The following is a 271,691-nucleotide window of genomic DNA, read 5'->3' as shown; positions in this document are numbered from 1 at the left end:
TCTATTAGCTGTTGAATTTTCGCCAATATGGAATAAAATTAAGGAACCCTTTGCCTGCGTATATAACTGAACTAATTAAAAAAAAATATAACAAACAGATAGGAAGAGTGCTAAAAAGAAGCACAATTTTCTGTCAATTCTGCTGTGGGTTTTCGGGGAATTCTAGGAAAAGTCAAGTGTCAAGCATAAATATTAATAATTTGAATACACACACTACGTACGTTGGATGCACATGGTTAATGACGCTAAAGTCTGTGCAGATGATAAATTCGGTTTACTGCTTCATCGAAATTTCCTCATCTTGGGCCAAGACGTGGTCATTGTCCGCGCAGAAACAGACACAATGGCCTCACATGAGCGGCAATGCGTCCGGTTCTCGAATAACAGCTCCACATCAATAATTCATAGAGCTTCTCCGTTCGTTACCTTCTCGGTGCACTCGCCGACTGGGCCGATGCTCTCGTTCTATATGACCGCAACGCTGAAGCATGCACTGGAGATACCTGCAGCTATCAAAACTAAATGTATGCCATTTTGGTCTCCAGATGGTCTTCTAGGTTTTATGTTTTACGCGTGCTCACATGTCGAGCAGCTCTGCACCATTGTCTTGATGTTACCAGAGCCAGGATGATGTCACTGCGGCAATACCAAAATTTCGATTCCATAGCGCAATAATTTGGAGGCGTAAATAAATTATGCACAGTAATTAGACTGGTCTTGAGCGAGCTATTGTTTAGCTGCTTCAACTCCTAGGAATTAAAAAAAAAGCTGGATTTGAAAAACTGTAAGCTTCACTGGGATTTGAAAAACTGTAAGCTTCACTGCTCGACACGAGATTGAAGGTCAATCTCTTTTTAACGGAAAAAACTAATTTTTTATCGCTTCAAATTGAAAACTTTTTGGAGCATTAAAATATTCCCAAAATTTGCTGCCGGGTTTGAATCCATGATGGTTCCTCCTTCGTTTGTTTTTTTTCTGTTTGCTTCTTCTTTTTCCTCGCTTTCGAATCCATTCATCAGTTATTAACTTGGATATAGTGCCGAGCATTCCGGATCCATCCATTATATTATTTATCTGTCAATATAGTCCCAGCAATCTGGATCTTTTCCTCAGTTTTCACGTCTATAAAGGCTCAGAAATTGGGGTTATTTCACCAGTTATTTACGTCGATATAGGCCCAGAAATCTTGCTCTTTTATCAGTTTTTACGTCAACATAGGCCCAGCTATCTGCATCCTTTCATCAGTCATTTACGTCGATATTAGCTCAGCTATATGGATCCTCCCATCAGTTATTCACGTCGATATAGGCCCAGCAAGCTGGATTTTTTCATCCTTTTTACGTCAATATAGGCTCAGCAATTTGGATCCTTTCATTAGCTATATACGTTGATATATGCCTAGCAATCTGGATCCTTTCACCAGGCCCAGCAATTCGTGTCGATAATTAAGGAAAGAAGACTTGTCTGTGCAGTGAATTAGGGTCAATTAGTAGCCTGAATGGCATCAAAGACGAAGCCTCATACTTAGTTATTATAGGCTCGTTGAAACTGTAAAACCATTGATGCGCAATTTTTATTTCAAGCATATTTTTTTGTATTCAAGCGCGTTGGGCTCAATTCTGAAAGAGAATTCATCACTGACTGCTGCACATTATTTTCAACTAACTTTTTGAGCCTGGCATTTTTTGTTTGGCGAAAAAATAAAAAGATAATAAAAAAAACAACAGATACATGAAATCATTTGTAATAGCACCGCTACTATCGTATATTATGATCAGTTCTTTTTGTGTTCTCGTGCCATCAGACAGATTTGGCGTTCGCTATCTTCAGCTTCAAGCTGACTATAGACGTGCGTCACTGTTTTGTGACCTATACTGAATCTGGCTGCTATTCATGACGTTGTTAGCTTGCTCGGTGAAGCGACTGCTCATCGTCTGCAGTCAGCTGCTGTGGCCCTTGCTCCATCCATCCGTGAGGGAGTAAATTTACTCGTAGTGCCATCCCCCACGCATCGCATGTGCCGGCCGAAATAGGCGTCCTGCTACCGCCTAACGAGCAGTGCGCGACAACGGTGTGTTCGTCATCATTGGCAATACGGCGTTGCTACGGCGGCAAACATTTGCACTGAACTCTACGTCTGGGAATGCTGAAGTTAAGCATCGGCCTGCGTCGACCCGTAGGCCTTTAAACATGCTTAGCGTTCGTGTTGAACGCGACTGCGTGCAGCCGTGTCGCCGGTCATCGTTCAGCTGTCTCAACATCCCTTCGCTGAGTAACAAGGTTGGCGAGTTTCTTCACATCTGCCGTTCACGCTTACTAGATGTCACCTTCCTGACTGAGATGTGGCACGACGCTGTTTCTGTTTGCATAGCGCATCTTCGCCGTGGTTACAAATTACGACGGAGTAGCTACCGTTGCCAGCAGGAACGTGCACCTTACCATTCTTGTCATCGGCGCCCTATCAACACCTTTGAGCTGCTATATGTTATATAATATATGTGCTAGAGCCGCCTGCGCCTCGTCTACGGGCGTTGCTGGCACCATCTATCGTCCCGGATCGATGGCAATGTCGCATGATTTTTTCGATGAATTGAGCGATGTCTTCACCAGAGTTACGACTTTCCCTGATCTTGCCCTTACTACTGGCGATATAAACGTTCAACTGAATCGCTTCGACGACCCAGCAGCGCGTTAGATGAACGCCCTGCTGTCCACCTACGGCATGGTTTGTAACGTGACCTTGCCGACTCACCACAAGGGTGGACGGCTGGACGTTGTTAGCACGCATGTCAGCATACATGCTGACATTTAAATTCAGCCAGTCGACATCATCGAGATCACAATATCCGACCATGACTTCTCCAATGGACGGTGCCATGTGTGCGCCCGGTGCCAGCGTACAAAACCGTTACCTGTGGTCCGTGGCTCGTTCTCGACGGCTGTCTTACGCGAAAAACTGCAGTCGGCACGACTATGCCTATGTCAGTCAACGATCTAGCGCAACTCTAAAATACCGAGCTTATCTGTGCACTCGACCTCATTCCTGCACGCACAGTTCGGGTACCTCAACGAGACTCCGACTCATGGTTCGAAGATGATTGGCGGGTCTCGAAGCGTGGGGTTCGACTACTCCAGCGGGCTGTCCATCGGGCGAACAGACGCGGCAATCCTGCTGTTGCAACTCCACCTGGCGAGATGCGCGGCGCAATTATGTCGACCTTCTTCAATGTAAAAGTGAGTCATTTTGGCACCGGAGAGTCGACGCCCAGCGCAGCGACGACCCTCGAGCGCTGTGGCGTTCGCTGGATAAACTTATGGGAAGAGGTCATACAAATGCTTCGGGTGACGTAAGCCTGGAGTAATTCCATGCGGTTTTTGAAAACAAAAGTTTTGCTGTACGAACGTTGTCAGCCGATGCTCCGTCGGCAAGATTGGTGCCGTGCCCGTTCGATTGCGTACTCCAAGAATTCACTTGCGTCACATCTGACGATGTCATCGGCGCGGTGCGCACGCTGCCTAAACAAGCAGTGTGCCAGCGATCCGCTGCCGACGTCATTACTTAAGGGGAATGTTTTAACCCTAGCACCTTCTCTGGTCGAAATTTCCAACCGTTGCCTCACTGTCGGTGTTGTTCCAGAGAACTTCAAATCAGCTCACATTACGTCTCTATTAAAAAACAGATATTGACTCTTATGATTCCAAATCATATCGACCCATCTTCAACCTGTAGATTTTATCGAAGCTCCCCAACGCGTTTTAGCTCAACAACTGAATAACCATCTCCAGCAGACCAGCCTCATGCCTCGCCTCTAGTCTGCACACAGTTATCTCCACTAGACGGAACCCGCGGTGCTGAAGGTGCTTTCAGATATTCTGCGAGCAGTAGACTGCGGCGATATTGCGGCACTGGCTTTACTCGACCTGTCGGCCGCATTTGACTCGGTCGACCACACCACTTTGTTGCGTCGACTGACGTATCATTCGTCCTACGCGGCACAGTGCTGCGTGGTTCGCGTCGTATCTCAGCAATAGATTCCAATGCTTTCGACGCAGGAATTCTACTTCTAAGCCTACGTTGGTCACTATTGCGGCGTACCACAGGGATCAGTCCTCTGCCCGATTCTTTTTATGTTATACACTGTCGACGTATTGCACATAATTGATTCACATTGTTTGAATGCGCATATGTTCGCGGACGACACCCAAATTTATGGCTACTGTGCACCGGCTGACGCTGCAGCGTTGCAAGACCGGATGTCTGTCTGCATGGACGTCGTCTCAGACTGGATGCGGTCCAACCAGTTCCAGCTCCATGCATTAACAACCGACTTTATTTGGTTTTTGACTGCTCAGCGAGCTTCGCCAGCATCAGCTTCCGGTCAACCCTGTTCGCGTGGCAACGCGTTCGTCATACCTGCGTCAGCCTCGGCATTCTGCTGGGCTTGGAACTTTCTATGAACAATCACATTGCCAAAGCCACCACCGCTTGTTTTGGCACTCTGCGACGAATACGTAACGTCTGCGGGTGTCTCTCGAGGTCGGACCTCGAGGCCCTCGTGGTGGCGCTGGTTTTGACCAGGCTGGACTTAGGTAATGTCACACTTTATGGACTACCGACCACTGCACTTAATAAACTGTAATCAGTATTGAATTGAACGCTGCTGCGAACGCTTGTATTGAACGCTGCTGCACGACTCGTGTGCAATAAGCGAAAATTCGACCACGTGCCGCTGAAATTGAGCGATCTTCGCTGACTGCGCATGCTGCAGCGCACGCAGTTCAAAGTCGCTGTTATGACGTTCCTATGCCTTCATGGTCTAGCGCCTTCTTATCTCACGGAAACCCTCAGGGGGGCTTCTGACGCGTGTCTGTGCTCGTCAGAAGTCCTATAGGATTTCGCGCTCCTAGGGGGGATTGTTCCTGAACTCTCCATCGCTGAGTTTGCGGTGTCTGTTTGCAGGTCTCAGTTGTGGGGTTAAGCTATTGTGTAGGTAGGATTCCTTACATTTCTCTTCTCTGTCTCTCTCGTGCGGGCGGCTGACTTCCCGTGTAAGCGACCTTCATTTCTGTCGCTTTTCACCTGTCCCGCCTTGTCACTTCGTCTCTTTGAGATGCTAACGCCGCTTCTTTCGAGCCAGCTTCAGCGGGCTGGACATCTGAGACCTCCCGCCCCATGTGGGTGATGATTAATTTGAGACTCTGAATAATTGAGACCTTCCGTTTCGCTGGCGATATCAACTTTTTACCTCCGGTGTGAAATAGCTTGATAGCTGAAGCGCTAGTAAACCATTCTACTACTTACTTACTTATCCCAATGAATGACGGCAGCCCCTGTCAGATCTGCTTTTTAGAAGACGACTGCGTTCGTCATCAACAGCTGACTTCGTGACCTCGTCGTTCCATCTACACGTCTATCTGGCGTCGGCGACCGAGCGTTCCCGGTCGCCGCCGCCAGAACCTGGAAAAGTCTGCCGGCTTCCGCAACACCGGCTTTCTTGATGCGGTGTTACGTCGACGTGTAAAGACAGAACTATTACGTAGAGCCTATGAATCAAGTGCTTACTCCTTTTTATCCGTCTTCATTATTTTTCGTGCCTATTTATTTTTTGCGTACTAGTAAACTTATGTGTAACGTGCCCTCCAAGTTCGAATAAGTGGTATATTGAACGAATCCATTAAGAATAATTCACTATATTATGCACTCGTTGGGATAGTTTATTTAGTCTAAGAAAGAACAGTTCTGACATTTAAGCCGTTCAATTCGAAGTTTTGTTGTTATGGTAAAATTCCACAATTAAAAATGCAAGGCTAAGAGAGAGCGTGACCTAAATAATACACCGTGTTTCGATAATACCGCTCTTCAGGACGTTTATACTCGTATACATGTTTATAATAGAGGTTAACTGCAGTGGTGTGTTTCAGGCCTTGACACGCTTGAGGTCTGTACGTGCGGTACAAGTGTTCATTTTTGAAGACCTAATCGGCTTTCAAATAGCCTGAAGGAAAGTCGAGAGCCTTCAACTGGAAGGAATGATGCGTAGTTTATATTCAGCTTAATATAAATATAAATCATGGTTAAGATGAGTTTTCATATGATTTGTGTACTTTCCTGAATTAATTATTTCACGTTAATATCTTTTATTATTTTTCTTAATGGTGGACGTTTTATCTCAATTTCAATAGTGCTCCTTCCAAAATCATAATTAACTAGGTGTGTGGTTAAATAAATTCCAATACAGGTTCAGTGTCACGATTGTATCACGGTCCACTTTTTTCGGAACCATACTTTATTCGGTCTGTATTAGGTCGCATAAATTTCATTGCAGGTTTGGTGACCCGATTCAGTGATACCCGGTTTCATTTTCTGATTTTTTGCCCTGTGAGTTTTTCCTTTGTGGCGCTGGCGTCAGGCGGCACTGCGTGATGTCGTCACCGGTCCGGCAAATTGGCGAGGCGCGCCATCTCTCGCTCACCAATCAAATTAATGGCCGCGTTCCGGCCCTATCGAGACGTCTCGCCCACCAATCTCGTCCGGACTTTTCGAGTAATCGTGCGGAAAGCTACCGGGTTTTTATTCAAAAAATTTGAACGATTTATGCTCCTAGGGGCAGTAACTTTTCCTAATTGAATTGCTGTCCTGTCACCGCCGCCTACGCATTTTCCTTTTACTCAGCAAGTTGAGTATCTCAGCCGTGCCCGACAAGTTTTTGTTGTTTTCATTCAGAATGAAGGTCAATATTCAAGTTTCGATTTTATATCCATACATATGTATATGTGTCAAAGTTTGGTTATGTGTGGGTTTGTTTGAAGACTGGCACCACAAACGTATAATATATATATGTTTGCATATATATTTTGGCGCGTATATCCACAATTATACTTATCGTATCTTGATATCTAATGTGTGTGATTGAAGTGACCTATAAAATAGATAAGTTTTATTGTTATTAACTGAATTGGGCATTTCGGGAATGTCGGAATTTGGGATAACAGAATTCCAAAATTGCAGTAATCATCAAACATCGGCAACGTCAGGCTAACCCGCTAGTAATCGATAACTATTTATATAATTTAACCCTCTATTTACTGTTAATTTCCGGTATCTGTTACCGTTAAAAATTTTAAGCCTTCAAATTTTATCTCTAACTAATAATAAAAGTAGGCGCAATAGTGATACTGGCTTTTTTAGCGCCTGAATGCCAGATAAATTGTGAAAAATACAACGCATTCATGTCCCAAACAACGCACTTAGTTTCAGTAGGAAAATCTGTATATATTATAAGACATAAATTAACAGGCACACAATGACTTATTCATAATACAACGTTCATGCGGAATGCTGGGGGATTATTGTATGATGTTACACACGATGTTATTTATCTTTCGTAACTTGCGCTCTCATTTCACTGTAAGCTTCCAGATGTGTTTTGGAAGTATTTTTCCTTCAAGCACCTGTAAAGAAATAATTGGGCAAAAGGCCTAGTAATGACAGCCATGTTTGGTCTCCATCAGTAAAATTTAATCTGCCTTGAATAATAGACTTATATTACTACTATTGATCTTGCTGAATGTTTTATAGCTACTCGCGAGACAATATATTATATTTCTGTACTGTTTCTTTCAATTTATTAATACGATTTTTATTGAATCGTCAATTGCTGGTTTCTGTCAACATTGACTCCTGACCTATTTATTGCAACACTTCTCTTTAACTTCACTTCTTGTTTGTCTGTTTGTCTGTCTGCTACAAATCTTGTAATCAAAATGTAACACACTTCTACTTAACCTATCGATCTGAAATTTTGCACACTTGCGTAAAGTTGGAGGCAATGCATGAATTAACTGACAGAATAACTAATTTTGAAAAAAAATTTATATATTATAAAAATTGAAAAATTAATTTTTTTAATATTCGAAAATAAAATTAGTAATTCATTGTACATCTCTAACATTGGAAACACTGGATTCTTCAGAAGTGTTGTCTTTAAAAAGTAATCTTTAAACGTATGTTTTTCATTGACTTCCTCACACCAAACTGGTCCTAATTAACTGCGTAACGCGGACGTTAGTATAGAGTTCTTTGGGAATCTCAGAATATGCATTTCTGCTCTTTAACATCGCTATTGAATTAAAGAATCCTTAGTGAATTGATTTAATTATCTGCTTGGACTTCGTTCTGTTGAAACTTCAGACATCGATTCACAAAATGTACCCGATATTTTTGGACTTTTAGATGTAGGTTACGATCTGAGTACTATAGATACACTTTTATTTTTTGCCGAAAATATGTCTTTATTGGGAACTTGAATTCACTCGTAGAAAAAACCATCCCGTATTCGATTTTTCAATCGATACGCAGCACTCGTTGCAACACACATATGACGCAGTATTTCGTTCTAATGCAACATTGCCTGTCAACATCAACTGAATCAGCGTTGTTGCTGCGGTTTAGTAATATTTTAACTTCAGCGCTACGATTCACCGTCACCAGAGATGTTACTAGAATTTTTGTGCAATGCAACTACTGATTCCATATAATATTGGAAGTTAGTTTCGTAAATTTTTACTCGTTTTAGCTATGTTGCACACCATTATAAGGCTATTATTTCCAGTCATGTAATTTTCTGTTTGCGTTAGTACCGAGAATGAAGCAGTACCTCGCTTCCATACACACCTAAAATTGCCTAAAAATATATATTTTTATCATCTTCAGTTTCATTGATACCGATATAATTATTGTGAAAGAACAGACTCTACATTAAATTTATGTTTTACATTTATTATCTGTAACTTGACGTATTGATATCCCATACATCAGGATACTGGCATTCCTCTTCATCTCAATTTAAACTAGTAAGAAGAGAGTGTATTTTCTAAAAATATGTTGCATACAAATTCCATTTATTTCTTTTCCTGGAAATAATTTAAACGTATTATGAACCATGGGTTTATGCAGTTTTGTTATAAGTCATAAATGTTGCATGTATTATTCAGTGCATTTCTTGCCTTAATGTGAATCACGAGTCGTGGTGTCTTGAAATGGGAGGCTTTGCGTTTGTCTACCCGACAAATGAAATAGTAAACGTGAAAATCATTCGCCTTGTGCCGTGTATGTCGTCACTTGTATAATAAATAGGATAGATATAAATGTATATTGAGCTACGCATTTATAGAATTTTGTTATTTCTTTACGCTGCTGGACTCATTTCCAGAAAGATTGACGATTTCTTTATTTCCTCGGCCAGAAATTGCATCATTGTTCCCGCAAATTAGAGCAGGTGTTTCTCTCACCGGTGAGGTTCGGGTTAAGTTTTCAATGCACACCTAAACCAGCGATGCTCACTTAATTTACGAATAATTATATTTCCAGTGGGATATCTTTATAACTTCGGGGAGTCCCACTCGACAGCTGGTGATACCAGTCTATTACTAACTGCTTGCTAAGCTGTTCCTCCTTTAGTTCTCATTTTTAGAGCAGAGCTGCATGGAAAAACTCAACTTTTGCGTGGACTTTTGTGTGATTGTGGTTTGACGGCTTTCCAATGTTTTTATCAATTGGTAGGAAGGGATACACTCATACTTCAAGTATTCGTTTATGTCGTGCCCGGAACGAGAAAAGTACACACGCTTGTCGATTTTATAAATATGAATAAAATATTTCAATGAATATAAATTATTCGCTGCATTCCTTCTTCATTTTCTCGCTCTTCTTGTTCTCAACTGCATTCAACATTTATTAAAATTTGCTTGATACATTTCGTTTATCCCGACGTCCTTTCCGAGTTGGTTTATGAAGAAACATTTTCAGTCCGTAGTCGATCTGAATGGTTCAAAAGATTATTAAACTGGTAATTAAATATTTTATTGGAATATCATTATATCTACGATTCTTTTAGTACGACCAACAGATATGTTCGCATCGCTTCTCGACCACCTATAGTTTTATGCGAGGAATCTCTTTTGATCACCACGCTCGATATTTACCGGCTGCAGGTGTTGGTCTTGATGTATAAGTATTGATCTTACACCAGCAGCCTGATCTCCTCCACGCTATCCTGCAGGTATAGCTCGGCCCTCGTGCTGAGAAGTACATCATTATACGGCATGTTTTAGGCGTCGTAATTAGAAGCTCAGACACATCATATCTCCCATCAATCTCGCTGTGCATAGAAAGATTCTGTGTTGTTCGCTTGACTCGTAAGGTTAGTTCGTTATAATTTTTTGCTGTAATAATTTGTAATTCATATTGAAAATTCTATGAAATTATATGTTCTATTTATAATCGAACGGCTCTCACGTGAATAATAACTTTTTTGGGATACTCCTTTGTTTTATTTCCTCTTTAAACATGCACATCGTTACATTGCTTTGAAAAATTGAAGTTGTGCGAGCGAATGTCGCTTCTCATTGAGTTACTACGTGAATGTCGATCACTGAAACTCGAGTATGATGTAACATCTGCCTGTCTGTGCCACATGCAAATTTATTGCTTCAGCTTCTGCGTATTTATCAGTGATGCAATTCGATGACTCAGGCATAAAAATTGTGAGGATCATAACTCAATAACATATTATTCTTTTAAAAATTTTGGCAGGCTTCTGAAATACAACTGTCTTCTTCTTCAATTTCAAAGTGAAGTTCTTAGTTTTTCTTTTTGTTTTACATCGTAATTTTTGGTCTGTCTGGAAAAAATTATTCATACATACCGGTATGTAATCAACGTGAAATGTCAAGATTGCATCACTTTCCCGAATGACGGAATAGTATAAAAAAAGGAGTAATAGACATGAGTTTTGGAAATATTTCAGAGAGATAAACTTTGACCGTCTCATCATCGTAAACTGGATGATGGCTCAACTCCGCTGCTGATAAGGGGGTGGACGAGTCTTAAATGCGCGTGACACGTAAAATGGACCTGGTTCTATCATAGAATTTTTTTCAAGGAAAAATTGAAAAATGATTACTTTTTCCTGATTTGTACCAATTATTTTTCTTATACCCCTACCGATTACTAGTAACTTTTGTAACTTTTACTTGTACTTATACTTAATTGCACCTTTAAAAAGTACTCTACTTGTAGTTATAAGCAGTTTATGTACTTTTGCTTGTACCAATTATTTTACTTAATTCTTGCTAAATGAATAAAAATATTCGAATAATTTAATTTTTAACGTTTCCTTTGTCGACTGCTTGTGTGTGTATGTAAATTTTATTTTCCTCTTAAATTATTTTCAGCTTTTAATATTTTTATTTATCCAATTTGCAGATGTAGCAGTCGTCGCTATTATAATACAGTGCAAACGCTCGTACGCGCGAGAAACCGAGCAGATAATCAATTAAGTTATTTTTACTTGTGTTATTACAACATTCTATTAATTTGGTATAAATTAAACAGGTTTACGTTGACCACGAATGATCGCGATAACAATTATGCCAATATGAAAAATTATCACTTACTTGCCTCTCAATAAGTGACTGAAGTAACTTAGTGGGAGTAAAGTGATTACCAAAATATATAGAGCGTACATATATATTAAGTTATAAAATATACTGTAGTACTGAACAGCTCATCACGTCGTCTCCGATCGCTAATGGCGCAGCTGCCAATACGACTACTGTGGAATATTCTCAATTTCGTTGATTTTTTACGTTATCTTATAGCATCATTTTCGAAACGGATGAGCGCACGTTCAAGGGACATTTGCACTCTTTGTGCCCTTCACACTCATCCCTTGCTCTCATTTGTGCCTTTGTACAGATTTTTTTAATGTCCTTCTCACAAAATAGCGGCAAGACATTGTGCTTGGTTGCGAGCAGCCCGCCATTTGGCAGCAGCACGAGCATCAGCGATACTCTTGTACCTTGAGTATATAAATTTTCTTGTGTCGACGTTGTGCTTCTCTTGGTTTTAGGGACAACGCTTCCGTTAGGTTTACATCAATGAGGTGCACTAAATACTTGTATAACTATAATTAATTAGAAAGATATAAGTTAAGTTGAATTTTTTCTTTGTTTGTTTGTGAATTAGAAATTTTTTGGATAGATGACTTTTTATTATTTGACTGTTTTGTATATGTCTTGTGAATAATAATTTATTTTTCAATTCGTACAAATGACACTTAGCGATTATTTGAATGTCTGCATTATCTCTCCAGACGTTCGCACAGACCTAAATATAAAGGTACATCAATATAGTTTGGTGCTCGCGTGGCAAGACGTTTATTGATTTGATTATCGCGGCTCTGCAGGATTAGTTTCTTCTCGCGACATCGACCCTGCCGCGGGTGTCGCACTACGCTTGTTGCATGACGCGGTGGGCATGAGGCCTGAGCACTGCAAGCATGATAACATAGAGCTACTTGATTAATTCAACGCACACAAAAGGAGTACACTGTAAAATTTCATCTTTTTTCGTCAAGCGTCATGTTATAGCCCAATATTTGCGCAATAAGAAGAGATATGTGTCTGATTATTATTAGTTGTAGATTAGAAAAATGTTTATTTTTTATATCGGTCTGATTTAATTGTCGTATAGGTATAAGGAATTATCCTACTTGTACATTTACAGACAATTTTTTTAATTCGTCCACTAGTTAAGTGAATTTTCTCAACACATGTCACGTCGTGGAAGCATATGATGGATCATAAGATGACTTCATTTGTATTTTCTAAAGATTTTCATTCTGCCTGCCGATGGCCATAGCATTTAAGTCCTTTTCGATAACGGCTATCAAGCGTCATCGATAATGACTCTTAGCGCACTTCAAATTTGATTAAGACTCTTGGGGCACTTCAAATCTGGTGATCACAGCCGCAGTAAATAGCTTCCTCGCTTCCGTGAGCCCATACAATGACTGTAATCATCTCTCCGTTAACTTGGATGCTCATCTTCAGTTTAATGTTTCGAAAATGCAGCTTGGTATGCAGATTTTCATGCAATAATATCAAAGACTTTAAACTAGAAAGATTTCATTTGTTGTCAAACAAAAATTACTTCTACGCTGCCGCAAAGAAACAGATTGTTCAGCTCAAACTAACACCAAGATTTTTAGTTATTTATAGAGGAGCGTTAGACCTAAATAGTAGGATATAATATTTATACGACGTAAATTCAAACTAGTTCCTCCACTCGACCTTGATCAGATTTCTGTCGCTGCTGGCGACCATATAAGGCCTTGTGGGCGGGTCTCGTTGAGAGCGCATTCAAATAAATGCTTACTCGGTCCTGAATCTTCTTTACGGGTCATTGATTTTATGTAAATTATTTCCTTGGTAATTTGTTACGAGCTCAGCGGACACAAATAAGGAGTACAGGACTTGACCTGGACGTAGATGTGCGTGGGAAGGAGAGCGTCGAAAAATAACGATGCCACACTTCCTGGACTAATTCGCTCGTGGCGTTCGGTATAGGGTAGAACTAGGGCATCATTTCGGTATAGGGTACAACTAGAGCATCATTTCGGTATAGGGTACAGCTAGGGAATCATTTCGGTGTACTGTACAACTAGGGCATCATTTCGGTATAGGGTACAACTCTGTCTCTTATACACATCTAGATGTGTATAAGAGACAGGGGTACAACTAGGGCATCATTTCGGTATAGGGTACAACTAGGGCATCATTTCGGTGTACTGTACAACTAGGGCATCATTTCGGTATAGGGTACAACTGTGGCATCATTTCGGTATAGGGTACAACTAAGGCATCATTTCGGTGTACTGTACAACTATAGGGCATCATTTCGGTATAAGGTACAACTGTGGCATCTTTTCGGTATAGGGTACAACTAGGGCATCATTTCGGCATAGGGCACAACTAGGGCATCATTTCGGTATAGGGAACAACTAGGGCATCATTTACGTGTAGGGTACAACTAGGGAAAATCATTTGTAGAATTGTGCAGAAATAATGGATATTCGTCAAATTAGTTGAGTTTTTTTCTCAAAATAGTTATATTCAGAGGCGAGATCAGTAACGTGCTAGGAGCGAGATCATGTGCAAGTGTGACGCAGCCATTGATAGAGGAATGCGTAGCAATGTAAAAACGTTTGAGAAACAGACATATTTGGTGCATAGATCGCCATTTAAATGAATCTTAATAACTTTCACAGGTTGCCCTGAATTTCATAAGTTTTCTTTAAATTAACACGATTAGGTCCAATTTTCAAAACTTTGGAACATCAAAACATTTTTCTACCTAGGCTTAGAAAATAATTCAGTCATATATGCATGCTCATTAATGATATTAAAAATTATTTACTTGTAATTGATCTTTTAGTTGCTCTTTCATTTTCTGCACTGATAAATGGCATGTGTAGTAGTGCCATTTGGCCATATTTCTGCAATATCGCGTTGCGTGCTATACGCTCACTTCCGCAATTACTGCATATTCTTTTGCTCACTGCCACGCGAATGCGCAGGAATGCACTGCGGGATACCGTCAAAATTCTACACTGAGTTGGCCCCGACCATTTCCATGCCATATAAAAGAGTATTATACTTCCCAATTTAATAAAGATTGACGGAAACTTGTTATTGACTAATTGGCTCATCTTTCCCGATTCATATTAGGCTGAAATTGGTGACGTGCAGAGTTTCTCGCTAATATACTAATGTGTCGTCACAAGTGACACAAGAATTTGTTCGTAGTGCGGCAGACTATACAACATATATGCTTCTCCATTAAGAATTAGGAAGCAACAAATTCTTACTTTAGAGTATAGTTGCTTAGTTAGTGACATGAACAAAATTAAATCCTGGAACCTCCGATAAAACTTATGTGTTTGTGTGTAAGTGCCTCCGGCGACGATTAATTTTTAATATAGTTACAACCCTGTACAACAATTGGTTTTTCCGTGAAAAACTTTCCCCGCACAAAATACAAAACTAGTCTGCGGTGCCTATGACGTGCATATTGCATAAAAGAACGCCTCCGGAGGTGGCAACGTTGCATTGCAGTCGGCGGCCGCGGGACATTCCCCTTGTCGGTCGGTGGCCACTGGCACGACGATGCTTAGACAACCTCGACTTGGTCCGGAGGTGGTTTGGCCCGGAAGGTGGACTGGAAAATTTGCCTCGTGTATTCTCTTGTTTTTGGGGGTTGTTGCCCGAGCCGTGCTTACAACAAGGATGTAAATGGTAGGTTCTTGAGTGGGAATGTGGTATTTCCGTGCGAGTAAAGCCAAGGCTGTGATAAAGTTACTTCCTGGTCAGATGATCACTGTTTCTTTGATCAATTAGACCTCTGATGGCGATGTAATTTTGTATTCGATAATGTATCAAACGCGAACGAAAATGAAATATCAGATGAAGAACTGGCGTTGTGTTTTTGGTTGTGCTTTCTTTCCGCGTGGCTAGCTTTTGTCTATCGTAAACAGTTTACTGAGACAAGCACTCTATGACGGGCTTTGTATAAATGTTAGACTTTCTCGCGCCAACGGCTTTATGTTTAGAGTAAACTGCATCAACATCCAATGGCTAGTATGCACAATATTTGTGGACTTTCGCGTACTTTTCCCATGTTTTGTGTCTGAAATTAGGTGAGTTGAACACTTTTGTCGAAACAGAGTTATATCGTTTCAATTTCCATGGTCGTCTTCTTACGACAAAGTATAAATTATACTCCTTCGATATAATGGAGTATTTGCAGCGCAGTTGCATCAGTTTAAAATTGACTCATTTGTAATTTTTCAAATTTTACTTAGTTAATTTTTATGTTACTGTTTTTGGTTTTATATTTTATCTTTTCATATTCATAAACGCCTGTTTGTCGTATTGAAATGTAGAAAAATAAAAATTTTTCAGTATTTTTGAGATATCCATTTTTATTTGTTCCAAATACCTCCTTATTTTGCTAGTGAGGGACATTTGAAAGGTTGTGAGGAAATAATGCGAAGAAATTATTTTAATCTTCTTTAATTCAGTCGCTTGCTCTGAAGTTGATTTGATATTGGGAACTTTTATCGCAAAATGCGAGAAGAGTAAAAGAATTCCGTGCGCCATCTCACGTTCAGAATCGCTCGAGTCTCGCGCGGGAACGAAAGCGAGTTCGGCAAGACGACGCGCCTCTGCATTAAGCCTAAAGTGCCCTAATTATTGGCTGCAGTCCAGAGGGACGAGCGCAGCCTGCCGGGCAATTCCAGGTTCTCTTATGATGACAGATGAGGCTTCTATGTGGGTATTTTCTTCATGTCGACAAGCTCGGGGAATAATTTAAAACGACTACCGAAATGAAAAAAATCTTCAGTGAAATTCGGGCAAAACTAGAGTTGTTTACGTATAGTTCTTAAACTGTGATCCTAGGAATGAACGAGTTATTTTATTCATGCATGGCGGAATTCCAATTGACAGATAAATGTTTCTATTCCAACTTTCAGCATTGAAAGTTGGTACCGTAATTTTGACATATATATCGTAATATTGCCATTCATTTTAAAGTAAATGAAGCTTATAATATTATCTTATCTTTGGAAACATCTACTAATAGTAAATTCTGCTCTTCACTTGCAATAAATATTTCATTTGTTGAGAACTTTTTTTCCTTGGATGTTATCCGGTGCCAACATTTGCGTCATTAATCGCTGGTGAAAATAACGTGATTGAATAAGAAGGCAAACCTGTGCTCGCATCGCTATCTAGTGATCGTTTGAGGACGACGTATCGATAGCCACTTGATGAGCTCACAGAGACTTCGTTCATGACCAGGCAACGTCGTGACGCTTGATCCGTCCATGTTCTTCAGATTCTTCATATTTTTATTTATCGAACATGGGAAATTTTGGAGACACTGACGACGAGCATTGATGTAGCTGCAGCTCATTAACTTTTGAGGTTAATTTTGGATTTTGAGATTCCGGTATGGCAACATTTGCTAGAATAGTAGTTTGCGAACGCGTGCCTCGTGGACGGCCAGTTTTCGTGAGTCTGTGACCAGTGTCGGTGGTCCATTCGCTTTACCTGTCTTAGTTACCATGTTGGAATTACCTGTTCTGTGTTCCTAGCGAATTATATTCTAGCCCAACGTTCATTTTATTGTTTTTTTTTGTTTATCTAATATTTATTTGACATAACCTTGCCGGTGTTTCTATTACGTATTTATTTTTTTAATGTTTTGTACAGATTTATTCCTTGATTGCAATTTGTTTGCTCCTTCATGATTAAACCAGCGAAGTGAACCTAGTAAACGATTATTGAACCACCTCTTTCGCTTAAAGCTCAGCATGTTAGGAGGTGGAAATCAATGCTGAACTGTTCTAAGCGTAGCGTCCTGTACAGAATTAAGCCTCCATACAATATTGAGTTTTGAACATATCTTATTTATATAGAATTTGAATACCTAAGTTTTATTTAACCACGATAATATTTATTAATACTTGTTTAATTTTCTTTGTAATATTAATAAATAAATTAATTAGAACAGTTTAAAATATTTAAACTAATGTTAATATACAGTTTAATATTAATTTATATTAACGTTATAATGACGAATAAGTTCAACACGAGCTTATGTCAGGTTTTTTATCTAGCTTGCGAGATATTTTTTATCGAAGTAGTCTCGTCTATAAAAAAATTTAGGAAATTCATTGAAATTGAAAAAATTCTCGTCCCTAAGATGTTAAAGATAAAAGCTCACATTTTGTATAGCATAAATTTTTGTGATATTGGGAGCAAAAGCTTTTTGTGATAATCTTTTGGAACTTTATGATTGGTCTAAAAAATGCGGATATAAAAGAAGTTACGATTCCAAGCTACTTTTATATGCTGTGATAGTTACTTTGTTGTTTCAAACAATACCTGTAAATGTTATAAATTATTAATTCCGTGCACATGTGTTGTCGCCCTTGTCGGTACCGCGAACTCTAAATTTCTCGTCCCGCTGCATCCTCGACTGCGCTATCTTTTCTTGTAGAAGCATTTTCAGGTGCCCAACTGTGGACAAACCTTGCAGTCTCACTAAATTTTGCATTCAGACCCTTTGAATTCATCAATAAAACTTGGAAAGTTTGCAGGTTTCGAACTGTGGTGAAATTTTAACTTTCGACCAACGTAAACTTACCAAGCACTATAGTTAAGTTGCATCCCTAAAAATTGGAGGAACGATAACTTCTGTTTATTTTTTTTGCGTGACTTGCAAAATTCGGAGTACGTGCAGTAAAATTAAAATTTCTCAAATAAATTATTATACGTGAGAATCTTTATGACATTAAAATTTTCACCTCGTGTATGGAAGATCAGATCAATGGCAATGCAAATTTTCACCTCTTGCAAGGAAGATCGTTCTTCCATAAATGGAGAGACGATCGAAAAAATTTACTTACGTTGACCAATACGAGTTTCAATCACTGTTACTTCGTAAAATTGTGTTGGAAAAATCCAGTAGAACCTCGAGTTTTGAATCTGATCAGTGCTACAAAGTTGAATGGGATGTACAATTATGTAAGTTTTGCGGCAATTATAGTTTGCTAAATTATCGATTGCCGAGATCGATTATTAATTGCGAAGAGAAAAATGATAGGTTTTATATCATTAATAATATGAAACATCGAAATAAACGTCAAAGAGTTTCAAAATGCAAATATGGGTCTCGTTTTGGATGCAAAGGCTACTTGATAAAGCTTTTTATGGTTTAACCGATGTTTCCGATAATCCACAACAATTCTTGAAGTTTACCATATTTCCTAGGTATTAAAACATCTGCGCAGTATCTATATCTTCAATTGAATTTTCTTTTAGCATGTACACGCTGTTTATCGTTTAATGGAAACTTTACAAAGTGTTGGAAAGCTCGCATTTTTTGATCGATGTCGATGTACCGGGTTTGATTGTTCTCGGGAATATTTTCGTGTGTGTTTGATTCTCTAAGGTTCGATCTTGCATTGTAGGTTCGTTGACCGGAAACATTGCCATTCCGCTAGCGAGTTTCTCTTTTATTGCCGATAATAAATACACGCTAGACAGACGCTTTCATGGAATAAAAAAACAACAAGGAAATAACTGTAATTTGTTCGAGTTGAGTGAGTAATTAACACATTCGCTACTTCAAAAGACTGGCGAAATCCATGCCATTTCCAGCGGTCCGTGAAATTCTCTGGAATTTATTGGCTTCAAGTTTGGCTTTCGGTGTTGCCCATGGACTGCCAGCCTAATTAACGAGCTAAAGGCTTCGGTGATTGCTGACTGAAATTCGAGGCCCGATTTCCAGTTGATCTTCACGTTGGTCAGGTGTGTGTGCTAGGAAAAAATTTGAAGCAATCTTCGGAGTGGAATTCGGTGGAGTTTTACTTCCATATATGGCGACACTTTTTGCTCCTGTTCTATTAAATTTTATATTTTCATCGGTACGGAAACAGCCGTTAAAATCCACGAGGTTTTTGTCCAGTAATTATCTAGAATAATATTCTTGGTCCATCATACAACACAAATTTTTGTAAAATGTTCGATAAATCTAAATAGTGCACATACTACCTGTAAATGAATAAGTTGCACCATGCTAAAGGTAGCTTCGTAGAAATGGATTTTTTATGATAATTTTTAACTTTCGATTTACATGTATATTTTGTTAAAATAATATATAGAGAAATAAGAAGTAATATCTTAATTTTTAGGAATTATCATGAATTCCAGTTCAAATTTTTTTTTTCGGGAATACGGATTGCATCTTTAGCTGCGCATTTATATCTTGGAAAGTACTCTAAATCAAATGCTGCGTAGGTTACATGATATGCACTATAGTCTTCCGCAATGAACTATACGGTCTCATATATGGTTCAATGCATTTCAAATGCAATTTCAGAGCAGTAGATAGAATTCAAAATGACACAAACATGAGATGCAAATGTGATTGAAACGCTTTTCCCCAAACATGGAGTGTTGCTTAACTTTTCCCCTTGCTTTCGACATCAAAATTTGTTGCCGCAGCGCTTCAATTTCCTGGCACAAATTTCTCAACATCGTCTGCATTGAAGTTGTGTTCCTCATATGCGTCAGAAAATAAAAACCAGTTTTTTACATTGTTGTGATGCTAGCTTCGTGTCCTTGAAGTTTGGGTAGGGCAGGAAAACGTTTTATTGCAGTTTTGTTTTAAAGTTGTCTTATTTATTGGATTGTATTGGCGGTGATTTGTATTGTTGCCGCCTAATTTTTTTTACCGGCCTGGACGAATGCCCTAGAGTGCTTGCCCTTAACATTGCTCTTTAACCTTCTGCAGCGAGGTTTGTGTACAGCTTCGTAAAAGCTATGTCGAGACAATCACAAAACCATCACACCGACCATAATAATTAGTTCACAGTCTTGTATTATTTTAATAATGATTTCAAGGTTGCTTTAGGATTTTGGCTTTCGTTTGCTGCTAGATTTCCGTAAATTGAGTCTCGCCTTACCGTGGTGATTTACGTGCTATAACATTTATTTTTACCAGAATTCGAAGCTCTATCCTTAGGAAATGGATGAAATATCGACGCTTGGAAATGTATGCAACTTCTATTTCATTAATAAAAGTCATAATGCGGGTTAATTTCATATATTTGCCTGTCAGTGCCTGGCCTTCACAAGCGTATTGACTGCATCGCGATAATCTATAATGTCATTAAAATCGTTTACAATATCTATTTCTTCATGATCATATGTTTACCTTTACAATGCCCTTCTTTGAGTACATAGCTGTAATTATTAAAATATTCTTATTACCAGTTGAAATATATTCTACTTGTTTCACTCATCATCATCATGAGTGTACTTTTGCAAGTTTAAAATGTTGTTGAATAACATAAGGCTTATGGGATTTTCTCGTCCGGAATTCAAGACCGGAATTCTGTGGAATACATTGAATTCAGGACCGGAATTCTGTGCGGACAGACGGTGAAATTTTGACGTACGTACAACAAAGTTGAATAGAATGCGTCGTGTCTGTGAACATTGCAGGATTTGCGTGGATGTGGGTTGAGCCATCATGTCACCGAGAATTTTAGGTGACAGCTTCTTTATTGCTGCCACCCTAACGATGTAAATATATATTTTGGCTGCCCTTGTGAAGGCACTTACGTCTTCTATGATTGTGCATTGAAATAAAAACATTTATGCGTGTTTCAGCAAAAGTTGTGACACACTGCTTCAATAGATTTCGATCGTGTTCATAAAATAACATGCGTTTTAAAATTGCTTTTTAAAGATAAGTTCTAAAGAATTCAGTGTCTCCGATGTTGCGCATGTACAATGAATTTCTAACTTTATTATCAAATAATAAAAAAAAATAATTTTTAAATTTTATTCTAAAATTAAAAAAATTAAAATTCTAAAAATTATTTATTCTGTCAATTGATATGCATGCATTGTCTCCGAATTTGCGCAAGTGTGCAAAATTTCAGATAGATTTGACAGAGAGAAGTGTGTTGAATATCGATTATAAGATTTGTAGCAGGCAAAATAATTATTTTTTTTTTCAATTTTTCAATTTCAAAAATAAATTTTTTGAAATTTTCAAAATTATTTATTCTGTCTATTGACTCATGCATTGTCTCCAACTTTACGAAAGTGTGCAAAATTTCAGACCGGTTGGACAGGTATAAGAAGTGTGTTAAATATCGATTGTAAGATTTGTAGCGGACAGACAAACAAACAACAGGAAGTGAAGTTAAAGAGAAGTGTTGTAATAAGCTCGTAATCTAGCGAAGGATTTACAATAATGAAGCATTCGGAAACCAAGTAAGATTGAGTGTATTATGGAAACAATGTCAAGAATCTGGGAGAAAGTAAAATCTGGAATCTGTCATGAAAGTAAAATTAATACCAAAGAAAGGCCCGAGACAGTGAACGTCGTCATCTGTTAGTTGTTAAGTTGCCGACGTTCCTTGCTTTCTCGGCCGCAGGGCGTCTGTATTAGTCGTATTATTTGCGAGCCGTTGCATGCACTCACAACAATTAATGTGTCATATTGTCCAATGCTTTATGTGCGTTCTTCTGCCAGGTAAAACTGGGTCAGGGTAGTACACACGGTAGCAAAAAGCGCATCACTATTTGGACAAAGCGTCTGAATTTTTCTGAGCGTGTTGCTCTTCTAGGCCGTCAGTTGTCGCGCGTCATTCATATTATTTAAGAGCAGTCGCGTGTCTCGAGTTCGTTGAACTCAAGACTGACGCATTGACACGGCAATCAGGAGTCATCACTGGCCGCCAGATGCACCAGCGAGTAGCAGGAATAGGAACAATAATTATGAAACATTTGTTAAAAAATAGCAGCAGAGTTTAATACATGGAAGTTTGCATTACATGCTTTGAAATGGGGATGTTAATTCAACGTTTTATTGTCAAGCCCACTAGTTACATGAAAGTTTGTTTAGCAGCTTGAATTTCAACGAGTATCCTAATTTTATCTTAATTATCATTAGACGTTCATTTATCTACGGCGCAGTAAAGGTGTGGATGGGATTTACGGCGTCAGAAATAGCGATTTACGAGAGAATCTCAACCTGGTTTACGGGCTGAGGTGACCTCGAAAGACACTCCGCCCGGAATCTCAGGCAACGTGTTATTCCTTCTTTCTTGACTTGTACTCGCCATATTTCTCTTTCTTTCTTTCTCTCTCTCACATATAATGCCATGAACAAAATTTTACAAGATCGCAATTTGACGAGACCAAAGACTGACAAGAACGCAGGCTGACAAGACCACTAACGGACAAGACCACAGACTGACAAGAACGCAGACTGACAAGACCACAAACAGATAAGACCACAGACAAACTAGACCACAGACAGACCAATAAGTTGAAGGCTCCACGTGAGTCATGACACGTGACGATACGCAGATTTCACTGGCATGAGCGTCGCGATTTTGCGTTTCTTCTACACGTACTGTACGTGGCATGCGAGAAAAAGGGTTGCGTGAGAAATGGCAAAAATATTATGCAATTTCACAGGGAATGCTGTTCCATTACTCGGCTTAGCCAATGAAATAAATGTTATAAGTGGCATACATTATTATTGTTGGTCAAAAAATTATTGTTGTTAAGTTAAGTGGCCAAAATATTCTTCATTTGAGAAAGCAGTTTTTTACTCGGTGCTGACGTATAATAAATTAAACTTCATAAGTGGCCCTAATGAAGCAACAGGAATCGAGCATTAAACGTTTTGCAATTTGTATCATAAGAAATAAATTTACAGTAACTCAGCTAGCATGTTGTAATGCTTCACCACTTATAATAATTTTTATTTAAGCCTGTAAATGGAGTGTCGTGACTCGTGTCAAGATGTGCTTTTCGCAGCACCCACTTCGCTGGATGAACTTGATGCACCGTGAAAATAGGCCTTCGCCGTGACCTCTCATCCGTGCAGTTATTTTGACCATAATTTGATAAATTTTGTTGCTGTGTAGGAGGCCTGTAAACGTGGCAGTGCCAGGCAAGGTTGTGACTCTTATAATGTTACTAAGTAAGAATTTCCCGATTTTTGAAATTTTTACGATGAAAAGTAAAGATTTACTTTCTTTTAGATCCCTAGTAAATAATTTTCATTCTAATTCTCTCCTTGAGTTAGTTTAATTTTAAAGTTAATGAGTAATAATACGGCGATCCCGAGCGTCTCTTTACACGCTCGCTAATTACTTGTAAGCCGAGCCACGCTGTTTGCTCTTCGCGTCATCCATTCTTTATCTAGGCCATCAAAATATGTCGGACGAGACGTTAATTACTTCATACTAAAAAATCAAAAGTGTCTTCAATTTAAAAATTAGCTTATAGATAAGTTTTTGACTTCTCAAGACGTTTTATCGTGCTTTGAATCAAAAAATAAATTCTGTGTCGCAATTAAACATCTTGTAGTTAAGGTTGACAAGAACGCAAGTGCGTCCCTTCGTTGTTCTGTACGACGCTATAACCGATAATTAGTGGGCTGCGTCAAATGTGGTTTGAACAATCCTTTTTGCCTTTGGGTTTCCTACGGCAGTTGTTATCATGACATTAAGCCTTGAAATAGTAGCTGCTGTGGCTCCATGCATATTGGCATTACCTACTGTGACAGTATAAACATTATGGATGTTACTTTTGTGGCTTTAATCATTATGGCAGTAGCTACTTAGCATAAGGCAGAGCGGTAGTAGCTGCTGTGGAAGCAGTCGACGTGGCGACATCATTGTGGGGGCGATCGCTGTGTTACCAAGCGTCGTAGTAGCAAGCACAACAAGAAATGAGGAGACAACATACGAGCGAGACTGACTAGCGAAGTTATCATCTGTGTAGAGCGTAGTGCAGAGATAAATGCTGAGATATGTACAGAGACATGTGCAGAAACAAGTGCAGAGACAAGTGTAGGGCAACGTGCAAAGAACGGCAAAGAGATAAGTACTGAGAGACAAGGGAATCGACACGAATGTGGGAATTGACACGAAGTCTGTGGCAGCAAATGAGACGTTGGCATGCTAAGATGTGAGTGATGAGAAAATTAGTGAAGACTCAAGAAGCACAAAGCGAAGCACAGTGACAGAATAAATAATTAACAACAAGAGGTGATCAATATGCTGGTGATAAATTTAGTAACCAAATGAGGATGAAAACATGCGGGAATAACATGCGGGTGTCAACATGAAGGTATCAACATGCGGGTGACACAATATACGTAAGAGTATGAGGAACAACAGCAGGCTACATAATGAGCAACAAGATGGGTGAAAACAGGAGGGTGATAACAGGAGGGTGATAACAGGAGGGTGATAACAGGAGGGTGATAACATGAGGGTGATAACAGGAGGGTGAAACAGGAAGGTGGCAACAGGAGGGTGATTATCTCTCCTATAGGACAGCGGACTTGGCTCGTGTTATTTTCAGCGCGCGTTCCGAAGCTTCATTGATGACCACAGGAGTTGGCAGCGCGGACATCGATCCTGCAGCACCGCGTGGCTTGCCTTGAAGCTCCTTGGCTGTAAGGCTTCACTGGACCCTGCATGGCTTCTTCTTTATCCATTATTTTTCTCTGTTCTTTTTGTGTTCTTTTCTTCTGATGCAAGACTTGAGATGCAGGCAGCCGTGCACGCTTCACTAAAGCGATGGGGCAGACGGGCTTCTCGGTTCAAGTTGTCCACTTGTACACAAACTCTGGTTAAAGTCTAGTAATCGTTTGAAGTTAAAATGGAATGCACTCCCTCTGAGCCGCCTGACATTTTTCAGTTATTCAATTACTTTTTATCTGATCCAGAAGTTACGTCAAAGTTCAAGTGTCAAATTGATAAATATTAAATAAGAAAGGTTATTATACTAAACCTTTAAAAACTCTCATTTCTGAAGTCTCCCATTAGGCCACAATTATCAAGATCGTAACAAATTGTGATCTCCGGTAATTGATATCTCCAGTAACTGAAGTGCCGTATAATTATTGAAGTTCAGAAGTTTAGGTTTAAATTTATCGAGATTTTCAGAGAGAGTCCTCTAAGAAAGAGTCTTTTTAGTGAATGAGGTACATATTTAGTAACTGAGAGCATCAATTAATACGATATTATATTCAGTGAATGAAATATGCAATATTTGAAATTTTTATTAAGAGAAATTTACAGGAAATAAGTTTTCGGTGATATATATTTCGTACACATTTACATATATTATTTTTACTATTCAATTGATACTTGGAATCTCAAGTTAGTGAGATCTCAAGTAATCAAAATCTACAACAATTGAGGTCCATAGTTACTATAATCTTTAAAAAAAGTATCTTCTCAGTAATTGAGATCTCCATAAATTTCAATGTATAGCTTTCGAGAATTCCATTACTCTTCAACAAACCATGCTTTAAAATTTAATAATTAAATAAGAGGGTTTGTATAGTAAGCAAAAGTATAGCTACAATGACGGGCTCAGGCGCATGCGCGCACGTGACTAGCGACCTATAAATGAAAAGTTCAATTAAGGCACAGGTGACGATCATTCACTAAATTATAAATTATTTGAAGATTTTGCCACAAATTTATCTTGAATAATGCTCGTCAGCGAAATTAGTTTTAATTAGCGCAGCTAATTAATCATTCATTCCGGTAATTTATGCAGTTATCAGTAGCATTGATTGATCGTGCTGCAGTTGACACACATTTGTTCCAGTCAAGACCTGAGTATACCAAGCCTCTCCCTCTTCGGTATGCTTCATTTGCAGCTTTGAGCTAATAAAGTTTAAAAATCTATCAACGGAACTAAATTTCATGCATGGCACAACAACTATAGAATGCACTCTCTTTACCAATATAGTTCTTTCAATTCAATAGTTCAACAGTTCTCTTCTTTCTACCTGCCTCTCTATTTCACCCACGCATTTATTTCCGATTTGTTTTACGTAGAAATACTTTTCCCGCATTTTCGTTCGTTAAAAATTGTCTATTTTGTGCCTTTATGTAATTATTTCTTTGCATATTATGAATGCTTCTATTTCTCCTAATTTTGCTTGGTATTTTTTTATTACCACCCATCCGTCCTCCAGGAAACTAAGAATGGCACGTGTCATTTGAACTGAAAAAATTTTCCAGTAAAATGCGGCAGGGTTCGTTGGGTGCGATTTTATTGAAATTGCCTCGCATCTGACAAATTCTGATCCGTCAACACCCTCTCTCAATATGTAACCAATTTGAATAAAGCAGGAACATCTTACGCTAGAGAAAATAAGAATCTGTCAATATATTTGCAGATAGAAATATTTTTCCTTATGAGGAAAATTTCCGCCTAATCACATATTTAAATGCTTACGAAGATGACAAAGATGACAATGTAATTTTTCACTGTTTTACCAACAGTGAATTTAATTCCCGATTATAATTTTTTTTTGTCTTCTTTCCCTCAAAAATTAAGTCATACATGGAATAGTTACCTGTACCCGGAGCCCGAACTCAAAAAAGTGAATGAATTATTAACAATTTCAAAGCTTGAAAACATGTGCCGCTTCGATATCATTCTGTAGGTAGTTAATAAATATAAAAAAGTGGGCTATTTCAATTCATTTTTTGTCAGTGCCTTACCTTCACCAGCACATTCACTAGAATGTTGTATACGACTTCACTTTTGTCCGGCTCTCTCCACTGGATATATGGAGCGGCGTTTTTATCCAGAAAACTGTGCCGTAAATCAGGGATCTCGGATGCAAAAGTGACACGTGGCGCAGTTGCGACAAAGATTCCATGCGTCATCCATCAACTGCTTGCAATAATGCCTGTGGCTCTTGACGTGTACTCGACGATCACGGCTCACCACAACCAATCTGCCGTCTTGGCAAATGACGTTGAAACAACGAGTTGATTTCGTACAAAAAACTTTCAATCAACGTTATTTCGACGTCTCATGCCTGGTAGGGAGGCTGTTGTTAATTACTATTGTTTGATGTTGATGTTACTTGATGAAATGTGAGAAGGAATAGCTAGAATTTTCACTGGCAAGTTTCAATACATGAGATACACAATTTTATTCTAAACTATTTTTCATTGAAAGCGATATTAATAGAAAAAATTCGATCGCCTCATAGTCGTTAGCTTACAAACAGGCGCTTACGTGTAAATAACACGAGAACAATGTGTATACGTCATTAATATAAATTCCTTTTTGGATTTCGCACATTTTTCTCTTTGCAACTTTAGTTCTCGCCATAAATTCTGATCACGGATATGATTAATTCCTCTAACTAATGTGGCTGTTGCGAGAAGACGCTCGATTGCAGAACTGTTTGCCCGCTAAAATGACTTCGCAGCGCCTTATCTCTCGCCAGTTGGACTTCATGGATGGGATTTCAATGTAAACTTATAGATATATTTGGGACATCGTTTGAGAGACCCGTAGCAGCCTGGTTTTTTCTGTTGGAACATCTCGTAACTACTAAGCAATATTTCCATATTTTTATCGATAATCAATGATACGATTCAGAAGTGTGATTGATTACATTATCTGCTCCATATGTACCGTTTTTCGCATGTGAATAATGTTCCTTGTTATATGTAAAATATGTAAGCACTTAAATAAAATTAATGGGAAAATCATCAGCTAAAGTTATTATATCTTCAAGAAAGGTACTTTTATTACACATTTTCATGCTGTCACACAAGCATAGCGACGGTTGACTGACGCTGGAAGCAAATTTTTCCAATGTAGCCGTGTAATATCGATTAAAATCCTTAGATGAACTGGGCCTGGGAACAACCGGCCTTTGAGTGGCCGTCTATAAAACTCCTTTTGACCAGGAAGGTTTGAGGCTGTCTCAGATCCAGCAATCTGCTGCTGATGACACCTAGTTGCTGGTCGCTTCCTCATCGACCTAACTCATCGGTGGTTTGTGACGTTGCAGGGGTTGTTCGTGGTGGGGTTGTTCGTGGTATTTTATTTTAATCTTATCATAAATACTTTCGATCACTTATGACGCTATACAATATCAGAAGCTATCTATATCTTAAATTCGCATTTTATCTGGTAAAAATATATCTCAGCGTCTTACGTACCATCGATGTCCTCTGATATTGCCAGCAGTTTTGAACTTCCTGAGAAAACCTAAAAGTTATTTTATTAAATTGTAGTTTTGTTTAGAGATTGTTTTTATCATTTGGGTGTTAGCTCGATGAGTTTTAAGAATCTGAAACAGTAAATGCAAGCCATCGGGTGTCAGTGAGACAATGGACTATAAGAAAGAAAGCTAAATTGAACGACCTCTGTGCGTACTCAAATTATTTCAAAAGGAAATTGTTATAATTATTTTCTTGATATTTATTTTATTCGTCCAACTAAGATGATATCCAGCGCCATGCGGCTGGACTATTGTTCTATGAATTTGCATGGATTTTTATCCGGTGAGGTACATCTTGAACACTGAAAGGTTATGGTTTTATGAATTTATTTCTCGCTCGTTCAGAGGTGTGCGATTTCCGAAATTTTCGCTACAACGATTGTAGAAATTTTGCTCGCTGCGTTGAAAGCAAAAAATCCTTTCGTAGAATTCCGTATCATTGCATATTCCCTGCCAAAATTGCAGGGAAAACATTTGGTTCCTTGATTTTTTCTTTCAGCGACGCCATCGATCGAAGGAGATCAATTGAAGCCTCGCATCGACTCCCTGGGATCTGCCGCTGATCCGCTCTTGGGATTCCGCCTTTCAGATCAGTCCTCACAAAAGGAAACCCAGTAAATTGGTCCTAAAACTTTGGTTTTATATATGAATTTATATTAAGTTGGTGCTGCGTTCTATTTGATGAATTTTCGCCATTATAGGATTTAAAAAATTTACTACACTGCTCCTATAGAATTTCGCACTTTGATATGTTTTGCGATAGCTGAACGAGAGGTAATTAGATTCTAACAATTTTCCTTCAATTTTTTAATTTTTTTTCCGCGAAAAATATATTTAAGTTTTAAGACCATATAGCTTCCCAACTTCGTCTTTATTCCCATCCTTTACTTCCATCCGCCTATTGCCAGGGTACCAACTTCATTAGACTGCGTATCCTAGCAAGTCATTATTAATTTGCCTCTCTCTTTGAAGATGTAACTTAACCGGCTTCTCCTGAAAGTGATCACACCGTGTCGGTGCTTTGTCTCGCGTTGCAAACGTTCACCAATCTGTTATGAAGTACTGTCGAATTGTGCGTCACAATTGAAGTTTAGTTAATTCAGGCAAGTTTTAATAAATATTTTATGGTATAAAGAGTAGAAATTCAGTGTTGAGAAGTCCAATATCTATGCAATATAGTCCATTCCAGAACAAAATTACAGAATTTACATGCGGAGTTGTCATGGTAACGCAGCCATCACGTCTAGCGACGCGTCAATGGGGAAAAAATGGCTATGACAACACGACTTTTCCACGCGTCAAAGGAGAAACAAAAGGCAACGCCATAACGCCGCATGCATCCCGGAACATCCGCATGCGCGGAATATTTGCTCGCGGAAATAAACGGACATTGTGTGAATGACTTGAATTAGAATTCCATGAGGCTGATAATGTCAGGGTCTAAATTTAGTGTTAGTTCTATTATTTCTATTTAACGTTGAACGCGTATGGAATCAAGTTCGACGAAGCACGATATTACATCAAGAATGTATCGCCTTAATCCTGATGTTTTGAACTGATAAATGCTAATTAATTACATCAATCTAATAAGCTGAGAGAGCAATTCCTCGCAGTTTTATTTTCGTGTATTAGAAACAAGTCTCATGCAGCATTCATCTTGTTCTCCTACTCTTTTATTCATTGGTTTGGTTAGTTTGAACTAAGTTTTCCATTACTTTAACATTTCAAAGATTACGGGGGTATTTTCAATTGTATTTTTTTTTGTTTCCCTGATATGGACGTCCTAGTTTATCTAACTCTAATTTCTCATTAATGACTCTGGGTCGGAGATATGAAACTTCACCATCGGAAAAGTTCCCGAAATGAACGCATTGAGGAATCTTTATTGGACCAGTAGAGATAACTATCGTAAAGTTGATATAGTGACAGCAAACGATGTACGGCGAGGAACTGCCGAAGATTTCAATGAAATTGAACTCTGGCTCGCGTCATGCAATTTATAATGAAATGAATGGAGAACCTTATCTCTTTGGCTATACTGCATCACTTGACGACGTTCATTACTAATTGGATCTTTGAGATCTCGCTGGGTCAACGATTGATACGAGTGACCTAAAGACCTAATGACGAGAAGTGCCGAGGAATAAGTCAGAATTGTTATATAATTACCAAGGACTACTATACATTCCACTCCATTTAAATATTTTTTTTATCAGTGTATGAAGGCAGGAAAATGGTACCTACTTTGCTTAGTACAAAATTTTGAACTTCAAAACTGGCAAAAAGTCTATGGTTCTGACCAAGGACTACTACACACATTGTAATACTATTGTATGAAACAATTATGGGCATATCATTTGTTGATGCCACTAAAACAACAGCATTTTCATAGTGTAGGCGATCGCCTCTGCTAGCAGAGGCTGGACATAGGCTATGCATGTCCTGTGTGTAGTAGTCCTTGATAATTACATAAATTTCATTCTGGACATTTAGTAGCGCTCAAAAGCTTGGACTAGACAAATAACTTGATGAATTGTTTGATGAACAAATTTTAGCTTACAAAATCAAATACGAGTCATTATTAACTGGAGCTACACTTCAAAAATGAAATTGGATTTTTTACTTAGTTTGATATAACTATTTATGATTACTTGAAAATTTATGTAGCGGTATTATATATGCACTAACGTTTATAATAGAATATAAGAATATAAAAAATATAGAATATAAGCTTAATCTGAAAACATTATTGAGACCCCTATGCGATGGTAGCTATTATGTGCAATCTGGTTAGTACAATGTACTTTGCATTGCGTTAAGATGTACTCACTTTACTCTTTATACTTCCAAACATGAGCCTTAAAACTCGACTTAAATTTTCTACATTAACACGCTCTAGAAGTGTTATAAACCCTCGAAGTAGATTGCATTTAAGAACACTTGTGCGACGTTAGAAAGTTGGATGAGGAAGTTGTTTTCATATTACAATTATTGATATGCATTAAACAAACATCTGCAATAGCTCTAAGTTTATTCAATTTCATTCATTGTGAGGCTACCATCAAATTCACTGGGCTGGTCATTCACTGGCGCCGAGCACGCGCTGTTGAGTCCGTATACACAAATGACGTTCAGCTGTCAATAGACGAAGGGAGTTATATTTATACAGTTCTTTTATATATACATCGATGATTATGTTCACCCATCGACATCTTAGGTATATAGTTGACATCGATCTTTGAGTGACCTTCAGCTAATGCGTCTGCAGATTTGATTATGCAAGACAAGCTCATTATTATTGAAGGACATTTAAAGAAACGTGGAAAATTTGGTTTCTCCACACTTTAATATAGTATACTTTCAATATTTATCTACATTCAACTTGTTCATATTTTACTGCTATTGTATTAATTATTATCAATGTATTTACTAGAATAATTATTTGTATTTATATCACAAAAATTATCCTGCATTAAACATGTCCAATGACGCTATTTCTATTAAATTTTATTGATTGTGAGGCAGTTTCATTATACATTATATATAAAGTTCTCCTTCGATTTATGACAGCTCGAACCTACATTTCGTTCTGTATGCGGTAGAGAGGCAACAAAATTATGCGAGTCCCTGATATAAAAAAGTTCATCGTACCAAGTTCTTAACGATCGTTCCTTTTATTTAGTTCTTACTTCTCATATTTTGCTTAGATATCATTTTAGTGTTTCATATATTCATTAATTAGTTCCAATGGATTAATTAATAATTATACTAAATAATAATTTAATTTCAATAAAATTACAAATTCGAGTCACAATAGCAAATTGTACGTATGTTTTATTTCAAACGCAATGTTTAGGTATCTTTTATAAAATTAACTCAGTTCAAATTCAGTCGAGTCTTCCATGGGACTCGACTGAATGGGACTGAACTCGAAATATTTTCAACTGCACATCAAACGCAGCATTCAATACTCCATTTCAGTCGTTTTTCTAATTCAAATTCTTTGCTATAGGGCATGGAAGCTCAAATCAAAAATCGAAAGTCAAAAATCCTGACTTTCGGAATGCCAAATTTTGTGAATCAAATTACCGTCTTTCGCTGCGGAAAATTTTCGGTACACTGTTACCTGCGGAATAATTTAGATCGAGTCACACTCGCTGCACAACGATCAACTCAAGCCAAAAATGAGTGAGCGTGACGCCACACGTCCTCGTTGCTTTCTCATGCTAAGTGTGTCTCTCACGCCCACGTCCTCTTAATGAACTTAATCTGGTCACCATTTTTGCAGATCTTCTGGCAATTGCTGATCCTGTCACATTATTCTTCGGTAGCAAGATCGGCTTGCCTGATGCTCGCCTCTAATGCGGGCTACGCTCTAGAATTCGAGCTGGCAGTTGATAAGGTCGAGTTAATGCGAGTTTTCTACACCTGGTGAAATCAATTTGACGAGATTTCTAATGCAAGACATTAATTATCGTGTATTATACAAAGTTCTGAGTATAAGCTATGAGTTTCTGTGATATGCGCATTTGATGCAGGAATCGCTGAAAAATGAATTAAATGTTGCACATTATCATTGAAAAGCTACTAACATTTATAGTATAAATGTTTCTAATTGAATCTCACTTAAAAGATTGTGCGAATCATGAAATACAACATCGATTGTCACACATATAAATGATGTTGAAATAAATGATATTACTCCAATTGTTGACAGCGACTTGACGAATTATTTTTATGATGAATTATTGACAGTGACTTGATCAACACCATAAATTATCATATTAACATCTGGTGACTTCACAGAGTCTTAAATTCTTTACTTAATATAGCTCCTGCAACGCTGCCAAATATTTGTGTACACTTTTAATCGTTTCTGGTCTGATCTCGTGTCCCGGCTGCATCATAAACAAAAGCGCGTGTCTTCTAGGAGCAGTAAAATGATCGTACGTTTTAAGCTGATGACGCCTACATGCGACGATCTCATACTTCGTTATCAGAAAGTACGATCGATCGTTCTCGCATCATTCCCAGAATATACGACAAATAAAATGTTAAAACTTGAAGACTCCTGAATTATTGAAATTAGAGCAAAGAGAAATTTGAAATATATTTAATTATTGAGCCAATCCTGTCAGTGATTGATTGACCTCTACATTCATATTTGTTCGTGTACGCTTAATCATTTCAGGACATGCTTGCAGGAAAACTTTCATACTCTATGTTATTGACAGGTTAAATTGTAAAATAAAATTATATATGAATCGGTTTTGAACAAATCATAATTATATAGATGATATATGTTTAAATACACTCCTATTGTTCGAATACAATAATACACTCCTATTATTGTGTTGAACAATAAAAGTAAATACAACAATACAAGTAAATACCTAATAATACAATACACTTTTATTGTTCAAATCTCTTCAGTCGCAGAGTGATTACATAATTATCATCCAAGATAACTGCAAAATGTTCATTCCCTGCTATGTGGACATTTTCTGTAGGCAGGAAAATTTCCCGGACCATTGTTGATTAGCCAAACAGTACGGCAGTCACTTGAATTTGTTTGTCAACTACACGTGACTTTCTGCGGTGACTTTTTCAAGGTTCACGAGCAGAGCCTTGAAACTGCAATAGAATTTAAGCATTTGAATATTTATTTCCGCATAAATACCTGATCACGGGCACCCTAATTCTATGAGTTCTGCAGGTATATATATATATTGGTGATATTCAAATACTACCATTTCCATTTGATATTTTTTCCAAATTTTATATAGTGTTTTGCTATGAGTCTTTTCTCATTCCTGTGTTTGGTACTTCACTTGTTTCATATCCTTTATTTAATACGTTTAGTCACTCACACGTGGCCGCTGCTCAATTGTTTACGTTTTAAACTCACTGTCTTCATTCGTTGCTTGTTTCTTTGTGTTACTGTTGTCTCGTATTCTTTTAATTAAATATTCACATAAGGCCTATTGCACTCTCTCTTCATAGTTTGATTGAAACCTATAAAATATTCTCCCCAAAATTGAACATATAATGGTGTTTCACGCCATTTTATACGATTAGTTGCTAAAACTGTCATCATAGTCAGGTGATGAGGTGAGTCCGATCGTCCGCCACCTCTTGTGCTGCCGATCTTCCGCAACCTCTAGTGGTGCCGATCTTCCGCAACCTCTTGTGCTGCCGATCTTCCGCAACCTCTTGTGCTGCCAATCTTCCGCAACCTCTTGTGCTGTCGATCTTCCGCAACCTCTGCTGCCGATCTTCCGCAACCTCATGTGCTGTTGATCTTCCGCAACCTCATGTGCTGTCGATCTTCCGCAACCTCTTGTGCTGCCGATCTTCCGCAACCTCATGTGCTGTTGATCTTCCGCAACCTCATGTGCTGCCGATCTTCCGCAACCTCTTGTACTGCCGATCTTCCGCAACCTCATGTGCTGCCGATCTTCCGCAACCTCTTGTGCTGCCGATCTTCCGCAACCTCTTGTGCTGTATTGTGCTGCCGATCGGTCCTCAACCTCTAGTGCTGCCGATCATCTTCAACATATTGTGCTGCCGATCGGTCCTCAACCTCTAGTGCTGCCGATCGTTCGCAAACTCATTTCCGACCGATCGTTCGCAACCTCATGTGTCACGCGTATACGTTCCCAGTTAGTAATTCTCGTCGTGTCCGAGGCCGTTCAGTGCAGACGCCTTCGCAGCGGGTGGTCAAATTGAACATTTTTTGTTCGTTGTTATCTGCCTTCGAGTTATTTTTTCATATAACCGATTCTCAAGGTCTATGCTTAAGTTTGTGCTTGGAGCCTCATTATGTAAAAGATTTCCAATATTCATGCGATTTTCTTGATGATCTACAGCATTCGTGCGATGTACTAGTAACTTTTATTTATAAATTAATCGAAGTAGAGTTAATAATCGTGAGATCTCACGCCTATGTCTACAGTTCTTTTAGTTAAAATATAACGTCATCCTGAGGAATTTCTTCTCATGCAGGAAACTTCAAAATCATCTGAAAACTGTAAAAATTGTATCTTAGATTTTCCAGCTTATCAAAATCGATAGGATATAGCGAGACAGCTCAATAAATTTATCTTATAAATTTAGCCGCCGAAATGAAACGTTTAGATTGTAAACAACCATCAATAATGAAGTAAGTGTATGTTGCCGGCATATACAGTCGATGTCCCAGAGACACGCAGCCGCTGTGTTTACTAACTCTTGTTGCTACCGCCGTAGTTCAAGAGTGGCTACTATTTAGATGCTACTATTGTTATACGGACATTCCTTTGTATAAAAAAGTCGGGGTAAAAATTGAGCCATTGAGGTTTAAACACGTACATTCCTTTGGGTGAAGATAAAGTCGTTGAGGTTAAAATACGCACTTGCCTCTGGTTTATGGTAAAACCGTAGAGGTGAAAATCCGTACATCCCTCGGGGTAAAAATTAAGCTGTTGAGTTGAGGTAAAACCGGTGAGGGGCAACTACGTACATATCCCCTGGGTTAAAGACGAAGCTGTTGAGGTAAGTTGAAACCGTTGAGGTTAAGTCTGCTTGTGTAGTGCGCATTTCTTGGCGCCTGCTGAGCCGCAGGTGCTGCCATTAATTGGCTCTTCGCGGCTGTACTAATGAGGACATAATCAGGTAGAGAAGACGCATATCAAGGGATATTTTGTTTATTTTCTTGTTTTAAAAGCTATAATGAGGCAGTCCTTGCACGATTCGCTTAGCTACGTAACATTTTTGGTGATTAGTATGTTTTTGTAAAATTTATGAGATACATTATTTTTTCATATATTTCGAAACACGAGAAGTATATCTTGGTTCTTCATTTAATCTCTCTGATGTTTGAGTATCATTATCCTTGTTTGTCTTTAATATACAGCATTTGTTTTGAATCACCAAAACTAGTTTTTCTTTTGGTTGTAATGCGGATGAGGCGTAATTGCGTAGTTTGTTGACGTACGAGCAATTACCAACCCTATTGACGCTTGCCAGGACCACGAGCTAAACATCCTCAGGTTTGTCAATGGCTCGCTGAGCCGAAATGCAGAATTTTTATTCAATTTTACATCTTTCATCTTCTTGCATCTTAAATTTGCACGCATGCGGAGAATCGTTGACCAGTTTCATGTCAAGCGACATGATTTAATTGGCGCGTTAATATCGTATCCAGTTTTCAATATTTATTGTAAATAATTAACTAATGTTATTTTTTAAAACAGGGAAAATATGATAGGAAGAATTGTCACAGAAATCAGCCTATTAAATATTTAATCAATTTACATACTTTCAATTTCTATACCACCTCTGATGTCGTTTCCCAATAATTATCTACGCTCTGGTTTTGCCGGTAGTTATCTGGAATTTTAAAAGAGAATTCATACTCGAGTTTCCATTTAGAAATAAAATGTGAGCGATCGATCGGTAGTGGAGATCAAGGTGGACGCGTTACTTGAACAAATTAATAAACTGATCTATTCGTTGAAATTGTCTTCAACGTTTACCTTGTTACTCCTACTGAGTGATGTGTACATCACTTGTTGGAATAAAATTATTTCTGAATTTTCATTCCAATTTTCAGGTATTGAACATTCTAGAATAATCTTCTCACGCGGGTTTCCATCAACTGTAACAGCATCTCCATTATCTCCTTTCGAAAATACGTGTTGCCAATATCATCGAAAACTTGTGGTCTCATCGCGCTGCTCTCTCTATTTGAAGTGGACCTGGGGGAAATGTCCCCACTGAAATGTTCAATACTTCACGTTAGTTAAAAGGAAACATCAATCAGGCAATAAACAACATTTCATTCGAGACATTGAGGAATACAGGAATGTATTATAACAATTAACTCGTCATTTTATTACCGAAAAGTGAAGACGTTGAAAAATTTTATGGACAACGAAGGAAGTGATAGAAAAAGTTTATGATCAACTGTGGAGTTTATGATGAACGAATAAATATTCCCTAACATTCGAAGAAATACTGAATATTTCAAAATCTCAGTCCAATTAGTTACATTTTTTCGGAGTTTTTACTCACATTGCTATGATTGTTAAACTTTCATTAATTACAATGAGACGTTAAATTTCATGCAGGAAATTCGCAATAAATTTTTGGGTTGATTTTCCTTAAATTTTACGACCTTACTTTTAAATTATATTGGCTTCTATCGATAAAATTTGCTTCCATTTTCTCGAACTTTTTAAAATTGATGATAGTAATTACAAAGAATATGGCTCTTTGTTCGGGGGAATGTTCAGAATGAAAACTCGTTGTGGATTGTAACGGTTTCTGAAAACAAAGAATGTAATTTGAACACAAAGTTGAGTTTATTCGAAATTATATAACATATAGATAAAATAATCGAAGTTAACAAGCAATAAAATGATCATAACATAAGTAAATGATAACGTACCAAATTGCTGAACAATCTAGGGCCAGTTTGGTTAAAACTGAATTTTGCCTGAGCTCATCAACTCTGGTCCTACCTAAAAGGTCCCAACCTTATGTACACGGGAGAGGTGTATGTTCAGTAAAATTCTTTACAGTAATTGTTACTTTATTGGTAGTAATTGATGATAGTAATTGTTAGTACTTAGGTAGTAACTGATGATTGCAATTATTAGTACATATCATCTCTTCACTACGTATGAGTACATATCATCTCTTCACTACGTATGAGTACATATCATCTCTTCACTACGTCTGAGTACATATCATCTCATCACTGAAGCGCGGGTGGGCTGTTGAGTTCTCTCTTCTATCCGTATTGGAATGAAACGACAATCTGGAGCCATCGTAGTGCTATATTTCCTGCACTTGCTATATCACTAATGAGGAGATAAATATGGCCGTATATATCCTCCGCTTATTAGTTTTCTCGTGATATACAAAATACGGTCAAGTGCTTTCTGCAATAATTACAACACTCATGAGGTACAAAATACGGCCATGCAGGTGATGCCTGTACGTATTATGTGACTCACGATTAGATAAATACGGCCACATGCTACATGATTCACCTTCGTATCGGTGGATCTTAGCAAGTGCAACTGAACTTCCACTGAAACTCACTTTTCAAATAATTTACAAGTGAATAAAATTATTGTGTTCGGTTTAACGAATAATGAAGCCGTGTATTCCGTGTAGTGTATGAGTTGGATAATGGATATTATAGAATCATAATTGATCAATTATTCTGCATATTTGCTACCATTGATGCAACAATTAGTAATTCACTTTTTTATCGTTGTTCATTTTATCGTGTGTTATATTCCATCGTTTTATTGTGAAGGCCGGAATAGTGTATTGCACCGTCGTTTCAAGATGCAAAAAAATTTGAGTAGCAACAAATTGACAAAATATAAAGAAAGTTGGTTACATTTTATATCTGAGTGAAATTGGAGCCAGTTTAATTGTTTATGCTACGTTCTAGATCCCTTTTGTATTATTAACTTTTCTTTGTGTAATTTGTTGAAAGTTTTCTACAAAGGAATGGCTCGGAACAATTTTATCTATCAAAAGTACTCCTCTCGCTTAACGTTAGGCATTTTCCTCATTCGTTTTTATATTAAAGTCGATGAATTATTCACAATATAATCGATTCATTATTCCAACGTCATTGAGATGTATTCGCAGAAATTAATTTTTGCTCTGTATTCTCCGTCGACGTCTTAATTTTTTAAATCTTTAGTATTTACAAACCTCTATTTTGCACAAGATTGTACCTAGAAAGCCGAAATTCTGTAAATTTTGACTTAAATTATCGACCTTTGTTTGTTCTTTACAAGACAGCACGACCATGTGAGCATAGCGCTCATTCTTCAGGGCTCGGATTACTGGAGCAATTGCTGACTCGGCATTTTTGTGTTTGTTTTCTAAGCTTTAAGCTCAGATGACTCGCAAATTTTTCTTTCCTGTTTTCACGAGTGTCATCATCGCACGTTTCCATGACTCAAGTGCAATTTTTTAGCCCAGTTTAAAAAAATTCTTTCCTGTTTTCTTCACAAATGAAACAGTTAATGGTGAAGGTGTTGAGGGTGGTACGTAATTCGAGCTTGTTGTTCTATGTGCAAATACCGTGAATATATTTCATGTTTATTTGTTGACAATTGCTAGAGTTGGGACAAAAAAATTGCCGTACGCAAAGAACTAAATTGAAAATTGGATACTAGTTCTTTTACAATGTTTTGATCGCTTGTGAAACGTAACTTTTCCGGTTACTATAACGACTTCGATATTTTCTTCATTAGCAACGTTTTCATCATTGTTTCCTCCAACGCATTCTTGCTATTTGCATCACTCTCAAAATATTTTAATCATTCACGATGTTTTCGGTATTTTTCCGTTTCAGAAACCCATGCAAATTGTTAAAAATATTTACGTATTCAAAATCCTCGCTATTTTTGAAACTCACATCATACTCGCTTTTTTAATTATTTACACTACGAGTATTGTCCTTACTTTCACAGCTCACACCGTAATAGGTATTTCCACCACCATCATTACCCTCGCTGTTTTGGTACCATAAACTGACCTCGCTCTCTATTCACCACTCCTTATCCTCACTGTTTTCATCACTCGCTATCCTCACTGTTTTCATCACTCGCTACTCTCACTGTTTTCATCACTCGCTATCCTCACTTTTTTCATCACTCGCTATCCTCACTGTTTTCATCACTCTTGTGGCGTCGGAGGCACCAGGCGCCACGATAGCCTGTCGCGCTCTGTCTATAGATCCTGTCAATTGCAGCTAACGGGAAACACCCTCGCTGATCCTGATCACTGCGATACATGATCTTGTTTATCACGGGTCTCTCTGACATATAATCTTGCTCATCATTTATCACTCTGTCACGTGAGATCCTTATCACTGAACAGTCCGACTCATGATTTTGCTTATCTTTGATCAATCTGACGCCTGATCTTGCCTATCGCTGATCACTCCCTGACGATCTTGCTTATCATCGATCAATTCGACGCTAAATCATTTTTTCTGAAAAGAGCAAACCTCGGCTTCATGAAATAGAAACGAAGAACCTGAATTATTGTTATTGCAAATTTTATATCACCTTTTCGTAATGAAAAAACTATTTGCCTGTTAAGGGTTTAGAAATTATTTCTGTTGAGTCTTATTCACTCTCCAGTCTCATCCTATGCTTCGATTCCGGCCTGAAAATCGTGATTTATTAAATCAAAAAGTCTTTACAAGGCGGGAGTGAGGGTTTTTCCTCCATCATAGTGAGTAGATGCCGCGGACTTCATTCATGCCGAGTACGCATCTACGAACTCAAGGTGATTACTTGTCAATGTGATTACTTCTCAGGGTGATTACTTTTCAGGGTGACTACTTTTCAGGGTGATTACTTTTCAGTAAAATCTCGGCAGCATAGCTCATGGGTCGTGAAGCTTGAAGTGACGAATATTTGGGCAATGGGAGAGAATAAATATTTTGTTTTTAAGATTTCCATTCGGACGACTTCTACTATAGCACTCTAATTCAATGTTCACTTTACGTTCTCATCAAAGAGAAGGCCAAATCTTGAACACTTTCCATACTGTAAAGTTTTATTAGAAGGATACACTGTGTGTTGGGTTTGTTTTTCTCTTTCGGTTCCAAAGATAATTTCTTTAACGTTACTTGTGCTCTTGAGATGAATTAAATAAAGCGTAAAACTGACCAATATTATAGCCATTGTCAATTTCATTTCCCATTAAATTAACCTCATTTTTCTTTTCATTTAATCTCATTTTACCTTTCAAATAATTTTATTACAAGGTTGCATAATTTCGCAATGCATTATTTTATAATGCGATCATATTTAGAGTTGTGCTGATATAGATTTAGATGACGCATTGTTGATTCGTTTATTAAAATTAATCGAAGTAGTTTTTTACGCGGATGTTCATCCCATACCAACATTTCCCGGAATTCAGGGGAATTATTTTGGTGTTCCCGGGAAGGGGAAATATTTAGGGGTTTCAAGCTCTAATTAAATCCGGTTCTCATGCGAAAAAATTGCCGCTTCAACACGTTTGGGCTTCACCACTTCCGTAAAATCTGCTGACTTGACACTTCCTATAAAACATGTTGCTGCGGGCTGTAACCCGGCTCGTTCCATCAATATATGTTATCCTCGCTCGTTTTTTCTTGGTTTTGAGAGCCAATTTCTGAGTAAAAAAGTATCCAATCAAAAGAATATCTTTCGGTTATAGTGTTTTGTGAAAAAAATGACTAATCCGTAGCCAACTTCTTCGTCTTCCGCATGTATGTGTGACTTTCATTTTCTTATATAAAATGAATTCCATGTGAACATTGACTCCTGAACTTGTGTCAGAGTAATATGTAATTACTTCTTATCTCACTTGTTTAAGTTATACTCATTCTATTTCCTTGATCTTACCAACATGCCAAGTCGCTCTTAAACAATTCAGTAAAGGAAGTTTATAATTTTATGGCCTACTAAATTTTTCTTCGTAACTTGATTATATTTGTGACCCAAGTCTCGAAGCCTTCTAAATATACCATGATATTTACTAAATATTTCATTAATCATGTTAAATTTTTCTTCATGCTGCTAAAAATTAACCTGCTGCAATTATTCCCCTATATTACTTTATCGCATTTAAAAAACCTATTAAGATTAAGTCAATATATGTTACACAGATCCCCGTCTATTGCTTGCAGCCTGACATAGCCCGGCGATCAAGTGATCAGTCTCCTGAACCTTGCAGAATTAACGCAATTAGCTTCGCCGGTTTAGGGGCTGTTTATGGATTAGTTATTAAAAATGCCCCTGCTTGTAGATTGGTCATTCATAGAAATGTTTTATGGATTAGTTTTAAGGAGGCTGAAATGTTGAGACAGTTTATGGTTGGTTAGCCAAAATGCTTAATAAATGCGATTGTAAGTCACGATAATAAAATTTCAAACTTACAAATACACGAACGATGTCGGATGAAGAAAGTCTGTCGCAAAAATAATTTTGGTACTCTATTTGAAAACGAGGTATTTGTATAGGCTTCGAAACAAATATGTCTTTTCTTGTCAATGAACTTTTTGATAATTTGATCTACCGAAGTGAAAGTAGGAGTGAGGAGTTTAAAGGAAGAAACTCGGATCAAGCAGTGCAGGATTTCACTGAACGTTAATTATTAATAATAATATGGTTATAATTATATCATTAATAGTATTAATATATTATTTTATTATTATCACTATTATAACTATTATTATTATGAAATCATATGCATTAAGTCATTACTTTAAGCCAACCTTTACTAAGTCAGCCAAACCTCTTGTGTGTAGCTTTATTTTCAAGAAAAAATTTGCCGGCTGGTCAGCACTAATTTTGATCTCTTACAAACCGTAAAGTTTCACTTCTACCCTCCTTACGAAGTGCAAATCTACCTTCTCTCGCGTTTATATTTAGCTTTAAGGTCTGCAAACGCGTACAGCGGGACAGCAAGACATATTCCCGAAGGCCGTTTGTTGACCCAGTCAGCGAAGGCCAAGCGAGGGACGATGGGCGGCCTTCCTCTTAAGAGTCTCGTCCTTGCGGGCTGATGAACGCTTCACCTCACTTGACGCCTGTGTGACGCTTTAGGTTCCTTTCGGGTGTTAAAGAGCGTTTCGATTTTTGAGTGATGTTCTCTTTCTTTTCCAATGTTTTGCGCTGTGGGATATTCAAAAATATATACCTCAGTACTTACTGCAGTGAGTGAAAGAGAGCGCATTTTCTCGTCGACGAAAACTTGAGGTCACGGTCGGATGGACAGACAGACGGACATGGCGAGCACAATAGTGCATTTTTTCCCTAAATGAGAAAATGCGCTAAAAATACAAGATCGTTCCATTTTTCTAATACATTCTGTATCAAATATTATTTATTTTCCTTACGCCTGAATCTTGATTGAAATATGCACTCAAATCGAGTAACAATACGGATGCAGTAATGTAATATAGATTGGGCACTTTAGACCGCAGAGTTCTTGAGCTATAGGTTTCGAAAAACCAACCCGATATTATTTCTTATCGCAGGTATTATGCGGATTTGAACTTGAAATATTTTTTGTTACGTTGACATTGACAAGATATTATTCTATCCAGCAGCACGAAAAATGAACACAGCTTTTCAAGTCTGCATAGTACTTGAAACTTCTGAGTAGCATCCGCGGACTAAAGCAAAAAATTGAATTGAAAATACTGCTACATTTTTACTAACTATTGAGCACGGCTGTGTCGTGCTGCACTATATTTTTGCAGTTTATTTCATTCAAATTAGCAAGTTTAAGATTTTTTTGCGGCAGTTAAGGAAGATTGATTTCTTTGATATTAATGTTAATGATGAATTTAAAAGAACTGCTATAACAGTTTGAAAAAAAATCTCCGAGTTTATGCCGTCATCTGCAGAACAAGACGAACCGTCGCAAATTCTTGAAACTTTCATGTAAAATACCATTGATTTGGTGCTTGTTTACGGACGAGGTTACATCGAAAATGCATCCATGAATGAAAATCTGTATACTAAAATTGGTTAATGAGATTTCCTCAATTTGATTGTAATGAAATTCATTCAAATTGTAGCACAAGAGTTCTCCCTTTTATGTAAATCGAAATATTAATCCATTAATTTTAGCAAAACAAACAACGATTTAAGGGCTCTAAACCATAAGAATTCAGCAGTGGCAGGGTCGTCATGAATAAATACAAATATGAATTAAATGAATATTAACCCATTCATGTAAACAATACAAAAAACCTTTGAGGAACTGAAGGCCTCACGGGAATTGAGCCGAGGCAGGATCGTAATGTGAAGGGTTATTGGAAGGCCTACAGCCATCCTTCTCTGGCTGGCCAAATTGAGCGGAAGGAGCATCATCCAGGCCAGGTGGGCTGGCGCCTATGACTTTACCGAATAAAATTTTATTTTTTTTTTAATTTTGTAAAATTCACCAGCGTGAGCAAATAAATTTGTGTATGCAAAGCAACACAGTTTACTGATCAGGACTAGTAGTAAATGCTTTCCACCGAGATTACAAATATATGTTTGAAAATCATCTCATAAACTTAATTTACTGAAGCATTTTAAAATTATTTTTGAAAGATCAAGCCATAATCCTTACATCAAAAACTTTTGTTCGCAGAGTTTTACCAAATATCTGATTATTTACCAAATATCTTATTTTGATACATAAAAAAGCGGTAAATCTTATATAAACTTAAATTTAAAAGAGCATGTTCGACTGACACATGAGCTATGCTTGCAAGTGTTGCAAAAAGATGTATTCTCAAGTAGCATTCTGCGCTCTCAACGGCAACGTCACAAGCGGCGTTTCAAGACACTGCAACAAGCGAATGCGGTTCATCTTAACATCTTGTGATCGTGTCACACTTGCATGAATTAAAACTGGGACATTCAACGTATAATTAGATTATTATACAAATGAGCCAAGAGATTAGACTTGATGGATGGGGCGTGAATATAGCCGCATTCACAGCTCGTAGTTGAGTTCTATTTCAAGATCTTAATTGTGTTCATGTATTCAAATGAGTCTTGATGACTCACGTTACTAACCCAGATGTATTTAGATATTGGTTAAAAGGCGCAATTACGAGTGTTGACATGATAAAAAGAAGTAAAAGAGACAATCTTCAAATTGTAAACCTATAAGTTTGAAATTGCAAGCAGATATGGTAATTTTCAAATACAATTTTTATCATTTTCTTTACTTTTAAAAACACAATAAATAAAAAATGTCAAGTAGTAAAATGAATGCTTGAAAATGAATAAATTAAATGTTCGAGTCGCCTAAGCAAGTCATCTAGAGCAACTAATTCCTCTGGGGGGTAAATTTTGTCGTTTGTTTTCGTGACTTTTGAAGGGATAAATAAAAGCATTATTTATTCCTTAGTTATGTAAACGGTGAGTGTAATTTTCTGGCTGATATAAGCTCATGAGGTTTATCACAAAATTTTATTGAAAAGTTATTTCTTGCATACATCTACTTCACCATTTTCGATGAATAATTTGAACGCAATCATCACAAGCTGATTCATAGGTTTGTGTTATATATAAATAAATTAGCGAAGCAGCGTGATATTGCCACGACGAATAATGTATTGCACGACACGCATACGATATTATTACAATTTTATTCCGTGAATTTGGAGTTAACGAATACATATATCATATTTATCATATGAAAACTTCATCTTCACAATTTTCTCTTGTTTCCGGGTATATTTTTTTTTGTAAATAATGTGGATCTGAATTACGAATCAAAGAAAATTTTGCCGGCAACCAACCGGTCTATGCTATTTTGGTGCTACTCTCACTTTAATGACTTACGCACGTACTAAAGAAGATGTGCTGCCACAACCGTAGGAATATTTTTCTAATAATTTATCTTCAAAATATTCTTGTATTAGTTAATAAATTGGTTAGTAACTTAATTCGTATGCGAGTGGTTCACAGCGATCGTATAACATAGAGTCTGGTATACGTGATTATTGTGTGATATTGAAAAATACATTGTTTTTTCCGACAAATTTTGTTTCATAATAGAATGAGCTGCATTCAACGAACAAAAATGAACACAGTTTTGCTTGGATTTTTAAATATATTTGGACACCAAAATGCTGCATATGTTACCCATGTACAAAAATTATTTCCATTTCCCTTATACAAAATCACTTTCAGTGTTGTCAGTATCACAGGAAGTTCTTCATTGAGGTTCTTGTTGAATTTCCACGGGATTTTCTCTTGATTTAATGAAGAAGTAATATGTGTAGACCGCATATTTCCTTGCCCTTTTAAAATGTATTGTTTTCTTATTGTTAATCGCGCATGTGCTGGTCTAGTTAATATATGAGAAGCAGTTTCATACGACTTATTCAACACTCTTCGTGTTCATCGTTTTTTGCTATAACAGCACTTTGCATGAATTTAATATTTTTTTAGATTAAAATTTCACATTTTTTCTTTTCTTATGTTGTTGTTTGTCCCTGCTGTTACTCTAACGCGCTTATTCTTTCTTTCCAGGCGCGTCCAGTCGGTCGAGTGTCGCTGGAGCTGCGAGGCGCGTGATCTTCGCCGCGTTCTGTTCGCCGTCGTTACAGAAATTTTCCTAAAACTATGGAGAGGATAAAATCCGATGGAATTTTTCTGACCCTTGAGGACACTTATATTTTCCAATAAATATTAAATGGACGCTGTAGATATTAGCGATTTATTATAGAGTTTGAAAATACAAAGAAAGTGTTTACAGACACGATCATTGATCATGACCGTCCAACCATATAATTTAAAATTGTCGTGGGTGTGAAATACGCACGAAGTTTCGGATGATCGCTTATAGAACAATCTTGTTAACTGTTCTACACGCCGCTCAACGATCACTGATAGGAGCTCACGAACTGTTCCTCTGTCCATTCAGTGCCAGATTGCCATGAAAAAAAACGAACAATCAAGCCGTCCTCGTGAATTTTTGCCGCGAATAGAATAGATTAAATTTTTGCTTCCCTGTTAAGATTTTCTCTATAACAGTGTTAACAGGAGGTTAGCTCTGGCGTAGATTAGACTACCTAAAGTCCTGCATGACAGAGTTATCTAGGACGAGTTCTGGCTGTAGAGCGGACGATAAAAGTCTGGCCGATGGACGGAGGATGAAAGTCTCAAATGACAGACTTATCAAGAACAAGCTCGGGCCGTAGGGCGGACGATGAAACACTTATAGGACAGAGTTATCAAAGGCGAGCTCTGGCGTAGAGCAGTCCATAAAGAGTGCAACAAGACGAAGGTACCACGTACGAGGCGAACTCTGGCCGTAGAGTGGACGATAAAAGTCCGACATGACAAAAGTTGTTAAGGAACGAGCTCTGTCCGTTGATCAGACCACTTAAAGACTTACATGGCAGAGTTATCAAGGGGTGAACTCTGGCTGGTCGTGTATATAGAGCAGACCAGTAAAAGTCCCACATTACAGTTATCAAGAGATGAGCTCTGGTCGTAGAAAAGACCAATAAAAGTCCTGTCAATGCCTACGTGGGCCAGAGATGCCACGCGCATCCCAAGCCACCTCCGCCACTGGAATCTAATCTCGGCGACGTGCCACGCATGAGCTGCCGTGAGCTTATATGCGATCTCAGAAATTGTGGCTACACTTCCAGCTACGACCAATATTATGGTGCTGGATGATCTCGGCCATTCTATAACGGATCCGGAACGTGGGGCTGAGGTCCTGGTTATTAATGAATAGATTTTAAAAAAGGAGCTGGAATCAATAAACTTTGTTAATGTATCTAGAACGTGGGGCTGAGGTCCTGTTATTAATGAATAGATTTATAAAAAGGAGCTGGAATCAATAAAATTTGTTAATGTATCTAGAACGTGGGGCTGAGGTCCTGTTATTAATGAATAGATTGAAAAACTGAAGCTGAAATCGCGAATATTTATAAACGGATCTAGATAGTGGAGCTGAGATTCTTGTTAATAATTGATAGATTTAAAACGAAGTAGGACTCCGGGTCATTTGTTAAACGATAGAGATTCTAGATTGTGGAGCTAAGAGCCTGGGGCCATACTTTCAAAACTCGCTAAGTGAACGTAAGTACTTACGCTCTATTTTCTGGTCTATGATTGGTGGATTTTGTTTAAAAGGCCGTCAATGATTGGCTGATGAACTTACGATCCATTAACTTTTTTTGAAAGTATGGGCCCTGATTATTACCCATTTTTTTAAACAGCTGAGATTTGATGAAAAGTAGATCTATGTCCGTCATTGTATAACATTGAACATAGATCATGGAACAGCGATAAAGGCTCTTGATAATTAGATCGACATTTCACTGTTGCAAAAAGCTGTTTTGCATGCTTTTCGAAATGTATTTACTATTAATTGAAATGCTTATTTTTAATTAGGCAATTAAGACTAGTATGGTCAGTGATTGAATTGGAATGTTAAATTAAACTTATTAGAATAAGAAATGTCCTTTCCCCCTTCCAGATTTCTGATGGCTACTTCATTGATAGCTTTTCCTCAACCTTGAGCGATGTTTTTACACCATTTAGTTCGTGAGTATTTGTTATCATGGAAACCGAAGAAACCACCAAGCGGCAGGTCTGTGAGACCGACAGCGGTGTTATGAGCTCAGAGGAGCCTGACGACAGCATTGCCAATAAACACTTTCCATTAAAAATGACATCGTGCAGCGATAAAATGTCCTTTGATTACGACGAGATCCAAATTGTGGACTTGGACTTGAAAAACAAGAACGAAGAATCGCCTTGCAAACGGTTTTTGAAAAAACGAAGTCACGTTCAAGACTCTCATAAGATCAGAAATTCGCTTTTTTCGCCGGATGAACTCGAGCCTGAAGATCGCAGTCAGTCCATCAGCAGTTCATCGTGGCCTGAGGTCCATGGTAAAAGTGTCTCTAAATTACACGAGCTGTCCTCATCGTCGGGTTCGGGTAAACGGGCCGATCCGCGAGAGCCCGTCCATCGAGAAAGAGTTGATAATCAAGAAATGGTTTCCACGTGTCCCAATTACGGCGACTCTGAATCACCTCGTCGCACTCCAGAACATAAAATCTTTTCGATGTTTTCTACTCCTGGTCGTAAACAGAAAATATCCCGTTCCTCCAAAAATTTGAATGAAATATCCGGATCTTGCGAAGTCGATCCTCCAGACAGTCAAACTTTGCCACCTTGGAATGGACGCGTCGAGGTAAACTCGAGAAGCGGTATCCAAAAAGTGGCGTCATCCAATTCCCTGAAAAAAGAAGACTCGCAGCTATCCTTCCGCCTCGGGAATCTCATGACTCTCAAGGAAGCAGCCCTGGAAAGAGGTTCTCTGAGTTCCAACGACAGTTCTCAGTTTGCCTCTCTGCACTCGGCTGTGGAGAAGCAGCCCCATGGTTCAGATCGAATACTGCAGACTCGAAACTCCCGACAGAGACTCTTTCAGAGACCACCTAGCAGAATACACATGCCAGAGATGGCCGGGGAAGAAAGGTGAGTCCCTTCAATTTCTTCGAACATTTGGCAGGCATGCGATCATAAGCCTGTAATAAAACTAATTGAAATTCAAATATCTGACATAAATCCAATGGATTGCCAAAAACCTTGGACTTGGATACCTTTAATATAATCAAAAGTGAGATGGTGTTTTGGAAGCTCTGAATTATATTTGTTTTTTGTCCTCTTGCTTTTCTGAATCATTCATTTCGAATTTTTAACTGCATTGAAACGCTATATCGAGACCTACTTGTGTCTAAGGTATTTTTTTGTCTTACAATTAATTATTTGTATGTATCTTTTCATGCATACAAATTAAAATCCACTTGATTATAAAATCAAGTGGATTTACTTAAATTTTTTTTTATATTGTAGAACTTGAATCCAATTAAATTATTTTTCATTTACATTGGAAGGGTTTTCTTTATTTGGTTGGTTAATGTACCATTTATGTAAATTGTTCCGAAAAAGCTAACGAATTACATACAAGAATAGCGGCCCCGTTTTCTTGATGACAAAATGTGCACGGATCAATGTATGTCTGAGAGTCATAATCAGCTCAATTCATTGATTTATTTTCATTATAACATGGTTCTCCCTCACTGAAAGAGTTCCATTTCTTGAAAATTAAATAACCGACTGTAAAGCTTAAATCACCTGAATATAATGTATTAAAGTTATATACTTATATGAACAAATTCAAACGAGTGAACACTCAGATGAAAAACATTTTAACCTTCATGTTAAAACGACAATGAAATAACATGCAATCATGCAGGTTTCGGCTCGACTGTGGTCGACGCGAGAGCGTCTTGTCCAATATCTTCGCTCCCCGCGAACGGCGGCGCGAGAGTTCCCTCTCTGATCTCTGCAACGAGCTGGTGAGTGAGCTCCCTCTCTGACCTCTGCAACGAGCTGGTGAGTGAGCTCCCTCTCTGACCTCTGCAACGAGCTGGTGAGTGAGCTCCCTCTCTGATCCCTCTGAAACGAGCTGGTGAGTGAGCTCCCTCTCTGACCTCTGCAACGAGCTGGTGAGTGAGCTCCCTCTCTGATCCCTCTGCAACGAGCTGGTGAGTGAGCTCCCTCTCTGACCTCTGCAAGGAACTGGTGAGTGAGCTCCCTCTCTGACCTCTGCAATTTACGATTTAAAGTGAACGCTGTGACAACTTTATACCAATTTACTCGTTAGCCTGACCGCAAATATTTCCAGACCGCAAACTTATCAGAAGTATCGTATATTTGTCCTCCACATTTCTCCCGCACCAAAACTGAGTAATCTAGCTGTTATACCTAATTAATTATAAAGTTTTTGATTGCATTCACGTAACTTGGGTATTGGCGTGCTCCATGAGCAGTTGATGGAGGCCTATTATTTAGAAGTGATCGTGCAGGTTTCAAATTAATTTATCTAGCATTATTGAACCTCCTGGAGTAGCTGTCATCCTGCATGAAGCAGGACAGCATAATAGAATTTTTGACGACTTAACTTCAGCCGAGCTGTACATCATTTTATCAGCATGTTTATAATGAAAAATTGAAATATAATTGGTTTGTCTTAATAATTGAAACGCAATGGTTCGTCTAGAATACCGGTAATTGAAAAGATAAACCAGAAAATCGAAATAATTGAAATAACGAAATCTTTCCACTAATTTATCTCGTATATCTGTAGCGTATCTACGCAGCATCTCGTACTGGAGTGCACATTTTTTAATTTTTAAGGGTATTTGTTTTTGTAAAATCGTTCTATAATAAGAATAAATATTATATTATAATAATATAATAACTATATATAATATAATATATTATATATATATATATATATATTAATGATTATATATAACTATATAATAACTATATATAATATAATATATTATATATATATATATATATATTAATGATTATATATAACTATATAATAACTATATATAATATATAACTGTGTTCTTGTATAATAAGGAAGTAAACTTTTGAAAAATGTCAGTAACATTTTTCTGGACAGGAGTCGAAGAGCTTGGGGGCACATTCCTCGTGTGGGGGCAGCGGGCCTAAGCCCCCCACCGCCTCCCCTGATCCTAGTGGCTCCCCGTCCGTTAAAAGTACGTAAATAAAGTTGTTTATCTAATTATACTTGATTAAATTATTGTATAATTTTATTAGGTATTTTTAATTTATGTAATATTTTATTATTGATATTGTTATTATTATAAGTTATTATTATTTATATATTATTATAATTCTCAAGTTGTGCATTGCGCTGAAAAAATAAAAAAATAGGCAAACGAAAAAAATAGGCAAACGCAATTAAGTTATTTACAATTTACACGGATCGTTTTCAGTAAGGATCAATTAATCAGCTAACCTATATTGTACACTGTAAACTTGGCACCAGCTCATCACAACTGCTACTGACAACTATCGTAGAGTATCGTACACCTATGACTCACATTTTACGTCTCTATGACGTCACTCCATGGTTGAAGCTCCTGAGGTTGTCGGGTATCTAATACCAGCTTATCGTTATGGAAAATTATTAGCTGGTCTGAAAACTTGATTTAAGAAACGTTTTAATTGTAAGCCAGATAGATTAATAACAATAACAATAGTTGATGATGGTGGACGGGTTCAGCCAGCACATTGTAATGAGGATTTTGGTCGAGGTTGTACTGTTAGTCCAGGCCCATGGTGATCAGAAAATCTTACTCTGTAAGATTAAGGTTACGACGAGACCGACGAAATTAGAAAATCGCTCATCCACTTCACCGACAAGGCACCAAAATGACGCTAAAGTATCGTTGATCAGCGATGTCAAGGAGCTTGCGGCAAAAGTACCACATTAAAGATGGGTCGGGGTTAGGTGAATAAATTAAATATGTTGATTTCTCGTTGCGTTCACCCGGCTTGAATAAATGGTGAGAATGGTACTGGCTCAATAGATTTTTCGGGATTTGGAATCTTGTGAGAGCAACAAACTTCTTGCATTAATGTCGAGCACGTATTTTCTCATACTAAAATTGATACGAGATAATTTATTTGTCAACACAATGAGTTCAAATTCAAATTATCAATGTATAACGTCGTTTGATTATTTAATGCTGGATTCAAGTAGTTACTCTTTCGTTTCAATGTCTTGTACAGTCGGCTGAAAGATCTATGTAGGCCTCCCTATTCTATCCACTGTCCAAAGAGAATAAATTAGATTGCATCGATTCTTCTACCCAATTTTTGCAGTGGCGTGGCGTCTGTTTGAGCCACCGTATGCCTCTCCTTCTAAAAGCGCGATTGTTTCCAGTAGCCGCGATCACGATAGCGTTCCTATTTAAAGAATTTTACAGAAAAAGCTCTTCGATATATGTATTAAATAAGGCAAACCACATTTCTAATTTAAAATTTAACTTGGACTTATCGATCACCTTCCTAACCTTAATTCGTACGAGTAAATGAAAAAACTAGATTTTTCTGAGAAGAAACATATTTTTTTTTCAAACGATTCAGCGAAGGTCTGTATGAGGGCAACAAAATATGTAATATTTTATTTGTTTTGATCTCAATATATTTTGATTAAATTTCTTAGCCGTTAGTTTCTGAGGCCACCGTAAGCCCTGGGGCATTCATTGCATCATGGAAGCCCCGGGAAAGTTAATAAAGCTGAAATAGCGCTGATTTTGTAGCTCTCTATTTGTCGCTCGAATTAATAAATAAAATAATATATCGAATCTTGAATGTATACAACTCAATGAGACTTGTATTGAGGCCAGATATCAAAACAGTTAAATAAACTTTCAATAATAATACACTAATAAAATCCGGAATTCATGCACGGGTTCTTTGTTCGGCATCAAAATCAAACGCATGTTTTTCATCATATTCATATCACTATAGGGGTGTGCAGGTCAGTTATGATGGCCCACGCCGATAACAGACATGCAGAAGCACATGTATGAAGTAATTCAATGCTATTTATTCACTAATATTCTCATTGAATGTCGTTTTATTTTGCTTCCATAAACGTGGACCATATAAAACAGAAGCAGATCTTTGACGGTTTTAAGAATATCGTAGATTGTATCTCAGGACAAGGCTTGATCAAAAACGTTTCCAAGTATTTTTGTCTGTATGTTCTTTTAGGAAACTATTTTGTTATTTTTCCGGCTATTCTAACTCATTCAATGGCTATACGTGGCAGTTAACGTGTTGTCGAATAGCAACAGATTCAATGAGCTACTGCATGTGTACGCAGAGAAATTGAGCTGGTGCTCAATGTAAATTATTTCACTTTTTTAATAAATTTCAATAATAACGCGAAGTTTTTCTATAAATTTGATCAAAGGTATTTTTGGTTTAACATTTTATAATCGGGAGTACCACCGCGGGAATGACGGTGTTGACTGCCGCGAAAGTCTATTGGTCGAGACTCGGTATTCAGATGATTGAAAATATGGTAATGATGTAGGCAGGAGGCACCGGCCCCGAGTGTTTAATTAATCAGAACTCATTTGGCAGATTTGGAATGTGAAATAAAAATTTGGGTTTAAATTAGACGTTCTTTTTTTTCTGTATGACAGAAAAATGTGGACATATGTATGAATCTTAAATTTCGTTGACAAGACGTGCAGTGGCTCAGGCACTAGTCAACTTAAAGAAATGGTAAGAAAATGAATATTTTCATTGGGCCAAAAATAGGGTGGAAGAACATGGAATTTGGTGCTTTCTTAGACTTCCGGCTTTCCTGACTGGAAAAGTGTCGTTTCACTTAAATTTAGCAACAACTTTTGTATGGATGGTAATACAGATGTCACTCGGAGGTTATGACGTTGTTGCGCGTATTGTAACGACTTTAAGTAAGGAAGATGAGCACCCATTTCCTCATTGGTAAAGATAAAGTAAATAATACTGATATAATAGCACGAGATTTATTGTTAGTAAAATTTTCAGTCCTCAAAATTATTTAGCTATAAAAGATCCGTGTCGATGTGCTAATTTTAAGCAAACGAACGGAATTTTATTCATGTTTCTTCTTTCTTTTCATGAACGCCAACATACGGAACTAGCATTTATGTTGAATTCGTAATGTGGAAATATTACTCTCTACGACAACTGCGCAAAGTGGAAAAAATCACTTTCCAAGTTTCCGCTCTTATCCGTTTTTCGCACATGTATGTTCGGGCAGTGAGTAGCATCGCTTGTCTCTCTCAAAATAAATTCACTCAACCTAACGCCGTGCATCGATCATAATTTTTTTGGGGGGCCACTTAAGACGAGGTGGATGTCCACGGAGGACGCAAGCTCGACATTTTTCATATAATTCGATAAAAATTTGTGGTCATCTTTACAGAATATTTCGGAAACCATTATAGCTCACCCGGGACCATGGGCTGTCGCCCCTCGTTAAAATATTCGTTAAGTCATCATACGACACGCACATCTCTCTCGCCGGTCTCGTAAATTTCATGGACACCTGAGACGCTCCGGGTCTCAGGAGCTTTCAAATCCGCCCTCGCAGGAAACATTAGGCAGTTTTAGAGCGCCATGCACGACGTCACCTGTCCAGTTTTATGGCTAATTTTCCGGGAAAGCTGAGATGCGGATCTTGTTTTTCATAGTTTTTCAGTCGGGCAGTGGCAGGAAGATCAGAGCATTCATTTTTAAAAGTACTCGGGTCAAACTTTCAAACTTTGATTTTGGCTCCGACGAGGGCGGGCGATTTGTCACGTAAATAAACATCGGGTATTTCAACATTCCTGACATTATTTTTGCGTTCTGGTGTTGACGCGAGCTCCGATGGCTCTTCGCATGTGAGTGCTATGATCATTTGAAGGGGATCTAGGATAATGTCTCGCGAGGATCTAGCGCTAGCCGATCGCATTGAGAGAATCTAGTCGATCGCCTCGAGAGAAGCTAGGCGATCGATCGTCTTGATAAGAGCCATGCGATCGTCCCTAGATTTTCTATATACGATCGTTTCTAGAGGATCTATACGGTAGTCACTAGAGGACCTAAGCGATCGTCTCGATAAAATTTGTTCTTCAACATTTACGATGAGTAATTTCTTAGTTAATTTCCTGACAATGAGCTTAGTGCAACAAATCGACGATTTATGTTACAATTTCTTTGCATTTTTTCAATTTCAACACTGAGTACATTTTATGTAACTGCCTTTTTGTTTTAATCTTTGATACATTCATGTGGCTAGAATTGGATATTGCTGAGCTAATTTACCTAATTAATTATATCAAAATATGATATTGAGAATGTTGATATTTAAAGTGCGTAATTTCAACCTAATCCAGCTGAACGTGAAAATCAACAGCCAAATTACAATCCATCCAATTAACTTCCGCTGTGTTGAAATTTATTTAATTATTATTATTATTAATTAAGCTCAATCAATACAGATTAAGCCTAATTTTGTTGCTGGCTCGAAATTATCCGGTATATTTGGTATTATGTGTTTTTTAATAATGAATCTAGTAATTTATATGCCTTTGATCTTAATTTTCATTTACATAAATATTTATTTCTGCAGTGAATCGATCGAACTCTACCCGGGAGGCGGACCCGACTGGGGAGATTTTCAACCGTGGCACGGTGTGGAGAGGCATTTACGTGCCAACCCTTTCCAACCGGTGAGATATGAGTTCCGGACCACACAAGTGGTCTTTAACATCTTAATTATCATCGTAGCTATACTGATGAACTTTCTAACCGCATCCTTTCAACTTGTTGGTTATTTTGTCCTACAGGTCGTGGCAATTAAATACTTCGAAATTATTTCAGTAAATGTTTTGTATTTCCCATGCCTATGGTGTGCAGGTTCCATCGCTATCATTTTTTTGGTGCTTTCCCTTTATTTTTCATTTAATTTCGGTCTATGACCAGAAATCAGTGTCTGGCCTTATTTGTTAAATTTAAATTTACTGCAACGCCAATTCGAAACAAGAGTAATTAGCATAGCATTAGAGTTTGTTACAGAATTTCAAGGTCTGGCGAGCTTTGACTTCTTACTAGTAATTTATGCGGAAAATCTTAATATCTCAAGTTTTTATTGGTCGAGGAATAAACGATCTTGCATGTATTTGTGAATTATTTTTTTCGCTACTGAGGCCATGAGTTGGCTGATAAATAATTATATTATTAGTGCAATTTATCCGTGTGTGTACAGCCTTCATTACGAGACTGTGCTACGTGAAGCATCTGGTGCTTGCCCTCTCCTCGAGAGCCTTTCAGGTACACCGAGCAAACCGTCAATTAAAACTTTCCGACTGTGGATGCTTGTATCGTTATTGCTTGTTCAGAAATATAAAATAAATTTTATGTATGAATTTAACTTAGAAATCTATCCGGTTTTAGTAATAATATACTAATACTTGATTTGTTGGAATAAAATTGGTTTTCATTTTTTTCTAACTTGCCATCAGAGGCCTTTTATCTTCTTGTCCTGTTACTCGCTATGAAAGGGAAATTTTCAGTTTGCAGTAGATGCAAATGAAGTATTTTTTTTTGGTATGAACGTATGAATACATGAACGTCCATGTTCGTCACAGTTTAACCCTGTATTTGAAAAGAATGAAGTCAAATGCAGGTCATTTCCAAACCGTTTACGAAGCGATCAGCCGAAAAATTAGGGCAGTACCTAAAACAGCAGCTCCTGTATGAGTTTTCTTGCAATCTCAATCAGGCACGCGGGTTTAAGCCGTACACTCCTTGATTGCATTTACGGTTGTTGTCAGTTGGTGCGAAGGGCTCATGTTCCTGAAGTTAATGAAGCAATCAGACTTTTATTTCTTTACAGAGACGGCAATAACGTGTTGCTTCCACGCTTCAACGAGTTCATTGATCGATTTAGTTCTTTCCAGCATATTGCTTTGGGAGGCACGTGTGAACGATTATCTAGACGTCAAATTCTTTATATTACCAGAAGGCACATTCCTTGTCATTGAAGGGTGTTAGATTCTAATTGCTAGCCTGAGGAATAAATTTTTTTCTCGTTGAAAATACGCACGATTTTCATCCCTTTATTTTATGTTATTGGAGTGCAATTGGTGGCCAGTGATTCGTCTTTGCATGGCCTGCAGAATTCATTTGTGAATTGTAGGCAGCAAATCGTCGTCAATGCGATGGTCGCTGGAAATATGACAAACGTTGCCTTGCTTATCCATTAGTCCTCAGGGGGCCTTGTGTCTCAATATCATCTGTCTTGTTGGAGACATTTTTTCACTTTGTTGAGGGAAATTTTCGACGTGATTGAAGCATTTTCGGTTGTCAACTTCAAAAAACTTGTCTAATTGCAGAGTTCAAATGCTCAAAGATTTATTTTAGTTCACAGTTGAATAAATGGCACGGATGTGCGCGCTTCAAATTAACTATGTTCAAGTGAACTAAAAAAGACTATGTATGGTTTATACTTGATCTTCCACTGTATTCACATTAAGACGCCATAGTTTACTGTAAAAGTTGCAGTTTTACGCGTGAAGCGATGTTGTTCTTCTTTTTTTGAATTGTCGATGCCTCTTACGAAAAATCTTTTGTCAGAATTTGTTTAGCAAATGTGATTTTTATTTTTTACATGTTATTTAAATATTTGTGTTTGAAGAAGAACATATAATTGAAAATTTGTAGAATTATTTAAAGAACAAATTTCAATTCATGATTTTTGTCGAAAAGTGGCTATATCTTATTCTGTAAAAACCACTGAATGAATATAATTTTAAATTCTCTTTAATAATTTAATTGATTCCATAGTTGACATGAGTTGAAATTATTATTAGTGAATAATGGGTCCCCTTTGTTGTATGCATAAATATAGTTTTATTAAATAGAAGTTAGATCCTGAATTTATTATTTTAAATTTGTTAATGGCTTCTGGTCTCCTTTCTCGACTATAACCGAAATTGCAGATATTTTTTGATTTTGTGATTCATAGAATCGGTCAACGGATCTCGGTTTACTTACGGTATGAAGACGATTTCTTGGAAGTAATTTTCAAAATTTTTATCTTTACATAGATGTAATATGGATACTAGGATATTAAGTCAAATATACAAGAAATATATCAAATATCGATATCCATCTCACCGAGGTTAAAACAAAAACCAAATGCATTTATAAACTGCTTATTTCCATTTGTTACTAAGACAATTGTGATGCTATTGTTACTACTTGCATGGTCGTTTGATAAAACTCCGCCAACGATACGGGAACAAGTTTGTGGCTCTTCATTTGATATTCATACAAACGCCAGCTTTTTCCTCTCAGCTGGCACAAGCCTGGCATGTCATTATATTTACGCAGTAAAAAGCGCAGTAAGAAGTCAGATGTAGGGACTGTATGGTCATTGCTGCGTATCCTATATGATTCTGACGTCCATCCTTCATCTAGGGAGGCTTCCTCAAGTTCCCGGTGGCTTTCTAAGACAAATGACTGCTCTGTTCTTTTTACTATGTTCTTCTATTGATATTAATTTGGATGCTGCATCTATATGATTGCTGGTGCCTTGGAAAAAGTCTGCCGAAAGTTCTTGAAAAAAAATGATTAATAAGTTTGGGTAAAGAATCGTTTGAAAGTTCGTGAAAAAATGTGCTAAAAGTTCGTCAGTGATAATTTTTTCAGGAGCGTTGTGTGGAAGTTGTGATCTGACTACATTGATTTTCTTTGTGTAAACTGTACTATAGGAAGTTATGAAATGATTTGAATATAATCCACGTTTCATTAAAAGCGCGTAAAACTGATCGGAAATCTATTCATATTTCACCAGATAAATATTAACTTGAATAGCACAACGCGTAATACGATCTGAGAAAGTAATTGAATTTTTATTGAATTTGAAACGGGCTGGCTAAACGAGAAAAAAAGAACTTGCAATTCAATTAGCGAGTATAGTATTCTTTGAGCTAGTCGGAATCGCTGGACTACTGGACTATAATGAAACAACTGATCAGGAAAATTCATGTGAGGCATGATATCGTTTGTAACCATCAAAAACTTACATGTGCAAGTAAAAAAATCTAACATGATGACTGGGATTAATTACGCTGAAAAAAGTCAGGCGCATGAATAATGCGTTAAAGCGCAGCATGAATAATGCGATTATAATAATGCGCCGTGCCCTTAATAATTTCGCCAGCGTATCTGGGCAAAGTTCTGTTTTACTCAAAACGTTTATACTTCCATCGGCACCACTACACTACAGTGGCGTTGAAATTATAGAGTGAAGCAACATTTTACTGAGTGATCTTAACCGGAGGTCACATAATTCACTTCTCTTGTTATGCTAAGATATTGAATTAGTTATCCAAGGTACCTGCAATTCATCCTGTTGAAACACTGGGAACATAATATTGTTTTTTCAGCTTCTCAGACGCGCAGTTGGAGCGCTCATATCAACTGTACTCGGAGCGGCAGCGGCAACGAGCGCTCATCGTCGTCAACGGCCTGGACCTCGTCATGAAACTCGTGCTCGTCGTCATGTTCGTCAACGTCAATCATGATATCGCCTTCGTCGTCGTGAGTGCAAAACTTTTTGATAATTATTGAGTGGAAAGAACTTTAAAGTGAGCCGCTGGCATGCTGTTAATTTTTAACTGGAATTAGTTTCAGAGTAAGTATCCAGCATCCTGTTTTTTTTCTCGTGAGGATATTTGCTTAACGGAAAAGTTATTTATTGTAATGATGAAGTTGTGGAATTACGACAAACATGTCAGTGGATGACTTCTTTCTCAAAAATTGTACTGAAAATTGACATAGTTAAATTGAATTTATTTTTATTTGTGTATAGAATATAGGTACTAAACGTATTACGAAATGCAATTTGCTCTAATGGTCAATGCGCTCTAATGAAGCTGAGATACTCTTTAGATAGGATCAATATTTAAGTGCTAATTACTGATAATATATTTATTAATGTTTGAAATGCATTAATAATTTCTGTATATGTAATATATTTCACTATACTTGATTTAATGCATTTTATTTATCCGTGCATGGAATGACTATCCGGTTTTACACTTACAATTGATTCTATGCAATATTTTACCATTCCGCGTTCTGAACAGAACGTATTTTTTTAGACTATAAATTTTTAGCGCAAAATTAGATTTAAATAATATACGTTTAAAATTACTTTTTAAAGACAACACTTCCAAAGAATCCAGTGTCTCCAATCTTGCAGATGTACAATGAATTTCCCATCTAATTTTCGAAAATTAAAAAAATTAATTTTTCAATTTTTTTAAAATATAAATTTTTTAATATCTATTTTTTTCCAAAATTATTCATTCTGTTAATTGATTCATGCATTGCCTCTGACTTTACACAAGTGTGCAAAATTTCAGTTCAATTAGACAGGTAAAAGTGTGTCAAATATCAGTTATAAGATTTGTGGCTGAAAAAATTATTTTTAAAATTTTATAATATTGAAAAAAATTTAAATTTTAAAATCATATATTTTGACATTTGATTCATGCATTGTCTCCAACTTTACACAAGTGTGCAAAATTTCAGATCGATAGGATAAGTAGAAGTGTATTAAATTTCGATTACAAGATTTGTAGCAGACAGACAAACAAACAAACAAACACACAAGAAGTGAAGGTAAAGAGAAGTGTTGTAAAAATTCCCTCAATTTTTTCTTATCTCGTATGTGTACATTTGCTCAAGTGTGAATTTCTTCAATAATCTTTTTCTCTGTCGCAATGACGTAAGATTAGACTTGAAATTCAATCTCTGAATTTAAACTCGCATTGTTGACTTCTATTTCATGGTAACTTTGAACAATTTGTTATTAACTTCTTGTTTTTAAGTCGGTCGAATAGCCATAAAACATATTCAGTGATAATTAAAATATCTGCGCTGCATTTGAAATTCTGCAAAGAACCTCAGTTAAAGTTTCGCACTTCAAGTTGCTTTGCAACCTAAATATTCTTGACATATTCTCACTTTCAAGATGTAAGTAATACATAGTTTGTTTCATGATCAAGACAGGTACCATCTCATCATAGCTAAGATGCTGGGGCTATCGAATTGGAAGAAATTCAATTTCAATAGCAGCTTACAACACGAAGTTCAATTCCAGTTTGGCAGATTATAGGTAATGGGACATGAACTTTGCATTCGGAATATAGTGTCCTAGCTTACCATGAAGGGGTGCAGGGTTTGTTCGATGCTAAATAGACGATTGAGATTCTGGAATACGTTGAAAAATATTGAAAATATTATTTAAATTGTTTTAAATGGGTTCCTACCGCGAGGAACATATGGAATGTGTTCTTACCGCGAGGCGATAGATTTTTGTTTACGAACTCGAATTTTTTTTAAATCAGTTTTTAGTACTCGGCTGATTCATTGTTTGACTTGTTCAAAATCCAAAGTTTATTTCAAGTTCATTGAGAGTATTAATAGTTCGTTGAATTAAAGAGTATGCGTAAATTGTGAACGTTGAACAATTCTTTTCTTTTCGTAACCGTCAACAAGTTGGTAACGTTGAGATGGGAATAACGTTGTGTTTCTGGAAAATATATTTAATCAGATCCTCGTAGTGAACCAAGAACTTTGCTAAACATTCTAATGGATTTAAGCTGAGATTTTGGTAAGTACCGAAAATATGGGAAAGTTTTTGTGGTTAAGTTTGTAGGGATTACCGTTAAGAAGACTCGGAGTTGTATGCTGGTAGACCCTTAGAAGTAGCATTGCGTGTTCTTCGTAATTAAGGAAGAGCTTTGCATGCTATGCAAGATACGGAGAATTTGTCTATCTTAATCGCCAAGAAATTGCTTAAATTACTGAACAATCTTCCCCAGTTACCAGGCTCATTAAGCTGCATGTGGCCCATGTTTCCATGCAGTCTTGTTCATCATGCATGGAATTGAAATTATCGAGTAGAATTTGGTTCCATAATTTCCATAAAAAGATTTTCTTTGAAAATTCCACAGTAATTTTTCGGGTATTTACACTATTCTAAGGCGTTTTGCATTTTTACAATGCAAAACTATTTTACAAAATGCATACCGTATGCTAATTTGAAAAGATAACTGGAATAACTTTAAAAATTTTATTACAAGACTGATAACGTGTACGAGATTTATCCCGTTATTAATTCATTTTTTCAGTTGGAGTTATTCGTTCGGCCACAATTATTTCATTTCGAACATGTCTCTATTATGCACAGATTGTCTATCTGGTGTGCATGGCGCTGAACCTTCTCGTGTGCTGTGTGGCTGCCTGGAACGTCTTCGCTAATAACTACCTGCACTACGCAGCTCTGCTCACCGCCCTCCTGCTCAACGTCCAGAGTGAGTATTACCCAATGCTTTTCATTCCTCACCGCGCTCATGCTCAATGCGCTGGGCGAGTAAGTATTGAGGCGACATTCATTACTTTTCGTTGCTCAATACTCACTCAATGCGCTGAGTAAGTATTGAGGCTGCATTGAATACTCTGCAGTAGTACTGCAGAGTATTGAATATTCTGCATTACTCACCGCCTGCATTAGTAGTACAGCGTATTAAATACTCTGCATCGCTAACTGCGCTGTCACTAATCGCCTTGAGTAAGCATTGAGGCTGCATTAAATACTCTGCATTACTCATTGCACTGCCGCTCGCCTCGCATAATAAGTATTGAGTTTCCATTCATTACCCTGAATTACTCACCGCACTGCCGCTCAAAGGCAACGTGGGTACGGAATCTACTGACATCGCGTGGAATTTCTTATGGCGCATATTGGAACATCAACAGTATTGCAGTTGCAGCTGTCTAAACAATACGGTTTAGTGTGAGCAAGGTGATTACATACAATGAATGTCAATGCTCTCACAGATCTACCGCTCATCACATTACCTACACAACGTATCATTGATCAATGCGCTGAGGCCGAAAAGTACAATGAGGTATGAGATTACCGTCATTATGAAGCTCTACTACTTCAGCTACTTCTCAACTTCAGTGGAGACATTTTCAGCAATTTTTAGTAGCCCAAAGTCAACTTCTTACTGAAGTTGACTTCATTAAGCGGCATAGGTAGGTTCACTTTATATCTCAGCATTACTTATACAACGCGGTAGTATTATCATCCTGAAGCAATTCTTGCATTCATCACCATTTCCTCTTTATATAGAGTTTTCGACGTCTAGAAGAGTAATTTGATTTTCATTTCTAAATTTTATCAGTTATAATATTAGGCAGGATTTTTATACAGCATATAGTTTTATTACTCAGCATTTATTTGTTTATCTAGAGATTTCTGCATTGCATTACAACTTTTCCATCAGACAGGAACCGATTCCTACGGTGCATGCATTTTTCGAATCCAGTATATAAATGCATCACAATAGTTTTAGTGAGACTAATTACAATAATTTCACATTATTAATTCCGTAAAAAAAATATCCGCTACTTCAGACACAATCAAATATATCACGCATCCTGTACACCATATCGTGAAAAGGCCAACAACGATCCTTGTCATATGCATATATTCAAAAGCTACAATAAATTTCCTCACTTCTCTTTTAATATTTTATTTCCTAACGTCAGGGACGACTTTAATGGGAAAGACGATATGCCATCTCAGCATTTGCTTCCATGACTCCCTCGCTGTTCCTTGCATCTACTCTTATCATCGTAGAATTAAAATTTACATTACTATGTCAGAAATTCACCGTTCAGCTTAAATGAAAATATATAATGGCGTCTCATTGCTTTGTAGACCTTCAATGCCTAAAATCATTAACAATAAGACTTTAATTTGTAATGTTCTTCATAAGAAGGCTGACAATTAGATAGTTAAATTGCAGTTTTGGATTCCGCAGACTTTTACGTTCCTGTTACCACTATTCGCTCCTAGAATAATGCACCCATTCTTTTTATGTGATTTGAAAAGATCAATGTATCAGTTTATTTTTTGTTAAGAAATTCCCTTAAAATCCTTGATTTTTCACGCAATAAAGAGTTTAAAATCCTCGTCATGTCGGAATTGTAGTTACAAATAATTATGTACATTCTAGTTGGCCTTGCCGCCGAAAGATTGCAGCGCTATGACCTTGACTGTTGCCTGACCACTTATTTTACGCACGTAGCATGTCCTTAGCCAGGAACTCTGCTCACATTGTCACGAATCTTGCTCTTGTCCGCTTATTCTGCTCGCCTTCTTCTTCGCGAGTATTTTAGGCCAATACACGGCATTAACTTCAATGATAACTTCTTTTTCTGATAATTCGAAAGGCACAATATGAATTTTTGGTAAAATTTACTTCACGTTCAATTTATCAGTATTCGTAGAATTGTCAGTCCTAAATCCTTGCATCCGTCACACATCTCGTTCTAGTGTACTGTATACGGCTATAGTGATTACCTACACTATTCTCTATAATTGTCTTTCAACACCATGAAGTTTCCTAAGGTATTTTTCAGTATTTAAATTATCATTATTTTCGTCCGTTTCACAACGGGTCATAGTTTGGGCACTCGCTGCTTGCTTCGTTTGGGATTTCATTTTAATGAAGGTCCTTGATTTCGAGTTCATGCGCCACGTGAATTATTGAGTCGTCAAAATTCATCTTTAAAGTAAATGGTCGCGTCTTAATTGTTGTTGTTGACTGCAACCTTGGAAATGAATCGCTCTTTGAAGCTCGTCACTCGTATGTTTGCGCTCCCAATTCATGTTCGGATTTTATTTGCTTCAGGAACAACTCAGCTTTACTGTGAGGATGAAAGGACTGAACTTTTATTTGCTTCGTTCTTAGTTTAATAACATTTTTTTACAGGATTGTGAGCCGTTGCTGGTTGAAAATGAAACCTTGCAAAAAATAAAGAAAATAATCTGCCAGTCGGAAGCTAGACTTAGCTCGCGATAGCAAACATAGCCTTTATAGGTCTACGTTTGTTTTGTGAACTGCGTAGTCAAACTGTACGAGAAGTGAAATTTTATTATGAAATATTTGGTAACTCAATTATATTGTTAAAAATCGTATGTACCCGCATTCAAATAAGACTTCCTGTACAAGTTCCCTGAATTTATTTAGAATTCGAGCTATTGCTTTAATTTAGTACTTAAATATTAATTTCGTGTCTTTTTAATTGCTCCATTAAGCATAAAAATCGATTTTCAGCGGTTGGAAAATTTAAAACTGTAAAAGTTGCTCGTGTAGCCTTGGATTTCTGTCTCAGCGGATTAATTTTTTGAATGCCATTCTGATCCGATTATTTTTATGTAGGGTTTAGTGGTTCTGTAAATTTTAGTTAACATTAGTAATAGATTCGACGTATTTATGCCCAATAAATTTAATCAATATTCTTTTTCGACACGAGCTGCGATTTGCCACTGTCGAAAATCGCATAGCTGGCTTCGGCATTGAATTTGCAATTCAAATGAATGCAAAGATCTCTTTTGTGAAATCTAGGTTACGGAATGATTTCGAACTTTTTTCTTGTGATAATTGAAATTATTTGAAGTCTCTTAAAAACGTGCTTAGTTGTATGATTAATTTTAAATCTATACTGGGAAAGCTACGCATTTTTAAGATGATCAGAAGCTTTTATTGCAATAGAAATGACACTATAGCTATTTTTTCATAAAAATTTTCATTCTGCCAAGAAAGATTAACTCTCATATGTGCTTATTATCTCGAAACAAATAATATTAAATCAAGTTACAAGTTAACTGATCTATTTTTGGGTCTAGAAATATTCTTCCTGATTATTTATTATCCAACAGTTTCTTCTGTCAGAACTTAAACACATCTTTTGGCCGTTAAATTTTTTTTTTCATCATCAACAATGAATTGTGTTGTCCACATTAAATTTAAAATTGTTGGTCGTACACCTGGTACGACCAACAATGCACCTGGTGCTTGGCGCCTGAAAATATTAAAACTGCCAAAAAATATCGATATTTTGCGGTGCAGTGCTGACACAACAGCAGTTGTTTTTTAACATAAGCCTAGAAAGATGTTGCAAAAATGTTGCTATATTGCTTTGCCTTATCAAAAGGAATAATCTGCGCGCTTTGGTTCGTTATTTTCAATACAATTTCATTATTTGATCTTGAAGATATTTTTCAATACAACACATAATTATGTTCGCGGAAGCCTGTCATCAATTACACGTAAATCGTTAAAAATTTGTTCGCAATGTTCCCTGAATTTTTAGTGTAAGTAACCCCTCAGATGCCTTCATGCTAATTGTTTCGACTAAATTAGGCACGTTATTAATTATGTCTTGGTACCTTACATTACAGGTGTTCTAGGACAAATCTTATACCTCCAGTCCGAACTCAGGGAGTACCTTCTCTGCAACCCACACCCCTCGACCCTCGGGCCTAACAGCTCCCCGAACGTCAGGACCTACGAGGGAAACTCCACGATCCTACAGCAAATGATAGTAATGGATAGCCTCGGCATCCCAACGTCGGTACCTCCGCATGCACTGGGCGTCGGTAACGACAACATGGTTTGGTATTTGCTCTTTACCGTGTTCGTGAGCTACGGGATGCTACCGCTACCTCTACGGTGGGCGCTGTTCATCGGTGTGGGCACTTCGCTGCTGCATCTCGCTTTCTCTATCGCCAGCTTCATCCTGGTTGGTGTTTGAGGCTTTTAAACAATATTGGTCTTAAAGATTTGCGATGGAAATTTTTAAAGTTAATCAGTTTTTATTACATGGCTTTGGTAATTTTTACATGAATAGGCGTGTTTCGTTTATTTTAATTGATTTATACGTATTTACTACTACCAAACAAATATATTTACAGTTTCTCTAATTTCAGAGGTCAGCATTTTATTTTAGCTTTCAAGTTAAACATTCGTTTGTTCGTCGTTGGGAATAGAATTAGTATATTGTTGCGCTAATAATTTACAAAGGGCAAAGTTTAAATTTAACGTGACAAGGTTCCCAGAGAGATATTACCCCTGTCGAGTATTACGTTTCATCAGAACCCTCACTCTGACCAGACTCTTGACATTGTGCTGACAGGGCGGTAAAGCACACTACTGGGTGTGGCTGGCAGCTGAGGTGTTGCTGTCACTTGGACTGAACACATCAGGCGTCTACAGCAAGTATCTCAGTGATAGAAGTCAACGCAAGGCTTTCCTGGAGACCAAACGGGCGATGGAAATGCGATGCCGCACTCGCCAGGAGAACCTCCGACAGGAGAAACTTCTGTTGTCTGGTGAATCTCGTTTCTCCAACGAGACATAAAGTAGTGAGAAATAGTGAGATCAGAAAAATCACCTTAAATTAAACGCAGTATGCATGAAGAGACCGACTTCTCTTACATGATACCGGCAGAAAATAGACTATAATCTCTAATAAAGGCTATGGAGCTCAAGCTCAACTATAAAATATCTATAATTTTCGGAAGCTCATATACGCTAGCGTGGGACTAACGGTGAATTAAATTCACGGACAAATGTATTTAATCTCGTAGGACACATTTCACAATAATGTTCTTGAGATAACCATTCTACAGAAGGCCCAACGTCAATTTCAATTGAAAAACCTATATTGTAGAGCAACAAGCGTGGGCTAACTGCCACCTCGAACTGACTCGTTTTTTTCACTTGTGTTTCAGTGCTGCCTAGATTTGTGGCACTAGAGATGATCCGGGACATTGCAAGGGAAGAAGAGAGGGGGGAGTTCCAGCCTGCACAGTTCCATAAAATTTACATCCACCGCTACGAGAACGTCTCCATACTCTTCGCTGACATCAAGGGATTTACTGGTAAGGCTTTCACTTTGATCCTTCACTGTTTGAATTCTGACCCACTCATGCTGGCAGGCATGGACTAAGGATAAACCGGACTTGGATGATTTGATTTATTGGTGATCTTCCAGCTTCTTTATTCATTATTTGATTTAATCATGATGCAGATACGATTAGCATTATTAACAAAGGAATAAATGTGTCCTCTTTTGCTGTAAATAGTTACTGCGGGATAAATTCTTTCAGACCATTAATAGTGATACTTAATTTCTCTTCTTATCTTGTTTTGCTCATATAATCTGTTACTACTTGAATTGAAGAAACTAAAAAACAAACCTAATTTGTCAGTCCTTTAATTATTGATAATATTGAAAAAAACACTTCATTTGAGGCATTAGCGATATTTTGAATGATATTCTAGTTCAAAGGTTTATCCTCAAACTAATTTTTAACTAATCAAAACAAAACTCTGTTTTTGATAACTTAAATCTATTAATTGCCTTACTGCAAAATATTATTTCCTTTTTTTACAATTAAATAATAAGAGATGAAGCAAATGTTGCTAGCACAAGTGAGTTTTGGTGCGTCTGGCTTATATGGAGTATTTTATTAAGAAGACTAATCGAATAATTTATTGAGTTTCTCCTGAACAATTCAATTTCTGTTATAATGGTTGCGTTGTGGCATCGCGCCATGGAGAGGTCCAGCTAGCCTCACTTTTATGGCCATTAAAAGAGGTCGAGTGGAACTCTTTACCGGCGCTAAATTATGTTGCGGCTCGGCTCAATGGCTCTTTAAGAGTTGCGCTCTTTAAGTTTGATTTATGGTGTGCCTCAAAATAGCTTGGTTGCAGCTCTAAACTCCAGCCTCGAGGCAGGCTTTTGCAGGAAACTCACGTCTCTTTGCCACTCGAATGCCGTTAAGAATTCTTCTCTTGGCGCTCCAAAACTGCTGCTCTCTTCTATTGCCCTTGTCTGCAAATTATTGCCCCCTGCGTTGGCAATTGTGAAGCGTTTGAAGCTAGAAAAATTAATGTAACTCTGTTCTCTTCATGCGTGCAGTGTTGATTATCCTTGCGAGTTTTTGTGATTTCCTGAAACACATAGAAATTCATGCTTAAAAATTGAGGTTCTACTTGGTGTAATGCCTGTGAAGAAAAGCCATTACCGAAACTATTAATTTTCTATGCTTAAGTTATTAGTCTTGTTTGGGCGATAGGGTTTCTTCAAGAAATTCAAAATGGTGTTTATGTATAAATATAATCTATCGACAGCGCTGGCGTCTCAGTGCAGTGCGGAGGAGCTCGTACGCGTACTCAACGACCTCTTCGGACGATTTGACAGACTGGCAGCTGTAAGGAAAATCATAATCTTCATTTATTTTCAAAGCATCCATAGTTAATATGAATAACAATAAATGTATGTTATTTGACATGAAGCAGTGATTCGTTATGAACGTTAGCTAACAACAACGTTGTTATACATGTGGGAGTTAAGTTTCGCGCATTCATGATGGTATATAGTTCCGCGCATTCAACGTTTCGCATCGATGATCGCCAATGAGTAGAATATATTTGCCAATGGACGTGTAAGAGGTTTGACTATTTCAGGCATGATTGGTGAAAATATTTCAAACTACAGAATCGCATTCCGCGTTATAGAAGCGTTTGAATCTCGTTTAACGAAAGTGATGCAACCTAAATCCATTCAAAAGTTGATCGACTATGTGGCTAAATAATAACTCTTGAATGTGATCACTGGTCCATATATCTTTTTGCATTCGCATTTTCAATCAATATGATTTGAAGCTCATAAAATTTCTCTCATGCGTTTTAAATGTCAATTATGTAATGCGTCATGCGTTATAAATAATAAGTCAACGATTTACAACTTGGAACGTATCAACCCACTGACAGTTCCATCTCGAAGCTGGAGTAAAAATTTCTGTTTTTATCATAACTTTCTTTTAAAATAAATTTCCTAGTTCGATGTTTTTTTTAAAAGGCCCAGGTTTTGGAATAAGAGGATTTTGTTTAACTGGCGCTGATTCCTATGAAGTGAAAAAACAGGTATGAAAAGAGTTCATTTGAAAGAATAAAAAAACAGAGATGTTTGTTGTAAATTTTTTGCTTTTTCCACGAGTATTTTATAGCAAATAGCTAATGTAAGGTCAATTATTCAGCGACTCGGCCTTACCGAGATTAATCTCATCATTATTTCGAAAGGAGACGTCGTTTGGAAAAGAATTAAAGTAATACGAAAATTGTACACGTTTAAAATTTACAACAGGAAAATTAAACGACGCTAAAAATTATGATTAAGCGTATCGAGATAAACGAGACTGTGAATGCTGTATAAAACTGAGATTCAGACAGGAAATCCGTTGTGAATGGGATTAGAAATTGGATGCAAAACGTTAACTTTCATGCATCTACGGACAACCGTGTTCATTATTGTTCTCTGATTAGCGCTTGAAATTCAGATTTTGAAGCGAAATAATTTACAAATATGAGGTATCATGGATAAAACTCGAAAATAACAAAATGAATACGTTAACAATAATCCCGCTTAGCTGGTTATTTAAATATGGTTATGTTATAAATACAATTTATCATTTTAAATTGATTTTTAAAGTGCACATTTCAACGTTGGTGTCACAGGAGAACCACTGCCTGCGCATCAAGCTGCTGGGCGACTGCTACTACTGCGTCTCTGGCCTGCCTCAGGCGCGCAGTGACCACGCCATCTGTTGCGTTGAGATGGGCCTCCATATGATACGCGCAGTCACTGCCGTGCGCCGTAATACGCAGGTGCGTCACTGCTGTGCGCCGCAATACGCAGGTGCGTCACTGCTGTGCGCCGCAATACGCAGGTGCGTGACTGCTGTGCGCCGCAATACGCAGGTGCGTGACTGCTGTGCGCCGCAATACGCAGATGCGTCACTGCCGTGCGCCGCAATACGCAGGTGCGTCACTGCTGTGCGCCGCAATACGCAGGTGCGTCACTGCTGTGCGCCATAATACGCAGGTGCGTCACTGCTGTGCGCCGCAATACGCAGATGCGTCACTGCTGTGCGCCGCAATACGCAGGTGCGTCACTGCGTGATACACGTCGAAGAAATGTTAAATTTTTTCATAAAATAAGTTTAGTCATTATTATAAACTTTGTGTTGCTTCTGCTCGTCCGCTACCTTTCCATGAATCGAAGAAAGTATTGGGTTATTTGCCTGCGGAGAGCCTGTATCTTCGTAGAGCATCTAGTGGTTTTATGCGTGATTTTATGTGCAAATTAACACGGTTAAATGTAATGATTATTCAGGATTAATGTGTAGTCCAGTATACCTTCATGAAAAAGAGTCTTCATGTCTAAGATATATTCAAAAATAGTATGCATTCTGGTTCAAGGTCTGGAGTGCGTTTTGCAAGTTTATTGGGTATTAAATAGTGAAAGTTGCATATCACGATCGAATTATGGTGAATAAATCCTCATCAATTAATACGTACTTCAGTTGTAATAGTTTAACAATGAATATTTTGCAGAATTGGTTTCATAATAAATTCATCTCTCACTGAAATATTACGATTCACATAAAACGGATGCATATCCGCAGTTAAATTAATTTTTGGCTGCTGTAAATGTTCAGTCTCAGAAGGTTTTAAACAAATCAAGTCTATAATCCATTGCATGAACCTTGCATTTTATTATCGACAGGGACTAAAAGAAGTTAATTTCCTGAATATCTACCTATTACGTTACGGATTAGCGACGTATGCGTTATTCTGCAATGCATGGGATGTATATGTATGTGCAAGACGTGGGAATTCTAGCAGCGCTGTTTAAGGATACATATACATATGTGATGTATATGTATGTGATGTATACGTATGCGTATTAACATGATAATGTTGTGCTGGGAAGTGGAAGTTCTACGTCTGTTCGTAAGTCGACATTCACTAATTGTGTATGTGCAGGTGGACCTAAACATGCGTATCGGCATCCACTCTGGGTCTGTGCTGTGCGGGGTGCTGGGGCTGCGTAAGTGGCAGTTCGACGTCTGGTCTTACGACGTCACTCTCGCCAACCACATGGAGGCCGCAGGCGTGCCTGGGTAATTACATATTTTGCAACATGAGTTACAGTTAAAAATGTAACTATGATTAATCTAATTTGTTCTGAATGTGGAAGTATATTTCTCGTTAGACAGGTGATGTTTTACAACTTATACTCATGCGCTTGATGGGAAATTGGTGTGGCAATAAGTAGATAAGAAACGGAAATACTATTAGATTTTGCCTTTCTGTTTTTAGTATTTATAGATTGTAGGATTCAAATTATCCCGATTTATTGCAATAAATTAATTCTCTTATATAAATTGACCGTAATGTGATTATTCATTTGATTATTTTTATTGGTTTTGGTTCAGGAAATTTTCAGCTGCTGTCAATTTCTTTCTAATTTTCTGATTTTTAAAAATTGGTTTGCTTTTCGTTATCCTCTACATATCAACATTATTTATTTCTTTTCAAAACACACGAAGGGAAAGCTACTGAAAAATGCCTTCTATATCATTTAGTTTAGCTTTTGTTTAGTCAATTAAAACCTCCTTTGAATTCTAGATTTCCTGAAAACCTCGCGTTAAATTATAATCACGATCAACCTTCATTCAAATTAACTTGGAAATAGAATTATCGGATGCAACTCCTATAGTTGTTGCGTCATGCTTCATGGAAAATAATGAAAACGCCACAAATATTAGCACATCAGGGCAATGTTGGGGTTCTCAGCTGTCCTTTTGGAACATATAATGCGGCTGGCATAACTTCAAGTCTCTAGGTTCTTCAGGCGCCCGTTTTTCTCTGAAGGACTTCCATGAAGTTTGTGAGGGAACTTAGCGACTTACTGCTAACTTCACCGCCATTAAACACTACGGAAGTATTTTCATTTTTTATCCAGTTAAACGGGCAGCTTAATTTCTTGGAATTAAATAGAGAGTTCTTACAAACACTATAAAAAGTACGAGTATCTAATTTGTATTGAAAATTTCAACAAGTATATTATTTAGTTTCAGAAAAAGGGATGACATTTCGTTTATTTTATATTCATATGGTAATGAATGATTGAATGCCTGTTTTAAGCACAAAAATTACCTACTGTTATCGGTTAAATAAATCTACTTTCTCAGCATGCTTCCTGTATAAATTCATTGCAAAATGCCGTTATGAAATGGCACATATAAATTTTTAATGGTACATGCATTTTCTCCCATTAGTTTGCAGTTTTGTTTACCGCGATAAATAGTTAATGTCTCTAATGCAGTCAGAAAAGTAATGCATATGAAGCAAGGAGGTTCTACAAATTGTTATAGGATTATATTGTGTTCAGTCTTAATGCAAAATGGACTTTTTCGATTTCGCGGAGCCATTCATCAGCAGCGGGAGGAACATTCTGCGCTGAGAATATTTAATGATAGATATCAAAGATGATGAATAGAATCATTGATATCATTACATGATGTACTGATTGGTCTAAGATTCTAAAAATTTATTAACCCTATTTATAGAATGAACATCACTGATAATTATGGCAACGCCATTTGATACCCCAAGCCCGATGAAAGTCCCATTGCCAATTTTCGGCGTCTCGGACAGCTACACTTTATTGATGACAGTGATGGAATTTTATATATTTATAGATGACATTAATGAAATTTGTCACATTTTAAAGTGAATTTGAGGCGAAAAGGATTGATTTTTTGAACATTATCAGCCTATGTCATGAGGTTGTTTTTCAGCGATTAAATATTCATATGCAGTTCGAAAAAGGTTCTAGGAATTTACTGCTACTTAAAGAACTATGGCACGAGTGTACGGCATTTCCGGAATCGTTCGTCAAAAGAATTGAATGCTACTTCACGTCACTTGGATAGCTGACAGAATTCTCACTGTTTTCTTATTCATGAATTGAATTAATTTCATTGATATACAAATTAAAAATGGTTTTCATCTTAGTTCGCGTCGTAAAAAAAGATTTCTTGCTATTTTTCTGAATTTCTGGAAAATAATGAATTATATTTTTTTAATATTTTGATGCTTCTCTGACGCAACGATCCCATCATTCAACAAATAAAACAATTCAAAATATTGGAAAAATTCATTGTATATAAAACATAGCAACCCACAGGTGCATTTAGACTTCAAATCCAACTGGCGTGTAGATTCAATATACTTCAGGTTCGTACAGTTAAATTTTTCACAGAATGCACAGAGCAAACATTTCCAATTTGAAAAGGTATACACATAGGAAATTCTTCTCTCATGAGAATTTTTCGTAATTCTCCACGATTGCAGGAAAATTTAAGATCCTTCAGACCAGTGAAGAGAGCGAATCATTACGTCCTGTGAACTTTTCGTGTTGATAGACATGAACGTTTTTAATATTCTATAGTCTAGCGCAAACATTAAATTTTTTAATGTCGTACAGACCAGCACGTTCTTAATATTCTATTGAAGCGTGCGTAATGCATATTTGAAATCCTACATTCGCGTGCAACTATAATAAGATCGAGACTCGTTCATGTTTAATGTCCAATAGACGAGTGACATTTTAAATTCTACAATTGAGTGCACTTGTTGTATCTCGATTTAAATATAATTAAATTTAATTTATTACAGACGAGTGCATATATCCCGAGCTACGTACGATTGTCTGGGCAACGCATACGAAGTGGAGCCTGGCTTTGGTCACACCAGGGACGAGTATCTCAAGGTGAGTGCAGACTTTCTATTAAATGGTGAAGATTGCCTAAAGGCTAGCGCTGAACTGAGAATAAAATGTTGCAGACTTTTCAATATTATAGGCTGATTTTTTAGTACAACGTCCAATTTCATCCCAAGGTTAGTGCTAAATTTTGAATAAAACTTAATTAAGGTTAGTGCTGAGTTGATAATAATACGGTGCTGATTATCTCAAGGTAAGTGCTGACATAGCGTCTTAACGTTGGTGATTACCTCAAGGTTATTGCTGATTTATTTATCGTTTTAACGATTACCTTTATGTCTTTTCCTTTACTAAACTTTCCTGAAGAAAAATGAAATCATCGTAAATTCACAAACCGCGCAGTGAAAGTATAATAAATATAAGTTGAAAATGAACCAAACTCTCATGGTAACTGTAACGAGTAAAATATTTGGAAAATAAAACGAATAAACGAAAAAAATGATCTTGATTGTTCATTTCAATTTTAGCGGACCAGGTGATCGCTGATCGTCTCAACACGTTTGCCTCTCACCATCATCAGTGAAAATCCAGCACCGAAAGACTGATGAATTTGATTGACTTCGTTTCAAATAAAGTCAGCCAAATTCGCCACTGGTCTCCCTGCATTTAGCAAAAAAATTATTTAAATATTGATATAAAAATGTAATTTAATGCAATGACGAAGGTTTATTATTAATGAAGGTTTATTAATTTTTCTACAGTTTCTTTAACGTTTGAATAGGCATTGAAATTACGACATGTTTTTGGGCGAGCAATAATTTTTTCGAAAAACATTTGTATACGTGCGGTTATCATTAATTTGACGAAAATTATTAGTTAACTACTGTAGTATATATAGTAATATCGCATCTGTGTTATTATTTTAACCATTCAACGACTTCTAATCTATGTCCCCTTGCATTTAAGAAATAAATCATTGATCGAAATTAGCTGAATATCTAATATGAAAATCCAGTTTAATTCAATGACAAGAGTGCTCCCCTTGCTGTTGACATTGATCAGAGTTTTATATTCCCGGCAAAAATGACGAAGGTGTCGTGCACCGGCCGGCCGCAACCTACATAGTAGTGAGGCACATATAGCGCGGTGCGTTAGGGAAAAATAATGCCAATAACGCATACATGATACGAGACAGAGATACTGCTTAGAAAAAGTGGTTACTGTAATCAGCTGCTATAAAAACTTGTTGTTCAATGCTGTGGAGGCGCTGGTAAAAATCGTTCACCTATAATTGCATCGTGTTTATCACTTTTTCTGGAGTTTTTTTTTTAACGTTTGAATAGGCGTTGAAATTGCGGCATGAGTTTTTGAGTGCTGAAATTATTTATTCACCTTAGACAGAAAAAACATTCCGGTTATTATCTATGGTTATTCATGTGCGTGAACTTTGAATACTGTATGTTTACATAGGTTTACATAATATTTTTTCTAAATAACTACAGTTTAATAACGTATCAATGCAATTTTTATTGGCAGTCTAAAACCAGTTACATTACATTGAATGACCAATTTTATTTCGTTAAATCTTTGACGTAGTAAGTTTTCTTCAAGCTTGATTAACCTTAGTAAAGTTCATCTCCGGAAACTGTAAATTTTGGCATAAACTCTGCCCTCAACTTAAGTGAATATAAATTGCTTATGGCGGTAAAATATTTTAGGTCGACTCGTCGCTGCATCGCACTCATGTCAATGTGACTGCCACGATGGATGCTGCGGCCAAAAGGGTCTTTGAGTACAAAGAACTTTGAATTTATTGCGATCTCCTCATTCCCAGGGTCCATTGTCGATTTAATGACATTTATTTCGAGGATTAGGTTCATATGACATTATATAGCGATTGTGAATAACAAGCGTTAGTAAAACGAAAGATGATGTTAGGATTCCATAAAATATTTTATGTGGATCTTCTATCTTTGTCGCAGGTTTATCTTAAATTTTTTTCAGTGTTATGGGTAATTGTCTCCTGGTGGTTTATTTATGTTGATATTTATGTCACAGATCATCTCGATAATCTCATCAGTTCGTTTACATTAACTCTGAAAATAATTATATTCCAAAGACAATATTTATTTCTCACTTTATTTTCAATTATTGAGTATTTCAATTTTGGCCCTCATACCAGAAAAAAAGCATTCGCTAGACATAGACATTCAGCCTCGTCTCACATATCAAGCACACAATTTGCTGAGTCAAGGTTGCGTCAAAGCCAATTAAAATCGCAAACTTTTTTAAGTGCCACGACCGGGGACGATTAAGCGTCAGTAATAATGTGTCGTTGTAAAGTTTCCCGCTCAAGCTGCCTCACATTGCCCATTCCCGAAGTTGTTTGTTGTCTTGATTATCAAATTTATGTTGCTCAATTCATAGGAAATTAGATCTTTCTATCATCCTCTAAATGTGAGTTGAATGCGTGAAACGAGTTCTTAACACTTACAGTGGCCAACTTTTATCTCTTAGATGAAATAATGATGTTGATGATCGTAAAGCTGAAAACTTTATGCCTTAAGAATCAATTGAACTGAGAAATTGATTCAAGAAAAAAAAAAAACGTTCGTCAATCTGTTTGTGGATACAATAAAAATTCAATTCTGAGTCTGTAAATATCCATATGATGAATTGTGAAACCATCGTTTCGAATCACAATATTTTAATTTTTCAAGTCTTACTCACAGTGCAATCTAAGTTCTATTTGTTCAGATTAGATTGGTCGCAATAATTAAATATTCTTCGACTAGTTTTCTTGTTAAATAGTTTGTAGTTAAGAAAATTCTAGAGTGTTCGCGATTAAATCATGTAACACAAAATAATACAAATGTTTTAAAGCAAAATATTTTTGCTTGCGGCAGGACCGAGAGGTGGAAACATTCCTTATAGCGCGCGACGAGCCTCTGCACTGTCGTCGCCGCCATCGTCCTTCACGCGCCCGCATCTTCAGCACCGCGGACTGCACCGCACACCTCCGCACCTCGGGCCAGGTAAAGAACAGAGACTGCACCGCACACCTCCGCACCTCGGGCCAGGTAAAGAACAGAGACTGCACCGCGCACCTCCGCACCTCGGGCCAGGTAAAGAACAGAGACTGCACCGCGCACCTCCGCACCTCGGGCCTGGTAAAGAACAGAGACTGCACCGCGCACCTCCGCACCTCGGGCCAGGTAAAGAACAGAGACTGCACCGCGTACCTCCGAATTTCAAGTGAGGTGACGAGAAGGGTTGTCTCCAAAGACCCCGTCATAAGGTCATAAGGCCACATGGGCACCACAGCTCTAGACTTCTCCTTTAATTTGGAGAATTAAAAAAATAATTTTAAATATAAATTTAATTGAAGTAATATAAAATCTGATTTGAATCAAAATTTGATGACAAAACTTTTGAAATATCCTTAAAATAACACATGTATGAGGTTAATGTATCTCTTACTTTAATCTTTGTTATTGAGCCAACGAATTTCGATCACTCGTCTTAATTTTGATTTATCTCACCCACTTCTAAAAGCATAATTATTTTGCAGGTTTTTGGTTCCGAAAACATCGATAATAATTTTACGAAAAATTCAAGCCCAGAGAAGGGCACATATAACCCAAATTTCGGTTCGGATAAGGATCGAGTAGAGGAGTCTTGCTACAGAGAAACAAAGGACGTTATCAAAAATTGTGCTGTCGATGACGGATCCTCATCAGTTTCTGATGTGCCAAAATATGATAGGCAGGATCTACAGGAATGTGGTTTTAAAAGAGATTCATGTGTCATTGAGATGCAGATAGATAATATTAATTTGAATTTTGTTAATGGTAATGAAGTGCAAGATGGCTGTGAAATTCCCCAAAAAACTAGTGATAAGGTCAGTGAAGAGGCAAAAACTGACGAACGGCCTAGTCTCAACGGCTGTAATGGTCTTAAGTTCAATATATTAAACGAGAAAAACGTCGAAGTTTTCATAGATACTTCACCGAGAACTTCATCGCATATTATAGAAGAAGAAATGAGTACTTCTGAAAATCAAATAATTACGTGCAACCCTAACGGTAAAAATGGTACCATGAAGCCATCGAGCCCTGAGGTTGAAAAAACTCAAAGCCCTTCTACGGGTTTTTCGAAAGTCAACGGAGATTTTCTAAGAACGTCTCGAAAATATAAGGAGGAAGACAAAGCGCTGCCGAACAACGAGTGGTGTCCGGAATACCCCTTCGGAGACGTAAGTCGATCGACACGCCCAATCAAATTATTTACTTTTCGGATGGAAATACATCCATTTCTCTAAAATCGATTCATTTATCAATGAAAATTTGTTAATATATTTAAACTAAATATGTTTTATTTTAATTTTATTTATACTTTTTCGGATTTAAGTTGAGATATCTGCTTAGCTATAAGTATAGTGTCTCTTTATTCTCTGCACTGAAAAAGTTTCTTTCGCCTTCAATGTGTAAGAAAACAAAATCTAAATCTACAACAAGTCATGTTAAATTTTATGCATTGATTTCATTTCTGATAATTTCGTAGATGATGTTTATGCCCGTTTCTTAGATTTCAGAAGTTTTTAAGTATCGGATAGAGCTTATGTCATTAGTCTTAATTGTCATAAATATTCAACAATTAACGAAGAGCTAATACAATATGTTATTTTCTAAGAAAAAATTGAAGCATATTTCGTTGCCCACTTGTTGCAACTGCACATTTTTAATCGATTAACGAGAACTCATATTATGCAGCTGGAATCGAACTGGGAAGACGAAGCGTTCCTGGACGATTTTCTGGACGAGGGTTTATCTTCAGACTACGATGAAGACGAAGACGAGGACGATGATGAAAATCTAGGAAAGAACGAAAAACTTGACCAGACTCAACACGACTGCAACGCTGAGGTGAAAAATCAAGATGTTTACACTAACCAAACTTTTGATGTTAACTCGGTCATGATGCCGAGGTAGAATAACAGCCGTGTTGAATACCATTATAATATTAGCACGTCTACAAATTATGAATAGAAATGCCGTTATTAACCGTCTAACAAAGCAAGATATTAAAGTAACAACGTATTACATATATATTGCATGTAAATGTTTATGATATCCATGTTTCCCACTTGCGAGTAAATTTTTTCACTCATAACACATTCTTGAAATCTAAAATAATTCACTCAACTTGTATTTTCAGATAATTATCATGTGGTAATCATCGGACCTCTAAATCAATAAACAAGTAAATAAATAAATAAATAAATAGACTCTTTTTTTAATATTACCGGTTTCACTCGCAGGCAAACGAGCTGATGGCTATGAACATCGAGATCGCATCCAACAGACGCATGCGCACCGAGTACATGAAGCCGCTGAGTTTGAACTTCAAGCTAGCGGAGCTGGAGAGCGTCTACTGCCGTAGCCGCGCTGTGTACCTCAAGAGCGAGGCGACCGCCGCATGCCTCATCTGGCTCTGCGTCTTGTTTTGCCATCTCATTCTCTTCCACGGGTCAGCAGTCATGTTTTTTGCTAATCTTATTCAATTTAATTAGGGAAATTTTCATGTAGAATTGTGTTTGCACTACTGATATGCCTTCTAATTTTGTAAGTTGTGTATTTATTTATTCTATTATAGTAAAAAGAGTTAACTATAGGAAGTAAACTGAGTTAAGTTATCGAATGACTAGGAACTGTAGGAATTAAGTACCCCAATGTAGTGAAAGGATACTGTAAGATATTGTTTCCACGTGACAGGGAAGTGTCGGTGTACATCTCGCTGGTCTGCACGTCTTTGTTCGTCGGGGCAGCGTACACGGTGGCAATGGCTGACGTGTTGCCGTGTCTGCCGTTCCTCGTGCAGCGTCTCGCCCTCGCGCTCGCCGAGCACGTCTCCCTCAGGCGCCTCTACATCTTCCTGCTCGTCGCCGGCATCACGGCCGGGGCCACCGTTCCCTGGGTAAGTTTTTTTGGCCACCGATTGTGTTACTGTGTCTGTTTTTTTTGCCACCGATTGTGTTACTGTGTTTGGTTTTTTTTTGACCACAGATGGTGTTACAGTCTCTGTTTTTTTTCGGCCACCGATGGTATTACAGTCTCTGGTTTTTTCGGCCACCGATGGTGTTACTGTCTCTGTTCTTTTTGGCCACCGATGGTGTTACAGTCTCTGTTTTTTTCGGCCACCGGTGGTGTTACTGTCTCTGTTTTTTTTTGGCCACCGATGGTGTTACAGTCAGAGGTGGGCAGTAGCGCGCTACATGTAGCGGCCGCTACTAGCGGCCGCTACTAGCGGCCGCTACATTTTCAGTAGCGGTAGCGGTAGCGGCTCTACATTTAAGGCAATGTAGAGGTAGCGGTAGCGCCCGCTACATATTTAAGTAGCGATACGAGGTTTTTTGTTAGTTGTTACTTGTTAAGTTGTTACCAGTTACCACTTACAGGTTTTTTTCATCTTTCAGTTTGCTCACAGTTATTTTTACACAGTTATTTTTATGTTTCACCTTCCCTACATGGATGTCTACTTTAATCTTCCAATCTCAAAACTAATCCACATATATATACAAAAAAGACTGATTTTTATATGTATATGTGGATAATTTTTTAGATTGTTAGATTAAAGTTCACATTCATGTAGGGAAGGTAAAACATAAAAATAACTACAACTTCCAATTACTGTATCTAACCCTGGGGTTAATCCATACTAGTTCGGTTAGGTTAATTGCAATAAAGTTGCATTGATATGTTTCCAAAATGTTTTATTATCATTAAATGTTAATGAGTAAATCCCATTAGCAGAACAATAAATACTTAGAGATTTCCAATAATTTTGGCCACTGTAGCGGCTAATGTAGCGCGCTACATTTTACTGTAGCGGTAGCGGTAGCGCCCGTTACAATCTAGTGGGTGTAGCGGTAGCGGTAGCGCCCGCTACATTTAGAGCATGTAGCGGTAGCGGTAGCGCCGCTACATTTCCAAGTAGCGCTGCCCAGCTCTGGTTACAGTCTCTGGTTTTTTCGGCCACCGATGGTGTTACTGTCTCTGTTTTTTTTTGGCCACCGATGGTGTTACTGTCCCTGAGGCGGGCGTTTTTGCATTATGTTTTCAAAGTTTTTGGGCCACTGATGAAGATATTGTGTCATGGTTGAGGACAGTGTTCTAAGTTATTTGAGGAGTAATATATTGTGTTTTCCCGGAATTAGTCACGCAAATTTGTTGTGATTTTCCACTGCCTATCTTAAGCTTAGTTTATTTTAGTCCAGTATTTTGCATCCCACATATTTTATGACGAAAAATTGCATATTATGTCTTTCGCAATTAGTTAGTTACAGAATCATAACAATTTTAATTTGTTCTGGATTAATTTCCATTGAAAAATCTTCGATTAAATTTTCTAACAAAATTGATTTACTTGCAGGCTTTGCTTGTCGACAAGTGCGATCAGAGGCAGAACGATGAGAGCGCAACAACTCCGATTCTCGAAGATAGTCTCCTCTCTGAAAAAGTTTCTCTTGCTAAGTATTTCTCAGATTTTCTGTACGCAGAGAACGACACAAATTCGATGGATAACCACAGTATTTCTTCTCAAAATGAAACCGGTCCCCAAATTTATAATCAAAGCAATTCTGTTCTCGATCGAAGAAAAACGGACTCCGAGAATGACTTTACGTTTGATCATGAGCCACTTTACGATGCCGATGTAAATAGTTTTGAACAAACCGACTCAGATTATTTGAAGGAACCTGGTCCTTCTTTGATAAGGTTAAGACGAGCATTTTATCCAGATAATTACAAGCATCTTCCAAAAATCATACTAAAGCAGAAGAGGAGCTTAGAAAAGCGCCAAGATACTAAATATTTCCCCCTACAGACAATGTCCAAGTTGAGCTACATAATATCCGCTCCGTATATTATAAGCGCCACATCGCCGTATGCCCCTCCTTCAAGATTACATTCGTCGGAAGAAAGCACCGAAATGTCAGACGACATTGACGACGATGGTAAAGATAGTCTTGAGATCCAAAACGATGATCTTGAGCCTCAAAATAAAATGAACCCATTCATTTCATTGTCTGAACCATCGGCTGAGAAATTTTCTAGTCAAGAATCACCGTTGAAAACCTTGAATCTTGGTCGCTCGAATGACGAGTTTTCTGGTATGAAAACCGGCCAATTCAGGGACATTTCTAGTCTCCCTCTGCACTGCCAGAAACCCCAGTACGTCGTGTACACTTGGGTTCTCTGCATGATAATACTGGGAGGGTTCTTGAAGCTTAAGTACATCGTTAAGACAGTCATAGTTTGCGTCATGGTAGCCACCCATATCGGGCTGCTCTACACCGTCCTCGGCCCTGATGACTACGTCGAGTGAGTCTGCGTTTTTTAACAACAAAATCATTTTGTTTTATTTAGGCCTTACTTTTTTTTCGCTTTCTAATTACTGATTTGACAAAACTACTTTCAACTGTAGAGTTTTTACTATATAAATTTCGTACTTTTGTATTTTTCACATTTACAATTTTGTTTATGTGTGTGGTCCCTTATATATGTTATCGCTTGTGCTCACTTTTCAATCTGGTAACTTTCAGTCACAAATTCGTGCCTGAAATTACCTTTCAAACAAGTTTTGGAAACTAGCGTTTTCGCCTTCAATTGATCGTAGGTTCAAGGCGTCAAATTTCGCTAGAATACGAAGCACTAAAGAATGATCAGCTTTATTAAGAAATAAGTGCCAAAAAGTTGCGGTGTTGTCGCCAGTACATCCATGCGAGCGCGGCTGTTCATCTTACTGCTGCTGTTCGCGGTGCTGGTCTCGTACCACGGACGACTTGTCGAGATCGCGTCACGTCTCGACTTCGTCTGGAAAGAGACAGCGATCAGCGAGCTCGAGGAGATGGCAGAGTGTCGGCACTACAACACGCAGCTGCTGCGGAACATCTTACCTGACCACGTCGCTACTTACTTCCTGTCCAGTCACCGCAAGAGTCATGTAAGAAATGGATATAATTTGGGTGCCAATTGATTGCCAATTCCTGTTTTGTATTGCCTTTTCTTGCCATCGATTTTTTTTTTCTTTCAATGCAATAAGTGATCCATTCAAAGAAAATAAATGCTTTTCAAATTGATTGATTCCGGTTCATAATCTATTTATAAATTTACTACTTTATTTATGATTCATTAAAATCTGTTAATATATTTGCTTCAAAAGTTTAATTTGGATGTTTTCTGGTAAGAGGCTGATAATTACTGTAGGTACTGTGTATTATAATTCACACGCGGAATATATATTTAACGCTCCACCAGTTAAATTAAGTTGCTGACGTAAGACAGACTTACAACTTTTTTGTAGTGTAAAATTGACCTACAACTTCTCTATGCAATAAATTCTCCTGAAAATGTGTAATTTGTGTTGATGGTGACCCCCAGGAGTTGTTCTCACAAGCGTACGACAACGTTGCGGTGATGTTCGCCTCCATCCCCAACTTCACGCAGTTCTACTCAGAGGACGTCAACCGCGGCGTCGAGTGCATCAGGCTGCTCAACGAGATCTTCGGTACGAACAATATTAACGCCAAGTGTTAACAAAAACTAAAACTCAGTCGTCGATATATTGAATATTGTTCATGTTTGTTGCGGTGAAGAAACTAAACCATTTGTATCTATGAGATTTGTAGATGATTGAAAGACACGGAATGTTACTTACAGTTAAAAAATAGTCATTAAATAACTCAGATTGGAAATGAATCATTATGGCAGTGAACTTAATCATAAAAAGTGTGCGATTTACTTATGAACTATATTTCTCGCATTAGATTTAGCACTGTGAACAATTTTTTTGGTTTATTATGACGATAGCTCTTTTATTTTCTCGCAGTTGACTTCGACGAGTTGCTGGAAGAGGAGCGCTTCTCGCAGGTCGAGAAGATCAAGACGATCGGCTCGACGTACATGGCGGCAGCTGGCCTCAGTCCAGAGGCCTGCCAGCAGGTGAGTGGCCGACTAGGCCATATGAGGCCTTTAATCGCCTGCCAGCAGGTGGGTGGCCAACTAGGCCATATGGGGCCTTTAATCGGCTGCCAGTGTAATTTTTATGTAGCGTTAGATGAAAAAGAAAACTGAGGTCTCTCAAATAAATAAATTTTGGATTTACTGCCGAAATAGCATCGCTAATAAATCAACAATTTTTTTTCGTGAGTAGTATATTGGTTTTAACTGGAAGGTAAAATTGGTAAATTATTATTGAGTGTAGCGACAACAAAATGACAAGGAAAATTAAAAAAGTGCATTCGTAGAATCGCAAAAAAGATCTTAATGATGTTATGGGTTTACAATTTTGGACGATAATAAATGTTGTTTCATTTTTTCTTCACATGTAGTGAAGACAAAAAGAGGGCCAGTACGTGAGAAGCTGATAAATAAAACATTCAATCATCTTTATTAGTTGAGTTTTCTCTCTTTAATTTTGTGCCGCAACATGACGCATATTATCATTATAATATGCCAGTAATGTATTATATTATCTCCATTAATTTAATTATTTGCTACGCAGCAAGAGGAGGACGCTCACTTGGCGGCTCTTGTTGACTTCGCCCTCGAGATGAGAACACGTTTGCAGGAACTAAACAAACACTCGTTCAACAACTTCTCCCTCAGAGTCGGTAAGTCGATTTTCCGAGTATAATTTGACTTCATTAAAAAAGTTTTTGCAACTCAACCGCTTGCGTATGCTGTAAATTATTATTTTTTTCATAGCTCGCTATGAAAAAATTAATTTCTTTTTCATGCTTCGATTTCATGATTTCTCAAGATCGCATTCAGTTCTTAAAATAGTTTTCTTCTACTAAGCCAACATTTGCAACTTATTAAACCAACGCAAGTGGAAAACAAAAAGCAGAATGAAAAACTTTTATTTTAAATAAATATTTATGTAATTTTTAATTTATCTTTCATGATTGAATTTATGTTGAGATTTGTGAAGAATACCGATACCGCACCAGGCATCAGCCACGGACCGCTAGTGGGCGGGGTGATCGGTGCGCGTAAGCCAGTCTTCGACGTGTGGGGCAACACAGTCAACGAGGCTTCTAGGATGGACTCCACTGGTACCTTCGATACCATCCAGATACCTCGGCACACTGCGCAGGTACGGAGGACTGGTACACTGCGCAGGTACAGGGGCTGGTACACTGCAGAGGTACGGATGACTGGTACACTGCACAGGTACAGGGGACTGGTACACTGCACAGGTACGGGGGGCTGTACACTGCACAGGTACGGGGGACTGGTACACTGCACAGGTACGGGGGACTGGTACACTGCACAGGTACGGGGGACTGGTACACTGCACAGGTACGGGGGACTGGTACACTGCACAGGTACGGGGGACTGGTACACTGCACAGGTACGGGGGACTGGTATACTGCGCAGGTACTTTGGGCAGGTCCATGGCACATATTCATATCGAAAACCAGAATAAAAATCTTTGATCTGAACGCATGTGTGCAAAGCAAAGATACATTTTCATACCATTTCAAGGCATCACGAACCAAATCTTTGTCGCTAAATTTGTTTTATGTTGAAAAATGAGTGCACGATCACTAACTGATCGAGCGTAGATTTCCAGTCAATGGCGATCCATCAACGAGTGGCTAAAATAAATGTCAACTAATAAAATTTTCAGCATATATATTTCCCATTATATTAGTATTTTTGGTACGTAAGACCACTAAGATATTCGACTTCCTATACAGAGCATTCAAAGAAAAACTTGGCCCGTTGTTATAACAGAGTAGATTGAAAAAAATTCTCAAAATCCTAATTTTAATGCTGATTTAAACTTAAATTTCTGTTCGTTCCTGAACTTGGTTTCGTTCATTCGGTATTTCCTTACGCTGTGCAAATATGGCAAATTTTCGTGTAAATAAAAATCTATTGCTAAGTTAAAACCTATAGCTACCCATTTTCCACCATGCACATGTCATATTATTCAGTTATAACCTAAATTTACTAATTAAAAATTTGCAACGTCTCCAGATCCTGAAGTTTAGAGGGTTCAAAGTGCAGCACCGCGGCCGCATCGAAGTTAAGGGCAAGGGTTCGATGGACACATACTACGTGACGGGGCGCCGGCCCTGCACCAAACCTGCCTTCGCCCGCAACCCGAGCGCCCACAACAGCCTAGCCGCCGTCGTGTACGGCCTCGTGCAGGCCAGGCGGCGGCAGACAACCAGGAGAAGTCAGTCGTCTTCAGTATTGGATTTGTTTCTGAAGTGTTGGATAAAGATTGATGTTTGATTGCAGAGTAGATTAGTGTGTAGATTATTATAACAATTAGTGTGATTAGAGCAGATTAGTTCGTACTGCAGGCTGCAGGCGGCGGCAGACAACCAGGAGAAGTCAGTCGTGTTTAGTATTTGATTTATTTATAAAGCGTTGGATAAAAATTGATGTGCAGCTAAAGTGTGGATTAGAATAGATTAGTGTAAGTATATTATTATAACAATTCGTGTCATTAGAGTAGATTAGTGCGTCCTGCAGGCCAGGCGGCGGAAGACAACCAGGAGAAATCAGTCGTGTTCAGTATTTGATTTATTTCTTAAGTGCTGGATAAAGATTGATGTGTGGCTAAGGTGTAGATTAGAATAAATTAGTGTAAGTAGATTATTATAACTGGAGTAGATTTGTGTTATTAGAGTAGATTAATAAATTATTCGTCCTGCAGGCCAGGCAGCTGCAGACCTAAACCAGCATTTGGTTTAGTTTTAATGATTATAAAATATTGAAGTCTGGCTGTAGATTAGAAGTCTCGAACATGGGGTATAAATTGAAATTGATGATAGCTATGAAATCAAGGATGTTAAAAAACTTGAGTACTGATTTTAATCTTTCTTGATGTTCGAAAATGTGAATGGTAATTTCAATTATATGTCACTGTCAATAAATCCATTTTTTTCAGTTTGGTTAAATTTTGCATGGTGGTATCAGTCTATTATACATAATATTGTTTCTGAACTCTTCCGAACTAATAAACATTTGTCGCAATTGACTGCGAAAATTTCTATTCTTCATCTGTAAGCTCAACCAAATAGTAATTTTCTGTCAATTAATTGCATTTATATTAATTTATTCGTTCATTTGACATTTATCTGCCTTTTCTCTGTCAAAATACATCACCCTTTCCTTGGCTACATGTCACTCCCTTAAGTGCTCTTCATCCACCTTGAGTACTCTTCATTCTTACTTGAGTGTAAGAATTTTACGGAACATACTTCTCCCGTGTACATAAGGTTGGGACCTTTTAGGTAGAACCAGAGTTGATGAGCTCGGGCAAAATTCAGTTTTAACCACACTTGACCTAGATTGTTCAGCAATTTGGTACGTGAGCATATACTTGTGTTATGATCATTTTATTGCTTGTTAACCTCGAATATTTTCTCTATATTGTTTATAATTTCGTATAACCTCAACTTTGTGTTCAAATTGTTCATTCTTTGTTTTCAGAAACCGTTACAATCCACAACGAGTTTTCATTCTGAACAATCCCCTGAACAAAGAGCCATATTCTTTACATTGAGTACTAGTCACCCTCACTCGAGTATATACTCTTCGCCCCTTTCCCCTTAACTACTCATCACACCCCTCTTTCCCCTTAACTACACTTCACCCCCACTTTTCTTGACTCCATCACACTCCCTTGACTACTCTTAACTCTTCTTTTCTTGACTACATCACACCCCCTTGACTACACTTCACCCCCTCTCATCTTAACCAATTCACACCCCTCTTCCTTCTTGACTACACTTCACCCCCTCTCTTCTTAACCAAATCACACCCCTCTTCCTTCTTGACTACACTTCACCCCCTCTCTTCTTAACCAAATCATACCCCTCTTCCTTCTTGACTACACTTCACCTCCTCTTTTCTTGACCACCTCCCACCCCCAGGCACGACGGTCGCCCGACGCGGCGGGACTCGGCGCGGGGGCCAAGAGTCCGCGTCGGCAGAGACGAGCGTCGTGAGGGACGCGTCGCCCTGCACGCACCGGCGCACCACGAGGCGGGACAAGAACAGGCTGGCGGTGCCCTCACATTCCCTGCCTCACGACGCGTGAGGACCGGCCTGCGGTGCCCTCACAGTCTCTGCCTCACGATGCGTGAGGGACCGGCCTGCGGTGCCCTCACAGTCTCTGCCTCACGATGCGTGAAGGACCGGCCTGCGGTGCCCTCACATTCTCTGCCACACGACGCGTGAGGGACCGGCCTGCGGTGCCCTCACATTCTCTGCCACACGACGCGTGAGGGACCGGCCTGCGGTGCCCTCACATTCTCTGCCACACGACGCGTGAGGGACCGGCCTGCGGTGCCCTCACATTCTCTGCCACACGACGCGTGAGGGACCGGCCTGCGGTGCCCTCACATTCTCTGCCACACGACGCGTGAGGGACCGGCCTGCGGTGCCCTCACATTCTCTGCCACACGACGCGTGAGGGACCGGCCTGCGGTGCCCTCACATTATCTGCCTCGTGACGCGTGAGAGAAACGAACACATTATTTGGGTCGCTTTAGAACTTAGCGGGCAAAGTGCGTGAAAGATTCATTATTATTTTAAAAGTCCTCCTCCTTGCAAATATTCATTTCTTCAGAGTTCATTATGAGATGAATTCTGTGATTCCAAATGCGCCTGGAAAATCAAATTGCGTCCGTTGTTAACCTTATTTATAAGCTGTGTCACTCTGTGAAGAAATTAGCTCGCGAATTTTATATCTCGCATATTTTACTTACGATTCAAATTCGTTTTGATTGTTATGCTTTTAATACATTCTTCTAGTCTGATGACCACGGTGCCTCATTTTTTTCATTCTATGACATATTTTACGGATTTTCAGCATTAGTATTAGACTTAGCATCTCTATTTTACTTCAATTCAATCTCTATTTGACTCATGTCTCAATTAGTGCGAAATTTGTTGGGATTCTTATCACTCTTGCCAATTATAATAAGGCTTTTTAAAGCCTATTGGTCCGAGTTGCCTTCCGACGAACACGGAATCCTGACTGTATAACTTCTTCTTTGTTTAATTCAATCTTTATCTACTCATGTTCATGATTGCAAAAAATCGATTGTTTCATTTTATTCGTGATGTCTGCCTCAACGAACTTTGCATTATATTGCTAAGCTTTATTCGTCCATGTTCATGTGCAGTTCCGGGTTGTGAACAATAACGTTAATATAGTGTGAATATAATGTATATTCTGAAGGCATTGAAATGTGCCATAGCCATGCCATGATCATAGCTTTTATAATAATTTGAAAGTGCTTAATTTTACTGCATATAGAATCTTGTAATAAATAATTTATAGTTATTAAAATAAATATGTTATCTGTGATACTAATGTTTATCATGCATAAGATTACGTCTGACGTATAGAAATGTATAACGTCCAAATGTGTAGATGCGTCTAGCAATGATTAAATATGCTTAATGTAACGAGAGTATACTGTTTATAGTATTAATAAATCTTTCCGTGAGGTGTTAGAATAAATTTTGATTTTTAAATTGAAATATACGGGGGTTTTATTCTTGAATATAACTTTATTTTGGACTCTAATTGTTTCATATTAAACGAAATTGCGTAAAGTTTCTGTATGTCACGTAAAGTTTCCATATCACGACCAATATCAGTTTGAATGGTTTTGAGGAGGAGAAACAATTTTTGGACATGCTTCAAAATCAAGATTTGCAGCCACTTTCTTTCGGAAAAGTTGTATAGTGTGTAGTAAACTCGGCAGTCTATCAATATTACAATAATCTGCCAATTAACTATAAAGAATAGATGTAATAAATTGTTTCTAAAAGATGAATTGGCTAAAAAATAAATCTTTTGTTTGAATTTCCTAACATAGAATAGAATAGAATAGAAGTGCCGGCACTGAAGAAATAGGCCCATGGCCTGTTGCCGATTCGTGTGCTTTTCGTGCCTTGATTCACAAGGTATCTGGCCTTTTGAAACCGATCTTTTTAATAGCTGACGATTGATTGAGATAGCTGCTGGACTTATTGCAAGGCCCGTAAGGTGCTAGGCATTTAAGACTGAACATATGCTCCTGCATAGCTTCGTCTAGTCTGTTCTTGAAGGCGTTCATACTCGGAGCGTCAACGATGCTATCAGGGAGGCTGTTCCACATGTCGGTGAATCGAAGCGAGAAGAAATGTTGTCGCATGGATGTGTTACAACGCAGTTTTTTTAGTTTCTGGCCGTGGCCCCTGATGTCGGTTCTTGTTTCAAATTCTAGTAATCCTTCTGAGACCTTGAATAAACCGTGGGTATACATGTACACTTCAATGAGGTCAGCACGCAGACGTCGATAACAGAGGCTTGAAAGCTTCATAATCTTTAACCTTTCTTCATATTCTAGCTTTTCAATCCCGGAATTATCCTCCCGGAGTGCACGTCTTTGAGCACTCTTGACTAAATTTTTGTCCTTTTCAAGTTTCGGTAACCACACGACGTTTCCAAACTAGGTTCGGACGCACGACAGCGACAAACGACAGTTTCATCGCTTCAACATCTGTGTACTCGTAAGAGCGTCTGATCAGTCCAAGTAATTTATTGGCTATATCAACTTGAGCTTCAATATGCTTAGAAAATTTCAACTCATTGTTGACATTTACTCCTAAATCTTTTCCCATTGTTGACTTCGACTACATCACTCTGTCGTTGCAACCGTGTCTTCTCATACTGTTTGTCAGCGTTAAAACGCAGCAGCCACTTGTCAGCCCAGTCAACCAACGTGTCAAGATCACCTTGCAACTACTTTTTGCGACGTATTCTTCACTGTATTATAAACTTTTGTGTCGTCAGCATACATCGAGCACACGCTAGCAGCTAGACACAGCTCCTGGCTGATAGTTTATAAACGCAACGAATAAAACAGGCCCGAGCTAAATCGATGTACACTGCATCTACTGGCTATACTGGCTCCCGTTCGTCCAGCAGGCGGGTCCATTCATTCAGAGTAGACAAGAGCAATAGGTTAGTGGTGCAGGATCTACCGGTAATAAAGCCATGTTGACAGTCTGATAGGAGATTATTAACAGTCATATGATCGACCAATCGTTCCCTTACAGCAGATTCCATTACCTTGCAAACGTCACTAGTCAAACTGACAGGGCGATAGTTGCCCGGGCAGCTTTTGTCACCTATTTTGAGCAATGGTGTCCACTTGAGCTTCTATCCAGTCAGCCGGCAAGATCCCTTCGTTCAAAGTTTTTCAAAAAAATTACGTCAAAAGGCCGGTGACGACAGTTGCTAACTCTTTGAGTAATCTGGGGTGGAAGCCGTCCGGTCCACATGGCTTGTTTGGATTTACTGCGATCAGGCGCTTGAGAACCACTTCTATATGTATTTCAAAACTTGTTAATTTAGATCCGACTGGGCGCTCCTCAATTGCTGGAATACTGTTCTAGTCCTCATCAATGAATACGCTAATAAAAAACTGTATAAGGACGTTAGCCTTGCTCTCATCAGAGGATATCTTTCGTTGATCTACTTTCAAATCAGAAATACCGTCCGTTATCTTGTACTTCGAGTTGACGTACAAAAAGAAGGCTTTCGGGGTTCTGTTCTGCATTTTTGGCAATATTTTTTTGAAGGTTTGGGTTAATGACATCACGAAATTTTTTGAAGATTTTTTATTTTGTGGAAGCACTGATCATACAAAACTACTCAGCTTCAGAAGATCTACTCATGATTTCATTACATATATTACATTATTTACCAACGTCTCTCAACTGACGTTCACCAATACCTGTTCCTGCTTATGATTTCGAACTAACTGGTTAGGTAGAATGTTTCAAATTGAAATGCATAGTGAAATGTTTCAACTTGTAAAAAATATCTTTCAAAACGGTGAGCTTCATTGAAAATTAGAATACTGCTTTAAAAATAATCATAATCATTTATATAATTCAGATCTACATCTTGTAGACTGTGAAAAGTTGAATTAAACATCAATGATCTCTTTGGAAGAAATCCACTTCATAATGGCCATGATCTCCTCAGATGCGCTGATAATGGCTACAATATAAGTGACCATGCCGGCTCATGAGGGCTGTGATACTAAAAAAGTTTATTGTTCGAAAGTTATGGCCATAGCCTTGCTGATGTCAATACAGCAGCAGCACCACCAGATAAGCAAAAACATCATTGTCCCAATGCGTCTAAAATGATGCGGCGAATGAATTCTTAACAATGAAAAAATTTGCTGTCGAGTACGTATGCCTGCAAAATTAGCAGCATCTTGGATTATTTATGACGATATTTTTTATGGAAATACACAAATGAATGCCAGCGACAGGCTGAAATGAGGGCTCATCCTGAAATGTTTGGCTTGATTTTAAACGTAATAAGAACCATGACTTTGAAGTCACAATTTTAGGGAAAGATGCATGGACATTGATATCACAGTGAGAGGCGTGAGAATTGTACATGATTAACATCAACGTCAACAACTAGAGGATGGCTTGCTTAAGGGCTCTGTACATCGGTAAAGTGAGGTGACTTATAACTAATTCTCTAATATTAACAATCTTTCCGAAGACTATACTCATTCCAAGTAAATTGCCCTCAAGTGGAAAGTTGTTTCAAAATAATGGAGCTGTACCGCTAGATCGTATAATTTCAATCTCATTCTGTGATTAATTTGTTTCTAGTCAATCATCGGAAAGTCAATAGAGATTGTCAATCATCGAAAAATGTGGCAATTTTTACAAGTAAATACCGTATTGGTACATCTAACCAAAACATCAATATTGAGAGGAAATATCCCTTATAGAAGCGCAATTATAGTTAATTAGTCCTTTTAGCACTGTAACATGCGGTACATAGCATGGCTCCAGATGATGTAAAATTTAAAGACAACTCACTTAGATTTCTTTTAAGATTACTGGCAAAATCTTTGGAATGAAGACTGAATTCGGGAAGATTGTGGTGCATAACAAATTATTAACATTATTTACTAATTACCTGCTTTCGTAGCTGCACTACACATCGAGATTATCGTTGTTAGAACGCTTAAACGTTTGTTTGTGAGCTGTGCCTAAATAAAGACAAACACAAGCGCTTGACAAAGTCCCCTATATGTGGACCTTCAACCTTCCTCCATCATATCAGTTACTATCATGTACGTTTTTCAGAATTTATCGAAAACATTCTCACCTACAAAATGCGATCAATTCGAATGGAGTGCCGATCTGAGAAACTCGATTCTTTACGGACTCAGTTCAAGTTTACATGATATTTGGTTCCTCAATGCTACTCATTGACCGTGGGCACTGTAAGCAACTCATTGAATTGAAAAGTAATTTTGAATAGTCAAGACTTGCCCAGATACCATATAGCTGTAGTAGAATTCTATGAGAGGAAAAAATAATTTACGTAGTTCTGAAACGCAGCAGAAACTCTATGACAGAAGATGCCTTAAGCCTATCAACGTAAGTAATGACGAAGCATAAATAGCACTGTTATATATGAGACTATCACGCGCAGCTTCCAGTCAGAGTAAAGTGGCCGTGAACATTCGACTCAAGGTGAACATTAACTTCGCATATAACAGCATGAATGCATTCAGGGTTAACGTATATTTTGAGTGGTAATATTTATAGCGATTCCCGTTTGGATTAAATTAGATAAGTAACTAAGATAAAGAATTACGAATTATTATTATCCAAGAGATCAAATGGATATGCCGCAAGTTTCACTGATAATTAAAGGGCCTTATAAAAATTTCATCCGGTAACCAGACCTATTTGATGATTTTACTTGATGACTCAAATATCTGTGGCAACTTTCGGCGTAAGAAACTTAAGTTAAGCAATCGGTCAATGAAGACATCAAGAAAGCAAGGGGTGATAGCTCCGTAACGGCTTGGACTGAAGCAAATTAAAACATACATGCGTGGCTAAGACCCAAGAGATTATATATCATACCCAATATTTCTTCCCCTGACTGAGTTGCAGGACTGCAATGTAATATCTTTGCAAGGGATAAATCTTAGCTCTACAATACTATGGCAGGAATACAATAGATGAGGCAAAGTAATCAATATGGCATTAGTAAAAGTGATCGGCGGACACTAAATGTTATATCACAAGCAGTGGTTCACGGCTATCATACTGAATGACTATTGCTAGGTTATAACTATGGTCAGGTATTGACTATTGCTAATTGTGGCTATTACTCTGTTATGGCTACGGCTAAAAATTGGCGGCAAGATTGGCTTGACAAGTTTACAATGCATAGTCAAATGAACGTTTTGTCTGAATAACTATGTCACAAAAATATAATTTCTATTAGAAATTCAGAAATACGACGCGGCTCTGAAATTTTCAAATTCGAATCAACATTTTGAAACGTACGAGAAACTATTAACGATGAGAACACCAATTTCACTTATGAATGTACATTGGTAATAAATGAGAACTCGTCCAAGCTATTACAATATAAATGGATTAACAGGATCAGTAACAGTTGCAGTTGAATAGATTCACCAGTACTTGTATTTCTGGTATAACAGGAGTGATAGTAGCATAGGTAAGATTGGAACAGCATAGATTATCTTGTGAGTAACGAGTGAGTAGCACAAACTATTGAGATCACAGAGAGTTGGGTAAACACAACCCTATTGGCAGGAGGCTGTTTAATGTAAAATTATTTGCATCAAGAGTAGCTCTTTTGATCATGAAAAATTATCTCAATGCTCAATTTATAATACTAAAACAAATTTAGTAAACATTAAATAGCTATTTTGTTTATGAAAAATTATCTCAACGCTCAATTTTTAATAATAAAATAATTTTAGCAATCATTAGATAGACTTGGAAATTATAATTTGGTAAAAAATTATAATTATATAATTATATATATATTTTAAAAGTAGCCAAAAGGATTTCAATAATAATATTTCTGAAATAAAAATCCTGCCACAAATGGGGTTGATATCTAATCCGGCATAGTAAAGTCTATTGAATAATCAGCTATGGAAACTGGAAATGAACAGCAACAGGATCAGAGCAACAGGATCAGGATTAACAACGAATTAGCCACTGCTTACGCAGTGGATGAATAACAGGAGTATAGATAAGGAGTGGAGTCATACGGCATTCAAATGACAAATGACGGGCATTCATACGGTGAACTGAAAATCTAAGCTGACACACTTTCATTTTAATCCGAGGATCTTGACAAGGTCACTTCACACTTAATAAAATAGTGGAGCCATGGCTCATTGATTTTCCAGACGATCAATCACGATCCGTTAATGACATTTGTAATCAGCTTTTCCGGCGCTAAATTTATTGTTCGATATACACAACTTTTAAATTTACCCAGAAGTAACGTCATTTGCATGTCGAATAACTCCAATTATTCTGAGGCTACTGTAAAGGAAACATTGAAGGTCAGATGAAGTAACAGTAACCAGGTGAAGGCTAAAATTATTTGTAAATAGCAAGGTTTCAATACTGACGGTTTTCTTTTTAAATGGCTATTGTTGTAAAGTGGCTATTGCAAATTTATGTCTAGGCAAACACTATCGATAACAAAATGGCATCTTAGTCTAACTGCAAGAGACAAAATGATCAAATGAAATATTTTAGTTTTGGTGTAAATTCTATCGCTTAAACTCAAGTTTTAGCTTCCAGCAGGAAAGCTTCTTTTTTAACCTGCACATTTTTAAAAACAAACCGAAAACAGAGGGAGTAAGCTTCTCCATCTTTGTTGAATTTGCGCGACTTGAACGAAGCGAATTTGTAATCACATGCACGTACAATGAATGCGACGTTATAAATATTGCTGCTAAAGATGAATTCTTAAAAAAAATTCTCTCTCAGAAACTTGTCGAGTGACGAGCACGAAGCCTCAACACAACACTATACTGCAGGCAGAACAAATCTCAGATGGGAACATCTATGCAGCCATCGGTGTTGAAGCGTTCAGGTATCCTAGAGGCAATGAAGTGCGCGATTCTTATTCACTAATTATCATAAATACAACCATGAACTCAATTCAACGGACGAAATTCACAACCGTTCTCTCTGTACATAATTCGGATAGTGCACAAACTCAACCGCCACACCCATGCAGCCGGAAAAAATCTTCATATTTTCTAAACAGCGTAGAAATTAATTTACAATTTCTTTACTAATAAAACAATAATCTTGAAATTAATTACCAACAGTATTATTTCATACAAATCCCTTCACAAATTTCACTTTGAATAATGTTCCAAGTTTCAGAAAAAAAATCGTGTGGTCTCCGGAATGAAAATAAATTTTATTATTTATTGTGTTTTCAATGCAAAGAAAACGTACGGAGTTACGGCTGGAAAACAAGTATTCACTTCAATAAGTCACCACAAAAGCGACAGCGCTGCTGTTAAGTAACAAGTGTTCCCGTGACACTGAAAATAAAAATTTGAAGATTTTTCCGACGAAACGAGCTGCGGTGCATTACAATCAACGTTATCCAGGGCTTGCCTTCTGTGTATAATTTGTATATACGGACAATACGGAATGAGTGAGAAGAATATATTCGCCGAGAAAGAAATGAATGATGGCGGTTAGTACATGAAACGTAGTTGTAACGATGAAGTAAGATTAGTTATTGGGGAATGAGTTATTTGTTTACCTTTTACATCAACTTTTGGTGCATTGTCTCAGCACAAACTTTGTGGTCTTTGTTCATGTGATCAGCCAATGAAGGTATATGGTGGGGTTTTGTTGACCAAATTTTTCTCACATGGAATTGTTAAATATGGTATATGCTGTTCCCTAAGCATCAAAAGTATTAAAGATAATTTCATAAAAAATGGAAGGCAAACCCTGGAGTTGCGTTATATGCAATATTGTAGATGTAGTTATGTACGTTTCAATGCTAGCAACAGTGCTACCCTAACTTAACATAGGCACTCTACAGTTAACGATGGCCAGAGACTTACAATAGCGCGCTGGCCTAGAGCTTACCACATTGTATCGCTATCAAATCTGGCATTATTGTACGATGCCAAACACGGCCTACATCATAGTGAGGTCTTAAGATTACAAAATTAAATCTATAATGCAGGTCCGGTAGCTCTAGGCACATAAATTAGAAATTTATGAGTAACTTAAGAGTACTATTACCTTTCATTTATCGCCAGTCATGTTTTCACGCAGAGCACAACTGATTATAGTTGAAACAAAAAATTAATTATTGAGGTTGAATAATTGAGTTAAAATTTATGACTGTTCTTGAGATGGATCTTCACAATACATACAAAAAGTCTTATATTTTTAGAGGTTATTTGAAAAATAATTTCATTGAGAGAGTCACAGACATTTGGGAGGGACATAAATAGGTAGGAGCAAGGGACGTGGAATGGACGGAGAGTTTACACAACAGGACGATCAACGACGACGTGAATAGCAAAAAACTTGAATTTAACTTCATACAGAATAAACAACCATTGAAAGTATGGTAGATAAATATTGTGACCATTAAATTGATTCTAGAATTTCTACTTGTAGCTGAATCTTTGCATATTACCTGAAATTACGTTGTCTAATTCACGGAATTAAGTTAGCAAGAAGGGACAAGCACAATAGATAAAACATAAATAAAGTTGTTTAATTCATTACCTATGTTCTGAACACGCGACAAATTCGTTCCTGAATTATGAAGTGAGACAACGTTGTAATTGATCCTGGACACATATTAAGTGAGATGAAGGACTTTTACGTTGATGCGACAGTAGGACTTTTACGTAAGGACTTTTACGTAAAGGATGCAAGAAGCCACTAAAGCGCGAAATGAATCGAATTGTGGACAAATCTAAGACACTAGCGATAGGCGCAGGTACAGGGACTAAAATACCAAGCAAAGTGCGTTGCAGGTCCTAATGCAGTTGCCATTTGCTGCCTTCGTTTTCATCCGATGCCGGCGAACGTGCGCCTGTTGCCACAGAAGGACGCCTACTGTTGCCATTCTGTTTCTCGTCCATCCCTCCGCTGTCATCGTCAGTGTAGTTATCTGACGCTCGCGTCTCGTCATCGTCCATACGATTAGGCGACGTGGCTCTCGTCAAGTCAAGAACAGATGTAGGTCTTCCACCCATCATCCCGGGAGGCATGAAGTCCCCACCTGTAGCACGGACCATCTGGAGGTATGTATCGAGCAGGGATGGGGGGATCGGCGGTTTAATTCCTCCATATCCCCCCATGTCGAACTGTCGTCCTATGGGGTCAAACCCACGCGAGTCCTTCATGTCGTCGGACTTGATGAACGGTGACAAGGCTCCGTTTTCGTGGTAGGAAGAAGCTGATCTGCTGTTACCGTCCGACCCATCCACCCTCTCACGGTCAGGCCTGCGGTAATTCTGCCGTACAACTTCACCAACGCCGCCCACAATATGGATGTATTTCGAAGCGATCTCTGGGCTCCATGGAGAAGGCATGGGAAGCAAAGGCAGGTCCTTGGTACTAATGCCTCTGTGCTGACGACTCATATGTGAGTGGAGGGAGTTCCGGCTTTTGGCGACTGTGCCACACAGAACGCAGCGGAAGCCGTTGCAGTTGGAGTGCTTGTCTTCCATGTGAGTGCGCAAAGTGTGCGCGTTCTTGTAGATCTTGCCACAGAGCTGGCAGGGTCGAGGATCTGTGGCTCGTACGCGGTAGAAGTCAAAGCGGGGGCGGCCTGAAATACATGTATAAGGTGAGTGTTTGGTGAATCAAAATTAATAAGAGAAATGTAAACCCAACACAAAATGATGCGAGAAAATTGATTAAAAGAAAAAAATTAAGTTATTCCACCAAAATGAATAATTAACGATGAGTGGAAGGTGAGGGAATCGGAAAATAAATGAATAAATATCACCAACAATGACGGTAACCGAAGAAGAGCTAAAAGTTAGGACAAATCAATAGAAGTTTTGCAAAAATGAAATGACTGCCAAATCTCAATGAGCTTCAACTAACATAGAAGATACAATCAAAACAATGAAAGTGAGAGAAATTGATTAATGAGAAGAAAGTATTGCAAGGAATAATATAAAATAATAAAAAATTAATTGGTAAATAAATTATTTCGAACAAACATGATAGAGGCCATGACATCAAAACACAGATGCAAAATTAATTTGCACTTCAAAATTTCAATATAATCACTTTTCTCAAGTAGAAGCGGCGTCGCTGACGCGCTTGGAGGATTAGCAGGTTCTTGTCGTTCGAAATTACCAGCATTATACTGTATGCGGTACTAGGATACAGCTAAATGCTGGGGAATTTGTGTCACTAAACATTCTCGAGTAACTAAGAATTAAAAAAGGACTTGTGCAGATAAAACGCCGGTGGCATCGAGCTGTGTGATTAAAGCTTGCGCCGGAATTAATATATTCGCAGAAATGCTATATTTTAGCCAACTTAACTAAAAAATTCAATACATTGTGTAGGCAACGAAGGCGCACAGAGTCTGATAAAAGTTTTTAATATTCTCTGTAAATAAGCTAACAGACTCGAACTAATAGCTTAGGATGAAAAACTCTAAAATATAATATAAATGAACTGTGAAAGAATTATTTAACCTCTAGACGATCTCTAGACATTGATGAGTATGAAGCAACTTTGATGAGCTCACTCGCTGCAACTTCTGATCGTCTAACATTTACTTACCGTCCTGATGAAATACGCTGATATCGATGTTTTAAACATGACACTCTCTAAACGCATTAATAACATTACCTTATGCACACTATGCAATTTTAATGCAATTTTAGATAAGTAGCAAACTTTATCTTCAATACAGTATTATATTCACATTTTTCGTAAGACATCTATTGAAAATGTCAAGCTTATGGAATAGAAGTTTTCGCTAAATAAGTTTCATATAAACAAATTAATATGCATTAATAAAAGTTAACGAGACGGATTTATTCATCCTCTTGAGTAACGCATTAGAGGTTAATAAAACAAAAGTTCTAAGGACTGCGGTGACATTTTCTTACGCTTCCTGCATGTGCAGTTCTTATAGTCACCTGCCGGACACTTTTTATTGATGGTATTGACGGCACTAACAAGCGTTAAATATAAATTATATAATTAGATATATTAGATCAATAATATGTATTGAAAATTTGAAACCTATGCCCGAAAGTTTTTTTCTAAACTTTGTTATTTATATTGAAACGTCAATCAATAAATTTTTCAGTTTTCCAAGAAAAATTTTGTTGAGCGACAAATTTTGTGAAATAACATTAGAAATTTCATACAAAGGGGAAAAATACTAAAATTATCACATATCTGATCATATAGCAGAGTATATTTTCCTGATGCTGTTTTTGTATCGACACATATGAGATGAATTATGCAGATACATATCAGCGAGCAGTGTTGAATAAAAATAACATTGATCATGTACTCGTAATTACCACTGTATCGAAGGTCATGTCAAAAAATAAAAGGAAAGGAAATATCTTTATTATGTGAGTAAAGCCAACAAGTACAATACAGGGCTTATCACGTTAGAGTAGTCGCGCTAACAGTGAAATTAGCTTCGCGAGTAGCCAAACTACGGTGAGACGAGCTTCTTTCTCAGCCACACTCACGCTGAACAAAGTGTCTTCCTCAGCCACACTCACGCTGAACAGAGTGTCTTCCTCAGCCACACTTACGCTGAACAGAGTGTCTTCCTCAGCCACACTCACGCTGAACAAAGTGTCTTCCTCAGCCACACTTACGCTGAACAGAGTGTCTTCCTCAGCCACACTCACGCTGAACAAAGTGTCTTCCTCAGCCACACTCACACTGAACAGAGTGTCTTCCTCAGCCACACTCACGCTGAACAGAGTGTCTTCCTCAGCCACACTCACGGCGAGACGAGCATCCACGACTGCGTTCGGAACGTGACCTTTCATTGTTGAGATTTTTGTGCCTTCTACGTACAGATGGTGCGGGCGCGCTCATGTGGCGTGGACTGAACATAACCGAGGCCATGCACAATTGATGCCGCCATTTGGTGCTTCACTGTACGCATTACCGTCTTAATGTCAACCTTTGCCAGCACCACAACGCAGCCTTTCCGCTCCGGCGCTTTTCTCAGCAAGTTACTCAATGAATCACTCCGAGAAAACCAGATGAGCTTTGATCAATCGATTCGCACACGATCGATGTTTACCCAAATACTTATTTCGCAGTTAATTATTATGACTTGTTTCTTGTTTGAGGGATTATGAATGCGTGATTACTGATTAGTCTGAGTAGTTGAGTAGATGTTTAATTTGGAAATAGCTGCGACCTGAGATAATCCACGTAAGAAGTATTTTAGATATTTTTACAATTTTAATGAGACTCTTTTAGCAGAGTTGAATGATTGGATAAAGAGCGTAACTGGCTCTTTACAAAAACCATCCCGAGCAATTTTGAATAATTTTTCGGATAAATGCCAGACTTTAATTATATGAAATTTAGGGACCATAAATACTCCAAATTAATTCCTTTATTGCGTGTAAGAAAATCACAACTTTTGATAAAGTTTTTAGGTAATGAAAAAATGGGATACTTCTTTGGTTTTATATTTCTTCAAATATTCTTAAAAGTATGAATTGAGGGAAAATTCTATCAGTACGGTAAAAAATCCGGTTAAAGCTTGGAGTTTTCTCTGCAATTGAAAATTAGATAGCTTTGTTCATTGAGCGAAATCGGGCAATCTTCCATATCGCCTGTAACTTTGTAAATTTAGCTATACAACATGAAATCATGTGGAATTCATTTAATTACGGGAATTTATAATTTTTAATTAAGTGTCACGTATAGAAGATTAGATGAATTAATTATTTTTTGAATACAGGGTGTCCTTAAACCTTCAAGTCATGAACTATTTGTATAATCTTTTCATTTTCCAATCCATGTATTTTCTTAATATTGATTTCTGTGGTTGATAAATACTTTGTAATTTTTATGCGACGAGTCGAGTCGTCATAAAAATATTTTCTTCGATAATAATGTTTACTTTCGAGTTACGGGTTCTGGGGCAGCTCGATTCCAAAGTTAATTATTTTATAATGCAATAATAAATCGAAGTATTCCGTTTTTTTAAAGAAGTCCTCGTTAGGACGGAGAGCAGTTAAAACAGTCCCAGGAAATAGCGGATCTGACGAGCTCTGAAAAGAAGGAAAAGACATGAATTTCTGACCTTTCGATTACAGAAAGATATTTTACGAATATTATTTATACATATTATATTGTCATCAATATTTCAACTTATCACAATATTTTTCATGCTTAAGTTAAAAAAGCCAAGGACAAAAAGAGAAAAAATGTGAGTGGAGCAAAAATATCCTGGAAACATGCAGCAAACAAAACGACATCGAAATTGCAGAGAGAAAAACATTTAAAAATTTAGATTCGTAGAAGCAGAACAATGAATGATGAACACCATAGTTCATTTCACAGGCTGATCCCGATTCGCTCAGTGATATTCTTTATGCGAAACGAGAAGACGATATTTTTGAAAACACGATTTTAATCGTAATGATTACTGAAAACTTGTAGGAGATGGCAATTTATGTGAATAAATTCGTATTCGCTATAACTGCAATTAATGATTTTCTTTTACTGACGATAATAATTCGAAGCAACTTCAAATTTTAATTCCTGAAATAGCCCGTGATTACTTGCACAAATAAATAAAAGACTGAGGGGAATGAATTTGAATATATAAAAATCAGCCATAATTCGCTCATGATCGTCAAAATATATTGAAAAATTATTGAAAGAAAGACTAAATTTAAGACCTATTTAACTGCTTTAGCCGAATATTTTTCATCAAAGACGTATATATTAAATACTGAAATGCAATTATAATCAAGAAAAAGTGAAATAATTGAAAACAATTCAGTGGAAACAAGGAAAGTACTTACCTTCAAGGACTCGCCTGCAGCGCTTGAAATTTTCTAAAAACGAACAATTTCTGCGATGTTGATTTGCTTTCGTCGAGGTACATCTTAAGCCCATGTTCGTATGAATAATATTTTTTGGCGTAATTAAAGAATATAAAATTGATAACCGAATTCAGCATCTGAAGATCCATTTAATAATCGACTGTTGTTTGATTTGAAAATAAGAACAAATTTTATCCATTAAATCGTGCATACAAAACGAAGCACGATGACACTCCCGAATGAACTCTCGTGGTTGTCGTACACTTAAGTATACTTATGTATACCTATGTAAATCGTTATGTATTAGCATCAGCCAAATGACAAAGCCTTTCAGGTCAGAAACAAATTTACGAGTATGGCTTTGAAGTTGATAGTGCACTGTGAAGCTAAGGCATTTCCAGGAATTTATGCGCAAACAATTAACGCATTATTTACTGATGTTTTTACTTTAAATTTCGGAGTGAGAAATTCACTTCGTTGCGGAACGCTGTCATGAACAGTAAAGGCGAGCCTATAATAATCCTCCGTATACACGAAGCTCTGTAAATTCTCTGCAGCAACGAGCAAATAATTAATAAAGATATCAAAACATGAGCCAGAAATTTCTTAGAAAACACAGAGATTTATCAAAAATTTCATGCTTATTGCTGTGGATAAGCATGCAGTCGTAAGTTGGACACACACGAAAAATTGAAAGAGGTTCAAAATGACACACTTGAGATGGTGGATCAAACCATGGACCAAGATGGATAAAAATACAGCAAACTTTATCATATTTAAAAGTTACAAAAATATCTTGTTCGTTTGGATTTATTTTATTATTTGTCCAGAACTTACGATACATTTTTATTCTCGTTCAAAAGTTCTTTGAGCTTTGCTGAACAATTTGAGGGACCCAGCTCAACAGATTTCTTTTATTTTATAAATCCAGACGAAGAAGATTTAATCGGTTCAAATACGCATAACCGACGACAATTCAATGGATTGAAATCGGACAAAGAATTTAGAAAAATGTGCAGTTCAAATGCCCCAAAACTCTACGCAAAGTGAAATATGGTAATAGAATGAGATAAAGTTTATTCTATATATGAATTCAAAGACTCGATATCTGAAAAAAATTTAATTCAATGAAATCTTGAAAATTACGCGTAGTTATTATTGTATCTGTCATCTATTTGCTTCAGCACATAAGCATTAATATATCAGTTTGAAAGTTAACTTGAAACTTCAAGATTTCAGTTTAAGATTCACTCATCTGACGAGGATGAATATTATGTTGAGATACGATAGGATGACACCTCTGTTGATTTATAGAAACGTTTGCTGAGAGTAACGAGGCGAGTTGAGCTGCAAGACGCAAGAGGAACATAACAGACGACGCGCTTACCGGGGCTGGAGTCAGGATGTGGGGAGGCGCCGATGCCTGGTAAGCCCATGAGGCCTGACGGGCCTGGGAAGCCGCCCAAGCCTGGAAAGAGAAGTCTCTCGTACTGACGGACATGCTAGGGGCTGTTATATTGCTATCGTGATTCACCGTCAGCAATGGAACTCGTGTATAGTCTTAAAAGTAGTGGAAAATTATTTTTGATATCGATGTTCAAACAAATAACCTCTTTTCACTGGCAGTTTTGACAATAAAAGGAAAAATAAATGAAAGGTTGTTATGTGAAGGAACAAATATATGCCTTAGAACTTTAGTTGCGTCAAGTTTTGAAGTTATGGATGTTAAAAATTTTAAAATGGCTGTATGATATTCAAATATTGCAATGCTCACCTTTCAGAGCTGCCATATTAGCAAGCCCTGACATTTTTTCCAGTGAATTTCCGTCCATTTCTTCGTCGCCATCTTGGTCAGGTCTAGAGTGGCTGCGGTCCTCAGACTTGTCTGATGCGCACGTGTCGCTTGCGTCGTCCATCGGAACCTGTGGTAGGTGCTGGGACAACTGCTGGTTCATTTGGTGCGACATTTGTTGAGACAACTGATGTGACATTTGCTGGGACATGTGTTGAGACATTTGTTGGGACATATGGTGAGACAACTGGTGACTCATGTGATGCGACATCTGCTGGGAGAAGTGATGAGACATCTGCTGCGACATGTGTTGGCTAAAGACTTGGGCTGCAGATGCTGATGGCAATGTATGTGACGAGAAACTAGGGGGAGGTATGGGCATCGGAGGCATCGGTACTCCCGGAAGCGGAGGCAAGCCATGGGGAGGAAGCGTAGTTTTGAGGGCAGATGCCAAAGGGTGGTTCAGTAAGTTAGGCGGTGTCATTCGAGGACCAGGAGAAGGTGAGTTGTCGTAAACGGAATGGCTTAGCGAAAGTTTCGGCTTCTTGTGAACAGGGCTTGACGGTACTGAGTTGGATGCCTTTGCATCTTCACATAACTTTTTAGGAGGGGGGCTTTTTGGGGTGATTCTGATTGATCCCGTAGTGGTTTCCTGATTTTTTCTAGGCTCATTGGAAGGTGGTATCGATGTAGAGGCTTCGATGGAGGGCGACTGGACGATTGGAGACTGGGTTGACGTGACAACCACAGTCTGGTCCACAGTGGGTTCCTCCTTGGTGGGCACTGGAGAAGGACTTTTAATCTTCATTTCTTTCTCGCTATCGTCGGTTGTATTGATGACAACTGAGTCGTCCACTTCAGATTGCAGCCCGCGAACCTGAAGGTACTTTGCAGTCTTCAGAAACTCGGGTACCAAGTTCCTCGGGACCTCAACTTCACCGCAGTAGATGTACTGAAGCAGTGGGGCCAACTCACGGAACCGGATCTCGTTCAGGATCACAATAGGATGTTGACACGGATTTCCCTAAAAAAATAAATATGTATGTCATCAACATTATAATCAGATTTCACTGAAAAACTTATTTCTTGGTAATTAAATAATCACCGATGTTTCGACTGCTTCGCATGTTTTGAGTGGATTTAGAAACACCATCGTGTTTTGAGTAAAGCTAGCATGACATTTCCTACAACCTAATGAGAACATTCTTGCGAATGTACAGATGTTTATCTCTTTACTACGTGTTTTGGTATCGTACAACGAACAGTGTTATACAACGTTTCCTTCGAGAAATGAATGGTGTTATAATAAATTTATAAATTTCTTGACTTTTAGGAATTTGAAGAATGCTATAATAACTGAATTATGTCTCAATAAACTTCCATTAAGCGTCTTTAGAACATAAGAAAAAATTCATTTCTGAAATCTAAATTCAGTTTCAGCATCGTATTCAATTTATTTCCTTCAAAAATGTGTGTTATACGAAAAGTCTGTGCAGGGCGGAAGAATTGAAATTGGAAGGCAACAATACTTTCAGATGTCAGTTCTTCTTTGCGCGATCACGAGAAGTGCCGAGTCAGATTTCAATAATGAGTATGACCTTTGAGACATAAAGCTGGCTAAGTTCGTCCCCCACTCGACGCCCATTTTTCCCTCTCGCAAATGTTAAGATGCAAATCAAAGGTTGTGCGTGAGTGAGGCATAAGGTGATTTACTTCTTATCATGTCGTCGGCTGCCGAGATGCATGATTAGGGTGATTTAAAAGCCATCGCTCGGCATGATGTATTGTGACCCAACACTCAGTCGGTCACTCCAGCTCCATAAATAAGCCTATAATGCCGTACTGATCAGAATTGAAACATAGAGTTGTGTTCCTCATTGACAGTAACACGCAGTATGAAGTAGTGAAGTGAATTCACGCTACTGTTACGTTTTATTATTATTATTATTATCTATCGCGGTTGTGCTCTAGGAGAATATCATCGATAACGGCCTTCAAATTGATTTCTTAGTCCACTAGTATAATTATTCAATATAATTAATTAATGATTGAAGTCCACTAGTATAATAAGTTGGTTCCATCAGTGAATCCCTTTTTTGTTCCATTATTATGCCAGTTTTTAGAAATAAAATAAATCATAAATAGTAACAAAAATAAACATAAGAACAAAAATTAACATCGAAGCAAATGGAACTTCATAGTCACTGAGCATATGAAAATTATTTTCTTGACTGTGTATGGACGAAGTTGTAAGATGGCGTGTTGAGTGAGACGTCCTATGATGTGCGAGCTGTAAAAATTGATCCAGGGAAAAGAAAGGATCGAGGACGATGTACGATTACAGGACTTGAGGACAGTGAACGATGACGGATACGTAAGATTATTCGGGATTTTGATTGAGTGAGACTCCGGGGAGTGTTTGTTTCGAGGTATTGCGCGATTTAGATCGAATATAGCACAAAAGATCACACCTAAGTTTTATTTGAGTTTATTTATATTGTTACATAGTTTTGTAAATTTAGTTTATACATGTTGGTATTGATGAATCAGGTGTAATCAGGAGCAACTTTTTAAATCGGGCGTCACAAAATACTATGAAGTCAACGGCTTTGAATAGCATATTCTTTACTATTAAATTATCCCTAAATTTTTTTTCAGCATGGGCCAGCAACGATGACTCAGCTATTCAGTAGCATCGCATTCTTAATGACCACGAATTTCTCCAAGAAGTATTGAAGGATGTTGCGCGCCTCGGAGCGTTCCAAAACAAGCTACGGGGAGCGATACTTGATAGGCCAGGTTGGTGGAGGCCGATACCCGATGTCGGTGACGAGATCGAAGAGCAAAGCAAGGCCTTAGAAAGCGTGACACTCGATGAGTCGGTTTCCATTACAGCCCGCCAACCAGACTAGAATCTTGGAAGATGGCAGCTACAATAGAAGGCAGCCACAAATGAGCTCTCATTACAGTGTCTTCATCTTAATTGATCGGAAGTGATGAGTAAGCAATCGCGATGCTCTTGTTGAGAAGTCCAGCACAGGACGAACTGAGACGCCCAGACCAACGACGCTTGCTTGGTTTGTTGGTGTTTGATAGCAAAGGTGGGAGAATAATAGGTCTTTGCACAGTGGTAATCAGGGGACATTAATTGGGTGTTCAAGACATGACAGAGAAAATAACTTTCGGTGACAAGGCTTCCTGAAATGCTTCTGAACAACGCTTCTGCGCTGAGAATTTAACAACGAATACCAGAAATGCAATATACAATTAAAGCTCATAATTAAGATACCTAGTGAGTGGGCATAATAAAGATTATTTATTTGAATTTAAAAAAATGTTAAGAATTCCGACAAATATTTGAAAGTTTTGGAATTTAAGTGTTGAATTTAAGTGGAGGGTGAGAAATAATGGCCATTCTGGTGGAGGAAATAGATTGCCTGGAAATGAGTACATATATTTCAAGTTTCAATTTTAAAAAGTCACCATCGATGATTTTCCCCTTTTTATTATTTAATCATCTATTGTGCTACTTTTATATTGCCTAGTGTTGTGTTTGAGGGGAGGTCTTTAACAGCATTCATCATTTGAGATGAATAATGATGAAACGTGTAATTTGTTGTTTTAATATACTTTTCGTTCAAACTTTTGTCTATATCGTTCAAAATTTTAATAGTCTGTCTCATTCTGTATTAAATATATCCATGGAATATTTTAACTGATACCAGAATGATCTTGTGCCTAATGTCCTTATAGTTTAAGTTAAGCCTAATGAAGAAAAATCTAACGTTATTGGTCGGAATTTCTAGACCCTATGGTAGAAAATCGCCTTTTCAAACAATTACTTCAAATTAGGTGATCGGACTATTTTAGGCAGACAAAATTTTGCCTGCGTTATTTATCATTTTTGTTATCTCGGAAAATAAATCAAATCATACAGGGATGCAAATGAAAAATGATTCAATTGAAAATTCTTTTCTTACCAATGTAAATTTGAATATCAATGAAATTCAAAGAAATTATTGAGATACCTTAAGTAGTTGCCTGAAGAAGGGACTTGCGGCCGACAAAACCACTTGGTGGGCGGGCAATTGCCGTCCCTCGCATGCTAAAGTCACGTCCACAAACTCGCCCGAGTCTTTTATTTCTCTGCAACGAAGACATGCGCAAGTGCCAATACTGTGTTCAAAACTCATTAGTAATAACAAATTAACCAAAGGTACAATTAATCATGAGAGTATCGCTTGCGAATCTTACGAGCATGTTCTGTGAAAAACACCGCAAAAATTAATAATTTTTGGTAGCCGATAAGTCACTCATCAGAGCCGTTAAATTTATTCTATATATTATTCACGTTCAGAATATTTTTCTCAGACTCATCGAATATTATCTTGCTCTGCAGCTTTGTCTTACCTGAAGAACGAACCAAGATTTGAAGCGAACTCTTTCCAACATAGATTGTAGGTATCGTCGCCGTTTCCTTTGTTGTTCTTTTCGATGATGGTGTCTTGAGTTGAAACGAACTCGTTGTTTTCTTTGTCGGTTTTGTTACGTGAATCTCCATTGACTGGATCATTGGGGAGGCGTGAAGGGCTTGCATTGCCCGGTGATATTGTGTGGCTAGACATGTTGGGGTTACTCATGTCAGTGCTTCCAAGCATTGTAAATAGAATTAAATTTAAGATTCACTCTTTAACCTCATCAATGAATCATTTCAGTTCATTTAACGGCTTCAGGGGTAAAATCGGAAGCCAACATGGCTAGGCTCCAGTGTCATTAAAACTATAAGTAAAACAGCTGTTGTCTTCTCTATCAAGCCTACAAATTAAACAAGTAACAAATAGAAGGTGCTGATTATATTACTGCTGTATCATAGGTTATAAAATCAGATGTTAAATAGATAAATGAAATATTTCGTGAGAAACACAGTGGGCGTTTAGCAACGTTAACAAGGATGTTCGTAAGGAAGGATTGCGGGTCTCTGGCGATGCGCGGTGAAGTGCGGTGATGGTGCAGGACTGCGCCCGCCTCGTCTGGAATGAAAAAAATTCGTATTATTTTTTGCTGGATATAAAAAATCCACAAATAAATAAATAAATTCTATATTATTTTAAATTTTTTTCTTGAAAACAAGCGTTTCGGTTGCAAATAAACATGACTATACATATCTTTGGATTCATTGAGGAAAACCACTGTCGGATCCAATAAAATATTTCATTTAAAAATTGTGATATTACTTTTCATTTGACAAACTTCAAGTATTAAATGCATATCAGATATGGCAATAAGTATTAAATGACACCTTGACACGAACATGACATCGAGAAAACGAGTCATGTTTGTCCAAACTTGAAGAGGACGCCAAAGGCACGAAAATACATCATAATGTAAATGACTTAATAAAATTAAAAAAACTATAGGGTGTTACTACCAAAAAATGTCTAACGGCAATTCTACGCTATAATCTAGCTAAGAACACAAAAAATAGTGATACTCGTTACGGACACCGAACTGTTTTTTTGCCGCTTGTTTCCATATCGTCATTTTAGGGACGAGTTTGAGTGCAGACAAAATGTCGAGTGGCAGGACAATGAGGCAGAAGGTAATGCTTCGGAACAACATTATAGCGCCGGGCAGCACCCACAAAAGATGCTCAATAATGTCGAGCTGCGATACATAATTCGGTTACTGAAGAGACATTTGGTATCTGCCGACATTTGCTGATGAGTCGATGCCGAATAAAACTGATCACCACCCGTCATTTTTGGGCCCAAATTATAAGGCGATTTTAGTGGAATTATTAGATTTGAATAAGAGAGTGCATGAGATAATTTCATGGAGATGAACTCTAATGATTATTTCATCGATCAAACAGCAATGCATGCTTCTTTGACATATACGATATTTTTTTAGTTAACTTATTATTTCAATATGAGTGTGTTTAGTATAAAATTAAGGCCATTTGACTGTGATGTAGGAATTTTTACTTAAGATAATTCATTACAGAGATTTAAACGGTCCAACGTAACTATTTTCATTACTTTTATTTCGACCTTTAAAATAAGGTTCAAACTAAACAATGCAACGTAAAAAGCCGTGGTTAAGCTGAAATTAAAATGAATTTAAAAAACAGAGAACATTTTTAGGATCTAAAGTCAAACTTCTTGATATATACTTCGAGCGACGACCCGATGAGCAAACTACTTAATGGGACGACGAACCACCAAGACATAAGTGATCACTTGTGTTGATCTCAACAAAATTAGGATGCGGAGTTCACTCGATTCAAAGCGCACGCTATATTTTCATCCTGAATGATCATAGTGATGCCAATATTTCAGGTGACAATATTGCAGAACTTTCATTTAAAAACAACAAATAGCTGGGCATAAATCTGACATATACACTGATTCGTGCATTTTTGGTAGAACTAGCTCTCGTATTGTTTTTTCTCGGGTGTCCACACATTATTTCCAAAGTAAATAAAAAATCTCAATTTCCCATTGGGAAAAGCTGGAAATCTGAATAACTTTCTTGCTTAATAATTTTAAATGAGGTCATCTAATTTGAACATGGTTTGCTCATCCTGTCAAATGAATAAATCAACTTTGAATAAATCAAAAAAATTATTTCCATCAGAGTTCCTATTGTATCATAGTCCCGTAAGACAATAATGACAGCAGCGCTCTTTCAGGAAATTTAATCCAAAATGAAGCGCAATGTTGGATTTTCTCGCGCCAAGAAATATTTGTGATGCTACTTATTTTCCAGACTGGCGCTCTAGTTCTCGGAGGTAAACTCAAAAGTATTTCGCTCTCACTGCGTCATCTCTTGGTCATTCTCCAACATTGAATTCTGAGATTGCTGACGAACACTTCCAGTCTTCACGCACGCAGTCGAAAAATAAGAAGAAAAATCTAGCAAAATGTAGTGTCTCGAAGGATACTCAAAGATCCTTGTCGTACTTCAATCCTGACGTACGGGCTCGTAAAGAGAAGGCTGGCACTCGTCGTTGGAAATATGGTGGCTAGAGTCCGAGTGCCACGTTGGCTGTCGTCGCCTTGTTTATCGTCTTCATCGTCCTCAAATTCTCACTTGAAATACAAAAGAGTCAATGAAATTTTAATTTACCATCGAGGTGGTTGTCACGCATGAACTTTTTGAAGCAAAAAATCATGCGTCTTGCAAAAATATGCAAGCATGTTAAGAAAGTGGTAAGATTTCATCTCATCTTCAATCATTATTCTCAAAATTCATTTCATTTCATCTGCAATCGTTACATTTTCCCATAGCAGCTTTTCGAGTAATTCCGAAATACACTCCGCCGTACCATGATGAAACCTCCGACGCTCACCTAAAGTTAAAATTTCGCAAAATTTGCAGATCGAGGAGAACTTAGCCGTGTATTTCCCAAGCGACTTTTTATTGACCTCTCACAGAGCCATAACCTGCATCCTTTACATTTCCCTTCTTGATCTGACTCCCCTCTTCTCCCCTCACAAACCTCCCCTCATTACCCTCACAACACCCCACTCCCTCGCAGCGCTTCGTTTCTAGATAATTCATGTTTTTTCCAAATCCAAAACACCCTGTCTATTAACAGAAACTCCTTCTTCCTATTACGACACACATATTCCCTACATTTCACACGTTGTTTTTATAAATATTAGTCCCACCTACAGCAATTCTTGTTTCCAACGGCCTTTTTTTCTCGTCAGTAAACATTCTAATCCTGGTAACAATACTCTTCTTTCTTCTTCAGCACGACAAAACAATTCCAACGAATCGTTCTTCTCTTTATTATACACATTTCAAACCCCTTCACTCTTTTCTATTAACATTTATATTGTTGAAATCCTCTATTTCACATCCCTCATCCCAATCAACACCTCACAATAATCTTCTTAAAATTTTTATTCTTCTATCCATCTAATTTCCGCTCCAAATGTCCTCTCGCGTCAAAATGATTTATGTGGCATAGTTCATAAGATAACCCATACCATATTGGTTATCTTATTCATATTGCTGTATACATACAGCAATATAAAAGTGTATAGATTACTTGATTCAGTAGAACAATTGAATGTCCCCATGAACATTGAACATGCTCCTAGGACGATTGTTTGAAAGTTTATCAGCGTTTTCGAGTCATTTTGTAACCGTTTCAATTTAATTTTTCCAAAACCTTTGTAATTTCATGCTACGTAGCACTTGTGGTGAAGCTCCAGAGGAAGTAATGAAAATATCGAGTCCTTTGCCAGTTATTAAAGGTCAGGTTAATCAAAACAGTTTGATCCATACGCAAATTACGGCTTTAAATATCACATAGCCTTCGGTAAGATCCACCTTAATTAACTTGAAACACAAACGCACTGCAATGAACTGTTCTGTGGGTGGGCTCAATAGGAGCTGCACTTTTAATATTCATGGATCATATCGGAAAGCAATTATATCGTGGAGAAGATTGGGCGCAATTACTTGATCGCATGGACTGATTCTAAAGGATATTAATAATAATGAGGAGGCCTGGATCGCGATCAACTTCCCGTTCAGATTCGCGTGCTGCACGGAAGTTCCCGCAAGCTGCGACGCATAAAACACAATCGACGGAAAGACCGCACGTCTCGCAACGACCGCCGGAATCGACGACTTAAATACAAATTTGACGTTTTGAGATTTAACTTAAATAAAAGATGATGATGCGCGCCGAAAGTTTGACTTAGGTCGAACATTATACGTTAGAATTTCAATATTTTAGAAATGCAAATAACTAAAAAGCAATCACTTCAGATAGAAGATCCTCATGAGAAATGAACGTTTCGGAAATGCGCGCTAATGGCAGCAATTAAAATTATTGTCTGTGTGGCATTCTCAAAATTCAAAATTAAAATTTTATAGATTTGTGAATTGAATACTTACGAAACACGCAAAATTTTTGTGGTGTAGTGAATAGATACATTTAAAAAATGATCTAGTCTCAAATATTAATGCACTAATTTATGTTCAGCACCGAATTAATCCAGGCAATTGATTGCGAGAAATTCCTTTAGTTCCGCATGTCTATTTTCTAACGAAATACCTACCATTAAAGTGCAGTTCCTTTACAGCTGAATAACAAAATTCCTCAAATCCAGTCTATTCTCTGTGTATATAACATCCATACTGACTTTTAACTCATACATGTGAAGGCAACGCATGATAATTAGACATTTAATTTTCTCAATAACATTATTGTGTGCTTTAGATCAGAGCATGTTATGGCACAGAATCGGAAAGAAATTATTGATGCAACTAGAGACAGATTAATAGCTTTAATGGAATTAAGTTCTTAATGAAACTATTCAATAGTATACGTGGCTAATAACATGCAATTTAATAACTCGCTGTTACTTAGGATCCTGATGACGTTTAAATTAGCTTTGCTCCGTATGTAATTATCATAAGAATAATTCGGCTTCAAACAGAGTATTTTGATGATCCCTGAGTGATAACAATCGAATATCCTGATCTAATAACTAACTCTGACATTATAATAGAAATTAATTTCTCCCAATAATATCTATTTTACATTAGGTTTAGTCTACGGAAAACACAGCCAATATTTAAATATTTCAGGGTTGAATTGCCTTATAAAAAAGTCTTACATAATTCTTTTGCGCTAAACCTATGAAGTGAATGCGAACGAAATTAAGTGAGAAATTGAACCTGATAGTATTTATCTCGTATAGTTGAGTGTTATATAATTTAGAGAAAAGCATTTCCACGTTGGCACGTTGTATATCCATGCAAACGGTTATTGGGTGCGAGAAAAATCTCAACAGTGAATTCACTAGGCATAGAAAAATTAGGGTTGAATCGTATAGAGTGATTTTTTATTAAAATATTGCATATCAACAAATCTATATTTTTTAGAGCCGCCACCACAGTATGAAAAATATAAAAATGAGCGGTTAAAAATTTTTCGGTTCAAAATATTGGAATGATCTCAGTCGTTAATGAAGAATGATTATTTAAAGGATGCTCTCAATCGTTAATGAATATATTTTTCAATACTATTTTGATAAAAAACGTCGAATTTCCTTCGATGATGCGAACACAGAAGGCTCGGTACCTGAAGAGGAACGTTCAAAGAGCCGTCGAGTCTGGCCGGTATTGGGACAAGAGCTTCCCGGCGGTACGGCGTGTTTGCCAGCAGGGAGCAATGCCGAGCACCACCTGAGTCTTGCTACTGATGTGGCAAGATGAGTTACTGAACTTTTGAGTTAGACAGAGGGAAGTTTGAGAGGAAGAATATATAGTTAAAACAGCGTATAGTAGAAGTTACTTGCTCGAATACTTTTTCGGAAAATAACTCCAAAAGGAACAATTTCTTAGTAAATTAATTCGAGGGATAAGTGTTAATTGATAATTAATTTTGGAATGCTATGAATGGTTGATAATCTATCCAATAATTAAATAAAAATTGCATAAGATATTGCTAATTTGTAATTTCCAAGAAACAAGTGTTCCAGCAACTCTTCGCAAGACGCCTCTGCCTGGCTGCTGGCCTCATCTCCAGCTGCGCGTCTCCGGCTGCTGATGAGCGAAGAAGCAGCGGCGGCCGCCAGCGCACAGAGACTCAGTTGGCTTGCAGGCCGAGCAGGTCTCTGTGCCGCGACCGCAGTAAGAAGAAGACTTGTGCCAAGTATTGATTGCCACGAGTCTTGCTGGCCGACACCGTAATTGCCGCCGCACTCTCTCGCTCTTGCCGTCCGCGTGCCAGCATCCCAAGCCAGCAGCACCTGAGCCCTCAACTAATAGATGGATGGAACTTCTCCTGAGGGCTGCGTTGTCGAGGGAGGAAGTCTTGCCTGCGATCTATGGCGCTTCTTCTGAGGGCTGCACTGCTGAAGGGTGAGTCTTGTCCGTCACTTCTCCTGAAGGCTGCATTGCTACTGAGGGATGCAGTCTTGCCAGACTACCCATAACGCCCATTATTATTTAGAAAAATTCTCTATTCGCATATCAATGCTCAATCTATTTTGAGTCAGAGCTTGCGGGAATTTAATAATTTCTTAAAGTCTACAATCAAAATTTATCAATTAGTTATAGTTACGATTTAGCATCAAAAAATAATTTGCAAAATTATACGATCCTAACACATTCGTAAGAAACGTTTTACGTTTTTCGTGTACTTTTGGTCTTCGTGAGACGTTCAAATATGCCGGTAATAATAGTCGAGTTAAACGTTCTTAAATCTTGAATGGCGAGTCTGTAACGCCGGCACCGTTTTTGACAACGGCCGTTTAACTTACATATCGAAATTAGAATTTTAATATTGCGACGTTGCTAAAGTCTGAAATTGCACGTCAGGAACGTTTGTTGTGTAGTTACGGCCCACCCGCAACGTTCGTACGCTATTGATAATTGTTATGCTTATAACTCGTACATGACTGGTGCTCAACGTTCATACCACGATGATGTTTTGCGCGCTAATCATTTCACTTATTATATTTAGTATTTATACGTACTAATGCCATGGGTGTGCGTTACACTCGTGTAACGTGCGCTACTCGGTAATCATGCAGGTGCAATGTTCACGACGTACATTCTGCCTTCATTATGTATTAATGACATGCGTCTAAAATTCATTGCGTAATAATGAAGCACGTGTAACTACCTTTATGTATTGCTGGCGTGCGTGTAAAGTTCGTTTAGCGTGCATGTAAATTGTATTTTACTCATATGGTAACATACCGCTCATTAAGAATTAATGTTCTTATATAAAATTTTATTGTATTATTCTAGCATCCATTAAATAAAGCTATCAGTTACGCAGCTTTTATGTAGCATGAACGTATATACGATGTCACGCTGGAAAGCATGTCACTCATCAGACACGCAGCACAACACCGGCCGCTGCAGCGGCACTCCGTCTCGTAGCGTCACCGAATCCATTGCTCTTTGATATCTTCCAATACTCTCTTTATCTGAGCTCTATGGTCGCCACGCCCCCTACCGGCCACTCAAAATCTCGCCCCCTACACTCCCTCCCGCAACTCCATTCACACTCATCATCTAGCTCTTCCATTAACTTTCACTCTCTTCAATAGGATTACTTAGTATCCATACTTTTTACTTCTCCGGCTTTTCGCTACTTCAGCTAACTTATGAACTTTATTCAATTTCCTCCTTCCTACCACGGTAATCCTTTTATTACCTTTCCACAGTCTTATTTGCTGGCCTTGATTTGTGATTAATTTATTCCATCCCATTCATATCTGCTCGATGTCAATCATTCTCTTAAGCAACATATTTCTCTTCCTAAGTTTTTAGCTTCAATTTCACTTCATTTTTAATGCAACTCTTTTCGCTAATAACGAAAGGCACTGAACGAGTATTCAAGTTGATTCATTATGGCTGAATTTTTTCTTCGCCTTTACTTTACTTCAAAACTAAATATTTTCTAGAACGAATTACAACTTATTTAACTCATATCATTCAGTTAAAACCACAGAAAATTGTTCATATTTACTTTATTAGTATTATTTTGGGACGAGTTAGCAAATTTCGCGCTGGTGACCTTCCAGGTGAAGTGATTGAGACGCGTTTCGCTCAAGAAAAACGTTTTTTTTTGGAGAATCATTTTTACAAATAATGCATAATAATAACGTATGTAAAATTGCGTTGCAGATGTAGTCAGCTATTGTAGTTATTATTAAACTCACCAAATTGTTGAGAGGAAGCTGGGATTACGAATTATATCGTTTCGTTACGAGAAAACAAAACGATACTTACGGGAACACAAAAGTTAGCTACTTGGGACGTGCCTAAAATTGTCTACCGTGAGTCAGGGAAAATCTTCACAATACTTCAAACCAAATCGCACTGCTTGTCTTAGAAAAGTGGCGAAATCGTGAACAATTTGACATTTTGCGATTTATCGACTTGCAGTGCCTATTTTTAGCGTTTATGGAAATCGAACTTTTCAGTGTCGATGATTACTTTACTCTCATCTAAGCTTAGCGCAACTCCACATTGCTGTAGTGGCAACCACGTTACCCTCTTGTAAGCTATCCTCTACCTAAACATGATGTTGTGAGGACCACGTTACCCTCTTCCAAACTACTCTCCACACAACACTGCTGAAATTGCGACAACGTTACCCTCTACCAAGTTACCCTCCACCCCACACTGCGTTAGTTGCGACAACGTTACCCTCTACCAAGTTACCCTCCACCCCACACTGCGTTAGTTGCGACAACGTTACCCTCTACCAAGCTACTCCCCACACAAACCCCACACTGCGTTAGTTGCGACAACGTTACCCTCTACCAAGTTACCCTCCACCCCACACTGCGTTAGTTGCGACAACGTTACCCTCTACCAAGCTACTCCCCACACAAAACTGCTGTAGTTGCGACTACATTACCTCCTACCAAGTTACTCTCCACCCCTCACTGCTGTTGTTGCGACAACGTTACCCTCTACCAAGTTACCCTCCACCCCTCACTCCTATAGTTTCCACAACGTTCCCTCTCCCAAGCCCTCTCTCACCCCTCAATCGATCTCAGAACGCATGTAGTTCCTCATTTAATACGAGTTGCCGCTTCCCATGCAAAAAAATCATAACAACGTATTCAGGAGTAACATTAAACTGTTGCCAGAAACTTATATGCTCGAGTTCCTAATTATAACGGCATTAATGGGTGTTGTTCTGAGTGACTATAAGCTCATAAATTCCACTTATTTCATCGATCTGTTCAAGCTATGAAATATTTCATTCAACTAAAATATTTTTAAATGTCATTCCGTCCTTACGAATCACTAAAACATAACCCATGTATCATAAGTAGTCGTGCTAATATATGCGTAGTATTGTATTTATAGGTCAAGCGATTTCATCATCAACTAGGTAACCATGATATAAGACAAAAATTACGGACAAAATTGAAGAAAACGAGGTCCTTTTCAATACCAAACCAATTTCAATACCATATGTAATTGAGTACGTATCATCCATAGGTTTTAGTAAACCAATATAGATCAGGGTAGATTGCATTTCGCATAGGAAAATTCAATGATTAATTTGTTTTCAATGCGCAAATCAAATACAGTCAAAGATATGGAAGACTTTGATCTTTCGGACTGCATTCTCATCAAAAACAACTGCAGTTTGTTGTCAATACTTCTCGCCATTGAGAAATAATTAACTCATCAGAAGAATTCCTCTGAACAAGCTCTCTTCTTCAGGATTGAAAAGAAGTTCAGGCAGCGCGCGGGGCACTCTTAGATGGGATCGCGTAGTGCGTTTGATCTCAAGAACGGTCACCGTCGATGTTTTATTTCGACGAGAATAAATCGAGGGTCCAAGTTGAGCGCTCATAAGTCTTAGCATAGCATTGAGTCGTCATTAGGATCATCAAGACAAATCTTGTTCCCTGTAGCAGTCTAATAGCTCTGCTCATTGGAGAGCCTCTTCAAAAAAGAACACATTGTTCGTGAGTCAAAGGACATTTTATTTGCGTACTTGGCGTTGAATTAAATTAGTCATTTAGACGAATTAAAAGCTAGCAAAAGTTGAGCGTCTCGAATCATCTTCTTCTGAAGTTCCATCATTGGATGTTAAGAGTTTACTCAAGTCGAGGGTTTTAAACACAGTAAAGCTTTATTGCAGTTTAACGTTATTTCATTAGTGATTCATTTCAAGAGAACTAGAAAATTTTAACGTGTAGTAATAGAGGATAAAAATTTTAGGACAAGAGATATTACATGAAAAGCTAACAAGTGCGGTATGTCATAATTTGATGAGCGTGTCAATGGCGAAATATCATGGACTGTGTATTGAGAATTGAAAAGTTTGTACAAGTAATGAATCATGTTGGTTACTAATTACATAAAGTACATAGATGAGTACAGCGACCAAGCTGGGATTCCTAATGCAACGAACGCTTCCTGGCACAGAAAATGGATCAAAAGTTCAATGTTCTTTAGACGATGATTTTCGCTCAACATTCAAAATGTTGGATAAGCTGTTGAACTAATTTTAATGAAAAGAAGAAATCGATAAAAGTTTTAGACTACTGTACTTACTCTTTAGTGCATAAAATTTTTAAGTTATTAAATCATATGTATTATTGAGAAATGTACTCTGACGATAGTTGGCATTACAGAGCAAAGTTATCAAACAAAGTGCCCAACTTGGACAAATGTGCATTCAACCACTCGTCCTTCTTTTTACTCAACCCCACCGAATAAAATAATTCAAAACAAATATTGTGTGACACGCTGCAATTGGGAAGATTTCTACCAAGTAGGGTGCAAATGGATGAAGCAGTCATGATTATCCAAGCCGAGATACAAATGTCTGGAAATGAGCACTTCAATGATTTCTTGAAGGCATTTATTTAACCAAGAATTATTCAAGACTGGCCAGCCTTGCTTGGCCGACTCATCAGCGAACAGCTGAGGCAGAAAAGAGATCATTTCCGTTGCTGAAACGCTCAAGTAAAGCATTCCTAGCGAGACCTAACCCACCCGCTGCACATCAAAGTCTACCAACTAAGTTACAAAGACTCAAGACAAGCTAAAAATGGTCTTTGGCTAGCGCCACCGCATAGAGACGCAGATTTGGCAGTTTCAGGCCAAGTAAAGTCTGGAATAGCCTCATTGAAACCAGCTAAACCTTACAAGAACCTAAGCTATGGTAGGTCTTAAAACTTCGATTGACCGATATATAGTAATGATAATTAACCGGAATATCGTAGTCACATCATAAAATTTAAGACGAATAAGAAGGAATAAGCCTACAACTCGCTACTTTAAATTTATTCCGATATTTTAATCATATGCATCAGCGGAGCGAAAATGAAGTATACATGAGATAGACAACTTCAAAATTAAAACCGACATGTTTTTTTAATTTACATTTCGAATTTCTTAGGGCATTAATTTGAAGGATGCTTGAAAATAATAAATTTAATTTAAATTAAAAATTTTAATTGTTTTTCTAAGATTTAATTATCGTAATAAAAAATCTACAATTTAAAAATGGCGATATTATACTCTTTGTGTTTGCATGAATAATTTTAATTTAATTGGGGTCGAAACATGGAAATGTTGACCCGCTATAGGCACTTGGCAACGTCGAAACAACGCTGATCAAACATTGCATCAACAGAATCCAGTCATTATTAACGTTGCTTGAACATTATCAGTTATATTAATATCAATCATGAGCGTTAAATTCGTTCGTAATTTCTCCTAAGTAAAAATTTACCAGAATCAAAATAAATAATTTCATCAAAATTCAGCCTCGTCCTGAAAAAATAGATACGTATATGATCGAACAAAATGTCAAAGCCTTCATTGGATGAGTGACACCTGAGATCGAAATTTTTGTATGGTCTCAAGACGGGAAGATTTTCTGGTAGTTTCACTGCGTAGTTCATCTCCTTAATAATGTAAGGCTGGACCACCTGAGACAAAGCGTGCAACCCTAAGCGAATTTCTCCTCAATCTTGTGCGAGTGATCCGCGGCTCCACCTGAAATTTTCCAAGACTAATTACGCTGCTAATCTGGTCACCGGTGCTGCCTGAATTTAATGCTTCTCCTCGCACTTGATTTACAAGACTAAAATAATTAATGTTTATTTATTTATTTTTTTCGATAATAATTTAATAATTAGCAAAGTTGCCTTCCAGGACAGAAAAGTTATCGAAATTGAATACGGCTCGATCGAAGAATATTCCATTTCAAGCCCCACTTTGGTATATTAAAAGAATGGAACGCTCATATCTGTATAGGCGCTTCCAGATTTTCAGAAATTTGAACTAGTCAAGAATCTATAGCAATAAAATATGGATTGTAGGCCCTAGGGAGGTGTGGTTTTTGTACCGAAAATAACGTCAGCCGAAACCCTGGTTATGCATAAGATATGACTGAGCTCGCTTGACATGAATGTTAGAATAACCGGAGCCAGTATCAAGTGAAAAAGAGGTGAAAACGTCAATTTTTGAGTCGCTTTGTACCGAAACTGACAAAAACATTTCCATGAGGCCAAAGTTTCGATTTTTAGGGAGATTTTTTTTTTGGAAAAGTGATATGAACTATAGCCTCACAGGCAGAAGACATCAGGGCTTGAAATATGGGTGAAAGGCGAAAAAATATATCACGAACACAAATACTAAAAGATATGCAAAAATTTCATCAACTTCCTCAAATTAATTCGCTTTTCTGTCTTGCGGGAAAATGTTTATGTAGAAAGAAGCATCTGATATGCACACAGTCCTGATAAGATTTAATGCTGTGATTATAAAGCATCGTTTATTGCAGGTCAACCAAGCTTGGGGAATTTAGAAGCGCTGACGAAATATAAAATTCTTGGGCATTTGATGAAATCAAAATTCATATGAATGTGATCATCAATCAAATGTGTAATTGTGTAGCTGATAAGGCCCACTCTAAAAGACATATATTTTTAGCGAAAAGTACAATTGATAATTTTAAATATGCTCGACAAATAATAACGTTCTCTCAAACCGACGCGAACTCCTAAATTTCACATACGTATTTTGCCAGCTTCAAAACTCGCATAGCATCTTACGAATAAAACGAAACCTGCAACATTAATAACTAGACAAAGTACTGTATTAATTTTCAGAACGGAATTAAATTGTTATTAAATGAATTGTTGACACGCTTTTTGTTGTACTCATACAACTCCGCTAATAGAAATACCTGGCATTACCGATGAAGCTATTCACGCTTTCTAAAATAACTGTAATTCGACTTGCGGGTTCTCCCTAATAGATGCTCAGCAGTTATACACTTGGCAGTCTGTCATGCATGTAACTACTGATACGTGAGGCACCGGTAGAAAAGATGCCGCTGCTTCTGGACCATCAGTGAGCAGCAGTGGGTTAACAATACGAGTCAGGTAGATGAATAGCAATTTTGGTCACGGAGATGAATAGAAAATTATTATCAATAATATTATCAAAATGATTGAAACTTAGTGTAGAAATACTAAATATCAATATTAAATGATATTATCCTTACTGTAGAAACTTAGCTGTTGTAGTGAGGATAACGATTGCGCAATTGATTTAGAATTTCGAAAATTTTCATTGTAATGTATTCAATTTATAAAATTTTAGTTTTTGCCTCATTATTAATTCATGGTCGATCGCTGAGATTTTTAAATAATAATATTGGCGTCTCAAATTTGAAATTCGAGCTCGCATGATTCTGCCCAAAAATGTAGTTGGAATCGAAGTTCCGTCACTTCATAAATAACAATGAGTTCAGCCAACCACATAATTTCTCACTTCCAGTATAACCTATAAATCTGACATCCCATTTCACCGCTAGCTTCACCCTTCACCTTGGACATCACTGTTAACATCACACTTGAACATCTATCACTCACATCGCCTAGCTCCCCCGCCCTCATCAATTTCCCCCTGCCACATCACTTTTACGCTTGTCGTGCTATTATGTCTTTACTACAGGCGTCTCTGTCACATCCTCCCTCTCATACTTCGCTTACCCTCCCGCTGACACTCTAAACCTTCCATTCACTCTAACCCTCCCCTGAGTTACCCACACCACCAACCCACCCTTCAAGTACGCCGACATTTCACCTTCAGCCATCCTCCACTTCACCATCCACCCACACCTCGCCACCCATCCTCAGCTTCGCCATCCACCTCCCTCCAACACCCCCACCACAACACCCTCCCCACTTAGCCACACTCCCCACCTCACCACCCTCACCACCAGTCCCCACCTCGCCACCCACCCCTCTCACCACCACCGTCCCCACACACCACCCACCCCCACCACTCCAGAACGCCGGCTTTTCACCCTAAGCCACTCATTCGTTCTTGCTAAATGGCCGCTGGAGGAAGGCTCTCAGAGGGGCAGTCGGAGGCACCCGTTAAGCAGCTCATTAATTAAGCTCTCTATCACACTTTTGCTCGTCAATCGCAGCACCGCTCAACACGAGCCACTCCAGCGCTGCTTCAACTTACGCGCAGCCGATATAGCAAAGGCTCTTAGCTTTTTCAGATGGCGTTTACCGAGCAAATCAGATATCTAAACTGGCGCACTCGCTGCTGCTCTCAAATGAACAAATAACTTGGTTCAAAAGATCCACTCGCTCAGATGAAGCACGTACGAGTAAAATAATTTGTGCTATTACTTTAGTTCATTACACAGTGAGGATTGATTAAATAAGATGTCGCTCAAAATACGCACTCGGTAATAATTGCAGCTTATGTTCAATCTTCAGTGATTTGAATATGAATCAGGTGTAGAGAAATTCGAACCGTAATGTGATTAAAATTTGAAAGCTACTGATTTATTTATTTCATGTTAAACTGATGCAAACATCCTGTGCAAACGATTCAGAAAAAACTCAGTACTCACTGCAGTGAGTGACAGAGAGCGCATTTTCTCGTCGACGAAAACTTGAGGTCACGGACGGACGGACAGACGGACAGACGGACGGACAGACAGACAGACGGACATGGCGAGCACAATAGTGTATTTTTTCCATAAATGAGAAAATGCGTTAAAAAGGCCACAAGATGTTAAAATAGATATTCCATGCTTAACGTAAAGTATTACACTAAACTTAACAAAGCTCGGCTAGTCAAGATTTACCGCAACTTAAATTCATTTCAGGAGTGACTGGATGCCGAGTATATATATTCACGTATGCGGGGTCCACCATATTTATACGCATCAAACATTTAATTTATAGCGATGGTGTTTGTTTAAACAGGCACACACGTCAACTCGAAGATGGCGGGGTCTGTAAATCACATGAATTTAACGCCGAAAAGCAGCCTACTAATTGTATTATCCAGTCTTAAGAGCGCTGGGGAATTATGAGAGCAAGCTGTTATGAGGCTGGTCTTCTCAAAAGACCTTCACTAATTGGGCAGCGCGTTTCTCAGAAGTCATCTCTCGGTTCCTCGGAGCTACCATCACATCAGCTTGCAATGACACTTCTCTTGCTTATAGGCCTTTAAAGAATTTTCACAGAATTCATCATGATATTAATTCTGTTTTGGAGTAATCCAGCTGAGGTGAAGGTGAATGAAATGACTTAGCACGGACGAGGAGTTAGGGAAATTCGGTCATCAACTGCCGAAATCTTGGCGAAATTGAGAAGTGGTGTCTCGAAAAGCAGGCGCCACTCAAGTTATTTTGGCACTTCGAGGAGCGCCGAAAAGATGGCTGAAGGCCATCCAGTGAGGCATGAGAGCAGTCAGGAGTCTGCTGAGAGCAAACGGACGGAAAGGCTTCATTACCGACGCTTGGAATCACGCTCCAAAACTTCACTTCATCCATCAGCGTAAACAATCGGGCTTCTTTGACTTTAAATCAGCCGGAAAAATCGCCCGTATGTAAGCCTACCTGCCGGCGGACCTCAAGGTGGAGGATGGTCTGAGTAATTAAGCGAGTTTGATCCGCCGCGCAAGCAATATGATACCGATTCATGCTGTGATCGTGCGTATGAAGATTGATTTAAACAAAAGCGATCAGCTGATTTGTTTTTGATGCTTAAGTAGAACTAATTCATTTATTATTATGTTCAAGGTAAGTTCAGTCAATGACACAGGAGTGAAGAATTCTTTCTCTCGCTGAGAGAGATATTTCGGACAGCTTGACGATGTCAACAAGAAGAAACTCGGAGAAATCTGATGACTTTATTCGTTAATTAATTTGATAGAAACAACTTCAGCGTTCGAAGACCGAATTAACTGGTAACGAAAAATTTAAATTCCAAAGCATTTTATCTCGAGATGATGACGAATAATCGAATAACACCAATTGTACCCGAAAAAGTTGGGTACACGCACGAAAAACATGCCTTGATGTACTTTTGAGAAAGTCTATGAAAATATTCGAAGACGTAGAAATTACAAGCTGATTTAACTAAATACCTGTTAACGCAACGCTAGGAGCAAGGCAGGTAGAGGCTTCACCGCTCGTCAGTCTAGACCAGGAGCTTCCACTTTGCTAATCACAGTTTGTAAGACGGAGCTACTTTACCGGCTGCCTGTCTTGTATATTGACCAATTAATGCTATAGACTTCAAGTCATGAGCAACCTTCTCGTACAACATCATGACAAGACCAGTGCAGAGGCGCTACTTCCATAAATTTTCTAGGAAGGCAAAAATTTGGAGGAGGGCAAAGTTTCTTACATGCTCCTACGTCATATTTTACATGAAATTATGTTTGCTAGCTTCAATCCGTGCACGATCAACTCTTATTATTTAGGTCGATGGTGAATAAATCGTTTCAATTTTAAATATACCCTAAAATCAGCTCGTTTGTAAGCTTTTTAAACAACAGCAGCAATTAGCAGCAGTCCTACAATGCCTTTGACGACTACGCATAAGCAACAACTGACTACCATCCTGATGTACAACAATTATCAGCACTAAGTCATGCCCTGCTTAAGACTACTATCCTAAGGCAACAGCAATTATCAGAGGTAAAAGCTTAGAAGCAAAACCCTCGGTAATTGCGCAAGAGATTGCCCTCAGCTTTCCCCCTGTGTATGAGAGGGAAGGGCCGGGCGGAGGGAGTACCTCTGAACAATAGCTTATTGATGATATGCACAAATAGGATCTTCAATAACAATTTTCCCTCGACATTATGAATAATTGCCTTGATAATTTGAAGTTCAAAAAAGGGATGAAGTGCGGATGTTGTGTACTTTGAGGTTGGAAGATAGCATATAAAATAAGGCCAGTAAAAAGTCAGCATCACATCATTCAAACGAAATAAATTGCTTATTAGGCTGAAATGATATGATTTCTTGATATGCCTGCTACAATCATATAAGTAATGTAATTATACGATGCCAAAACCTTAATCTGAAAAAAAAACAAATAATAAACAAATAAAGATACCATAATGAATGCACCATGCATGATCGATCGAACACAAAAATAAACATGAAAATTAGGTCCATCTTCGTTAGAGATTAATTCAGATCATCAAAAGCTCATTTAAGTGCTAAACAAGTATTGGATATCTTGTGAATCATTAAACTACACCAATGTCAATTACTAATACAATATAATTTACCCCATAGCTAAGACTACTTAAGGTAAAAATAATGAACAGCAGTTATTAATTACTAAAAGAAGCGAAATAATGATCTATTTTATGTTAATAGGTGTATGACTGATGTTATTATGTTTATGTCTTTATCGTGTTGCAGTTTATTTTACTTGAATAAACTCAAAACTACCATAACGCAACCGATCATAAACTAGCATTAGTGTACAAGCAACAAGTATTTAAAATAAAACACTTAAATGATGTGAAAAATGACGTAAGAAGACCTTCACCCAATACTACGTTAATACGCAGTCTCTACATCCGAGTACTTATACATTCCGCATAATCACAATACATCCGAGTACTTACATTCCGCATAATCACAATACATCCGAGTACTTACATTCCGCATAATCACACTACATCCGAGTACTTACATTCCGCATAATCACACTACATCCGAATACTTACATTCCGCATAATCACACTACATCCGAATACTTACATTCCGCATAATCACAAAAAATCCGAGTACTTACATTCCGCATAATCACATTACATCCGAGTACTTACATTCCGCATAATCACACTACATCCGAGTACTTACATTCCGCAACATTTGTTATGCAGGCAAACTAAGTCTCGCATGTTGCGGGGCAGCGCACAAGATGTGGACTCGCTGCAGACTCGTGCTGCGCAGTCTTATTGCGAGTAATCAGTCTTTCTTGTAGGTAATTAGGGAGGCGTGTGAGCGATTGCTTTGCGGTAAGCATCGTTTGCCAATTGCCGTGGCGTGACGAGATCCCTCCACAAAATGCCTGCATAATTTGCTGCGAGCTGAACCGAGGTGAAGACATGCACCTCCTTAAACAACTGCATCGCCCACAAATCTACCACTAAAGCTAACAGATATTGATATTATATAACTGCATGTCTTTAAGAGCAATGCAAAGATGAAGAAATGAGGAAAAACTCCACCTAATTCAAATGCTGCTATTAAAATCTGCTCTGATAAATCTACGCTAAAAGAGAGATGCATTCTTGAATTTAATCAAAATGTTGAACTGAATTGAAATTAGAGCAAGGAATAGACGGTTCAGATTACATATATAACTTTATGATACATGGCTTCGCTTGATTAGTTACTGTTGAATTTAATAAGGGGATAGGTTATGATGCTGGTACTGTGTAGATTGATCCGACCAGGTCAAGAGCAGGGTAATGCTAGCGATGTTCACGGTACTCTGTAGCAACGTCAACATGCAATTTTCATACCATTAAATCTACAGTGGTATATGAAAAAACAGGTATGAATATATTTATTAAGAAGATGTTAGAGTTACACTGTTGTAAGCCACCGGTAACACTGGCTAGACCACCGTTATTAATCTTGTTTAGTTAATTAAAGTTCGTTTTTCGGTGCTGGTCAATTAATTACGTTTACCCACGGTTTTTCAGATGAATAATGTGGATACTTTTTGTACATTTGGATTTTTACGGAGTGGAATATAATGGGAAGACATTTTACACAAGTTGTGTAGTTCCTGAAATAATTGTCGAATTTTTTGTGGCACAGCAGAAAAATATTTTTTTCATCCCAATTGGTCGGAAATTATTTGTAACATTCGCCAGAGTTGCTTTACTGTGATGATGTGGTTTTTACGATGAATGTGCTGATGGCTTCTGTACACGAATTCGGTTGAAAACGCATAATTTATCTTTAATTATTTGAAAATACTCGTGATGTTACTTAAACGTAAAAATCTGAACTTAAACCACAAATTTTATTAAGAATGAGCGTTATGAACCGTGCAAGCTTCTAAGAGATATTCGTGTATGCAATTAATGATCGAGACACGGAGTCGGCGCGAGCGTCCGCACATTCGGTATGAAGATTGCGGATTAAAATTCAGCTCTCGGCTCCAGAATTTAAGGAGCCCTCAAAAATTCTGTCTTGCTCTCCTGCTAATTTTCTTAACCGAAGTGTATAATTAGATCGGGTGCGGAAATTTATGCATTAATCGCAGAACAAATTGAATTTGGCCACGACAAAAACAAGCATAAGTAAGCGCAAGGGAAGAATCGTCGTAGCACGAATATCACACTCAAATCTTCGTGTTAGAACTGCTGGCATTTACTTTGCATTTATTACCTTCAAAAGAAGGAAATATTGTTGATAAGGAGGACTATGTCATCATTGCTACATTAACGAACTTTTTAATTGAGTTATATGATATAAACTTGTTGTACTTGAAGTAAAATAAGAAAATGTTACACAGAATGCCAAATGTTTGGCTAGTTTGACATTAATTTCAAAACTTAAACGTATATCGTCGAACGTAGTACCATGACTTGCTAAAACTCTTAAGAAATATATCAGTAAGTTTTTGGAAAATTTAAGAGCGATTGAATCGTAATAGAAAAGGCCATATAAAATAACGCTGGAAGTAAGATTCGAAATTAACGCTGGAAATTGTGAGCTACTTATAGTTGATAGAAATTATAGATTGTTCTCACCCGCCCTCTCAGCAAGTTATGCTCAATCGATAAGGCCCGCGCGTATTACTTATCATAGTTTGTCGAGAAGTTCAGTTAATTGTGGGCATAAATGTTCGTCGGACACGTGATATAATATTTAGAATTGTTATTAGTGGTACATAAACTACAGTTGTATTTCATAAAGGTTTATGATAGTTTCACCGTTCAAGATTTTTACTCTCCCGGCGAATACCTTGCATTAGGATTCGAGAACTTGGCACAGAGCAGCCGGAGGTAGATTTCGATGAAGTTGTTGTTGCAGCTGGGATGTTGTTGCGCTTGTTGCTCTCGTTGACAGTAATGGGGCATTGTTGCGGGCGCTATTGCTGATATTGTTGCCGGCAAAGCAGGCCTGTACTCAGTAATCACATAGGAACGTTTAAGCCAGACGACGCTGTGATAAATAACGGACTTAACGGCTCCTCGCCAGGCCGCCAACTTTGCGGCGGGGGAGACGAGACATGAGCGGGACAATGAGACAAGAGTGGAACTGTGTGGCATGTATGAGACAGTGAGGCTAGGGCGAGGCATGTATGAGACAGTGAGGCTAGGGAGAGGCATGTATGAGACAGTGAGGCTAGGGCGGGGTAAGGACGAGGCAGCAGGACAAGTGCGAGGCAGTGAGGCTAGGGAGAGGTAAGTGCGAGGCAGTGAGGCTAGGGAGAGGCAAGTGCGAGGCAGTGAGGCTAGGGAGAGGTAAGTGCGAGGCAGTGAGGCTAGGGAGAGGTAAGTGCGAGGCAGTGAGGCTAGGGAGAGGTAAGTGCGTGGCAGTGAGGCTAGGGAGAGGCAAGTGCGTGGCAGTGAGGCTAGGGAGAGGTAAGTGCGAGGCAGTGAGGCTAGGGAGAGGTAAGTGCGTGGCAGTGAGGCAAGTGAGCGACAGTGAGGCAGGAACAAAGCAGTAGGGCACGTGCGAGGCACGTGCAAGGCAGTGAGGCAGGATCGAGGCATGTATGAGGCATGTGGGGGACAGTGAGGCTGAGGTGAGGCAAAAACGAGGCCGTCAGGCATGTGCGAAGCAGATAAGAATCTGCACGCAAAAGCAGATATCAAATAAATTGGACAGCTGAAACGATATATCACTGAAAACTAATTATAATATTGCTATTACACGAATATAATAGATGGAAGCCATTCTTATTATATACATTTTATTAATAATAAATCCTATTATTATTATTATTAACATCATTCCTCATCAAGACTCCATAAACTGTGGAGTTGCTAGATATATTCGAGCATCTCATTACGTACTGAGGGAAACAAGATTGCGGGACCCAGCCGTAGGAAGGTCGACCCTCAGGGCCGTGACTGCGAGGGTAAGCAGCCGCAATTGTGATTGCCGTGCGTACCATGATTGTGATTGCCGAGCATACCGTGGGCATCAATGGCAGCGGGAATCGCCCAAACGCTGAGCCCAATCTTCTGTTAAATACTGGGAAGCATAGGACGAGTCATCGAGATTTATAACATTTTCTAGAGATTATTCCAATCGTTTTAATTATGTTTTGAAAAGTAAATGAGATTTTGATAGGCAAATAACCTTATAAGGACATAATAGCCAATTCCACGTCAGTTCAATTAAATGCAAATGCCATTCTACCTAAAGTGTCATCACGGCTTTTTATTAGTCGTTCGAAATTTTGCAATTAATTTGCAGAATAATCAATGATTGTTCTTAATATTCCTGAACCATTAAGAAAGATGAAAACCACACTATTTTCAAATCCACGAACCAATCTTATCGTGAAGCAATGGCAACTCGGAATTAATGTCGCAATAATATTTTATTATTGATATAATGAAACAGAAATAATTATAACTTGAAAAACTGCGTGTGAAAATTTCTATAAATTTTTCAGCTGATCGAAATTTGCAATGTTCAATGCATGGTTGTGCACAAACAATTCGTTTAATTTCATTCGATCAGATAACCTCTAGCCTGATAAATATATTTTACAGCTGAAGCGTTGTATTTCACGTCGTTCGATGATGTTTTAACAAATGAAACACATAATTAAATTCTTACGCGGTCTTGCTGTGAATTATCCAATCAGTGGTGTTCAAGTAAACCATAATGGACAAAAATCTTTATAAGAGATCATTTCAACATTTCATCATGAATGTGATAGCTTACTCGAGTTTGGATATTAGAACGTCAAGCGTACCGCCATAACTTGCGCGTTCGATGCCAATTGCTGGTCGCCATTACGACGGCTGGGCGAGGGTTGCAGCAGCCAGGTGGTCGCAGGAGGCTCTCACCTTTCCCCTTTGCATCGTTGAGAGCAGCAAACTACAAACATTTGGGCGGCAGTAGAGGCCTAAGCGTATGGAAATGAGCGTATGATTACTCTGCTCACTTATGGAAATCGCGCGTATGATCGCACTCTGACTCGTGGTCAGCGACCTCAAGTGTCTTGACTAAAGCGCCCAAATGAACTGCGACCACACGACGCTTCGAGCATGCAAGCTCCGGCTGCTGTTGTTGCTGCTGCATGCTGATATTACTGAAGCTGTTCGTGCGGCTGATGCTGAAGTGTCTGTAGCTGAATAACATTAATATGATATTGGGACAGATACTGATGCCATATCATTTTTATCGCCGTCTGCTGTGGCTGTTACTTTTTCTACAAGCGCAATTGCAGCTCCTGTTAACTTAGGTGCTAATGTCTAATTTTGTCAGATTTTTATTTTTATTGCTGTTTTGGTAAATTTAAATGTATGATGCCAATTTGACTAGTGATGCATGTTGAAATAGATATGAATTTAATTCGTCTGGCAATTCAGAAATATTGGCATGGAACGATTCACTGGAAACAGGAATACTAAATGTGTGCGCCGAAAAAACTTTCCGGATGGAGCCTAACCTTGCATCTCCCCCCCCTCTCCCGCCGCGGGGAGGGTACGCTGGCCCCCAAATGGCCGCAGATACTGGAGGGCGACGTCAAAAGTTCCTTCATGCTTCAGTAATTCGCTCCTAAATATTCTTTTGACTTGAGAAGACGCGACTTCATTCTCAACTTGACATTGCTTCATGTACAGAGGTTCCATGTGCATGATCCGAGTCAGTAATAATGTCGTTGACAGTAGCAGTAATAATGCTCTACTTGACATCTCTTAAACAAATTCATTAAGTCATATGATATGTATTGAATTTCTTAATTCAGAGTAATTGTGTCTTTTTCCATGGTTCTATTACGCAATGAGAGGTAGAATTGTGTTGTAGGCTCCAATGTGATTATTGGTGGAGTCATCGTGTGATTCAATGAGGACGGATATATTAATGCAATACATATTAGTAAAAAATAATTTTTAGAGAAAATCGTTTCAGATGACAAACATTTGCCATTCCGCCTATCAATTTTACTAATTTTCTGACTTTTCACAATTATTAGTAGCTGCGATTGACCACGAAAGTTCTAAGATATGATAATCTGGGAATCGTGCTTGACCAGCAACCCATTAAAAACAATTGGATATTTAATGAGACACTATTAAAAAATTTAAACCTTACCGGAAATTAATAATATGGGAATTTTCTCCAGAAGCATGCAGTTAAACAAAGCTTCATGAGCCACACTAGACTTCCCCTTGACGCTTTTCTAAAAAATCCTAACTTTTTTATCACGCTTTGGTAGAATAATCACCCTCAAAGGTATTTCCAAAATCTTTGTGAAATTTGTATAAAACTTTTCATTAGATACAAAGAAAATCCATTCATTATGTCCATAATGAACAATTCATAAACGCATTCAAACAGAGTAGGCTTAAATTTTTCATTTACAACGAATGATTACTGCTACTAATATAGTCCACGATGAGACTAGTCAAAATTTGCAATGAATTGGGCCAGTTAATCTCGAACTGCACTTCATCAGCAGAGCGAAGAATACTGAGACAAATAGCACAGCGTTTGAAGAGCAGTACTTGCATATATGTAAGAATTAACTCAACATTGTATAGAGGTGACTTTTTTTAATAACTGATTTTTCGAACGACATCTTGGGACAATTTGGGAGGCTTTTAAGGGAATAACGCTTTGCTCCAAGTTGTGATGGGCGCTCGTTATAGCAGGCGTTAACGATGTTCACACATCACGAACAAACAAATGTCAAACGAAGCCATACAGTTGCCAGGTTACGGTTATGGTCGATGATCGGAGGAAGGTCTAGCTGCGATGTAACTCTATTGTCAAAACTCTGGCAACAACCAAAGCTTCAGCTACAATGGCACTTACAAATCTCAAAGTGCAGCCTGCTAGTTCGTAAAGCTCTCGCCAGCAATAGTCGGGCATTCGAAAACGTCAGGTACTTTCGTAAGATCGTAAGATTGACATTTTGAAATGAAACAGTCAGGCAGCCATTGAAGGCATTTGGAAGTGTTAAGTGGTCCAAGCTCGAAATCAGTCGTTGTCGGAGCGGCTCAGCGTTTAGTGTTCGTTGAAGTTATGTTATGGGAGGCAGCAACGCTCGGTATGAGCCATTGTAGCCGGTGTTATCGCCAGCCAAATGGCAACAGCGGTGGCGTTTGTTGGAGTCCAAGTCTTTGCGACGTCGATCGCCTCCCCTCGAGGCCAAGTGGCTGCCCGGCATGCTAGCGACGGCTCACTTGCGCGTCCATGATGTTAAACACTTTTATCTCATTATAATTCTCATATGATATACTTGAGCCATCTAAAGATATCGGCGTAAATAAAGTTTGGAGATGTCTAAGAATTACAGGCTCTTGAAAGGCATATGTTAACCTTTGGCTAATCAAAGAAATGGGTTAAGATGCTCCATGCGGTCTTTCTTGGTTAATTAAGTTATTAAGCTTGTTTAGTTCGTTGTTGAAGACGAACTTAGCTGCTACATCGAATTTTAAGATAACAGGAATCATCGAAGGAATACAATAATAAATGCACTATAGTGGGTTCTTACATGCTACCTGACGATTCAACGACGATTATATATATTCAATATATATTTTGTTTAACTTAAAATAAACTAGAAACTTTCAGACAATTTATAAAATATAATATGCATTCGATTCACAAACGGTACTCATACGCTGCCCACAATCTTCATAATTAGTTTCACAAAAGTATGTTTAGCAATGGCCGGCGTCTCCAGAATTCAATAACCAATGAGACAGTGCAAGCGTCGGTCACTCGGTCATTGCGTGTTTTGTGAAGGCGTTCAGCAGTGGTCATGTTTTTCGAGTGTGTTGTGACCGCGTCTAAAATCCCCGGATTCGGACGCCCAACCTTTGATCCTTCCCGCATATGCGGACCGTTCCCTGCATGCCGGTTTGGATATACTAAGCTTCTCTGCCAATGCTTCTCACAAGAATTTACATAATAATCATTGTTTCATAAAATTTCATCACTTTCTGTATTTCAATAAAACTTCTGAGGAAAATTAACCTCTTGAAAATGAAATTTTCTGCTGTGGTATATGAATGAGAAATTACTACGAATGTTCGTATACAGGTAATACATGCATATACTTATCTATGATTCGAAGTTTCTTGCATCCGTCGTCTGCAGAGAAATTGTAGCACATATTTAAAAGCCTATCGCAGCCGAAATTTGGTAGCTAATATTAAATTATTATTATTACTAAACACAATTTACTATTTTTGCCACAATTATTTATCTACGGTAAAATATGGCGATTTTTAGTTAAAGATTAAGCCAACTTTACCCTAAAGTCCCTGATCTGGTAATTGTTAGAGTGACAACAATTAAGTGGGCATCTAATCTATTAAGCTAGTGTCACCAGGTGCAGGATGAAGCGACGTTTCGTGCGGTAGGTTGCAATTATGCGCGATCAGAACCAAGGAGCACCAAGCCACTATAAGCTTCAGCAATTATCCCATCAAATCGCTGCAGGCTGGAGACACGTAAATAACCTTAGAGTGATTTGTTCAGACAAGACCAAATGTGCCGGTCAGAATACTGCACGAACACTTGCATATAAACAATCAAAAATGGATTTATAATGGACTAAATATGCCAGTCAAAATGAAAATAATATGTAAATATGGGTACTACTTTTGTATACGCAACCAAAAAAAAGCTCCTACCGAATTATCGAGTGGAAATTTACAGTTCGCTTTGGGGTTAATTTTAAAATAAAGCCTCATCTTAACTATATTTGTTCAAATCTATTTCGCCCGTTAACCAAGGCTTGAATTGGTAAGGATAGCTCTCTCATTAGGCTTTGTAGACTTCGCGAAGAAGACTACGTGATCTTCGATATTGTTCTTGTAAGCAATATCAAGAAATTATGCATGATATCATTTAAAATTATTTATACCTACCGCCATCTCAAAGCTCCAGTAGGATTTTCTCTTAGAGGTTCATAACAAGTGAAGCGATCATAACACTATTGTTAGTAATCACAATCATTAACATACGTCAAAGCCGACAAGTCATTGACGTACAAGAATAGATCTTGGATCTATAATCCTAGTTAATGAGAACTTGACGATGATTATCTTTGTTTACGACAGACATGAAGCTACAGGCAGTGTTCAAATTATGGAACTTTCATGCTATTGTTGAAGTCCTTCAAAGGTCGATGTTTGAATGTCGAAGACCAAAATCGCGTTAGACATGCGATCACAAATACGGCCTCCGCCGAATACAAGCCAGCTTTGACATTTCTCTATAGGGATTATCTAAACCTAGCCTCTGATGAGCGCATAAGCAAGTTAACCCTTTGCATCACTGACTAAAGAGTTAATGTCAAGATGATCTAACAACAGAAATTTGGTCTATAGCTTCGTAAAGAAAAAGTTTCCTTTTTTTTTTCGTAAGATTCTCAACTTAGAAGCCAAACTAAGGAACTAACTATTATAAATTTGGACCCCGCCACGACCCCCCATTATTCTAGAAAGTAAAGTATATATTTGTATTGATATTTCCTTGCGTACATTTTCATTGCAAAATAAATGTAAGCATTGAAATATCAATACGAATATAAACACACGAAAATGAAAAACAATAGGTTACGGAAAGTTAGAAGTAAACCCATGATATTATTATTGAGTGCATATTAATAGAGCAGCTGATTTGCGCCTCTCGCAAGGTGGATGTCAGTCTGCAGAGCGTCGAGGTTTCAATTTATTCAGTTTGTATTGGGTACAGGATGAAGTCAGTGACAGATATCTGTGCGCTACCTCAATATTCGCCCCATAAGTTAGTCTCTGTGACAGCAGCGTCATGCTGCCGAGCGCCGAAGGGACTCCGTGCTACGTCTATCATCCTTCGGATCCAACCTCGATACATTATTACCATGTGACCAAGACCGCGTAAAAACCACGACGAGTGTGACACGGGCATCATGCTGAGGCTGAAGTTTGTTAAGACGATATTTCGTCAGTATTTAGAATTTCCAAATCCTCTTGAGTTACTGCAGAGCGAATTCAATTAGATAATACACCATATTTATCACTGGGAATGTGTAAAGTTTGACGAAGACATCCAAGTCTAATGATAATGCCGGTAAATGCGTGGTATCGGCATCCTATCAACAGTTGAATGTTCATAATGCGGAGACCGTCAATTAGACGAGACGCCTGACGTTTGGCTAGAACCGTTGTTCATGATGAATTGATTTCAATGGAGAAACAACATAGAAACTTAGGGAATCTAGGTACGATGGGTGGAGTGACTCAATACAGAATTTTATAGGCGTCTCAAACAATTATTTAGCTCAAAAATTTCGAGCAGTATATGTTCAGTTAAACCAACCCTTGATTATCATTTTTCATGAATTGAACTCAGCTTAGTTACTTGTTTGGAATTCGTTATTCTAGGAAATTTAGGACGTTCAAAACCTGAAGCATTACGAATCCTTTTCGTATCTTACAGTTTCGTATTTTACAAATACGAAGCATTTTCGTAGCTTATGTGCTAACTTTGTGTTAATTTTATCACTTGCACGAATTAAATACTAACAGGCGATCCCGGCGTCGCGGAGGACGGTTAATCAGTTTTATATAAGAATAATTTCATCGAATCAACTTTCAGGTTAGAAAATTATTTTTAAACAGCAGTTATGTTAATTACGATTACAAATTAATTAAAAATGAATAAATAATACAACAATAATATAATAAATAAAATTTAACCCCATTCATTATACAAAATTAGTGAATACGGTATCCCTCATCCCATCAATAAATTTTGAATTGAAGAAATCTTTATGAAGAGAAAATTTTCAAAGCCTCTTGGCATAGGATTCTTGTTTATGTTCCGTTCTGAAGTTTGATAGAAATTTCCACAGAAAATTCACATGATTCAAACAAAAATATTCACTTTTTAGTGCAGCAACACACATTTGTTTTGCGATGCTTATCAGGATTTTCCGACTATAAATATGGTTTATTATAATCATTAATATTATTATTTTTATTAATAATACATATTATTATTATTGTTATTATTATAATTATTATAATTATTATTATTATTATTATTAATATTATTATTATTATTACTATTATTGTACTAAGCAGTATAATCATCTGAATCTTCTGACTTCTTCTATGTGAAGCAGCAGATTCATGATTCAAGTTGTGTGACGATGCGGTGAGTTTCTGTAGATGCGCGCCCATAACTTTTATAGTGCCTGTTGTACAGATTATATGAAGATTTTAAACATAACCGCAGGTTACTAACCGTCGTTAGTCAGGTTCGATAATTCCTGTGATTTTGGAACCCTGTTACTCCGAATCCCGTGAATAATAATACAATTTTTATTCACACCTCCCCCATTTCGTTCTTGCTTCAGAACAGGAGGAAAAATCCTTTCTTTTCCAATTAATTTAGATATATCAATTTATAAATCATATTGACCATTGAAATCATATATTATTGATCCAATTCTTTCCTTTCTATCTTCCAGTTCAGTCCTATTTTCCTACTAGAATTAAATTTCAGGTTGATTTAGTAGGATACCGACACAATAATTATATATATATATATATAATTATTACCGTGTATATACGCGCCCTTTAATAGAACCTATACATGTTAGCGACGCCAGGCTTCAAACTCGATCGCTCTAAAACACAAACTTAGATAAATAAATGTAAAATTACATGATATATAATAAACTACATGAATTGATTTCTCTTCTGCAAGTGTTATCAACGGAATTATGTTCAAATTCAGTACAGTTTTAAGGAATTGAAAGCTAAACTGCATCTATGCTGAGAAATAAAAACGATTAATTGCGAAAATTACCGTTTGCACGGTTACATAAGAAACGACCGTGCTTAAAGCTTTTGAGTGCAATATTATACGAATTATACAGAATAAATATGATGACATGAAAGCTTACAGACTTCTTCACAACACGGCTGACGTTCCAGCGTAACCCCCCTCCTCCTCCCTGATTTTGGTTCATTGCCAGCTCGAGTCTCTGTCGCCGATGGAATTTCAGATCCAGGATGCAAGATATGCGTTTGTAAATATTAATGAATCATAAGACTTGGAATGAGTACAGCATCGAGGCTCGCGAGATTGTACTCCAAATGCTAATGCCTGTCTGCAGAGGTTGCCTGGGGCGGACAGTCTTGGAACAGCTGGAATTTTAATCGTTAACGATGGGAATCAAAGCATACGAAGGCGGCGCGAGAATGCGAGCCTCTCTGACACCTCGAGGCCAATAAATACATTTTTTGGCCGTCGAAGGGCCCGGTGTATGGAAGTGATTCTCGGGAGCTGAAATTGCCTTCCTTAATGCGCACTTCAACGGGCTTGTTATGAGGGTCACGTACAAATAGACTTGCATCAGCGCTTATATTTATTTAAAGATTTCTGGTGTAAAGTTAAACATTTAACTGTTTTAGCACATGTTTGAAGGTAAAGCAATACAACGCTAATGTTCCATAACGTCAAAAAACACTACAAGTCGTAATGCCAAAGGTTGATGTTATTAATTTTTTTACTTGAATACTTTCTTGTATTCTAGTTCACAAACTTTAATTTGATTTGAATTTATCCAAGGATTCATTGAGTTAGGTTTGAAATCTTTAAAATATAATTTAGTGTATAAAGAATTTGCATTACTTGTGTAGAAATTCGATGCGACTTTTATTATAGGAATTATGATATTCATGTCCGAAGCCCTTGCGTCAGTATTCAATCAGTGCACGAGTTGCTAGTATAATAACAAGGAATATTTTCTTGTTTACTGATAAAAATAAAATAAAATAAGAGTTCATACATTACAATTGCAAGAAAAATTACCAGCAGACAATATAATTCTAAAAAATGTATCCACCTTTAGGAAATGAACAAGCATGAAGATAAAAATTTGTATCGCGATCTTCCAAAAGAGCTGAGTAGAAATAACTGGCGGAAAAAGTTTATTTCGGGAGGAAGTCAAAGGGACACGGAAGGGAAGGTACGGGATCTTGTCACATCTATTCATCCCAGAAGGATTTTGCTTCACTAAAATGTCGTGAAGTCCGAACCTAGCAAGATGTAGGAAGTCCTCGCCGTGCCGTTGCAGCCCAGGAGTAGGTAGGCATTTCATCAGTCGAGTCAGTCTATCAGTTAAAGTCTGGCACTCGGCTTGTGTGGCGCTGTCACCAGGATTTATTTTAGCTTAAGAAGGGCAAGAAATATTTATACGGGGCGGCCCGACATTGCTTCCTCCGAGTTTTCATTATGAAGCTTTCCTTGTACATTTGGACGTTGATGTTCATCAGGAGCCGTAAATTTAGACGTCCATTCATGATTTTGGTCGCAATAAGGTGCTTGGTGCAGGCGACCGCCGCCTCAGCTGGGAGGGCTCGCGGCTCCGAAAAAATTTGCTAAAATTGTTAACTTCTGATGGATCAATTGACATCAATTCAGAACAGTGAACGAAAATTTTTAAAACGGTTAAAAGCCTGGCAATTTTATATAAATTATATAAAATCTACGAACTCACCAAATTGAAAAACTTACAAATTTCCTGTTAATATTTCATGAAACCAGCCGTGAGCTACGTGAAACTTAAAACTTGGCTCCCAAATTAACATTGAAGCACGATTAAAATGCATCACAACATTTAAATTACAATATAAATAATGTCTGTAAGTTTATTCTTTGCGCTTCATATAACAAATGACGTAAGATCAGCACTTAAATGTGGTTTAACGCGCATAAATCTGCTGCAAAATGAAACTTATACCTGTTTTTGCAGTATTTTGAAGGCAAAGCATTACAAAGCTTGGCTTCTAAGTCACAAAAGGACAATTCAAGTCGCAATGCAAGCAGCTATAGCGGCGCCGGCGTCGCATTGCCGTTCAAGTCGGCCCAGCCGTGGAGTGACAGTTCTTGTAAATATACGGCGCCCCCGACAGTCAGGTCTATCAGGACCCAAACTTGCTGCGACCTACTGTCAACTGGGCTCCTAAATTTTCCTTCAAGTAAACGCCAAGAAGCCTTAAAAGAGAACCATTGCAGCCAGAAGAAGGGACACCGTGTGTAAATGGACCTGGGAAATGCGCTGCAGATGAAATTTGCAGTTAAACTCGTACGGTTTAATCGTTTAGGGATTGCAAGAAAATTGTAACCACGAGGTTGATGAGCATAATAAAATAATTACCCTTCATCCAAAATTTTCAAATTTTAAGTCTGATTTGTAATTTTTCAGATAAGTGAATTTTGCTAATAATAGTTTCTAACATAAATAGGTTGCAAACATTGAAAAACCAATCAAAAATTTCAAAAATTAGATTCAAATTTAATAAAATCATTTGCAATAAAAAATGCCACGCAGATATTTCTTCAAGTTAAGAAGTTATAGAAATCAGAAAATGAGAACCAAAGGTGAGAGGTTCAGTGATAGGAGCCTCTTCAATTTCTTCTTGAAGGTGCCCTCATAAATTTCCATTTTAGGGGAGTAGCTCCCCAAACCTTTCAATACTTTACCCATTCATATTAATATCTGTCCAAAGAACAACTTCCTTTCGTGCGAGTACAACAATGCATGGACTTATACAGCAGCTCATTCTGTTTCAATTTGCTATCTTATCGTCACGATAGTTTACCCAGAATCTGATGTCTCGGACTCTCAGGCACCTACATCAAAAACTCAAACAGATTCTATGTTCACAATTTCAAGAGATTTAGAGTATGGTTTTTTCCCTGGAATCAGGTAGTTATAGTTCTTAGGAAGAATAATACTGGAATTTTTATCGTCGCTTGCTCTCAAGCCGTGAGTTTTTCCCCATGAAGTTCCATTTGAATGACTGCCGATTGTTGAGAGAGGCAAAGTTTTAAGTGATTAGAGCCAAGAATGTTGAAGTGCCTTCGAGAAAGCCGGCGTGCGGAGCGAGAGGTAAAACTGCAAAATGCATTCCTTAGCAGCCAGCCTAAAATAAATGGAAGCTTCGGCGTTTCAATGTGTATAGATACATCCTTACAAGACCCTTGGGTAATATTTTATCTACGTATTTTCGTACAATAATTATTGAAACCTTCAATTCGAAATCCTGTAACGGTCAGAGTTGACAGCATATGTAATGGAAAAAACTGATGAAACTTGGATAAGCTAATCTCTTGCACACGTCATCAGAAACCCAGTTTAGCTTTTAGAATAAGTTTGAATGTGAAGGGGAAACTATTTATACTCGAAAGTTTGTAAGTTTTCAGTCCAAATTTCAAAGTCAAAAGGTGAACGCAGCTTTTGTATCTCATTTGCTTGGTAACACCAAATTTCAAAAACAAACAAAGCAAATTCAAAGTGCCTAAGCGGAGATAGAATCCGACATGCAGAGATGACATCTGGATGGGCCAAGAGAAGCTTTCGCCTAGTGTTGTGGAAATATCCTCCAATTCCGGTAAGATAATTGCCAGCCATCTTTGCCACGACAGTGATTGGGGGCGATGCGCCACCTGGCGGCGCCATCGTTGCGTCTCAGAGGCGCATCTGCCTAGCTCTTGTCTTTGCATATTCTATCTCGACGTGCAGAGTGTGTTCTCCGCCGACGTTGAAATATACATTATTGAGGAGCTACGATACAATCGTGCATAAATGCATCGAACTGTGACGGTTGGGAAATTCATCTAGCCATAGATAATTACCCGCGTAAAATTCAGAATGGTGATACTGTGTAATATTGTTAGTGAAAGGTAATGACGCTAAGATCCGAAATCTAAGTATCGATATTTACGAACGAAGTATTAAGAAATATTAGATCGATATTTACGAACTAATTTATCATTGTAAACAGAAGATTAACGATACCAAGCATTCGAGAATTCTATCAATCTTCCTTTTTTTTCTAACGACTCGGCCTCTGATGTCCTTGGTATCACACCTTGGCATGATTCAAAATCCAAATAAAATTTTATACCGGTGATGATACAACAAATCAGCATTGGTGGAAATCTTTACGACTCATCGTCTTATATTAGCGGAAGCAATATGTCCTCTCTAACGAGGTCAGAGGCCATTAGACGAACTTCAGACGTCGCACCGAAATCTTGGTTCTATCTGAGGCTGTTGTAGAGACCGGCGCGCGGCATCTACGGACAACTCATGCGGTGACAAGTGGACCAAATCCGCATCTCAGAGCCTGCTAAGAATTCCGGAAATCCTTCAAGGAGGCAGAATCGGTAATTGAACCATTAATTCCTGCGCTGGGTTCATCCATACACCAACGTCTTTCCTGTTCTTATACTAGGCCGGTTTGGCTCGATGGATGAGCCTCTTTGTCCCGTGAGATGCTACGGCGATCACATGCTCGAATCATTCCACATCCATTCTTGACGTGAAATTCATTGGCTATCTCTAGTTTCCTCTGAAATCGTTGTTCATTTAATATGTAAGAGCTGAAGGTTTACGCATTTATCTTGCGGTTATACGAGTAATGCCATTAGTGCAACAGTACATATGTTATGATGAAAACATGCAAACGTTAATTTTTCTTTCATGAACGAGTTTGAGTTCGCTCTTCTAGCGGTAAAATAACCACAGACGAGTTTAAAAGAACACGAGCTGAGTTTAATATTATACAACAACCTTCGAACTGAAATTATTTGAGAGAGAGCGCTTATGCCTAATTGAATCTGGATTTGTGATGCAATTCGATCAGAACTTACCGCCCGTATTAATTGGCTTTGGAAAGTACATGTTTTGTTGTGAAAGATACAAGATCATGTAAATTAATAGATTTAGAGGAATTAAATAGTTGAAAATTTTAAAAAAGGTTATTTAAATCTTTGATACACTATTACGTTCCTTAATTCATCAGATTCAATTCAGTCTCAGCCCGGGAGCGCAATAGGGCGGGCGGGCTAATCTTCGGACAAACTTTCAGGACATGCGAGCTTCTGCTCAGGCCATTTGTAAGTGTCTTACTAGGCCCAGGATAAGACGAGATGAACATTTGGGGCTCCGCGTCACTCATAACGGATATTCAGAAGAACCCTAATAAAGAAGTGTGGATGATCGTGGGCGTATATTCTTGATGCATATCGCGCGTTCTGCCATACAAATTTCCACGCGATACCACGACAAATTTCCTCACGATACTGCGACAAATTTCCCAAGCAAAAGCGACCCGAGTGACTCTGCTTAGCGCGTTTCTTTGTTGCACTTGATCGCCTCATAAATTCACTGGAGAAGCCTCTGATGATGGTATCAGGTTTGATGCGTCCCTTAAAGGACGTCGCCGACTACTGGAAGTCTCCCCAACGCACTATAACAATATTCCCGAGATGCTCCAGTAAAGTTTGAATCAACGTACAAGGAATGGTGCTTCTTATTTGGAGTCTTTTTGCCGGCGCTCATTCCAAGATATGGATCTACACAAAGTATCGTTGCAGATAAAGCGCCAAGAAAGCTTATGATCGTGGGTGTTGTTGAAGACCATCTTGACGTCTCCGAAGACTCCCTTATCGTCCGTGAGAGCGTCGGATGAAGCTCGGCAAAGGGACCCACAATATCGCAGATGCTAGGGCCAGCACTCATGCTATTCACATGCTGTTGCCTTTTTAGCACAATTCCTTACCACAATAAACCCATCCGGCAACTGGAGCGTGGTTGACAGCTAGTGAGGCTGCCAGGACGTATTTTGTAGCCCTCTTTCCCTCGTGATGAAGATACACCGAGCCGACCACCGCCTCCCCGCAACCTAACTTTGCCCGGAAAACAGCCCAGTGCTCGCAAAAGACCACAAATTGATAGCCATACTATGCGGCTACCGTTGCTGCTGTTGTGATCATCCACGGAGATAATTTGGCCCGGCGTGCATTATGAATTTCTCGGAAAATAATGAATGCTGCTCAGAGTACCAACAGAGCATAATGTTCATGCACAAAGTCCCATAGATCAAGTTATTACAGATTAAGGGCAAAATATGTGAACAGTGTGATTAAGCTAAAACATGGTTTCACAGTAATTATTGGAAAGGGGTACTATAGAGAAACATGATTTCTTTTATACTCATAGTCATACTGTATTAGTGTGAGAAACAGTATGTCCTCACATCAAGCATATATATTATGGGCATACCACGCACCACATTCAAGGCTTCTTTACTCGCGACTAGACCAATAGCGCACTAACCACGCACATGCCACACATGCATCATGAACATCAAGCAGCTTCAAGACTCTAACAAATACTATACACGGAAATATTCTAGTATTATACACAACACATTTGAACAAGACCACACGCCTAGTGCCGCACCACCGGAAGAGGAGCAATCCGCTCGGACGTGCTAGCGTGAGAAACGAGCGCTCGCAGGCAGGCAGGAGATGTAGGAGAAGCCGTGCATAATTTATCATCATCCTAAGACCAGCCGTCAGTAGGAACTTCAAGTCTAAAACACAGCACGTTGCCGTACTAATGCTTGCTGCAGCGCTCATGTGACGCGTGCGACCTTAGCGCCGCTGTGGTCCTGCGTCATTGCAGCGCGATTATCGTGCATCATCGAGACAACCGTTACCATTGCGCACCATCGAGATACCATCGGTAACTAGCATCACCAATTACCATTGCGCACCATCGAGATACCATCGGTAACTAGCATCACCAATTACCACTGCGCACCATCGAGATACCATCGGTATCGCGCATCACCAATTACCATTACGCACCATCGAAATACCATCGGTAACGAGCATCACCAATTACCATCGCGCACCATCGAGATACCATCGGTATTGCGCATCACCAATTACCACTGCGCACCATCGAGATACCATCGCTAACGCGCATCATCAATTACCATCGCGCACCATCGACATACCATCGCTAACGCGCATCATCAATTACCATTGCGCACCATCGACATACCATCGCTAACGCGCATCATCAATTACCATTGCGCACCCCGTTTTCATTTTGAAGAAGGGAGTACACATACTGAACGCGATATCAATTAATAATGGCAGCAAAATTTCAGAGTTGAAACTAGGATAATATACATACAATTAGTTTTTAAATGAATAGTAATTGAAACATGGAATTAAAATTCACGGTCCATGTTCCCTAAAGAATTAAAATGAAAAGTTACCGTAATACAAAGTTGTTATTGTTGATTGTTTAATCAACACTAAATCAGTATACAATTAAGGCAAAAAATATATCGATACCATAAAAAAAGTTCTCAGATTGTATCTTAGTAATATAAAACAAAATTCAAAGACGTTACACAGTCTGCAGGGTGCGCAACGCCTTCGCACTCAAGAAGCAGGAACAATGCAATACAGAACTCGTCTTAGTATAGCGGAGCTTGCTTCCATAAACTCATCTAGAGGCAGCCAATAGGCGATTATGATGCAAATCACCGCCGGCCCAGAGAGGCAATCGCATCTCGGCCACTTGTTATTAATACTGAAGTCAGGGCCGGATTGTTAGGCCTTAACACTAATGTTATTCTCCTCAATAACGGACGGTGCTACTCTGGATACTCGAATTACTTCAAGTCTTGAGGACATCATCACGAATAGAAGCTCTAACAACAGCGAATGACAGACAATTGGTTAGTGGAACCATTCCTGGTTCGTGTTTGTTGGTTCAAAACATTTCGTGTGAAAATAATTGACATCACTGTAAGAAAATTTAATTCATAGAAACATATCTATAGTCATATAACCATCATGTCCAGAGTTTATTGAAAAATTTTAAGAAGAAATAATCGGTGTTTAAGCTGATACATAATCTACTTGGTCTATATTTTTTTTTATTTCATCATGTGAAATAATGTGATGAATAATAAAATCTAGCAAACAACCTATACAGGAACCAAAAATGAAAATGTTGTCAAATAGAGACGATCAATTGGAAATCGTGAAGGTAAGTTTATAGTTGTAACTGTCATTATTATTATCGACCAGGGGGGGTGCACTCGAAACAATTGAATGTACGAAACAATTGAATGTTAATTGAATGTATTATTGCATCAGTTGAATTTTCATGTCATCAACAACGAACGTTTTCTATTGAGTAGAACTCGCTTCTTTATGCATGTGTTCAGCAAGCCGAGGTCGATATCGCCTCTGCAAAGCCCCATCGCCGATTGATTGCTCGGAAATAACACCGGCACGCACTTGTGCTGCTCCAGTCTTGCCACTTTTATTCTAAACTGCAGTGTAAATGGACAGTGCAGAGATTTATAAACAGAGCCCAGACTTGAAAAATGTTCTTTTTTTCTCTGAAGCGCCCAAGAATATTGGTAAATATTTATGAGGATTTGCTTTGATTTGTTCAGCGTTGTTCGTCTAAAATTTACGAAATTAATACAAATATTTTTGTGATAAAAAATTCCCTATTTCTCCATGCAAAAGTAGATGTAGAATAAAATAACTGAGACTTTTTTTCTGACCCTTTTTTCTTTTTGTCACCAATAACCTGACAGAAAATTTCTGAGTCAAAATGAGTTTTTTAATGGGAATTTTTATAGAATAGAATTTATGCTGGATCATCCACTTTATTTAGATGCTGCATCATCCTTTTAATACCAAGTGGGAATCATGCACCAATTCCAGCAAAGATTCTTTGACGCGTTCGTGAACCATCAGTGCTTAATTCAAATTTCATTCGCAACCCTCATTAAATTACTGCTGTATCTTGAACTAAATTTTGATTAACTAAGCCGCCCGCATCGATACAGCAGCAGAGTCGTGTCGCAATGTCCACGTACTCGCTCAAAGCGGACAGTAATTCCAACCTAGAATTCCGTCCGTAGAAACAAGTCCACTAGCAAATAATTCTTGCATCCATGGGTTATAAACGACCGAAAGTCGGAGGAACGCTCCAGCCAAGGCCTAAGTCCACTAATTACCCGATGTTCGTGATAGATTAATGGCATACGCGACATGCAAATAGGCAGTGCTGATCGGTCTTGTGACGTGCCGTTCATGTAAGAAAGTCTACGGGGAAATGATGATTGATTTCAGTTACTCGTTAAAGGATGAAGTTGTCCACGGTGCTCTGAAATAGGTTCTCTCGAGCCGGACAGTGACGCGCAAACCTGGCTGACATGCAAACGAAATCACGATGTTACCATTCCCGTTCATCGCCAGCAACTGACTGCATCATCTTGAAAAAGTTTTGATCGGATATCGTGTTGGTTGCTCAATGCAGCAGTTTTATAAAAACATCAGAAACTCTGCAGATCGAAGACTGACGATAGATTGACATGTCATCGTAGTGTCTCATGAATTCTGTGCATAAAAATACTTTTAATATAATCTTTAACAAATCATTGCACTTATTTCCGCTGGATATGTTTCGATAAGGCATCATACAGAAGCAAATTGCTCGATACATTTGTAATTGTAAATCGTTATAATAGTGACCGCCCCAGCAATCCAAGTCCAGCCGATGTAGAGGTCACCGTATGCTCGATACGTCACAATCATGTATTTTTTGCCAATTGCTGACAGTGTCTTCGGACATTTTTAACATCACTCCGATACATGTTTTTTTTATCTCAGATGCATGTATCCAAAATTTATGTAATATCCAAAATTTCTGTGATATCCAAAATTATGTAATCCAATAGTTTAACCTGAATATTTTCGATTTCTTTGAGATACTAATTTGTTCAGTGAGGTATCTGAAATAAATAAAAACTCACTCATAAATATCGACAGAATCCGATCTCATTATTAAGAAAACATTAGGCATTCCACTGAAAATTTAGGACCAATCAAACATGGCAACAAAATGCGTGTTGGCTTTAAACGATCACGTTGTTCCTAATCCGGAAAATCCCGTCACTATGTGGTGAAGAGATGATCACAAAAATGTGAAAAATGAGTCAATTAATATGGAACATTGACGTAAATCGTGGCGTTTCGTCCTAAAAATTAAAGCTGACTGTTAATAATATATTTTTTTTCTTGATTCGTCGTAACAAACATGGGACACAGAGATTATTTTACTGCATAAGTTTTACCAGTCGCCGCATTGTTTAGGTCAGTTGTAGGGAACCTAATTAGCAGATCAAGTCAGATGCGTCACGTGAATTTACAAGATGAGATTTTTGTAATATGTAATTTTTAACGAGTTTTTAATTCATTATTTCTATCACTGCAACCTTCCTTTAGTGCGGGGAGTGGTTCGCTGTTTGTGGTGTTTTGTAAACCATTGCACAAATGTGTTTTAGTTGTTGATTAAACCAGTTACAAGCCATGCATAAATGAATGTATTCGATTAATTTCACAATACTTCCAAATAATTGGCCAGTTTGAAGATTTTTAACGTGTAAAAAATTTAAAATCTGAAGTTACATTAACTCTAAAATTTTCATCCGCTGTGCCGTGTGAGACCGTTTCGAATATCTCAGTAACAGCTCTAAAGTGGTTTTAAGCTCGGAAAAAGCAGACAAAAAAATTGTACCTGATTAGTACCTGATTAAAAGTTCACGCCCATTTAATCACAACTTAACTATTCTCATTTATTTTTTGTTAATTCAACAGAACCTATGATTGCCCAATATAATTGGGTGAAGCTGCTTCAGCGTGAGTTTTCTTCGAAAGCTGCTTCAAATTAACTTCAGAGAACATATTTTTAATATGTAAAAATTAATGGAATGTTAACCTTCGCCTCCGCAGTCGTAATTGCAGCACCGACAACCGAGATGCTTTCCATGTGATGGCAATTTTTGACTAAAACCAAGACGCAAAAGTCCCCAGAAAAGGCGATGTCAGTATGAGTTCATAAACTTTAATTTTTTCATCTTTAATCTTGGGTGACTGACTTGGAGAGCAGGAAAGATTAAAGGGTATTAAATATTGGAGAGACTGTAGTGTTTGTGAAGCCATTACCACCGGAGGACGCCGAAGACTTTCGCACTCATAGAGGCGAAGTTTCTGCAGCGATGACGGCTTCATTCGGATGAGCTCGCAAAGCCTCGCGTATTGCTTGATAAGAACAATTTTTTAGATAGTCAGTAAGAACCATACATTGACAGCAGTGTCCTGAAGGATTTATACTGATACGCTATTATTTTCAACAAAAATCAAAATTAGTGATATTATATAATATTATTTCCTATATTTGGTATAAAAATATTGCTTTAATTGCAAAATTGAAATTAGGTAGCAAAAGTTCTTAGATATCTTGAAGATGCAGTGCGATGACGAGTACGATTAAATGAATGGAGTATAAATTTAAAATAATATCGTTCTGTAACATAAACTCAATGACTGATTTTGATATTGGAAAGTCAGTAAAACCACATTCCCATCAACACGTTGATGAAGATGTTGCTTAGATTTTTGGGTAATCCTGTTGAAAAAACTGATTTGAAATGAATATTCTATAGACATCGGAATAAATATTATGGTCCTTGCAATATGGATATCAATATCAATATTGATCAAAATTAATTTTTTTCTGTATAAAACTTTAGTTCATATACTTTCATTCAGATTAAAACCAATTTTTTCGTGACAATGAATAGCATCGAAGAGCGATTACTTATTCACAAACATTTTCCATACATTTTTTATCAGCATCAATTCAATGAGCATTTAGTTTGGAAGATTATGATAAGGAAACCAAATTCAATCATTTATTAAATATTTCAAATCTGAAGTTAATAGAGACATATAAATATTACACATGCAGGATCTCTTTTAATAGAATTATCTTGCGGGTAAGATTTTATTCATTCAAATATTTTAATATTGGCTAGATCAGTCGCCATTTTTGTTTAATATAAGATTTACTCTCCAATTTTCACAAAATTCATGACAGCAATAAAATATTTTCAGTTATTTAAATACAGGTTGAAGGAGAAATATTGTCATAATTTTATGCGAGATTCAATTTGAAAGAAATGATCATCAAAAAAAGTCTGATTGTTATAGGCACCAACATGGAAACTTCTTTTGCGCTCAGGGACGAAGAGCCACGATCGCGCCGGACACGCACTCGTGGCGCAGAAAAAAAGAACGACTCGCCAGCAGCTTGAACTCCATTAATTCAATTCAAATTTTGGAAAAAATTTTCAGGAGTAAAGCCGTCACTTCCTTGATTTTTTAAGGCAATTTTATGAACGTGGGAGCTTTAGAGGGCAGAGCCGGCCTCTCGCGAAGGCCGGTCACTTCGACTTGTCCATTATCTTTGCTAAAAAATCTCTATAAATAATGCAGCTTCCATTCCATTGTTCCATTTGGCTATTTTTACGTACGTCTCAGGCCGTGTATGACTTTTTGCTGCCGAAGCAGATTCTTTGCTTCTGAAGGTTCTTTTCTTTCGGAGTGGGGCTTTTTGGAGCGATCTCCGATAGACCGTTGATAGGTTTACATGGTTTGAGTAAGGGGGAAGGAGAGGCGATCTCGTTCAAAAGATTTTAAACCAGTCCGGTGTGCAACGACGCTAAAGTTTCTTCTGCTAACTTGATAATTTCCTTGTTAAATTGCATATAAAGAACTAATTCATTGTCAGCAATATAAATTTTGACCAAAAATGCCGCGCAAGTGAAACACATGCAGCAGAACGATGATTTGAAAAATGACATGTCAAACCTACAGTGGGATGCGGCGTCACCAGAATCGAGCTTAAGACGAAGAATTCACACACGCGTTTGTCGCAGAACGCGCGGCGGATCGTGAAGGATGTTTTCGCAGAGTTTTGAATGTAAATGCATAGCTCGGGCGCACAAATCACAGTGTGTAGGCATAAATCTGAAGCCCGTGACACAGAAGTAATGGCTGAAATTTGCATGCGGGCCAGAGTGTCGACTGCCGCGAAGAGCCTTGACAGTGTTTTTAGTACCGAGTTTGGGCTAGCATTATAATACGTGGCTGGGATACAAAGTTACGAAGCCCTGTCGTTACCGACGGTACAACTTGGCTTTGGCTCGGTTTTGCTGGCGTACTCGTCGGAAAATGTGCGCGCTGAGGATATGTTTGAAGAACAAAAACAGTAATCGCTGTGGTTGAGATGCAAAAAATCTTACATATTCTTTACTTTACACCCAAATTTAAAGCCAATCACAAAATTATGAGCCAACGAAACTTTCAAAAGTATAATTTTTTTGTACAAGCAGAGGAGAAATGAGTTACATTTCACACGTAATTGGAATAGTTCTAAAACAATTATTCGTTATTTTCATGCAATTTTTAAGAAAATACGATAATTGTTATCGCTCCACTGTGCATAATAAATTACTTCCCAACATCGAAATAAACGTTGAATGAAATGAAATGATTGGAGTGGAATAATGTCTTCAAACATAAATTTTGATACCTCAAATATTTTATTTTGGGGATGTCATTTAAAAATAAAATATAGTGATCGTAAAATGATTAAAGCTAGTCGTCTTGCGGTGAATTACTATTATAACTCGCTTCAACAATTGTATGGATTGCCAGGCCACGTTGCTAAAACTCTCATGTACAAAAAGGATCATGAAGTACTTGTCTCAATTGCTATCCTACTCAACACTCGCATCTGCATGGAGTTCAGCAGCGGCCTCGGCCGTGGAGGAAGGAAGGTCCAATAAGTCGCCGGTCGCGAGCGCCGCTGCCTGAGGCCGGCACGCCGTGGTCGGACTGCAACGCTGCGGCCGATGAGGCACGTGTAACACCGAACACAATATTCGTTCCTCAGCCACCGAATATTATTCCTACAAATCTATTACAAACAGCAGCTATGCTGAACTGGAAAATGTTATATCTGCATACGGAAAGGTAAATACATTAGTGCGTAACTGTTGCATGGCAATAATGAATGATGGTCTTTAAACTATAAAAACTTTTGCGCAAATGAAACATGTGAGTAATTACCTAAAACTAACATCATAAATGCATCATTTTCGATGAAAACGAATCAAGTTCATGTAAAAATCTTTTAATAGAAACATACATTCACCAAACCTTCATTAGTTATGCTAATTCAATTTAATTTATTACAATACCAAAACAAAATGGAGCAACACAGCACAAAACTCAATTTCGAATTTAAATACGTAACATTAGAAAATTTTCACCTGCAAACTCATTGGATCGAATAAATGAAAACAGAAGATGCCTCACGCGATCTTTAAATCCAGGGAGCGGCGAAGCAGTTGCGAATTTTAATGAGAAGTGAATGAGTACAAATGATTTTATCGATCGCATGAACGGAGTTGGGATGAGGTTATCCATTATAGATTACATGCCCTTAAACAAGAGCGAGTAAAGGTTGAGTTGCGCTCAACTGAACTCTGTGCTGTGAATGATTGATACATTAAAGAAAGCTTTCATGAAATAATTCATAAGATAATGATGTTTATAACTACTGGTTTAATGACGTTATGCAAGTTCCGTAAACTCCAAACGCTATTTGAAGTTGAGAGCTACACATATTCGAATTATTATATGTGATATTGCATTTCCCTTTCAAGAGAGATACGGAAATAGGTTGCTAGTAGACAAGATAATTTTTTTTCGTCATAAACGGTCATAGAGTTACGCACATGTTGCTGCAAAATAACAACAAGGCGGAAAGACTGATTTAAATAAAGGAGAAGAAGTATGCATGAATCGAACATGATAACCAATTGCTGAAGAATAGTCATAAAATCTGAGTTGATGTATGTACGATTTTTTAGATGCTCCATTCGAATGATACATTTCAGTGAGCCCTTCATTCCGACTGTCAAACCGAAGTGAAATCTACGGGAAGGATGCATATTGTTACACTACAAAGAAGCATAAATGCCTCGCCTCTACCTTGCACGTACAAGGCATATATTAACAAGCAACTAAACAGCACTTTTAAAAGTAGTAAAACTTTTGATGAGAATGCACAGGCAGAATTTTTCCTTGAAGAAAAGAGCACTTCATATTGCACGCGTACTATGTCTTTTATTCGAACAAACAGAACAGTTTTGCGCGGCGGCTCACTCCGAGTTACCGCAAGTAAATGTTTGTCGAGAACAAATCTGCAAATTGTCCCCTCCGGCATGGACAGCTCGAATATGACTACAGTTTGGTATAAAGTTTTCTCATTTAGTAAACGTTAGTTAGAATTGCAGCGTCGCACAACAAGCGCGCAACTGCGACGCTGATGCAGTGCTGCGGCCTATCGCAGGCACCAGAATTTGTTATGCACAATTTCAGACAGAACGGAAACAAATTCCGGTTGTTCCTAGAACCCTGTATATGGTTTTTGTTATTAAATATTTCTTAATACACACTTGATGTCAGAAAACATATTTTTTGCAGATTTTTCAACAACTCAGGAAATTCTGTCCTACTTGGGAAAATATTTTTGTGGAGAAGTTAAGCAGATGAATCTGTATGCTTTTTTAGCTATCATGATAAATAGATTAAGGTTATTTTTTCAGCTGCACGAATCAGGCAACTTTACGCAAGATATGAAATAATAATTTGGGATAAAAAATCTCGATGCTAATTTAGATCATGAATCACAATGCTAAAACATTGCTCTATTAAGAATAGTCGATAAAACAGTAGTGAAGAATTAGACGAATCAAGGAGAAAAAGGGAGAGAGAGTAAACGTATATAAAAATCATTATTGCGTACGCGACGAAAAATTGAAGTCACTAACGAAGTTTTGAGAATTTAGAATTCCGATTGAACAAAGTTTATTCGAAACAGTTTACGATATGAAGCCAGTGCAGACTTTGAGCTAAAATAAAAAATCTGCGGACAAAATTTTCATGTTAATCAACTTAGGAGGCCATATTTAAAAAAAATGCAACGACCAGGATCGCGTTTCAGGAAATAATTAGAATATTTGCGAGAAAAGTAGAATTTATTGACGAAATTGGTTGTGACGAAATTGATTATAACCAACGCTCGAAGAATCGTTTGAAAAAACTGATTTATATATTTCAGTCAGTGAAAAAAATTCATGTCAGCGTCGCGGAAGCGAAACCAGTCAGGCTGCTGTACATTGAAATCATTAGCCTCGATGAACAGCGGGCAAAATATAATATACATCTACATATCATAACTTAGATGAAATAATTCATGGTTTCATGCAACTTGCGACAGTTGCTCAAAATATTCCCCACCAACCGCCTTTATATTTGACTTAAAAATGAAAATTTCAGCCGGAGTATTACAAATGATTTTGAAAATTTTGATTTTTTTATATTACGAAGACATTACTTCATAGAAGAGTTCACGTGTCTATTTTCAACGGGGATTTAAAAACAAAGGTTAAATGTTAACAAACAAGAACTCAAAATAGATCTTGCTTGTTATAAAAAATTTTATACTGAATCGGGCAAGAATTTATCACACAGATTATTTGCAGGGGCGACAGGATTTCATCGTAAATTTACATTATTCTTTATTCACACAGGAGCACACAAAAATTCATAACAAGAGAATATCGAAAATTTGGAGAAAAAATACAAAAAGTTTTTTTTGTGAATGCCCATAAGCTAAAAAGCTTCACAGGGGACATAGGCGGTATTACTCTCAATAGAACTATGGCATATAATGATGATGGGATCAGTTAATAGGGTACAGAAAGTGACTGAAGTAAAAACATACTGATAAACTAGCCTCTAAAAAAACTGATACGAGAATAACTAGCATGGCGACTAAAAATGAACATGACAAAGGCAATAACAACCTTACCTAAAAGACAGATACAACTAAGACGAAAAGTTAAAACAACGTTGACTAACAGTGGCCATACATAAATTCATCCTCAGTGGCGATAAATTCAACCTTACTCGATTTTATAACTCGGATTTGATAAAGAATAAACAGGAAGATATTCATTCTTGAGCTGAATGAATATCTTCGAACGACTCGAAAACTTTCAGTTGACGGAATAACAATGATGGTTATTTGCTGTACATAAGCAGGCAAAATACTCTACGCGTGTTGCTCACTCCCGTTAAGCATTGACCAAAGTAATGTACCGAAAGCGCATGTTAAAACCATTCAAATTTACCGCTGAAAGCCACCAAGTCAATCATTACAATGGCGATAACAAAATCAACTCAGCGTATATAGAGCACAAAAACGAATTTATAAATCTCGGACATGCGCATTTAAATAGGACTGAGATTTATCATGGTGCGTAGAACGGCGTTGCAATGACAAACGTTAAAGCGCACGCTTCGGCCGTGCCACGTGGGCAACGTTTGCTCTCTGCAGCGTAACATTTACCGCCAAGGAACTCTTGAGCTACACACATCCCGAGCGCAGTGTTACGGTCGCCAGCTTCATTTGCTGACGAAGAAAGAATCCTAAGACGCGCCGATCGAGATCGAGGGAGCAGCTACTTGAAGGAAGAACTTGCAGCCTCACTCCAAGACGCTCACTGATCGCCACTAATTACTTCCAGGCGTTGAGCCTCACAAAAAAAAAATCCTAATGAATCTTAGAGTAAAGCTCGGTTTCGGAGGTTCTGCACACGCTGTGCTTGACTAAGTATGTATTCGCCACATTCGCTAGCACTTGCCACGTACCTACGATGATTTAATAGCATATGTATTAGAAGACAATTGAGGGAAGAGATGCGGAACGCGAGTCTTACCTGATGGAGGCTGGCTGCTGGAAGGCTGTGCTCAGGCTAACACGGCCAGGCCACGACTGCCCTCTGAGCTACGTCGACCCTCGCATTTGGCTGAGACCACCGACCGTCCCACCGACCCAACGAACGAGGGGCTCCCAACATGCAGCGAGGGCAGAGCTGGAGGAGGGACGCGGCGGTGACGACTCACGACGCCCTCATCGACGATCATCGCGAGCGCACGCCCGCAATGATGTGCATTTTGCATCATAAGCGCACGTATTGCAAGCAATTCGAGATCATGATGCTACGATCGTGCTACGATCAAAGATTCTACGATCAAAGATGCTACGATCGTGCTACATCAAAGATTGTGAGATCGTGCTACATCAACGATGCTACGATCGTGCTACGATCAAAGATTCTACGATCGTGCACTGAATACACAGGAGTTGAAGTAAAGATTTTTAGACGCTTGCAGCTAGGGTTTTGCATTACAAGCGAATGAATTGACATATATAATCTACAAGTAAACACCTCATTGGCACATAGTAAATGTACTACGATACTGCGCAATAAGCGCCCATATTGACGCATATGTATATGCAACAATTATACCCCAATTGGGCACCTAGTATATATGCCTCGATATTGCGCCGAAAGCGTCCGGATTGTCGTTCATACGCCGCGATCATGCACCACTGAACACATATACTAACCACTCAGGTGGTTGGTATATGTGCTGGACTTCCACTAGACTTAGTGGAAGTCCAGTAATTGCGATGAAAAAAATTGGCTGAGGATTTAAGCCTGGCTTTGGTACATCTGGTTTACGCCATTGCGCGAATCACCTGTGAAAATTACAATTATTCATAAATGTTTTAAATTACATTAAATGAAATTAAATGAATTAAATTAAATTAAATTAAATGAAAATACAATTTTTTAACAGTTTGTTGGTGAAAATTAAATTACAGCAGTGAATAGATGGTCAGAAATATTTTTAACCCTTTTTTATCACATTAATATATTTTTATCGTCAGTATAAGAAAAGTATCGGCCAATGAACTGGCACCTGAAATTGGATATTCATTGTGATTAAATCACTCGTACCAGTTGAGTGTTTAACGGGCCGGCTTCACACGTCGAAATCGAATGCATCTTATATTGGTCCAAGAAGAGAAGACATATTATGGCAGATATACATGTTGTCCAGTATCAACGTAATGCAAAGGATAAGGAAATCTGGATGTTGTAATTGTCATGCGAAATACCGGAATAAATGAATGAGTGAATGAAATTTCATGTAAAGCAGGAAAAAAGCAGCGTATCCGAATAGAAATTTACAAGAGAATTCATCTAATAATTGCAAATAATTGCTTCTAGCAACACATCGTAATTCATTGTCCTATTTATAGCACTTTTTTTGCAACGGATTTCTTGCCGTATGAAGATATAGTCGTCTTCTTGCTATTCATTGATGGCTTTTACATGAGTGCTCTGATGAAGCGTACATTTTTACAGCCGTTCTTTGACGATTCCATCATAGAAAATCCATCAATAGTCATCGTGTGCTGCAGAAAGATGCCGTGTTTATCATCAGGCTCGAGTACCGCTGTCCGTCCTCGCTAATCAGCGCAGCCCAGTCGATCGCATCGAAAACAACGACCATTCGTGCCAGTAATCACGGCGTGCGATTATTTTCATGAGTTTTTGCCATAAACAAATGATTTACCGATAATTAAGATAGTGGCCTCTTCCAAGAATCTCGGGTATATTGACATCCTGTAATGCTAATCATTAAGGTAAGGGCAAACATCTTTGTTTAGGACTCCAGGGGAAAAAAGGATTTTTGTTGTTGAAATTAATTGCTTCGAGAATTGAAACTGATATCGAATAAATTCAATCAAAGTCATATTTTCAATTTCAAAATTTGTTAACTTGCTTGGAGTTTTTATGCCGAACTGAAATTGGACAGATCCAAGTTTGTCGCACTGGTTTTCTTCTGTGAAGAAAAAAAAAACATTAAAAATTAACAATAGAAAAACACTCAATAACTTTTTTGAACCAACAAAAAATTCTATGCAGTTAATTACTGACCAATGATAATGTTTTCTTATCATAATTTCATAGTCAAATGATTCGTGAATAATTTTTGGTTTACCACATGGATATCTTTTGAATTTTGAAACTTCTCTAAATTTGAACTAACAGTTGAATGTAGAAAAACAATATTCCACATAAAAATCATAAGTTCAGATTCGTAGCTGTTGTTATAATATGCACAAGCAACGAATGGCGTGTTCATCTCCTGTAGCATGAACCATCTCATCATGAATACAAGCGGCCAGACCATGCGACCATGGCAACAGCATTCACGAGTGACATTTCCCACATGACCTTAAAACTCAGTCATTCTCCTCATCTCACTTGCACGCTGTATATTGACTCGCCGCACTACAATCCAACTCTCGTTAACCGATAACACGAAAGCGACGTGTTCGATGTCAGAGATCGATATGCTCGGCGCTGCTATCATACAGAGCATCATCGAAAAACACGATTAGGTGATGCACAAAGCAACCATTGAACATAATGCGATGAACAATACGAGGGTGAATTACATGTATGATTGTACATGGAACAGTTGGAAACGTGTCTTCTCTAGTCGCCAATTATACTGCATATATAATGAATGATAAATGAATAAAGTGAAATGTGCAACAAAGAACACAATTTGAACTGTTTTAAGAAGACGTGAACCAGGAGAAAGATTTTAATCATAAAAGCGGTAGAAACAAATTATATCGAAAATTAGAAATTAGGAGTAACAGAGGAAAATAAGAAAGAAAGATTGAAAAGCTGATGTGAATAATGTTTTTGCGAACTTTAAGAGACTAGATAATGATTATTTCGATTACAATTTATCTATGCCTCAGTCCAAAGCCATCTTGTAATATGCAGGCATATTTTGAGAAGAGTAACTTCGCCATTAGATGTGTGCTCATTAAGAAACCCTTCTACACATCCTTACAGATTAAATTATTCCTTATTACAATTTTTTATACAGTAGTAATTTATGAATTAATTAATTTTGCCCAATACTCTAAACACAAATAATGACAATACCGAGGTGAAGATAAATAACACATTCTGAAAATATCTAAGTAAAATTTGCTTCTGCGTAATTGCGTAAAGGAAGAATTCTGATCAGTAATGTACGTCACGCTCTGTGTCGGCCGCAACCCGCCAGTAATGTTATAGCAATATCCATTTAGGCTTAGAAGAAGCTCCAGGCGTTCTGCAAGGCTCGATCATAGAGCCAACTTCCATTTTTCTTCATGAGCAACTTGTGGAGATAAAAGCAACCTAATTTAGTTCATTCTGGCTCGCAGGCGTTGTCGGTTTTGTAAGCCGCGTGTAAATAAACCTGATCAGAAGGATTAGTCAATAAGCTGTTGCCTTTTTCTTGGTGAAACGATCTTATCGGTCCGGTCGGGGTGGGTGGCTGGGCCTACCGCCCACCCTACGCCTATCTCATTTGATTGGGCCTAAACTCACGTGCAAGCTCTCGAACGGAGAAACTTGCGACGGTGTTTAGGCTAGCATAGCCCCGTCTGATTGAGTATTAGTTATATTTTAGTAGAATGCACTTGATCGCACGAATACTGATAGCTGCGAATATTATACATAGAAAGGACAAACAATCAATTTGCGAAAGATCCTTAAATAAATGATCGATAACCAAAAAATGAAAATAATATATATTCGCCGTTCAGTATTCTTTTAACTGATTGAAAAATAGTATTATTGTCTGCATGATACGAGTATGATTAATTTGAACAAGATCCTAGTGATAATATCCATTATGAATAACAAAATCCTAGTAATAATTATTCCTATTATGATCATGAAAAAATTATTTAGATTCGTTCGTCAAGTCACTGTTGTATTCCCCAATCGTCCAAATATAAATGCGATGAAGTAATTTCCTTCGTAGAGTTTACAAAATTGAGAAAATGATCATCGAACCAAGTCCCGAAACCAAAGCTCAAAGTGAAATCCCTAAAACAGGTCGCGAGTCGATCTTCATTTGTTGGGCGTTAACTCCTCTTAACGGCAATGCCATCCATCCAGCGCGCGACAATCTAGTTCTCATGTCCTAGCGGCATTTTTGCGTCAGCTTCAGTCATCCTTGTAAATTGTTTTGATCTCACGCTTTGGATGTTTGTCAGTATTTTTGTCGGTGATATTTGCGGCTCAAGCGACGAGGCTTCAATCAAAGAATGTGTCTCGGGATATATTGTTCGGTTTCCCGTCGATTATTCAGAAGCTTTCACCCGCTACATTACTTGGCTTTGGTTTTCCCGAGATAGCCATGGATATTTGAACAGAAGTCGCCAGCAGAAATTCAGGAAAAGTATCCACTCTGTCATCTGAAGGAAATAGCTGCCCTTTTCAATATTTACGAATGCGATGGTCTGATGCTCAAGAGACGAGGGATCATGACGCTATTTTATCGTCCCAAAAAATTTTGAAATCATTCTTGGCCATAAATGGTTCAAAATGCAGCGTGAATTCTGCAGTGGCTGCTGCTCACATCTCTAAAGCTCATTTATTTTTCACTTACGTTGTTAAAAAACCAGCTTCTTATGATATAAGCAGTATTTGAAAACTCAAAACTTATGAATCAGCAAGAATTTGATGATGATGAAGGTAATTTCGATGCAGTTCAATTTTTGTTAACGGAAAGTAGAAAGATTGTTGCCGAAATATTCATGTAAAAAATACACAATTCCATAGTTTCAAAGCTAACTAATACATGAGTTTAGAAACACCTGCAAATGATTTGAAATTTTGGTTACCAATTGATACCCAACAAGACGTAAGCCATACCAGCTTTTCATTAGCTAGCGCATTGAAAGTAACATTTTCTAACCTTTCAATTTGTTAATGAAACACATCACACCATAAACCGACTTTAGAATTCGTTGTAACGTAGTAAAAGTAGTTCTCAGTTTGTTTGAAATTTCAAGAAAACCATAACCTGTGTGGAACGCAGGTCCTAATAAATGCTGTCGCCCCAACAAAACTAAGAATGGCGATGAAAAAATAAGGAAAGAGAAAAGAGGAAAAAAATAAACTTGATAGGCCCTGCATCAAGCAAGGATTAATTCGCAGTTATCTTTCGTTCCTTTAGTATTTCTGTCCTTTGGCGCAAAATTTGCACCCACTAACATAAAGATCAATAATTTATTGTAAATCAACTGTAAATGATGTGTCTACTTCAAAAATTGGAGTTTCAAATTGGAGTAAATAATATATTCAATTATTTTAATGGCAATTAATGACCATTATTCCATTGGGCATTTTTGTATTCGTAGACAATATAATTTTCACATGAACTTTTAATGAAAATTATGTGAAATCGCGGCAATGATAAATTGGTTAAAGTAATAAATTGACGCGTACGATTGGCGAACTTTAACTGTAATTATATCAAAATGTTTTGAATCTGTTGAATACTGCTAGGAGATAAGTAAATAAATAGCTGTACAAAAAAAAGATGTCTTTCTTGCATAGATGATCCATGCGTGGCATGTCCCGAGACCATTGCAGGCCGTCTCAACGACACCAAGAATAGGGAAAGACGTCATATTAAAATCAATCATAAATGTAGACACGTATTTACTCAGGACATTAAGTCGCATTATGAAGAGGCGTGTCCCCCATTCACATCCTGCGGCGTGCGCAGAAATTTTAAAAATTTGTATAAATCAGGAACACGCAATTTTTTTAGGAGAAGTCCGAGGAGTCGTTGGTTTTTGTACCAAGTCCAGTAATTTCGTAATGAAGCACGAATTAGAGAGCGCGTAGGTAAGATGGCAATTTCATGATAAAAGGCGGCACCTGCAGGCGTAATGAGAGACTAAAATCTTATTAAGCAAATGATAGAAATATAAATACGCAGGGCCAGATTTCCTCAATTAGTGAAGAAATTTAACGGAAATATTGCTGAATATTTGGCGATTGTTTACAATCAATTAAGGAACAATCGTTGAAAATACTAAGTGTTCGATAGACAACAGTTTTATCACGGGAAGTATATAAGTGTAACGATAATATAAATAAGATTGAAAATAAAATTATACCTTAAGGTAGAAAATCATTGATTTTCCCGTTGTCATCGCCCTAGAAATATATTTTTTTTTTCGCAGAACACGATGATCGGAAATGGTCCATAGATATTATATTACAAATCACATTTCAGAAAATAATTTTTAAAAATAACACAATACAGGCACATAAATGTATAGTTTGACCACGATCGTTTGGTGCTGAGTAATTCTCAGGACGAGCCTCCCTCGAGCAGGAAACATTCCACGCACGGAGATCCCAATTGATGGTCTGCTGCTCACAAATTTGCGTGATTTAGACGATCGTGTTCATAGCCTAAGAAGGTAGGGAATAATTTCTATGGAAAGCTCACAAGGCAATTCACTTGGTGCAGACTCCATCCGTTGCTCCAGCATGGCATGAATCAATAGCAATTGATCAGTGCCGCATGTTACTTCCTTGCCTAGGCATCCCTGGCACTGATTTACAGAGCCAAGCTTCTAACAGACGTACAACCTACGGCGCATCGTAAGTTCATTGGAGTTATGTATTCAAATAATTAATCCTTTACCGAGAATTTGAATTATTCCGCGGAATCTGAGCTGTACCCGTAGCAAAATATGTTACAAAATAGAATTTTCGTTTAATGTCACCAATCATTTGATTGCTTGCACATTATTTTCTTGAGCATTAACATGATTTAATTAAATTGTAAAAATATTTATGATAGACTTCAAATTTGTAATATTCTTCATACAACGGAAAATTCTTCATACACAAAGATTCGTTAGAGAAAATTTAATAGCGTGTCAAATATGCATAATAACCTCTCAAAAAAAGTCACCGCACGACATTGATTGACGCAAAACAAATATTTTAGGGATCGAAAGATAAGAGCAAAAAAAGAAAAGAAAAGGACTTGTGCACTAATAATCATAGTGAGATATGCATAAAGGTGTCTATATTATATTACTAGATAGCAACATCAGAGGACACGGATTGTTTATCTCATTCCAATCCGAAAAAAATGATAAGCTCACTTCAAATGTAAATCATCACACAAATTTAAATCACCTAGTCACGACCATAACAGATAAATCACCTGGATCCAGATAAACAGGTGCTCACCATACCCACCACTAGCCAGAGTCACGAACACTTTTTCACCCATGCAGCAATCCCCATATAATCACTTCCTAATCACCCCTTCCCCAGGCAGCGATGATCAGCGACGGGGGCTGCAGCAGCAGGGCGGCGCGCGGCGCCGGCTGATCTACTGTTTTTACACTTAAGGATTTATTTTCTTCTTCTTCGTGACGTCGTCGTTGTGCTTTTTTGGCAAAAGGCAAAGCTGCGAAGGAAGGGAAGGTTTTCTCCACCTCGAAGGATCGATAGTGAGCAGCATTGCCTCCTCTGAACGCAGTACCGACCTGAGTCTGGCACCGAGCCACTGGAGGGAGTGAAAGGGGGGAGTCATCTGAGTGAATGGGAGGGGGAGCATGGGGAGGAAACGGTTGTGGGTGGTGAAAGAGATTGCTAGGAATGGGAGCGTGGGAGCCACTGGAGGGAGTGAAAGGGGGGATTCCGCTGAGTGAACGGGTGGAGGAGCAAGGGGAGGAAAGGGTTGTGGGTGGTGAAAGGGGTTGCTAGGAATGGGAGCGTGGGAGCCACTGGAGGGAGTGAAAGGGGGGAGTCCGCTGAGTGAAGGGGTGGAGGAGCAAGGGGAGGAAAGGGTTGTGGGTGGTGAAAGGGGTTGCTAGGAATGGGAGCGTGGGAACCACTGGAGGGAGTGAAAGGGGGGAGTTCTCTGAGTGAACGGGTGGAGGAGCATGGGGATGAAAGGGTTGTGGGTGGTGAAAGGGATTGCTAGGAATGGGAGCGTGGAAGCCACATGAAGGGAATGAAAAGGGGTAGTCCGCTGAGTGAACGAGGGGAGCATGGGGATGAAAGGGTTGTGGGTGGTGAAAGGGATTGCTAGGAATGGGGGAGAAGTTTAGTAAAATGATAGGTGATGAGGGATTCCGAGGTGTCGGTGAAGGGTGAAAGGGAGAGCAATGGTGAATAGAAATGTTGAAGCGGTGAAGAGGAGGATTGAGGTTATGAAAATGCAAGTGAAGAGATTAAGTGAAAGAATGGGTGAGTGTGGTGATAATTTGAAAAAAGCGAATACCTTGGTTAATATAACTCTATAAATTATTCATGATTAAGGAAATTATTTCTTTTCAATTGGAATGAAGCTTTACTAATCAACACCATAGAATGATGTTCTGAACTCCAATGCAAACTAATTTTTTTGGAAGTCTCGGTCCATTAAGAGCATAACCTCTAGGCTCAACAAGTTGTACGTTTCGCTGTAAATTAACCTTAATGATTAATTATTCAATAATAGTAGTGATTTTAAATCAAATTAGCATAGTAATATACCGGTAGGAAATGAACGTAACATACTGTAATATACCGGTAGGAAATGAACGTAACATACTGTAATATACCGGTAGGAAATGATCGTAACATACTGTAATATACCGGGAGGAAATGCACAGTTTGCGCAGCCGCGCTTAGCGTGTACCAAGGTAATTCAATCTTTCATATGTTTACATGTTATCCACAAAACATTGTACATAAACCCAAGAATAAAAAAAGCGAAGGAATCAAAATACAAACACTATTCTACCCAAAATTCCGGAAGCTCTAGCTAAAATGTATTACTCTGACTGAAATCGTATGCTGGTAATCAGTTGAACAAGTAATTGGGTATTTTGCCGCCAGCTTGTATTTCACCGGTAACATTGGCCCTCGAAAACGTGTACTTGAAACTCAAACATAAAATAATGTTATTATAGTGAACTTGCATTAAATCTGTGAAGGCAATTAAGTTTGGGCTAAGACAGCAAAAGGCACCGTGAAGAAGACGGCAGCTAATCGCATCCCGCATGCGCACCCACCAGAACAAATGCGTCATCCTTTCTTGGCCTTCCGTTTCCCTTGCCTTTCCCTTCATTGCTCAAAGACAAAGATAAAATTCGCCACAAAAAATCGCAGGATCAATTCGGAAATGTTCCAAGAAAAAGTGGACTGTTTAAATTCCGGTCCGTACATTCCAAGCGGGAATGAGAGGGAATCGCGGACGCGATGTGAGGAACGAACGATAACGCCGTCGAGTGTCAAGTGGCCGCGGCGCGCTCATCTCTTCAGGGTTTCGTCAAATTTTTCAAGGAACATAGAATAAAATAGCTTACGGGGTTTTCCCTTTTATATACAGATTAGGAAATTTAAATTAAACCGAGTAAAATTAAACCGAGTAAAATTAATTTAAAAGGACACATATACCGTAGAATGAGAGAAATAAGAAAAATTTACTCATTCTTGCAGTTATTGAAAGAATCCAGGGTAATTTTGTTGCACACCAAACGCCTGTTTATTCATCAATTCGAATCTTTGAGGCAAAAACATTGGCAATTCTCATGGTGAAAATATGAAATCAAAACAAACATGAGGGAAAATTTCAATTTGTATTGAAATAGTAAATAAGCTCGTTAAATGTAATTAAATTGAACAGTGACAGAAAAAAAGTAATCAAAACAATTCTTATTTATGGCATTAATGCTCATAAAATTCCCTAAAGAAATTCAGAATTTTGCTTGCTTCGTCCAATGTTAACAAAATATTAAGGACAATCCATGGAATGAAATGGAATACATGAGATAGAATCATTCCGCACTCGAGGAGCTTTACGCGATCTGTAGCATTACACACTTCTTGCGCATAGCCCCCATGCAGTTTTCGGCGATCGAGATGTATTTAGAAACTGAACGTCAGTCCTCAAGAAACTTCTCCTTGTTTTTACACCTCGATGTCTCCGACATTTTTTCAGTTTTTTTTTTCAGGAATTGAACTTTGAGCAAAATCGAAGCCTGGTTCTAAAGATCGGACTGAATGTTTGCCAGAGTGCTATTGTGATGGAAGTTTTGATGTGGGTGAGCCAAATTGAGCATTTTGTCCAGAGTCGGCTTAGAGTAAATGCTGACTCCAGCAAATGAATGAGATATCGCGCCATCTCCGTGATGTGCTCTTCAGGTAGTCGAACAAAATCTACGCTACAGCCATCACTGTAAAAAAGAAGTGAAGATTCAAACGCAAAGAGTTGACGAAGAAGTGGAAAATTAAAAAAAGTTGTTGAAACAATCATTTCGGAAGATAAAATATGCAGTAGAAACAAATGAAATATTTCGGAAATTTATGTCAGAGCGTCAGCGAGTCTTTTCCTCTAAAGATAGACAAAAAATCTGCATGCTAACCGCCTCCTGATTGCCAAAAATATACGAGCGCAGGGACTGAGATGCAGTTTGTGTTGTTACTGAAATCAAGGAACACCCCCAGTTTATCAGCGGCAACTTCCTCTGACAATTGTACTAAATTTTATCAAGTATATATATCACAACATATTCACCCAGCATAATGGAATGTAGGCTATACTTACTCAGTATTTTCTTAGACGAGGTAAACCATAATTGAACGCAATTCAAACGTGGGTCATAGTTTGCGTTGAAGAGTATAATTAAATTCTGTTCGGTAACGGCAATGATGTCCTCAGATCTAGTATTAAATCTTGAAAATTTTGCAGTTGGTCAATATATCTCCAAGAGTTTTGATTTTAACAATTCTATTTTTTGTTCCAGCTGCAATCCAACGTCCGAGAGCGAGGAAATGAGCTTGATTCCAAATGAGATATAAACTTTAATCACAAGAACTTGGATGCCGCTGTTAGGGTTTTTCAAATTGCTGCTTTTCATTCAGTAAAAAAACTAGTACAGACAAATTTACATCCCAGTTGCAAAGAGAATGAATTTTAACTCATTCAATCATTCAATTTGGAAACCAATTTTCACGTTAATTGTGCCCAAGAGTAGTTTATACTATCTTATTCTAGATGAGTGTTACGCAAAAGCAAAACCGAACACCCTAAGCTGATTCGAAGTCGTCTTGCATGAGTGAGTTCTTGCGGCCTCTCAACGTATCTGTCCATTGATGAGGTGTACCGATAATTGATCCGTGAGACAAGTCATGAGCGCGGCGTCTGGGACCAAAGAGAAGAATTGTAGCTTCCATTTCCAGAGTCTTCCGACTCGTCGACACGGACATAGAGTCGGGCAAAAAAGTCTCAAAGGCCTCACTGTTCTTACTGGTTAAAGTTAATGGCAGCAAGAAGCGGGCACGATTTAGAAGACACAGTAATACACTATGCTGCTGCTGAAGCAATGGACTACTCACAGACTGATGTGATCTCACCAGAGAAAAACAAACTTACAAAAAAGATTCACGTAAGAGACTTTTTTTTCTTGGTGCAAAGTTTGAGATGAATTTGCTGGTTCGTTGCCTTTTGATGAATCAAGTGAGAGGAAAAAAAACCTTGGGCCTCTCTGTACAATACGAAGAGTAAGAAAAGCCACTGTTGAAAGCGGTTATGTGAGAGATTAAAAAATGACCTCAAAAACAATCGAACTACTCACAAAATTGTATGTAAATAGATTTTTGAAAAATCCGGGCCACTTGTATCCGGTTAGTTACTGGAAGTGTTTCATAGAGTTTTATGTTAAGACTCGTCACATAGATTCTTGTTCATCAATTTGTGATGAAAGAATTTGTCTGTGTTTTCTTGCAAATTTGAATTTTTGTATCCCTTTTTGTTTAATGACATTAATGCATATCTGCATATAGATTGCCTTAACTTTAAGTAAGTAAATTCTAGAAAAATTATTCCATATAAACACTGAGCAATTTTTGGGATTCAAATAACTGGCATCACATCCTGTTAACCGTGAGCATTACGTAAGCTGATGCAGATTTAATATTTATATATAAAGATATAAATATATTATGTATACTTTATTAATTATATCTGCTGATGCAGATATAAACAGAAAAGTTGCAGATATAAACAGAAACGACTCAATAGAAAAGCAAACAGAGAAAGACAGTGAAGGACAGACAGGATGAGGAAGCTAGGAGAAGTGAGGAAGCTGCGGCGCAAAGGAGCGCGATTGCGCAGGCCGAGATTAGCGAGCAAATGGATCGGAAGGAAAGAGGGTCAGGCAATGCCGGCGCTCAAGGCCCGTGATCCTGAACGCTGCTTCTGCACAACACACCGAGCAATGAGCGTCTCGATGGAGATACTCAATCGAAGTGACGCTCGATGTGAAAACATCTAAGTAATGAGGGATTAGAACCGCCTTCCAAATATCGTTCACTGAAGGAACTCTTAAATAATGTGTGATGTTTATGCTTGATGAAACTGTAATAAAGGTATTAGAATGATAGAATAAGTTAAAACCTTAGGAATTACATATGCTAGCATTATTGTAGCATTGTACTATGTTTAGTAATAAAGTCTATGCAGCTTGAACAAAGCTAAAAATAATTTTTTCTACAGCCATGATCATTAGTAGTAAATGCCGGTTTTTGCTTAAGATTATATTTGGTTAAAAACATGAAACAAATTTGATGCTGACATAGCTTGTTAATTTTTCAAATTTTCTATTAAATCGCAAGCTCAAGCTCCGTCAAGCTCTGTTATTCAGGAGATCACAATGTGGGTCAATCATATTTTTTTTCTCTATTTCCCTGTACAATGTAGCACCAAAAGATAATACAAAACCATCATCGAGCAAAGCTCGAACATTTACCAAGCAGCTTCGGCTGCACCAGTTATTCTTTCCTTAATTGGACATGAGCATAAAAATTTTCATTTTTTTGTTGAAGAACGTTAATGATTCTGCGTAGATTTGAGGGCAGCGATGGTTTTGATGCGACAACTTTGAACGTTAGCCGGCAGGCAATGGTTCATTTTGCATGAGCCGCGACCGCAGGTCTAACATTTGGACGCGTGCTCCAAAATTTGGGACTCCTCCAACATATTGTATTAACCAAAGTCAGTTGAAATACATTTTCGTTTCATTTTCTGTCCAAGGAAATGACTCTGCGAAGCGCTGAGGTAAGCAGTAATTGGTAAGAGATCATCCAAAGTTGCGAGGCTAAGACTAAACCTATAATTTTGCTTCTTCAGGTCGACTTCCAGTTTTAAAGGTATACTCCGATAAATTTTGACTCTGGGCCTTAAATTTTTATTGACCTCAGCTCAAACTAAAATCAAAATAAAAAGTGATCTTCATTAACACAAATTTTGATATTATAGTTAATTTTCAAAAGAATAAATTACTTATATTTCCGCGGACGCATTAGTCATTGTACTCGTAGTTCCAACCGAACAGGGAGTAAATTGGACCATTTTCCATCAGAAGCCCAATAAAGGGCCACTAAGATGGCCAATAATATGTTTAAGCACCAAAGTTCATAGTCCTGAATTACTCGAGCACTGAGTAGGTACACGAGCCGACATCTCTAACTTTCCTCATTACGGTCATCACGCGCGCAATTCAACGATCCCGAATAACGTGACTTTTTCTACAAGCTTTGCAGACCACGTGTGTTGAAATACCGTCATTGCCCTCGACAGATATTTCTTTGCTCAACATTAACGTCCCATTGACCCTCATACATGTACGGCATTTATTCTTTATTTGAGATACAGTAATTTTTTTACGTTCTTTTTATATTGTTTACAATTCTTTAAATCACCAAAGAATATGAGATCCACGCTCCACATGTATGCTAAGAGCTGGTCATTTATGATACATAACTTTTCAAAAATTGAATTAAATTTGCAATATTTTAGTCACCAACAGAGCCATGTTTGTCAATTTAGTGTAGTGGACCTCAAAAACCGAGTTTTGTGTCACGAATAAGATTGACTAAAATGGAAAAAAAATAACTCAGTACTCACTGCAGTGAGTGACAGAGAGCGCATTTTCTCACAGATGGACGGACGGACATGACGAGCACAATGGGGTATTTTCTCCATAAATGAGAAAATACTTTACAAATATGTGTGATAATTGAATTGCATTTGCGCGTGGCACTGAAAAAGTCCTTGATCTTTGAACTACGAGCAATGATATTAAATGAGAGGAGGCTGATCAACTGAGTTAAAGTCTGCGGATAGGTTGCACAGCAGTTCAATAACTATGAAGTTAATTGCGAGGACAATTCAGATGCGCATCTAGAACTTATTTTCATTATTAACACCAGATAGAAAAATGTTTTTTGGGAGAAAAGAAGCATAATTTTCGAATAATAATTATGAAGTTTTCAAACACATTTAAAGTTGTATATTTATACGATCGCACGATACTTTTTCACTTAAAAAATTCCGTTCGGTAATAATGAGGACAGAAATTTAAATTTAATAACCTCTAGAGGAACCATTAATACAGTACATCGATAAAGAATTTGAAACAGCTATTGTATTAATTTTCGACTAAGAAAATTCTACTGAAAACCATTTAATCTTGCATCCTTAGCTTCCACTTGAATAACTATTGAGTGAAATTCTCAAGAGATAAATGTAGCAAAGAACGAAAACAATTATTGAAGTTAGCAATCGCATGACTGAAGCAAAAGTTCGCACTTGCTGGAGGGTTGCTTGCTTGGCGTACAACGAAAGTACCTTCCACGCGGCTAATCCCAAACACAAAGATGGAGTGAAGAATGGCTTGCGCGCGAGAGCCCACCATTACTTACAGCGCTTTTTCCGACTAGGCCGCCTTTCCCTTTTTAAATCATCGCCAGTTTGCGCTCGATTTTTCATCAAGCAAACTCGCAGCTCCCTGGAAGAAAGGGGAAAAGAGGGTACGAGTAGAGATAGTGTTGAATTTGCCCCTCTCATGGAGAACGCTTCAACTGATCCCAGACATGAACAAGAGGCATATCCTGCATTGAATTATGGACAATAAGTTTATAAGTAAATTCGATAAGTCTTCATACATATTCAGTATGTCCATAAGTGAGCTCGTATCGATATGTACGACTTTGAAAATCATGAAGAATAAATATCTATAAGATTGAAGGTCAAGATCAGGCATGCTATACGTTAGAAGGATGGATAGTCTCAAATTTTTAAATAATGCCATCCAAATTGTATTTAAAAATATCGAAGATAAAAGTGACAAATTGAAATCACAGTTTGACACAACGTCGTCTCAAATACAGCAAATGATGAACGCCTGACTGAAAAACTTTCTAAGGCATAAAAATTGCTCGCAAAAAGCATTAAAGATCCATCTCTACTCAAGCGCACTACACACCAGTTCTCGGAGGTAATCGTTTCCTCAGATCTTCTCGATTACCAGAAGCCAACAAGCATTGGGGTTCGGCAAAGACTTGAGGCGTTGAGGTTTTTTCATTGTTGCACGACTCGTATGTGGCTCGAGCAAACATGGATCTGACCGTGAGGAACGATGGGCTCGTCGCATCTGACGTACCGATGGATGGATAGGCAAATTGGGGGCAACCCCCGAGCATCGACGCATTTAAGTGATTACCGACGCCTCCAAGCCTGGCTACCTAGACCGGGCCCCGAGCGCTGGTTCCTTCGTCACGTCTTGCTACGTCTTGTCAATTGTGTTCTTGGCTATGAATTTGAATGTCTTGTTAGCTGCAAGTCTAGCATATGTTGGAAGACGAATGTTTTGTTGGGAATAGCCGGTGCGATCGGTGCTACGTACTTAGAAAATCTTTTTTTTTTGTGCTAGAAAATAGGATGACTCATTACTTGGGAATTGGATGATCTCATAACTGTAAATTATTTGACATACTATAGCCAGCATCGGATGTTAATTTCATCAGCACCGATATCAGTTTTGCCAGTAACTACGAACGGACAAAGCATCTTGCTAGCGGTGATTCGAATGCTTCGCTATTCACAAGGCACCATCGTATAATATCGCTTTAACACTGATGAAGCTTTTTAGAATGAATTTTTATTTTAAATCTTCCAAAATTCGTTTTTGAACTTCAACTTAAAATTTATCAATGCGACGGTCATCGCATTGATATACAGGAAGAATTTGAATGATGAAAAGTCCTTTTCTGAAAACTCTACTGGAAGCAGGAAGTGGAATGATAAAATGAGCCGAAAATTAAGATATTTGTAGCGATGATTCGTGTAAGTCTTGATGAAATAATGATTGGAGATACTTAATTGTGTAATTAATAATTAACGTCATTGATGATAATTAGGTAATAATTTGAAAAGGTTATTCATTGATATTTGATATCACTTCAATATATACTACTATCATCAGGATTATGAATTACCATGAAAAATTTACAGGTTTTATCAATTAATTTCAAATGAATTAATCAGTAAACTGTATATTTTATCAATCGTTCAAATTTACAATGACGACTCAAACAATTCAGCATGAAAGAAATCCCTGATATTATCATCTACCGATCAATTGCTTTTAATTAACCAGATGACTTTTTTTAATCCAGGGTAAATCATAATGGCCAAAATCTAGCCAGGTAGAGAATACCAGCAGAGAAGATTTCAAGCAACGAGATATTGCACTTCTCGGCAAGATCTTCAGCCTCAATGACATATCATTTAGGAGTTGACGCTGTCCCATTTGCTGGCAGCTCAGCAGCAAAGCCCAATCAGAAGTTACAAGCAAATAATCCGCATACTGCCAGCCTAAAACATATACTTATGCTCGAAGCGAAGATCAAATGCTGTGCACCGGGCCGTAATTTTCTTCGGTCACTGCACGTATTATTCCTACGAGACGTGCTAGTAATATGTGGTTACAGCCGTTTTGTAGGTATTCGTTGGGTTGATAAACGGTGGGATATACATCAGTCTCAACAACGATGTGACTAACTGGAATCGTATCGTGCACTGCAATTGGCTACGCGCACGCGACCTGTGACACGAACTTAAAACCAGGCAACTTCTTGACAATATAAACGCGCCATTGCCTGCACGCTTGACAAAAAATGGAAAGCTTCGAGTTTTTTCGGCTTGTTGTCAGGGCCAAAATTTGTTGAGAAGACTAAATAGTTGCTAGATTTGATAAGCCAAGCAGTTAGAATATTAATTCATGGAGTAAAATTTGGAGGTAAAAGAAAAACATTCTGTCATCCAAATTTGAGGTAAACAATTTGCCATACAAATCAGTTTTTTGAAAACTGCTTAAATGTCCCAGATAATCTTTCTGCTAAAATCTTTCTAAAACTCATAAAGATAATCTTTTTAAAACTAATAAATATCTCAGATAATCTTTTAAAGTTTTTGAAAATTTCAATATTAGAATTCTTCAATGTAATCAGTTTTATCAATAATTTGCGATTCCAACCAATGCAATATAACATCGACCTTGTATAGAAGCGATACCAAATCGTAGCATATCAGGAGCGATCGCACGTGTGACATCGGCGCACAATGATCCCGACATTGATTGTTCAAGGATGAGCATCAGCGGTCACGCCACGCTAACAATAAATATCCTCATGCTACATTGGCATGGAATAAGTCGGTCGGTTTTGCATGCTAACTACTGACGGCAGGCATCTCATGCTTGACAATCATCCTATATTCGCATCACCCGATTACGGCCAGCTTGAGCCGTGCCATATTGTTGGAAATAATAGACGGTAGTTTATCATAAAAGTGGTTTTGGATAATAGATGGCATCAGCCGCAGTATATTGTTATACTGCCATTGAAAACCACGCAAGCGCCGTGATCTCTTCCATCGACGCCGCTTGACCTCATCTGCCCCAAAGTAAAGCGTAATCGCATGGTTAATGGTGAGCTATCGACACGCACAGCAACAGACGTTCCTCATTCGTTTACGTTTGTAACTTATTTATGTTGTTATTGCGGAATACTTGTTGTGGTGCATATATTTTTTTTGTTCCCTATTATAGAACTTGAAACGGTTTTAGATTCAGGGCTACTCAGAAACGGTCTACGCTTTGATCCCTGGAATCAGTTTAGTTAGGAAAATCTCATCCATATTTGAAACCAAACAAAATGTCATGTGACTCAACAGAGGTTTAACACTTATAATCGTTCATGCCAGGACACTAGCATTTTACGTTGTATTTCAGTTTTATTTAATGTCGTAAAAACCATATTCTCGTATATTTTGCCGCTTTCATTCGTTTGTAAAAAATATGATTTATTTATGCCATTACCGCTCTAGATGAATCTCTCTTCGATCGGTTAGACACGAGCCATCGAAAGTTGATAATAAACGAATTCGTTCATAATTAAACATTCTATGATTAGCATTCCGTGAAAGAACTTCAGTCGCATGTCTCGAACCAGTCGATAGTTGGCCGTTCAATCACCCTAACTACATTTAGGGGATATTCAAAAATTACCGCCGATTTGTGTGATTGTCAGCCATTAAATGCGTATAAAAACGACTGCGAATGCGCTGAATGGCAGCGTGAGTCAACGGTGGATCAGAATTAAGGAATACCACGATGTCGTTTGTTCAACCTAAAATTTTTCCCTCTCACTCACGTTGAATAATGAATGTAATTTACAGTATGTATATCGTAAAAAAGAACATTCAACTAATATAAATAAATTAAATGTCGCTGAATATACTATGAGAAACATTTCGAAATGAGTTCAAATTCAGCATGAACATATCTTCAAATGTACTATCAAAACAGCTGTAATATGGATACTGGAGATTTATAAATTGTCATTGATAAGATGGATCAATGATTTTGCTCGTTAATAGTGGGTGATATGGGCAAATCAAAAACAGTAGATATTCATAAATCGTTACCTAGACTTGCTAAATCATTGATGTACCACAAATTTTTTAACCCACTATATGTATGTCTGCAAAGGAGGAATATTGTGCGTGGATTACGAGGCATGATCACGAATTCATTAGTGATGATATTATCATATAAATAGAATAAAATTATCAGTGATTTTTACAGCGCACATGTCTATTTCAACACCCGACTAATCATTTGAATACGGAGTCTAATAAATGGATAATTCAAGAACTCAATGTTACTGCAGAAAAATTTCTAAATACATTCCTACTTTGTGTGAAAGACGGACGATGAAGGACTTGATGTTGGACGCAAGACAGCGCCGTCTTGCCTTTCAAATGGCGTCTAAAGACAGTAATTAAGGAAGGCTATTGAGATAAACGAGTTGCGCCCGCGCGACTACGATCAGGTCAGGAACGCGACGCGCTGGTAAGCAGGAACGTCGCAAGCCACCTAAATGCTTAACAAATTCCTGGCCGTTGAAATAAGATATTAGGATACAAATAATCAGTTAAAGTAAATAATTCTGTCGGATAGTCCGATTTAAGCTGTAAAGAAGTGTTTCTAAAGTTGAAGAAATGTTGCTAAAAGTTGAAAGCAAAATTGACAAATTCCGTTTCTATGACACGATGACATTCACTTCAGAGAATCACAACTATTATCTGTACCGATACTTATGAAATAAAAAAAATGCACGACGACAAAATTGGGGAAAGGAATACATTTCGCGCGTTACGATTTTAAAGCGGATTCTGTTGTCTCCCAAGGAGTGATTTTAAATAACTGCATTACAATCAGCTTATATAATTCCTGAATTGCGAGAATGGCGTTTGAGTTTCCTTGCCTAGCGCACCCTGTAAAGGACAGCGAGGTTATCAAGATCGTGATATTGAAGACGTGCACTGGACGGGCCTAAGAAGATATTCCTTGTGGTCTCTGCTTCGCTATATCGCCTCCTTGCAGATCAGGGTCTCACGCAGCTATCTCAAGCAGACGATATTCGTGCGGATCGTGGGTTAGAATTACTCGAGTCATCGCGGCGTAATGGCTCTAAGGAGGAACGATGCATGCATTTGCTCGTTCGAATTACAAACAAGCCGCTCGTTTCAAGTCACGCTGGCACAAAACAAACGCTTACGGATAAGGCTTCGAAGCACGCAGCTACACGTAAGCATGAAATAAATTCGGAACGGACGGCGTTCGAGAGCCTGGAGTAGAGTGAGACGATGCGTGTAAGCCTGTCTCCGTGGCATCTCAATGCACGCATCTTCAAGAGGATTCAATCGGACACAATCCTGGTCCCTGCTGAGACTATTTAGCGGCTCCTGCTGCGATAGTGATCATTGCAGGCTCGCTCAAGCCAAGACAAATAGACTTTGGACCGGTGCCAGATAATTGGACTGGGATCTGTTTAATCATCGCAGGACATGCGGCGCACACTTCCCTTTCAAGGACTAAATAAATTCGAGACACGCGAGTGAAGGTTTTTCCCCACTCCAGCGTCGAGATGTTCGCAATCTTATGGCTGTGTGGGAGAAAATCCAGGGATGGAATTTCTTGACTAGACGTTGATATTCACGTGAACTATTTAAATGATCTCGTCCTGAGTTCATTATAACTAAAATATTAAAATTTTAGAATATCACTAAAACTCTTTATTCCGCAAAGTTTCACGAATCTCAAAGCAGAGAAGTTCTTGTAGTCCTCGCCTGTTCCAGCAAATTTGAATATTCTGAACATTTTAACATGAACAGAATATTACAATTGATTTTTTAGCATTACTTTGGTTACTAATTGACAGACGCAAATAATTAGACGTATAGTGTACACCGAAGTCTTGAGTCTGGCGCGGGATCTTGAGTCGCTCTTAAGGTGGCTCCGTTCTCTTGATACGACTAAGAAACACCGATGCTGGGAAGTGCCGAGTCAGCAGGAGTTGCAATTGAGAAATCTATTACCTCTTGAGACTGTCTTCTTCGCTCTTTGCTCTCTTCTTAATGCGCACGAAAGGAGACGCGTGTTTTCAAATGTGCGCTCCAGAGTAATAGTCCTGATGCTGACGCGCCGATAAATCTTACGGGCAAGAGGAAAAATCTTCGCAACAATAATGCCAATTCTAGCAATGCATTTCAGCCTTATTGGAAAGCTCACCAGCGAGAACGGTCAGACGTCGCGTCTTTTTCAGCGTAGTTCTTTTTATTTTTATTTAATTGTACTACTGTAAGTTAAAAGCGATCGGTACCGCGGGACTTGGTAAATTATAGACAATCATGATTTGCGGTTAAATATTATTTTTTGAGCAAAGTAACCACATTGCTAGTTATCCTGATGCAGTGCAAGGAAATATTTACCTGCACAGTATTTTTAGGATTGGCACATTCACCAGTAACCTACAGTGCCAGCAGTGCTGCTGAAGTGGCTGCTTATCATGAACTGATAAGGTAGAATCCAAGACATTATAACAAACTGTGGTTTATGACGTCACAAACTTGAAACATGTACGACTGATCATTGCACGTTACCGTCACAGGCCCACAAATTTAGATTCCAATAGCTGCGGACGGCACGCTAGAGATAAGAACCCGTAGGAGGATTATTTTTCATTTATGATAGATAAAAATATTGCTAATTCAAAAGCATGATGACCTTTGTATATAATTATCTCATCAAAGGATTTGAATTTTGTGAACCAAGAGGCGAAAGGACAATTGAACGGAATAATTTCGCAGCTGTCAAATTCTATGTTATACAATTGTACGGATTGGAACAGCTCTAAAATTATATAAGCTGGGATGCATTTGATATATGACTTCACGTCAGATACAGCCATGCCCAGGTCGCAGTTACTGCAAAAGAACGAGGGCGGTGGCAGTAAGAGGTACATCAAGTATTAGTCCATACGGCATCTCCCGGAGGTTGGACGTCATGATATTGAATAAAGTGCTGATGCAAGCGCTTCGCCAGATGAGATTCCTTCAATTCCTGTAATCAGGTTCGATCGAAGCGCCGCCACGGACACGAAAGGCCGGAACGACTGCGATGAAGTTCCTTCCAAGAAGTGTGCAAGTGCAACGAGGTACATCTTTTTCTTACATGTCTTCACAATATAAGATAAATTTATAGAGAATTTTAGTGTGAATCAGGAAGATATGAATTATAAAAGTTATATTCTAAGGAAAAAGAAATATTATCTATAAAGTAACGGAATACGAAGAATAGACACAGGAAAACGAGCTGAAAATATACATATAGGTGAAGTAAAAAGAAAAGAACGAGAACAATCTGAAAATAGAAAAGAACATGAGCAACCACTTAGGGACGGATAATGACGCGATAAACGCAAGTAAAATTCAACTTGGGAATTCTGACATAGAAGATAAACAATAAGAAACGATCAATGTAAAAACAGAAAACGCTATCGCAAATGCTACAAATCTCAACTACAAATGATAGGTTTCTAATAGATCCAAGCAACTTAGCCTATTCGATAAAGAGTCTGATGGTTGAATTGTAACTCATTCATTGCACTGTACACGGGCACTTTACAGTGAACTTGATAATGAAATTCATCAGAAAGTTATAGATTAATGTTATAGAAATTTTCTTGCGATGGATGCGAAGATAAGGATAGCGTGCGAGTGCATCGTTGCTACGCTGGTCGTGGCAGGCTCGGCCGCATTTACGACGCCCACCGCAACTGTCGAAGTGACGCAGTAAAACCTGCGGGGGAAATTCTGCTGCGCCGGAAACAATCCGCACGACATCGACCACGGTAAATGTTCCGCTCTTCTTCCCGACACCCATTTAAAATGGTATATTTCTTGCAAAATATTTTCATTAAATATACCCCAAATTTAACTAGTTATCACTTAATTTTCATTCTATGATGTTCGTATGAGGTGTTCTATATGTTTAATTCCATTTTATATTTGTAAATAAATAGCGGCGAATTTTCAAGTACTAGTCGATGAAATTCAGGCATGATTCTATGAAGGCACAATATAATTTAATAAAAAGCTGGATGTAAAAAAAGCAGCACCATTAGCCTGACATATGTATATTATTCAAGAGATTTAATCTGGTAAAGGTGAGTCACTCTAACCAAGGCACTTTAGTGTGACTTCCTGCGAATGCTGTGGCTCCTTAAATATAACATATTTTATGCCCGTTTCAATTTTCGGATCGCAGTTACAAGTTCTTCTTAGTTTTTTCCTGATCTCATCATTGTGATTCAGTACAGCATACAACCTGATCACCATTTTAATCCACGTGATCCCGACAAAAAAAGCCTTCACACATCTAACCGATAACAGCCATAATCATTGAACACAAAATTCAGCATAAGTTTCCATCAATCCGTTAACAATAGGAACCGTTAATCATAGCAAAACACAAACAGAAATAGTCCGTGCATTGGAACGTTCGCCGAGCACATGCTTCCATTGGAAAGTCGATCCATGCTATTGGATGAGCCACAATTGCTGGATCAATTCCTGGCGATGAGCGTTCGCTACACATGAACAGATTCGGTGGCGATATAAGGTCATTGGCCAGTGGTTATGTCTGGAGCTTGTTAATGAGTGTTTCAAAGATCAATCTAGTTACACCGTGAATAAATAAAAAAACCTATATTATTATTTATAACCGGGAAAAAATATATTGAAAAACATACCAGCTCGGAGCTTCCTGCTCTGTTGCTGAAGGACGAGGCGTAGGACTATAATCATTTAGACTACATCTTCATTATTATTTAGCCGTCTGTGTGACGACGCAAACGATTTAATCACCATCACGTCAACCCAAACACAGTCAGCACCGATATTGTGAATCAAATGGTAACAAAAAAGTATCATACAATTATTGCCGCATGAAAATGTTTAAGCAGTAAAGAACCATTTAATTTACAACCTTCAATGACACGACGAGCTGAAATTGATCTCTGTACTATGAGAATTAGTCTTACTTACTTAAAATTATCATTGCTACCAAGGTGGCCAATTTTGAATGGCCAACTTTGGGACGACGCTTGTACGGCTCTAATTTCCCCATATTGTAGGACACGGTCCGTATGAGAGTCTGATGACGGTGTGGTGTATAGGCCTGCTTTAGGCCTCGGTAAGTTGCAGCGTCAGCACTCCCGAGGCTCGGGAATACCTCCGACCCTCTCTACGTATGATCAGTTCTTTGGCTGGCAACTCGTGCAGTGCACGTCAATACAAAAGAAAATACGGAGGAGTAAAACAACTCGAGGAAAAAATATACCCTTGACTAAAAATTGAACTTTTGAATGAGAAAAGGGAAAACCACTGATTATTAAGAGGGGATGGTCTGAATGATGGAGATAGAACATGTATAAATGAAGAATATATTTCACACATAGGTAAGTATGGCAAAACTGAATTTAAAGAAGGAAAATAGCAGAATCATGATAGGAAGAAAAGTTCGGAAATTTGTTGGTAAATTGCTAAGAGATATGAAAATTCACAATAAGTGAAAGGTAATATTGCTCTGATGAAAAATGAAACGATTATTACTTAAAAATGAGATGCTGAAGCAAGGTGCTGTTCAAAATCATTGCCCCGAACACTTTCTCTTGAACCTGGTGGAAATGCACTCGTAAGAAGAGATAGCCCCAAAGACAAGGTCCTCCAAACGTGTCGGATTTGTGAAGCACACACAACTGCGATTATTACAGACTTGACCTTGATCGACGTGAGTGAAAATGTCGACCTTTATTCGATGTGGCTTGATTCATTAATAATATTGAAACATTTCGAACGGGTTCCCTAGATTAAAACCATCTGACCGACGAGGTTGATTAATCAAATTTTGACTTAACAAAATTTGCTTATGAACACACAATGATTATTTAAGACATATATGAGTCTTGGAATAGATTCTTTCAACAAGAAGAATTAAGAACAACGAGAATTAGGTTGCTTCATCTGGAAGACAAGATAAGATTTCTAATTAAGTCGAACGCGAGCTAAACGCGGTCGAAGAATATCGAGGCAACCGCTGTACGACATACCTTCACGACTACATTCAGAATGAATTGTACAATTAATACAGAATCTAATGACAAATGACCTTTTTCATCTGTGAGACTGATATGCTTATATTATGAAAGGATCATTTGAAAATCGACGTTTTTCTGTCTCATGATGGAGAGTGACCAGAAAGTGACTCTATAGAAATACGAATTCTTCATAAGTTACTTATTCTATTTTCCAATTGAAAATACACTTTTATCGGGATCTTTTTTTCTTTACATGATTAAAAGGCTAGGGCGGTAAATGTGAGTTCTATTCTTATTATTATTATTATTATTATTATCATTATTATTATTATTATTATTATCATTATACCCAATAACTGCAGGTCATGGCTCCTTAATTCTAGTAAACTCACTTTGGCCGCCTGGAGTTAGGCTTCTTGCCTTTTGAAGAAATGGTCCAACTTCTTTTCCCTGTTGGTATAAAAAAATTTTTAAAAACTTTGAAATTTGGAACCCTTCCAATTTAAATACTAAGCACCAACCGAGCGAAGGATTCCGCAGGTGAAAAATGATAGCATCCATTATTTCTCTAATGGTATGTGAAAAAATTTATTTGCAAAATATTCGTTGACATATATTCATATTATTGCAATGCCAATGAAAAAACAATCAGAGATTCTGAACACGTCAACTGATACTAGGTTTTAAAAAAATGCCCAGGCTTCCATGCAAGTGGAAAAAATATACACGTTACGTTGGCAACGTTTTCTTTGTGATACTTTTTCTTAACGTAGAAAACTTTATTTTTTGGGTAAACAAATCAAATAATTAGGAACGAAGCTCCGAAACTGTGCAATCGTAATCTTAATCTAACATTGAAATTAAGATATATCTCTCGATATGTTTAGTATCATAATTACCTAATTATAATTAATAATTTAACAACACTTCTTTAAACAGGTCGGGCTTAAGAGTCTAAGCCAGCAAAACAATTCGTATTCAGCTGTTTGTTCAATAGTTATATTAATAGCAATAATAATAATAATGTTAATAATAATAATAATAATAATAATAATAATAATAATAATGATAATAATAATAATTATTATAATACGAGAGAGAGCTATTATTATTATCATTATTTCATTAATAATTTAATATTGTTTTTATATATTACATGCGTTTAGAACACAGTATTCCAAATGAACACACTGCTTGGCCGTTTTGTCAACAATGAAATATGTATTTGTTGAAAATCCTTAAATGTTGACATACATACATTTATGTTAGCTATACATAATAGACTTTCAGCAATTATTGTAATTAGGAGGGGACTATTGTCGCATAAAATTACGTCTATTGTCGCATAAAGTATTGGAAATTTTAGTTTTGACCATACATTAAATCAAAATTCTTATCCTGTAAACTGGATGAGATGGATTTCCTTCTCAACGTGAAGTATAAGAAGCAATACGAACGTTTAAAATATTCTTCACAAACTCAATCCATTGAAATTTCGCACGACTTTCAATGTACGACGAAATTTTCGTACAACAATCCATTGAAAATTTCGTAATTTTTGGCCAGTCAAAACCGAGTTTACATTTTTGGTTATTTACATGTACTCTATAAAAATAAATGCAGAAATTTTTTTGAACTTAAGACACTGGTAGACATTTTTGCGGCTACGCATTTTACTTGGCATGGTAATGTTATAGTAATCGGAAAAGATAGCTTAAATACACGTTCGGCAGATGAGGAGAGTCGACCGTCGCCTAGGAATATTGTGAAAGTATACAGATCGAGTTCAACAATCGTACCTCAGCCGTGATCGCATCCAAATGGAAAATTTTATCGTCATGCCGAGTTGACAAACATCCAATTCAAATAGACTTACGTCTAAATTTTTCGGTCGTCATTTGTATTGAATAAACAAATACCTCTTTTATCATTCAATCTCCAGACATCAAACAAAAAAGTCAGCCGGGAAATATTGACATTAAAATGTATTTGGAGATCAAATGCACTTCCAAATTGCGAGATATTCATCATATGTTTCGTTGAGCAATAATCTGTGAAATCATATACATAAGATATTTGAGAATAACTTTCGATTAATATTAAATCATATGAGCATTGTTCAAATATTATTGTTTCGCGAACTTTGACCTATACAATTAAATGTTATTCTTTCTAAGATCATAAGTTATATTATATCGTTTAGACATAGCAACAGCAAGTACAGCGAGTGTACTTTCAAATCACGGTCGTAATTAACACATTAAGTGCGGTATAACCTACCGGTTGATCGTGACGATATGAAATACTGCTAAAATACGACATAGCCGCACTTAACGTGTTAATCTAACGTTATCATGGGCGTCATTTGGATGGCTCTAAATATACATGCAGTCAAGTTGGTTGTCTGCCTGTTATATACAGAGGTGGGCAGTAGCGCGCTACATGTAGCGGCCGCTACATTTTCAGGAGCGGTAGCGGTAGCGGCTCTACATTTAAGGCAATGTAGCGGTAGCGGTAGCGCCCGCTACAAATTTAAGTAGCGATACGAGGTTTTGCCGCTACTCACTTTGTAATTAACGAGAGTAATGATCTATATATACAGATTTAATTCAAATAAATCTTTGTACATATTGCTAAAAAATGTTCATATATATATTTTTAAAATTGTCTTACGCAAAAATTATAGCACGCACAGACATGTGGTAAACTGCGTTAGACGCGCCTTTTCAGCAGCTACAAAATGAGTCAAGAAAACGGTAAAGCCAAAATTTCCAATTTTTAGGGTAGCCGTTCCCCTTAATAGTATTAAATATTATTTAAAAACCAGCATGATACATACATAATATAAATTACAGAATAAAACTGTACGAAAGATATCGGTGTAATGTTGTCAACCTTAGCCTGTTATAGTGTCAACATGTTAGTTGTTACTTGTTAAGTTGTTACCATTACCACTTACAGGTTTTTTTCATCTTTCAGTTTGCTTACAATTATTTTTACACAGTTATTTTGTAATTTCACCTTCCCTACATGGATGTCTACTTTAATCTACCAATCTCAAAAATAATCGACATATATATACAAAAAAAGACTGATTTTTATATGTATATGCGGATAATTTTTTAGATTGGTAAATTAAAGTAGACATCCATGTAGGGAAGGTAAAACATAAAAATAACTGTAACTTTTATTTACTGTATCTAATCCTGGGGTAACCCATACTAGTTCGGTTAGGTTAATTGCAATAAAGTTGCATTGATACGTTTTAAAAATGTTTTATTATCATTAAATGTTTATGTGTAAATCCCAATAGCAGAACAATAAATATTTAGAGATTTCCAATAATTTTGGCCATTGTAGCGGCTAATGTAGCGCGCTACATTTTACTGTAGCGGTAGCGGTAGCGCCCGTTACAATCTAGTGGGTGTAGCGGTAGCGGTAGCGCCCGCTACATTTAGAGCATGTAGCGGTAGCGGTAGCGCCGCTACATTTCCAAGTAGCGCTGCCCTGCTCTGGTTATATATACCTATACGTGTAGCTGCAGGACGATCACTCGTGAGAGTGTCACGCGTAACTGAAAATTAAAAGTTAGAAAGGTTAAAGCTCAACGGAAAATTTTTAATACAAACTTACTTTGAACGGTATGTGTTTAATTATAATGTTTTTATCACCAATTTTACACGAATTTAAAATCAAGGAAAATTTCATGAAAATTTACCATTTCCCATTGAAATCATTTGGAATCATCGAAATCATTGAAATTTTACGTAACCTTGGCTAGATTTTGTAGCCGCAGCTTGTATTTAGCCAAGTAGTACAGCTTGTATTAGCCACGTAGTAATTTTATTTTACTAATCGATGATCAATAATTTCAATCTCGTGGCCGAATTTTAGATAAACTGCGATAAACTGTGATTGAGTTGTTTAAAATATAGCTTTAATTAAATTATTACGTTCACCAAACGGGCCGCTTGCACGGGTCCTACATTAAAATCAGGAAATTTTAATAATTTCGGCAGTGTTAAAACAGTTACACTAACAGTCAAACAGTTATTGGATGTAGCATTATTACGTTGGTTATCGCACTGATTTCTAATTTACTTTCTGAGTTTTCATTTGGCAGGTTTGGTGGACCAGTCGAAGTGAGATCAGATGACGGATTAAGAATATTGTATCAAGTATTACGTGCCAAGAACTTGGTCATGTACAAGCTGTTGTTTGGCGCATGGAATTATCTTTTATTTAATCTGGAGAATATTTTTAGACTCTGAGTTATAAATTTTCGAGCATTTTTACAAATAAAATGTTTTAGTATATGAATTCAAAGAACCTTAACATTAATTTAAAAGCTGCTTATAATGAACCTTAAAATACCTGACGATCATGAATAATTATAATACCTAACTATGTACCTATAGAACTTTCAACATTGTAATATCATCTTGGGAAGGTTAACTCTAGCGTTTATGAATGGAATTTTAATTGAATAACTGGTCTACCGTGGGAAGCATTCAGTGGTCTTAGTGAAAGCCGAGGCTCAGTCAAAAAATCGTCAATCCTGCCTTCAATAAATTACCAGCGAATTCAAGTCTGAGATCTGGAATGAAGTCGCTCAAATGAGCGCTCTCTTTTTAGAGAGCATAGAAAAACAAGAGAAGAGAGCAAGCAAAACTGCTGCTAGAGCTTTAGCATTATGAGCAGCAGCAAGGAAGGCAGAGAAGAGAGCTGGTGTAGTGGAGGCCATATTGATTGAGAGAGTTAGGAATCGATAGCCGTGGTGCAAGAGGCGCATCGCCGGCTCCAGCTACGCCGCCACTCAGTCTCTCTTAGGTCTCTTCAACAACAAATACTGACGCAAGTGCTCTCTAAATACGCTCGTGTTCTTCATTTAAGTCACTCTGTGTTGCATAACATGACTTGACATTTAAAAAAGTCTTCTTATTGCACTGGCGAACTCATGCAAGTTCTGAAAAACATTTATTGACGTGGGCTTCTGCGATCGAGCGGACTCCCCTGGCGCTGCGCTCAGCGCAGGTGTAGCGGGCAGATCTCCTGCGCTTTGCGGCTGATGCCACCTGTTCCCCATACCATGTGTTAAATCCTTACAAATATTGATTAAAAGATATGATAATCTGCCATCTTCATCAAAAAGTGTCATTTCATTTATTTAAACATGACCCCATGTAATTTTTCCTTTCTGTGTCGCGAGTGTTTTGCATTTATCTTGCTAATTCAAATTACCGAAACATCTAATAATTGCCAGAAGTAGTTTCGGCTAAAACGTGAAATTTTACTTATGTATGTATGTTATTTTGTATTGTAGACAGTATTTTTTGCCTTAAATGTTAGACAGTCGGAAAGTGTCGAAATGAAGAATTAAAGTTACAAGAAATTTATTCTGTAGTAAAGAGTAATGCACGTCTTACCATGTCGTGTAGCACGTCAAGACATATTGTTGAAAAATTTAAATGTCGTACGTGATATTTCTGTTAGGAAGATTTTTTTAATGTGCAATCGGAATTGCAATTGAACAATATAAGTCTCTGCATATTGCACATATCAACAAAGTTCAACTTTAAGAGTGGCGAAGGTTCTTTTAATCACATTTCAGGTTCATTTACTTTACGAAGTATCTTATATTGAAAGTGATCTGTTTAAACGAATTATTTTTAATTTGTGTCACATCTGTAAATAATGCCAAAGCACGTTAGTGCTAACAGTGTTAAATGTATTTGATCTTCAAGACGAGCAATTGCCAACTGGAGAAATATCTTTAAGAAATTTGTTGCAGAATTAAATTAATGATTTTATTTATTTCTTTCTCAGGAAGTTTCATGCAAGATGGGGTTCAATCCTTCAGTGACGTAAAATGAATTTGTGAAAGTGTGAACGATTAGGTACTCATCTGTGACTTATTAATAGAGCCAGTACAGTACGCACCGGAAACGTGTACATTGATCACATCGCTTGGGGTGTTCTGCCATATTCGTGTTAAGTGATAGCCACTTGAATTTAGAATGAAAAAATTTTATCTTTTGTTGCGATAACATAAAGTGTTGGTGCTGAATTATAAGTGCAACTTCTAAGTTTGTAATTTGATCGCTCATATTTGAATTTTTAATTTGATATATCAAGTTTTTTTCGTCTCACTGTGTTAACAGCTGCCCGCTGACAAGGTACATATTTTATCTTTGTAACCCAAGAAATTATCAGCCGGGCTTCTTGAATTTATAATTTTCGTTTAGTTTCGATTCATGTTTTCCATTATTGAAAATGATTGCGAGCACTCATCCGATGAGTGACGGTTCCGCTTGCACGTGACGTGCAAGCTCCATGGTGACGTGTTGACCAAATACAAGAGCAATTCTAAAGATGCTTCATGGGGCTCAAGTTAATATTTGTGATGCAGGTATGATACAAAATCGCAGTGTTTTAGTAGCCATTCGCTTTGAAGTGGTACCCATACTGAACTAAGTGCTGTGCAGAAATAGGTAGGTTTTTGCAAGCACCGAGTCGTGGTTGAATGATCAGCATATTTCATTCAGCCGTGCTCGATGGTGTCCAGAAAACGGACATTTACGACAGTTTCTAAAGTTTTATTCAAATTGATGGTAAGTTAGGGATGACCAACTTAACGCTGGTGCGGTGAGCGTTTCTTGTTATTGGAAGTTTAATGTTTTGTTCAGAAATTTAATTTTTGATGATGCATACTACCACTGCGACGCCATGGTGAAGCGTTGTCATTTATGGTGACTCAGCCAAGTTATGGTCAGCGGCTATAAATGGATATGGTGCCACAAGAGCGGTATGGTGACAGTAGGTGGTGACGGAAGATGGTTGACGGTTGCCAGCTGCGAACAGCATGCCACGGAGCGGTCCCGAACCTTTGACCGCGCACGAAACGATTGCCCCTGGCGCTCTTCGGTACATCGACCTAGACTCACAGGTAAAATTTGTGATTTGTACTCATTCAAATTTGCGAAAAGTACTCACTCTTTGACGTGTTAAGCAATAATACACTGATCATGAATATTTCATTTTGCGAATCATTATCACTACAATCAAATTATTATTTTTTAGCTTTAAGGTTGCAGGTGAATCAGTACTGTTTCACCTGCAACCTTAAAGCTAAAAAATTCTAAGACCCAGCATCAACATATCAACAGAGGGATTAATGTTCAAGTACGAGTACATCCGTCGAGCCACACGCGCGGCTAAATTCTGCATGGTAGAAAACAGTTACTTGTGTTCGAATTATTCCTGCACTTTTGCATTTTATCTTTGAGTACTAACGCACTAGAGTCGAAAATAAGATAAGATAAAACTTTACGGTGCCTGAACTGAATCGAATGCACTTGGTAAGATAGCATACCTTAGTCCCTGGGATCGCGTTGTCCGCTATAACTTTTCGGTATTCAAAAGGCTTTTAAGTTCTTGCTGTAAAAATATGTGTAAAGTTTAAAAAATAACTAAAGGTAACTAAACCGAATGGTGACTTAAATTTCCTAAGTTCCGTGCATACTAGTCTAGAGCCAAAATGAGGTTTTAAAATCGACAATACCATTAGAGACCTGACAAAATGCTGCTCATCAATGAATTAAGCAATCCTAGTTTTCCAACATATATAAGAAGTGTTCTTAAATTATTGAATTGCATTCAGCATTGCCTTTCCTAATTAAATGTTCCCATATTGCTTGGAAGTATTCGATTCTCACGTCACGTAATATATGCATTGTTATCTGCTGCATCGAACTGTCTCTGAACTCTGAGGGAAGCACATATGAATCTCATCAATTGCTCGTATGCTCATTAATAAAGAACCTCGCATGCTAAATACACATTTTATCTTCTCTCTAAGATGTAAACTTGCCAGAAGTACGTGATTTTTTTACTAACGCATTAGAATGTCTAATATTCATGATGATAAATTACAATATTAGAGGCGAAGAAAATTTTCCACTTGGAAGGTTCACTTCTGGATTGATTTTCCGTAGATTTAACGAGTAATTTGTTGAATGGAGTAATAACCACACATTGAACCTTGACGAAGCCGAAAAACTTAATCATTTATTCAGAGAGTTTCTGACCTATAATTAGACAGAGCGGGACATTCAGAGCGCTGCTGCACTTGAAAGGACAAAGAATACGTTAAAGTCACGTACGAAATTAGTTCAAATTTTAGACTAAGTGTTTTATTCTTTTATTCGAACATCAGGAAAGTATGCATGTTTTTTCCAAGAATCTTGAAGCTATCATGGGTGGATTGCGATCCGCGTTCAAATTTTCATGTGTTAGGATATGATTCAAAAGAATTATGAAAAAATTCAGATAGGATGTAACGGATGAACGATTTCAACTTTGAAAGGTAGAACAGTAGGAGATATATATTTTTGTTACCGTTCATAACGAATTTTTAAATTCGACTTTGCATCCCTGGAGTTCCATCTTAACTCATACATCTCATTTGATTTATTGAGTTGAATGCATCAGAACTCCCTCTAATTGTACAATTAATGTATTATAATATACACGCGTACACATCTTGTGGTATGATGGCATACTACAAAACTAGTAGCTGGCACTAAGTTTTAACGTAACATCTAGAGAAACATGAAGATAATAACGACGATGTTATTTACGACACGTAAATAACATCACAGTCCTCACCCGCTTCTCGAACATGGGCAGTGGCATTTGCCGTATCAGAGGAGTTTTGCATGGATATTTTGTACCCAATTAAGTCCTTTACTTAAGGAGAACAGGTCTTGTATGGACGCGTAGTGCAGGTTAGTAACTTGCTCATTATCGTGACAGGTCGCCCCTGCAGCGGGCTGCAGACCAAGAGGAAAGAAACACAAAACCTCCGATGGAAGCTTCTCTGACTCTTCGACCACCACCAGCTTTATAAGACAGGTAAGATTACCAAGGTTCCGTCTTCCAAAAAGCATTGCAGACTACGTGTAACTTATTAATATCTCCCGCAACTTGAACGCATAAGTTTACAAAAAAATATAGTTAAATTGGATTAGATTAATGTTAGTTCTAAATTAATTGTTTGACACAATCCTCTCCGGTGTGTGGCAGAAATGTATTCTCGCATGCAGAAATAGTGTTAACAAAATTAACAAAATTTTAAATAAACTGATAGTAAGAAAATTTTTTGAATATGATACATGAATTCGCAGAGAATATGGATTAAGACACATAAATAAGATGCTGTTATCATATTATTTTATTATAACACCAGCAACAAGATGGTGTTATCGTTACTGTTGAGCGCATCACTTTTAATAAATGATATGCAAGTTGAAATGCTACTTGCAGCTTGGCAGTTAATTACTGCCATGCGATGAGCGGCATTCATTTGTACTGGCACAAAATGTATTGCATCATTTACACGCATGTGTGATGATTTTTTGAATATGTGCATATAACCGATTGATAATTATATGTAGATTTAGTCTTAGCTGCAATTATTTCAAGCATAGTAGAATTTATTACTCCCGAGCAATGGGTACACTCAAAAAGGTAATCCCAATAACTCATTTGTCTTGTATTCAACATTCATCTCAGAAGCTGTGGGCCTTGAATGCGTACGCAAGACACTCACTCGAGAGAATCAAGTTTCACGAGTTCTCATAGCCGCTTTCAGTTCCGTCAACAATCACGTGCGGTATCCTATATAGTGTCTTATGATCGGCCGTTTTTTTGTCGCGCTAAGACGTCACTAATTTGAATGTGTGTTAAGCAGCGTTAAGCCAGTCGCATTTGGTTGAAGTAAAAGTAAATTTCGAACTCGTCTCGTTGAATAAATTTGTTACGATATGTCGCAGAATGCGTATCGATCGAAAACATTTATTAAAATTAACCTTGAAATTTGTGTGTATGATTGCTAATTTGGAAAGATTGGATTATCGGGTAAAGTCTGCTTTAACTGTGGATTTGTCTCCGTTGTGCGCCGAGAAGTTCAATATTTCATTGAGTTGTTTCATTTTGAAATATATGTAAATTGATTGCTGTATGGTCTCGAGATACGATACATTCTGTGATACTCCTTCGTATCTTGCGGGACTTAAAGATACTGATTTGCGTTGGTAAATATTGCATTTTTTCAAGATACTTCATAATTTATGTATTACATTAGACAATTTGCATAACAAACAGTTGCATAACGGCGATTGTTGTCTTTTTGAAGAGCTTTTTCAAAATATTGAGCTAAATTTCTTGTAATACAGGAAAATATTTGTATTGTTGAAAAAATTTCTGAGTATTAAACTTCTGAGCACCTGAATAAAAAGCGAATTTTCTCAAAACGTCAAGTGTCCATCTTGAGCAAGTTTGTTGAAAACATATTAGAAGGAAAGTGATTTCTAAATAGGTTTGCTAGACACAGCTAACAAAATTACTCATAGAAACTTTTTAATAATGGAAAATCTAATAATTTTCTGCGTTTGTATTTCTTGCGAGTTGAATTCGTCGCATTAAATCGTGTAAGTAACACAGCACGAGAAAATGCTGTTGGAAAGCCTCATTGTTGGACTCTAAACGGCATGGTATGACAGCCGAGCTCAGGACAATAATGAAGTGACCGCAAGTGGTAGCCAAAAAACCTGTAGAACAGGTCGCTCTGCCTTCCGCGTCTAAAGGATTGCTTAGGCCTGAGCCATCATTTATCGGTAATCTGGTATTGTGCCGCGGCCGACCGTGCGTATAGGAAATACGGTGGGGAATGTTGACATATACCGCACCTTGGCGTCCCCGTATGCCTGCATCTGAGGGGCTCATGGGCGATCATGGCTTGGGGAAAGACGGATCATTGCGAGCGAGACTCTCTGCAACAGCTCGTTCATGTAACAACAGCTTTTCATGTAACATCCGCCGCCGTTTTGCAAACAACAGAAACGGCGGCGGATGGTGTGCACAGCTTTAGCGAAAGTTATTATAGAACGTGGATGTTTGATAAGAGTAGATTTTTTTAATTTTTTTTCGTATGATTGAAGAAGAATTTGACCAGTTGCGAGCAAACCAGTTTAAAACCAAGACTCTAAATTTAAAATAGCCTGTTACCAAACTGTTGTGGGCCAATTGAGATCCATTTTTTGAATGAAGTGAAGCAGTTCGAAGGTTCAATATTCAATACACTCATTTACTCATTCATACAAAAAGCTCATCCATATTCCACAATGTTTTGGGCAGTGCTCTATGTTTGTTTATTGTCATTCGTTGCAGGTATCACAGGTATTATTTTTTTATTCCCGGAAGTTCCCCTTTTCGACTTGCCATTCAGAGTGGCTTCTTGATTTAGGAAGAGAGATGGAGTGGCTGCAGGTCGCAGTGGGTGGCGCGGTGATGCGTTCTTCTCGGTCAGTTATGGAAATGTGGACGTTATTCAGGCCACTTGGTCAGAGATGGGTAATGGGCGAGCTAAGTGGGTCACGCTCAGCCGTCGCGTGAGCTCGTTCACAGAAGGAATTAAATATTAATGAAACAAAAAATGTCCAAAAATTGTTTCCGAGTTATTAATGTTAACTGCACACGAGAAAATCTATTTTTTTTATTGAAAGTGTTGAAGTTTATGATATTTTGGTGAGGGCTTGGCAGCATGTTAAATCCGTTCACCTCATTAATTGAACATGAATAAAACATGAGATGTATATAAGTAAATAATGTTAATTATTAGGAAAAAAGTATTTAATCAATGCATAATTTTCAAGTTCATATATCAGTTGCTGCAAATAGATTGTTTTGAATTGTTGTCATCGGCACCTAACCTGTTATTTAGGAACAAGTTCCTCCAGTAGCCGCAGACAGCATCAGCATTGAACGAATGGAGTGTCGGAGGGAGTCAAAATCATTACAAGTATATACCACTCAATTCAAGGGACTTAATTAGTTGCTAAAGTTTCCAGGAAGTGTTGCACATAAATTAATGACTGAATGATAATTTTATAAGGTATTTATGAGCAGTTTGTGCACTCAAATTTTTATTAAATATAAAAATCTCATATTTTATGTCGATCGCAAGCGATCTTCATTTACTTGCGCAAGCCAGACAAGGAAGTTCACTAGTGAGCTATGGCTACGCTGACGCCGACGTATGGCATGGCTTTTATCGTGCTGCTGTCGCAGCTATGGAAGGCTTCTCTCAAACCTGTTTAGTCTTCGAGATTAATTAAGCGTGAAGTTTGAGCTTCCCTTGACCGCCTTTAGAACAGGGCGTGTTGGTGCCCGCTGCCGTATGCGCATATCGCAACTTGCGAATTGATCGTCCTCGTATTTTCGAATCAATGAGGAAATTTTAATGCGCCTGAAAATCATGGGCCATAGTTATACGGTTAATCTGGAATAATACTGTCCTCTTTAATTTGAAGCAATAGTTTAACTTTACGTCGCGTCGTGGGTATAAACGGTAGGATCAGTTTATCAGAATCTGCATGCGCTCAAAGTGTAAATTTTCTTATGATTTATGATACATAGAAATCTTCCTAACATATAATAATTATAACGATAGCGTCAGCTGTATTCGTTGCTTAGGCTGTCGCATATGCGTATTAATTAAGTCAGATACAGCGCATGCTGCCTAAATGATAACGGCTATAGCGCATGCTGCCTAAATGATAATGGCTCTAGCGCATGCTGCCTAAATGATAACGGCTCTAGCGCATGCTGCCTAAATGATAACGGCTACAGCGCATGCTGCCTAAATGATAACGGCTATAGCGCATGCTGCCTAAATGATAACGGCTACAGCGCATGCTGCCTAAATGATAACGGCTCTAGCGCATGCTGCCTAAATGATAACGGCTACAGCGCATGCTGCCTAAATGATAACGGCTCTAGCGCATGCTGCCTAAATGATAACGGCTACAGCGCATGCTGCCTAAATGATAACGGCTACAGCGCATGCTGCCTAAATGATAACGGCTACAGCGCATGCTGCCTAAATGCACTACTGACTTTTGACTTTCGACGTCGCTGGCTGAAATGTTTTGAGTAGGGGATCGGAGCTGCCATCGATTATTGGCGCTGCAGTTCATTGTAGTGGAGCGGCGTTCATCTGGAGCGCGAGATAGCGACTCTGATGTATTGCTAGAGCCTTTAAGAAAATAAGACTCGGCCAAAACATGTCATCGGCAGCAGGTCATGTTGTGTCCGCTTCAAAACGAGAGCGGACCTCAAAGGAGCGTTAATGATTCGAGTGCCTCAACATGTGCCTCATGCTAAATGGCTTACAGTTGCGTTCAAGTCTTCGAATAACATGAATGTTTCAGAGCGTGTGTGGGCTTGCGTATATGTGCAATATTAAATCCATAAGCGCAATCATCGATCGTGTTCTATTCAATTTTAATGTCGCTAAATAGTTTAATAGTTGAGTTAGTGTTTTCATATTAAAGGAATGAGAGCGATTTTTTAATAACTATTTAGCCTAGATAGAACGGTTTTATTCACTTCATATCTAGGATTTACAATACTTCCGGTTACAGGATAGTCGCTTCTAAACAAATTCAGAACTTAGAGTGAAATGGATAAGTTTTTCGTGCTTACTTTGGTTATTATCGAATTTAATTTCTTCACAGCAATTAATTTTTTAAGGGCATTGTGGGCCGGTAAAAAAGTCTTTCGATGAGAAAATTAAATTTCAATTTGCAAAAACACAAAAATCGAAAGTAGGTCGAGTGATCTTCAGATTGTTGATATTTTTGCATAGAAACTTTCTGCACAAGACTTAATCAATGAAAAATTTCTTCGATATCAGGTGAGTGGTTTATTTGTTTGGTGATGATCAGGATTTTAATTGATGATTGCTTGGGTGGGATTTGATTTCTGTGTGTTTTAATTTATGGATGCGGAAATTTAACAGAAATCCAATTATTCTCTGCAATTGCTATAATGGTTAGCACTATTACTATTAAATTCTACTATGCACGCATATCTAAGTATTACGCCACAAGAAAAGCTTCGTCATCATTTTGATTTCCGACTCGATGGCATAGTCATTTAAAGGACATATGAAATACATTGAAATTACTTCTGAACAGCTGTAGCAAGAAAAAAGTAGGAAAAAGACCCTGGTATGATTTTTACAATCTCTTCGCGATGTCCTAAAGCTTGAATATTATCATTGATAATATAATACAGAACTGCACCCATCGCAAGCTGAATTGCTACGTAGAAAAGTCATGGCAGAGATCAGGCTGGGTGGTGCTTTTAACACCACAAGTTTAAATCCACTGTAAAAAATATACGTAAAAAATATAATGAATTATGATTTGTCATAAAATATAAAACTTATGTAAAGTCACCTGGAAGATTTGTAGAAGTTTAGCCAAGAAATGACACGACAATCTTGAAGAGTAGAGCGGCGCGCACTAGCTCATTGCTATATAAGAAGCACCTGTTGTAACTTACCGCTGCCTGTGCTACCACTGCCGTCACTGTCAGGCCGGGCTCTACGAAAGCGAGACGGGCGACATTTTTTTCAGGTTTGCTTATAATTTAGCAGGATTTTAATTTAATTTCAACGGGAGCGCTCAATGTCATTTCGCAGCCATTAACCTGATGGACGCTCGTTATCTACCGAAGACCAAAATGATAACCCAAATGTTAAATCAAACAATCCCTACACTCTTAGACTATGATTATATGTTTAGAAAATCTTTACGCTTTCAGATAATCTTTAAGCATTAAAAATATGTTTGCCAGTCAAGCAAGAACAACTCTACAGTTCTGATGGACGAAATTCGACTGAGAGCCTTTTTATTTGATAACGGCGCCATTAATTAACTTGTATAAGTTTCACCTAAAATTAATGCAATTTTTCGGATGCTCTAATCCCCACGAGATAATTTCCCTCATTTACCTCGGCTAAAGTTCACATTATTTTTAGGTGTGTAATTTCCTGAAAGTAATATTTTATTTTCGGTATCATTATTTGTTTGCCAGCTCAGATGCATTGTCAATTTCTGTCGTTACTTCTGAATTTATTCTCTATTACAACATCATAACCGAATTTTCCAACGAAATGCGAAATCATTTCAAAGAACCACTTGAACGGAGACGTAACTTTATAACAGATTTCGCGTTTTCTGTGCATCTGCGCACAAAACTCAACCCAAAAAGTGTTCAAAATATTTCGATCGCAATAAGTAAAATTATGACTTTCAGCTGAAAAAATCAAGAATCTTCCCAGAAACATAGGCTTAATCTTAATTATTTTTTGAGTCCCACGAGGCACGGCCTTTACCCTCGTTACCCTCGTCTGCCAACCTAACGTCCTCTGGGGCCGCGGTCTCTGTTTGCGAGACAACGGCTGGCATTAATTATCGTCAACGGGAAGCCCAAATTTTGAAGACATCTCATAAGGTTTTAATGTTTACCCAATATAAATGAATGAATATTTTTAATTCAAAATTTAATATGCGCACAAGATTGTTTTTTTTTTCATTCAGAAAACCGTACGACTTATAAATAACATTCATACTTTCGAGAAAAGCAGGCGCTTAAACTGTTTTTTTTTTCAGAATTATTCATATTCATTGAATAACAACAGTATTACAGTTAGCATTTGCCACAACCCGAAAATTCTTGCATAAGCATAACACGAACTAAAAGCGAAGCTTCATTAGTGCGTCATTTTAAATGATAATCAGCTACAGCAAAATAAGGCACTGACAATAACGTTGAACGCGACACCAACAGACAGAAGGCTCAGCTTCAGCAGCAGGCGAACAACCGTATATTTCTCAGGTATGCAGCAAAATATGTAAGCAGTAGCAAGATTAGCAACGCAACAGCGATTCCTTATCAACAAAAGAGATCAGGCAAAACAAAAAGAGCATTGACAACAACAGTAGCAGGATCTGCCTCATCAACATTACGCAGCATAAACAGCAATATTAGAGATGCTAGTCGAGTATCGGAACCAACTTTAGATGGTGCATGGAGAACACCAGCCTGCGTATTAGTAGAGTTGGTGCATGGAGAACACCTGCCTGCGTATTAGTAGAGTTGATAAATATGGAGAACACCAGCCTGCGTATTAGCAGAGTTGGTGAATATGGAGAACACCAGCCTGCGTATTAGCAGAGTTGGTGAATATGGAGAACACCAGCCTGCGTATTAGAAGAGTTGATGAATATGGAGAACAGCAGCCTGCGTATTAGTAGGGTTGATGAATATGGAGTACACCAGCCTGCGTATTAGTAGAGTTGATGAATATGGAGAACACTAGCCTGCGTATTAGCAAAAGCTCAACCAGAACAGCTGCTTGAGTGTCTGCGATAGCAGCTACAGTATCAGGCGCAACATTACAGCATCAGGCGCATGTTCTAAACCGCTGAAACTACAGAATCAGGAGCTCCAGTTTCAGCAATAGCACCTACCGTACGAGCAGCATGAGTATCGGCAGTAGCAGCTACATCAACAAGAGCAGCATGAAAATCAGCAATAGCAGCTGTATCAACAAGAGCAGCATGAAAATCAGCAATAACAGCTGTATCACCAAGAGCAGCATGAGCATCAGCAATAACAGCTTTATCACCAAGAGCAGCATGAGCATCAGCAATAACAGCTTTATCACCAAAAGCAGCATGAGCGTCAGCAATTGCTGCCCCATCGTCAAAGAGAGCATCACGTGTATCAGCAATATCAGCTCCAGCATCAAGCACAACATCCTCAGCATCATCACGTGCAGCAGGCTGGGCTGCAGCACCACTAAAGGTCACGTTAATGTTACCTGAGTAATTCATGATATGAGCTCTGCAAACGTCGCACCACGGCAGCTCTTACAGCTTCTCCTCTTGAAGGATTGATTCTTCTCCGTGGATCGAGCAAAGACGAACATTAAAGTAAAGCAAGCAATTGATGAACTTCATATGACCGCAAGTCTCGTATGCTGTGTCTAACTCTCGTCTAGACTTCTAAGAGCATGTTTGTTTCACACAGCAGTCATTAACAACCAATTTGCGTGCATTAGAAGGATGTAATTCTTAATTAAATCATTATTGGATATTATGGTAAACTTTTCGGAAATTTTTAGCGCTAAATTTAGCGTCTGAAATTATGTGTTGACTAAAATTCTGACACGAATTTGAGTGGGATTACAATTTTGTAGATCGGTAAGCGCTATTTAAATGCAGAAACCCTAAAAAGAGCATTTAGAATGAGTAAGTATAATTTGCACAAGTCTAGAAATCGAAATTCAGAAATCATTCATTTCAACGTCATGCCTGGGAGCCGCTGCATTTGTTAAGCATATGTGTACTCAGCTGAGTATGTACATGCTCTGTACGTATACGTATATGCTGTTGATGCTCTTAAGCTCCATTTCCTTACAAATGTACTGAAGAAGCATCCATGTGCATAATGAAGCGCTCTCGACTATTGTGTAGTATGCGCTACTTGCTTTTATACCGGCTAAAACAATAACGTTTAGGATCTTGGTAGCTCAATTGTTTGCCTATTGTATTCTGATTGTTACTCGACATTGGCCTACAGAGGTCACTGCATATGGACGAGCATTGATGCAAGACGAATAACTGTGGCTTTTGCATCAATGTTTGTCGGTGCTGATCTTGCGCCTTCAAAATGCGAGTATTTGCGCTGTACAATTCTCGACAATTTCCCGAATTTGCTTGGAATAATTTTTACCTTTTGGTCTTTTGCCCTAAACAGCCTGGGTGCTTTGTATGCATAGTAGTCTAAGTTAGTACAGTTATAATACTATGTAATAGATTTTAGTTATACCTAATTTTGTTATTATTTATTTAGTTATACGCTTTATGTAATAGTTATAATACCATGTAATAGATTTTCCTTACATACAAGTATTTATAGTTATATTTTGTATGTCTTGTATCGATATTTTCGAATTGTTTACAAATGTTTTACTTAGAGGATTGATTGAGAATTTTTTAATAATTGTGCATTCATAAGCGAGCAATATCATGCAATGAAGGTAAAATTTTGGATTGCGAATATTTTAGATGCACGAAATCTATCATAAAATGAAAAAGATCGTATTGAGTAGTGTTTAACTTCCAAATTTAAATATCTTTAGGCAATTTTGGAAAGTAGTCTATCGTTTATCAGTACGATATCAAGCATCGGACGTGCAATTTCTTGATACGTATCGATCATTAGTATTCGAACCTCCCTATAGGTATCGTTTGCGTAATTCCAGATTACGTTTCGTTTATCAACTCTTTTAACAGGCATATAATGTGTTATTTTTGATTATGTATCGGCTATAGGTGTCAAATATCAGGCATCTTATTTGTAATTTTAGATTACGCCCAGGTTAATAGTACAACATCAAAAATCATACGAGTAATTTTAGATTGATGCCTCAGCTGCAACACATCAAGCTGCATACCCGTATTATAAGTTGGGTAAAGTTTATAGTCGGGCATCGAGCATCGCATGTAGAGATGAAGCGAGAGTTCAGACAAGGCTGTTCTCGACGCGTTTAACGAGTTGAAATCACGCCACAGATACGGACTGAGAATCGCAGTCCAGCCGCTGGATAGAGAAATCTGCAATGGAATAATTACATACGAGCAAGGACCATGACCAAGATTTACTGTGAACTGCAGCGCTCAAATCATCGCGCTCCGCCGTACCATTATGGATACATTCGACCGAAAAATTCCTCGCTTTTTGTTTTACTTTCAAATCTAATCAAGAGAAAGGCAAGTGAAGGCCTTGGGTGATAGCGGAGTTTTAACTTGCATTTATGACTCACAGGCAAAAATTTCTCTCTAAAACCAGGATAGATTTTTTGTGAAGTAAACGTTAAAATAAAAATGAGTTCTAAGGATAAATTATGTGTGTTTTTTTTAAAGCAGTAACAAATTTTTGGGAACTAAAAAAGCTTTTTATTCTATTTTAGTTTTGATGTGCATTACGAGTATTGATTCAAATAATCCAACTTTATCTAACTCCGTGTAATTTTTTTCTTGCTTGAGAGAATAAGATCGATTCAATTATACATAGGATATCAGCATCAATTTCTATCGCGTTCAGCGTTACGGCCAACGCTCCTCGATCATTGGCTAGAGTGAGCGTGATTCATGCAGACAAGAAGGAATATCAGTGATGCGCGCATTACCATAAATTGGAATTGCATTGTCAGCAACTCGAAATAAATTGAAACTGATGCAGTGGAAAAATTGGGCTATAATATCTGTGAAAAAAAGGGTGTCGGTGATTTAGAAAAATAAATTTGTTGTACCTGCTGTTCCGCTACAAAGAAATTAGTTTCACCAGCTGTTCCGGCTACAAAGAAATTAATTGCACCTGCTGTTCAGCTACAAAGAAATTAGTTTCACCAGCTGTTCCGGCTACAAAGAAATTAATTGCACCTGCTGTTCAGCTACAAAGAAATTAGTTTCACCAGCTGTTCCGGATACTTGAGAAGAAATTTGGACATTGTAGGCAGTCCATTGGTATTATCAGAATTCACAAAAAATAACAGAGTTGACGTTCAAAAATGCTTTGAAATTAAACTAGTAGGAAAATAAAGCCGAATTAAAAAAAGGAAAACATTAACTTCTATCATGGCAAGGTAACGGTTGCAGGAATGGCAGGCGACATGCAAAAAAAAAAGTTATTGAAGAAACAACTTAAAATAATAATACATAACTTTACGAAGGTATCTGAAAATACAATTGAATCAGTAGCCGCCTCAGCAGCAAGATGTCAAGTAAACCGCGGTTGCAAGAGCTGTGAAATAAACAGAAGAAGCGTCATCATGCAGAAGCCTGAGCGCCGCTACACAATTTGCTAGGTTGAGCCCCAACAACGCAACACAAGCAACATGGGTACACAGATACCGACAAGATCACTAAAAACAATGAAAGTATCAGCAGCAACTAAGAAAAGCTATAAAAAGCGACATCAGCCGAAGCAGAAATAGCAGCTGTTGAAGTATTTTGATGAAGTGCAACATCATTAGCAGGTCTAATTGAAGGCTTCAACACGACAGGACTATCAAAACTAGCAGCACCAACAGGAGCAGCAGCAACACTAAGAACAAAACGTGTGTGCATGTCCCGCTCCAGTATTGATCATATCAGGGCTCGCAAGCCTCCAAGTTTCGCATCTCGTAACTCGTTATTTAGCGCCCTTCCTCACGACTTAACCCTTCAAATTCTGGGCCTCTTATCAAACTTTTTACTTCCGCAAGTCTTTACGAACCACCGACAGTTTGTGAAATAATTCTATAACCACTGTGTTTCCTCACAATATTTTTTATGGGGGTATTTAGGAATTTATTGACGTAATGCTATTAGGTTATTGGTAACCTTATTCTTACCGATGTATCTTGTATTTTGATGTATATTTGGTTTCCAAATTGAAGTTCACAAACTTGTATTTATAGGTATTAAATGACTTGCTGCTGAGTTCTAACGTTGAGTAGTTTCTCAAAATACCGTGCATGAAAAATGTGACAATGGGAAATCATGAATCCTTTGAATTTTGCATTTCGCCTCAACAAGATTGATGGGATATTTGGAGGACCAACTTTCACTGCGTTATTAAATCATTCCTCTAGACCATCGCATTTCACATGAGTTTTGGTCATCTAGGAATAACTCATCAGTGATGCAGCACGTCCACGTCGCAAAATTTAGCTCCTCTCTCTTGCACTCCTTCATAAATACACGGAGTGGCGGACTCGTGTTAGATTTGACTCTTGACCAGCAGAATATTTCTGATCGAGAGTCTCAAAGTTTTTACCGCGATGCTGGCATTTCGGTGATTCGAGACGATTTTATTCAACGATTATATTTGGCATTACTGAGATGATATCTCGCGAGGTATTTAATAGGATTGTTCACGCAACTCGTGCAGTTATCACCTGTGTCTAGCGCTGAGGTCCATGGCAATAGGTTCGTGTCGGTGAGCAACTCTCTCTCAAGACACCTTCTCGGCCAATTGAATAACGTTCCTAGTTCATGTTTCAGAGCTATTCCTCTTGGCAAGAGCCCATTCTTGGGCACTTTCCAGTCCGGTACCGACCTGTACTTTTTCAAAGTTATGCCCAGCAAAGTGCACACTTTGCTCTATACTTACACGAGCGTTCAGTCGTACTAAAGGACTTTCGATCAAGTCATGCACGCAAAATGACATCAATGATCTTTGCCACCAATAAAAAGCTTTCCACAACATCAAATGATGGGAATCGGATTGTAAATTTCGTCAGGGATTAGCCTTATGTAGTCGTTCTCCTTGCCAGGAAAACTATGAGACGGGATTTGTGACTAGGGACCGTCATGCAGGCAGAGGATAGATGGTCATGGAGCCAGGGAAAGATCCTGGAAGCATGTGGGTACCTATAACCTCTTGGCACCTGCATTGAGTAAGTGCAAGCGTCTCCCCTCATCCCGAGCCATCACGCGCTCGTGATAAAACGATGGTGAAATCGCAAACTATCGCACTTGTCAATGTGACGACGAGCTTATAGTTCTGACCCACATCGGGGTTGACGGGTGACCACTTAGTTCGGGAAACAAACGTCCTCTCCATCAAGCAACGTGCAAGGTCCTGAGCTGGGACCAGCTTATGGCGAGGCGAGCGTGTTTCATGCTGTCGTTCCCTTGCAAAAAATGCACTTTTCCTTTTAACACAATGAAAAGTTTTGCACAAAGGATAATATAAGGGATGAACGTTCATCAAGCAAAGCTTCCTTATTGAGAATTTTGTTGAAGGTTTCTTGTAAGAATTTCGTCTCTAAAAACAAAATACTTTATTCTATATATAGAAGAAATATCTATATATTTAAGAATGTGAATGAATTAATGGGTATTCATCCGTACTCTGGAATCTCCGATCACGGTGATTTTAGGTCTCTTTTTAAATTATTTATCATCAATTGATCACATAAAGAATTGATGTCACTTATTTGCTTAAATCACAAGTTAACTAAAAATTTATAGAAACGTTTCGGAGTCCAGCTCCATCGTCAGTTCGTAGAATCTAGAATTAACATAGAAAGTCACAAATTAGTACAATTGAAAGCACAGAACACAATAAAAAACCTAAATTAACAAGTATTAGGGCACATAAAAACTTATCTATTCACAATTTCAAGGGGATAGAGCTAACAGCTGAATTTAAACTGGGCCTAAGTTTAAAAATGTACAATGATTCCAAAATACGCAAATCTGAAGTACCGGAGGTGGAACACCCTAAAGTTACTGTCAAAAACAAGGACATTACACTGCTCGGCGTGAGTGCGCACAGCCGAATGAGGGGGGCGCGATAGCAACTGTCCGATCCTACAACTCCTGCCCTTATGCTCAGGGACCCTGGAATAAAGATTGCGTGACGTCATCCCGACGTACGCAGATGCACATCGTGCACAACGAAATTGATAAACCAGGGACGATCGCATATGAACAGGGAGCATATCTTTATATCTGAAGAAAGGATCTAATTTGAAACTGTACCAGAACAATATGAAGTTTGACGTTTGGAAATTACGTAAATAAACATAATCTCAGTGATAATCTGAACTGGTGTAATAGCAATTAGTGTACAATGATAGACTATCCCTGCTTTTTCATTTCCTGAAACAGTTAAATTTTCAAGACTTGTATATGTCAAAGATACTTCTTAGTAGCAGGAATTGACTAGACTGAAACTCAAATAGAGCTCGGTTAGTTTGCAGGAGTTATTTAGGTGAGTTAAAATTGAGACGATTCCATTAGAAATGCGATATGCAAGAAGTTAAAGTGAAAATTGATACCTACGAAGAAAATAACCCCCCTACCAAGTTCTTCAGTAAAGCCATAAGGTATTTTTTCTATATAGCGCGTGTGCAAACGAAGCGTTGAAGCGTCTCTTAAGATAAGACCGAGGCACCAATACGACTCTCAAAGACCTGCTTTTATGCCCGATACTGAGCATCTGAGTTGGAATATTGCGTTACATGCGCACAGCTCGTTAAGATTAAGCTTTGAACCTGACATCCTGGCTCCACTCCGCTGATATTACACGTTGTCGGGCCACGATGCTCAACATTAAAAAAATGTCTCTTGGATCAAATTGATATTTTTAGTGCACAGAAGAATTTTATAGAATGATTTTGATGGGTTGTAGTCAACGTTAGATTGAACTTGTTTTACTATGTATAATGAGTAGGAATTTTTTCAAAGTTACTAATTGCCCATTTTATTTCTGCCAAATTAAAGGCCAGCAAACGCTTTAGAGGATAACTTTAAAATATAAATATTTACCTTTCGAGGAATCCCTGGAACATTCTAGCTGATGACAGAGTTTTCCTAACGGAAAAAATCCAAAGGTACTTCTCTCTAATTTGGGATATAAAGACTGTAAAAATAACTAATTATGTTATTGTGCTATTTGCAAAGTGATTACGCAGCAGGACTCTTAGGGAGCACATCAGAATGCGGTTTTGCTCAAATCTAAACAAGTTCGATAGCAATGCAAATTTCCCTTGCCATCCATGAGGCGTTGAGCGTCGGATAAAGATGTCGACAAACTCCCTAGCGCAGGCCCAGCACTCAGACGAGATTAACATGGTTTCATTTTAACAACAATGGAATTGCAAAAAAATATCAAATAAAATACATTGTGACCAGCTTTTATGCTATAGTACCGCTAAATTGAGATCAGTAATTATGTTCCAAGCTCATCACATTGGGAGCAGCCGCCCTTTTCCAGTGGCGACAACCGATAAAAATAAGATTTGTAAGACAAACGAGAACAAATTACCATAAGCAATTTTTGGACGTCGAACCGAATATAATCCATCGCTGAACACAAGCTAAATTACCAGTTTTTTTTTATTCCGACTTGACGTCAGTGTTTTAATATTAAAATGACTTAATTGACTTCTAAAGCGATTTTCGAACCAACACAAGTTAATCTGCTAATGATTTCAGGTACCTTGCCAACCTAACAAAGAGATTGTTTGTCGCACACTTATTAATTATTCGTTCGTATATACGTCTTCAGTATAGAATAATTAGAAACATATCAAGAGGGACAATAGAGTCCAACAACCGAAGCATTGAAATATGACAATAATTATTGCAAAGCTGAAGTATTAAAATTATAAACACTGAAATATAACAATTCACTGAATTAAAACAATTTTAACACTGAAGTGTAACAAACGTAACAGTGAAGTGTAACAAACGTAACACTGAAGTGTAACAAACGTAACAGTGAAGTGTAACAAACATTACACTGAAGTATATCAATTTTTCCCTCGTTTGCTTACCACTCCTACACTACACATGTCAGCTTCGTGCAAAGACATACAAGAGAAACACGTTCCCTATTATCTGCCGACCAAGTGCTCGCCAATGTCGCAAAAACTCCGTCATTGACTTAGAATAATGACCGTTTGACGATGACGAGATGTGCACCCAACAGTGGCTGACGCTCGTCGTCAATTAGAAAATTTCCAGCAAGAATTGGCAAACAGCAGCGGAATCGGCATAAAAAATTGGGTGTATCGAAATGGACTCTTAAGTAGGTAGCGGTTTAAATGTCTTCTCCAATTAACAGGGGGGTGATTTTAAGGGTTACTGAAAAATCGATTGATCTAAAATCTTATTTTCTCAGATAATTTTGTTACAAGCAAAATTTATCGAACCCGCCAGTTTATTTTGTTTTAATTGTTATGTTCACAAGCATTTCAAGACGAGAATCAAATTCGTTTATGAAAAAGCAATAAAATGAGACACTTCTCTACAACACTGATGAGTATTTTCATGCAACCCCAAAGTTAACTATTTAGCTAAACCCAAGTGTACGGAATTATAACAAACCTATTTAGCACGTACGCTACTTACATGCTTGTCTCATTGGTCAGGCGCTCGCATCACATAGGAAAAACAGTTCAGCAATGCACTGCATAAATGTCAACGATACACGACATAGGCACGGATTGTCTTCGTTAACGATAAGGCGGTAAAAGACGATACGGTGCCGGGTGTTCGTACGTCAACAAACGAGAAAATCATAACCTGAGAACATCTGCTTGCATGCAAAATAAAAATACATTACAGATCTTGTATCATTATCTTGCTGGACGCGAAGTGGCGGCAAGAAACGAAAAAACTTATTTTCATTAGTTGTGTACTGATCTGCAGTTTTTCGAGTTTTAATATATTTGCAAAGCTATCGGTCGGATGCTCAATGTTAAGCAAGTTTTACTTGGTTAGGTAAAATGAGGTCCAGAGACCATACAGGAATTGTAAGTTAATTGCGTCATACGTTCAATTATATCCACACGCTAGGGATATCCGAGGGAGATTTATTCAACCCGTCTTGGATTTGAACAATGAAGATCTTGCAAATTAATTGATCCGGTCGTTGATTAGATAAACATTATAACACTCGATAAAACACAACTCGTTCCTTCATGGAGAAAATTCCACTTCCTCGTAATTTAAACACGAGTTACATGCATGCAGCACCCAACGATATAATTGAACGAGTGGAATAAGCAAAAGATAGGAGGGGCTGAAATAGATTCATGGTCCTAAGATATAAGTTAGATTTATTAAATAATTTAGGATTTACATTTGTAAATAATTTGCATGTATAACATGATTTTGTGTTTGTAAATTTCGAACGACTAAAAGCGAGCCCTACAATTCAAAAGCCCTGCACTATAATTTTGTATACAAGTATGCCTTATTTTCCGTTGTTGGAATTTTTTCTCACCGATGCTTATATCGAGGAAACTCTGAGATGTTTTAATCACACTGCAGCATTCATGAATTATTCATAAGTATAATATGGATATTTATAAGTATACTGACAATTCTTGTGTATGAAAGATAAGAAAAAAGCTCGCTAAAACAGTTTATTTTAGAATAAAGAAGCTCGGCCTGAGCCGGATTTGCGCTAGTTCATGTTAAAAATTACAGGCAAATTACAACTCGCCGAAGAACGGTTGATGATGGCCAGCGATGTTGCGGGCCACGTCTCAACGAGAAAAGAACGTCTAGTAAATTGTGACGAGTATGTGGTGTATATTTGATCATCAGAGCACGTCTATATAAAAAATGGAATCGAGCAGTGCATCAATGTCCAAACCTGACGGCTAACAAACCAGTTCGATGGCCACAACGAGCACGATCTTGAGCCATAGCATGCAAATAACTAGGAAATTGAGCCCAAAGTTTCACCATCCATTCAAGAATCGTCAGTAAGTAATAATGTGCGCTCACTAAATGTGGTACTTCAACAGTATTCCCTAGGAAAAATATTATCGAAAGAAGTTGCCTTAACCCGTTTGATGCCAAGAGATGAGTCTATTATTTATATATTCATCGTGCTAAGTTTTAAAAATCAAATTTGCATTAAAATGGCTATTAAAATTACAGCTTAAAGCCGTAAAAAGCATCACAAAAACACACATATTTTTAAATGTCGAGTGAAATTCCTGTAGCAACTATAGTTTTTAGTCTGCGAGTGTTTTGTTGGGCACCTTTAAACTAAAACTTTTTATTATAAAACATTTTGCAAGTAGTTTAGTGCCATTCGTTTTTTTTTGTCCAATATTGCAATTGCGCAAATTATGTTTATGACATAGGAAATGCTAGAATTAAAGCTAATATAAAATGTTATTGGAATTGATGTGGAATGTGGATAGTTTTTCAACCATTCATGGGCCTTGAAGATATGTTGTCGATCAAACATCATTTTCTTGTTTTAAGTAAAGACTTGAAATTACAGAGAAGAAGGCTTTGTCCGTTCCAACAGGATAGATTCTAAAATTTCCCTTTTACAAAGAATTTGGTACGCCGGAGTATAATAAGAGTCGAGCTAAAATCCTTATCCTAGGACCATTTTAGTCAAAAATTGGCAACAAAACTAACACGATAAGAAGGAGAACGTTGGCAGAGCATGCGGACACTTAGACGCGTACGAGATGCTCGGATGATCGATATATACAAAGGCACGAGCATGAGAGGCAGGTAAGGCTTCAAGTAATAAGCAAGAAACAGATATGGGGTCTGACATACGGTTATGGCAGGAGCGCTGAGTAAAGTGAACAACGTACTACCCTTCTGACACGCGTGTTGGTACACGCTTTTCCTTACTAAAAATGTTAGATAGATTTTCAGTGGCCAACTATAAGGATTCAATGGCCAGCGATAAGTATTCTGTTATTTTTTTCAGAGTAGCTGGTGAAGGAATTTCAAACTGGCACCAATCTGTGTTGTAACGAGGAACTAACTTCCCAAGAGCGAGCCTTCGTCGTCGGTAGAAGATAGTCACAGTATTTGCTCTGTAGATCTCTACGCGATAAGCATATTGTGTTACATTAATTTAAACTAAACCCTACTTCTGCTAAAAATTTTACGTTGCAGAAATGTTTGGTAAAGATGATTTGAACGAAATGTGCATACCAACTTTTACATTCAACACTCTAATAAAAAAATATTTTAATTTCAAAAAATTGTCTCAATGTAATTGAATGTTCACAGCATGATCATTCAAATTTGGACTTAATGGTTAAATAGGAGGATGTTGAATTTTTCTGGCCATAGGCTCACATGACTGTGTTATGCTGATGTATAAGGAGCAACGTAATGTATCAGGATGACTTAATCAGCTATGCCATCTTCATCCTCTGGAAAGTCAAGCCAGAGAAAAATTCTAGTAATAAGGTCCTAGATCATCCAATTTCAGTCGTTAAGTTTTAGTTAAACACCAAAGAATGGCCGTGAAACGCGATAGAACGGTTTTTTCGATAGGAATAAGTACCGGAGAGAAGCACTTGCAGTTCAGCTCCGTTAGCTGATGCCAGCTGAACGACCAACGTGGACGAAGAGCATTCGGAGGAGCGGACAACCAAAGAGAAATCGGGCAAGATTCGAATATGTTTTCTCAACGATGCAGAACACGATCAAAATTTTTCATTAATCAATGCAAACAGGTTTTTACATTCGGAAAGTTCATTTTATCCGAAAATATCACTTTTACATGACATGCTATCAACGTGCATTTATTGACGCCTTCAATTGCAATAATTAAATTATTTCGAATTCCTTATTGCCTTACCAGTCATTTAAGCAATAAAATTTTGATATTTTGTTCTAACTTTCCTGCTAGTTTTGGAGACCCAGCAAAGGTCAACGGGCAGAACCCCTGATCGCCGTGGCGCATTTATCATCAATTGAAGAGCTGCCACCTGCCTGAGTCAACGGCTCTGCCATTGCAGCTGCGAAACCAATTCTTTTAATAAACCAATGGATTCGCTCAGGTTCTAATTAAATTTTATGATCGAGTTGAGGCACCCGTTAGAACAAATATATGTCCTCGTTGCAATTGTTCAGCAAAGGTGCATATGCCAAAACATGTTTGGTAAGACAAGAGGGCTCGCTTACGCGTTCGACCAGAATCTCCGAGGCAAAAAAGAATCCTATCTCTAGTTTATTGCTGAAGTAATGAGCCACTTCGCATGACTACAAAATCAAATAATCAGCAGCGCCTGAAAATTACCGTACATTTTTCCTGGAGATTTCCTGTGATGATAACATGGGCAGTTGAACCAGATCCGTATCCGTCGTATGTGCGGAGCAGCGGTTCGGCGGGCACTGAGATATTCGTGGGCAAACTCGCCTAATGAGGCGCACATTCAATGCTTTGGTCGAGAATAAAGAGATGCGCTTTGTTTGGAGGCACATAGCTATAGCTGGTGGCTGGCGGTAATGGATAGTCTTCGCTATTTGAATAAAGTCCAAGCCTTTGAGGTGATGTGCAAAAAGTGACTAATAATTCGCCAACAAAAACGTCGCAGCATCACTTGACATTTTACTTGAACCCGCATGATCAACGTCGCGAGAAACTGATTACTGGTAGAATTGATTTACAGTCTCCGTCTTATTACTTAGAACCTTCAGAAATTTTCTGCAGGAGCAGCACATACTCTAGACTTGTATAGATGAGTCAGTGGTATTTCAATTAGATATTCATAAAAACAAAGTCTGGAATACACGATGTTACCATCCCCAGAAAACGGACTAAGGTTCTTGAGTTCGATTAGATGTTGAGGCGGAGGAACAAGCAATTGTCGAAGATGGGATGAGTTCGAGGAATGTGCTCATTTGTAGAGGGACTTATCTAGTGAATTATTGGTCGGCTTTTGTTAGTGTCGGTCAGCGACACCATCTAGGCCGAGACTTTGCGTCGTAATCGATATCTGTGCGAATTAATGGGACGACTTCAGTGACTTACATTAACTTGTTAAGCACTGCACTTACCTATAAAAAATTCCCTGTAAAATTTATTACCTACTTTGGAAAATATATGGAACGAGTTTGTGCCGATCTACTCGGTCACTTTATAACATATATAACAGAGAGCAAGTAAACCAGCTAGTTATTTCCATCGATTTTGCCTACTGATTTGTAAATGAATTTATGAGTCACAGAATCTAATATCATTCCCATAAATTTGCGGTGAGAATTAAATTGCAATCTTAGATTCACTGAAATCTTAGGCGTATTTTAAATAAAATACAAGTATTGTGAAACTTTATGCTAAAACTTATATTTCACAAACAAAATTTTTCTATCTCTTCATAACAAATATCACCAAAAAGTAGTCATTATATAAACTGCTTATCAATGAATGCAAGCATTGATAAGAATGAATTGCGCTACTGCATTTTATGTTTCGATATAAAAGCAAAGCAAAATATATGAAGCAATGCTTAAAGAAAATACCCGGCTGCTTGCGATTGATGTAGCAGCTTGTGCGCAGGTCCTTAATTGTCGCAATAACTTGCACAGAGTAAAACGAAATCTGCCTCCTTTAGATACGAGCTATGCATGATCTCGCCCATTAACACATAGCACAAATGCCCAACATTTATCATCAATTAGCCGATGGCAGAACCAGCACCACAGGCCGGCAAGTTTGGCAAGATTGTCAATAAATTCTTCATTGAAGTCGAGGCGCATGAATCGCCACTTGAACGCGAGACTGCGATGTCTTGCTCACGTTTGCTGGGCTTCAGATAAACAATGAAGCTTATTTGAATTCCTCGCTACAGAGAAGGACTTTTGCAGCTTCGCTACACCGCTCCATCATCGCGCAACGAGACGCTTAGTCAAACAACTTACGATCCGCGATAGTCGGGGCCATGAATAAGAATCCAGATTATTTTTGCAAATGAGCCAGATGAATGCTGTGTTTTTTTATTATTATTTTACTAAACACTAAAAATTCATGTTTAAAATAGTTTTCAGTTGACGTAATTATTGGTGTTTGACGGTAAATGGTCGCATTAAGTAATTAGAATGGAGGAAGGTCGACGTTGTTCCTGCGACCGCTGCGTACATCAAGACACCGTCGGAAGGCTTCACAATGCCCAATGTAATGAGATAAAATTCACTATGTTATGTAGGCACATGTCGGTGCCGCAGTTGGACCTGGACGAGACAACCTTATCAAGCCCTAACAGGCAGAAATACCAATGTCAGTAACTTCATAGCTTACAACTTACTCGCCTTCATTTGGCATACTTTCGCATAACCTTTGAATTCAAATACCCACGATAAACACGGCGGTTTCTATTAGAACTTCGAAATCTTCTCCTTGCACGTCTTCAAATATGGCATGAACTGGTGAGACGCTCATATATGTTTCGCATAATGCCTTGCTTATTAATGATCCCAATCAAAATAAGGCGACGAATCATGCTAAGAAGGCTGGCGTTGGAAACATCCTGTGAAAATATCTAAACACTTGCAACTCCGTCACGGTTTACAACACCAGCACTAAAATAACAACATCATCGCTTAGAAGAATTTAGTAACTTTTATTTGACAACTAATTATTCGTATTGTTTACTGACTGCATGCGGCTTTACGGTGCTCAATTACTTGAATACGAGACAAGGTTTCTGAGTTTAAAGCTAAAATGTAAGCCTGACCACAAAATACTGCATGGGACTTTGGAGTTCTTACCCTAAAATAACTCAGTACCTTGACACTGTGACCTAAGAAAACTTGTAAAAAATGTCGCGTTAATGCAAAAACATAAATGAATATAACAAACACAAACTCACGAATTATAAATCATATCGATCTTGATAAACGAATATATAAAATTGACGGTATTTTCAAATGAAGAGCGAAAATGACATTTTTCCTCGTTCAAAAAAGGGATATTATATCTCACATGACATTTCACGAGGAATCGATGTCTTGAAGCTGTTAGACTCGGTCAACGATGTTATTTTACCAGTATTATAACCTGCAAAATATATTTTATTACTACTTTGATCAAGGCTAAAGATAGTCCGAAGTCAAACTTTACTCTAATATAAGGAATGTTATAAGAAGTACTTTATAAAATAGGTGCTTCCATTTAAATCATTAATAAATGTTGTCAATTTATATAACGAAGAAATCGCAAATTTTGGTTCTAGTTTAGTGATTGACGTCATTTTTTCGTATAATTGAAAAAAATTCATTTATTACTATGGTTCAATGCTCAATTTCATTTATATAAAATCTGATTTTCAAGCAACGAAAAATGTTGTTGGAGTCGAAACCATGTCTTTTCAGGCATCAAATACAAATTGAGCGCTCTTTTTATTAAAAGCGAATATTTTATCGTTACTGGAAAGCTTATAACACGCATCAGGTTTCACCGACGACGCAGAGAGCGCGCTGACGGAACGTTGTACGGACAGGCGATGCCGCGACCTCACAGCACCCGATTATTACCGTAATGAAGTTTGCCCATTGCTGCCCTAGAACACTCGCATTTTTTTCTGATGGAACCATAATCTAATTACCGGTCCGTCACTGGCTCGGTGCTCCCCTAACTGCTGCTCAAACTTTCCGTGCTGCTAATAATTGGACACCTGATGACCATGCAATAAAGTTCGGGGCTTGCAGGGTAGGACGATAGGTAAACATGAGTAGACGAAGCTCAAGTATTTCAGTCTATAATGTATAATGAGCGCTTCAATCACGCAAATGGATTATTGTTACTGAATAATTAAAAAAGTGTGATAAACAGAAGACAAACTGTCAAACCAAATAAAGCTACCGCTTGTCAGCACATGAAAATGCATGTTCGCAACGCACTCATAATTTTCTTAACAAATCACGGCTCTCATGGACAACATTTAAACTCATTTAGGATATTAATTTTCTCAAGTACAAACTTCTCTGCTGAAGTTCAATGTAAAAGTATAATGAACAGCCGCACTCAACCACCTGCCACACAGCGAAGCAGGTTACCACCAACACGCACACTCCCGCCGACAATACTGCCAGGTTCGGATAAGACAAATCTTCCATACAGTGCCACTGGAGGAGTACACACATTCAGGAATGCGTAGCATCAGGTACAACTACACACAGCAGATCATGGTGCACACATGTACAGGGTACATAGAATTTTAGATAACACAGGTCTTCATGACTCGCGTGGTCAATTGCTGGCACATGTACTCTAGAGCCCCGCCAGCCTCTTATTATGTGCTCTAAATGAAGCAAAAACTTGTCTTGAGGGCACCCGAGTGGAGCGGCCAAGCACGCGATTCTCCTCTCCCGTGGGGCGCGTTTACTTCAGTCTCGCCTCTGTGGATATGCTCGGACGCTCAATCGGATCCTGCGTCTGGAGCCAACCAATTTTTTCCAATAATTATTTTCCTCAGGTCTGCTATAAAATTGTGTGATATTTGTATATTGAATAACTGTTGTCCATATTTCTCCTATGGATTGATCATTATTGATTTTTTGAATAACTGCTCTCCATTTATATGCACTCGAATTGATTTTTTTTCCTCTTAATTTGAATTATGCGTTTTTTTATAAAACAGTCTTCCTTAACTCCAATTCATTTGTTAATTTTTAATTAAATTTTAATATTATTTTTCTACCTTATTTAGACACGAAAATTTTATTACATTTGTATTTCAAAAATGGTTATCCCTCTTTCTCCGCTTCAATTGTGCGCTTTTGCTTTAGTTATTGTCCTATCTGGACCTGTCCGCACGAATTTCGTTAAAAGCTTCTCATGAATACATTAATGACGCGATAACTGTTAAATTATATATATATATATATTATAATATTATATTATAACATTTTTATAGGTGCCCAAAATAATGAGTCAGCATTTATCTTTCGCTTTGTACCAGATTTGCCTCTAATTTCCTAGTTGAATGTCAATACATTGAAATTTCGAATCATTCAGCATTTGCTCTTAAAAAATCTCCATATCTTCGCAAGTCATATTCACCCTAACGAGCGTAATTCATTTTCGTCTTAGATTATTAAGTGTCGGAATTTCGTGCAATTGGAGGACTTGGACAAGAAATTTGAGTTAATCAAATTATCGGCGTTTATTAGATTTTATTATGAAGCTCTTTTTATTATTAAGCTCTTTGAATTTTTTTCATTTGCTCTGACTTGAGCGTCGTTTTCTAATATTCGAAAAAAATCAAGCAGTTTCGTAGTCGGCACTCATGACATAAAAATATCGTGCATTTTCACTGGCATGTAATGATAAAAACAAAAATAAAAATAACACGTGAGGAATTCTAGTACAATTTTTTCATTATTGCAACCCTTGGTATATGATTATTATTATTAGCACTCGATTACAATTAGATTATTAAAAATATATACAAATACATTGAACTTGTTGTATATATCATATTATCCATGTTGCTTCTGATTTAAATTTTGAATTTACACTTTTTGACAGTCGTTAAGCATGCAAATTTCGTGCATACTTTCATGTTTAGAATCAGTGATACGGTATATCTCCTAACGAATATTCTAATGAAAGATTTCTTATTGAAAGATTCCTAATGTCTCATAAGTGTTAATTTCTTGGAAATGATTTTTCGCTAATTCAAATGAATATGCTTTATATTTGATATTTTTATGCCTTTAAACTTCATGGACTTCACTGCGGATTATAGCGGACCAAAACATGCACATAATATGTAATTTATCCGTGGATTTAACTATGAGTGATTGGGAAGATAGGAGAGCCAACCTCCCAAAGAGGATTAAGAGCTGAAGTGAGGCGTACGTGAGCACGCAACTTTTTCATCAGACCTCTTCAAATTTTGAAGCTCGCACTCCATGGCTGAGGGCTCATGGCTCTAGGTGCTTCACAAGCAAATTTAAAAGCAAGATCTTTGCTTCAAGTTTCCTTGAACTTCCATAGGCTCTTGGGAACGTAATTAAGCAACACACGTGTAGTGACAGAGAAAACTTCTAGTAAAAGTAGCATATGTAAAAGTAGTAGCATAAAAGTAGCATATTTTCCCAAGAAGATCGGGAAAAGAAAGTTTGTTTACTTGGTGACGCAAAAAATGCTCGCTTTAATATAGAATATCCTTTCCTGGTCAAAATTAAGTATAACTATTAATAATTGCGTAAAATACACATAATTCCCACTCTCATGATTTCGCCTGAACAAAACTTGCCATTAAAAGGTATTAATATGATCCGATTTGAAATAGTAGATCAAAATAAGTGAAAATTTTCTAGCTTTATTGGCGAAGAAAATTTAAAAATTTGTTTGAGACGTTCTCAAATAATTAATTTGTAGATATCTCAAATCAACCCAATCTCCTATCCAAGGATATCTCGTATGGACCCAATGATAAGCGACATAAAAACAGAATAATTCTTGTTTTGCGTTTAAAGTGAAGGCACCTATGTCCTTTCGTACCCCCAATCAGTCATTGGAAGAAAAATAATATAAGTGCACAAACTATGAATATCCATTTCCTATCACATTATATCCATCAAAGGCGTTAGGTTATCTTTAAAGTAAAGTCATAATGACTCATCTTTCGAAAAATTTGAATAAATGACGAATACATTAACACTACTCGTATTTGACATATGCAGACTTTTTTTTATTTATTATTAATGTGGTCGCATGTTGAAAACTTATATAATTAAACTGAAAGCTATTCAACATATTCATATTTATTTACAAGTCGAGTTCATTGGCTCATCCTGTAACAAATCTGAAGATTTTTTAAAAGAGGTACGTACCATTAAACGTCCACAAACAACTGTTGGCCCTGGACCACCACTCATCCAAAAATTTCACTCGTGACATCCCAGCTTAAAAAGATGTACAAGAAAAAGCTAAGGTGTTCAAGTTTAAGACTGGGTGCAAAATTTAGCTCCACAGCCTTGAATTATAACCATCCAAGTATTTGGACAAGACTACGATAAGCCTTGCGTAAACCAACTAGACATATATAATAAATTATTACTGATTTTTACTTTAATATTGATAAATTAATGCGAGTTATTATCCAACAGTTGCGCAAATAACAATAAATATTACAATGCGCTGACAGGCTTATGGCAAATCTCCTAAGCTGATCTGCAGGAAAGTTTTCTGCACCTATGCAATCTATTGTTATTTGCCTCAACTGATGATTCGTCGTTGGATTTTGGTTTTCACTCTGTCTTACTCGCAGAATTTCTGTACTTCTACCATATTTTGTCTTCGTCGCATAATTTTGTCTTTATTTGTATTTAAGCTGTCAAAGCCTTGAATATTATTAATAAACCTTTTTTTTAAAAGCATCGTTTCCTTGTGAAATTATTAGTATACTGTATACTAAAGTTTCACCCAAACAAAACTAACATGGATATCATATCCCCGTTTACCTTGCTCAGCGATATTAAAATTTTACAATACGGCTTACAAATTAGCAATGCAACATAGCTCTATAATAAGTTTTTTCCAGAATTTTATACTTGGTTTTGATGGTATTCCTCGTCAAGTCATCATGATCATGTGAGACCCGTCATATTACCTGCCATGTACAGACCGCATGACGATTGATGGTCTATCGTGCGCGTGTTATCGCGCCTTAGCATCGCATTCCTCATTATCTATCATCTTTGCTTCTTGCGCTTTGAAGAGCACACAATGCAAAGACGCAGCAAAAACTTCCTCAGTTCATCCTCCAATGAGGACACATCGTAGAGGCCACGGCCACTGGCCTCTCGAATTGTTAACGTAAAGAACGCAATGGAAGAGAGCATTAATTTTCCGCCGTTCATGCATACATTAGACCTTTTTTCATTGATGAAATTCGTTTCCTTGTTCCTTGGTGCCTTGATTGTGTATTTTCATGAGTCTTTTCGGTTGCTTAATTTTATTTTACATTAAAGTTAAAACCCAATTTGCGATGATCAAAATCCAGGGATATTTTATACCACCAATTACCGACGTTTTGACTGGTATTGTATGAATTTGATGTTACATTTTAAATGTTCTTAATATCAATATTTTTCAATGTTAATTTAGTGGTTGAAATGCAAATACTATTTTTCCTGCACGAATACAACTGACATAAAAAATAATCAGATAAGTCGGTGCATTATTAACAATAGTGTGCCGCACGACATGCGTGGCCTGCGCTTGTTTATATAGAAGAATGTATAAAATGTGCTCCCATGACAACTAATTTTTTGGGGTACATATCAATGATTTTCGTATAGTCTCCATGTCTGCTTCTTTATCGCTCTTCAAGAACTTCAAGCTAACTCTTCATAATAGTAAAGAAGTTGTCGAGTGCAAATATATTCTCAACGTTAACAACACATCTAGGGAAACGAACTTCTAGAATAATTAAGATAAACTCATTAAAAAATTTAGAATAGCCACATTGTCTCATGTATGACATCTTGTACCATTTGTAGTAGCCTAGACTATGTAACACAGCTTATAGCGGTTATGAGAGCTAGGATTAATTATGCATCAAAGTTGTATCATGTACGAATTTTTGGATCATTTATGTCAGTGTGGGCCACGCACAACAGCTTGAACACATATAAACAGCTAGAGTTCATTCAGTATGCTATCTGGTCGCTTATGACAGATAGAACCGCATATGACTGCTTTAGCCAAATGTGCCGGCTTGGAGCACGAACGAAAGTTTGGGCCACGTAAAAGGCAGCTTAGGTCAGGCATGACACCTTAGTCATACACGAAAATTTTCGTCAAGTATGACAGCTTGAGTAACCTACTACAGCTTGAGTCATGTATGACAGCTTGGCCAAGTATGACAGCTTGAGTAACCTATACAGCTTGAGTCATGTATGACAGCTTGGGCCAAGTATGACAGCTTGAGTAACCTACTACAGCTTGAGTCATGTATGACAGCTTGGACCAAGTATGACAGCTTGAGTAACCTATTACAGCTTGAGTCATGTATGACAGCTTGGGCCAAGTATGCCAGCTTGAGTAACCTACTACAGCTTGAGTCATGTATGACAGCTTGGACCAAGCATGACAGCTTGAGTAACCTACTACAGCTTGAGTCACGTATGACAGCTTGGCCAAGTATGACAGATTGAGTAACCTACTACAGCTTGAGTCATGTATGACAGCTTGGACCAAGTATGACAGCTTGAGTAACCTACTACAGCTTGAGTCACGTATGACAGCTTGGACAAAGTATGACAACTTGAGTAACCTATTACAGCTTGAGTTGCTCACGAACAACGGTTTGGGCCACGTTTAACAGCTTTGGTCATGTATGACAACTTGAGCCAAGGATGATATCTTGCGTAACGCACTTCAGACTAGGTCATGTAAGATAGCTGCAGTCCTATGTGACAGCTTTGGTCATGTAAGACAACTTGAGCCATGTATGATATCTTGAGCCATGTATGATATCTTGAGCCATGTATGATATCTTGAGCCATGTATGATATCTTGAGCCATGTATGATATCTTGAGCCATTTATGATATCTTGGGTCACGCACTTCAGTCTGGGTCACGTATGAGAGCTTCGGTCATATATGACGGTGTCTACATTACTGGTAAAATCTGCGCGCATATAGCGTTCACACGAATAAATTTATCGCTTGAATAACTCACTACAAAGGCGACCTCAATTGCAATTGCTGATGCCAAATGCAAACCTGTTCCCACAATTGAACGTAACTCTGCATTGCATCCTCGCTTCTTCAATTGCAGTCATATCATTGACTCAGTAGTAAGTATATACATTGAAATATTAATAAGTAATTTATGCCATTAAACGGTTGTCCTATCTAGTATACTAGCAACAGCTGCTCACTGGAATGACGCAGGCTAAAATAATAAATATTCATTGCTCGAACTTACTTACTCAAACCACGGATATACGAGTACTTAATATCAAGTTCGAACGACCAGCATAACACATTATGATTCTTTATTTAGCAATTAGAAAATTCAGTCAACAATTCTGCTTTACAATAACTAACTTTACCCGTAATGAGTAGGTCTTGAAAGCCTCAAACTCTCGTAGAGTTTCATAATAAATTCATTCCCTATGCAAAATCCCGGCCGAACCAAGGCCGGCAAACAGTGACCTAAAGTGCGCTTATGATATTCAATAGGGGAGCATATCCAGCTCCGTTTTAGCCGAATCTTTTTCAAAGGCCCTCAACCGCTCATAAAAAATGTTTTGAATCTAATGAGTTACAATGAACATTGAGCTTGAGAGTTGAAATGGGCAGGAATATCGGTCCATATTTTCGGACTTGGTTGGCTTTATAACTTCAAATATAAGAAAGAATATCATTTACATTCAGAGACTGGTAGAAGCACTTGAAAGCTCACGATTCAGGCCAATCTTGATGAGCTTGAGGACTCTTTGTTGAAAACTCGATATGTTTCGTCATTGAATCCAAAATCATACAAAAGATGTTTTTAATTAGGTCCAGAGTGAAAACCTCAACCATGGTGCATTGTTGACGCACCTCTTGTGGTCAGTGCCTGGATTTCCGAGCACTTATATGAATGTTGTTGCTGTTGGGATTCGTATTTTTTTTAAAGGGAGCCGTATTTTTTATGGGCATCTTTGCCTATTGTATTTCGCACAATGGAAACTCAAAAAAATCACGATCAAAGAATGGTAGATGAAAGAATGATATGTATTACGATTCGATTACTTTTCCATGAATAATAAGACAATCCTTGTTTGATTATATTGTCTTGGATGGGCAGACTGTTATTTTAGGAAGAAAAGTAAATATAATATATAGTTCACTACGGTAATCATAATTTTTGCAAATCTAATGTAATGTTGAACTTATTATTAAACTCACAAAAATTCTAAGATAAGAACGTTGTTACCCTTCCATTCAGATAAACGTTCATTGAATTTTTTATACAGATCACTTTTCTATTCTATCTACAACTAAAAAGCCTGACACATAACCTTAGGGTAACAGTAAAGAACCTAAGATTTTAACCGAGACGAAGGAAGGCGCATTTAGAATGTCAGCTAATCAAGCGTAGTCCGTGTAATCTTAACGAGAATCTAAGTGTGTGCCCGAACATTAGATGTCACCACAGCTGTATGGATGTGATTGACATCCTTGTATTAAATGACACATATTCTAATTAGGCGTTGGCTGATGTTATTGTTATTTAATCGGAAATATCATCCTCAAATTTCTAAAAATTATTTAGAAATTTTGACCTCAGAACTGTTTTTTTTTATTTTCTCAGTTAGGAATATCTAATTATTGATGCTATTAAAGATTTTTTGCGTTAAAATGTAATTTTGCTTCTTCATTAAATTAATAATTGAAACATCATGACTGATTTTTGTTGAAATCGTGACAATATAATGAAGTTTAATCGTTGGAAGCACGAAAGCGGGTGTTCTGTGCATATTATACACGCCTTATATTATGGACCAGGAGACGTGATTTATAGCACCGGTTGACATGATTTGCGATTGCTGCCCATATTTCTCATTGCAGAGACCGGCCGCTATTAATGCAAACAAAACACAATCACGAGTTTTTGAATCGTGTGAACGTCGCTCGAACATGAGAGATTATATCAGCGACAGCTTAGTTTGGTCCTCGTCCATCAGAATGCATTAGTAAAATAAATATATCAATCTAATTATTATTAAAAATAGGTCATATTTTTCGTTAAAATAAATGAATTTATAATAAATATGAACTATAAAATTATCTACAAATTTGACAAAATATAGATAAGAGTACGCAAACTTGGTTATATTGCTTGCATTATTTACAACTTCCCTACCTGAAATCCTGACATTCCTTCCCTAGTGCAATTTCCTCTTCTAGCTTCACTATAACTATTCTCTCATGTCCGCTTAATTACCAAGAATATCCTGAATATCTCACAGGTCTTCACTTGTAATAAATGAACGTGAACCTACGCACACATCCACCCCACCATGCACGCACGCCCCCCACCCCACCATGCACGCACTCATTCCCCACCCCAATATGCACGCACTCATTCCCCACCCCTGCACTCATTCCCCACCTCACCATGCACGCAGGCCTCCCTCAACTGCATGCACATACGCCTTCCACCCCACCATGCACGTAGACACCCCCACCCAACATGCACGCACGCCCCCCACCCCACCATGCACGCACTACTTCATAGGTGGGCACAACTATAATAAGCGTCTGCGTCTAGGCAATGCGCCGTATTTACAATTCCTGTAAGACTTGGTACACACAAACTGCGAGATCGTAAATCGCATCTCGGTGAAGATTTATGGGATTTGTTAGCAGCAGGGTACGTGTTATACAGTTAGCGGCGCACATTAGCTTGTCCGTTAAGAATTAGCAAGTCTAAAGCGTCGCGTCCGACTGCCTAAGCCCACTTACATGAACCTATTACCAGCTCCAGCATTGCCCATGGATGATTTATTGCGCTCAATTACACTCGGTTTAATGCTAAACTGAGATAGCAATGCATTGTTAGCGTACGTAATGAGCGTGTAGCCACTTCGTAACGATGTCGTTTTAATGAGCCATGCATCTTGGGAGCTCATGAAGCGACGTTTGCTCGGTGACAGCAAACATTACCGATGTGACTTCGGAAAAATGATATCCCTTCCCGCTGGCTGCACTCGGTCTTGTGGGGTAATTGTAATTCAATGATGATCATGGACGTTATCAATTTTGGACACTTATTGGGCGAATAAACGATCGCTTTTAACTACTTTTCTAGAAATATTCTCATGTTTCTTTTACTTTGAGTGTAAAATATGCACTTGAGTTATTTAAGGTAGAAAACCCACTGAGAAAACAATAAAAAAATATAACTCAGTACTCACTGCACTGAATGACAGAGAGCGCATTTTCTCGTCGACGAAAACTTGAGGTCACGGACGGACGGACAGACGGACGGACAGACAGGCAGACAGACATACGGACATGGCGAGCACAATAGTGCATTTTTTCCATAAATGAGAAAATGCGCTAAAAAGCGCTGTGGGATCAATTTATGAAAGTTATGATTTTTATTTTGTGCGATAACGAGACACGTAATTAAACAGCATTATTTTATGTAAGTAAAATTAGTATGATTATGATAAAAATCTCGAGACATGCACGGTTATATGCCCGTTATCGTAAGAAGCTTAGTATTCTTTTCATTGTCTGCCATTAATGCCCGATCAAAGTACAGGACTTTGTCCAGGCTCTCAAGGATCCTGAATTTCAATAGGACTTAGTCCCTTCTTTGTGCTTTACGGCCTCGAAAGATGTTCCCCACATTCATTTCCAATGAGGTAACAAAGAAGCACATTTCCCAGACAAATGTGAAGGGCCTAGATAACTGAACGCTGCCTCATTCCATGTTGGTGATCGAAAGGTGTGATAAAATATGCACTGTTCAAGTATGAATGAGTTTCTATATCGCGTTATCAGTTTGTGTTTTGGCAAGATCTGCATTAGCGCTTGGTAATTTTTTTGCTCATTGGTAGTAATAATGAAAGAGTTCAGAACGTTTTGGCTAATCTGATTATTGTTATTTCAGAATAAATGAATTCTAGATCAAGGATTCCCTGATGTTAGTATATTGATGAAAAAAATTTCAACGGCAATGAAAAATATTTTTCGACTACAGTTTGTATTGTTAACGAGACATAGGTTTTTAAAAATTTATCCATCGTTACCATTAAATAGAGAAAACAGGGAAAAAGGTTTAGTGTTAATTTAAAGTTTTCCTCATGTAAGAACACTCGATTTTGAATAACTTTAATAATTATGATGTAAAATAAATCTGAATGGTTGTAACAAAGATTATGTGGTAGCAAAAACGACTAACTCTGTCCAATTAACAATGTATTTTCCGTAAAAAAAGTAAATTGGTGTTCACGAACTCCTTATTCAAGAAAGGTGAATAAGTCTTCCATTTAAATCATATTCAGTCTTCTAATAAAACGACGACTGTAAACAGGCTAATACATTAGTGATCATTTTATATACGTAGAGTTCATTGAAGCGTTCACATGTTGAGACGAGGAGTGAAAGCCATATTGCTTTCCTTTCCCTTTGCAATCACGACCGACATAAGACCTGCAAAGCAAGGCTACCAATATTCAATTAGGCTAGCCTACCAATAGCTAAATTGTATGCAAAAGATGACTGGGAGCCAGGCTCTCGATAACCTCATGTCGCAACAATTAATTTCGTCTCCCTCTTTTTTGTTGTGATCTAAAATGATGATCTTGATAGAGGCCTCATAGAGACCTCATAGAGACCTCATAGAGACCTCATTCTGTGCAGTACACACCAAAAATAAGATGCACCGACCACATGAAGGTGATTGTAACAATGGTGGCACGGTATATTCACATGTAGACACTAAATTGTAACTCACCGCGCTGCTTTATAAAATACATAAACCATGCGATAGGTCGTCTTTATTTGCCGGATTGCCATTACATTGGAAGGATTAGCGGTGTTGCGTTACTTAATGCTTTTTATTTATTGAACGGGGCAACAATGATATCAGGCAGCGTATTGGAACATGAATGAGTATCTTAAATTATTCGACTAACTTGCTTCCACGTACGGGCATGGAGCACAAGCTGCTATCGGTATTGAGTTCAGTGGCCCGGACACTGAACATTGCTTTGGAAAAGTAGCTATTATTATTATTATTATTATTATTATTACTATTATTATTATTATTATTATTATTATTATTATTATTGTTATTATTATTATTATTATTGAAACATTGCTTTATTGCCATTGCTTTATTGTATTCAATAAAGATGTTAATAAAGCTGTAGCTCAGTAGAGTATAGTGTATTTCATTCACGTATTTGAGGTTTGCCATTTGACTCAATATGTAATTTCTAAAACTATTTCACGTGTGGTACTAACGATTGTTATGCAAGGGACACATTATTTCCATAATTATATAATGAGCAACTATGACCTTGAGAAGATATAGTAAATTTGACTGATCGAGAGTTCTTATTTGAATGCTTTTGTTGGCCAATTATTCAACGATTTGGTGAACTGATGAAATTACCATTTATTTATAGTCATGCAAAAATATTAAAAAATAATACTTTCGGCACATAGTACCAGGTGATAAAATCAATAAGTTTCTTCCGTAACTAATGTTCAGTCCACAATAAAAGATGACAAATTTGTAACAAAAAGGTTATCCAGCATGATGACTGGTGATCGTTATGTTGAGTTAAAGTAAAAAAAATGAAAAAATCTACAACAAAATTAATCACATTTCAAAAATCAAATTTGAACCTTTTTTGGTTCAATGCTTACAATAGTTACATAAAATGCCTCTTTCATCGCAATCATTTGATCTTAAAAAATTAGCTCTTATTAATATTTTACGGAAGCCCACTCATATTCCCAGCAGTATTTCTTGCAAACATTGAAGAGTCGAACTCAACTTGCATGTTTTTTACGCACGTTCGATAAGATCTGTAACGAAGCTTGCTCGATGACGATAAAGTTGGCGTAAAGCCGTAATCCGCACCGACGACCTAGCGACTGTCGCAGACGTTACAACTCGCCTCGGACGAGCTGCGTGTCCAGGTGGTGATGAATAATGGTGAAGTCAGAGAATGATGGTGGAGAAGGTGGAGAATGATGGTGGAGAAATTGGAGAATGATGGTGAAGAAGGTGGAGAATGATGGAGAAGAAGATGGAGAATGATGGTGGAGAAGATGGAGAATATTGGTGGAGAAGATGATGAATGATGGTGGAGAAGGTGGAGAATGATGGTGGAGAAATTGGAGAATGATGGTGAAGAAGGTGGAGAATGATGGAGAAGAAGATGGAGAATGATGGTGGAGAAGATGGAGAATATTGGTGGAGAAGATGATGAATAATGGTGAAGGTGGAGAATGATGGTTAAGAAGGTGGAGAATGATGGTGAAGAAGATGGAGAATGATGGTGAAGAAGGTAGAGAATGATGGAGAAGAAGATGGAGAATGATGGTGGAGAAGATGGAGAATATTGGTGGAGAAGATGATGAATGATGGTGGAGAAGGTGGAGAATGATGGTGTAAAAGGTTCTAGAATGATGGTGAAGAATTTTAAGAATAATTGCGTAGAAGTTAGTGAATTATGGTGAAGTAGTTAGAAAATGATGCCGCAGAAATTATAGAAAGATGACGAAGAAGAAGTAATAGAATGATGGTGAAGAAAGTGGAGAATGATGATGAAGACGGTAAAAATGAAGGCGAATAAATTGTACAACGATGATGGAGAAAGTAGAGAATGATGATGAGATTTGTCAATAACGATGGTTCAATAGGGGACTAATTATGAAGAAGTTATGAGAGTTATTTTATTTAATATATAACGTTATGTACTATATCACTAGTTCCACAAAACCCTTCTCTTCACACGAGACACAATTGTTCACTACAGCATTTGTTAGTAATCATTAGTAGTCATCTTATTTTCATTATGGAAAAGGACGGTCGGTAGCAAATATAATGGCTACCATGGTCTACCTGTAAGTTGTGGGAAACAATCAAATAAATAATTTTACTACTGCGCAAACCTTTCAGAAGTTCGAATTTATTTTGACTTGTAAAAAATAACTTAAAAGCAAACAAAAAGACTACAGTGCGCCAGTATTTCTGTGCCCATGACCGGCCGCCCCGAGATAGCTCCCTTGAGGCGTTACAGTTCAGTTCGTTGAGGCGCTAAATGCAGTGGAAATGATTTGCCGGTCTCGTGACACGGCAGGCTTGTTTCTTACGGACAACACAAAACAAAATTCGCCTGGCACGTGGCTGATTTTTTTTTTATTTTAGGGATTGTTTCATTCAAGAATGCCATGACCTCATAGCTCAAGATTCGAAAAATTAAGAGATGATCAAAGAATTGAAAACTACATGTCACATTTTTTACGAAGTGCATTTATAAAAAATTTTCCTCGTTGTGTGGCATATTATAAGAAATTAATCATTTTTTGAAATTAAACTTGTCTAGATTTTTCAGAATTATCAAAATATTTTCATTTAATCTTAATTCGTTCTGCTTTCATTTTTCATTAAAATACTAATCCAAGTCGGCATAATATAACGTTTCGATAGCGATAGAAATTTCGATCTACATCACGCAATTTTTTCCCTAAGACTGAGCAGCTTTAGTGGGTTATTGGCTTAAATCTTTCAAAACATTTGGCGTTTGCTGATAAATAGTCTGCTTCTGTGAGAGTTTCCCCATCGTTCTGGAGTTATAACAACGGTAATCAACTGTAGCATTCCAACAAAAATTCACTGAATCTTGTAGATAAAATTGAAATCTTAGACTTCAACATTCCATCCAGCCGATTATAAAAATAAGGCTTCATTATTGTACCAGAAAAGCAAAATATTATAAAACTTCATCATTTATCATTAATCCGTAACTACGGTAAAAAACGGACCTTTTTTTGAAAAACTCCCTACGAAGAAACTATACATAGCTGGCGTACCAATTAACAAAATATTTTCCATGTACCTCTGCACAAAATTAACTGCTGTTTTTTAAAGGTATTATTGCGATTCCGATTGCGTCTCTGGAGTGACTTTAACGACTGCGTCTGGCAGTGCGGCTCATTATCCTCTATCAGAGTCGTAGCAATAAAACGGGCCGGAATACCGCTTTAAAACTACCCTTATCCTTCTGCCGTACCATAAACATGTACAAATCTTCCCTGCATACGCACTGGAATACCGACAAAAGAAAGGCACAAAGTAATCGTAAAATTAAGTTCATAAATGAACCCTGGCCGTTTACACGACGATCCTACATAGCTGATGTCAGGCAAGCAGAGGGTAGTTCAAAATAAGTATCTTTGAAGCACCTCGTTGCTGATGTTGAATATGTGTTTTATAGCTCTTTCAAGCAGTGGTTACATTCGAACTTTGAATCTTTAATCCGATATTGCTGGTAACTTTTGACTCTTTTCCTACAACCCTATAAGTAACAGTGCAAATAATGTGTACAAAATAATTTTATTTATACGCTGAAATTCACAAATTTAGATATCTATATAGTGTCACCTGCTTCTCGTGAAATAAAACCCTATAGATTTCATCAGATATCATTACAAAATTTCTTGAATTTCTATAGAATTGTTTCTTTGCTCTAGAATAAACCAATTTTTATAGATGCTTGCAGTAGATAGGTTGCACAAAGCGCACGGAGTATTCGGATTCTGTTGGAAATTATATGTCTATGAGAATCGTGCAAGATGAATTTTCAATAAAACCTTTCAATAATGACATTTGTAAGACTCTAATTGAATTTTTAGTGAAACTAAATCATAAACTGGAACCTAGCTTTATCCTGCATCCTTATTTCTACTTCTCATTGCACACATTTCAATCGATGGAAACATCGTCATCAAATCTGAGCTCATGTGGTGAACATTAATCCAACCTCGTTCATTTTACCGGATTTTTTTTGGCCGTCTTTTTCGCATATTTTAATGGCCATCTCGAGTTTTGGAATCGCGTAAGTCGGACTTTACACTCCCGGTCTGACTTTTACAGCCTCCAGTCGCTGTGAGGAGATTCAGCTACACAGCCGGCCTGACCAGCCAGTTGGATGACGTAAAATACTGCTCGCCTTACCATCATATTCCATCAATAACAGAGTGCTGTAAACCATTATAAAATCGTCCATTCTATTTAATCGGTAACAGAGTGCAGTAAACCATTACAGGAAACTTCCATCATAATCCATCTGTAGCAGGGTGCAGTAAACCATTACAGGAAACTTCCGTCATAATCCATTAGTACCAGAGTGCAGTAAACCATTACAGGAAACTTCCATCAAATTCCATCAGTAACAGAGTGCAGTAAACCATTACATGGAACGTCCATCATATTCCATCAGTAACAGAGTGCAGTAAACCATTACAGGAAACTTCCATCAAATTCCATCAGTAACAGAGTGCAGTAAACCATTACAGGAGACTTCCGTCATGATCCATCAGTAACAGAGTGCAGTAAACCATTGTAGGAAACTTCCATCACACATGTATCAACACAATTCGCCTAGGTTAGTTTAAAATACTTTACATAGGATAAGCATCTATCACCATTCACCATAAATAAAGTCAATTAAAGGGCAATAATTATTTTCCGCGCAGACCTTAACTCATGTATTTCTTGGTAAGAACTTAACTCTTGTAAAAAAACCTCATGTATTTCTTGGTAATTCTAAGTAAACTAAAATAACTAAGGACAAGAAGACAGCTCGTGACTCCCCAAAATCATTTTTAGTGAATAAGATTGACAAAATGTTGCCCACACTGATGACGAGTTTGTGTCGCGATGTTTTCTGTTTTTTTTTTTACAAACAAAACATGAGCGTTGAAACTGTTGATTCTTGGAAAACTAACCCAAAAAATATGTCTGAAAATATCAAGCTTTAAAATTATTGCACAATAAAAATTTTCTACTTGAGGGTAGAATTCTCCGTAATGTTCAGTTTTATTTTACTCAAGTCAGTGAATTGAAGTGATATTAATGAAACTATTTTTGCTGTCAAAATTAATTATTCGGTACGTGCCTAGCATCGGGTTAATTGTCATAACTTGATGATAATTATCATATCTCATAATGTTATTGTAATAGAAGTGAAGGAATTTTAAGATTCTTCACGTTTGTGACCAATCTTCTCTTGAATTTTTCATTGAAGAGCATATATTTCAGGAAGGTTTCATTTAACGTTTATTGAAGATGAACAAGGAGCGAACGTAGGAAATATCTAAAATAGCCATCAACCAATCATAGCTCCCATTAATTTGTGCCCCCGCTGCCGAGACACGTATAAAAATCTCAAGTATTCTGAGCAATATAATTTAATTTGGTTCAACAACCGAAGTCAGCAGATATAAATATTTGAAAACATTCTATAAAAATATGTTATAATTAAATAAACACGGTATGCATGATATCGGCTAGTAGCGATACGATCATCATTTGTTGAACCTCCTTATGTTTTGTGCTGAAAATATATGTATTTTTTAATCATAAAACTGATATCTGCGCACACTGTAAAATTCCGTAAAATTGTGTCAATTTACGCCGTCAGGACGTGGCACTTGATGCCCTGCTGAAATATCCCTGATATTTCAGTTTGATCCTTGAAAAATTCAACACATCCTTCAAATTGGAGCCGCAAGAAATCGTATCTTATTTAATTTTAATCTTAGCACCTTATGTATTTTATTAAAAATATATCCCTACAAGGATAATACTCGAGACAATTAAATTCGTTAGTTCACTATACATGTATTATTTGCAATAAGTAACATGTTTCGAGAAAAATACTTTGCTGCAAGCATCACAAGCTGTCGTTGACTCGTACACGCTGAAGCCAACAAACTCCTCGCTGTATGAAGGCGTTTTTGCGAAGCTTTACGAGCCTATCTTTCGTATGTGTATGTTAATATTTCGCCGTTTTATCACCAGTGTGTGGCAGTAATAACTCTTGATTGGAGGGTAGAGCAAAATGAAGCCCGTACCTCAGTCAGGAGTCTCTTTCTCTTCTTTTTCTTCGTAGGAAGTTTTTTCCCAAGCACGGGGAGCAGCGTAATTAAGAGAGGCCCGCCGTGGGGCGGGGTTTACTTCAAACCTCGAGTGTTCCATTGGCTGCCATGAATTTAACTTATAATTTATATTTAAGGCCTATTTACTCTCAGACAGAAAAAGAGCAAACTCGAGTACACGGTATATATTGACTTCCATTGGCTGCCACTTCCATAGGCTCTGCCATCTATCTATATAAAAAAATATAGTCAGTTACTATAATATAGTCAATTGTACTCAGTTAATAAAATTGCCATAATTATATTTTAATATAATTATAGTTTACATTTTACATTTTTATTTAGAGCCCTATTATATGCTGCGAAAATGGAAATAAATCGAGAACACGACTTAAATCAATGACTTCTAATGATTCAACCCGTCTCAATATTTATCCGTTGTAAGACAGAGTTTGAGGCCTTTCAACAAGAATCTCTATGAAATTTTCTTAATTTTTTACCGAAATTGGGAAATTATTTCAAATATCCCTTCGTGGCCCTTGAAATACGAGGACTTATAATGTCAGAAGAGAAGTGAATAAGGGCTGGCATTTACCATAATTTCAAGCAAAATGGAGCTTCATAAATCAAATTGGCGGTTAAAAATATTGTGCATGTGTTCTTGCGCATCTTAATACGGAGTTTTTCTAGTCTTATTGTGATTGAAAAGGTTATTTGTGGCGAACAAGCATTTACACTCATTAAATAAATGTTCTAAAACAGCAGGTGAAACTGATAAAAAATTCTCGGAATATTTTCCATCTTAATCATGTTGGAAAGCAATCTGAATAATTCAATGTTGTTTCAACACAGATATGATATTTTGTATAATATTTGCAAGGCCGATGTCATGTCGTTTGCAGATCAAGCGCCCTTCAAGTAATAATTTTCGAACGTCCCTCATAATACATAATTTTCTCGTCGAAATATTAGCTGAAAGTACATAGGTATTGATGTCAAAATCGAGTTTCACAAAATGTTATGAGTTTTACAAAATTTTATAAATATGATAAATATATCATATTTATACATTACACTTGTACATGAAAATGACCTTTTCATATTAAAAAAACGTAATTACTACAAAGCTACTACAAATCTGGATACTTGGGCGCTAGTACTATGCATGATCGTCTGAAAATATTTTATTTTTGCTGTGTTATTACATTTGGTGATATCGAGGATTTAGTAGCAGAAATTGAGTTATTTCCTTCACTAGTTTCAAACTGATTTCCGGTATTTGTTGTGTATTTGCATTATATATTGAAAAATGTCTAAGTTGGTAAAGTTTTCTAATTACTTCTCAGTATAGATGGGCAATAAGTTTTTAATTAGCTTTACCATACTGGGACCTACAATGAAGTGGCATAATACAATTTTTTAGTACTTACCTATTCATTGCACTTTCGTTTGGCTCTTATTCACAATAGTATTGCAATAGGTATTCAATTTGCCTCACTGTGAAACCCTTATCCTATAATAATCAATTCAAAATTGTAAAAACGCCAGAAACTTTTGTACAGATGAAAATAAATCATTTCTAAGCAAACGAATTCAAATGTTAAAAAATTGTAAGAAGTGGTTTATATTTATAAATAAACATGCTAAAAAATCTGGTGCAGCCAAAGACTTCATTCCTTTATCATGCAGGCATCTGAAATGCATTTTTATTCAAAAACTTTAAAATTTCATCAGACAACGAATTGCAAGCAATGAAGGCAATTTGTTAAATATATAAAGTGTATCAAAAAATAATACGTAATTACTTCGATTTTTGAATCAAATTAATATTATTTTTTTAAAAACTGAAGCAATAGCACAAAACGCCTCACATGGTTTTAATAATCGTCAAATACATGCATAATTACCTAGTTTTACGTTATTAATGCATACATCTCATCAATTATTTGCAACCTTGCAATTCTTATCTATTTATTATGAAATAATTAATTTCGTTCTTTTGCATCTACGGTGATATGAATTAATTGTATTATTATTATTATTGGTCTGGCCGAGGGTATGCTCAAGTGAATATCCAAGTAAAAAATCCCCAATCGAAGGATGTCTCATACCCGCAAAAGGCATGAGCAAATAGGCATATCTGAATCGCAAGCTCCTCAGCATTCGTGGTTTACGAAGCTTTATCCAATAAAAGACTCGCTGATAAGAGCCTGGACTGAGGATAATGCTGTTAAAAATATTCAGCAAGTGTCACAAGACGCTGTATAAAGAGTGAACAGCCTTAAACGGGCTTAATTTAACCATCAGCTGGCGGTGGCCGCATTTCAGCTCAGATATCAATGCCAGGTTGACAAGAAGGATGGCGGCTCGAGGTCTGTATACTGTGTATACGCAGTGATCTTTAATAGAACAGTTCCTGCATTCAGCAAGATCTTATTAATAAATAAATTATGTCTACAGTAATAGGAAATCATAAACTGAAACATTTTCAATTCTTTAATGTACATTTTTTCAGAAATGAGATTACGTTACGAAAAATTCACCAGATTATTTAGCAACAAATCAGCCGGGCAGCTTCAGATGATCTTTAGCAACAACATCAATACAATACCAGATCATTAATCTCAAATAAAGTATGCTTCAAGTTTCCTGTACGTTGTTTAAAATTGTTAATGAGCTCCAAGCATAGACAAATGTGAAGATTTTCGTGATTTATATTATTTTTGAAATTTAAAAGGAAGAAAATCGACGGAAACTCTTACATGATTATTCTCGCACGAAATCGAAATGATTAAGAAAACATTGAGATCGAAGATAGGGAAGAACTGATTTTCTCTGGTGTCAGTTGAGTCGTAATAATTATACGGAAGAACTTTATTTCTTTATAAGATACGAGAATGAGGTGTTGCGTTTTTTCTGCTCATTTTTCGAAATAAATTGTAACTTCAAGCCTCCTCCAAAAAAACTCCATGGGTTATAAATATTTGTTAATGTGCTAAGAAGCGTTTTCCAACGCCTAAAAATGCTTCAAAGTTGTTGCTGTATGTAATTGAATCTCGTGGAAGCGTTAAAAATAAAATAATTATTATTCAAGAATATTCCTGCATATAATGTAGAATTTATATTTATCATCAAATTAATAAATTACTGAAGCAGAGGTTTTAATTCTTTCAACTTTTGGAAATTTTTCCTCGACTCCCTTCCAATAATTAGATGTGTAATAAATTTTGTTTGCATAAATATTCTTCATTTCAGACACGTATTTCCGTTTCTTCATTGAATAGAAATGCCTCTGCTATTTTCGACTGATACATATTTATATCGCTATCAGTAATCCATCCCATGATAGAAACAATAAAAAATAAAATAATTTATAGTATATTTTTGCAAAGACAACTACAAAATCTGATAAAATAATTTGCTGTAGTTGATGGAATGAAGCGAAATCACGTAACCGATTAGTTATGTAAACAATATTATGATTGTAACTATTTATATTATGATATTCCATCAACAATATAAAATTACCCTGATAACAAGAAATTACTAATAATTGCAAGTTGAAAATGAACAGAGAGATTATGGTAACAATGCCTTATAAATAGGTAATTGCGGGAGTATTTTGATGAAGTAATTCCTAGAAATTGTGCTTCAACAATAATAATACATGTGCAAGAAATACACTAACTTGATTATGATTAAATCATAGCTGCGTATTAGAAGATATTCACCTATAATGACGAATATCAACCAATTATAATACTTAGAGAAGGATAGCAATAAATATGACTTCTTGGAACATTAATAACTAAGAACACTGCGCAGCAATATAACTAATAACTTCTTAATAAAATAACTATGTTTAAAGGTCTTAACAATAAGGATCCATGAATTTGTGATGATCCCTCAGTTTAATTTGAGTGAACTATTAAGTGCAATCCGATTTTTCAGTGCGATATGAAATAACAAGAAAGCTAAGATCGTTCATTTGAAAAAGCTTAATAGGAATGACGCAATAATTATTATAACAAACTATATAATATAACAAATTGAAGAATAGTACGCTGTTAATTAAATAACTTTATAATTGAGAAATATTGGGAATCATGCCAGGCATCACAATTGCTTGGGTCCGATTTCATCCAAAATTTTAGATGCATTTAAGCGGTCTTTTCAACTAACCCAACCCATAAAATAGCACAATAGTCTCCCATCAATCAGGCTGTACCGCGAAGTTCAACACCGCAGTCCTGTCATGACGAGATCCGAAAATTGATGGAAAAAGCATGCTTATACATCGCCCAGCCCGTTTACCTAAACTCAGTGCTGTAAATTATTGATGTGTATATGCAAATGAGCTACGTTTTACGATCCCCAACTAGTCTTTAGTGTTCTATAAAATAGGATCTGCTCTCCGGGACACATGAGCGCGACTTGCTCGGTAGATTACGCGGCTTATTTCAGCCGAAAATTATAAAAATATTTATTAATGTTATCCATGCAGCGTTTCAATGTTATCAATGCCATCAGCTTACGAAATTCGGTTAACAATAATTGTTTGCCTGAATGCGACTACACATCTATGTTTAGCTATGAAATAGACGTAATTTAAGGCGGAAGCAGAACATTAATGTCACATGTTTTACACTGTTGATTTTATCACGGTTATCATGACATACCCTAAATTACCAGTTGGTTAACTAGTATTGGCTTTATAACAGTATGTGAAACGTTTCAGCCAATTTGAACTATAATTAAACTTAGACGATTCAAATAACCTTCCGAATACCCCCGAATTACCTTCCGAAAGGGTATATCTCTTTTAAAATAGGTATAAACTGCGTACTCTAAATGCCTTTTTAAAGATGCGTTTAAACGCAGATACTAATTAAACGACCAACCTCAAATGAAGTCGAAACAAGAGTTTTTTGACAGTTTTCAATAGTTTCAGACACAAATATATTCAGCAAATGTAAGTACAAAGCCTGTCGTCATTCGACATGGTGAACGTAACGTCACATGAAGAGCTTTGGTTTATAATGACCGGTAATTACATGAAAATTAACATGGTCTCTTCATAAAAGTTTGGTAGCATATGTGAAAAGTAATAACTATAGAAATATAACAATTTTCTCATACCGTTGCAAGTAAAATATATGAAAGAGATGAAGATCATTTTGATGAAAGCGATCAGGCTGCATTTAGGCGTACGTTTAATACATCATCCACAATTTCACGCGATATTTGTAAGGAAGCCGAAATATTTAAGAGATATGATTATGTATACAAATATACCTGCAATGGCTGCACGATGGATGGAAGCACCATAGCATTAGGCGTCGTTTTCATCTTTTCAAGTACAGAGAAGGAGCCTGGAATTAGGGGGCTCACTACAACCTTAAACGCTCATGTTCTGAAATGAAAAAATGGCTGCCAAATAATTTGGTAACAATGGGTTTGTTTATCGAAGTCGGTTGCCGCAGCGCGGTTACGAAAAAAAATATAAATGATGATCCTGGGTGGCAATGTTCTAGACAGCGTAGGCCGCAATCAGCTCCGTGAAGTGAATCGTAAATATGAAAAGCTTCCTGCAAATCTTGCAATATATTGTGTACGAGTAACGATGTTGAGCTTTTAATATATATAAACAACTTTGCAGGAAATAACCTTCAGTAGAACTAGCGAAAACTTTGGCTAAATGGCGTCGGATTATACATTGTTTGAGTGTGTGTGTCATTTGAAGGCTAATAGCTCACCATTAGCAGCAGTTATGAACGTGCATCTGCTGCGTATAAGACCGACGAACGGAACAGCAAGTGCTGACGCTGGATGATGGACGCTGTGCGGATGCGGCAAAGTCCGACTTATAAACGTAAGATGGAGGGCTTGAAAATAAGTGCCGGGTGGAGGGCGTGGTTAGGTTACGGGTATACGATGAAAATATTTCTGAAAACTAAATGCTGGCAGGAGTAGCGAAGTGGATGAACCTAATATGGGCGAACAAAAAGTGAGCTAGCGAAGGAAGAAAATTACCAAGCGTTAAAGTATAACCGTAGGTCAAGAGCTGACTTTAAAACGAAATAATTACAGAGAGTTAATGATAGGCCTAGAGCTTACTTGAGGTTAAAAACCAGACGACTGAAAAAGTTAGACGGAGTACTAGGATCACGTACCTATGCGACACGTCAGTTTCATCAGGATATTCTCTATTGAAATGTAATTTTTATAGAATTTTCGGTACATTTAAGCAACAATTTACTTCAGGAAGTCCACAATTAGCAATTACGACCTGCAATTAGTTTTGCTTGAGGCATGCCTGCAGAACCTGGCGTCTCTCGTGCGAAAATTTTCGTCGAACTCTGACGTGTCGTCAAGAAGGCGTCGTCTTCGCGCTATAGCGTCACCGGCGACGCTGTATTGGGCTTTCACGGCCAAGAAGTTTTTTCTTGAGGAACTGTGCGGTCAACCTCGGATAAAACTAAGACTAAATTGCATCTAAAACAAGTGGGTTGCATTTAATTTTTTACGGAAAATAGTATTTAAAGGGTTGCTTGGAAACCTAAGGTTCTCAAGAAATTTTCCATTGAGGAACTGTGCGGTCAACCTCGGATAAAACTAAGACTATTCTGCAACTAAAACAAGTGGGTTGCATTTGATTTTTACAGAGAAGTGATTTAAAGGGTTGCATGGAAACCTAAGGTTCTCAAGAAAGTTTTCATTGAGGAACTGTGCGGTCAACCGTAATAGCATTAAAATGCAGATGCATTTAATGCGTTAGGGTTGAATTTTATTTTTGAACAAAAAAGGATTAAATGGTGGCTGGGAGACCGCTGCCGCCTAAGAAATTTTTCATTGAGGAACCTGTACGATAAAACTTGATATGAAGTGATGGCATAAATCAATATAATAACAAATGTTGAACAATGTAACAATGTTGAATGTAATTTTCAACGGAAGGTTGATTGGTGAATATCGATTGGTTAGTCGACCTCGTGACATTGTTTGTATGATATTGCAGAGATGCGGAATGTTTCAAAGATTAGTTGAAACTCTGAGAAATTGATAAATCATTTAGATTATCATTAAAAACTTCCAAAAATAAAATGCTCAGAGCAAACGCCCGCTGAGCTAACTAACTAGAACAAACTGACATGGATACTAATAAAACATCCGTACGTATTTCCTGCAATTTAAAAAACTTAGTTGAAAAATTTATTTTATCTCTCGGCTAAAGTTACATTGAATTATTATCACCTGAGAATAAAAACTGATTGAAGCATGGGGGCGACATGTGGGTGGCCAACGAACGGCCGGAGAAGACACGGCGCTATAATTAGATATATTTACCGTAAAAATATAAAAAAGCGCCATATCAAACATCCTTGATATGGCGCAAAGTTCTATCAAGGAAGACGTGGCCGCCATTTTCTGTTGTGTTGCCACCGGCGCGCTGCGCGATGGCAGGGCAGCTGCGCCGCGCGTCGGGAGGCTGCGCGACCTCTGCGAGCACATCAACTTATTTGCTATTTTTTTAGCGAATTTTCTCATTTATGGAAATATTGCACTATTGTGCTCGCCATGTCCGTCTGTCCGTCTGTCCGTCTGTCCGTCTGTCTGTCCGTCCGTAACTTCACGTTTCGTCGACGAGAAAATGCGCTCTCTGTCACTCACTGCAGTGAGTACTGAGTTATATTTTTTGTTTAAATGCCCTTTTATTGACGCAGTATTATGAATTTTGTTAGGTTGCTGTGAAAATAAACTCATATTTGGTCCAATGCTTTCGAATCTTATTCAACATTGATTGCCTGTATATAAACTTATCCCTGTTCATATCGATTCAAAATCACGAAACTATCTTCAATGTTGATGAGGGAAAAAAAGTTCGATTGTCACGCGCTTGGCTAAAATCGCGTATTTTTTATGAGCTGACATCAGTTGGAAGTTCCCGGCGACCTCCAGCTTATATTTTTGTCACGCGTGAAAAAATTATGAACTTTCTAGTGAATGAAAAATTCAACGTATTTCAGATCGCTGCTGAGTGCCTTTTATTTCGGAAAGACCGGAAAATTTATCAGACTTTTTAATCACTGCAGATTTTTTTAATAAAATGGTCGTTGGGAAAATACCCGACAGTTTAATGAACACGTGTTAATTAAAGCACGGCGGCATTCAGTCATCCACTGTTTTCACTAAACACATTAAAATAACAAAATAACAAATATTCCAGAGCACGCATGCCACGCTAGTATGAAGACATTCATTTACTTTACTAAACACTTTTTAAGAGAATGAAAAAGTTCATAAGGTATTTTTATTAAAGAAGTTCATTATTTCTTCTGAATTGAAAACATTCATGCGCACCATTTAACGCCCAATGATAGTGAAAAAACGTTCATGTTATTCAGTGCATGCGCGGGTTATAACAGCATGAGGACATTCATGTTCTTCACTGAACATGCAATAGATGCATGAGAACGTCCATGTCTTCAAAGGACGTCTTATGTGAGCACGTGAGCGGATATGTTGCGTAAATGTAAAAGGTCTCGTAATTGAATTTTAATTCTAAGCTTATTTCATAAATCATCCATCATATGATCATACAGCAGTTTTAAAAACTAACCATATATATGTGTGCTGGGCATTATTTTAAAAGTACATAATGCAATATGGTGTTTGCAGGCATGTTATCCTTCACATAGGTGGACTCATTGTGAATTTGTTTTTGGAGTTATGATATATAATTCGCGTTGTGGATACATAATGCATTGGTGTTTGAAGACATGATATTATTCGTTATGTGGAAGCATGATGCGATGGTGCTTGACAGTAAATGATCATTTAAATTTATAGACACAGCTAGAATGCTTTTCTGCTTCGAAACTGTGACCGCCTATATATTTGGTGGTGAATGTTGACACTTAATCATAAACATTTTGATGGATATATTAAAAATGGATGCTTGTTAACAGGTAGCCGTTCTTAATTATTCGTGCGCCTATAATTCTTTGATGTTTGTATGTATTGCTTTGCTGCTTCTAGTTAGTGGTAACATAATTCATCAAATTGTAAGTATTCTCAATATTTATTAATATTGCCAAGGAATATTTAATCGATCTACTACCTCTTGACTACTACTTCTTGACGAAATAGCTTGATAATTTTTAAGCTGTCGAACTTCCTTATTATTTAGATATACTCTTTTATAAGCCAATGTAAAGTAACGCTGCAAATCGTAAAAAACGACCTTTTCTATTATTTAAAATTTCTTCTAGTTTCGAATTCAATTATTTAAAGTGACTAACTTTAAAGCTACAACTCAATCCAACATATGGCTATCTAAAAATGTTCGACCAAGTTACTGAAATAGAGACGCTGCACATATATTAATCGCGTACCTATCGAGCTGAGTAGTTTGTGCATGTACAAAAATTTAATCGTGATTTCAAATATCGCGAAAATAAATATATAAAATATAAATATATAAAATAAATATATCAAATATCACGAAAATATTTCTATTGAGAGCTGGAAACCCACTCTTTTAATGATTAGATATCGAGGTCAGATTTTCGCTGAATTCAACCTCATTAATTTTCAATGTGCAATGAATTTCGAACGCTTTACCGTCGTTTGTAAAGTTTGACTCTTAATACAATATAATTTTAATGGATTGCTGGAAGTAATGATTGGGTAATTGATAAATCCATTTGTCAATTAAAGAAATTATACCTGATTATTCTCATGTTATTGAAATAATAAAGCCTCTTAAAATAAGGTAAAATTATTTATGTTATACGGATTTAAAAGATGGTCTTAGAAACTCGAAACACAGCTAAAAATTATTTTATCGTGTTACAAGTCATTAAACCTCAAAGTCAATATAAGGCTTCAAAATTAACTGACTGAGCAACTTATGATTAACTGATAACCTTAATGATCACCAATAATTAGGCAGCTCTAAGAAATCAATGGATTCTAAGTCGACGCTCAACGGATGGTTGACTTAGAAAAAAATCTCCAATGTTGATTTTTTTTCTACAAATTTTTGATGAAGCTTTGTCTGTCAATTGTAAAATATTGACTGTATTTTATGTTGCATTGGTGCCATGTTGAACAGAAATCGATATTACTTCTCGCGAAATCACGTAAAAATTTATATTTTTTATTGATGTTGATAAATTTACGGAACAGTTTCGTATACATCAAATCACTGAGACTGCCAGCCTCATACTGAGCAGTTTCCGTTACTCTAGCGCGGTTCATTACAAACATAATTTAAACACCGTGACGATCGTCTCTCTTTTAGTTTTTGAAGACAAATGGAAAAAGAAACTGAAAAACTGTCTTTTGGTCATTATGAAGCGCAGCCACAAGCATATTGTTGGAATAATTCATGCAAATGAGCCACCGCACGGTAGAAAAAATCAGAAGCAGGTAGACTCAGCCAAATTTTCGTGACCTAAATATCTTAATTAATACCTTGAACAATTCTCAAACTGTGAATAGACTACAAAAATAATTAATTAATATTACCTATCGTTGAAAAATGCGTGCGCAACTTGAATGCTGTAAGGTAATTCGTTTAGAATATTATTAAATGCTGAAATTGTTATTCTGAATGACTATTTAATAACCAAATTTATTCATCTCTGTTTGACGATGTATGCATTGTAATCGAATCCGGCAAAATTCGTTTTAAATTTTAACTAGATTTAAAGTAGTGCTCATTAATCCATTTTATTAATGATTGAGACCGCATAGAATATAGTGACGAAAAATAATATGAATGCTTGTTTTCCAATCATTTTGATCGCCATTTCCTACAATTTAAGATAATTGTTGATAATTTTTTTAAAATTATTTAAAATCACCGAATGAGTAAAGACTATTACAATAACATGTAAGATGATCATGCGTTAACGTTCAATGATGACAGCAACTTCATGGAGATTGAAATGCCACGGGAGTAACGATCCTTATGAAGATATACCAGTCTAGTGTTTCATAAAAAATGCCAAGATTCGAAGCTCTGTTCATTTTATTGTAAACTACAGCCACGACAGGAGCTTTATGATGATGTAAAGAATTTTATATTCGAATTTTTATTTACTGATAAAGCCTACCGGTAGCAGATGCTTCCAACCTATGGTTCTTTATGAAAATAGTTTTGGAAAGATATTAGCCATCACATAATCAGAACTTCCTCAGGTCTTAAAACGACAACCTATCAAAAGATTAAATTTCTTCGAGTATAAAAATAAACAAGTAATCTGTTGATGATTCAGTGCAAGTCATCTATAATTTCTATGTACCAAGATTTTGCTTTTTCATCTATCACAATCGTTCTTATTTTGCTTCTCTGATTGAAATTGCATCTCAACATGCATTGTTCTATTAAAAATTCATATCAGTTGGGAATTTTTTCCTTTATTTCTCAGAGAACGTATTAATATATTTTAATAGAAAAGCTCGCAACATCATCTCATCTGCATGACGACCGTGCTCGAGAGTATAAGCTGTTTCAGTACAGAAATTCGATTTTAGAAATACTTTAGTCACTACCAATTACGAGTACAACTTGTTAGAAGACTTCAATGTAACTGTAACACTTGATGTTAAGTTGGTGTACTCTATTTAGGATTTTTAGTCCGCATATGTGGCCAATGAGATACTAAACGGTTTAGTAGGTAAACTTGAAAAATGTTCTAAACTAAATCTGCATTCATTTGTTTTCTTTTGTAGGATGTTGCTTAGAAATGCGATAAATCGCTACAGTAAGTGTTTAAGTTGCACTCATTCACTATTCTCCTCTCAACTAGTTGTGAATTTACGTTAAATAATATTCAGATAGTTATTTTTGTCGTATGACTAGAGTAACTCAAGTTTTATTCAGAAACAATTTGCTTGGAGAAGCAAAATTATAATAAAATAAATACTATATTTGTGTAATGTGCCCATATTAAATTTTATAATTATTACAGATAATATCATTGGATAATGAGTGGAAATACATTCCTAATCGTAATAGTAACATGGATTTTATTCTGGCATCAAATTTCTTTGTTGGAGTTGCTGAAGAGCAGATGTTCATTACTAGGAAACTTATTCGTTAACAAACTCGAATAAATTCGTAATTTTTCACCTTTGAGTTAGATCAATTTTTGGGCTATAGTCTCCATATATAGTGTCAATGTAAACCCAATACTTAATTGATGATACATTTTTCTACGGAAGATATTATATCCTCAATCAAAGTTAGTGTCTGGTTATTTCGCAAACAACTCGAGTTTGCTCAGGTTGACTCTATATAAAACCATATTTATAACTATTTTCTGAGTTAAATAAGGTCAGAGAGGTGAAATTTATAAACTTAGAATTGCTTAGCTTTGGCATCTTCGAGAAAATGGAGTCTGATAATTCCTGGAAGTGGATTTATTGGCATTGCCGGCGCGGCAGACATTGCTTAATTTTATTGTTTGCCTGGAAGATTTCTTGAGGCTGTGGGAGCAGAGCGGCCATGCCATCTATCCATCTATGTATAGCTCATGCTCTCCATACTCGAGCAACGTTCGCATTGCGTCGGATCTTTTTACGAGCACTGCCGAGGCTAGTCATTAGCGGACTCCACATGCCGCAGTTTAATAGCAATCCTCTACACAAGACCTGCCACACTCGCAACTTTACGAGGCAACCGCAACAAGCGTAAGGGGGCTTGATGGCCCGTTCACCAATGGACGGCTAGAGGCCGCCGCACCAACAAGCTCGCTCGCCATCCAGCGATCCGCCCCTACGATCCGTTCCAGCGGATGAGCGTGCCGTAGCCTGGCAGGGAAAGGAACTCTGAGGAAAGTCTGGTCGTGAACTTCGGGCATGTCCAGACTTGAACTCCTGTCGTATAAAGCTTCATGAGAGGCTCGCTGTCCATTTCTGCGTTTACTTGTCGCTCGTAAGCCTATACTTTAGCTCAAACGATCTATGCTAATTTCAGGCACTGAACTTATCTTGAGTAATTTTCAACAGTGCAGTTTTTGTAAGCCATGCCTGCAATTATTTTTAGTTAATTTGTATGCCTTCACATTTTTGTCTGCAATTTTAACACGAGCGTCACGATAGAATTAACTTTCGAAAATTATTAGCAAAGTATAATTAAGAGTCCAGTGAAAATATATTTACGTTGCGAATGAACCCCTTCACACAACCAATCCCCATTAAGTAAAATGCAATTTTATCTGCGACACGAACTCTGGGGAACGGCACAATATTCAAAGAAGATTTTCCTCGACCCCCCAAAATTAAAATTTTATGCCTCACGACTGAGAATGTTCGTATTTTCCGACATTTGACGAGTATTCTCGGCCATTGTTACCGGAACCACGCAAGCTTTCATATTTGGCGAGTATAAAAGCGTGCATAGAGAGGCGGTGCTCCTTTGCGATATGTTGCGATTAGCGCCCCAACGTCCACTCGCAGGACTTGTAGTCTTTATCATGCCGGTCTTAAAGACTCTTTTTCACTCTATAAAAGCCGCTTTTTCAACGCAGGTCTTTTTCATGCAAAACTAATAGAATGGATTGCTGAGCTCTGAGCAGGATAATGAGCTTTTGTGAAGTTTTATGGAACATATTCTCATTTTGAATTTGACTCGAGTGCAACATATTTAACTGTCTTGCCTGTCGACATGGCGAACTTCCAGCCTGTGATCAGCGAGCATTGTTACGATACGCATCTTGACGAGCACGCCGCGTAATTTCTGAGTGTAACTTCGCATGTGTTTTTATTACTGACACTTTTAATCAGACAAGCAACGTTTATCACTTCTGTTGACTGTAAAGTGAAGAATTTCATAGTTTTTTAGTTTTACATGCACTAAAAATGCTTTTGGTAGGACATTTTCAAGAATTCTGCACGGTTTTAGTTACAACTTTTATTTTAGTTCGTCGACATATTAAGAAAAATGATATAATTTATTCATAAGTTGAAAGAGGAAAGAGATGCCATTTTATTCTGAAAACCATCAGCTCCATATATGTGATTGTTAAAAAGATGCATTGATACAAAATTTGCTCATATTCAAAATTAATTTTAAGACTAAATTTTTGTTTTGAAGTCTAGTTAGCCGATGACAATTTATTCCACCCACTGCTTGAACTTTCTTAATCATTGGAATGATATTATATGAGGAATGAGTCATCCAGAGGTTGACAGACGATGAACAATTCGATGTATAATAATTAAGGTATTCCATTTAGCATTATTTCTTGAGCTTATCTTTGATGACATCACAGCGTAGGAGAGCGAATTATTCTATACTCAAACATTGTACGCAGCGTATAAGCCTCTCATTATTAATATATATATATACACACAGCTCTATTATAAGTTTCCTAGAATTGAACGTTTCCTAAAATTTTATATCGGGAAATATCAATTGGAGATCGAAGCAAAACTTGATAGATAGCTAGTAAAAGACTCGTCAATTTCGTCTTCGAAATATACTAAATGTATTTCAAAGAAACAACATCGTCGTATAAGCCTCGCTAGAAAATGTAAATGAAAACTTGATTGAGTTTTTATACAACTTATTTAACGCCAATTACAGAACATTATCAAGGCACAAAAACTAATTCTACGTACAAAGCAGTGCGGCTGTGGTGTAGACGCTCGAACCCTGCAACAAGGGGTTCAAAGCACCAGCAATGTATCATTTGAACTCATCTAAAAGTCGTAAAGTTTCTTCAATGAGCCATAAATCCAAATGACTTGAGATGAAGAGTTGCATGGTCCAAGAAGCCCCAATCACCGACCGATGATTGGGCTCGTATGATGACGTGTCAATGACGCCGTCATTAGAGGAGGAGCGAAGCTTATTCATTTTTATAGGACCGGCCATGCTTATTTAATGGGTCTGACCTTGACGGTTCAATTGTCATTTTTATTTAAAAAAAGAAATTCTGACGAGTAGAAAAGTTGGGAAGAAAAAGTTGATGAGAAGAAACTTAAAAGAAAATGGTTTCATTTCGTAAAACTAAAGAAAAACCTATCTACTAAATTCAAGTTTGGAGGTTAAAAATTGCTTCCATTCGTTGAGTTTTCGAATTCGAGTGATTGAAAATGATTCGAGTGATTTGAAAATGGTTTAGGTCATGCATGTTAATGCTTTCATTTACTTTGTAATATCGAACAACACAAATTGTAAATAGTTAAGCGCACCCTAAAGGAAATAAAAAATAAAACTCAGTACTCACTGCAGTGAGTGACAGAGAGCGCATTTTCTCGTCGACAAAAACGTGAAGTCGCAGACGGACAGACAGACGGCCAGACGGACGGACAGACGGACATGGCGAGCCCAATAGTGCATTTTTTTCATAAATGAGAAAATGCGCTAAAAAGGAGGAACAAAATGAATACAATTTCATTGCATGTATGAAACTTAGACATTTGTTTCAACCAAGATTCCAACCATATTTTTAACCAATTGAGATTGTACTCAAGCGTTGGCACACACGGATAGGTCAGCGTTCACTGGAGTATTTTCGATATATTCAAATTATCGTCCAATGACTTTTTATTGCTAGAAATCAGGACAAATTTGCTTAAAGCTTACTTACGATCACATTAAATGGTTTATAGTAATGATCGAGGGACAGCTCATCAGCTGACGATCAAGGCTGCAAATGAATACACAATTGAAATTGTGCCACAATGTGGTATTGTGCGAAGAGACCTTCATTATAGTTAAAGAAATTTCTGTCTTATAAAAAATTCAGCATATCGATTCAATATTTTCATCTGATGTTCTTTAATACTTACACAGCTTCTGAAGTAAGATGTTAAAAAATATAACTCAGTACCCACTTCAGTGAGTGACAGCATATTTTCTCGTCACGGACAGACGGACAGACGGACGGACAGACAGACGGACAGACAGATGGACATGACGAGCACAATAGCGCTTTTTCTCCATAAATGAGGAAATGCGCAAAAAAACGCATGCAAATGACGGTATAATAAGACGACCTAAAATTAAAAAGTAAATTGTATCATGTTCACTACGTCGTGCATTTCCACGCGCAAATAAAATCAAAATTGGAATTGAAAAGAAATGAAATTCCTAACCTACACCGATGGGCACACATTTAATTTATATCTCAGTAATATAATAAGTGGAGGAGCAACATAGGCAGTCTTGATACAGCTCCGTCCGTGTAGGTGTCACCGCACCGCCCATACAGTGATGTCTTTGGCCATACTATTTTACTTACGTGTTGTATGAGCTTTAGTTTTACAGATAGTATATGAATAAAATAAAATTAATTATTAAAAATTTAATAATGTGAAGATTAATTTTCGATATAATGGGAACCCCTCCGCCTAAATATTTATTATATCTTTTAAATCGGAACTTTTTCTATTCATTTATCTCGCTTTATTTTACAACAAAATGTCGCGCTTTTGTCTGAAGCGAGAGAATGGTTTCGTAAAGAAATTATTTTTATGTTTTGTTAAAATAGTTTCAAGCCAACTGACAAGTCAAGATGCCAAATTTTCGCTAGCCACTGTCCTGGGTCGTTACTTATCATTCGGTCGACCACCGTAGCTATAAGCGATCTCGCAGGCTTCTGTTTTTGGTTATTCAAGCAAAAATTAAAGGAGCGGGTGCTCAACGAAAATCTAATTAAATTTGTATTAAGAATGAATGTATAAAATCATTGAAAAATTAATAAGAATGAATGACAGAAGAAAAAAAACTGTGTGGAAAAATCCATTTATTTACTCTGAAACAGGAAAGCAATGCAACTCAGATGTGATTATCCTCGACACAACGATGGAGTGAAGTTTTCAGCGAGCTATAATAAATATTTTTCAGATCAATTGAATCATCTCCGTATAGATTAACTGTAAAGAGCGACTTAAAAAATCTACAGCAGAGTATAAAATGCCATTTTCATAAATTTTACTCAACGCAATTGAATGAATTATCTTACTTTAATAAAACTAAACCAAGACAAACAGCAGTCAATAACAATTTAATTATTAACCATGATCGGGACATCGTCTTCTTCCATAAACAATAACTTCTACATATCAATTGTTCTTCGAAAAACTAATATACTCGACAATACGGAGATCGCAGTGGATATTTATGAACTACAAAGAGCAAATTTTGCTTCGGATATTCAAAGCACGATCAGTTTGTTAAGGATCTTATATAACCCAACCTATTTCAGCCTGTATTAACTAAGACAAATGTAAGTCTTTGTCAAAAATTCGAAACTGATGGGCTACAATAATACTAGCAGAGCGATGAGCTATAGGACAAACACCTTACAACAGCTCTACATTTAAAGCTGTTGGCTCACGGGATGTCGAGAAATAGAGGTATGAACTGTAGAGCAAACGTCTGCCATAAACAATAGCCTTGTTGGTGATTATTTTCATTAGTTTGTTGTGCGGGAGGAAGACAGGAAACCATTGTAAGCATATCCTCCGTGCCGGGGTTGGCAGAGGAAGCCTGTAACTCGAAACTCTGCCGCTTGCGTCGTAAAAAAAGACGCGTCCTAAGGACACTCCGATGTTCCTCTTAGCGAACACCGCACTTCATGGCCGGCAAAATCATTTTACGTAAATAATTTAGTGCCCTTAACGGGCATTGTTGTACTGATTTCGGTGTTTCAGTGGGGAAAGCTCGTTCCATAACTCGTGAATTTCCAATACTTTCTTCAAACTTTTTAGATGAAAGAAAAATTCAGAAAAATGTTTGTAGAATTTTTTATAAACCACTTTTTTGCAATTGTAACCTAGAAGTGCCCAAATTTTTTACTAGTATGGGCATTTAAGGTAAATACATGTAAATGTTTTTCTCTATCATTTGTGTGTCATGCAACCAATCAATCGATCGCAAACAAGTTATCTTTGATTAGTTTAAAATCCAGCCTGAATAATTGTAGGTTAGGAGCAAGACGTGCAAGTAAGGTTGTTTGGTTCGACATTTGCAAAACAAATATTTTGGTCGTTGCTAACTCCGACTGGCTCATATTCATCTCTCATTAGTTTTCATTCGAATCATTTTAATAGATTGAGTTTTTATAATCCTGGTACCGATTCATAATGCATCATTTGAAGTGACCCCAGCGCACAATTTATAGTTCAATAATTCATGTTCATGTGGCAATAATCCTACTTACCTAGTAATTGAAAAGCTTGCCATTAGAGGCTGCTTTACGATGATATCCTTAATTTTGGCACGTAATCCTGATTGCCCTAATTAATTAAAAATCCCTCCCTTTTACGGCATTTTTGTATTTATAAGCTCATGGCACGTAATTATGCTACTTACTTAATTACTTAATCAACTTTTCTGCCCGTTTAAAACATTTTTACATGGATTTTCTTGGAACTCGTGGTAGGTCCTGAGCACTTCATTCATTGAAACCCAACTCTTTGAATGCAGTTGTCCATAGTTGTCCTGATGACACTTCTTCCTGTCCACGCGACATTCAATACGTTCACACTTGAGCCTTGGCTCGACAAAGTCACGTTGCCAAAGCAAATATCGCTGGTAGATCGGAAGTGGATCGCTGACGACGTTGGCTGGAGCGAGGGGTCTCGGCAGCCCAACTGTCATAACATTGGTCGAGAGCCTCTTAAAAATTCGTCTTGTATAGAAAACAAGTGCACCTCTAACCGGAAATACTAAATAAATTTCCTGGTATTATTTAAATGTGATTTTTTAGGCAATCAATTTATTTTTGTGCAATTAACGATTCCTAATGTTACACGCAGAAATATGACATATACGGTAGTTGTATTGCGTGTGTTTTGTCAGGAGGATTTTATTGACATGTTTACAAAGATTTTTTATCAAATAATTATCTTGAATTAGCACATCACACATTAATTATCACATCAAGTTAAATCCTGCAATTGAACGTTGATTCCAAACTGTAACTATTTTATAACACTTCTCTTTAACTTAACTTCTTGTTTGTTTGTTTGTTTGTCTGACAGCTACAAATCTTATAATCGGTATTTAACACACTTCTACCTGCCCAATCTATCTGAAATTATGCACACCTGCGTCAACGAGTCAAGTCAGAGACAACGCTTGAATTAATTGAGAGACTAAAAAATTTTGAAAAATTTTCAAATTTTTTCATATATTAAAAAATTTACCAATAATTTTTTTAATAATTTAAAAATTAATTACAAATTCATTGTACATTTTTAAAATCGGAGAGACTGGCCTCTTTCGAACTTTTATCGTTAAAAAGTAATTTTTAAACACATCTTATTTAAACTGAGATGATCCGGTCTTGGAAATCGAATATCTTGCATCTGACTTTTTTATGATTCAAATTGTCTTCTCTGATCATTTTAAATTGTAAATTACTGTGAGAGAAAATCATGCAAATTGATATACGAGAACAGCGAAATATGCAAACTTGTGACCAAATCATGCATATTTTCATAGCGTATCTTAGTTTGAACAATAAATTTATGAAACATTGATCTTTTCTAACATGATTCTAACATTGATCTTTTCTAATTGATCTTTTCTAACATGAAGTAATTTTTCCATGCAATGACGAGCTTATGTTTGTAGGTGGCAAATTAATATTGCCATTTCTTAGGGTGAAATGTGATAAGAATTTGGTAATTTAATTCCTCGAAATTGTGAAGAAAAGTGTACCTATTTCTTTGACCGACGTCCAGAAACGGTTTCTTGCACAGCGTGCTTGTGTCGTACGCCTAAAGAAACCATGCAAAAAAGTAACTCAATCTCATTCTGTGGCTTGGTTGGAATCCGAGCTCTCAGTACCACCCTTGATGAAGGAATGCTCAACACTGCAATGCCGCTAGAAAACGCTCAGTGTGAAACCCACTTTATTTAAACCAAGGGAATGTCACCGTGAGATGTGCATGCATGTGTCACATATCTCCGTTGTTTATTCACGTTAGCTATGATTCTGATCAAAAAGTATTCATTTATCGAAGCTTTGAAATCTTGGAGCGTTGACTTATTTACGGTCGGAAATTAAAATCGCTCATCTGTGGACATGGATCAAGTCACATGAAACTTATGATTAAAATTAGCACTACCATCCACTCTCTTCTTCCAGTTAAGTACCAGGAAACTTATTAGAAATACTGAACCTACCAATTAATCACTGCACACCTGCTAAAACAAAAATTACATAAAATGACGCAGGAAAGTAGATAGTTTGAAACCCATTACAATTAACTGTAATTCCACCAACTAGGAACAAAAATATTTGTTCGATGCAACAGTATACTTCAACATCGCCTACTGCGATGACCGTTCACCAGTAGTAGTTCATTCGCGTCAAATCGTTCCTCCGCTCGGCAAGTTGCTCGAAGACTCGTAAAAACTGGTGACAATGGAACGACCATCGACAAACGGCAAAAGACTTTCCAGGCTTTGACACAGAACGCAAATAAGTATCCCGTGGGCAACACAGAAAAACCGGAATTACTGGAAATTCTCAATGGGTGTGCAAACCGAGGAATGTTGCCACCTTTCGCGTTACCGTGTACGATGGCCGGCATCTGATAACGCAAGTGCCCTGATGAGTTCCAGACTTGATTTGGATCTTAATCGATTTTAGAGAAAAATAACGACGCTGCCTTATCAATAAACATCAGGAACGGCACAAGAACCACACGTTACAGCGCATTCGACTGCACTTATAAAGCTGTGATCTCTATACGCACATTTAATGCGATTTGCAATGCAAATTAGCCTGCGGTATCAGCCTGTTTGCCGTAAAAATGCGTCCATCTAATGAGCGGGAATGATAATGATTTGAAGTTGAAAGTAATGTACCTCATGATACATGCGCAGGATCTTTAAATTCATGCAATTAAGAGCAATTATTTTACCTGGATGCTGGTGCAACTGACAGGAGTGATTCTAGGCCTCATTTGCAACACAAATTTGTACAATTATGTAGCCCAGAGAAAAACTGTTTGTTTTCAACTGTAAGAAAAAAGATAAGCAACAAAGATGAAAGTTGTAGATGTGAAAATAGAAAAATTCTAGGAACACAGAGTTGAATTAATATTCAACTGCTTGAATAAAATCCTGAATGGAGACTAAGTTATTCTTCATTCATTTTGTACATTATTTCTACAACAACTCCTCTGTATATTAAATTATGACGCAATGTAGATTCAAATTCTTTCTTTGTTAATAATTAGTAAAATCATAGTAGACTTGAAAATATATAAAAAAATCTTTTTTTTTTCATGGGCATAGTGCAAGGGACTGCTAGAATTCATTCGTCACATTAACAAAACAATGATAACAAAAATTTAGCAACCTTCAATCAATCGTCAATCTATTTACCTAAACATGATATTGATTAACGCTTACTTCAAATTTTATACCCAGTTGGTATCTGCTCGTATGTACTAAGTTAACGAAAATTGCGCAAGTATATAGGGCTCCATCAATTTGGCACTGAACTCGTATATCCATTGCATGGCATCCTAGCAGAACAAGAACATTTGTATGTTCGCACGTATTAATTTCCTTAATATCATTACACCAATCAGTGAAACCATTGTTAATTTTGTAACGACTCAATTGAATAATGAATATGTAACGACTCAATTGAATATTGTAATTCAATTATAGAAGAATTTTCGATAAATTAAAATAAAAAAAAATGCAGTTTTTTACATCACGGATATTCTACAGAAGAAGTTAATGAATCCGATGAATTTTGACTTGAATTATTTTCCCGTCACTGCGCTCACAGCAGGAAAGAAAATTCAAAATTATCATTGGAAATATAAATGATTCACTAATGAGTAATTAAATTAACCTTTTTCAGGATAGATAGTTTTCAACGATATAATCGTACCGAGTTCAGGTTAAATTCTACCAATTCATCCCGACGGAGGTTGAAAAATTTTAGACGTGAAACTTTTCTTGTCTGTTCCCATAAGTTAGTGGAAAAATTTATTATAATAACTGACTTATAATGTGAATAATAACACAAAATGGCAGTGTATCATCAATTAATTGTCATGAAAACCATCATTCGATTATATTGATGTCAGCGAACAAAAATCTGGAAATCATATTGCAACCGGTGTTAGATCGTCATTAAATCATAAATTTTTACCATAAAATCGTCAGGCAACAGCAATGAAAACATTAAACGATTTTTCTTCATTAATTTTTTATCAGGAAGTAATAGTTGTGCAGTCAACGTGCAATCAGCATCCAATCATCATGAAGTAGTAATGCAATAGCCCTGCAATCAGCATCCAATCATCACGAAGTAGTAATGCAATAGCACTGCAATCAGCATCCAATCATCACGAAGTAGTAATGCAAGAGCACTGCAATCAGCAGGCAATCGCCAGATAGGGTGTAGTTGCGCGATTATCCTTCAATCATCTTGCAGTATTTATGAAATAATATACTCCATCAACCTTCAATCATCATGCAGCAGTCATGCGGTTATCTTGCAATCACTGTTGCACAAGGGACGCAGTTCGACAATGCATCACACAAGCCTTACGCAACAAACTGATCTGGCAATCACCACATCGTTATTGTCTGGATTGTAATGTCCATTATATTGTTTTTAGAAACTCAACTTCCATGTTCAATAAAGAATATCAGCTGATGCCGTTTTTTTATGTCCATTATTTGTGAAATTCGCGTAGGTAGTTGAAAGTAGCAGAAAAATTTCAGCGCCACAATTATTGTCGTGTATGCTTCGCCATACGCTCGAGGATCGTGTGTGGCAGCGTTAGCGGTGGCCGTAGATGACCATTAATACTTGCCTTGTTATCTGCGGCGTCAGGATAAGACGCTAACGCTCGCCACACGAGGACGCTCTGTGCCACATTCTTGTCCTGCGTTCACTCACTCAAGTCGCTTGAACTATTTTCAAGGAAGTAGTTTTGTTTTATTCAGTAATTAATTCAAATAATAATATGCACTTGGAAAATTGAACGGCTAAATAATAATGACAGAGCGGTGTTAAGAAGATCATAATTCGACCTTGTAATGCCACTTTTTGAGTAGCGTCAGGTTAATAATTTGATGGTTATTTTTAAAATTGGTATTCTCGTGACTGCTGATACATTTTATCAAATATTTTTTTTTAATTAATGGGGACCTGATATATTTTCATTAGCTCTCATCTTCAAGGACCTAAAACACTTTGCCACGCTATAATTTCACGCGATTCAGCTATGAAAATTTTTAATTTTGATCAGCTCGCTTCTCCTCGCCGAGCAGATTTACAAGGTTTTCAGAAGCAGACTCGGCGTGAACGCGTCCTCGATAAGAGGCGTTCAGTCGGGCAGCGATCCAGTCGTTCATTGCTGCAATGCCATCCATCCTATGTCGCATATACTGGTTCAAGTATGCACGATTTACGTCGCCTTAGATCACTGGTGACACAAGCATTTATTGATGTTTTAGGCCGGTCGAATTAAGCGTCCAGGAGAAGAAGACGTAAGACGATTTTTTTACAACACTTCTCTTTAACTTCACTTCTTGTTGTTTGTTTGTCTGTCCGTCTGTCTGTCTGTCTGCTACAAATCTTATAATCAATATTTAACACACTTCTACATGTCCAATCGATCTGAAATTTGGCACACATGCATAAAGTTGAAGACAATGCATGAATCAATTGACAGAATAAATAATATTGAAAAAAAAATTATATATAAAAAAATTGAAAAATTAATTTTGTTAATATTCGAAAATAAAATTAAAAATTCATCGTACATCAGTAACATTGGAAATACTGGATTTTTAGAAGTGTGTCCTTAAAAAGTAATTTTTAAACGTATATTTTATTTCAATATATGTGTTATTGCGCAAAATGGTTAGTAATTACTGTTTTCAAATCGAATTTATAGTTTGTACTACATTTACTTCTATATGTAACACATTTCAACGATGTAGTACAAACGGCTCTGTAGAATAGGTTTCTCCCTCGTAGCTTTTCAATTATTTTTCTAACTTTCCAACAACTTTTTAAATGCTAAATAATGTCCAACTTCTAAACAAAAGCAATTATATGTAGATTTACTTAGAAGTCGCGTTTAGGAAGAATTAAAGCTGAATATGCGTTGAGAATTTTTTGTGAAAATGGCCAGTACAAATTTCGAATATCTCGATTAGTGCTTGCAACCTTAATCGCTTTAATAAAAAATAAATCGGAAATGTATATGAGTTCGTTCTTCACAGAATTTTTTAAAATAAATTGTTCGAAAACTTGCATTAACAAAATTTCCTCCTGCTTGCACGCACGTGTACTGATTTCACCGTAAAGTAATGTTAATAAATAATGGAACAAGCACAAACCTCGTACTAAAATGACATTCAGAAAGGTGCTTCGCGAAGTACTAGTCGCTAAAACATTTAAAAAACGATCATTAAGCGTAAATGTGCACGAATTCATTTTTTGGATGCCATTAAAATTACTAATTAACGTATACGTACATACTAGGCTCCGCACAACGCACATAGCGCATGCACAGCGTTGTTGCGCGGGCGCATTATGCAGCAAAATACCAAAGTTCAACTCGCGCCTCTCGTCAGTGCGCATCCAGTTCATATTTAATCATAGGCGCATCATCGCCGGCCACCCAAAGGCAAATGATCAGACAACCTTGATACGCCGATGATTTTCATCTAGTGAGGCCATGACCGTCAAATGCCATCGCAGCAACTTAGGCAGCGTTTTTATCTGCATTATTAAGGGAAATATCTTGACTGCAATGCGGTAATATTTGCAATTCGAAGGACATCTTTGATGAATCATTTGAATAAATTTGATGTGTGTTTAAGGTAAATTTCCTTGTATATATTGTAGGAAATAACCTGTTAAGGTAATTTTTTAGGTTAAATTAAAAAAAAGTTTATGTCAACTTTGTCGCTTATGTCATTCCATGGATTTACAGGTAAACGCATAACATTGAAAAATTCTTTAGCAAAGCTTATGCTTACTTGATGGAAACTACGAAATAGTAAATGGTCCCCTGTTGATAATATGTTTTACCATAGTATCATGTTCGAAGGTATCAGGTTCAAAAGTATCATGTTCAAAAGTATCATGTTTAATAGTATCACGTTCAAAAGTATCTTGTTTTAAAAGTATCAATGGTTCCGAAAAACAATCAAGACGCTTTACTACTAAAAGGACGTTCATATTTAACAAAGATTGAAGAACTTAAGGCAGTACGGCTAGTCCTTTACAATGCAGTCTCATGCATTGCATTTGTTTTTCCCCTCGGATGCTGCCGCTGCCTTGAGATAAAAGTAATCTTTCGGCAGAATAAGTAAGTGTGATTTTTAATCACATCCTGAATAATTTTATCATCTAGATTGATTCATAGTATGTAATTATTTGTAAATCCTCACATACAATGTAAAATCGAAACAAAATACATATATTTTTAAGGAAAATATTATGAAAATAATTCGCAATAACTTTTATTTTAATATTGCAATGTGTAGGGAAATGAACGATAAAAAAATTTTAATTTCGTAGCTGCACCATGAGGAAAATTCAAATGCATTTAAACTCCATAGCGCATTTTGTACTGAGTTCAATAGCTGCAATTTTGTGGTGAACCTGCGCAGCGCCCGCACTAATCGGCTGCGTACAAAGCCTTGCAATTATAGCCTGGTCATCTCAATCAAGAAAAACGCATTGAAAATATAAACAAGTTTCCCCGAGGAATCAACGGATGCACTCCTTCGATGTGTTTAAAAAGGGCCTATTGTAAGGAAATAATTTATTGAGTAGTACCAAATGTAGAACGCATCGCAGCTTCTTCATCAACAAAGAACGGAATTCAAATCACCAATTAATGAGTCGCAAACTGACGCTCGAGCAGCGGCCCTGGAGAGGCAATCAAACAAGACTGTACAAGATGTAGTGTCTCTCAGTGTATCCACGTAATATTGTGATGTTCCTCAAAAAAATATAAATTAAAATATTTATTTGATCACGGAATAGCTACACTGTAAGTAGAGGTATTTACGAAACAATGAGATCTGTCATTGTTTGAAATGTGCCATACATTCGATGGGGTTGATTAAGAACAATGGTTGATTTTACTTAATCACTACCCCATCACCTGATCCGCTATTATTAACACTCATTGGGCGATAAATTTGTGTCGGTAAAATAAATAATAAATAGTTTGGAACGTTATCAATTCAATGCTCATGTAAACGATTGCCACTAATAGAAAATTTAAAATTTTTACCTTAATAGACAATCAAATCGAAGAAATGTTTCATGTAGACTGGCAAACCCACTTGCTGGTTTTAATTATACTTCCATAATTAAAACCAAGTCTTATTCCTCTTTCTATAACAGCGTATGAACTTGACCATGTTGCTCTTTGTCAGTCTGTTTTCATCTGAGTAATGGCATGTGCACTTTTTGTCATAAAAAATACGTTGATCTGTGGTACTCTATGTGATCAATGTCAAACTTGGCCTTGTTGCTCATTGTCAGCAATGATAAATAGAGCAGTAGTGGTTATTGTCAGCTGCGATTACATCTACGGCTGCTATCGCTGCTGCCTTTCATCTCCCTGAATGTCTGCAAGATCCAGAAATTTGCATGTTTTAATTAGCAGACAAACAGACGCTGTGTATATTAGATGGTTTTGGCCTGCAGACCTCGGCGACGATCTAAGGTACACATAACATGCAGCTGCCGCAGCTGCAACTTATTCAGAATATATTGTTCTTGAACTCCTGAATTTCACGTGTTGATATCATAATGAATTCAGCACAACAATTTAAACTGCTTGGACCGGTCTGAGATAGACCAATGTACACGGTCGAGAGTTTGTTGTCGGTCCGTAAAGACAATCGGAATCCGTTCTGTCTTCGTGCTCGAGTTCGAACGATAATGAAGTCACTAAAAGTCGCACGATTATTTCTATGTCAGATTTTTGCAATGGATAAGTCGATTATTCCCTTGCATTTCTCAAATTGACGTAAGCTTAATTAGGTTGAGCGAAAACAGAGGACGACGATATCAGGATGATCTATTAATTTAGTCTGACATTTCGATTGTGTTTAAATGACAGTGGATTAAACATTCTCGCTTCAAAGCTCAATGAAAAAACTATAGAATTTCATTTACTTTAACATTTCCCAGATAAGTGGACACGCATGTTTTGCAGGGCTTAATTCTGAAAGACTATTTACTGGAATTTATGACGTAAACAACAGTTATTAATTTTGTCGCAACTTCACTCAAATTTACTGCGAAGAAACAGCCTATGTATTGGTTTTGATTGACCAGAAATTGGCGCACGGTAGACCCGAGAGTGCGAGCCCAGCTCGGCGGAAGAGCAGCGTAAACAAAGCCATGTACATGCCAGGGCACCCGCATGTGTTGTACGCTGTGTATCGTGTGTCATGTGTGTGACCAGCCGTGTGTGTTATGTATTTATTCTTGGAGTGCGTCTTATTACACTACGTTCAATCATACTAAAGTCAGATAGGGATGATGAGAACGTGTTTGTATGTGGCACTTAAATACAGAAATTTACAGAATTTTCAGCTGGCGTTAAACTATTTCTTTCACTCCTTTCCATTTAGAAATCGTCATCCTATACTCATGGGTATCGTTAAGAAATACAAAACAATCATTACTTAACAATAACCTATTGACAAAACAAACTGTTATCCAAAGAATGTTTCTAACCTGCAAGGTTCCTAGACACTGAGTACTGTATAATCCGGTAAAAATGTGCACGCCTCGGCAACACATGAAGATTATCTTATGGCATTCCTCGTGAGCCTTCACAGGCTGAGCTTCTGTCTGCTATGATTGGCATTGCAATCAAGCAAGGCATGTATCGCTGCAGAAAAATATCCTGGTGTTATTCTCGTAGCTATTGCACGCCTTCATAATTGCATGTAGATGAATTTGATGTACATTGCCTGTAGCGATTTCCGGGGTATTCGCTCGATCGTATTGATGTGAAAGTTTCTTTCGCGGTTTTTAGAAGCCTAATAATTCGACGCTTTTTGTTAAAGAAAAGCAATTCAATAACGTGCAGTTTGCCAACTAAAAAAATTAGTTGAAAAGCTATAAGTTAACCCGTTACCTTACGTAAATTTCTTATTCTTAAAAATTGCATGCCTGCATCGAACTAGAATGACATAGATTTAAAACCATCCTCTCTTTTGATCAAACATTACTGGAAAGATCTGCTAGTCGACCGATACATAATTTAAGTGAACTGGCCAAACCCTATATTTAATTTACCTCTTATTTTTCAAATGGTCACTTTGTGTTGTTAAACTTAACGAAGGAAAATTGTTCAGTGACATTTATGTAAAAATATTCAGGTGAGATGAAGTACGCCAAATTGTGATACGTTAATTTGAATTAATATTTCCTACGCCAGGCGTTGTCCCTTCTTTTACGTAACTATATTTAACGCAAACCGCAAGAAAAAAGTGATGATATTATACTTTTCATTCTGTTAATAGCGTATGTAATATTAAGAAAATTTCAAATTTTGGCGTAATAACTGCTTCAAAATAGTTTTACTTGGGAAGATTACTATTTGAAATATTCATTTTACTCACAAGTAGATTACTAACACAAGTATGTGTTTCCTTCATTAATTATGGTAGGTTTTTTTATAATGTAGTTTATTCCTGAAGAATGCTTCACAAGAAATATGGGAAGTCAATAAATAAAAAATTATCATGAGAATCTGACAACTTCTGCACGCGAACTTCATTATTATTCAGGATCATTGATAAAGCCAATTCTGAGTTAAAACTTATCAATATGTCCACATTTGAATGCATTCATCTCCAATATAACATGCATTAACGTCGATAGAAATGGTGAGCCATCAAAAATTCTCTATTTGAACCGCTTCGAACTTTTCTTTCCTTGAAAGAATTTTGATTTTCCCAGTTGAAAATCTTGTACGATTGCAAATAAACGATTTATTGTCAACAGCAAAATACAATAAAAAAATTTTCTACGGTGCCAAATTATACCTTCAACAGCAGAATAATTATATGACTGACACGAATCACAAAATTTGTTCCTGAAATACACTGGACATGTAGCATAAACTTCGCTCTTACCTCTCGAACAAGTCGGTAGGCTGATACAGCAAAAAAATATATGACTGGACATGAATCACAAAATTTGTTCCTGAAATACACTGGACATGTAGTATAAACTTCGCTCTTACCTCTCGAACAAGTCGGTAGGCTGATACAGCAAAAAAAATATGACTGGACATGAATCTTAAAATTTGTATCTGAAATGCACTGGACATGTAGCATAAACTTCGCTCTTACCGAGCATGTCGGTAGGCTGATATCAGCCAGGGCCTCATTTCCATTGAATGCATAAGATTACTGCGGTGAAGTCGAGGTGTCCCAGCGGGATGAGTGGCCAAGCAAGCTGTTTACGCCGCGCTATGTAAACACGCTCCACTCCTGACCGATTTATTCACGACAATTTGCATGGTGAAGATTGTTCACTGAAGTGAACATTTATAGGTGGTTGCTTAAAATGTATAGTTGCGGATTACTAGACAAAAAAGTTGTTAATGATTAATTTTATCAGATCCTAAATCTTTGATCTTCAATTATAGGTTAACGGAGATGAACCGATTTAAATTTGTATCATATGAGCAAGTGAGTGTTTTTCAGTTAAATATTATCAGAAACGAAATGTTTTAAATGATTTATTTAATCAGATTCACAAGTGCGTCAACTTTTGTTAACGATTATGAAAAACTTAACGTTTTAAATAATTCATTTCATTAGACCCATAACTGAATTATCTTCAGTTAAAAATCATCACAGACGGATTACAATTAGTAATTTATTTAATCAAATATAAAAATGTGTGAACAATATGGATTGCTTTTTTCTAAGATTTCTTTCGCGATCATGTTATTAATACCGCTGCGCATTCAAGTATATTCGTTATTCATTCTAGTTATATATATTCAAACCCATCAATTTTCAATAAACTAATAATCAGGCAGTAAAATATCACTCGAAAAATTTAACTTTTGCTTTCAAACTGGACAAATTTCACTGCAAGCTATGCTAGCTATTCTACAACAATTGACTAGTACATAGTTCATTAAACTGAACGCTTCTGATTCATGTTAGTCTGTCGATTTTAGTGAAGGAAATGACGAACATAATTTCAATTCAGTTCAAGAATCAACCAGGCAATCACTTATAAAAAACCTTAAAGATTTTTCTTCCGTTTATTCAGTGTCCCATCGAGGCTTTTGTACTCACAAGACAAAGGCAAAAAACTTGCTTCATCAGCGAAGGTAAAGAGTCAATCAGTAAGTTGGCTTGTACTTGTTAAGTTTCCAATATGATAGGATGGATCATTGAGAGAACAACGAGAGCTCTGTTCAGCCATTATTGGTTGAAAAAAACATTGGTTGACTTTACCATCACTAATCTATCATCTAATTCAACCCATGCAAGAGAACACACAAATCTGCGTAATGCTCCCTTGTGTAAATTTTTGCTGGATATTTTAGCGTAGACGATTAAATCTTAGTGAAAGGTAAAATTAAGGTTCATTATTCAAGGTATCTGAAATTAACCCACAGGTATTTGCGCGAGCTCCGCGCTGTACCGAAGATTGATCACCGACCGAGAGCGGCCGCGTCGAAAAAACGTGGAAGCGTCGCGCACTTTGTATATACAATGCGCATCATGCGCTTATGGGTGAGAGGTGCGTGCATGAGTGGGTGTTCGTGCATGAATGAGTGGTGCGTGCATAAGTGGGTGTTCGTGCATGAATGAGTGGTGCGTGCATGAGTGGGTGTTCGTGCATGAATGAGTGGTGCGTGCATGAATGAGTGGTGCGTGAATGAATGAGTGGTGCGTGCATGAGTGGTGTGTGAATGTGTGGTGCGTGCATGAATGAGTGGTGCGTGCATGAGTGGTGTGTGCATGAGTGGGTGTTCGTGCATGAATGAGTGGTGCGTGAATGAATGAGTGGTGCGTGCATGAGTGGTGTGTGCATGAGTGGGTGTTCGTGCGTGCATGAGTGGTGCGTGCATGAGTGGTGCGTGCATGAGTGGGTGTTCGTGCATGAATGAGTGGTGCGTGCATGAATGAGTGGTGCGTGCATGAGTTAGTGGTGCGTGCATGAGTAGATCTTCGTGCATGAATGAGTGGGTGTTCGTGCATGAATGAGTGGTGCGTGCATGAATGAGCGTTGCGTGCATGAATGAGTGGTGGGTGCAACAGTATTGAGTACATATGAGCGATGAGAGGTAATTATTCTAAAAAATTTCAACTAACTTAAGTTGTGAAAAGATAGCTAATTGATGGCGCACCAATGGGACAACTGATGGCACCATTTACCATAGGAAATTGTGTGAGTAAAATTTTAATTTTTGAATAATGACACAATTCTAAACCAGGCGTCGGTTGGGTGCAAGCTAACGCCCCAATGCCAGCAATGCATAGTCGCTGGCAAAAATAGCGCGCATGATGTTCTGATGGGATGCCTATACATAAACAAAGCCCGATTGTTGTACGTGTAAGCAGAGCATCACTTGATGGGTGACTAACACACCTCTTCATTGCCTGATTCTAATGTTATTCTTACGACGGACACTAGAACGATACTGGAATAAGTCCGGCCGTGTCCGTCGTCCATGCATAATTCGCCGAGTCATGGTCGCCCAGGATCTACACGATGGTAATGAGATTAATTGTAACTTTTGAATGCTCTCAAAAGGACTCTCAAAGCTTCATTTGCCTCTACAAATACGTGGTGCTGAAAAAATCTGCAGGAATTTTGCGCAGTTCACCCATTGAGTTCATACCTCAGCGCCAAGCCGAAGCCTCAGACGGGAAATATTTGCGTCGGTTCACAGTCGAGATCGAACGCAACGATATCATCAATATTGTATGTTGGCACTCGAGGATTGAGATGATCAATAATAGTGTGATGTCAAGAGGGTATTATATCCTCATGTGAGCTAAATGTCCATAACTAAGTCAAACCCTTCTTTGTTCGAGTATATATATAGTTATAATTAAACTACCCACATTACTGTATGAGTCATATTCTTTTATAGTAAAATGATTTAAGTGTAATTTTTGTACTAGGATTTCATCAGAAAAATCCAATCTTTCCAAAGTCTGGCGCGATGTTCATTTTCTCATCATAAAAGACGAATTTGTATAAGAATAATAAGAATCTTAAAGATGACGATTTCAAATTCACATATTATGTATACACATTCGGTTTTACTCATGAGCATATTCCATAAGTTAATAAATGATGTTCATCCCGATAATTATGCTTGTGCTCGATAAGTCATAACAACGCATATACAAAAGCAGCGAGAAACTAGTAGGTATGAGTACAGTAAGACATCAATGAGCTTACCTGAGTTTTCCATTAGTTAAACTGGTTCAGTATCGTACGGATTAAAACCAATAATTTTTTTACTCGTCACTCACCCTGAGCGTACCGATGAGGTGGAAAATAGATCAGTCTCTGATGCAAGTTGAGGTCTCCAGGGCAGCGCGCTTATACTTTGCGCTGCAAGCTTTTATGTCAAGGATTTATTGCGAAAAAGTGATTTTTTCAAAGCGTATGACGTGCATCTGAACATCAAGGTTATTCTTTTTGCGGCTTTTTTAGGCTTATCTATGTCACTATAAATTACAAGTATATACATACACCTATAGTATATAGTATATAGTACAAGTATATACATAAACCTATATATATTATATAGTATAGTATTGAAGTATATTGACAGTACCTATATACGAATGGTAATGCAGTGACTATCGCAAAAATTAGTAATTTAAAAATTAACAATTTCTCACCAAAAATAAGTTGATGGTGAACTGAATTTGGTGAGGAATATCTTATTGGAAAAAGTATTAGACGTCAATAATATTATTGGTGCATGCAAAGAAACCGCTGAGCAGTTAAGTATGTTCGGATTGATTAGCCACCATGAAAATTTTGTATAGGTGCCGATATTGTTCTCTATTGCTGAATGCTTTTAGAACTAAATAAATTTTGTTCTAAATACAAGACAGTAGAATTTATGGTACGATGGTTATTTTTATTAGGTTCAATACAGATTGCGACCATATCATGTGAAAATGAAACTAAATAATTCAATATACAACGTAAAGATGCATTTAACAAGAATTTTCAGTCAATGTTATGTATGGAAATGGAGCTTCGAGAAACATTTCTCTCTGCACTTACCTTGATTTTCAGCGTCTCAGAATGAAGACGAATGGGACACATCATATCTCAACAAAAACAATCTTATTGTTATTCTATTGTGAGCGACAAATTTGATCACCTAAAATCTATCGCTGCTTACAATTTCATGCCTATAGTAATTACGCATGAAGAATTTAATATGATTCAAAACTAAGTGGAATTGGTTATTCATTCTTTCACATTGGTTGATCACGATAATTAATAATATTTAATACGCACATAATTCTGAACAAATTCAATGATTAAAAAAATTCGGAACAATATCAATGAACGGCATTTTCAATACTGAACAAGCGTTAGTTGTGATGAATCAAAGACATATGTAGACATTTTGATAAGACATAAATGACATTTTTTCCGCAAATACAGACTTTGTGTAATAACCTGTAATGAAGGTATGCATTTGGAAGCCGTTTTCTCTCCGTCAAATGACGTTGAGACAATGTTGATTACGAGTTGATATTGTTAACATAACGTTAGATAAACGTTAATTCTTCGTCATAGTTCTGGTAGGTTATGAATGGTAAAGCACTTTCTACACAGAACAATTGAACCCATGGTTGAACTAATAGTATTAATTCAACCATGAATTGAACCTACCTCAATTTGTTGAGGATCTTCAGGCGTCGCTGGAGGCGGTCGTCTCTGTAACGACTTTGACGTCACACGCAGGGCGGGGCGTGTAGTTTCTGCGCGTGTAGCACTTGATGGCGAAATTAAAAAGCGTATCTTAAATTTATTTGCTATTTTGTGAACTTCTTGCGTAACGGTAAAGTTTTTCTATGAAGCACAGTGAATTTTTTTGGTATCTTACATCGAGACACGAATTGCTCAAGACTTCAGAAATTTAGTTAATGGTTTGGCATCATTGGAGTGGAGAGAAATTGAATACATTGTGGATGGGAGAACTTATTTCAACACTTTCTAGGATAAGGAAAAATTAAAGAGGTAGTTTTCTTTTTCAAAACTTGATTGCTTGTATGAACTTGGCCAGAAGTTTACATGAAGCCCAACCGAGCTTTGTATTCTGCAACTTCTCTAGTACGTCAACGCTTGAATAATTCCTAGCGAATTTATGCTGCAAAACCGAGAAGACATTTTACTTCGAAACAACGTTCTGCAGCCTTACCGAGGTATAACTGGTATTAGTTGAAAGCTCTCGGGAAATTTCCCGCGTTTCCAAATTTTTAGTAACTTTTTGGCTCACGTTTCGTATCAAAATCTTTGTGAAAGATATGATAAGATCATTCGAATGACACTATCCGAGCTACGGTACGAGCTGAAAAAACTTCTTGATCAGAAAAAATTACTAACGAACTTATAGTTTTAGAAGTAAAAGAATGGTGGAAGTGCTTGTTTCTTCTCAGTTCATTCGATCACAATTAACTTCATCTCATTCACTTGTAATTCACAAGCACCGGCTTGATCAAGTGATGCATGAATAATGTTAGATGATTCCACACTTTCGTTTAGAAATCTATATCCGATTTCGATTATATTCATCCCAACTTTTCTAGAATTCTTTTTATTGTCCAGCAATTTTCCGTGCGATTGTTCCTTTTCGGTGCAAGCAAAATTGGTATTTCAATTGTCACAACCCAAGTTGCGTCGTTCAAGACTCGAGAGTGGGAGGGGCAACGTGTCGGCGCTGGTGATCTCACTGCAACCACAAAACGCGACGCCCAACCTCACCACCATCTGGAAGCCAACTGAAGCCCACCGCACCTGACGTGCGGACCAGAAAGAACTCAACCGCAGCGACCCTCAGCAACTCGACACCCCTGCCTCCCCAACCCTTCTCTCGAGGATGAAATTTTGTCCAATCATGCGTCGGCTGTGTCGATCCTAGGCCACTTGACTGTTTACGGTCGCCACTCTAGCATACAATCTTTTTCTGAGGATATGCTCACAAAAGAATATATTAATGACAATTTTAGATTTTTTACTTAGTATGAATATTAATTTATGAGCGATTACGGTACTGAATGTTATTTATTTAAAAATCACATAGGCTTCAATGTAAGGTACTGATTTCGCGAAATCGACTAATCGTCTTGTTCATATTCGCGAACATACCGAGTTGGTCGAATACAAAAAGCCTCTGCAAAAATTTTGTTTTATGAACAGCCAAATAATAATAAATATCTATATATATCGGAGAAATTATAGAATAACCGTCAAATAAATCGTAATAATCACAACGTAACAATAATAATAATTCGTTAACATCTAATAAGGGCCGATAAAACATTATCTCAACAATGCATACAGTGTTAGGATGCTAAGCTTATGCAAGCAAAATTATTTGAGAAGCTCAACTCCTAGAACATGTACAAAGTTGAATGATCTTGCACAACTAATTAGAAGAAATCCAAAGTATTTGTGATGTGATATTTGTAGGGGTATAGGAGCAATTTTGCCTGATGATGATGACGTGCCCTAACGCTCAAACATATTAAATATATTGCAAATGTTTTGTTCTAGACAAAGCTTCGTCTCACTAAGGATGTTCTTGGCGATAAAAATAATTTCTTTGCTTGCAAATTCTTGCGTTAATTTGTGATAACGACGAAGTTGCGGTTAACATTACTATACTCGCACAGCTTGTGCCCCGAAATTAAATGACTAAACTGTCGAGGCCGACGCATATTTTGTTAAGGAAAGCATTTTCTGTGAATTAAACCACTCAATAATTGATTATCCAACGTCTAAAGTAACTGATATACCAATTAGCTTCCTTTAAAGATGCGGAGTTTATAATCTTTTCAAAAATGTGGAGTTGCATGAGATCTTTAAAAATGTTTACATCTTTAAAAAATTTGGATGTATGTTTAACGGCGATTTTCGTTTTTTTAGTCAGCTTGGGAAAATTTTCCTAGAATCAAATTTTTGTTCACAGTGTGCAGTGCAACGTAGTTTGGTATAGATTGACAATTTTGGAATATATTACACTCTTGAGTTGTTCATGTAATTAATTTAATTTAACAAATTTGGGCAAGATTTCCGGGAATTTACTAAACTTTTTTTGAGACACAAAAATATCTGAATATATTTCCTGGTCGTGCAGGCAGCGATAAAATCGCGAATTCACACATTTTTTTCGCTCGCTTTGGTCAGTTGATGGTACCATTGAACCTACTCTCACCGCAAACTGTTTCTAAATGTGAAAAATATAAATAGATGACAATTTTAATAGAACAAGGTGGGTCTTTACTGTTAATTATGCGTTAATTGTTCTCTAGGTCACGACCTTTCAAACCAGCAGCCAAGTTATTAACTACATAAGTGGCCATCGATATAACCGTGCATTTGTAACTGAAAAATTATGGGACGGAGAACGAGATTCATTACTTCATTTAGAATCCATGAGACAACTGAAAAAAGTGTCTTTTTAAGCTTGAATGTGTTCATGTTGCGCATGTTTTAAGGCAGGAGATAATCACTCATGTCAGTCAGGAGAACATGCTGTGCTATGACATACGTAACAGTTCTTAGTTATAACATGCAGTGAGCGTTCCGTTCGCTACAGCGAACGGAAAAAAACGTGGTTCTCTCATGTCGATTTACGAGCCATCATAAATGACGTTCAAAGCTACACTCACTGGTCATGCAGTGTTGACTTCCAATATTAACAAAGAATTGCTGAAAATACGGGCTCCGTTTCTTCGTGACTTTTGATCCTTGACTCAGCGGGCATGACGAATAAAACTTTTGTTATTTCTGAAGTTGATTTCGTGTTGGTCATTAGATTGGTCTTGGTCTTTAGTAGCTACAATTTGGCGATAGATAATTAAAAGGACGGTGATTTAACTGCGTATGTCCATTAGGGTCATAATTGTGGTTGCTTTCAAGGAAATTTTGAAGGGAAGGTCGTCTTTTGTGTAGAACGGCGATATAACATAAAATGTGTGATCTGAAAGGCTGAAAGTTTGGCCTGAGGCATCTACGATCCAGCATCTATCATTATAGTTATTAATGTAAATTAATCATCATTGTCGTTAAATTATTACCATTTTTATGTTGTGAAATTTCATCTAGTATTTAAAGGTAAAGATGATTCATATTTAATGACCGATTACCGTTAGACGATTGACGCCTCTTAAATAAAGATCGACAGATGACGATGAATGGTGTATGATAATGATTGACTAAATCAAATGAGCATGCATTTTTGTCGTAATTGCACTTGATGAGCCAAAAAAATTACATTAAAGAGCCATCAATTCACGAAATAACTAATACAATGCCAATTCTTTATTTTTCATCTCAATTTTGGAATATACACTGTCCCAAAATTTTCAGGAAAATAAGATTTTTTATGCTTCATTTCTGCTCTTATTTTTCGGACCTATAGGCAGCCGTTGGTGTTGATTGCACTTCATCGCTCACGAGTTGGTTTATTACTGTCCTGCGTAATCGCTGATTGATTTAATTATGTAATCGATAATTCGTCGTCTTCATCCTGCTTGCTGCTGAAAAAAAAACAGTCTTCATTCTGCAAGCCTCGGAAAACTCTTGGTGTAATTTAGCTGCTGTTTCTTAGCTTGCATGGATAGCTGAGTTATTTCAATTATATGCTTAGGATAAGTTAAATAATTAATCAAATAAACTCCTATGATGCAGTTTTCATTTCTTGTTGAAATAGAACGTCTCTTTCGTCTACGTTCTTTATCTATCAATCACACTCGACGTCCATTGCAATCACGACGCGTCCATTGCAAGCTTAATTTCCTGATCCAACCAAGTGAGATTTTTTACGACTTGAGGCGACAGAGTAACAAGTCCAGCCCAGGAATATTTTCTACTTATTATGGAGACGTCGGAATCATAAACTGCTTCTCGATGAGCTCAGTAATTCTGCTTTGCTTGTACTTTCTATATTAGGACTAACTTATCTACGAGCCTCCAAGCGGCCGTAGTCGACATAAGAGTTTTATATTACCGTGATATTATCAAGGACGAGCTTAATTTTGATGGCCATCGGTCAGACCGAGTGTGTCGATCGAAATGAGTCACATGGCTGGTTTTATGACGTTAGTAACAATGTTCTTTTAATCGAATATTCGATTATTGGTCAATGGTAGGGTAGTGAAGAAGGCCATTTTCTCAACCTGCGATAAGACCTGTGCAGCCATAAAGGCAGGAACTCCGGCACTGTTGAACGCATTCAAAATTTTATCTTTCGTGCGTCGCATTCTAAGATATCATGAAATTTTTATTCCCATGAGTTTTTCTATGAACATAGATTTATGTTTGATTGTATTAAATTATGCGAGTATGAAGAAAACTGTACAATAATAATCATGAAATGAATTATTGCATATATAACCATTCTAAACGATATTTTTTTTATATGCGAATATTTGACATCTCACTTCGTCATGAAAACTTTTTAGAATCGATGTCTGATGAATTGTGTGCTTGCGCCGCATGGCTAAGCTTTGGCTTAGGCTTAACTCAGCGTTTTTTTACCTTTGAGATCGCGAAGGCCTCGATAGAAGCTAATCAATCAGAAGAGCATTCCAGCCTCATTCTTGTTATCAATCACAGAAATGCGGCAGTCGGCAATGTCTGTATTCCATCGCCTGAAAACACAAGACTTTTGCAGGGAAAGATAATAGCAAAAAAAGAAATTATATCAGAATGTAGAAGCAAGCTTTATACAAGTTGTATTACATTTGTAATGAAATTGAATCGTATTTGCAGGTAAAAATAGAAGATTTACAAATTGCAAAATTGATTTTACAAAGTACATAATTATATCGATTGCTGATCGATATATTTTCTATATGGAATTGGCGATTGCACCCAATAACAATAAGCAAACTGGAAATGCTCATAGCGAATAAGCTGAGATAATATAATTCAAGAGGGATGTAATTCGCTCTATATTATTAAATATGGAGCATCTTCCCAAGCTAACAATAAAAACAAGCAGAAATTACTATGGTACATGGAGACATTTAAAACTCTGGAAAAATCTAAATATATCGATAGCTGATCGGCATCATATCAAGTCAACCAAGTTATACTGAAACAATATCAGAGCCTTATACGGAGCAAAGTCAAATGTGGCATTACTGTTTCGTAGTCAAATGTAGCGAAGCCATCAACAATAATGTGTCAACTACTAATAATTTTACTCTAATATTTTCTCATCGAAAACTATACTGTGCGAATTTTATGCGAAATTCGGAAATATTCCGAGAAGTACATGTGATGTTATGGAAAAACAACATTTCCAGAGGGTAAATTATAAAACCCAAATTTCTTTCAGGCGCCAGGAGCTGAACCTAAAGCAGTGATGTCCTGCTAGGCCGCCTCTGCCGGCATCTGCTTTAACATCAGATGCCGCAGCTGAGCGCTCGTGCAGCTGCCTCGGCAGCGGCAGCGGCTGCAAAATTGCATTTGCACACTGTATCGACGTTGCAATTCTTGCATTTTTTGTTCAATTGCACTGGTACCTGCTGATGTTGCAGTAGAATGCAGAAGCTGCTAATTAATAACATTGCTTACATAACACTTTGCAGTGCTATGATAAATTTTAAAGATGAATTATGTAATATCGAAATAATTCACTAGAAATTCAAATGTCAGGCATTTAAGCAATTAGCGATATGAATTTCGTTTTGGTGAAATAAATTTGTGTTAAATTCGCTACACACAGAACGTTTCTCACAACACTGTATAGTTTGCTCATTAAATGGGTCGAAAGTTCTGTTAATGCTGAACCCATTTCACACCGATTAAATCTCACAGTGCATGATAGCCAAATCTTATCCTCGCAAAGAAGTGCTTAGGCTGACCGTATTGTCTGACATTGGCGGGAGTTCCATTGTTTAAGAGTAAGCATTACTCTCAGGCTTTCAGTGATGCCGCTTTAAGGCTTTTTCGCTGCCTGCTTTGGAGGGTTGCGCTAACGACTGCCGCGTCAGCCTTTTGCTCAAGCCCAACTAAAGTCAAAAGGCAAAAACGGAAAAGAAAACATCAAAGGTGCGAGAGAAGAAAAACCGAGGTTGTTCAATGTAACCCTTAGGTCGTCCAACATACACCATTGGTTGCACAATGTAAACCGCAGTTGTATAATGTGCACCAATGCACAACCACAGCTGTGATCGACCGTTTGATTGAAAGAACCTACTGATAAGCTTCAGAAATATTCAAAAAGTTCAAGAAACTATTGCGATGACTTGTACAGAAGTGTAAATAAAATACAGCAATATCATACGGAAATTTGTAAATGTGTATAATTTCCTCAATCTACCGGACAATCTCGTATATGATCTGTCTTTTTTTATATAGTCGAAAAAGTTAGATTTATTTTTGAGGGCATATACCGGCCAAATATTCCTGAATGATTTATTAAGTTCAAATATTTTCAGCTATTGTGTGTGTGAATCGCAAGTAAACAAAGAATCAAATAGAAAATAATCGTTAAGCA

General features: G+C 37.5%; 2 protein-coding genes across 3 annotated transcripts; one reads left to right on the top strand and one right to left on the bottom strand.

Annotated features, from left to right (window-relative positions):
- Positions 1–48,526: 48,526 nt before the first annotated feature.
- LOC108672252 lies at positions 48,527–90,835 on the top strand. Its single transcript, XM_047883894.1, has 26 exons — positions 48,527–49,536; positions 50,318–50,420; positions 51,542–51,638; positions 56,066–56,165; positions 59,889–60,042; positions 62,702–62,825; positions 66,770–67,110; positions 67,504–67,699; positions 68,102–68,251; positions 69,507–69,586; positions 70,893–71,042; positions 72,204–72,340; positions 74,904–74,997; positions 77,856–78,164; positions 78,521–79,204; positions 79,722–79,874; positions 80,270–80,478; positions 80,724–80,925; positions 82,381–83,330; positions 83,721–83,952; positions 84,390–84,516; positions 84,838–84,950; positions 85,513–85,621; positions 85,961–86,106; positions 86,997–87,198; positions 88,907–90,835. The coding sequence occupies exons 1-26, from the start codon at positions 48,611–48,613 to the stop codon at positions 89,071–89,073; spliced, it is 6,255 nt and encodes a 2,084-aa protein (XP_047739850.1). The 5' UTR covers positions 48,527–48,610; the 3' UTR covers positions 89,074–90,835.
- A 6,445-nt stretch (positions 90,836–97,280) lies between these two features.
- On the bottom strand, positions 97,281–182,550 carry LOC108672251 (protein abrupt). 2 transcript variants are annotated; one of them, XM_018159891.2, is made up of 6 exons: positions 182,495–182,550; positions 110,133–110,752; positions 109,751–109,868; positions 105,705–106,746; positions 105,318–105,398; positions 97,281–99,690 (listed from the first exon to the last, which is right to left on the bottom strand). In XM_018159891.2, the coding sequence occupies exons 2-6, from the start codon at positions 110,378–110,380 to the stop codon at positions 98,894–98,896; spliced, it is 2,286 nt and encodes a 761-aa protein (XP_018015380.1). In that variant the 5' UTR covers positions 110,381–110,752; positions 182,495–182,550; the 3' UTR covers positions 97,281–98,893. The 2 variants fall into 2 exon arrangements, with proteins under 2 accessions (XP_018015380.1, XP_047739830.1); XM_047883874.1 differs by lacking the exon at positions 182,495–182,550 and adding an exon at positions 157,290–157,338.
- Positions 182,551–271,691: the final 89,141 nt, after the last annotated feature.

This window comes from Hyalella azteca, unplaced genomic scaffold (genome assembly GCF_000764305.2).
Source record: "Hyalella azteca isolate HAZT.00-mixed unplaced genomic scaffold, Hazt_2.0.2 contig1749, whole genome shotgun sequence".
Taxonomy (NCBI): domain Eukaryota; kingdom Metazoa; phylum Arthropoda; class Malacostraca; order Amphipoda; family Hyalellidae; genus Hyalella; species Hyalella azteca.
Note: the sequence above shows the minus strand (reverse complement) of the source record. Positions and strands in the feature narration are given on the sequence as shown.

Bases quoted from the DNA above. Each gene is read 5' to 3' on its own strand.
- LOC108672252 (XM_047883894.1), top strand. From the start codon at position 48,611: ATGGAAACCGAAGAAACCACCAAGCGGCAGGTCTGTGAGACCGACAGC. The intron at 51,639-56,065 runs GTACGTAAATAA...TTATTTCTGCAG, and splicing joins TGGCTCCCCGTCCGTTAAAA to TGAATCGATCGAACTCTACC. The intron at 67,700-68,101 runs GTGAATCTCGTT...CTTGTGTTTCAG, and splicing joins GGAGAAACTTCTGTTGTCTG to TGCTGCCTAGATTTGTGGCA.
- LOC108672251 (XM_018159891.2), bottom strand. From the start codon at position 110,380: ATGCTTGGAAGCACTGACATGAGTAACCCCAACATGTCTAGCCACACA. The intron at 106,747-109,750 runs GTATCTCAATAA...TTATTTTTTTAG, and splicing joins TCTTCAGGCAACTACTTAAG to GGAAATCCGTGTCAACATCC. The intron at 99,691-105,317 runs GTAAGCGCGTCG...CATGTATTTCAG, and splicing joins ACATCCTGACTCCAGCCCCG to GCCGCCCCCGCTTTGACTTC.